At 40.8% G+C, this 269201-nt stretch overlaps 46 protein-coding genes, 4 long non-coding RNA genes and 2 other non-coding genes across 122 annotated transcripts in view; 23 read left to right on the top strand and 29 right to left on the bottom strand.

Annotated features, from left to right (window-relative positions):
- LOC126913989 (protein artichoke) overlaps positions 1–7088 on the bottom strand; it is a 7655-nt gene extending 567 nt beyond the window's left edge. Inside the window, exons 1-8 of one of the 3 annotated variants that reach the window (XM_050717341.1) lie at positions 6667–7088; positions 6083–6570; positions 5165–6008; positions 3742–4355; positions 3453–3626; positions 3218–3336; positions 2985–3131; positions 1–2862 (exon numbers count right to left, since the gene is read on the bottom strand). The exon at positions 1–2862 is cut by the window's left edge and continues 567 nt beyond it. In XM_050717341.1, coding sequence (XP_050573298.1) covers positions 1–2862; positions 2985–3131; positions 3218–3336; positions 3453–3626; positions 3742–4355; positions 5165–5196 — 3948 coding nt within the window. In that variant the 5' untranslated portion in view covers positions 5197–6008; positions 6083–6570; positions 6667–7088. Of the gene's footprint in view, positions 2863–2984; positions 3132–3217; positions 3337–3452; positions 3627–3709; positions 4356–5164; positions 6571–6666 lie in introns of those variants that run through there. The other 2 variants (XM_050717340.1, XM_050717342.1) reach the window with 2 other exon arrangements.
- Positions 7089–7437: 349 nt separating this feature from the next.
- Positions 7438–11757, top strand: LOC126914016 (vacuolar protein sorting-associated protein 16 homolog). 4 transcript variants are annotated; one of them, XM_050717416.1, is made up of 17 exons: positions 7438–7662; positions 7770–7956; positions 8036–8164; positions 8272–8416; positions 8500–8627; positions 8706–8887; positions 8963–9335; positions 9436–9563; positions 9639–9783; positions 9856–9990; positions 10084–10245; positions 10327–10476; positions 10576–10823; positions 10907–11003; positions 11108–11211; positions 11282–11456; positions 11536–11757. In XM_050717416.1, exons 1-16 carry the CDS (start codon positions 7607–7609, stop codon positions 11418–11420), a joined length of 2508 nt encoding a protein of 835 aa, XP_050573373.1. In that variant the 5' UTR covers positions 7438–7606; the 3' UTR covers positions 11421–11456; positions 11536–11757. The 4 variants fall into 4 exon arrangements, with proteins under 4 accessions (XP_050573373.1, XP_050573376.1, XP_050573374.1 ...); XM_050717419.1 differs by lacking the exon at positions 7438–7662 and having other exon boundaries at positions 7770–7952; positions 8036–8132; XM_050717417.1 differs by lacking the exon at positions 7438–7662 and having other exon boundaries at positions 7770–7952.
- Positions 11758–11865: 108 nt separating this feature from the next.
- Positions 11866–13885, bottom strand: LOC126914070 (uncharacterized). Its single transcript, XM_050717548.1, has 7 exons — positions 13530–13885; positions 13161–13337; positions 12955–13085; positions 12772–12869; positions 12479–12693; positions 12214–12396; positions 11866–12131 (listed from the first exon to the last, which is right to left on the bottom strand). The coding sequence occupies exons 2-7, from the start codon at positions 13287–13289 to the stop codon at positions 11946–11948; spliced, it is 942 nt and encodes a 313-aa protein (XP_050573505.1). The 5' UTR covers positions 13290–13337; positions 13530–13885; the 3' UTR covers positions 11866–11945.
- Positions 13886–14162: 277 nt separating this feature from the next.
- Positions 14163–15107, bottom strand: LOC126914106 (cytochrome c oxidase subunit NDUFA4). 2 transcript variants are annotated; one of them, XM_050717604.1, is made up of 4 exons: positions 14967–15107; positions 14815–14901; positions 14603–14749; positions 14163–14423 (listed from the first exon to the last, which is right to left on the bottom strand). In XM_050717604.1, exons 2-4 carry the CDS (start codon positions 14863–14865, stop codon positions 14370–14372), a joined length of 252 nt encoding a protein of 83 aa, XP_050573561.1. In that variant the 5' UTR covers positions 14866–14901; positions 14967–15107; the 3' UTR covers positions 14163–14369. The 2 variants fall into 2 exon arrangements, with proteins under 2 accessions (XP_050573561.1, XP_050573562.1); XM_050717605.1 differs by lacking the exon at positions 14967–15107 and having other exon boundaries at positions 14815–14960.
- A 195-nt stretch (positions 15108–15302) lies between these two features.
- On the top strand, positions 15303–21456 carry LOC126914450 (tyrosine-protein kinase Fer). Of its 8 annotated transcripts, none has more exons than XM_050718434.1 (15): positions 15304–15914; positions 16024–16197; positions 16281–16377; positions 16440–16635; positions 16834–16971; positions 17048–17257; positions 17360–17543; positions 17705–17875; positions 18220–18447; positions 18546–18695; positions 18919–19132; positions 19240–19392; positions 19496–19618; positions 19695–19817; positions 19942–21456. In XM_050718434.1, the coding sequence occupies exons 1-15, from the start codon at positions 15702–15704 to the stop codon at positions 20082–20084; spliced, it is 2517 nt and encodes an 838-aa protein (XP_050574391.1). In that variant the 5' UTR covers positions 15304–15701; the 3' UTR covers positions 20085–21456. The 8 variants fall into 8 exon arrangements, with proteins under 8 accessions (XP_050574394.1, XP_050574391.1, XP_050574392.1 ...); XM_050718435.1 differs by having other exon boundaries at positions 18546–18722; positions 19240–19326; XM_050718433.1 differs by having other exon boundaries at positions 15305–15914; positions 18546–18722.
- Positions 21457–21488: 32 nt separating this feature from the next.
- On the bottom strand, positions 21489–23468 carry LOC126914479 (translation initiation factor eIF-2B subunit alpha). 2 transcript variants are annotated; one of them, XM_050718502.1, is made up of 8 exons: positions 23042–23468; positions 22880–22981; positions 22631–22813; positions 22417–22523; positions 22226–22338; positions 22002–22146; positions 21803–21928; positions 21489–21715 (listed from the first exon to the last, which is right to left on the bottom strand). In XM_050718502.1, exons 1-8 carry the CDS (start codon positions 23052–23054, stop codon positions 21566–21568), a joined length of 939 nt encoding a protein of 312 aa, XP_050574459.1. In that variant the 5' UTR covers positions 23055–23468; the 3' UTR covers positions 21489–21565. The 2 variants fall into 2 exon arrangements, with proteins under 2 accessions (XP_050574459.1, XP_050574460.1); XM_050718503.1 differs by having other exon boundaries at positions 22417–22533; positions 22674–22813; positions 23042–23464.
- Positions 23469–24237: 769 nt separating this feature from the next.
- LOC126914490 (uncharacterized) lies at positions 24238–26129 on the bottom strand. Its single transcript, XM_050718524.1, has 3 exons — positions 25814–26129; positions 25637–25755; positions 24238–25569 (listed from the first exon to the last, which is right to left on the bottom strand). Exons 1-3 carry the CDS (start codon positions 25890–25892, stop codon positions 25216–25218), a joined length of 552 nt encoding a protein of 183 aa, XP_050574481.1. The 5' UTR covers positions 25893–26129; the 3' UTR covers positions 24238–25215.
- Positions 26130–26298: 169 nt separating this feature from the next.
- LOC126914454 (clotting factor B-like) lies at positions 26299–31459 on the bottom strand. 4 transcript variants are annotated; one of them, XM_050718455.1, is made up of 8 exons: positions 30749–31459; positions 29029–29106; positions 28532–28855; positions 28116–28461; positions 27731–28026; positions 27412–27604; positions 27051–27328; positions 26299–26887 (listed from the first exon to the last, which is right to left on the bottom strand). In XM_050718455.1, the coding sequence occupies exons 1-8, from the start codon at positions 30765–30767 to the stop codon at positions 26592–26594; spliced, it is 1830 nt and encodes a 609-aa protein (XP_050574412.1). In that variant the 5' UTR covers positions 30768–31459; the 3' UTR covers positions 26299–26591. The 4 variants fall into 4 exon arrangements, with proteins under 4 accessions (XP_050574412.1, XP_050574414.1, XP_050574411.1 ...); XM_050718457.1 differs by having other exon boundaries at positions 29321–31343; XM_050718454.1 differs by having other exon boundaries at positions 28532–28845; positions 30749–31343.
- Positions 31460–31489: 30 nt separating this feature from the next.
- LOC126914448 (SAFB-like transcription modulator) lies at positions 31490–39346 on the bottom strand. 2 transcript variants are annotated; one of them, XM_050718421.1, is made up of 15 exons: positions 38988–39346; positions 38594–38681; positions 38338–38486; positions 38018–38269; positions 37881–37905; positions 36505–36661; positions 35271–35311; positions 34854–35122; positions 34583–34745; positions 34251–34525; positions 33632–34134; positions 33367–33540; positions 33112–33248; positions 32866–33022; positions 31490–32769 (listed from the first exon to the last, which is right to left on the bottom strand). In XM_050718421.1, exons 1-15 carry the CDS (start codon positions 39108–39110, stop codon positions 32604–32606), a joined length of 2679 nt encoding a protein of 892 aa, XP_050574378.1. In that variant the 5' UTR covers positions 39111–39346; the 3' UTR covers positions 31490–32603. The 2 variants fall into 2 exon arrangements, with proteins under 2 accessions (XP_050574378.1, XP_050574379.1); XM_050718422.1 differs by having other exon boundaries at positions 34251–34501.
- A 315-nt stretch (positions 39347–39661) lies between these two features.
- Positions 39662–40868, top strand: LOC126914492 (actin-related protein 2/3 complex subunit 3). Its single transcript, XM_050718526.1, has 4 exons — positions 39662–39961; positions 40125–40301; positions 40370–40565; positions 40645–40868. Exons 1-4 carry the CDS (start codon positions 39956–39958, stop codon positions 40797–40799), a joined length of 534 nt encoding a protein of 177 aa, XP_050574483.1. The 5' UTR covers positions 39662–39955; the 3' UTR covers positions 40800–40868.
- A 932-nt stretch (positions 40869–41800) lies between these two features.
- LOC126914487 (60S ribosomal protein L15) lies at positions 41801–43604 on the bottom strand. 2 transcript variants are annotated; one of them, XM_050718518.1, is made up of 5 exons: positions 43482–43604; positions 42994–43174; positions 42523–42659; positions 42302–42412; positions 41801–42118 (listed from the first exon to the last, which is right to left on the bottom strand). In XM_050718518.1, the coding sequence occupies exons 2-5, from the start codon at positions 43163–43165 to the stop codon at positions 41924–41926; spliced, it is 615 nt and encodes a 204-aa protein (XP_050574475.1). In that variant the 5' UTR covers positions 43166–43174; positions 43482–43604; the 3' UTR covers positions 41801–41923. The 2 variants fall into 2 exon arrangements, with proteins under 2 accessions (XP_050574475.1, XP_050574477.1); XM_050718520.1 differs by lacking the exon at positions 43482–43604 and adding an exon at positions 43395–43418.
- Positions 43605–43650: 46 nt separating this feature from the next.
- On the top strand, positions 43651–46459 carry LOC126914475 (uncharacterized). 2 transcript variants are annotated; one of them, XR_007709662.1, is made up of 6 exons: positions 43651–43774; positions 43900–44546; positions 44850–45034; positions 45116–45481; positions 45791–46118; positions 46196–46459. XR_007709662.1 is itself a non-coding variant. In XM_050718495.1 (6 exons), exons 3-6 carry the CDS (start codon positions 44210–44212, stop codon positions 46022–46024), a joined length of 1122 nt encoding a protein of 373 aa, XP_050574452.1. In that variant the 5' UTR covers positions 43651–43774; positions 43900–44102; positions 44165–44209; the 3' UTR covers positions 46025–46459. The 2 variants fall into 2 exon arrangements, 1 of the variants encoding a protein (XP_050574452.1); XM_050718495.1 differs by having other exon boundaries at positions 43900–44102; positions 44165–44546; positions 45791–46459.
- On the bottom strand, positions 46136–52118 carry LOC126914470 (tubulointerstitial nephritis antigen-like). Of its 2 annotated transcripts, none has more exons than XM_050718486.1 (8): positions 51591–52118; positions 48157–48478; positions 48016–48079; positions 47734–47926; positions 47325–47620; positions 46967–47166; positions 46711–46874; positions 46136–46609 (listed from the first exon to the last, which is right to left on the bottom strand). In XM_050718486.1, the coding sequence occupies exons 2-8, from the start codon at positions 48455–48457 to the stop codon at positions 46490–46492; spliced, it is 1338 nt and encodes a 445-aa protein (XP_050574443.1). In that variant the 5' UTR covers positions 48458–48478; positions 51591–52118; the 3' UTR covers positions 46136–46489. The 2 variants fall into 2 exon arrangements, with proteins under 2 accessions (XP_050574443.1, XP_050574444.1); XM_050718487.1 differs by lacking the exon at positions 51591–52118 and adding an exon at positions 50290–50649.
- Positions 52119–52297: 179 nt separating this feature from the next.
- On the top strand, positions 52298–58266 carry LOC126914447 (transient receptor potential cation channel subfamily V member 5). 5 transcript variants are annotated; one of them, XM_050718416.1, is made up of 14 exons: positions 52857–53613; positions 53672–53850; positions 53954–54044; positions 54107–54283; positions 54398–54587; positions 54649–54802; positions 54883–55137; positions 55221–55858; positions 55986–56151; positions 56421–56682; positions 57342–57523; positions 57591–57707; positions 57798–57923; positions 58015–58266. In XM_050718416.1, exons 1-14 carry the CDS (start codon positions 53523–53525, stop codon positions 58138–58140), a joined length of 2754 nt encoding a protein of 917 aa, XP_050574373.1. In that variant the 5' UTR covers positions 52857–53522; the 3' UTR covers positions 58141–58266. The 5 variants fall into 5 exon arrangements, with proteins under 5 accessions (XP_050574372.1, XP_050574377.1, XP_050574376.1 ...); XM_050718415.1 differs by having other exon boundaries at positions 52298–53416; positions 53506–53613; positions 57342–57923; XM_050718420.1 differs by lacking the exon at positions 57591–57707 and having other exon boundaries at positions 52298–53613.
- Trnap-agg (transfer RNA proline (anticodon AGG)) lies at positions 52603–52674 on the bottom strand. The gene has a single exon. It is a non-coding gene; the product is annotated as a tRNA-Pro (tRNA).
- Trnat-agu (transfer RNA threonine (anticodon AGU)) lies at positions 52965–53038 on the top strand. The gene has a single exon. It is a non-coding gene; the product is annotated as a tRNA-Thr (tRNA).
- LOC126914498 (uncharacterized) lies at positions 55914–60402 on the bottom strand. 2 transcript variants are annotated; one of them, XR_007709667.1, is made up of 6 exons: positions 60254–60402; positions 57532–57561; positions 57129–57451; positions 56810–57071; positions 56402–56708; positions 55914–56194 (listed from the first exon to the last, which is right to left on the bottom strand). It is a non-coding gene; the product is annotated as an uncharacterized LOC126914498 (long non-coding RNA). The 2 variants fall into 2 exon arrangements; XR_007709666.1 differs by having other exon boundaries at positions 57129–57561.
- LOC126914482 (coiled-coil domain-containing protein 103) lies at positions 58203–59450 on the top strand. The gene is made up of 4 exons (XM_050718512.1): positions 58203–58326; positions 58467–58636; positions 58721–58998; positions 59063–59450. The coding sequence occupies exons 1-4, from the start codon at positions 58257–58259 to the stop codon at positions 59361–59363; spliced, it is 819 nt and encodes a 272-aa protein (XP_050574469.1). The 5' UTR covers positions 58203–58256; the 3' UTR covers positions 59364–59450.
- Positions 60263–68238, top strand: LOC126914444 (probable phospholipid-transporting ATPase IIB). Of its 3 annotated transcripts, none has more exons than XM_050718404.1 (13): positions 60263–60471; positions 61729–61873; positions 61955–62227; positions 62303–62545; positions 62629–62817; positions 62898–63484; positions 63553–63969; positions 64046–64211; positions 64313–64691; positions 64771–65011; positions 65142–65308; positions 65383–65586; positions 65680–68238. In XM_050718404.1, exons 1-13 carry the CDS (start codon positions 60263–60265, stop codon positions 65811–65813), a joined length of 3354 nt encoding a protein of 1117 aa, XP_050574361.1. In that variant the 3' UTR covers positions 65814–68238. The 3 variants fall into 3 exon arrangements, with proteins under 3 accessions (XP_050574361.1, XP_050574362.1, XP_050574363.1); XM_050718405.1 differs by lacking the exon at positions 60263–60471 and adding an exon at positions 60886–61384; XM_050718406.1 differs by lacking the exon at positions 60263–60471 and adding an exon at positions 61454–61658.
- A 218-nt stretch (positions 68239–68456) lies between these two features.
- LOC126914472 (probable phenylalanine--tRNA ligase, mitochondrial) lies at positions 68457–70392 on the bottom strand. Of its 3 annotated transcripts, none has more exons than XM_050718490.1 (4): positions 70250–70392; positions 69211–69926; positions 68846–69138; positions 68457–68775 (listed from the first exon to the last, which is right to left on the bottom strand). In XM_050718490.1, the coding sequence occupies exons 1-4, from the start codon at positions 70255–70257 to the stop codon at positions 68482–68484; spliced, it is 1311 nt and encodes a 436-aa protein (XP_050574447.1). In that variant the 5' UTR covers positions 70258–70392; the 3' UTR covers positions 68457–68481. The 3 variants fall into 3 exon arrangements, with proteins under 3 accessions (XP_050574447.1, XP_050574448.1, XP_050574446.1); XM_050718491.1 differs by having other exon boundaries at positions 70109–70254; XM_050718489.1 differs by lacking the exon at positions 70250–70392 and adding an exon at positions 70011–70243.
- Positions 70393–70413: 21 nt separating this feature from the next.
- On the top strand, positions 70414–71203 carry LOC126914493 (LYR motif-containing protein 4). Its single transcript, XM_050718527.1, has 2 exons — positions 70414–70562; positions 70762–71203. The coding sequence occupies exons 1-2, from the start codon at positions 70477–70479 to the stop codon at positions 70955–70957; spliced, it is 282 nt and encodes a 93-aa protein (XP_050574484.1). The 5' UTR covers positions 70414–70476; the 3' UTR covers positions 70958–71203.
- On the top strand, positions 70838–73582 carry LOC126914478 (syntaxin-16). 2 transcript variants are annotated; one of them, XM_050718499.1, is made up of 6 exons: positions 70838–70984; positions 71882–72065; positions 72161–72379; positions 72516–72723; positions 72806–73068; positions 73163–73582. In XM_050718499.1, the coding sequence occupies exons 2-6, from the start codon at positions 71985–71987 to the stop codon at positions 73370–73372; spliced, it is 981 nt and encodes a 326-aa protein (XP_050574456.1). In that variant the 5' UTR covers positions 70838–70984; positions 71882–71984; the 3' UTR covers positions 73373–73582. The 2 variants fall into 2 exon arrangements, with proteins under 2 accessions (XP_050574456.1, XP_050574457.1); XM_050718500.1 differs by lacking the exon at positions 70838–70984 and having other exon boundaries at positions 71866–72065; positions 72806–73075; positions 73163–73353.
- Positions 73583–74484: 902 nt separating this feature from the next.
- Positions 74485–81916, bottom strand: LOC126914458 (oxidative stress-induced growth inhibitor 1-like). 8 transcript variants are annotated; one of them, XM_050718465.1, is made up of 10 exons: positions 79717–81343; positions 79462–79641; positions 79116–79367; positions 78772–79036; positions 77939–78053; positions 77007–77494; positions 76413–76675; positions 76017–76321; positions 75487–75936; positions 74754–75389 (listed from the first exon to the last, which is right to left on the bottom strand). In XM_050718465.1, the coding sequence occupies exons 5-10, from the start codon at positions 77997–77999 to the stop codon at positions 75139–75141; spliced, it is 1818 nt and encodes a 605-aa protein (XP_050574422.1). In that variant the 5' UTR covers positions 78000–78053; positions 78772–79036; positions 79116–79367; positions 79462–79641; positions 79717–81343; the 3' UTR covers positions 74754–75138. The 8 variants fall into 8 exon arrangements, with proteins under 8 accessions (XP_050574427.1, XP_050574422.1, XP_050574423.1 ...); XM_050718466.1 differs by lacking the exon at positions 78772–79036; XM_050718467.1 differs by lacking the exon at positions 79717–81343 and having other exon boundaries at positions 79462–79686.
- An 83-nt stretch (positions 81917–81999) lies between these two features.
- Positions 82000–84509, bottom strand: LOC126914485 (protein-L-isoaspartate(D-aspartate) O-methyltransferase-like). Its single transcript, XM_050718515.1, has 6 exons — positions 84367–84509; positions 83675–83780; positions 83443–83582; positions 83024–83249; positions 82619–82704; positions 82000–82524 (listed from the first exon to the last, which is right to left on the bottom strand). The coding sequence occupies exons 2-6, from the start codon at positions 83727–83729 to the stop codon at positions 82336–82338; spliced, it is 696 nt and encodes a 231-aa protein (XP_050574472.1). The 5' UTR covers positions 83730–83780; positions 84367–84509; the 3' UTR covers positions 82000–82335.
- A 237-nt stretch (positions 84510–84746) lies between these two features.
- Positions 84747–87559, top strand: LOC126914464 (facilitated trehalose transporter Tret1-like). Its single transcript, XM_050718477.1, has 4 exons — positions 84747–85654; positions 85734–86301; positions 86389–86593; positions 86668–87559. Exons 1-4 carry the CDS (start codon positions 85591–85593, stop codon positions 87301–87303), a joined length of 1473 nt encoding a protein of 490 aa, XP_050574434.1. The 5' UTR covers positions 84747–85590; the 3' UTR covers positions 87304–87559.
- LOC126914473 (WW domain-binding protein 4) lies at positions 87473–99894 on the bottom strand. The gene is made up of 7 exons (XM_050718492.1): positions 99559–99894; positions 89380–89587; positions 89147–89248; positions 88958–89032; positions 88616–88850; positions 88133–88472; positions 87473–88008 (listed from the first exon to the last, which is right to left on the bottom strand). Coding segments are annotated over exons 1-7 (1185 nt in total). The 5' UTR covers positions 99561–99894; the 3' UTR covers positions 87473–87785.
- LOC126914476 (calmodulin-lysine N-methyltransferase) lies at positions 92559–96216 on the bottom strand. Its single transcript, XM_050718496.1, has 2 exons — positions 95152–96216; positions 92559–94454 (listed from the first exon to the last, which is right to left on the bottom strand). Exons 1-2 carry the CDS (start codon positions 95845–95847, stop codon positions 94095–94097), a joined length of 1056 nt encoding a protein of 351 aa, XP_050574453.1. The 5' UTR covers positions 95848–96216; the 3' UTR covers positions 92559–94094.
- Positions 97068–99472, top strand: LOC126914499 (uncharacterized). The gene is made up of 2 exons (XR_007709668.1): positions 97068–98833; positions 99270–99472. It is a non-coding gene; the product is annotated as an uncharacterized LOC126914499 (long non-coding RNA).
- A 106-nt stretch (positions 99895–100000) lies between the features above and the next one.
- Positions 100001–101750, top strand: LOC126914484 (post-GPI attachment to proteins factor 2-like). The gene is made up of 4 exons (XM_050718514.1): positions 100001–100538; positions 100655–100901; positions 100969–101184; positions 101258–101750. Exons 1-4 carry the CDS (start codon positions 100350–100352, stop codon positions 101383–101385), a joined length of 780 nt encoding a protein of 259 aa, XP_050574471.1. The 5' UTR covers positions 100001–100349; the 3' UTR covers positions 101386–101750.
- LOC126914466 (L-2-hydroxyglutarate dehydrogenase, mitochondrial) lies at positions 101690–104816 on the bottom strand. 2 transcript variants are annotated; one of them, XM_050718480.1, is made up of 8 exons: positions 104697–104816; positions 104140–104251; positions 103588–103789; positions 103217–103429; positions 102848–103039; positions 102501–102772; positions 102249–102428; positions 101690–102166 (listed from the first exon to the last, which is right to left on the bottom strand). In XM_050718480.1, the coding sequence occupies exons 2-8, from the start codon at positions 104211–104213 to the stop codon at positions 101971–101973; spliced, it is 1329 nt and encodes a 442-aa protein (XP_050574437.1). In that variant the 5' UTR covers positions 104214–104251; positions 104697–104816; the 3' UTR covers positions 101690–101970. The 2 variants fall into 2 exon arrangements, with proteins under 2 accessions (XP_050574437.1, XP_050574436.1); XM_050718479.1 differs by having other exon boundaries at positions 104619–104799.
- LOC126914452 (E3 ubiquitin-protein ligase TRIM9) lies at positions 103429–118254 on the top strand. 3 transcript variants are annotated; one of them, XM_050718447.1, is made up of 11 exons: positions 103429–103601; positions 105060–105292; positions 105404–106872; positions 107356–107643; positions 113443–113538; positions 114003–114396; positions 114763–114795; positions 115266–115438; positions 115586–115724; positions 116355–116585; positions 116654–118254. In XM_050718447.1, exons 3-11 carry the CDS (start codon positions 106384–106386, stop codon positions 116980–116982), a joined length of 2172 nt encoding a protein of 723 aa, XP_050574404.1. In that variant the 5' UTR covers positions 103429–103601; positions 105060–105292; positions 105404–106383; the 3' UTR covers positions 116983–118254. The 3 variants fall into 3 exon arrangements, with proteins under 3 accessions (XP_050574404.1, XP_050574407.1, XP_050574406.1); XM_050718449.1 differs by lacking the exon at positions 103429–103601 and adding an exon at positions 103796–104033; XM_050718450.1 differs by lacking the exon at positions 114763–114795.
- A 3030-nt stretch (positions 118255–121284) lies between these two features.
- On the bottom strand, positions 121285–125355 carry LOC126914486 (vacuolar protein sorting-associated protein 28 homolog). Of its 2 annotated transcripts, XM_050718517.1 has the most exons (5): positions 124919–125355; positions 123817–124828; positions 123458–123720; positions 122062–122288; positions 121285–121986 (listed from the first exon to the last, which is right to left on the bottom strand). In XM_050718517.1, the coding sequence occupies exons 1-5, from the start codon at positions 125217–125219 to the stop codon at positions 121564–121566; spliced, it is 2226 nt and encodes a 741-aa protein (XP_050574474.1). In that variant the 5' UTR covers positions 125220–125355; the 3' UTR covers positions 121285–121563. The 2 variants fall into 2 exon arrangements, with proteins under 2 accessions (XP_050574474.1, XP_050574473.1); XM_050718516.1 differs by lacking the exons at positions 123458–123720; positions 123817–124828; positions 124919–125355 and adding an exon at positions 122592–123172.
- A 171-nt stretch (positions 125356–125526) lies between these two features.
- LOC126914451 (organic cation transporter 1-like) lies at positions 125527–134895 on the top strand. 5 transcript variants are annotated; one of them, XM_050718444.1, is made up of 10 exons: positions 125530–126849; positions 128625–129690; positions 129772–130131; positions 132663–132921; positions 132993–133084; positions 133158–133361; positions 133467–133719; positions 133894–134025; positions 134098–134455; positions 134564–134895. In XM_050718444.1, exons 2-10 carry the CDS (start codon positions 129565–129567, stop codon positions 134859–134861), a joined length of 2082 nt encoding a protein of 693 aa, XP_050574401.1. In that variant the 5' UTR covers positions 125530–126849; positions 128625–129564; the 3' UTR covers positions 134862–134895. The 5 variants fall into 5 exon arrangements, with proteins under 5 accessions (XP_050574399.1, XP_050574400.1, XP_050574401.1 ...); XM_050718445.1 differs by having other exon boundaries at positions 125532–126849; positions 134101–134455; XM_050718442.1 differs by having other exon boundaries at positions 125527–126849; positions 134098–134895.
- A 3-nt stretch (positions 134896–134898) lies between these two features.
- On the top strand, positions 134899–137070 carry LOC126914471 (tubulin beta chain-like). The gene is made up of 2 exons (XM_050718488.1): positions 134899–135443; positions 135642–137070. Exons 1-2 carry the CDS (start codon positions 135387–135389, stop codon positions 136917–136919), a joined length of 1335 nt encoding a protein of 444 aa, XP_050574445.1. The 5' UTR covers positions 134899–135386; the 3' UTR covers positions 136920–137070.
- Positions 137071–137441: 371 nt separating this feature from the next.
- On the top strand, positions 137442–139299 carry LOC126914495 (tubulin beta chain-like). Its single transcript, XM_050718528.1, has 3 exons — positions 137442–138161; positions 138259–138836; positions 138937–139299. The coding sequence occupies exons 1-3, from the start codon at positions 137624–137626 to the stop codon at positions 139297–139299; spliced, it is 1479 nt and encodes a 492-aa protein (XP_050574485.1). The 5' UTR covers positions 137442–137623.
- Positions 139300–139406: 107 nt separating this feature from the next.
- Positions 139407–145668, bottom strand: LOC126914467 (tubulin beta chain-like). Its single transcript, XM_050718481.1, has 3 exons — positions 143295–145668; positions 141774–141882; positions 139407–141164 (listed from the first exon to the last, which is right to left on the bottom strand). Exons 1-3 carry the CDS (start codon positions 143349–143351, stop codon positions 139963–139965), a joined length of 1368 nt encoding a protein of 455 aa, XP_050574438.1. The 5' UTR covers positions 143352–145668; the 3' UTR covers positions 139407–139962.
- Positions 145669–146181: 513 nt separating this feature from the next.
- LOC126914469 (tubulin beta-1 chain) lies at positions 146182–151405 on the bottom strand. Its single transcript, XM_050718485.1, has 2 exons — positions 151220–151405; positions 146182–147825 (listed from the first exon to the last, which is right to left on the bottom strand). The coding sequence occupies exons 1-2, from the start codon at positions 151274–151276 to the stop codon at positions 146539–146541; spliced, it is 1344 nt and encodes a 447-aa protein (XP_050574442.1). The 5' UTR covers positions 151277–151405; the 3' UTR covers positions 146182–146538.
- A 283-nt stretch (positions 151406–151688) lies between these two features.
- LOC126914182 (uncharacterized) lies at positions 151689–152771 on the bottom strand. Its single transcript, XM_050717769.1, has 2 exons — positions 152595–152771; positions 151689–152164 (listed from the first exon to the last, which is right to left on the bottom strand). The coding sequence occupies exons 1-2, from the start codon at positions 152769–152771 to the stop codon at positions 151970–151972; spliced, it is 372 nt and encodes a 123-aa protein (XP_050573726.1). The 3' UTR covers positions 151689–151969.
- Positions 152772–156128: 3357 nt separating this feature from the next.
- LOC126914181 (valacyclovir hydrolase) lies at positions 156129–157676 on the bottom strand (the record flags this gene model as incomplete). Its single annotated transcript, XM_050717768.1, is given in 6 exon segments — positions 156129–156602; positions 156660–156726; positions 156729–156914; positions 156995–157089; positions 157091–157262; positions 157583–157676. Coding segments are annotated over 6 exon segments (705 nt in total), but the record flags the coding sequence as incomplete, so codon positions are not given.
- Positions 157677–158916: 1240 nt separating this feature from the next.
- On the bottom strand, positions 158917–160436 carry LOC126914491 (ubiquitin-conjugating enzyme E2 C). The gene is made up of 4 exons (XM_050718525.1): positions 160293–160436; positions 159856–159970; positions 159578–159782; positions 158917–159505 (listed from the first exon to the last, which is right to left on the bottom strand). Exons 1-4 carry the CDS (start codon positions 160394–160396, stop codon positions 159381–159383), a joined length of 549 nt encoding a protein of 182 aa, XP_050574482.1. The 5' UTR covers positions 160397–160436; the 3' UTR covers positions 158917–159380.
- A 462-nt stretch (positions 160437–160898) lies between these two features.
- On the top strand, positions 160899–163381 carry LOC126914488 (kxDL motif-containing protein CG10681). The gene is made up of 4 exons (XM_050718521.1): positions 160899–161325; positions 161419–161618; positions 161710–161844; positions 162932–163381. Exons 1-4 carry the CDS (start codon positions 161177–161179, stop codon positions 163060–163062), a joined length of 615 nt encoding a protein of 204 aa, XP_050574478.1. The 5' UTR covers positions 160899–161176; the 3' UTR covers positions 163063–163381.
- A 138-nt stretch (positions 163382–163519) lies between these two features.
- LOC126914446 (protein CBFA2T3) lies at positions 163520–181427 on the top strand. 5 transcript variants are annotated; one of them, XM_050718410.1, is made up of 8 exons: positions 163520–163748; positions 171554–172075; positions 174874–175415; positions 175996–176142; positions 177476–177750; positions 178654–179384; positions 179489–179793; positions 179871–181427. In XM_050718410.1, exons 1-8 carry the CDS (start codon positions 163715–163717, stop codon positions 180111–180113), a joined length of 2799 nt encoding a protein of 932 aa, XP_050574367.1. In that variant the 5' UTR covers positions 163520–163714; the 3' UTR covers positions 180114–181427. The 5 variants fall into 5 exon arrangements, with proteins under 5 accessions (XP_050574367.1, XP_050574370.1, XP_050574368.1 ...); XM_050718411.1 differs by lacking the exon at positions 163520–163748 and adding an exon at positions 165496–165860; XM_050718414.1 differs by lacking the exon at positions 163520–163748 and adding an exon at positions 167355–167453.
- Positions 181354–183494, bottom strand: LOC126914459 (nucleolar protein 9). Of its 2 annotated transcripts, XM_050718472.1 has the most exons (2): positions 182446–183494; positions 181354–182364 (listed from the first exon to the last, which is right to left on the bottom strand). In XM_050718472.1, exons 1-2 carry the CDS (start codon positions 183347–183349, stop codon positions 181535–181537), a joined length of 1734 nt encoding a protein of 577 aa, XP_050574429.1. In that variant the 5' UTR covers positions 183350–183494; the 3' UTR covers positions 181354–181534. The 2 variants fall into 2 exon arrangements, with proteins under 2 accessions (XP_050574429.1, XP_050574428.1); XM_050718471.1 differs by having other exon boundaries at positions 181354–183494.
- Positions 183495–183642: 148 nt separating this feature from the next.
- Positions 183643–190485, bottom strand: LOC126914456 (uncharacterized). 3 transcript variants are annotated; one of them, XM_050718458.1, is made up of 4 exons: positions 190223–190485; positions 186939–188774; positions 186085–186328; positions 183643–184865 (listed from the first exon to the last, which is right to left on the bottom strand). In XM_050718458.1, exons 2-4 carry the CDS (start codon positions 188237–188239, stop codon positions 184581–184583), a joined length of 1830 nt encoding a protein of 609 aa, XP_050574415.1. In that variant the 5' UTR covers positions 188240–188774; positions 190223–190485; the 3' UTR covers positions 183643–184580. The 3 variants fall into 3 exon arrangements, with proteins under 3 accessions (XP_050574415.1, XP_050574416.1, XP_050574417.1); XM_050718459.1 differs by lacking the exon at positions 190223–190485 and adding an exon at positions 190024–190216; XM_050718460.1 differs by lacking the exon at positions 190223–190485 and adding an exon at positions 189839–189994.
- Positions 190486–191244: 759 nt separating this feature from the next.
- On the bottom strand, positions 191245–192592 carry LOC126914497 (uncharacterized). The gene is made up of 4 exons (XR_007709665.1): positions 192205–192592; positions 191881–192079; positions 191477–191726; positions 191245–191408 (listed from the first exon to the last, which is right to left on the bottom strand). It is a non-coding gene; the product is annotated as an uncharacterized LOC126914497 (long non-coding RNA).
- A 305-nt stretch (positions 192593–192897) lies between these two features.
- On the top strand, positions 192898–200505 carry LOC126914457 (menin). Its single transcript, XM_050718461.1, has 4 exons — positions 192898–194024; positions 194107–194417; positions 194512–194651; positions 194740–200505. Exons 1-4 carry the CDS (start codon positions 193460–193462, stop codon positions 195542–195544), a joined length of 1821 nt encoding a protein of 606 aa, XP_050574418.1. The 5' UTR covers positions 192898–193459; the 3' UTR covers positions 195545–200505.
- Positions 200506–200655: 150 nt separating this feature from the next.
- Positions 200656–226621, bottom strand: LOC126914440 (signal-induced proliferation-associated 1-like protein 1). Of its 3 annotated transcripts, none has more exons than XM_050718385.1 (14): positions 224224–226621; positions 207249–207495; positions 206632–207144; positions 206298–206546; positions 205818–206216; positions 205506–205717; positions 205180–205421; positions 205002–205108; positions 204628–204862; positions 204146–204520; positions 203753–204019; positions 202122–203672; positions 201784–201978; positions 200656–201619 (listed from the first exon to the last, which is right to left on the bottom strand). In XM_050718385.1, the coding sequence occupies exons 2-14, from the start codon at positions 207484–207486 to the stop codon at positions 201418–201420; spliced, it is 4785 nt and encodes a 1594-aa protein (XP_050574342.1). In that variant the 5' UTR covers positions 207487–207495; positions 224224–226621; the 3' UTR covers positions 200656–201417. The 3 variants fall into 3 exon arrangements, with proteins under 3 accessions (XP_050574342.1, XP_050574341.1, XP_050574343.1); XM_050718384.1 differs by lacking the exon at positions 224224–226621 and adding an exon at positions 213951–214200; XM_050718386.1 differs by lacking the exons at positions 201784–201978; positions 224224–226621 and adding an exon at positions 213951–214200.
- A 145-nt stretch (positions 226622–226766) lies between these two features.
- Positions 226767–229035, bottom strand: LOC126914461 (probable ATP-dependent RNA helicase DDX28). The gene is made up of 7 exons (XM_050718473.1): positions 228814–229035; positions 228523–228741; positions 228131–228445; positions 227800–228057; positions 227597–227713; positions 227136–227527; positions 226767–227049 (listed from the first exon to the last, which is right to left on the bottom strand). The coding sequence occupies exons 1-7, from the start codon at positions 228886–228888 to the stop codon at positions 226815–226817; spliced, it is 1611 nt and encodes a 536-aa protein (XP_050574430.1). The 5' UTR covers positions 228889–229035; the 3' UTR covers positions 226767–226814.
- A 5252-nt stretch (positions 229036–234287) lies between these two features.
- Positions 234288–245765, top strand: LOC126914449 (coiled-coil domain-containing protein 170). 10 transcript variants are annotated; one of them, XM_050718426.1, is made up of 16 exons: positions 234288–234729; positions 235860–235955; positions 236030–236161; positions 236244–236432; positions 236525–236794; positions 236870–237014; positions 237107–237279; positions 237405–237605; positions 237691–237834; positions 237964–238041; positions 238220–238383; positions 238491–238599; positions 238695–238931; positions 239016–239188; positions 239450–239567; positions 239742–239843. In XM_050718426.1, exons 1-16 carry the CDS (start codon positions 234496–234498, stop codon positions 239799–239801), a joined length of 2523 nt encoding a protein of 840 aa, XP_050574383.1. In that variant the 5' UTR covers positions 234288–234495; the 3' UTR covers positions 239802–239843. The 10 variants fall into 10 exon arrangements, 9 of the variants coding, with proteins under 9 accessions (XP_050574383.1, XP_050574386.1, XP_050574387.1 ...); XM_050718429.1 differs by having other exon boundaries at positions 234293–234670; XM_050718425.1 differs by lacking the exon at positions 234288–234729 and adding an exon at positions 234748–234768 and having other exon boundaries at positions 239823–245765.
- Positions 244845–247784, bottom strand: LOC126914496 (uncharacterized). 2 transcript variants are annotated; one of them, XR_007709664.1, is made up of 3 exons: positions 246048–246223; positions 244953–245857; positions 244845–244859 (listed from the first exon to the last, which is right to left on the bottom strand). It is a non-coding gene; the product is annotated as an uncharacterized LOC126914496 (long non-coding RNA). The 2 variants fall into 2 exon arrangements; XR_007709663.1 differs by lacking the exon at positions 244845–244859 and having other exon boundaries at positions 245638–245857; positions 246048–247784.
- A 153-nt stretch (positions 247785–247937) lies between these two features.
- On the top strand, positions 247938–249405 carry LOC126914480 (proteoglycan 4-like). The gene is made up of 3 exons (XM_050718504.1): positions 247938–248095; positions 248180–248875; positions 248999–249405. The coding sequence occupies exons 1-3, from the start codon at positions 248035–248037 to the stop codon at positions 249163–249165; spliced, it is 924 nt and encodes a 307-aa protein (XP_050574461.1). The 5' UTR covers positions 247938–248034; the 3' UTR covers positions 249166–249405.
- An 871-nt stretch (positions 249406–250276) lies between these two features.
- LOC126914481 (uncharacterized) lies at positions 250277–265098 on the top strand. 6 transcript variants are annotated; one of them, XM_050718508.1, is made up of 4 exons: positions 250277–250905; positions 262338–262604; positions 262692–262904; positions 262992–265098. In XM_050718508.1, exons 2-4 carry the CDS (start codon positions 262344–262346, stop codon positions 263328–263330), a joined length of 813 nt encoding a protein of 270 aa, XP_050574465.1. In that variant the 5' UTR covers positions 250277–250905; positions 262338–262343; the 3' UTR covers positions 263331–265098. The 6 variants fall into 6 exon arrangements, with proteins under 6 accessions (XP_050574465.1, XP_050574464.1, XP_050574462.1 ...); XM_050718507.1 differs by having other exon boundaries at positions 250280–250901; XM_050718505.1 differs by lacking the exon at positions 250277–250905 and adding an exon at positions 252939–254889.
- Positions 265099–269201: the final 4103 nt, after the last annotated feature.

The raw sequence follows: 269201 nt of genomic DNA, 5'->3' as shown, positions 1-269201 counted from the left end.
TTCATGATTGATCTTGCCGGAGTAAGCGCTGGCAGGCCTGACCATCGAGGCGTCAGGAATACTGCTGGTCGCGGCCGCTACGGCTAAACGCGTTTGATCGATTCGGTCAGAAGACCACCTAAATCGGCACACACAGATCACGGCTGCGATCAGAGCTATGAATGCCACGACGCCAGCAACGATACCAATGATGAGTGTATCGTCCGTACCGGCGGAAGAACCGGCTGACGAAGAAGTTGCATGATCGCCATTGTAATGCTTATTTCGATCAGTGTTTTGAACCGGTGGTGCTACAGTCCAAATAATCTCGGGTTCCGAAAACGTCGATCTGGCGGTAGGGTTGGAATAGGAAGAGGAGGAGGAAGAGGAAAAAGAATCAGAGGAGGATGAAGAAGCAAGAACGTTGATGGTAGCGGTGGTATCGTTGATGAACTCGTCGACAGAGGCGCCGGATGTCAAGTCACAAGACAATCGATGTTCCGCGAGATTGATCAAGATCGATCCGGCTAAGTTGATCGGAGTGGAACAGACAACGAGATTCGAAGGATCGTCATCGCCGATCGTTTTAAGCCATTTCCAGAGTTGTCTCGCGTCGCAATTGCAATCGATCGGATTATAGCGGAGTCCCTTGATCTTGACGGAACCGATTCGTTCATCGAGCGCCGAAAGGAATTGGCTGGATAGAGTGGTGAATTTGCTGCCGGAGATGTCCAATTCCAATTCGGTGGAGCGGGGTACCGGAAAGAAGAGAGCTGCCGGTATCGAGTCGACGGAAGTATTTTTCAGGCCGAATATCAACTTGGGTCCTCGAACGCCGACCAACGAGCTAGATAGAATGCTTCTGAGCCTGACTCCTCGTAGGATCACCTCCTTAAGTCGAGGGTGCGAACGTATCGATAATTGTTCGTTGCTTACCGAGGAATCCTTGATCTCGATATCGAGCGTTTCCAAATTGTTCATTCGTTTGAGTACTCCCTGGACGTCGAAATAGCCCAACTTAGGGTAATCGTAGGCGGCCAGAGAGCGAAGCTTTCCGAGCGATTTGAAAGCGGTTCGCTCGATTCTCGTACAATTCGGTAGATTGGTCATCGTCAGAAAACGCAAGCCGGCCAAGCCATCGAAATCGGTCTCATTGATCGTTTTCACGTGGTTGTCGGATATGTCTAATCTCCGGAGCGCAGGCAAGGCTTTGAATGCTTTGTTCAAACTAGATAAATCGGAGAATTTGTTCCCCGAGAGGTCTAACGTTTCGAGCATGGTAGCGCGTTCGAGAGTTGTCGCCCGGAGGACGGATAGCCCGTTCCTAGAAAGATCGAGCCGCTTAAGGAACGGAGTCTCGAGCCTGACCATCAGACGTTCGATTCCGGTATTCGCCAGGTTCAAGAATCGGAGAATCTTGGCCTCTCCCAATATTCCTTTGACGGCGTTCTCGCTCAACGGATTATCCGATAAATCGAGTTCCTTCACGTTGCTGGCGACATCTTGACTAAACAGTTCAACCATTCTGTTTCGAGCTAGGTTTAACCTATAAAGGAACCCAATTTGTCGCTGTAGCGATCTAATCGGGATCTCGGTTAGCCGATTCCCGGACAAATCGATACTTTCGACGGAACGGACTCTGCTTGGATCAAAGATCGTTTCCGGAAGAGAAGTTAAACGATTGTCCCGAAGATTCAAATGCTCCAAACGGAGAAGACCCTCCATCGTCCTCTCGCTTAACGTCTCGATATTGTTGCCCGAAAGATCAATTAGCTGCAACTGCGTAGAATTATGAAAGGCTAGTTCGTCGACGGACTCGATCCGGTTGGCGGCAAGATTTAGCGACCGAAGACGAACAAGCTGAGAAAAGGCGAACTCGTCGACGAACTTCAACTCATTTCCCGACAAATTCAACCATTCGAGAAATTGCAGGGGCTTCAGGTAGTCCGTGGGAAAGTAGAGAAATCGATTATCCGAGAGACGAAGCTCCCGTAATCTTGGATGGATGGCGAAGGCAGTCGGTGATAATTGATCTATTTGATTCGAAGACAAATCGAGGCTCTCCAAGCCGGTTCCAGTGTCGAAGTGTTCTCCGGTAAACGAACTCAACCTGTTACCTCGTAAATTCAGTTCGTACAGATTGGTCAATCCCACGAAAGCCTCGTTCTCGATATGCTCGATGCGATTCTCAGACAAGTCGATCTTCGAAAGATTAACCAACCGGTTGAACGTACCTGACTCGATTCTTTCCAACCGATTGCCGGCGATCGATAGCCTCTCGAGTGATTCGAGGTTGCGAAACAGAACCGACGGCAGGATGCTTAGATCGGTACGCGAAACGTCGAGATCGAGCACGGAGAAGGGAAAGACCGGAGGGAAGCCACCGTAAAGCGGGTTCGAGCTCAGATTTAAATATCGAATTCTTTTCAAATGATCGAACGTTTCCGGAGAGATTCGCGTTAGCCGATTCCCCGACAAATTAAGAGAGATCAACCGTCTTAGAGGAAGCTCGCCGATCGAGGTCAGCCTATTGGAGGATACATCCAACTCGAGCAGCGTTTCTTCTAATCCAACGAACGTGTCGCGCGTGATCCTTGACAGCATATTGCCGGATAATTCAATACTGATCAACCTTTCAAAGTCCTGGAACAGACCAGCGGGTATCTCTCGAACCAAATTTCGAGTGAGCGCCAGCGTTACGAGATTCGAGGCTGTCGCTTGGATCAACTCGGTCGGCAGAGCGGCGACTCGATTGAATTCCATATGAAGATGAGCCAAAGATGGTAATCTAGTCAGAGCCAGGGCTGGTACTAGTAGGATGTTGTTGTCTTGCAACGAGAGCCATTTTAATTTGTTTAAACCATTGAACGATGACTCGTCGATCTGCAACAGATTCGATTTTATTTCAATTTAGATAAGAACGCGATCAACTTTTTCTCCCTTTCTACCTCAACACCTCGTCTCTTTCTGTCTCTTTCTCTCTCTTTTTTACTCTTGATACGTACCGTGCGTAATGCGTTCAGGCTTAAGTCGAGCCTAGTTAATTCGGACAACTTGGAAAACGTACCGAAATCTAGCCGACCGATGTTATTTCGGCTAAGATCCAATACTTGCAGTTCTCCCAAAGATGATAAATGTCGATGATCAATCTCCTAAAAATGAAAACCGTTCTCTTTCTACTTTTCTCCTTCGAAAAAGAAGGAACAAAGAAAGCGTGGCGCGGATCGTAGTTACTTACATCGATTAAATTGTTCGACATATTGAGAAACTTCAAGTCCGTTAAATGTCTCAGTGCATCGCTTGGAAATTCTCGCAGAAAATTTGTTGACAAATCCAACTGCAATAAATTGTAAGCCCCTAAAAACAGTCATGATTCTATAGTTTTATTCGTTCGTTCGATCGTTCTCGTGAATGAATCACGAACTTATAGTCCTTCGTTAGAACAACGTGTAACGAAAGAAATATCCAAGTACCTTTAAAAACATCGCTGTTAAAACGGTTAAGATCGTTGCGTGATAGGTTTAGTAAAAGTAATCGTTCGAGCCCTGACAGTGCATCATCTTCCATATGGGACAATTCGTTTTCACTGAGATCTAATCGCAATAGCGAGTCACCTAATATCGAGAAAGCGGCTCGTGGAAGGGATTCTGAAAAGAAAAACCAAAGAAAGAGGAATCATTGTCGTTATCGGTACTATTCGTCGAATAAGCAAATAGACGAGTTACTCTACTTTCGTTCTTTTTCTCGTCCTTCTTTGCGTACCGATATTATTGTCGGATAGCGAAAGCACTCTGATCGATCCAAGTCCCTTCAAAGACATCGTCGGTACCGTTGTCAGATTGTTACCGTCCAAGTAAAGCTGTTCGAGGCTTTCGCATCCTTTAAAGATGCCTTCTTCTAAACTTCGAAGTCCGTTTCTGCTCAGATCCAGTAGTTTCAGTTGTTTCATACCGTGAAACTCATTGCTCGAGAATATCGGATTTAGGTTGTCGCCTAATAGATTATCGGCGAGCCTTAGTTCCTCCAATCGAGTTTGGACACGGAGCAAGCGATCCATCAATCTGTGAATCGAATTGCCCGACAGATCTAATTTTTTCAGATTCAAGTCAGAATTGAGCAAGTCCTCCGGTAGAGCGTTATATCCGCTATTTCTCTGACTGATGGAAACAATCGGTTCCCCTTTTAGACTATCCATCGTGTTTCGCGTGAACACCACTCGATCGCAGTTCATCTCGATCGACCGACTGTATTCCGTCGAGATGGTACATTTGCACGGGACGTGTAATTCCCGTTTTAACTCCACGCACGGTATCCATTCTGCTTCTCTAGTCGGAACAACGTTCCAAAGTGAACAAATAAGTATCGGTAAATACCACCTAAAAACGATCGGTCATGTTATTTACTTAATCTTATTCTTGCCTTTCTATTCTATTAGCATTCCTAGTTTCTTTAATTCACTGACAGGAAAAAAGAAGAGGAAAAACGAATGTAACGAAATACGAGGACGGGAGAGAGAGAATGTAAAAGACGAGACGGTAGCAGAGACAACAGCAGCTTCGCTCGAACACGGTATGCCTATGTATAACGGTGATTTTATTCTCCGCTCTCGGCCAAACTCGAATTGTTCCTTCACATTGCTACTTTGCTAGAAATACGTAAAGTTCTATATGAAACTGGCATGAAAAACTATGAAAACCAATCTCCAATTTCATATATTTCATCTTCGACTTGGGTTTGGCTTCGGTTTCGAACTCGGATTCGGATCAACAAAATAGCAACACGCGTAGTATGAATCAAAGTTACCACGTCGACCGCATCGCGCGCGATTACGCGCAGAGAAGAACAGGTTTAAAGATGAAACGAATGGAGAAGGCGCGCGCGACCTCGAAGGAATTTTATGCGTCAGATTCTCTGTTGTAACTATGTGATCTGACTAGATTGGTACGCGACATAGTTCTTTCTGCTGACTAGATTAATATGTTCGTTTCCACTGGAAAAACCACTTGATTTTCTTTCTCCGATACATCATTTTCCGTATCGCGAGACCAATATACACCGCTCTACCGATCTCGTCTCTGTAGATTTATGGCAAATCTTTAATATATCGGTTAACGTATCGCGGTAAAATTATAAAATCGTTGAAAAGAGAATAGCGCGTGGAAAAGTGAAAAAGGCAACAACTTACGTTCTTCTCATATTCGCTGTTTCACACCGCATCTACTGTAGCTTATTCCAATGGGACATCACCAGTCGATCAAACTGAATGTCGATCGGTGTAATCGAAACACTCGATCGAATCACTAACAATCTCGCTCCATCGCTTAACCATTTAACCACGGCCGCCAAATTGGCCGGGTTTCTTCTAGACACTTTCAATTCAGTTTGTTCAGTTAACTCTTGTTTGTTTGTCCGAAACACAAGAATCCTTCGTCTGTTCTGGCAACAAGTTTCTCGTGATTCGAGCTTTCTCGATCGGGCGATCCGATCCGATGTGATCCGATCTGACCCGACTCCACTTGTCTTGACTTTACTTGCCTCGAATTTTCTTGGTCCTAACGAAGAGGCGAATAAAAGAAGCGGTAGGTTCGACCGCTTCGAATCCTGATTTGAAAAACGAACTTTCAAAAGAAATTATCAGAAGACTAGAATTGTACGGCACGTTAACTGTAATGATGAAAAATTGCGAACGAGACAAAAGAAGAAGGGGAAGACGGGAGAGTAACACGCGCCTTTTGCTGTCCTTCTCGACGGTAAATTCGCAGACAGGAACGTAACGGGGTTACCTACGCTCGAGATACCAGCTCAACGTACGACGCGACCGATTCTCCCAGGTAGGGGAAACGGTAAAGAGTCGAATGAACGGTATACGACATACGATACACGCCTCTGTACATAAATGTATATATATACATATATAGCACGGACAGTTTGGAAAAAGAACATGAGATGTAATCGAATGGATGTAGGAATGTTTTATCGGACAACCTTTCACTGCCACTACATTCGTTCGGTATTTCCGATTTTGCCACCTAAATTGTTTCGATACATAAGTACTTACACGCTTTTCTCTACCTCATTTTCTTTTTCTCAGTATAGCACTTACATGCCTTTCGTTATTTCATTTTCTTTTTTTCAACCCAACAATTAGTACATTCCTCGAAAAGAATTACGAGTTTACTGTATTATTATCTCGACCATTATTGATCCTTATCACTGCTCTTCGAATAACTTTGATTCTATTTTCCCAAATAACCGTTGGATCTATGTGTTTCTATTGCCAAAAATAATAATTATTTCCAAAATTTGTATGAAAAATTCATTGATAAAAAAAATGATATTATTTAGATGAGAAACAATGATCACTAGGTCTTCAAGAAATTGTTCGAAAAATTCAATGATTCAGAAATATTCATTTTTAAGTGATCAGCTCACAAATAACCATTACAAGCAATCAATATTTTGTTCGTTACCAATGATCATGATCGATCATAGAATTTTGTTCTGTTGCCGATAACCATTGTTAATGAGAAAATTTTTTCGGTTACTTGACGATCGTCGTTCATGTTTATCGACATTATTGATAATCAGTTCCTAGAGAGAAGAATAAATTTATACTTATGAGAAATAACTTTTAATTAATAGGAAATAGCTTTCTTAATAATAAAAATAAGGTTAATAATTAGTTACCTGAACATAACAATTACAGGCATTTTGAACACAGTACACAAAACGATGGTCTTGAAAAAAGTGTTCTCTACATTTAGATTCCTTTTTTTTTATTACAAGTTTAGACCACATAGCACAGAAAAAAATATTAAAATAAAATAAACATATCTATATAAGGTGTATGTGACACTAGTTTTTCCTATATATATGTATCTCTTGCGCATCGCGCGCCACTTTACGTGAATCTACGTTCAATCTAGTTTATTAAAAACTTATAATTATGTTAGTTACAGTTGATTTTATCTAAATATTTCTTTTAATTATTATGCTATAAAAAATATCTTGCACGCAATATGAAAATAGTTAACATGGTATAAATAATATTTTTGACTCAATTATTTTCTTCGTAATTTTTTTTCTTATAAATATTATACATATTTTCACTTGTACATATTATAGTTATCATGTAAAGTTATGAAATCTAATAATATGTACATAAAAATGAAAACTATAAGCACCTTTAATTGCATCTAATACAAGGCACCTTCATTATAAATTTTTCTCGAAATCACAATCATGATCGTATACCTAAGCACTTTTGTTTACTCTCTACTTATCTCTTTTTTCAAATGTGTAGCGGCCTAGTGATAGCTTCTGTTGTTCATCACGGGACATGGCGTATTGGTCGCCAGACGCACATGTGCGTTAGGATTTTTGTGGTAGCGCCATGCGGCTAATAAGAGAACTAATATACATCAAAATAATGACATATCCCACAACTTCCACCAAAAATTGATCGAGTGTTATTGCCAGACCTGTGTATTATTGATATTATGTATATGACCGTGGACGGGGTATAATTTTACGTATTTGTTTTTACGTTATTCTTTACTATTAGAACAAAATCCATGAATTAAAGCATTTGATTAGAATAAGGATTGAGTTTTGATCGTTTATAAAAATGTTAGCAATGTTAACCGCCGATTGGTTTCCTTTGGGTCGAGACATCTATTTTAGGTAATATAACATTATAAGGTTATGGTATCGAAATGGTACTGTGTGGACAAGAAACAGAAGAAGAAAGAAAACAACTCCATTATTCACAAAAAATATTTATTTTTTAGAAAATTTGAATTGTATCCGTTATCTTTCCAAGATGAAGTATCAAGTAATAATGTATTAGTGGCAGCTCCTTATGGAGGTTCTATCGCAGTCACCAGAAATTCTAAGAAATTGGTGAAAGTTCAAGGAGCGAATAAGCCTACGATATATTTATACACATCTTCTGGAAAACTAACAGCCAAGTTGCAAGTAAAAGTTTCAAAAGCTATTTTCTATTTTAAATTTATATTTTTTACTATATCATGATTATGATTGTCATTTCTTTTAGTGGAGTGGTGGGCAACTAATTCTTTTGGGCTGGTCTCAACAAGAAGAATTACTATGTGTAGAAGACGATGGCATGGTTCATATATATGATATGTTTGGTACATATCAACATGCTTTTAGTATGGGAAACGTATGATATTTATACCTAAATTTATACCTATAATTTGTAGCTAATTAAAATATCTGGAGATTATTTCTCTAAAATATACTGATTGTGTTCATATTTTTCTGTACCAGGAAGTAAAAGATACTAAGGTTGTAGAAGCAAAATTTTTTGTCAGTTACAGTGGAACTGGTATTGCAGTTCTAACATCCACTAATCGTATATTTCTAGTGAATAATATAGCTGAACCAAAAGTTAGGCAAATATCTGAAATTCCTAGTAAGTAGATAAAATATATTTTCTTGCACTACTGATTAATCCAATAAACTGGTCTATAATATTAATGTTTCTTTACCTTTCAGGATATGGTGGGCAAATTGAATGCTGGTGTTTAGTTCATTGCGATAGAGAAACGCGTGTGATATTATCAAACAGAGATGGGATATTTGTGATACATCAGTCTCATCAAACTGCAACTCATATACCATTTGTATAATATAAAAACTTTGAATGTTGAGAGACAAAGAGAAATGCATTTTTAATGTTTCAAACAATTTTATATTTTTAGGACAACCTTTTTACCAGACACAATAAAGTGTTCACTATAGTCGCTATGGCAGTGTCTGGAAACAATCGTCATATCGCTCTTTATACGGATACTGGGCATTTGTACATGGGTACTATAGATTTCAATGAAAAATATTGCGAACATTATACAAATATGAAAGAGCCTTTAGAAAACATAGCATGGTTAATATGTTTACATTATTTTTTATATACTATCATGATAAAACGACACAATGATATTTATACAAGAATTTATAGGTGTGGAACAGAAGCTGTAATATGTAGTTGGAATAGTACTGTAATGGTAATCGGACGAACAGCCGAAACCATAATATACACGTACGATGGACCGGTACATCTTATTACAGAGATTGATGGTGTACGTGTATTATCTGGTTCTTCTCATGAAATGATACAAAAAGTACCGAATGTCGTTCAAAAAATATTTCGAATTAATTCAACCGATCCTGCGTCTTATTTATTGGAAGCTTCTAAACAGTTTCAAAAAAGGAGTCACAAAGCTGATAGTTACATGGATTTAGTCAAAGATAAATTAGATGCTGCAATAAAAGCTTGCATCGATGGAGCTGGCCATGAATTTGATTTTGAAACACAAAAGCTTTTAATGAGGGTAAAATCTTTAACTGTTATTTCGTGTATAATATTCTTACTCCTACAATATAAATATGTACATATTTATGAATGTATATTCCTTGTATCAATACTTCTAGGCTGCTAAATTTGGGAAAGGATTTAGTAAAACAATTAATCCTGAGTATTACGTCAACATGTGTCGAACTTTAAGAGTTTTAAATGCAGTGAGGCACCCTGCGATTGGAATTCCACTAACATATACACAGTATTCTTTCATTTAATATCTTTCTTTTAATTTTATTGCCTTCAATGATGTAATGCAATGCCTTAATGATGACAGATTCACTATTCTCACGAGTCAAGTGTTATTGGATAGACTCGTTGCAAGAAGACATTACTATCTAAGTATACAGATTGCACGGCATCTTCAGTTACCAGAGATCGATGGAGAAAGCCGAATATTAGCTCATTGGGCTTGCTATAAAGTAACATTTGTTGTCTAGTTTCACTTGCTCGATCATCTACGATATTTATACGAATAAATTTTCTTGTAATAGGTAAAACAGACGCAATTAGATAAGGAACAAATAGCAGAAGAAATAGCTGATAAATTAGGCTACGCGCCTGGTGTTTCTTATAGCGAAATTGCAAGAAGAGCAGCCGACTGCGGCCGAAAACAACTAGCAATTAAAGTAGATCGTTATTATTAAACAACTAGTTGTTAAACAGTTCTCTGTTTCGTCTAATATATCATCATATGTTACACTCTTATATATTGTTTCTAGCTGATTGATTACGAACCACGTGCACATCAACAAGTGCCACTTTTATTAACGCTTGGTGAAGAAAGAGCCGCTTTACGTAAAGCCGTTGAAAGTGGAAATACCGATTTGGTTTATACCGTAATACTTCATCTCAGGGAGAACATGCCACTCGGTGATTTTCAGGTAAAATTTTATTATCAATCGATCCAATAGTGATAGAAATTCGATTCTTAATATATTTCTCATTGGGCTCATTCCCTACAGATGTCCATAATGCACTGTCCTTTAGCTATGGCTTTATACATCAAATACTGTCAAAATCATAATCGAGAAACACTTCGCGATATTTATAATCAATATGATGATTTTCATTCTCAAGCGATATGGTTCATTACCGAGAGTTATCAGCGAAAGGTTTGCAAAAATCAATATAATTATAATATTATATACTCGATCGTCTAGAAGCATCCACATATTTCATTACTTCACATCAGAATTTATGATACATTTTAGAATACGATGTCAAGAGAAGCATTATTACAATCTGCACAGGAGAATTTCAAGTTAGCTCGTAACGACACTAATGCAGCTTTGACAGAAGAACAAATAAAATTATTGCGCTATCAAAGGTCTATGGAAGATGTATTAAAGAAACCGATTGTAGGGAAACCACTTCAGGATACTGTAAAATTATTACTATTGCGCAATGAATACAAATTAGCTGATAAATTAAGATCAGAGTATAAAATATCAGATCGAAGGTACAATCTATATTTTTTAAAGATATTTTCTTTTATATTACTATCAATGTATGAAGAGTAAAAAATTTCTTTATCTTTTTTAGATATTGGTGGTTACGAATACAATGTTTGGCCGAGCAGGGAGTATGGAACGAATTGGAAAAATTCTCCAAAAGTAAAAAATCCCCTATCGGTTATGAGGTAACCAATATCTCAAAGTATTAAATAAAATTTACTTATTCATATCGATATACAATATTTATTTAAAAATTGTTACTAAATATATATTTTCCCACTTATTCCAGCCTTTTATAGACCAATGTCTAAAATATAATGAAGAAAGGGAAGCAAAAAAATATTTACCTAAAGTAAGGGACGAATTGAAAGTAAAATACTTGGTTAAATTAAAGTAGGTAAACTCACGTAAATTATTTATTACACAATTTCGAACAATATAATGAAATAATATATTCTTATAGAATGATGAACGAGGCCGTTCAAACGGCGATAGAACAAAAAGATGTTAATGCGTTAACTTACTTACTAGGGCAGTGCGAAACTACAGATAGGCAATTAATTGATAAAATTAATATGTATATAACAAGTCTTAAAAATTGATATCCTATTACATTTAATTTAGTCCCGAATCGTACAGTAAGTACTGTTATCTATATTTTATAAAAAAGTAACTATCCAAATAGATTTACGTCAATCCATAAATGTATGGTTTTAGGCGATTCGAAATTAAGCCCTCTGTAAAACATATTGTAACAATAGTTATTTGAAATTGTTTTCGTTCACATTAGTGATTCACGCTGAACGAATACATATGTACATTGTTCAGCCACAAAAAATTAAATAACTGTATGTATGAATGAGTGCATGCGTCACGTAAGACTATATTTATTTTAACATGTAAATAATATTATACAAAAAATAAAAGTTAATACTTTTATATTATTTATATTTATATTTATTGATTTTTTAAAATTTCACTAAAATAACAACACTTACCAATTTAATAATGAACTCTTAATCATTAGTTATCAATAATAAAAGAAAATAAAATTGAGTAATGTTTATTCAATATTGTTTACATTAAAATGCGTTTTATTAATTGAATATATATAGACAAGATATACATTAATTACATTGTTTGGTAGATTGTATAAAAGTTCTGTGTTTATCAATGAGAATACTGACAATCGATTGTTCGATTTCTTCGCCTTTATTTAATTGCTCATTAGTAAGAGAAATAACATAATTATTCTCTTGACTGACAATCGTAACTTCTTGTTTTCGAGTATGCAACATGTTCCCTATAACTAACTAGAAAAAAAATTGCAATATGTACAAAAAAATCAATTTATTCACTTTTTACTGTACTACCTATTTCAGTGTTGTTACTCACGTTGTGTTTGTACTTATTTAGTGCATTTCTCGCTTTTGAAATTAGAAGACTTTCATCAGTTTCTAATTTAAAAGATATTACAAAAGCCTCTGGAACCCACAAACTTACGAGAGGAGCTAATATTTTTGGCACTAACTGTAGAGATATTGTTGGCGGTCCGCTAGAAGGAATTTTGTGAAAGGACTGGAAATTTAAAAATCATTTATATGCATGTGTATGCATACATGAGTATAGAAAATTAATAGAAAATTTTAAACTTGTGTACCAATTCATTGGATGGGATATAGAAATCTGAAACTGCAGCTGCAAGATACAAAATTGCTTTATTTTTAAGGCAAGCTAATGCTTGACAGGCAGATCGAAGAAGCCAAAGATATTCAGAAAGCGTAGTGAAAGTGAGTTGCAATAATTTATCTTGATTCAAAATTTCTTTATACTTGTGTAATACTTTTATCACGTTTTCCCTATATTGTGGTAAGACTGAAAACAACCATATTATGAGCATTTATATGCATTGTTATACAATTTTTTTTGACAATCTACAAGAAATATATGTACCTGTGATCGTGCTTTCCCCACTTTGTTCATTGATCTCTAACATATCCAAAAATTTCTGACCCTTAAAATGTCTTGAAAAAGGTTCCAGAGAATTAACCCTGCAAATAGGTAAATTACATATAAATAAGTAATAAAGTATATAAGTGTATAATATGTTTTTAAGTATGTATTGGTATAAAGTACCTATACACAAAAATTACAGCATATCCATTTTCTAGGAAATATTCTGTAGATGCAGACCCTCTTGTCCCAGCGCTAAAATTGTCTACGAATCTTACCGTATTGTGTTCTAAAGGTATCGTTGTACCCCCGCTCTATAAAATTGATGCGTGCTAATTTTAAATAACAATATCTATGCAATATATAATGGTAGAAAAGGAAACACTTACTGTTACTAACACGACTTTATTATTCCTCTTCAATTGTCGTTCTACAAATGCTTTTAATAATATTTCATTCTGATTAAAGTCTTGAGGTGGTGGGTGTTTAGCATAAAAATCCTCCCAAGTTGTATCCATATTTTTATGTATAAACTTTTTACACAACTGTTAAATATTTTCTATTATCTAAATCAAATGAATAAATTTCAAACTATATCTTTAAAAGATTTAAAAATGTACACACTGAATTGCATATATAAATCATAAAATAAATGATAAATGTAGAATGTTAATAAAAGAAATATTTATTATTATTGGAAACAATTATATTTTAATTAAGTATTATAAAATGCATTTATGAAACGTATTAAGCCTTACCTATACTAATCGGTACAAGCGCATCACGTTCTTCTTAGAATATAAGTAGTACTATGTGGAAACATTTTTTGCGCGGTCCTAAATAAGCCATGTCATTCTCAGATGAAACACATGTATTCGCAAATACATATTTATCTCAGATACGAGAAATTTGTTCCCCAAATTCGGAAATTTTGCAGCTTAAATAATACTTTATGTGTATATATATACACACATACGCGCACGCGTGCGCGTGTGTGTGTACATATATACGAATTCAAGGTATATAATTATTCAACCAATTCGACGAATTTAATTATTATTATTAACGAAGAAAAGAATGATAGCTAGTTCGGTATCGACGTAGCGCTCTCTTGCGATACGTTCAGTAATGTAACACGAACATGTATATAATCGATAAAAATGTTCTGTTACATTATCACAAGATATTTCAAACATATCTATCATGACTATTCGCATGGCTGTACTATTCCTACCATTGATTAAGTGCCATAACCTTATTTAGATCATTATTTGCATTATTTAATATAGACTAAAAATGTTATACTTTATAGTTATTTAAAATATATACTTCTTAACAAATCCAACGATTATTAAGATTGTCATAGGAAATAATATATGTATATATAAATGTTTATTTCATATTTAAATATTATTTACCATTTAAATTTTATGTATACAATGTATTTATAACTTGATAGTGTTGTTAATTATCACTTACAGTATAATAATAATAACTACCATAATTGAGAATAATCTACATACATATATAAATTACAAGTTAATTCAATTTCATTTAACTTTCTCTAATTAGCACTATTTTAGCAAAGAACATGCTTTTTAGTACTCTGGTGGTTTAGCATAGTGCTTAGACGTATCTTGAACCGACATGAACTGAAAATAAAAATTAAAAAATTTAGTAATTATGCAAGTTTTGGATCGTAATTAATCGTTTAAAATAACTGTCAGCCAATATTTTATATGGTTGACTTAACACAATGGGATTTAAATATCATCTATTTTATTAGATACATATCATTTTTATTATTTTCATTATTATTGATATAACATACCTTATATTCTTTGTCTTTATATTCGTTCCATGGCTCAGGATTTCTTTTAGAATTCCAACTAACATCAGGACTCCGAAGAGCCAGACGTAATAAATAAGCTGATGAGAACAATGCTCCGAATCCGATACAGAAGAACAGCGGAGCTAACTAAAAAGAAATAAAAAATAATATTTCCTTGCCATATGATTCTTCGGCCATGATCTTTTACATACCATCGAATTCTTTTTAAAAGTTTGCCATGTAAGACCTTGCATTTTAGCCATCTTGCTGTAGTACTAAAATAGAGGCCAGGGACCACGCTAAAATAAACCGTTCATAGAAATCAAATTCTTAACTCTTACTTGTTAACATACTATGTACTTACTGCAGTATAATACAGATCAGTATAGAGAGTGCAATGTGCAGTTCGAATTCCGAATGAAATTTTTATGAAAACGAACCTATAGCATTTTAAGCATCGATAATAAAGTCAATATAGATTAACACTGCAATACTTTTTAATGCATTACATATTACATTAATAATTTTCAAAGAATTGTCAAATTATTAATCACATTGTATACTATAGTAATGCTATATTTTGCATAGGATTTTAGATTTTTGTTGAATACACAAAAATTAAAATGAAATTCTCTTATGCTATTCGCAGAGTTCATAGTTATATATATATATATTTGGGTGTGTGTGTGTAAAAACATAAGCTATTGGTCGAAGCTTTAACGCATTCATGATATATTATATTACTGGTTCGTTTCATTTTCATCAAACTTGAATTGGTCGTCTATTTTATTTGTGGTTTCATGGCGGTATTTCAGAAATAAAAGTAAATTTTTGCAGTTTGAGGTCTGTGGTCTGTATAAATATAAGTGTTGATCTCAGCCAACTGAGCCGCAGAGATATATGGAACTTTAATTAAATAATGTGCATATGGACTTTTGTTTGCGATGTGGTATTTCGATAAATGATTCATTCAAGTTTATTAGATTGTCTGCTACCATTAATGTCATTGCATTCGTCTAGCGTAAGAATGAATTTTTGTTCGTGACACGTCTAAAGAAGTCGGTAAGACGGCGATTTTTAGTTGTACACGATAAGCGGGATGGGTTTCTCTACGAGTTTACAAGGACAGTCATCACACGAGGCATTACTTGCCCGTCAAGATGCTGAAATTAAGCTTCTGGAAACGATGAGACGATGTTTAACGATTAAAGTTAAATCAGACCGTGAATATGCTTCGACAATCTCCTCCCTGACTATGCAAGGAAAGAAGATTGAACGTAACGAGGATCTCGTTGGTAGTCTAATAGCGCAGGTACATCTTCGAAATTCAAACTAAATTTAAAGTTGAAGTTCATGATTTTTTTTTCAAGAATTTACAGTGGCTTCTTAGAAACATTTGCTTATTTGGTAATGTATTGTAGAGCTGGAGAGATATTATGGACTCTATCGATCAGACTGCAAAATTAATCAAGCAGCAAGCAGATTCAATCGAAGCTATAGTAGTTGAACACATTATGACATTATATTCTGAAAGAAGACGAGCTAGGAAAGTGTATCAGGAGGAGCAAACATGGTTGAACAATCAATTTCAACAGGTAGAGAGCAAGCAACAAGAAAGTTCTATACCAAAAACAAATACCTATTGTTTTATTTATTGTATGTTTATTGCATAATCTAGTTGACTGAAGATGTTGCCAGGAAAAAGTTGGAATATCAGAAGAATCTAGAAATGTACAAATTGATGAGATCCCGTTTTGAAGAACATTATGTCAAGTGTAAGTATTTATACTGCTTATTAATCTACATTTGTTTATTGTCGTTCATGATATCTGTTCAGCCGGTAGAGTTGGCAGAAAATTGGATGAAGTAAGAGAAAAATATCAGAAAGCCTGTAGGAAACTTCACCTTACCCACAATGAATACGTATTGCTTTTGGGTGCTGTAACAGAGTGTGAACATGATCTCAGAACTTGTTACTTACCCAGTTTGCTTCACCGACAACAGGCGATTCACCAAGAATTTATAACATCATGGTAAGAGCATCTTCTTGATTTTAGATTCTAAAAGAATTTATTATATATTTCTGTTTTATTCTATGAATTGTTAACACATTTTATGTGAAATTTTTATGCAAGCATATGCTGATAGAAAAGGTAAAAATTAATAATGATTATTCCATCAACGACATTCATTGTACCGCAAATATTAAAACCTTGTTTTTTGCATGATAGGAAAACGATACTTCAGGACATAGTGAAATATTCTGATTTTACGACAGATAAATTTCAAGAGATACATCGGCGAATGCAAAAAGCTGTTGATTCTGTAAAGCCTGTAGAAGAGTACAGGGATTTTATAGGAAAGCACAGGTATTCATTTCAAACTTATTTTTATCATTACAGTTTAATGTGAATAATATTAATAATTTGTTAATGTTCGATACAGAACGCGACCAGCGTCACCGATAAGATTTATTTTCGATGAGAACCTTGTAGATGATACATCAGGAAAATTGTTGCCAAATAAATTAACAGTAGATAATTTGACTATAGATTGGTTAAGAAATAGGCTAACAGAATTGGAAACTTCTTTGAAAGCAACTCAACAGAGTCGACAAAACCCACCATATCCATCAGAGAACAATAGCGATTCTAAGTAAGAATATATTGTGTTCAAAATAATGTCTAAATGTTATTATATCATTAGTATTAAAATGGATTTATTTTACTCTTTTTCTACTTTTTTGTTGTACGTTAGAATATCAATTTTGGATTACTCCCGTGAAAGAGAAGAATTGCGATTACGCTGTCAAGAAAAGAGACTTCAACGGCAAGTGGATGTTATTAGAGCTGCCTTAAATGAATTAGGTTGCGAAGAATTACCACTTGGATATGATCTTTCAATGGAAAGCTCTTTCGCCGATTCGCCTTCTATTAGTAAGGTAATAAGAACAATATCAATCAAGTCAAGTAGTGGATATAAATATTATGGGTATTTCTTCCAAGAGTGTTGCAAACTGTTCTACTGCAAAATAGTTTTTCAATACAAAACTATTTGTTTCTGGAGGATTAATAGATTTAGCTAGCATCACTGCCCTTGCAGAAAAATACAGTTGCAGATATTGGTCTGTTTACATTACGAAGAAATCAACGGTTCATGACAATATTTAGATCTCCCTTCAAATCATTACCGATAATAAACGACACAAAAGATGGAACGATTAGATCGAGTAGCGAAGGTCCTACCTCAAAAGCAGATAATACTCTACCAGTTGTATGTTTTTTTCATGTTATCCATTTGTTGTACGAATATAAACGTATTTCATGCGTAATCGCTTCTTTTTTATCTTTACAATGTTATACATATGTTTATAAAAGGATATACATGTGTTATAAAACGTTTATAATTAAATTAGTAATATTTTGTGTGTGACTTTTAATATTAAGCATGTTTATCTTATTATGCAAATAAATTGCATTCGATTGTGATCCTAAACTAACATTTGCGATGCGTTTTAATGATAATGATTAAAATAGACAAGAGGAAGGATGATATCTCATGTTCTAGATATGTCCCGTTTTACTTTTTAGATGAAATATGTTATGTGTATGTTATAGACATTCCGTGGAATATCGCATTTAACAAGTCAAAAGGGAAATGGAAGTGGTGATCTTATGGAGGAAGAGTGGTTTCATGGTGTGTTACCAAGAGAAGAAGTTGTGAGATTACTCGTAACTGAAGGAGATTTCTTAGTACGCGAAACAACACGAAATGACGAATGCCAAATAGTTTTATCTGTTTGCTGGGATGGACATAAGCATTTCATTGTACAAACTACTCCTGAAGTAAGCAATCAGTTGCGTTTTTAATTATGTAATATAATTCACTTCATATAATTTAAAGGGCACAGAAAATAAATCGTATGTATTTTCATTAATTTTAGGGGCATTACAGATTCGAAGGTCCTACATTTCCATCGATTCAAGAATTAATCAGGCATCAATGGTTATCCGGATTACCAGTGACTAGTCGATCTGGAGCTATTCTTAAAACACCAATTTTACGTGAACGTTGGGAACTCAATAACGACGATGTAATTCTCCTAGAAAAGATAGGACGGGTATATGATTGAAATTTAAAGAAAAAAGAAGTTACTTTAGTTTTTTAAACGACTCGAAATCTAATAAGTAATTGATAGCTAACTTTAAGTCGAATTAATACGAATTTCGCTTAATTTAGAAAACTTGTCATTTCAAAAAGTTTATATACATAGAATAAAAATAGATGTTCAATTGTAAAAGATTGTACATTTTTAGGGTAACTTTGGAGATGTATATAAAGCGCAGTTGAAAACTTGTAAGACTGAAGTGGCTGTAAAAACTTGCAAAGTAACGTTACCGGATGAACAAAAACGTAAATTCTTACAAGAAGGACGAATATTAAAGCAATACGATCATCCCAATATAGTAAAGCTTATAGGAATTTGTGTCCAAAAACAACCTATTATGATTGTTATGGAATTAGTACCTGGTATATTCAATAAATGAATCTATTTTGGAATTAAATATTTAGAGTTAAATATTTTTCAAATTGTGGAGTACAATTGTTTGTTGATATCAAATTAATATGTATGATAGGTGGTTCCCTGTTAACTTATTTAAGAAAAAATGCTAATACTATTACGCAACAAGAACAACTTCGAATGTGTAAAGATGCAGCTGCAGGTATGCGCTATTTGGAATCTAAATATTGTATTCATAGGGACTTGGCTGCTCGAAACTGTCTCGTAGGTAAATGTGTGTGTATGTGAACATATTTTTAGTTATTATAAAAATCATTTACACAAGACACGTGCATTGTAAAAATACCAAGTATAATATATTTTATCTTTAGGATATGAATCTATAGTAAAAATATCAGATTTCGGAATGTCACGAGAAGAAGAAGAGTATATAGTATCAGATGGTATGAAACAAATCCCAATTAAATGGACTGCGCCAGAGGCATTAAATTTTGGTAATTGAAAAAATATTGTGTGTTAGATGTATATTTAAGATTCTAATACTATTTTTCATTGTAATATTTCCTATAGGTAAATATACGTCGCTTTGTGATGTGTGGAGTTATGGAATCTTAATGTGGGAGATATTTTCTAAAGGTGGAAATCCTTATAGTGGGATGTCTAATTCTCAAGCTCGCGAAAAAATAGATGCAGGTAATATTTGCGTCATAGTTCTCATTACGCTTTCATTATTATAATTATTATTATTGAGTATTAACTATTACATAAAGTATTTTACACGTAGAACTTAAATAAAAATTTCTCTTTCCATTCTTAGGTTATCGAATGCCAGCACCGGAAAATACACCCGATGAAATATATCGTTTAATGTTACGATGTTGGGAATATGAACCGGAAAAGCGTCCTCATTTCGATCAAATATATACCGTTGTTGAGACGCTTTCTCAAGCGTATTTATAAATAATTTTATGTCGGTGCTAAGCTGTGTTGCGAATAACATTTTTCTCATATTGTTTATTGTAGCTCTCGAGTTTCTTATACAAGTCTTATAATATCTCCGATTATGAGCTTTAAAAAATGATGCTCATTAAGACGTATATATATGATATATCTCTGATTTGCTATGAAAATCTCAAGCTACGCAATGATCCATATTTTCAGAAAATTTAGAAGAAAAGGCCTTGAACTCAATTGAATGACAATAAATTTTACAGGTAATAATATTCTCCTTGTTATAAATACCTATAAAATGCTGAATATCTAAATTCCACTAAGAAAAAAGGAACTGTATTTTAGTAATTACCAATTTGCTTTATTATGATATTCGTTTCTACATATCGCTATTTCTCATTATTTGTCTTGAAGTACATCATTCTTTCCATGCACTAGCATTCCGGAATAAATTGATTGTATTTGGATTTAAAATGTATTACGTTTCACCGAAATTCAATCAAACATTGAATCAAACGACATTTGACATTTTCATAGTGAACCATTGGTATTTTTACTTTTGCATTATATTTATATATATTGTGAATAGGAAGTGTGAATATGTATCGTACTCTTATATAATAGTATATAAAATTGTATTGGGTATTTCTGTCAAAGTGGAAGATTCAAAAACTTTCCGAGTATTTTCAGGATGACCCAATACCGATACATTTTCTATTGTTCATGTTCTTGATTTTTTATATTAACAGTTCTGCCATAAAATTCCTTATATTATTTATCCGTCCAAATAATAATTCAATTTTAATAATCAGTATTGATCGGTGAAATAAAGAATGTTAGGTCTTGAATTCATTCAGAACAGATTTTCGCAATAAGCATACTAAACATATTTCATTAAATTGAAACTATAAATATAAAAGTTTTGTAACATTATTTATACATGTAACAAAGTTCCAAATTTAAAAAAAATTTGATTTTTATAATACATAACTTATTAATATATAAGGAACTTATAACTTTTTTTATTTTTATCAAAAGTCACAGAATTTATTAGTTATTGCTGTTCAATACACGGTGTACGCTTAACTATTGAGATGTGTTAGATAATATCATGTTTAATATTAAAATTGTGCCTATAGATATCTTATACATGTATGTATTGTGCGAAATGCGTAAGTTATCTTCTGTAAAGTCATAACTAGTGGAGAATTTATAAATGTTCAAAACAGTTAAACTCTGTTGTATTATATCATTGTCTATATGCTTTATTATATGTTATTCCGAGTTGCGATTTAAAAAGGAAAACGAATGTGTTGTTATTCTACAATACTCAATATTACTTTAAAAATTAATAAAACTTGTATGGAAGCCTTTTATAAAATTTGAATTTTTGTTGTTAAGGTGTTTAAATGCTTGTTATTGTTATCATTTAAGTATTTTTATTTTTAACTATATTCTTATTAAAATCATCTGTACGAAATTACAATTTTTTACAAGTATAATTTAATAAGTTCATCACTTACAGCTGAAGGTGTTAATATACCTAAATCAGTAAATAAGAGGCTGATATAATGTGGAGGTGTATAATCAACTAATGGATGTTCTTTCTGCAAGTCCTTTTTTAACGTGCTTGCTGTATACTGTACAGAAAAAGACAATAAAAAACAAATCTTTAAATATGTACTATATCTTAAATAAAAACAACTGGGAAAATTTTAGCACACTACCTTAAATTCATTTGGAAGATCGACTTGATTTAATGGATATATTCTTGAAAATTTGAAACTCTCTGTTAATACATAAAATGGCTTTTTTACTTCTTTAGCACACATTGCCATTGTATATGTGCCAACCTACAAATGCAAAGTATTACATGAAAATGAGAATTCACAATGTTAATAATCAATTAAGAAAACTCTAATACACCTTATTAATGACACCTCCACTTTCTGCGACCCCTTCTGCTCCTACCATAACCATATCAACTTGTTCCATAACATATCCCATTGCAGAATCTAATATTAATGTGCAAGATACACCTAAATCTGTCAAATTTTGACACATTTCCTGCCTGCCCATTGGTAAACATGAAAAGAAAACAAACATATTATACATAAACAAGCATTTTAAGTTATTATAAGAATACATACCCACTATTATCTGGGGAAGAACATGTTACATATACTTCAAATATTTTATTACTTTCAACAGCTCCCTTCATTGCTTGCAATACAACTCTAGACTTTGAATGAGTAAGTATTTTCTAAAACAAAACGTAATATTATAATTGGGAATCAAGAGGGATCTTAAAAAAAAGAAATTATAAAATAAATAAAATTACAGAACCATCCTTAATAAAGTGTGCTGCAACTTTTGCTACTTTTCCTCTGGCAGCTACTAGTTTCTCATAAAACATCTTCCCTCTATGAAGCATAATACCCTTGCATTCTGCAAATGACTAATATCAAATAATATAGAACAATGACCAATATGACTTCAGATTTTAAATGTACTTGTAAAATAAGATAACAAGAAACAAAGGAAAAAGGACTGACGTGAAACAAGAAATCCTGACAAATTGTACAATAATATCCTTACAGGAGTATCTAGTGTAGCCAAAGTTATAAAACGAAGGAATAATTCACTGCCAGATGCAATAGCAGTTACAGGATTTTCAGTGGATCTCATCGCATCTATTGCATTTTGCAGACAATACCTGAGTTCTTGAACTGTTTCAGCTGTAGAAGAAGATAGATGTATAATACAGATATGTTTTCTTTAAAAGTCTATTAATATGTTCTTACATTTTGAATATTGCAAAACTTTTAGTAATGTGCGTATAGCAGCCATCCCAGCAGAAATATCTTTTTCATTTTTGATGATGCCATTGAAGTATTGACAGATTTCTGAGAAAAGAAATAATAAGTGTAATTATTTTGTTAATTTATTATATTGAAATAAGTTACCTTCCTTTTCCATAATGTTTGCTCAAATATTACGGATACTTTTTATTTCCGATCAAAATAACATACCACTTGCTAACTTTAGGTTAATGTTAATGTTCATATGCTTAAATATATGATTAATAATGCGTTACATATACACACCACAAATTTTTTACATTAAATGAATTGTAATATTATTAAAATTGTAAAGGTAGGTAAAAACAAATAAAACTCCAGATAAGTGCAAACAAGAAAATCCTATAAGAATCTGGTGCACATGTATGTATATATATTTGGTTCATTGAACAATGTCACACTTATATAAATTTGATAATTGAGTATATATTTTTTTCATATACAACGATATTATTAAATGACGAATATTTAAGTTTTTCATTGGGTTACAAATATAAAACAAACAGATACCAAATATTAAATGGATGTATATATATCAAAGTGACTGAAAGTGCATGTAAATATACATAATGAAATATGTAGTACTTGGTAATAAACATAGTAGTCGTACTTTTAATTGGGAAAATTTGTAAGTAAAACTGACAAAACGTGTCTGAATGAAGTTCGAAGAACTTACACTTTTTAATGTAGAGTTTAATTTTAAAAATAAATTTTTGCATTTGAAAAGACAAATTAATAGTATATGTATATATGTATTCGACTTCGTTGAGAACATACGTTTACTTATTATATTTTTAAATATTATTAGGTATAAAGATAAAATGAGTTTAAACATGTTATAGATATTACAATTTAAAAGTTACAATCTAAAGCTTACTTTAAAGCATTAGATTGTATAAGTGGAAATGTTAGAACAAAAGTTAAAGGATGGTAAAAATGGTAAATTATGCTTGTATATGTGTATACAATATTGAAAATCAGTATACTGTATCGCTTTATTTGTTACAGCTGATCTATAAGAAAGATATGTTTATAGAATAACTGGAAAAATGATATATTAAGATGAGTTTGTTTAATTTAATACGATAAATTCCGTTTGATTTAGTTATTATTTATATTTATGAGAACATTTTTACAATGTTTCCAATTATAAATAGGTTTGCAAATAATCCCAGGCCAGAATAGAGCTTTATATACGAAGCTTGCAATCAACTCTTAAACATGGTGTTAAATAAATCGAAAATTTTTATGATGGTAATGATGGAGAGAGAGGGGAAAAGAGAGATTATATTATCTTGAGATTTGAAGTTTTATATGTAATTTCACCAGTACATTTTCCATAGACGAGTGACACAAAAGATTTGAAATATGCGTTTATAATTATAATTATTTGATATAAGGTGTTGCACTCCCGTAATAGAAAGGTTGACAATAAAATGATCGTACGAGATGTCGGCGTTCGCGTAAATACTTCTTATGAAGAGCACAATTCAATTGATTTAACCAAAAATAGAATTTAATGTTTTCCATAGAATCCTCCATCAAAACTGTTTTATTCTTTCGATCGTTACTTGCTGCACTATTCAGTTTTGATCCCCTGAAAAGTACAAAAATCATTTCTTCCTCATCTTCCCCTTATCTTCTCTTTTTGTAATGGAGTAGATATTGTATCTAAAAGATTTTACTGCATAATATTCGATGCGATTCTCTTTTCTTTATCCAATTTTATTTCTTTTTGATTTTTTGGCGTATACAAAACACATTCATTGATAATTTGCGCTTCATGGATGCTATCACAATTAGATTTTACTATCGCATCTGTTCGTTTAGTCGTTTCAAAGTGTTTTCTACGAAATAATTTCTGCTTTTGACGATATTTATCTTCCTGCTTTTTGCGTATTTGTACCTAAGTAAAAAACAAAAAAAAAATAAAATTATTAAATAAATAAATAAAATCGTTTAATAATATTACGGGAAACTTGAAAAAAAAAATTATAAAATGGATTATAATCTACACCTGCCGTATTACTTTTTTCCATTTCGTATTTGCCAAATTTTCAAGTAACTTCTGCTGCCGTTCGGTTTCTATTTTTTTAAGTATCTGCTGATATATAACGGTCTTTTTATCTTTCCAGTCTTCGAAGGATAACTTTCTCCTACTTTGTTGTTGCTTGACTAATCTGTATTTTATTTTTTAGGCAAATATATATACACACACATATATATACATATTATTAAAATTCTCTAAAAATATATAAATATATTCGAAGAAATTTTATTCAGGGAAATAATAACCCGTGGATACGATCAGGTTTGCAGGTTTTCGCGAGAACATTGTTTGTCGCAATTTGCAATTCATCCGCCGCTCGTTTTGTCGAATTCTTCCAAAGTTCGACAATTTTAGTATCACCAATAATCGAAGCGAAATTAATGTCATTTAATTCATTGAAATTGTCGCTTTTGTTAGTAGTAGATTGTTTACTGACGATTGAAACCGAGTTGTGTGCTTGCATCGTTAACGATTGCTCCATCAAGTTTCTTTCACTCGTAGGTATTTTACAAAAGGTCATTAAGGAGGATCGCTTATATTTGTGACGGCGTGATCTACGATGCGCGACCGTCGCCGATATGTCCTAAAATTTGGAAACTTAAAATTTTTCCCCAAATATTGTAAAACTTTTACTCATTACTTGTTGATACCTGTTTATCTGATTCTAACGATTTATTTTCATTTCGCATCCATTCAGTATTCTCTGACTCGGATAATTTCTTGATATTCCATTTCTCATAGATCATTCGATGGAACTGTATCATTTGCCCTATAATAGATTTAAACGTTGTTAAAAGACACGTTAGTTACTATACTGAGCTACTAACCATTATTTTCTAATGCTTCATCGATCATTTGTTCGACGAAATTTCCAAAATTTTGAACCGAAATACTTTTACTATTCATTCCGAAATGTTGAAGTATTCCATATCACTATGGTCGTCGCTTTGTCAAACATCAAAATGAAGGATTGAATGGAAAATCAAGTCGAAAATATTTCTTCCATGTAATGCATGTACATATACATACATGTAGTTTAAAAACATGACCGATTACAATATGCTATACTAACGAAAGGTGACTTACAGATGTAGAAAATTTTCCAAGATTGAAAGAAATTAAGGATACATCGTAAAAACGAATCGTGTAATTCTAGATAAATAAACGAGCGATTGACGGCTAGATAGATAATTGGTATAAATTGGTATAAATGAATGATTCACCCAAGCTGAAACAATCGAGAAACTGATAATTAAGAGATCGCAGCTAGGTTCATGCACTGCTCATCATATTATAATAATAAGTAGGTAAGTTTAATTTATACATATAATTTATTAAACTATGCGTAAGTGTGCGCACGTATATACAACAATTATAATATAAGTGAAAATTATAACACAAATGCACGAGGGTATGCATATTTCTGCTATACCTGTTCACGTTGGTGCATATATAATAATATAGACATACGTATAAATAAGGATTCTTGGCACTCACAATCAGAGGTATACAAACAACATCGTATTACCGTAAAAAATGTCATACCGCGCATTTAGAATTTGAAATAACAAATCCATTTTAGCAAGGATCGGAAGTTTCTCGCTCTTAATTTAAATTACTTTTAATCCAGTCTATATATTCGGTGACACGCGTATATACTCCCGGATATCCGGGTTCTCCACATTTGTTGCCGAATGAAACGATACCGATTTGAATCCATCTGCCGTCAGCTCTAAGCATAAGCGGACCACCGGAATCGCCTTGACAAGCGTCTTTGCCACCTTGACTGTAACCAGCGCATAGAAAATTACTGGTAATTGGTTGAAAGTAAGCTGCGTTGCAGTCTTCGTTCCTCCATACTGGCAGCACCGCTTGTCTTTGTACCGTGCTTTCTTTCCCACCTGTCGGAAAAGACGAGCCGGTTCGATTCTCGAGAAGATTTCTTGCAAGGAATATGATACCAAAAGAGGAATGGATACATACGTTAGTAGTATTATAGTAGTAAAATAAATAAAAGTGCACGAATAAAAAATAAAAAGTGAAATATGACAGATATGTACATACCGTAGTAAGTTGTACCCCATCCGACTACAGTAGGCCTTGCGCCAGCAAATCGCTCTTTTCGATAATGTGCTTGCGGCAGACAGATCGGTATAACATAAGGAGATTTTCGAACGATCCTGGTCAGTTCGAGAACCGCAATGTCATTATAAAATCCAACACGAGAAAATTTTGGATGTGCGTGAATTTGCTTGACCGTGTAGGTTTCCGGGGCGGATGGTTCGTCGTTTCTTTCAAGGTCAATATCCCCGAGACGCACAGTGAATTGTCTCGCGGAAAATCTATACAAACGTTCGAAAGCCGCTATTTTATCCGTTTTCCAGTAGAAAACATGAAAACGTTTACTTACGAACGAGCAACTTACGGCCGTTGACGGTGATCGCGCGTACAATGGGCCGCGGTAAGAATATACCGCGGTCCGATAAGAGATCCACCACACCAAAATTCCGTGCGTTTCGAGCCATGCAAGAATATGGCCGCCATCCAAGGCCAACGTCCAGGAAGAGCTTCCTCTCCACCGACTACTCGATACTTACCCGAATTCCTTACTCCGCATTCTATCGGGGGAAACAATTTATACGTTGCTATCGCTTTACTAATTCGTTTCTACACATACACGCGCGCACGCACACATGCGGTTTACATGTACTTTATATATTCATTAACGTACTATGATCGTTTACCTTCGTCGTCCTGTATGAAATTAGTATCGATAGTGCCGCCAGTGGTAGAAGAACCAAAGAAATTGTTTGAATGGTTCACTGATGAGTCGACAATGGGGGAGGATACTGGGACGAATTCTGTAGTTAACAACCCGGGAAGATTCGTCGGCGCAGTCGTAACCGCGGTAGCAGAGGCAACGGGAAACAGCGGTATCGGTCGAGGAGTTTGATGTGGTTTCGTCGGACGGATTGGTGGTCGCAATGGTGGATGTACAGCTGATTCGATCCCTGAGGTTGAGATCGTACCGACTATCGGACTAAAAATTTCAAATCGGTTGAAAGTATCAAAATCATATACAAGAGACAAAAGCCCCCTTATGTGGTGGCATCTGATCGTTCTATTTACCTCGTCCCATTGGTGTCAATTTTATCCGCCGATTGACAACAGACTCCCGGAACGAATAAACTTTTGAAGCATAATGATTGTCTGAGTTTGGTCAAATCTAGCAACAGTTGAGGACAATTACTCAAATCTTGACACTTTCCGGGGTAACCGTCCGCCGTGGTGCAGCCGACCGATGATATCACAGATTCCTTTTCCTTACTCTCTTGGTTGATCTCAATCGCGGAAGAAGGAGAGAAGGAGGAGGAAGGAGAGGAAGAGGAGGAGGAAGAACTGCCGGTCGGTATAGGTCGCAAAGGCAAAGCTACTCCTCGAACTAACGGTGCAATGCTATCTGTTACGTTGCGTCCTAAAAACAAGCATGACAGAATCGTGTAAATTCGTCAAAAATAAGAGCTTATTTTACTTCAAAATCTTACCTAAAATATTCTTCGAGATAGTGTATATAGCCGATGGTAATTCCTTTGGCGGGTAACTCGAATTCTCCATACCTCTGGTCATATTGACGATGTAACTGCCGACAGTGTTTAATGCACCCAAAGTTTCAGTGATCGTAACCAATGGATCCGGTTGTTCTCGTTCCTGTTCGACTTTCGCTAACCTTACATAAGGTCTAATGTGTGTGTTCCTCCGAAAAATTGCAGGAGGTGACCTTTGCGAATAACTGCTATCCCATCCATCCGTTTCACTCCATCCTCGCATTGGTATCACAAACTTTTCAGATGATCCGTATCTATTCGATGCTGTATCGTTCATATCGCGTACATGTTATTACAATGCTACATGTATACGCGCGTATGTAAACGAATTCGTATCTGAACGGGTCAATTCGAGATTTCGTTTCTCCCAATATGTATATATGTAGCTTTACATCGCATAACAACATGGCAGATTTATGATGAGATCCGTTACTTACCGGTATGATAACGATAGTGGGCGATTTGTTCGGTGTATGACCAGGAACTCGTTAGCAAACTCCACACTGTGCACAATTCTGAAACATTCGTGTGTATCAGCAGATAGCATAGAATAGAACTAGTAGGTAGTACTTTGTAAACATCGATTACAATAGAATCTATCTCCCTTTTTCTTCTACAAAGAATACTGTAAATTAACAGAAACAGAAACTGAAAATAAATTCGCCATTCGACTGATCGATTAATAGTTTTCGTTTCGAAAAATTATTGTCAGACAAATCAGCGACTCACCATCTATCAACGCGTATCGTATCTGCGGTACCGTACTGTACCGAGTTCCAATGAATTAAGATCTAAAATTTAAGCGGTGTAATTATCGTAAAACCGAATATTTACCGCTAGCGTTATACGCTGCTTTTTTCAAACATAGTATTCGATGACCACGTTAACGTCATTGTATTTGAAAACATTTTAATCGCGCTATCTGGTATACAACATAAGCTTGTCGAATAACATATTGCTCGATTACGTCGATAACCTATTAACACGATTTCTCGAGTTTCAATCTCGAGTCTAAAAGTAAAATCGATAGGAAAAGCGTGTTGGCAGCGTAGAAGAAGAAGGTAACTCGATTCACCGTGAAATCGAATCGGAAGCGTAACGAAGCCATTGGTGAAACTTGTTTAGTTTCGCGAATCTGTTGCATTCGAATGTTGTGTTTTAAAATATTATTACACTGCTGTCAGAGCTCTTACTCGGGACTAGATTTAAAAAATCGCTGAAACTCGAGAAAAGTGATTCAAGGTTATTGCTTGTAAACGATGCGCGCCGCTTCCTTGAAACTTTTTCTCAAGAGCAGGACAAAAGAAAGCGAACGATCAAGCGAACGTTTTTGGAATCATCGGTCTACGCACACGGATTTCATCGATGGTGAAAGTTGCTCGACGAGAAAGTGTGCCTTCCTTCCATTCACTGATTCATCACCAAGCTCGTGCTACACTCTCCTACGATAACACAACCGAGAGAAGAGCTGATCATCCAAGATCGCTGATCATCGTCGTTACTTTCTTCTTATCTCATGAAATATTACACCGTCCTTTTTCCAATTTTATAGCCAACGATACCTTTATCTTCATCGACGAGTACAAAACATAATAGTGTTATGCATGTATCGATTTAATTTAACATTTCACATCGTACAGTATCGTAAAACATTTCCTTGCATATTGTGACGTCGCGCGTTCTTTTACGCGCCCCTTTGACTCATATCGTATGAATTGCTCAACAGAAACAGACTTTGATCACTAACAAATGAGAATTAACGATCCCTGGTATAATTTCTAATCTAACGCAAGTATCGCGTAGCGTCATCATCAAACAATGTGTAACTGGGACACGTGAAAATGATTCCGAATCTGTCAGCGTTTGAAAAGTCGAGAATAAAAGTTTAAATTTTAAGTAAAGTGGTTTAAAAGTTTTCGCGCGTTAACGTAACGCGATAAAATACGAATCGATATTCATGATTTTACCATGCGAATACATATCGCGAAATTCTCGAATGAAGTTCGATCTTTTGCTTTCTAACGTTCTTCTATCGATAATCGGAACATCGTTAAACGTTCGATAAAGAATAAGTATCGCTCACAAAGTTGAATGACAGCGGGCGCCCGTTCCCGCGTTACCGTATTTGAATCACGTATTTAAAGACAGAAAACTTACTCAAAACGGTGGACGACATCCTGATCCAGAGAAAACATTCAACCGATCCTTTTTACAGACATTCCACGCTTTTTTATCGTTACCACACTCAACATCCGCGATCGGAAACGCACGTTTAACTATTTTAACAAAGTTATCCCGTTCGTGAGACTACCGGCGGATTGTTCATCGTCTATCGAGCTTCACCGAGGGGTTGGAGGGGGACGTGAAAGAGGGGAGCGGAAATAAGGTAGCGAAAACAAGGAGGGAAAGGATGACATGGTGATGGAGGGGGTTGAGAAGGATCGAAAAAGAGGGGGGAGGGGCCAAATGAAAAAATTCAAGCGGAGGAAGGAAATCATCGAAACGTACAATCACGATTATACGCGATAAACCTTGTTCACGATGACTGACCGTGAAAAGACCTCGACATACTTCGTTCCCGATGGAATTATTCCCTCACTCTCTCCCATTCTCTCAGTCTTTTCTCTTTTCTTCTTTCATGAGAACCGCCATCCATGACTTTTCGACCGAGGGAAAGTGTTCTCCTCTGTCGTGTATTTCTACTCGTTCTCCTTTTGTTATCTATCACGATACAATGACTACGCACCAAATACCATCATAACGTGAGCAACTCGTTTCAGTTCCGATAAACTATCCATTTCATCACTAACAGTTCGAAAGTTTCGTGTTTTGAATGCAATCCACCGATCAAAAAGAGACTGTCTCGTGTGATTATTTGTGTTATTTAAAAACAAATAGTTCTAATATACCATAAATTTATTTATATCGTGATAGTTGGCGCTATACTGAAACATGGTATGTGTGCTTTACATAAGAACCTAAATTTTAATGTCATAAGATACACTGTTGTCTTGTGGAATTTAATATACAAATTGTTCAGTCACATTCTTACGAGAATATGTACGTATTTCTACAAGGAATTAATCGAAGGTACACGATGTAATTGTTTATAACGCTATATGGTATGTCTTATTACTCTAGAAGAATATATATCTCCAATGATGTAAATGAATGCGCGTCACTGTTTGAAAGAAGTTGCAAATAACAATCGATATAATATATCTTATAAATGTAATTACGCTGTAGACAAACGAAAAATAGTTTGTCCCACTTCGATCGTCTCTTTCTAGATCTCTAAATCGTGGCTATTAACAAATGTACAAAAATCTATTAAACTTCGTTATTACACATACGCTGAATATTATAGCGTATAAGTTATATTGTATGTTTACATTATCGCAATGAATACCACTGAAGTATCTGCTTGCAGCAACGAGAGCATAGTAGTAATAACAGTATAGTAGCAGTAGCAGTAGCAGTAGTACTAGTACTAATAGCAATAGCAGTAGAAACAGTAATAGTAGAAATACAATTTCCTTTTTCCACTCCTGAATCACAAATTCAGAAACTATTTAAGAAAATGATGCCAAATTTTGCATGGACAAAGAGTGAACCGAAGAATTCAAAACTCGTTATTAATGATAGATTAGACGAGTATCGGGAGTGAGACATTCAACTCATTAAAAATTTAATTGAAGGTTAGCGACGCGACTGCGAGCGTCGAAGATGATTTTTAACACATGTATGTACACGTCACTTATCCACGAGAGGAGTTATTTGCATCTGCTCTACGAATCACAATCAAATGCACGCAACTGTTTGGAACTAAAATTTACATATATGATTAATTACTGAAATATAATGAAATCTGATTTAACAATCATATAAATAATAATTTAGTGTGCGTGTGCATATGTGAAAGTGAGCGCACGCGTGTGTCTAGCATCAGAAACACGTGGATACAAAAATTCACCAATTATTCATTATAATGGTATAAATCAGCGATACAAGATCAATATTTCCTCATACTCGGCATAGACGATTTATATGGATCAAAACGATCGTACGAGGGCGCTGTCCCAGGTGCTGTCAATCCCATAGATTGAATAGGACCACTTTGATACGTTGGTGGTACCGGATGTCGTAATGTGTTTCCCATGCTACTTGAATTACTCCATCTAAAATCAATTCGATTATTGTTAGGCTCCTTGCTTTGAAATCGTATGGAAATTTATCAAAAAAGAAAAAGAAAGGAGATTTGGTTTGTCATGTACCTGTTTACATTATCGGAGGACCTAGAACTCCAACTGGATGGTTCATTTCTTGGATCTCGGGTCCCACTACTTGGTACAGAATTAAATGATTTTGTAGACGGAGGTCCAGAGTGCCAGCTACTAGTTGTTCGATTACTTTCAACGTAACGACTATCACCTGTGCGTGCGTACAACAAGTATTGGTATAGTGTTAACCTTCAATTTAACAATTTTTTAAAACCGTTTAAATCTTTTTGATATACTAACGTGGCGTGCTGGAACCCGTAGGTTTGAAGCTTTCACTATATCGTGTATGACTATCCCTAGAGCTCCTATGGGTATCTGTTTCAGAACGTCTCACATCACGGTCACGATTATAAGTGGTTGTACTTGCACGTTCGTATCTATACAAAAACGATTCTATAGTTTGGAAAATCAAACTGTGTATTGTATCAAAACATCAAATAATCCACTCTTCTCTCTCTCTCTCTCTCTCTCTCTCTCTCTATCTCTCTATTTTACCTTTCCTTAACTTGTCGAGGATCGATAGATGTTGCAGTCGTGCCAAGAGTTTCTCGGCGAACGATCACTTCTCTTCCTCGAGATACATCTGAAAAGCTATCGGGACGACTACTGCGTGAAGTGAACTCGCTACTGCGTTTAAATTCCTTCTTTAACCCTAAATCTTGTGCGGATCTGTAATTTGTGTTACGATTTTTTCATATTTTTTCTGCTTCCGTTCTCCTGCGTTAAGGCACATATATCAGGAATGACACACGTGTCTTACCTACTAGATTCGTAGCGGGTAGGTGGCGACGCGTCCAACCGTCTATCTGAGACACGATCCAAAATTTCACCACGACGATCACTCACACGTTCCGGAATGTGTTTTCGACTATGTTCGGTGGTTATTCGCTTTCTATCTGGCTCGACGTACATGTCTCTAGGATCCCTTCTATCGCTGGAACATCTCTTGATGGACGGCGGGGGCGGAGCACGCCTGCTCTCTTCTAAACGCATCTGTTGCCTTTTCAGTTCCAATCTTTCTCGCTCTAGCTTTTCCCGCTCCAGTTTCTGACGTTCCCGTTCAAGTCGGAGCAATTCGGCTTTCTCCTGCTCGATTCTTTCTCTTTCCCTTCGCAATTTCTCCCGTTCTCTTTCCAATCGTGCAGCTTCTTCTCTTTGCCTACGTTCTACTTCACGTTGTCGCTCCATATCCTCTCTTCTCCTTCGTTCTTCTTCACGAAGCATCCTCTCTCTTTCCCGTAGTCTTTGTCTTTCTCGCTCCTCCTGAAAATACATGTGGCATGTCAGAGCCTTGCTTCGTAATTGATCTTTTGATAGCTAAATCGTTAAACGGTAGAAAAATATCTCCCTCCCTTATCACCGGTAATATTGGCTTTTACCCTGATCTTTGCAAATGTCAGCACGTCATCACGTCTACGCCGTTCGCGGCTGCGGGATCGACTGTGAGATCGATGATGATCCCAGGATCGAATTCTCTTCTCGTCGCGTCTTCCTCTCTCGCTCTCCGGTTTCTTGCTAGTGGACTTGGTTGACCGAGAATCGGCATCCTTTGAAACTTCATCTTTCTTCTCTTGTACGTCCATCTTTTTATTTTCGATATTCTCATTGTTTTTCTCGTCTGATTTTTTCGCTGTTGCAGTACATTTAAACGTTCCTTTTACAACACACGTAATATTATTTTACGTAAATTATTTATTACGAAATTACTTACTTGCTTCTGATCCTTTATCCTCAGTTTCTTTCTTCGTTTCCTTATCCTTCCGATCACTGATCTCATGATTATCCTTTATTTTTTCCTTTTCTTCCTTCTTCTCGGATTTTCCATTCGTGGTATCCCGTTTGCGCATGTGGCTCTGCTGAGTATCTCCTTTGGCCTTTAAACACAAAATGAGAGAACATGCCATGAGGGAATATATGCCAGAAGATTTATGAGGACAATGGCTTAAGAAGTCTTTCTTTTCTTTTTTTCTTGTTTCATCTACCTTTTCTACGGATATTACACGCCCATGAAGTTCAGTTCTATGTAAATGTTGGATACATTTTGCAGCATCCTCACTGGTGGACATGGTTACATATCCGTAGCATCTCGCTCCCGGCGTTCTTGCATTTGTAACTACTTTTGCACCAATCACTTTTCCATATTTTGAGAATATTTGTTTCAAATCTGTCGCACGGGTACTCGAAGACAATCCAGATACCCACAAGTTTCTACTGCTTGCATTAACAGGGCTGACTTGTGAAGTCTTCTTGTCTGCACAACGAATAAAATAATTGCAAATAAAAAGTAAAGAAATGTACCACGTGCAATCATATGAGCTGCGATAATATCCCGTTAATTTTAATTTGAAAATTCAATGACAATCCTGTAAACAAAATTTAAGAAATCATTTCATAATTACCTTTATCATCCCTTTTTTGACTCTTGTTGCTAGACTCCACGCTGAAAACAATTATTATTTTCATTATGACTGGTAATCATTTGAACAATCCTTATTACATATGAAAGATAACATATTAGAAATAATGATTTTGTTTGTTTTTATCGAGGCTTAATTAGGTACCTCTGTAACTATGTTAAGCATATAAATTTGGCTAGCAACTTTTATTTTTATGATGATATCGCTATTATTATGACCATCGTCGTCATCGTCATCGTTATCATGATTATTATTATTATCATCGTTATTATTATCACCAGCATCATCATTAGCACCATCATCATTGTTAACAATGATAAAGATAACAATAACAACAGCAGCGGCAGCAACAACAATAATGGAAACAACAATAACAGTAACAGTAGGAATAATTAGATATTCGTTTTGACGTTCTCTTGTTTGTATCGTTGTGATACAATTTGTTACCAGTTTAAAGAAATTACTATGTTTTCATTGCAGTTGAATCCAGTTTTCATCATTCGTGAGTAACGAAAGTATGTCCGTGCGGTAAATATATTTGTATTATTGTGTATCCCTTTTACACAAGCTTTCCAAAAATGGGGCATCTCCTTCGTAGTTCTTCCGAGTAGGCTTGGCACTTCTTTGCAACTTGCAACAAGTATCGACACACACGCAATATATAGTAGTAGTGTCTTCGGTGAATGATATGATTGCTTGATGTCGCGTTAAGGCTTAAGCGGGATCAGTCGATTGTATGATTTATCTCGAGATGCTAATATATCTTGCTACCATGCTCGACGAAACTGCTGTTTATTTAATAAACGAATATCTTCACCAGAGAGGGAAGAGGTAGCATATGAAATCGCTTTCATTGGTAATTGTAGATCGTGTAACACACCATCGAAAAATATTCGTTTATGATTAGGAGCGGTTTATATAGGACTTGATTTGGTTAAGTTTGCTAGCCAATTTCTCGATTTCTTAACATACTTTCCAGAGTTAAGAATTATAGCCTAAACATACGAGATTGGAAAGGAACTTCGTATGCGATTGAAAAAAAGGGAATAAAGTAATCTTGCGTGCGATTGTGACGAATAATTCAGCTTGGAAATCCATCGTTCGACAGTATATTATCCTGATGGTATTTTATGCGGCGGAAGAGCATCGCTAGCATAGAGTTGTGTGACATTTCGTTGTCGTACCACTGTGAACCGTTTAGCAATGAGAGACCAACCTCTTGCTTCCGTCTCCACCACCGTCCTGCTTGCTCTTCGTCCCGACGTTTCCACCCGATGTTGTCCCTTCCTTGTTGTTGGCACCGGCTTCTGCTCTACTGCTCCCTTTAGACTCTCCCTTCTTGCTTTCTTCCACTTTCTTCTTCTCTCCTCCATCTGCAGAGACAATCAAGGTAGCATAGTCACTTTCTGCGAAGCCAGATTTCTTCTCCCTCCCTAACACTCCTGCTGCTTAGTGGCCTGTATTTCCTGCATGGAATTTTCCCGAACCACTAACAGATTGCGGAGCAAATTATGATGAAGATCGCATGATTGCAATATCACAAATTCGCTCTTCAATGGTATAATCCATAGCGACCCTACTTTATCTTTGTTTTCTTTCGATTTTCTAATAACTTAAAGTTACCTTTGTACCTTTACACGAAACAGACTCTGAACCAAAGCCTAAATTAAAAGAAAAATTTCAGGAAATCTAAAGATAATGCAGGAAAGAAGAAAGGAAGGTAGATGGAAAAGGAAAAAAAAAAAGCTGAAAAGGTTGAAGAAAGGAACACATACGCGCGCGTGCGCACGTAGAAGGTTATGTCGATAACTATGATTTTTGCGAGAGCAACATATCTGCACGTTAAAATAACATGCGATAATTTTAAGTCAATAGTTTTAAGGCATTGATTTTTCCGGCGTGATAAATAACGATGCATCATCAACCACATACTGGGAAGAGTTTTGACTTGAGATACTCTTGAGTCTTCTTGTATCCACACAATTCGGAGACCAAACGATCCAACGATGCTCTATGTGGTTAGGTAGAATTAAATGTAACTTTATATCAAACTCTAACGTTAACTAACTTATAGACTAGCACTTATGGGATAAACTTGTGGAACATAATATCAACATTAACTTTGTTGGTATTAAACTGCGCACAAGAACGTCGGCGAATGTACGTTTCATTTCAGTTGAAACCTTGTCGATCATCGTGCCATGATACATTGCTGGTATATTACTGCTGTCATGTCCACATGACAAATGGGTGTGCATCCATTCCTGCACGTGTGCTTGATTGCACATATGAAGCTCGAAGATTGGATGTAAAATGAAGCATGAAGAGTAACTTTGTTGACAAATTCAGCGCGCTCGTAATTCTGAATAGGTGAGGGTTTACACGTAGATAAATATGTCCCTTAGTCTTGATGCCACATATTTAAATAACTTACTCGTGACCATCGACAATAGTAGCGCTATATTTATTCCTTGAAATCTTAGACTATTCATACATACATATACATATAAATAGATATGTGTATATGTATGTATATATGTATATACATATATGTACATATATACGTGAAGTCCAATACATGATAAAACTTACCCTTATGCCTCTCGTGAGATTCTGTCTGAAACATACAAGATAAAATACACAATTACTTTCGTTTACTTTTTCTTTTGTCCTGTTCCTACCTCTCCCTTCTTTAAATGTTAGAGTCACGATTTAATTAAATTCGTTACCTCCTCCGCAAGGAGATTTTCTTCATCTTCGCCGATAGTTAGATTGATGGAATCTTCATTGTCGATACCATTAGCCTCAACGGTCGAAACTGAATTAGTTGTGGTTTGATTTACTACAGTAGCTACATCAGATTCCACTTTTTTATCAGTAGTCTGTGTATTTTCAATTGAACTTTTATTCAATTGATTTTTAAGTTCCTGCTTGTGTTCCATTTCCTTATTAACATTATTTTGGACTTCATTTTGTTGTTCCTAGAATACTTGTCCATTTATTTTATAATTCATAAAATACATATAAGAAATATATTGACTATACTTACTTCCATCTTGGATGTTGTTGTATCCTCCTCTATAACAGACTTTGTTTCTACTTTGAGTTTTGTTTCGTTAGTATCCAATATCTCAATACTTTCTTCCTTTTGGTTTTCTAATGTATCAACAGATTCATCTTGATTTGTTGTACCTGTTACTAAAATTAAAAAGGAAATATAGATAGGTTGAACAAATAACATTAAATTTGTTTCTCAATTATAAATCTCAATTATAACATTAGATTTGTCTCTCAAAATAACATACCACTGTTTTTTCTTGGGCTAACTTTGCATAATCCACCACAAGGTACAATCAAGTATTCATCAGGATCTTGACCTTCATCTGTTATAGCCTTTATACATCAACATAATAATGACATTACCTTAATTATAATAACAACAACAGTTAAAAAAATATAAGATATCCGGATTAAGAACTCTAATTTCATTAGTTAACTGTAATTAGAAAATAAAATTTGTATTTTAAAAAGGTAATATTATAGTGATTGTTTAACGAAATTAATTTTCTGTAATCATATACGTTGATTACTACTAAAATAAACTATCAATGATATCAAGAGGGTTAAAATGGCGATAAAATAACGAGTAATGCTATTAACGATATCTTAATAAGCAGTATGAGAAGTAAAAAAATTTACTTTGGAAAGACGCTCGAGAAGTGCTGCTTTATTGCCAGTTTTGTCTAGCCCGCGTCGTTCAAGTTCTGTTTTTAGATCTATAACTCGCAGTTCAGTAAGCTTTTTTCCTTCAACTTCAGCCATTATTCTTATACAAAAGGATCCGACAAAAGGTACGCTTATGCTTTCGATTTTATCGTTCTTGCACGTATAAGTTTATAAACGAATTATCATACATGAACTAACTGAAGTAATAAAATTATGATAGACAAAAAGAACAATTAATTGGTTCCTCAAAATCACGAAGAAGATGTTACGACCACACACTGCGATACGAACTATCCATCGTCGTCGCCATTTAACGGAAATGACCGGAAGTAATTCTCGCATAAAATGAATAGAATGACCAATCTAAAAAATCAAAAATGCATTTCATTGGATTATTACTAGAATAAATTTTATTATACAAAATTTCATGATTTGAGTAAGAAATTATGTAACATTGAATATGACAAAAAGTATAATATTTTCTAAATCTACATATGTATGCAGGGTAGATACTTATAAACGAATAGAATAAAGTGGATATTATGAACGTTGGTTAATCTACCAATCAAAGAATTCTTACACTAGTTAGAATATTGAAAATGAGAAATATCATTAAGGTCCAAATTATACGTGATATATGTTTATATTTATATATAAAACAAAACTGAAATTGAAATGTTAAAAATTCAATTACTTTATATACTTTATATACCAAAAGACCTAGAACTTGTTAGGCGTTGTTAGAATTTCTATGCTCTTGAAGCTGGCTGTATATACTCAGTATTACTCACGTATCTTGTTAACTTTGCTATCTTTAATCAAAAATGTGTATATGATGTATTGATTTGCGTGTTACATATAAGGTGAATACGCTCGTTTGACGTTATACATGTGAAAAGTTATAGATTTAAACGGTACATATTTTACATTGATTTGTCAGTATGCCTGTAAGTAACATGTTTTAATATAATATTGAACATTACGTGTACCATTGGTAGATCATTTTTATTAACACTTGCTTTTACCTTAGATTTTCTTATGTACATACGTTTTATTCTTATCAAATTTATTATAGTGCTATACGGACATGTCAGTCGTTTTTTATTATAGGCATATCATTCAAGTTTCATTGAAAATAATGGAAATGTCGGTAATATGGCACTTTTGCCTATTAGAACGCATTTTAGGGGCCCTGCACCTCCCTTCAATAATAAGGATTTAGATATAATTGACGAAGCATTGTATTTCTTTAAGGCAAATGTGTTCTTTAGGACATATGAAATCAAGGTATTAATTTTATCTTTATTTGGAGTTAAATCTACATTTGAAAAGCATTAGGAATTGCGTCATTTTAGAGTGAAGCTGATAGAGTTTTAATTTATATTACGTTATATATAACGGAGTGCTTGAAGAGATTACAGAAGTGTGCAACACAAGCTCAAGCAACAAATGAAATGTATTCTCTTGCTATATCAAAATTTGACATCCCTGGTGATCCTGGTTTTCCTTTGAATTCTGTATATGCAAAACCAAGTAATCCCGTAGAAGCAGGTAATATACATATTGTGTTAATTTTTTTTACCAAAAAGGATGCAGGTATTAGATAAAAAAATTGTTTCTTTTTCTACAGATACTATGAGGCAATATTTACAACAAATAAGACAAGAAACAGGTGTTAGGCTTGTAGAAAAGGTATATGGTGAAGATGGTAAACCAAGCAAATGGTGGCTATGTTTTGCAAAGAAAAAGTTCATGGATAAGTCACTGTCTGGCCCTGGACAATAAAATATATTTTTTAACGTTATTTTTAGATTATATGTATAATGGATAAATACAGAAATTTATGGCACAGAATTATGAGTTTTAATATTCCATCAAAATAAAAAAATTTGAGACTTGTATTAGGTCATCCCATAAGTTCGGGCCGACTTTTGTGTATACATTTCATGTGCCGATTTATAAACATACGGCGATAAGGGACCAATGCACTTGAGCTTAGTTGATCGAGAACAGGCTAGAGCAGATTTTCGCGGGTATTTTTACGGAGCAAATGCGCTTTCATCTCGCACCTGTAGGAAGTGGTTTCAACGTTTTAGAGCTGGGAATTTTTGTTTAGAAGACGAGGAACGCTCCGGGCGTCCTCCTCAGACAGACGAAGATAAAATTCGGGATCTTGTTGAAAAATCACGAAGTTTGACAGTTCAAGAGATGTCAAATGTTCTGAAAATACCTAAGATAACGATTCATAGGTGTTTAAAAAAATGGGGATGGTGTCAAAGTTGAACGTTTGGGTGCTCCATGAACTTACGGAACAACGCTAGACCGCATGTCGCGAAAAGCGTTACAAAAAAATTGTCTGAATTTAATTGGGAAATTTTACCACATCCCCCGTATTCCCCAGACATTGCCCCATCTGATTACCACCTGTTCAGAGCATTACAACACTTTTTAGTAGGTAAAAAATTTGAAAATATTGACATTCTCAAAAATAGCTTAGAAAATTATTTTAAAGAAAAACAAGAGAACTTTTGTCGAGACGGAATAATGGCCCTACCAGAAAAATGGGAAGAAGTTGTACAACGAGAGGGGGATTACATTTTTTCATGAAACTGAAAGGTATGTAAACAATCTTAACATATATAACCGCTCGAAAAACGGCACGAACTTATAGGATGACCTAATACATATAACTGAACCGAATGTAAGAAAAAAGTATAATAAGAATGCAATAAAAAAAATTATATAACGAAATGAAAAAGCATGAAAAAAGTATATAAAATAACCCATTAAGAAAGAAACATTTATTTCGTACAAGATATACCATAATATTGATACAAATATTTCTAATATATCAATGAAATGATGTATCGTATACACGTGAAGATCATTATTCGAAATACTTAAGAAATTTATCGTTTTCTGCGAAGTGACAAAGAGTTTCTTCTCAACCATGCTGCACGACGAGAACCACCGATAGTTTGTGAGTAACGATGTCCTTTGCCTAAACCTCGCGAACTTCTGCCTGCTGATGTCTTTCCACGAAGTTCACGATGCTTATGTACTGCATTACATACCCAGTTAATTTTTGGATCATTACGAATTGCCTGAAATATAATTGAATATTAATAATACATCTCTTGCAACTGTATTGTAAATCTCTTTTACTGTATTTATTCATTCAGACATCCAAGGAAGATGAAAAATCACAATATTTCAGTAATATATAACAATATCATCATATTCTGTTAAAGTATGCGTATAAATTGTTCAAATATTATGAAAATTACCTTATGTGCTGGATCAATCAGGATAACTTCATAATATTTATATGAAGAATCCTGAGCTACCCAGTAACTGTTTAAAACTCGTAAACCACCACAACGACGACCAACACGTTCCTGAAGATAATTAAATTACAAAATATTATTTGTCTATTAATAAAAAAATAAAAACAAAAGAGCAAGAATTGGTCTCTATATGTAAAGTGATATTCCAGTTATGAACTTACCTCAGCAACAGATTGTAATTTTCTAGTAGGCTTCAACTGATTAACGCCATGACTTTTCGGCTTTCCGTAAGTTGCACCTTTGGGAACAGGACGTTTACGACCACCTCTTCGTACACGAATTCTAAATATGACAAAACCTGCATATTGATAGTAAAATTCTCATGTGTATTACATTACATATACATAAATCTTACATAGTTTAAATTAGAAAGAAAACAATGTCAGTATATACAAATCATCATGTAATTGTAAGAGTGGTGCATGTATATCTCATCATTTGTACTTTTTAAACATTTAATGTTGCAGATATTTTACATGTAAAAATAAAAATAATGATAAAAAAATAATAAGTAAGAACTAAAATTATACAATTAAAGTAATTAATGTAATGTAACTAGTTTGATTTGAAAATGTTAAAATTTGGTAAAGTTTGTCATTTTATATTTCCTATTGAGAAACTATGATTTATACCTTCTTTAGCTTTGTAACCCAGACGACGTGCCTTATCGGGTCTAGATGGTCTAGGAGCACGATGCATTTTGGTCAATTGACGATATTGCCAACATCTGACACGAAGCAAGAATCGCAGAACATCGCTCTGCTTCTTGCGATACAACTCTTGCATATATTTATATGCACCCATCGCGAAACCCTGAGAAAAAACAATACAGATATAATCATAACTGAATAAGCGTACAATTAAACTTAATCTAAAGAGGCATCAACAATAATTAAAATCAGGATATCTAAGGAAATAAAAGGAAACGAGGCATGAGATACAATAAATGAAAAGGTTAACTTCATTGACACAATAAATATAGCATTCTCGTAAAAATAACGAATAAAATCACAAAAACATTTTGTACGAGTACGCTTAACAATAAATTTCTTCCACGAGCGATACAGAAATACGATTGGATTCTTGAGATATAACACGATTTCAAGCACGTAGCACTCACCCTCGACAATTGAAATAGAAGGAAGGGAAATATAACCTTTCCGGCGTCGACGTATTAAGCCATTGTATACTAATACTGAAGATAGTATACTCGATGCTACAAGTATCACGGAGACATCTATGGGAAGGAAAAAGCAACAAATTTTTTATGTGTTTCATCCACCGATAATGTAAGAAAAAGGTAAAGGAAACCACCAGAATAGTTATCGGACTATAATCGTACAGTGTAGAAAAAACTTAATAATTGATGCACAATTCATTCGAAATATTCGAATTGAAGTTAGGAAGTTTAAGGTGATTCTAATGCGCATTTAAATATGTAGATAAGTTCAGTAAGATGAATATAACAAATAAATAAACTAATTAAATTCCGAAAATGACAATTTTTAACAAATATTTCTCTTTCTTCCTTTTTTAAGGTTTCCTTTCTGTTAAAATGATACTTTTGTCAAGAGCATCACAGATTGATTTGTTTATAGTTGGACGTTTAAAAGAATCGCAAGAGATTTGATTTTCGACCCGCAATCAATTGTCAAGATAAATCAAAAGTTACAGTGGGAAATGTAGAAGGATGTTGGATGATACGATGAAAATACAAAACCAGTTATGAAAATATTAGACGGTACAGACAGTTCCATTATCGAGCGACCTGGTGACCTCTTGTCGAGGAATTGATTATTTCAGGAGAGGTAGCACGAATAAGTGGTAGTTAAGGAGACGTAGTCCGCGATGGAGAGTCGCTCAGACAGTATAAAGGATCCGATTTATTATCCATCGATGCAAGAGGTCGTAGAAGGAAACGAAACGGCAACGGAAACCGAAACGACCGACAAAAGAAGCAGAAGTTCCGCTGGTAGCCAAGAACTTGGTCTGGAAGAGAATAACGCATTGAAAGTGCCGCGCAAATTTATCGCGAACTGGCGACAAGCTTGTGATCGTACACGCGACAGAACGAAAGATTTGTTGAAGAGATGGCGAACTGTTTCGACTAATGTCGATGAAATCGTTAATGATCCTGTTTCGAATAAACAATTGGAACATCCTAGTTGGAGCGTACACGTTTGGAGTAAGATTTTGTCATTTTTGTTCGCGAAGTTTGAACGTTAGATATAACAACAGAATTTCAAATACGATAGACCAGATTTGAATGGATAAAATAAAGGCGGTAAAAACATAGGGAAACACAGATATTATTTTTATTACATACATATGTAGGTATATTACAAGTATCCATACGCAAAGTATGCGTTAATATATGCGTTTATAGTTTACGCTATCGTTATCAGAATATCATTTTGCATTAACCAAACATTTTTTCTTTTTCTTTTGTTTTCTTCTTTGTTTCTCCTTTGTATTTTCGGTAAAACAGCAACATGGGTGAGTCGATATCCAAGCGATGAAAATCTGATCGCTATAGAAGAAGCCAAGAAGGGAGGAAAGTTAAAGGATTTAGCACCCATTCAACGCGACAAGTTTTCACATTTTTTCACTTATCTTTTGGACCACGATAGAGATGGTTTTATTAACCGAAAAGATTTTCGAATGCTTTCAGAGGTATATTTACAAATAGACGTGTTCGTCTAATATTGTTATATCATCGAAATATTTATGTTAATAGTTCAATATTTTTGAAAGCGACTGAGAAGATTCGCAGATTGGTCATGGAACGGGCCCGAATATTTACGATTAATAGAGGCCGAACAAGGACTAGCGGACTTAATCTTTCAAGAGAAAAAGAACGAAGGTGACCGTGGAAAGATCAGCCTGGAGGAATGGTTGTGTTGGTGGGCGCGCGTTGTCGCACCAGCTGGAGGCGCATCTTACAATGACATTCCATTTTGGTTAAAAATTTTGCCACGAATATTTTTTCTTGCTATCAATAGTTCAGTGAATGGAGTGATTTCGAAGAAAGAGCTTGGCTCGTTTTACGGATCAGTGGTTGGCCTAGAATCTGACAGGATCTCCAAATGTCTGGATATGGCATATAATTCTGTGACGTCGGTAATAAGCTATACTATACTGTACTATATTATACTATACTGTACTACACTACACTATACTATAAAGGAATACCACGCTATACTACATATATGATAGATATTTTTTACGGTTGATATTATTGTTAAGATTAGCATGCGTGAAAATATAGGAGGATAAAAGGAAATTATGGGAGATGCATAATAAGAAGAAAAGATCAAGAGTGCATGAAAGAGAGTGGGAAAGGGTTTGATGATTGGAGGGATGGGAATAAAATAATGAGATGGCAGGCAAGGGAAATATTAAAACAATTAATTTTTGCATTTTCTTTAGAACGGAGACCATCGTCTCGGTTGGCCACAATACCAACTCGTATTCGCCAACTTTTTATTCGGTCGCGGTCCGTTCGGACCAGGAGAACATTTTCTCGGTATGACAGATTCCTGCTTAATTCGGGGCAATAACGTACCATTTCCGATCGATTATTCTGCGATGAATACACCAAAAGATAAGTTGGAAGTGTACAGACCGCATTGTAGAAGTGCTCGACGTAGCGTGGTAGTTTGAAAAATAGCCACGCAGGTAAAATAGCCGGTAATCACTATAGAAGTGATAACGAGTGCCAGATACGAACAAGCGCCAGTGACGTGTTTCAACAAGGGTCAGTTAGAAAACTACTTTATGCAAAAATATATTAATATATTCAGAGCATCTGATATTTTATTCCCTAACATACAGATGAATTAGTTCATACATGGTGTTGCCTACATATATGGTCAGAAAGTATTTGGCAATCGTTTCATTTGTTTCTTAAACTGTGTGCAAACATTAATTGATACGTTAATAAAATATGTTAAATGGAATTTTTTGTGAATGAGAAAAATATATATATAATGATGCAAAGGAAATAACGATGAATCGAACACGAATCGATTTCGTATATTGATAGAAATAAAGCGCAATGGAACGCAACGCAACGCAATATACGATCCGATAGATAAATGCAGCATTTCCTGATTCTTGCACCTTTCCTTAGATAGTTTTCGCCCATACTGCTACTACGAACGATTCGATATCACACTCATTAGTTCCCCTTTGAATTCGAAACAAACCACTCTCGCCCCATTGCTGACCCCAAGAGTTGACGACCAACTGGAGCAAAAAATTCGTTACGTATTATTTATCGGTACGTAATCGTGAATCGTTTCAATGTAAGGGTAGAAAAATAGGTAGAAGTATTAGAGGAGCCTTACCCAATACTTGATTGGCAAGTTGTGATGACGATGCGCGGACGTATCTTCCCCCCATCCGATAATCCTAACCGAATGATAGCCAAATGCATAATGTTCGGTGGTTGTCGTGTGTTTATATATTCCGGATTCATAAGAGAAGAAGTCTTGATAAACTTTCATGGTAGCTAAAAGTATTGTCGTCGTTAGATCTCATCGACCTCTTTGTTAAGTGTTTGCGAATAAAGAAAAAATGTCAGGTTGACAAGAAATCACTTACCTTGCACTGGTCCAGATGTTAAAATTTCGTACATAATATCGGTTTCGTTGCCTAACCGATAAGCCGGCCCAACTTTGTATAATTCTGTTCGAAGTGGATTTACCGGAGGACGACAACCAGCAGTCTTCAAGTCTGTTCTTTTTCGCAATTTGCATTGTGCGTTCGTGCCTTCCCATGGATAACAGTCTTCGTCGACTAGGCTAAAAAGTGAAATCGCAGAAAAAGGAAAGATAAAAATCAGGTAGCCGAGTAGTTATAGTATTATTATCACCAGCTGAATCGAAAGCGAATTGAACGTAGTATCAAAAGGATTGGTGCATAAAAGACATAGCGTAATAACGATTTAACCAAGAATTACCCGAATTTTCGCATGTACAGCCAGGCTCTGTCCAAATAGCCGCCGCTGCAAGCTTGCTGTCCTCTGTTGTTACACGAGAGTAAATGCTGTGCGCTGAGGAGGACGCTATCGGCTCCCTTACTCATTAAGGCAAATCTGTCTGAAGCGACGCGTGTCGCAGAAATAGCCCAGGATGCGCCGCACCAACCTTGATCGTCTATGTCCGAGATCTCTCGAGGCCAACGAATCCTGGCGTCGAACTCTCGTGGTAGGGACTCCGGATCGTAAATCCGTCGCACGGAATTCATTCTGTAAACCTTGGATGTCCGGTGGACGCAACGGTTGATCGAATTTGCTTGAATTGATCGCATTCGAATCGAAACGAATCGAAATTACTGAAGTAAACATCGAAGAAATTTACGCTTCTTACCGATCGTGACGGATTTAAAGTACCCAAGCGTAGTTTCACACCTTCGTCTAACGTTCTACCCCAAAACTCGGAGTAATTTCGTGCCCTCCAACTCAAATCCAGCGAGTTGATCTCATCTATTAGTTCTGGGTTTTGCAAGCATCGATGCTGTTCGCAAAATACTTCGGTGTCTCTACCCATTACCGTACATTTGCTGAAAGATCGTACATGTATCGTTGATGAGTTTACCAAAAGTAAGTATGCGAATCTGTTAAGCGTTTGCGATATACAAAATAAATATACCATATATTGCAATTGATTGTAAATGTTTGGTCTTGGTTGTAATATTTCCCCTGGAAATAGCAACCTGAAACAAGGAATTATCTATGAATAGCTTTGCCTCGCTGGAAAGGATCTTCGAATAGACTTTTGTTAGTTACGAACGTCTTGTTTCTTGCAGCGGTGGTAGAGTGACGTTGGGTTCGATTCCTTTGCAGTGGCTCCAATAATCTGGACAGCAATCTTCTTGTTTCTCTCGGTTGCAAAAATCATCGCAGTAACAAACGGTGCTGAGAATCGGAGTACTACACTCGTCCTGACGACCTGTGCAACAATCGCCTTGTGGATACCATTGGGCGCAATAAGGACCTGCCGGCAAGTCCGAAAAATCGGGTATCCCATCGACGATCGACGACACCACAGCCAGAAGAAAAATACCGCACGCTGAGCCTTTCCAGGATCGCATTTTCCACGCGTTCGTCGTTTCCTGCAATCGATTCAACGTTCACATTTTTAGTGGCATTTCTTTGCTGGCCTTATCTACCCTTGTGACTCTTCATTCTTGAAACGGAAAACAATGATCGATATTTTGATCGATTTCGATCTCAACGGTAGTAAATTTGCATAAAATACAAGTAGAAATTTCTCGTTCTTGTTTTCGTTTTCATAGGTAATATTCTGGATTATTGGGTCAGGTCCGTGGGACTAGGCAGCAATTGGCAGTGATTAACGGTCGCAATGCCAACTGTACGTAAAATCATCGGATATCTTTTTGGAACCATTTCAAACGTTTTCTCTTTCTTGCTCGTTAAATGTCATGCGCTGGTATTCTTTGTTTCACGAACGGGATAGAAGTAGGTCGCGATTTGACCGTGAAACAGTGGAACGAAAAATCGCGCGATTTGTTCGCATTTATTAGATAACGATGACAATAGATAGAGTCGGGGTTGGCGACGATAAAACGGATCGTCAAACGCATCGAACGATCGAGCGTTTGCAGACGCTTGTTATCGAACGCAGTTTATTGCATTATAATATTAATGGAATCTATCAGACTGGAACGTGTCGTGTTTTACGTTTATTTCCTTTCATATACATAGACATATCATCATTAGCGATTGTTCGAGCGTTCGAAATTTTCCAAGCACAAAATAATACAGATTTCGCGTTAAAAACTTTCGAATCTTCGAAGCGAATTCCACTTATAACTTCTACTTTACGTTGTATATCGAATAGATACGCACGACTCGACCATCGCATCGTCGATCTTGACCCGTTTTTAGTTTCATTAGAAACAGACTGAGAATGACAAGTATCTGACCGAGAATATTACGGTTCACGTAATTTGAAAATTAAGGGCAATTCTACTCGAATATCGCGATTTGAGCTTCGCACTCGGGAAGATGTCGCTTTTCGGTCTTCGTACTCGATTCAATAATATCCGACGTGTAAACGTAAGCGTACACTATCATGACCGATCTCATATGTAACTATGAAAACGCGCGTGACGCATAATAGTACGTCTAGCATTTTATCGGATGTATCATACGCTCGCGTTGAACATTCTATTATTCAATGAATGCAGTCAATGGAAAAGTATGCAACCTTTGATGGATGACAACAACGATGACGATTAAAATGAATGCATTGACAAAAAATGTATCATGGTGAATGAAAGAAACGTTCCAATTGTATTGAACTCGATACAGCATACGCGATTCATTCAATTGAGTATCGATTGACATGATAGGTAATCTTATAAACGAGGATGATCTTGTCCATTATTTAATTCCAAGCGATTATGCATCGTGTTGAACGCAACGCGTCAATGTATGTGTGATCATTCGTTTCCGATAAACCTTGGCTTTTGGTCATATCATATCGGAAACGCGCGTAACGTAACGTTTTATACCTATACATGTACGATATATACACACGCATATTAATAATAGAAGAGAAGTAAGACGATACGTATAAAAATTAGTCGAATTGTTGGAATATCGTGAATAACGCGGGAAAAACGATCGGGAAAAATCGCGCGAAATTGACATGCCATAGCATATTATTAATCTTGTTAACAGTCGTTAAATTCTCCCAGCAAGAAAGATTGAAAGAATTAGAAAAGTAAGCGGTATATAATTATAGTGACTCGTATGCGATCGGAGGCTATTTTAAAAATAACTCAATTGACGAAAATCGAGGTTAAAGAAAGAGGTTAATGGGCACCGTATATTTTTACACGAATTTCAACGCTACAGGATGCAAAGATTATTTTATCGATAAAACAAACGAACGTACGTTCCATCGATGTGATCTCACGCGTCGGCAAATTTGTTTGATATTCTTCCAGTCATTTATTCGATATTTTCTTCACGCTTATACGCGTGTATCGTTCTCGATCCGACAGATTTTTCTTTATCGGGCGATCAACTTTCCGTCGATTTGGACGCGTAATTGCTCCTCGAAATAATACCTCGTGAAATACGAATCGATTCCCCCTCTTTTTATCTCATCGTTTTTCCCCCATCGAAGCACTAGGTTCGCAAGCATTGCGCTTCTTTAAGATTTATATTAAACACGATCCGTTTAACGTTGCTAAAATTAAACCAAGTTTCACTTTCCAAATTATTCTCTTTCCTCTTCTTCCACCTATCCTCCTCCTGCCTCTTCCGACCCTCAACCTCAAACGTCTCTTTCTCTCCCGATTATTTTTTCTTTTCCTTTTTTCTCTTCTTCTTCTTCATCATCATCTTCTTCTTCTTCTTCTTCTTCTTCTTCATTTAATCTGTTTATCGCAAGACGTGCCAATGCTTATACGCGATCTTTCAAATTGTTGACGCTAAAAATAACGCGAACGTCATATTAAAGCGTAGGTATATGCCCATTGTCCCAAATTCCGATCGTTTTCTTTGCGTTATGTATTTGGGGTAAGAGTTGTGTGATCGCAACTATCGATGATATAGTTTCGGTGCACGATATCGTCAATTTGTCGGGGCATCCATGCAAATGTCAAGAATTTTGTGCAAATCGATGTTTACTTCTCTACCGTAATACGGTAGTTCGATTGATTTTAAATTATTCGAAATTACTCACTTCATTTCCATGCATATACACGCATACAGGTACGTACGCAACGTGAATGAGATAATACTTAAACGTGAATGACAACAGTATAATTTTCGTATTCATGACAGGTACGTTTGTTTAAAAACGTGCTCCGAATCGTTTACGATAGACCGTTACGCAACAAGATGTTTGCACATTGTATATACAAGATGTTTCGTTCCACTGATGATTCAAAATCATTTGACTTACCGCGTTTTCATCTATACAAATTTTGTTTGAGATCAACTGTCCCAATTTTACGATGGAATTTCGCACGAAGCAGTCGCTCACGCGAATATGTAATTATAATTTGCGGAAATCGCGATATAAACGTTAATTTTCATTAGCGCGAACAATTTGAATCCACGATCATGAGTTGAGATAAATGCAATTGAAACATCGATGATAAGATAATGAACAAGAAGAAGATCACGTACCACTGATATTTCGGTAATCGACGATCGTCAAATGTTTTGTAGCAAAGTTTCACTTACTCGTGGTTAGAAGAGATTTTCTGATCCGAAGAAACAGCAAACTTCTTGGACTTGTTTTTGCAATATCAACAAGCATCTGCTTTGTGGTACTCGGCAGTAGTAGACGCCTGTGAGAAACGGTCCTGATACACGTTTAAAAATCTTTGATCGTTTTACAGTAAAACCAACGACAGATGTTTGAAAGAAAGAAGAAACGAAGGAAGGTATGGTAGGAGGGAAACAAGGAAGAAAGGAAAGGGAAAAGGAAGGAAGGAGGGAAGGAAGGAAGGAAGGAAGGAAGGAAGGTAGGAAGAAAGGGCGATTGGAGGGAATGAGAATAAGGAAACCAAGGAGAGATTAGAATAATAAAAAAAAATTGGCTGTATTCAAAGGAGAAAGGTAAAGTAGGTTTGGATGTCGGTGCAAATCTGACGAACGCGAGTCGCAAGATAAATTCAAAGTTACGCGGACTTGCGATTGGAAACAATTGGAGAAGATCTGTCGGTGCTGGCGGCTCGAAAGCGAGAGCTTAACTGGCCCGCGAATACGCTAGGTAAACGCGAACTAAATGCCTAGTCAGCCCGTGACTGCGTACCATGGTATATCGCGATTCGGTTTCCTCTTGATTATTTACCGGATCTCCTTGTGACTTCTTCCCCGAAGATTCGTCATTGCTTGAATATTCAAAGGCCTCCGATTAAACTCTTGGTGAACGACGCTCGTACGTGATTGTCGTAGATACCGCGCGATTCTATTTCATTCGAATAGATTCAATAATTTAATTCGTTATGACTACGTCCAAGTCAAACAGTTTCTTAAACGAATAACTTTCAAGTTCAAAATATTCGGCTACGCTTCTAATATGAGAAATGATGTTCTTTTTCGGACCGATCAATTTCTTATCGTTAATTATCTTTAGAGAAAAAGTCATATCTAACTTTTTACAGAAGATGGGCAAAATAAAAGAGATACTCACAAATTTTTAATGTGTGCAAAGAATAACACTAGTACTAAAAAAAGGTACCGAAAACTAGGGCTCGTCCGGGATTTGAACCCGGGACCTCTCGCACCCTAAGCGAGAATCATACCCCTAGACCAACGAGCCACGTGTACGTTCCATCTTAAATTTTCTTCATATTTTGAATAAAATTACAGGAATATATATACAAATATAAATATAATAAGCAACATTAACTTTGTAACGTGATAATATATTATTATATATATAACCATTTATGTACATGTAAAATGTCTATGAGCTTTAATCACGATGTGGAATATCGTAATATATTTTAAGGAATTCAAATACTTAATTAACAGTGAAACATTAAATACATAAATCATATTATTTTAATTCATTTAAATAAAAGTTTTTGACCAAGTAGGGACCAACTAGGCGCCGTGGCTTAGTTGGTTAAAGCGCCTGTCTAGTAAACAGGAGATCGAGGGTTCGAATCCCTCCGGGGCCTGTGATTATTCTTTTAGAGATTATATTTTTTATATACACTGTATTTTAATAATATGATTTATGGTACGATGGTATGTTTGTGTCGTTTTCTTTTCTACTATCTAGTTTTTTTTTCTATCTATAGATTTACATATGCATGTTCGTTGTATCTGTAAATAGGAGTTCGCTTCCATGTGCAACGCTATTGAAAAGTCGAAAAAGTAAATGTTATTCCGTGAAATAGGTCGATCGTCGATTTCCTTACATTTCGTTACATTTTTTGATACATCTTTTTATTATCAAGGAGATAGGAATTCCTTTCGTAGACCGCCGATATTTCATCAAACAACGATTGAGTGATCGATATCGAGAAAGTGTTCCATGGCAACGTAATACATATGTATGTAGTAAGCGGATGAGAGAACTGTGCACGATCAAGGTGAAACCATATGATCGACTATCAGTAGCTCTCGTCGTGTGTCGTTTTAGTAAGAAAAGAGGATAAGATGGGAAATACGGAGAGCAATGTAGCCAGCGGAGTAAAGAAACAAACGGACGCATCTTCTATCTTGCTTTACAAATTAGTCGACATGAAAGGTAAGTTGAATCATAAACAAGAACGATGAAAGTGAAACGTCTTTTTACTCTTGTGTAGGAGGTGGTTTATTGGTAAATATGATGAAAAGGGCGACGCAAACTAAACAGTACGCGGAATTGGACCATGCTCTTAGAACGAAAGTAGAACCGTATTTATACAATAAGGGTAGAGGTAAATGGATTCCAATCGAAAAGTTGGTTTTGCTACGAAACAAGGATCGTCCGAAGCACAAAATGGTAGAACCATATACAATTAGATATCATATGATGTAGATGAGTAATTAGCTTGGACGTTTTTTTATGAATGTCTTTTTATTATGAATGATCGATTACGTAACAGCTTCCACCATTGAGATCTATGGAGAATCCTGCCGATTACGATATAGACAAAGATATGCAAAATGAGGATGAAGTTGACGAGACAAAAATAGGTAAACGATCGATAAAGACGATAGAGATGTAAGCTTTTAACATATTTCTTTCGATTTAATAGATAAAAGCAAGTACAGACTAGTCTGTTGGAGCTTAGGCGAAAGAGGAGCAGTCGGCGAAACGATTTTACACTTATGCATGTTACACTCGACTGCTATTCACATTGATCTGGCTAAACGTTTATTACGTTTTTACCCTAAGCTTATCAACGATGTATATATCAGTGATGAATATTACGGTTAGTAAGTATAATAAGCGCGGTGAGCACGATGTAAACGAATAAATTCGTTTCCTTTTCTTCGTATCGCGTCAGGGCGCATCGTAAATTCATCTGCTCGGTTGTTCTTGATAGGTGAGAGCGCATTACACATCGCCATAGTAAATGAAGATCCAGCATTGGTGAAATTCCTTTTGGACAGCGGTGCGGACGTACACGAAAGATGCGTGGGGAACTTTATGTGTCCGGAGGATCAAAAAGCGTCGAGATCGGACAGCCTGGATCATGAATGGGTTTGCGTAGCTCCGGAAACGGACTATAGCGGGTAAAGAAGATTTACTCGAGTGGAATACAAATGTCCGGTGACATTCGTTCTATTTGCGTAGATACGTTTACTGGGGCGAGTATCCTTTAAGTTTCGCCGCATGTTTAGGTCAGGAAGAATGTTACAGATTAATACTCGCCAGGGGAGCGGATCCCGACAAGCAAGACACAAATGGAAATACCGTTTTACATATGTTGGTCATCTATGAAAAACTGGTAAGCATGTGCCACAAGACTAACCCGGAAATGGCAAAACCAGCAATAAGTTTATTCGATCGATCTTTTTTCCGAGCAAGACTATGTTCGATATGGCATACGAAGTGGGTGCGTCGTTAGCGATCAGAAATGCCCAACATTTAACACCTTTGACGTTATCGGCGAAATTAGCTAGAATCGAACTGTTTTTTCATATCTTGAACATCGAGCGGGAGATTTATTGGCAGATCGGGAGTATTACGTGTGCAGCTTATCCTTTATCGCAAGTTGACACGATTGATGTTATTACAGGAAGCATCAGTCATAATTCCGCTTTGAATCTGGTGGTATTTGGCGTGAGTCAAAAATCTAGATTACGCAACGGTTTACTTTCTATTTGCCATCTTTTATTGACATACGATATTTCTCATATATATAGGAAAAGGACGAACACTTGGAATTGATGGACGGTGTCTTGGTCGATCTACTAAATGCCAAGTGGAACACTTTCGTCAAGTCTCGGTTCTATCGTCAATTTTTTCTTTTTTGTTTTTACTTTATTCTGTCATTGATCAGCTTTACTCTTCGACCCGGTCCAACGATAACATCGTCGACTTCCTCGCTAGCTGTCACTCCTCGTGTCTCTGTTCCACCCACCGAATCGCCCATAACAACTCTAAAGCCGGAGCAACTCCTGCCAAACGTTACCAAAACATCTCAAAATTTAAATCTATCCCTTCTTCTCGATAAAGCTGTTACCACTGCTTTTACCTCGAACATAAAACATCCTTCGAATGTAACAACGGCAAGCTTTGATAAACTGAAGCTTGATATCGTCACCGATCTAACGTCTATCTTGAACATTTTCTCGACAGACCGATCTCAAAACGAGATCGAATTGTTCAACGATTCTTACAGAATAGCTATTCGACCAGCCGAACATTTCTATTCCAAAAATAACGGTACACCAACGGATTATCTAAAAATTACGGCGATCAACGACAGTGTCGTCTTTATAAATTCGACGATGCCTTTCGATAATAATACATTTTCTGCTGGTAGTAACAAACACAGCTGGTACGTTATATAATACGTGAATAATTCCGAATTAAATGCGATTAATACAAAAATAGAAATTTCAAAATGTTTATTAGCGACCACGTATACGTCCAAGATGACCCTTAATGCATATTTTCGATATTAGGTGGAACAATCTCACAGAAAAGTGTAGACTGATGCATCTAACAACATTATCGGCCAAGATTCGACTAATCGCCGAAATATTAATGGAGATTGCGGCTATTCTTTATATTATTGCAGCACTGCGCGAAGCCAGATTTCTCGGTCTCAACATGTTCATTGAGAATCTAGTAAGAGGATGATATCATCTGTATCTTTATCAAGCGCTTTTATCTGAAAAAGAAAACGTTTAGTAAATAATGGATCTAATATTGATTCCTTATCAATGAAATTATCAGTTTCGGCATACTTGTGTGCGAAACCTAAGAACAGAGGGAGAAAAGGAAAAGGAATGAAAGAAAGAAAGATGCTGTTTCGTTGATAAACCGATATACCGCACAAATTTTAGTACGCGGTTACAAATTAAAATATTTTACTAACGAAAGAAATTAACTTCTAGATGACTGCGCCGTCGCGAGTAATGTTCCTCTTCTCCTGTTGTATATTACTGTCCTTTCCATTGCTGAGGTTGGCTTGCGCCGACCAAGTTGAAGATATGTTGGCAGTTGTAGTGATGTTAACGACGGCACCGTATTTTTTATTCTTCTGCAGAGGTTTCAAAACGGTCGGTCCGTTTGTTGTGATGATTTACAGAATGATCATGGGCGATTTGCTCCGTTTCGTCTCCATTTATTTGGTCTTTGTAATGGGATTTTCTCAAGGTAACTTGGAAACAAAGTTCTTCTCCCTGGAAGAATTTTTCCATTATACATTCTGTTCCTTTCGCACCTCTACTTTAACCAGAATCTTTTAACATAAATGCGATAACAGATACATCGTATCTCGTACCTCTCGAATCTTTTGAACATAGATCACGGACAGAAATAAACTTACGATCGATTCGTAAGAATCAACCGGTCAATTAGATCGAAACGTGCGAGTAAATATGCCAATGACGCTTCTTCCTCTTCCCTTACAGTCGTTAATCAAAGTGTAACGATATCGAGCAGATTACGAGTTTACCTTCACCTTATGACTTAATCTCTCATCTGGGAATTTCTACATCGCAAGCGACATTGACACATATTATTACACTGGCATATCATACATTCTGAAACGTAACAAACTTACATATTGCAGGCATCGAGCCAACTTTATACATACTTACCAACTTGTAACACTTATACTGTAGTTTAAGTGCCTCGAGCTCCATATTCATTTCCTTTCGAGCATTATCTCCTATTTCCTTCTAATATTACACATTTACATAGTACAATGTAATACAACGCAGACCTATATTTTTCATATTTCTCTTCTCTAATTTATTTTACAATGTCAATCAAAAGATTGTCTTCTCTTTTCTTGCCTTAACTTTCTTCAGCATATTACATCATATTCCTATCTTTCGATAATCCAAATACACCAGAAGGAGTAGATGATTCGGTGAGCAACCCAATGCCGTCGCCGGTAGAAAGTATAATGGCAATGTTCCTTATGAGCATGACGAACTTTGGAGATTATTATGGCGCGTTTGAGAGAACGCAACACGAGATGGAAGCTAAGGTAATTACCTCGCATCTACTCTTCCAGCGAATATATGACTACAATAGAAAAATTCATTTTGTCATAGTTCTTGTTTGTGGTATATATGGCAATCGTTGCCATATTATTGGTAAATATGTTAATTGCTATGATGGGAAATACATATCAGAAAATCGCGGAAACAAGAAACGAATGGCAAAGACAAGTAGGTTTTTCTTTCTCCCTCTACTTTTTCCATTTATAGGAATATTTATTAACTATTATTCAGTTATTAATACTGGAATTAATATCACAGTGGGCACGTATAGTTTTGGTAGTAGAGAGAGGAGTAAGTCCACAGGAAAGGCTCAAAAAATTAATGGACTATTCGCAGCCAATGTCCGATGGTCGAAGGGCGCTAGTACTTCGATTGAGTCAATCGGTAAAAAATATCTGTATATACATATGTATATATTATGTAAATACACATGTATAACGAATGATTATAGTTGTAAAAAGTGAAACATTTTTAGGAAGAAGATAAGGAAGAAATGAAGGAAATTTTAGAAATGAAAAGAACTCATGATAAACTGTATAAAAAAAGGCAGAGCAAAGTAACAAAAAAGATCGTAACATCAGAAGATAATACTATTTTGTAATATTATCACAGATGTCTCGTCTGCAATATTACATATGTTCCCAGTCGTTTAATGTATTGAGATACTTTGTTGATATAACAACTGCATCTTACATACAGTATGCATAATAAACTCTTATGATTATGATCTTTCTTGAAATTCTTGAACGTAAATTTTCTCTGATGTTCAAGGAAGATACATACATATGTATGTATACGTACCTATTGATAAAGCATAATTGTATCCATAGCAAGTTACTATAACAACTATTCACTATGACTAATAATAAATATTTGTTAGCTTCTTGTTTTGTCTATCGTGCTGTCTAAAGGACGGAATATTTTTAGTTTCCTCCTCTGTACAAATGAGCAAATTAAGATCATCCATAAATTATAAAAATATGGAATTAGAACTTCTACAGGCTCTTAGTGCGGATAAGCTATACAAATTACAGAATGATGCTAAACTCAGAGCAGTAGAACAGAATGTGCCTACGTATGAAGATTTTAGGCAATTGGTATAAGAGCGTATTTTTATCGAAAATATCATTATTTATGTATCTAATATAAAATAATTTCTCCCATATCGAATCTGTCGCCAGGTGAATGCTGCTCATCTAAAACCTTTAAAATGTGACGATGTAAAATCTAAAATAAAGAGATGTTGGAATCCCATTGTTCATATTGATAATTCGAATGTGGTAATGCCATTTGAAAAACAAGAAATACAACAACAACAATCCGAAGATTGTTTAAAATTATGGAGCAAGAGTGATAATATTTCTGCAAATGAAATACCCACCACATATGTAAAATTTATACAAGTTTGGAAAACCATTAAAGGGCATAAAGAAAAATTTCATTATCTCAAAATGTCCAGGTAAGGTATTCCTTTTTAAATCGAACAAGAATAGGAAATGAATGTATCTAATTTGTTGTTTCAGATATACTCTACGGGAGAAAATTTTTTGCACAGAAATTTCTCCATCGTTGTTTGTCGAAATAATCGACATATGCTTTCGAAATATTTCGATTACGGATAATATAGAGTTTATTGTTGACATTTTATGCACTTTGAGTAAATGCAATAGGTTTCATTTAACAATAAGTTTTATGGGACAAAACGAAAAAGAAATGTGTACGCAGCTCTTTCGAAATCTACTTATCAACGCGGTATATCAAGACGAGATTTTTAAGGATACGATTAAATCATTAGCATTGCTTTACGAAGTCGTACTTGAGTAATAAATTCTAACGAGAGAGATTAACGAGGTTTACAATAAAAATATTTTACGAGTTATACGCACGTACGAAATAAACTTATGAAATTGAGCTTATGATTTCTTATATGTATATAAATTCTAAAAATATTGAAAATTTATTTCAAACGGTTTAAGGTATAATATAGGCATGCGTCTAGAAAACCAAGCGAGTCACGTGATCATAGAGTACTTAACATGGCCGCACGCACTGTAATATCAGTTAGAGGTATCGCGATCATAGTTGATTGACAATTAGTTTGAAGATCAATCGAAATTCCGAAAAATTTGAATTTATTTTTGTCTTGAACTGAAATGCCTCGAAAGTTTCATACTCAATATTACTGTTGTCGTTTGAATAATATTTCGCGATGCGTACACGTACGTACGTGGGAAAAAGAACATTGTGCATGTATGCATGAATGTCGCATGTATGCACGCATTTCGTAAATAAATAAAACAATTAAATCATTCGATAGAATGTCAATTGACGGTGTTATTTTAAATGTTAGTTAAACAAATAAATACAAAATGTTAACCTATCGAAAATCACGATTCTATTTAAGCAAAGTCTGAAGTAAGGTACAAAAACACGTATATACCTGTATATGTACAGGTATATTTAGATGGTGTAACGCTGATATCATGTGATATATATAATGCAATGGTTAAAGAAAGCCAGTGAGAATTATCCTTAGCATGTTTGTCACTGAAAAAATATAAATGGAGCTATATGTATGTGTGTGTATGTTTGTACGTATGTTTCTATGTATATGATGTACATATATGTAAAGAATATACATGTACACGCGTGGTGCATATATAGCATACCATAAAGATAGATATACATAATACATAATAGTAATAGTTGTGTACCTGTGGTAAATGGGAAAGAAAATTTATCGAGTGATACGTGAAAAAAATATGCGGTTAGAAGAAATGCCATTACGTTTGAGCTCTGATGAGCGGGATTTTGAAATGGATGAAGAAACTGACTATCTTCTTCAACCTTCTGAAGATAGTATACGACTTTTAACTTCACGGAGACGGCGAATAAACGATTTTTCTATATTCCTCAAGAACTGTCTTTGTGGGTAAGTTATAGATTCGATAACTCATCATTAACTTGAACAAAAGATTGAATAGAAACAAATGTGATGCTCGATCAACGAATTACTAGCTGCGTATTAATTCTACTGGTAGCCAACATAACAAATGATAAAAATCCATCGAAATTACGTAAATAAATGTGTAAATAAATCTTTAAAAAATGGAAAATATGAGAAAAGAAAAAAGGAAGGAATAGAATATCACGTGAAAATTTCCCATCAAAATATATCTTATCTACTCATCGATAAGCGATATCGTAGTAACAAGCTTTAAAATGTTAGCATTTCCAAATATACATATTTAATAATGTCTTTCTATTTTTAATAACGTACAATTCGAAAATACATCATATAATTGTACTGATGCGTGTATATTCATACAATACACTTTTCAAATCTTATTTGTGAAGAGTGCGTATTATAACAACAATTTTTTTTTAAGTCAGTCTATTAAGGGTTACTAAAAATACATACATACATAATTGATAGAGAACAAAGGAAGCGAGCAAATTAAACATATTTGAACATAGTATACGTAAATAAATTTTGCATTATTTTACTCGCAGTGAGAAAAAATAAAAAGAATGTGAAAAATATAATAAATGGAATACATCGGTATAGTAGGTTTATAGATTGGCGAATTCATCTTGTAAACTCGTACTTCGTGGACGTTATGATGTCATAACAGATCTGTGTTGAATATCGAAAGATACTTTTTGACAGTGTTTTTTAACGAAAGATTGAATAAAAGTGTTTCTTTACATAATTTGTGATTACAAATGTGTCTGCTGTGTCTATAAAGAAATATCTAAATGGAGACACAAAGCAATGTTATAAGGCTATCGAAAGAGGATATTCCTCTAATATCTAGACCGCGAAATGACAATTCGTGGACAAGGTGACGTACATTTTACTTCCACTAAGAAACTTCGATTTCTATGCAGCTTTTTCTATTTTTCTCTAAATTCTTGCTAAATAATTGTATAAATATTGCTAATTATTTCCAAGATGTTCGATTTCAACATAGTAATTGTGTTAAATTTATGTTCATATTTCATACAACAGTAAACACATATCTCTTCATTGACATTGTTGTATCCAAAGTTTGAATATTTTTTTCATAATTTTTCTTATTAATTTAACAACAATATGGTTGTGCAAGCAATAAAAAGGTAAAGTAAAAAATTGGTGATGTACTTTATTTTTTTATCTTTCTACTTATTTATTATTGTATCTTCATAGATGTTGTACATGGATGTGGAGAAGATGTTGCAGAGAACGTGAATTAAGAGCTAGAGTCATTCATATTGGACAACTAATGCATGAAAAATTTCCTACTAATGTCATAAGAAATCAGAAATATAATATTGTGACCTTTTTACCTCTGGTAAACAAAATTGATAACTATGTCATTTCCTGTCATGACATAGAATAAAAATATTTAATATTTGTTATTTTATCTTTTTAGGTTCTATTCCAACAATTTAAATTTTTCTTAAATCTATATTTTTTGCTTATGGCCATATCTCAATTCATACCAGACATTCGAATAGGATATTTATATACATATTGGGGACCTTTATGTTTTGTGTTAACTGTTACGATTTGTCGAGAAGCAATCGATGACTTCAGACGATACAAAAGGGACAAAGAAGTCAATGCCCAAAAGTATTATAGATTAGTAAAAGGTTTTGATACTCCGGAATTAGTACCAAGTTCTAAATTGAGAGTAGGCGATTTGGTAAGAAAGTAGAAATATAAGATAATCAAATAGAAATATGAATAGAAGTATTCATTTATGTAATTTTTTTCCAAGGTTATAGTAGAAAAAGGTCAGAGAGTACCAGCTGACTTAGTCCTATTGCGAACCACGGAAAGATCAGGTGCATGCTTTGTAAGAACAGATCAATTGGATGGAGAAACAGATTGGAAGTTGCGACTGGCTGTTCCAGCTACTCAAAAATTGGAAAATAATTCTCAATTGTTTGATATTAAAGCAAGCATATATGTTGAGAAGCCGCAAAAAGATATTCATAGCTTTATTGGAACGTTTACCAGAGTAAATTTCTAAATATCTAACTTGTTCTTAATATTTACATATGTAGTACAGTTATTAATAAATGATTATATTACAATTTGTAGTATGATGGATACAGCAGTGAAGAAAGTTTAGGGGTAGATAATACTCTATGGGCAAATACAGCAATAGCATCAGGTTCAGCTCTTGGTGTTGTAGTATATACAGGGCAAGAAACTAGATCTCTTATGAATCACTCCGCACCACGATCGAAAGTTGGTTTATTAGATCAGGAAATAAATCAGCTGACAAAGGTGTTGTATCATATTATGAAAACATCTGGTACATTCTGCAATTTCACTTACTAAATGTTTAATGAATTTTAATTTTGTAGGTTTTATTTTGTGCTGTGATTGGATTAGCATTGGTAATGATGTCTTTAAAAGGATTCAATGGGCCATGGTATCGTTATATGTTTCGCTTCGTTTTGTTATTTTCTTACATAATACCAATCAGTTTAAGAGTGAATTTAGACATGGGAAAAGCTTTCTATGCTTGGTGCATACAAAGGGACAAAGAAATTGCTGGAACGGTTGTAAGAACTACTACAATTCCAGAAGAACTTGGTCGTATTTCATATTTATTAAGTGACAAGACTGGCACATTGACACAAAATAAAATGGTTTTCAAGAAATTACATTTGGGCATGATATCTTATGGGCAAGAGACATTTGATGAAATTATGACTGTATTAAAAACATGTTATTCTACAAATTCAGAAACTTCACCAGTAAAACCATCAGCATCTATACATAGTGGGAAAGTAAGAAGATCTGAAAGTACTAGAATATATGATGCAGTACATGCTCTGGCATTGTGTCATAATGTAACACCAGTTTACGATGAAGTACCTAAATCAACTAATTTAGATACAATGAGTATACAAACAGGAGAAACAGGAGATTCTGGTTCTATTCAAAGGTAATTTTCGTAAAGATATGCCACGTAAAATTGTATGAGGTGTACCTTTACTTCATTTCTACTTTTAGTCAAACAGAAGCAGACCAACATTACTATTTGCCAGAACAAAAACGTAATTACCAGGCTTCTAGTCCAGATGAAGTAGCATTGGTCAAGTGGACGGAGGAAATGGGATTAGCTTTAGTAAAACGCGATTTGAATTTTATGCAACTAAAAGCTCCAAATGGCAAAATTTTGAACTATACGATCTTACAAATATTTCCATTTACATCAGAGACTAAACGAATGGGGATAATAGTAAAGGAAGAATCTAGTTCTGAAATAGTATTTTATCTGAAAGGTGCGGACGTAGTGATGTCTGGAATAGTACAGTATAACGATTGGCTTGAGGAGGAATGTGGTAATATGGCTCGAGAAGGTTTAAGAACTTTAGTTGTTGCAAAAAAAAATTTGACGGAAGAGCAATATCTTGATTTTGAAGCAAGGTATTGACAAATTACTATGTCCTAAATGGCAAAATGTATATAATAATTCGTCTACATTGAAGATGATTTTTTTTAGATATAATTCAGCAAGAATGAGCGTTAGCGATCGCGTTTCAAGAGTTGCCGCAGTTGTCGAAAGTTTAGAGAGGGAAATGGAATTATTATGTGTAACCGGTGTCGAAGATAGATTACAGGACAGAGTAAGGCCTACATTGGAGCTATTAAGGAATGCTGGAATTAAGGTACTTCGCATCTTTTCCACTTCACATATTACGCGAGAATAAACTCTTTTGTTTGTTTTGATGATAGTTTTTCTTGCAATATCTTTTTCTATGATCTTTAGATTTGGATGTTAACGGGTGACAAGCTGGAAACGGCAACTTGTATAGCAAAATCTTCGCGTTTGGTTTCACGAACGCAAAGTCTTCATGTTTTCAAATCGGTGGTAACTCGCACGGATGCGCATTTGGAATTAAATACCTTCCGTAAAAAACAAGACTGTGCCTTAGTCATCAGCGGAGATTCTTTAGAGGTATGTTTGCAATATTACGAACAAGAATTCTTGGAACTAGCATGCGGTTCACCGGCCGTTGTTTGCTGTCGATGTTCACCCACGCAAAAAGCCGAAGTTGTTAGTCTTATTCAAAGACATACTGGCAAGAGAACCGCAGCTGTCGGTGATGGAGGCAATGATGTATCAATGATACAAGCAGCAGATGCTGGTAAGTATATTTCTCATGGTATTTAAGTGAATCGTAGTATAGATGTCAACAAACCGCTGATGTTCATTTTTCTTTTTAGGTATAGGGCTTGAAGGACTCGAAGGAAGACAAGCTTCTCTAGCCGCAGATTTTTCCATTTCTCAATTCAGTCATTTGGCTAATCTTTTACTAGTTCACGGTCGTAGAAGTTACAAACGCTCCGCTGCTTTAAGTCAATTCGTTATTCATCGAGGTTTAATTATTTCCACCATGCAAGCCGTGTTTTCTGCAGTCTTTTATTTGTCGTCTGTATCTTTGTATCAGGGATTTTTAATGGTTGGGTAAGAAAGAATTAAATGATTTCATAACACATATATACGTGTATATATATAATATATATACGTATATGTACATATAATTGAATATGATATAACAATACTAGCACGTTAAATAATAATAATAAATTTGTAGTTATGGAACAATATATACGATGTTTCCCGTATTTTCTTTGGTATTAGACAAAGATGTATCAGGAAAAATTGCACTTACTTATCCAGAACTTTATAAAGAACTCAGTAAGGGTCGATCGTTGTCCTATAAGACATTCTTCATGTGGATTTTAATAAGCATATACCAAGGTATAAGTTTTTTTGTTGTTGTCATTGACTATATACCATCCAACAACATATTAATTGTTTAAATCATCCTGCAGGTGGAGTTATAATGTACGGCGCACTTATAATGTTCGAAGATGAATTCATTCATATAGTGGCCATAAGTTTTACAGCACTTGTCTTGACAGAATTAATAATGGTAGCTTTAACTATTAGAACATGGCATCATATTATGATACTTGCGGAGATTTTCTCATTGGCGCTTTATTTATTATCTCTAGTCGTTCTCAAAGATTATTTTGGTATGTACAATTAATATATCATATATTTAAAAAAAAAGAGAGATATATTTATCAAAAAAAAACTTTAATTACTTCTTTCTGTTTATAACACAGATGCCGAGTTTATCAAGACTACTGACTTTTTGTGGAAAGTATTGCTAATAACTTTAATTTCTTGCATGCCATTATATATTTTAAAATTTTTACGAAAAAAGTTTTCTCCTCCAAGTTACACCAAATTATCTTAAATTTCGTGCATAACAGTTTCACTTTATAAAAGTAACTTACACGGAGAATTGAGAAAATTCTGATCTGTATTGAAAAAGTGCTATGAAAAAACTGTTTTTAAGATTAATTATCATTAGTCTCTGATTTACGCTCTTTGCTAAGTGCGTCTGCATTTTATAAAGCTCTTGAATATTCTTCTAAATATTCTGGAAATATCGAAGCGATAGAACGTTACAACTTGACATCAAAATGTAATTGTTAACGAAAATTACAATTGCTTTTGTTCTAAATATATTATACTAAATGCTTTACTATGTAGAATAGATCAAATTTAATATTTCTTCAAATTCTAAATTAATGATAAATATCATGAATAACTCGTTACTGTTATCATTATTAATATTATGTTTATGCAGAATATCATAATAATGTAAACATATCCTTAATTTTTCACACTGTAAATTGAAACAAATTGAAATTGTGATAATTGAAAAGAAATGATTTAAATCTGTTTTTGTTCATTTTTATTTATTCTAGCAACCAATAAGATATTTTCTTTCATGAAATATGTTCGCGTAATATGTAATAGCATTTTACTCAATTTCCTCTCGTATCTATCGTATGTATTCGATAGCATACTATTTGTAGCATTTTAATATATATATATATATATATATTAAGTTTATAGGACATAAATAATCAGCTGATCAAAAGCATATAATGCTTTAAAGTTTTCTTAATGTATTTAATAAATACGTGAAAGTACGTTAAATTTGTACGTTAAAAGTATCAGGTCAGTATGAAACCGGAATTTGCCTATAGATGGCCCTAGCTGATAATGTAGTTATCACTAAATTGCGTCATTGGTGCCAAAAGTCTTTGTTGACATCTCACAAACATTTTCGACTCAGAACAATACAAGTTTCATACAACAGCATAGTTTGTAATAGCGTTAAACATGTCGAATTTTGTGCCTGAAAACTACGATTTGCATACAGCATTGATTTTCTGTTACCATTTGAAGAAAACTGCTGCAGAATCGCATCAAATGCTTGTCGAAGCTTACGGTGAGCATGCTCTTAGTAAATCACAGTGTCTTGAATGGTTTAAAAAATTCAAAAGTGGCAATTTTGACATGAGCAACGAAGAGTGTGGAAAACCACCGAAAAAGTTCCAAGACAGCGAATTGCAAGCATTGTTGGATGAGGATGACGCTCAAACGCAACAACAACTCGCTGATCAATTAAACGTGACACGAGAAGCCGTCTCCATACGTTTGGAAGCTATGGGAAAGATCCAGAAGGTGGGAAAATGGGTTCCATATGAACTGAATGAAAGACAGCAGGAAAACCGAAAAACCATTTGCAAAATGCTGCTCGCCAGATACAATAGAAAGTCATTTCTCCACCGAATTGTGACTGGCGATGAAAAGTGGATATATTTTGAGAATTCTAAGCGTAAAAGGTCATGGGTAGCTCCAGGCGAACCACCGACATCGACTACAAAACCAAATCGCTATGGACGGAAGGCAATGCTCTGTGTTTGGTGGGATCAGAAGAGTGTGATCTATTATGAGCTGTTAAAACCTGGCGAAACCATTAATACTGAGCGCTACCAACAACAAATGATCGATTTAAATCAAGCTTTGCGTGCAAAACGACCAGAATATCAAAAAAGGCAACACAAAGTAATTTTGCTTCATGATAATTCACCATCACATACAGCAAAACCGGTCAAGGAAACGATTGAAGCGTTCAGTTGGGAAACACTTTCGCACGCGGCTTACTCACCAGACTTGGCTCCGACCAATTACTATTTATTTGCATCGATGGAACACGCACTTTCTGACCAGCACTTCACTTCTTACGAAAATGTACGAAAATGGCTCGACGACTGGTTTGCCTCACAAGAGCAACAGTTTTTTTGGCGTGGTATCCACCAGTTGCCAGACATGTGGGAAAAATGTATAGCTAGCGATGGGCAATACTTCGAATAAAATATTTTTAATCATTTTCATACAATAAACGTGTATTTTCTATACAAAAATTCCGGTTTCATATTTACATACCTGGTAAAATTAAATTCTTATTTTTATAAATTAAATGCCACGATTCCTGTTTATTATCGTCTTACTTTAATATAGAATATCTTCCTTTTATATCTTAAATAGAATTTATTAATTTCAATTTTAATACAATAGGATACAATGTAATGTAACTTACTTGTCGCGTATGTACAATGCTAAAATAAAAGAAATCGATTTTTATATTTATGCATATATTAAGTAAGATTGTAGATCTAGAAATAACTGTTGTTAGCTACGACGTTGATGAACTGTATCATATATGTAGAATATATATTTATTTCTGCGTAAGGTATTTGACTTAATGACACATTTATAATTTATGTGAAAAATATAATAATAATACATTCATTTGAACATTATGTCGATTTTCTTTTTAATCCTGTAAGCGCACTGAAGTATTATCAATAGATTAAGGATGTTTATCAGTTTATTCATAATAGTTTAATAATAGTTATATTCTAATAGTGCTGATATAATAAATGTAAATAACATAGTACTGAGATTCCATTTTTTTCGTTTGTCCATAAAAAAATGGTTCTAATTATGAAAGGAAGATAGCAAATAATACACAAATACGTTATTTCTTTAATAAATTAATTTTTTTATTTTCTAACTGTAACGTGTAATTTCTTAGCTGCAAGTTGTGCTATTTGATCGTGAATATTCTTTATTTCTCGTTTTGATAATGTACGTTCCATATGTCTGTATACTATAGTGTAGCAGTGTGACAATTTCTTGGTTTCGGGGTGAGTGAATTCATCTTTTAATATAACTTGTTCTACTCTATCACCACCAATATCTCTTACTATATCGTAAAAATCGTTTGAGGAGTAACTTTTATTTTCAGGCAACCAAAAACTTATATCATTTTTACACTGGGGATAAATGCTAATTGCCTATAATAGAGAAATTTAATTAAAAATTTTTCTTTTAATGCAATATTTATTAGTTTATTCATTTCTGTACCTTATATTTTAGTGTAGTATTAGGATCTTCAAATTTGAATTGATTTAAGAAACCAGTGTCTTTACTCCAAAACAATCTAATATTCGGGATATCATATAAACACATAGCTAGTCTTTCCAATCCCAATCCAAATGCCCATCCAATGCGTTCTCCTACACCCGAATTTTGTAAAATCTCCTGACGCATAATACCACAACCCAATACTTCAATCCACTGATCTTTATAGAAGACTTCTAGTTCCCATGAAGGATGAGTGAAAGGAAAATATTGTTGAACCCACTTGCATTGAATGTCTACAATTAAAAGTTCATATTTTACATCTCATACCAATTAATATCAGAGATTTTCCTTCTTCTTAAAATTACCTGATTCAAAGAGCATTTGTGCTAAACCCATTAAAGTATTTTTTAATTCATGTTCCATTAGTTTTACAGATTCCAAAGTATGACACGCTTGTTTTTCATCAGTTTCTATACCTCTATGTTCAAATAGCCTTAACCCATTAGAATCATTTACATTTTGAAATACTTCCTCTGCTGTACATAATCTGACAGCATCTACTTGATGGAAAACAGGATAATGCGTAGAATCTATTTCATCTCTACGATAAACATCTCCTACTACAATGAAATTATTCAAACCCATTGAAATCAACTCTGACTGATGAGCTGTTGTATGAGATCTGAGCACAATATTTTGATTGACATAGTAACAATCACTTTTTTTTCTGGATGGATGATCTATTGGTACAAGAAGGGAATCAAAATTTTGAGTTACTGTAACTATAGGAGGTAGATTATCATATACACTAAATATAGGATTTCCAATACGGTTATAAAATTGCATATGAAAATAATTAATAATACGTTGACGAATATGAGATAAAGGATGATATGGAGAAATGTGTAAATTTCTTCCCAATTTGGAAAAAATGTTTTCACCGATATTTGTCCAGTTATCTTTTAGAAATCTGTCACCTAATAGTGTTATTTCATTGTTTTTTACAGCTTGACTTGCTGTACAAAAGGTTCTACCAAATATTTTTTTACTATAACGCCCAAAGTATATATTCATCATGCAACTGTAAAAATATATTTTAATCATTATTTATAAAAGAATTTAAATAATTAAAGCAATATAATACATTTGTAATAAATAACCTAACCGTTGCAGAATCATTATAATATGATATTAAATTCTAAATATTTTAGATTGGCGGAATTGTATTATTTTTCAATATAATTAATAGAAATAAGTACGTACACTAATTTATAACGAAAACTATTCTGTTCTCAAATTCTCATTACAATCACAACACAATTTAAGGACAATTTACAATATTAATATTTATTGAAGCATGAGTTTTGTATTTTCCAAAGGAAAGCATTAAACTAATAAACTCACTGAAGCATGAAATCTTCTTTTTGATGTCATTATTGATTATAAAAATGCATTACTCAGAAATGTAATAATGAGTAAGTAGCAAAAAACAAATTTGAAGTAAAATAAGGAATCAACGCGTAAAGTACAATGCGCTTTAATTTGAGATATTCAAGATTAGAGTACATATATATACCACTATACACGTGAGATATCTATCTATGATGTATTTGATCTATGGTGTATTGTAAATGATGGCTAGTAGTCGGAAGGTTATTTTGAATCTCTATCGAAATCTAATTCGAGAAAGCAAAAAATGGAATTCATACAATTATCGGCAAGTAAAAATTATTAAATTAATTATTATTGATTATAATTTTGCAATTGGACATACTAAAATTAATCAAACTCTAATTATTTTAAAAAATTGTTAACAACAGAATAAAAGATATTATTTTCACAAATGTTATTAACGTTTAAGTTATAAATTATATCTTTATTTGTTTGGTAAGAATCTAATCTTATATCTATTATAGGATGTATGCTTTACGTAAAATTCGACATGAGTTTGAACAGAACAAGACTATACAGGATAAAGAGAAAATTAATGAATGTTATAATAGAGGATTGGAAAGCCTTCAAATTATTAAGAGACAAGTAACAATTGGAAACCTTTATAGTACTAGGCCATTAATTATTGAAACTACTGAAAATAAAGCTAATTTGAATTAACAAGAAAAATATAAAATTTATATTAAGGTAGTGTATATAAGTATATTCCTAGTAAATAGGGGGAGCGACAAAGTTTTAAAACTTGAATGATTAAAAATTAAATTAATATAATTACAGTTAGTTACATAAATTTAAGATTTATGTATCAATGTTACAAGTGTATTGATCTGTATGTAATGGACAGTCTGTCCAAAACATTCTACTAAGATAATTTAATAAAAAATATGTATTATTGATATCACAAAATGTTTTTTTTTACGTAATCAATGATAAATAATTGCAAGTAATTATTCATAACGAAAACATACACAGAACCATGTTAAATTTTCAAATTTAACGGAAGTTAGTTTAGAGGAATGTTGCGTGAATAGATCGATTTTTTATAATAAAATAGGTACGCTTATGGTATACCGGATAATATTTTGCACGAATCTTTTTATTATTCGAATTTTCGAGTAAACACGTGATATATGTATATGTTATACACAGGGTGTTATATACATAAATATCTCATTCATTGTTGTATGTTGCACGAAAAGATTTTTTAGGACAAGATTACATTATTTGAAGGACCACATGTATCAACTTTTGCTCATGATTATTTTTTTACGGGATTTTGAGGTCATCAGTATTTTTTTAAATAGGGCTCTATATTTATTATCTGATACCTTCGTAGAAAGTGAAAAACAAATTCGACGATCTTTATAATTATACCGTTCCCATCAATTAATCTTAAGATATTTACGTTTGAAGTATATAATACATATATATGTATCACATATTTAATTATATCAAATCGACAGGTGGCAAAATTAAAAAATGCAAATTTTTCGACAGCTAAGCAGTATTTTTTAACCTATATATGCTGAAGACTTGTTTAATAATTTTAGTTGATCAACTATTTCAATTGTTTCGCGATGACAGATGGAGCATATTGAGAAGGTAGAGTTGCTCTACGTAAAAAGGAGTGTGACAAGTAGCGAGCTGTTATAAATCATTTAGCGAATTAATAAAGAATTTGATCAAAATGGCCATGCGAAATTTGACAGAACCATTCATTTTAATGCGAAATAATGCTTTACAAAGCAAGCACATATATGCCGAACAAGTATGATATACATAACCTGTAATTTACGAAAAATCGGCGACATTAATCTTTTCATGGGAAATTTAAAGGTTAAATAATGGGATACAATATTTTAGAATTTGTCTGACCGAATGGCACTAGTGGCTTCGGATTCTGGTACCTCGGACAACGTCGAATTAAAAAATGTTAATTTGGAAAGTAACGCACCACCTGTATGGACAGATGCCTTGGAGGAGACCCAATATATTTTAAGTAGATTGCGTGTCAAAATAGACAGCTTAGTAGAGTTACATGCTAAACAATTAACTAGGCCGACATTAGACGATACATCACAGGTTTGTCATTAACCACAATGATTGTTATGTTAAAAGTAAAGTCTTCATATACTTTTGCCAGAAGATTAAACAATCTTTCTGATTTATTTTGATTACTTAATTATTAGAGAGCAAATCGTTAAAAACATGTCTACAGGAAGAGAGACAAATGGAACAACTGACACGAGAAATAGGACGTGCATTTTCTAGTGGTTATCATCAAGTACAAACAATAAAAACTGCAGCAAGGCATGCCACTGGATCTGTGGAACGTCAATTAGCCATAAGCGCGGTAATGGCACTTTCAACAGCTTTACAAGAGCTGGGTCTTCGATACAGATCAGCTCAGAATCACTATTTAACACGTATGATTTATAGACATGTCTGATTTTTCTGTAGGCTGGATGCATGAAGAAAAAAATGTTTGACTTTGCTTAATTATTTTAGAGGTAAAGTCAAGAGAAGAGAGGAGTAACCAATTTTTTACAGAAGATCAGTCAATATTTTTAAATAATGCTGCAGCAGACACATGGTTAATGGAGTCAAACGAAACAAATTCAGATTCTTGGGATAATAGAGAACAACAACAACAAGATTCTGTACTTTTACAATTGGAGGATACTGAAGATAGAATGAAATTAGCCGTAGAAAGAGAAGAACAGATTGGCAACATAGTTCAAAGTATAGCAGATCTCAGGCATATATTCAAAGTAAGAGGTCCTGAAGATTAACATATAGGATGAGTTTATGAGCAATATTAAAATTACTGTATAAAATAATAAATAAAAAATTGTTCTTGAATAGGATTTGGCAAGTATGGTGCAGGATCAAGGTACCATTTTGGATAGGATCGATTATAATATTGAACAAACACAGGTACAAGTACAGGAGGGTTACAAACAACTGAGAAAGGCAGACTCTTATCAAAGAGCCAATAAAAAATTGTATTGTATAGTCGTGCTTGCAGGCGCCATTATTCTAGTCAGTTTTCTTTTTGTCGTATTTAAAACATGAAATTACTATTTCAATTTGCACGATTGCATTTTAGTATATAATTTGTTATTAATTATATTTGTAAGAAATGAAAAACATGCTTACATAATGTATAATTTGGGGAAAAAATATTTTTCGATAAAATACTTTGGGAGATTTCTGATACAACGTAAACAGGAAAATAATGTGAAATATAATTAAGCAGATATATATTTTATTTTTGTGACCTTATCAATTATTCTTTTCATTTCATGCTCGAAATCATTCCATAGTGTTGACTTATTTCCGGTTATTTATTCCGTATTGTTTATTGTATACATCATTACATGTGATGGGGGTCTTAAGACTTATATATAATATAAATGTAAATATTAATAACCATAATCTTTAATTGTATTTTGAATTTAAATTAACTGTAACATATATTTACGTTGAGATTACAGCTGTAAATTTTTAATAAAACAAAGAGTAGCTGAAACGGAAATCAAATGTGTTCACAAATAAAATGAACTGTAAAAAGGTATGATAAATGTCGATTAGCAGATTGTCGCCTTTTGGCTGATTGACTATTTTAGTAGTCTAGTCTGGCCTGATGTAGTATAGTATACAAGAGAAGAAGAAATATGAACTTACTCTTGTGTGTGTAGTGTATTGCAGTTGTTTCCTTTCCTTTTTTGAAATAAATGAATATTTTATCGAACGTATGCTATGATTATTATATTATTTAACATTGACTTAAATATCATAAATAAATATTTTTTGATATAGTTTAATAGTCATTAAGATAAATAATAACATTAGTTAACAATATTGAATTTTCATTCTTATGAACACTAAATAAATTTTCCTTGAATATTGCACTTTTTTTTTTATCACAGACTGAGCGGTACATATATTTTATATCTATATCGTTTATATATCTATGTATATCTACCTATATATATATATAGATTGAATTTTTAAAAAAATATTACTGTTACGAGAATTTGAACGATTTTCTTGCTTGCACGTACTTATATACTTATAATGATAGTTATACATATAAATTATAGTATCTGCATATTCTTCGTTTGTCTCACACGGTATGTGCGTACTCGTGAATGTATGCAAACATGTGTTACATAAACTCCGAGTGTGGTATAATTATTTATTCAGTTTTACAAAAATTTTACGTTATACAAATTAGAAACGATTCGTTAACCAAGGAACAGTAGAAATTCATAAAATACGCTTTCTTCTGAGACTTATTAAGTTGAAGGGAATTCAACCTATGGAATAGTACCTACCTATGAAGAAGTAGTTTAACGTTCAATATGTGATTCGCAATACTGCAATTCTGTAATAAAAACTTTTCTGTAATAAAAAGTTTATTCTAATAAATGGAATGCACTAAATGCAGATGTTAAAGTCGTATGAATTTTATTGTATCATCTGTATGATCGGATTTGTTTTCCTTGGTCAAGATTCATGATAAAAATCTTAATATACTTGTATAAGCAGTTTCGTGTAGATTTTGTTAAAAGTACGCACGCATTTTGAAAAACTAAGGGACAAATTTGCATCAAGTGATAAACAATTTGGATATCATTTACGCGTAAAAGAGTTTACGTTTACTTTGTTTTCATACACAATGGTAGAAAGGTACATCAGCTGAATAGAGAAAAATGTCCCTGGATAAGTATAGTACAGAATATACGAATAAAAAACGCGTGCGGTTTGTCTATGATTCTGCGGAGACTCGGAATCGATCGAACACGAGTTAAGAGGCTTGTGCGACTACACATTACTCAAGTAAAAGACGGAGACGAGGTATTTAGAATGTGAACTAAAATTGCAAACGCTCCACCGAGTATGTAACGCACGAAATTATCACCGACTAAAGGGCCTAAAGCGTAAAGTCCAGATCTTGGGGCTTTGATTACTTCATAAGTAAAATCGTCAACCTCGATAGGATTCGATTTACCATCTATGGGTTTCTCGAAATATTTACCAAGCCCGATACCGCCAGCTTTGAGATAGGACAAATCAGGCTTGTAACCTGTGAACGAACGAATTTTCTTAGCTGAATATCTTTAACAAGCGAAAGCGAAACGAAAGTATGATTTAGTTTTGGTTTGTACGGATTTGATACATACCGATAAGGATGGCTACGGCAGAGACACGAAAAGCGTGTGCGCATCCGTCTGGGTCGACAAGCGTAACCATCGGATGTTTTTCGAATCCGGCACCATCGATGAAATCAGTATCGTTTGCAGTAAGTCCGAGCAACGTGTACCCTGGTAATGCTTTGTATAGAGGATAATTAGTACCACCATCAGCCATCATCTCGTATACCTTGTGATATTCGGGATACATCGAGCTGGGTAGACCTTGCAATCTATCATAGATAGTACGTATTTTCTCGTCGTTTGATTTATTCCATTCGTTGGACGAGTCACGAAATGCATGCAAGACGGGAATACCATGAAAACGAACGGCCATGATTGCATCGGCAGCACTTAGTCCGGAACCGATCACCAATACCGGATCAATTGGTTGCCGTCGTTCCTCTACTTCGTTTGCTAAAATTGAATCGACCATCGGGTCTTTCCATAATCTAATATCAAGTAATTTTTAGCAAAGCTTAAACTGCTTCGAGAGAAAAGGAAAGAAGCATTTCGCGTACCATGTTGCTGATGACTAATCAAATGATCCAATCTTGACTCCAGCTTGTTTAGATCGTGCGTTACCCAATCAAGTTGAGAATCTTCACCGGCTACACCCAATTGATTTGACAAATCGGTCGTGCCTGTGGCAAGAACGACTCTTTTGCAGCGATAGCGAAACGGTTTCCCGGTTTGTTTATCAAAACCATCGACTATCCATCCGTAACGATCTTGTTGTTGTTGTTGTTGTTGTTGTTGCTGCTGCTGTTGATGATGATGATGACGAGAATCGCAGCACAGTCTCACTGAAGTAACTACAGTCTCGCTAAAAAGAAAGCGTTCATGTGATTAGCGGTTACAAGATGCGACACAACTTGCGAGCATTGCAACTACAATAAATTACTGTGCGAACCAACCATCGAAAGTACTGTTCCAACTTCTTTCTCCGTACGTAATCTTTGTAATAGGCAGCCACTGTACCAACGGAAATTCTGCTAGCCGTTTTACATGCACTCGGTTTCTCTTGAAAGGCATAGTACATGCACGACGGTTTACCCTCTGTCGAATTTGCTTTTTGAAGTTCTTCGGACTCGACCAACATCTCCCATTGTCTTATGTCTAAATCGGGCAACGACATCCATCGGTTCAAGCTGATGGTCAACACGTTTGGATCCATCGACTAACACACAATTAATTCATCAATTCTAAATTGAACCTTGAAACGTTTAACTTGTGTAACGATAAACGTTCTCGCCTGTTAAACGATATTCGTGACGTATTCGTAAACTCTATCGATTCGAATAAATTGGTTAGGTGGAAGGTTTGTGTCTGCCGAACTGAAGGAAACACGTAGCAAGGGAACAAAGAAACCGAGAACAGATCAGCAACATCGTTGATCGTTTCTTTACCAACATCGGGGTATATCGTCAGCTTTCTTTGTCATCACCGCGGTACGCGGTTTAACTAACCGCAAGCCCGTTACCCGATAAAACATGTCCCACGTTCGTTACCTGCCATGAACCACCAGGTTGACCTTTACCGAGCACAATGTGATCGATCACTTTATGCTCAGGATGTTGCTCGACCGATTTCCAGGTAAGCAGAGACGGCACATCAAGGCCAGCATCGACACAGGGATGTTGTAGTTGGTCCATAAGAAGGGCCAAAGGCCTACCACCGGCTCTACCTTCCAGTCCGGAAGAAAGGCATTCCAGTTTGCAACGCGTACTGCTCGCCAAGCCCCTTCCTCCGCTGTTCCCCTGGCATTTTCTCAACTCGGTATTCTCACTCTCGTGCCATCGATGGCATCTCGATTCATTCCCTAATTGTCGTTGTTCTTGACTCGTCTTATCGCAACATTCCTCGTCATCATTTCCGGACCTCGTGCTCGAGTGCAATCTGGCTGTGAGCATTTCATCCGCGGGATGTGGTTCACCGGTATAATAAGGCCAATTTCCAGCAAGCATGAAAGAAAGGCATATTCCACTAGGCCCGTTTCCTGAACAAAACATACACACCACCCTGTCTATAGAATACAGACAATACCGATTCTTTTATTCTCTCGCACTGCTTTTTCGCGATACTTCGGCGCGTATTATCGCGCGAAAAACGGCCGTTACCGTGTGTTTCCACCTGAAATCGTGTGCTACGATCTGTACGATCGTAGCATTACACCTAATATATTGACCATATACGGAATTCCCTGATCACGAAATCGATCAACGAGAATACGATCGTATCGAACTTAATTACACTAGAGGCCAAAAGATTCGATCGACCGGTACGGCTTATATAGAGACTCGTCTATCTTTTAGGATTTTAAAGAAGATATTATAAGTAAAAGGGAGCGTTTTAAAGGCAAATCTACGAATCTTTTGGATTCTAGTACAGGTATATATGTTACCTAGTGGATACAAATCTCGTATTGGTAAGCGAATCGTACCTATAATGACCACATCCTTATAGACGACGTCGTTATCGCCATCGTCGCAACAATTTTGCATCGTTGTACCGATTTGTTATTCTCGTTTATTCGGTCAATCGTCCCAATTCGAGAGCTGTAACAAACAAATACGGACAATGTTCTGTAAATATCCTATGTAGTCGTAGAAAAGACGAAGAAGCAAATCGTCGCGATCGCTCAATGTTTGTAAATGAAATGAAATGCGTGTAAACGATAAAAAAAAAGAAAATAAATAAAGAAAATGAGGACCAGAATAGAAAGGAAAAAATAAGTACGAATATCGTAGGAAGTAGAGACCTTTCAAGAGAACGATATACAACTGTGCGGCGATACGTATATCATATATATACATAGTCGCGACTGTCACGGTATACGATGAAACGCAAAACGGTGCAATTTCATATCTATGATGCAAAACGCGGAAACCCGTATACTTCGCGGGAATCGTGCATCTCATCGTCCGATTACGACCACGTGGACAGCTGTACAATTTAAAATCAAGCGGCCGGTCATTTAGAAAATTATGCCGATCAAGAGAAATTACTTTATTTTTCTGTTTGGCTTCATTTAGATAAATAATACGTACTTACGTAACGCGTTATCTTCGACAATTATAAAACTTTCCATGCAAGAACTGATGCAGTCTTGAAGATTTATCGAACTGTTTACCATTACGCTTCGTTACAGTGAGGTATTATCGATAATCTTGCTATACTCACATTTGTACATAAGCACGTGTATATATTTCGATCGGTATATGAATCAATTTGCCGAAACTTTAGAAAGAAATGTTACTTTCTCGCTTTACTTACGATTATTTGTTACATACTTTTCCTAATAGATATTCTCTTGCTTCAAATGTTAAAGTTGTTATTGTTATGTAACCACATGGCGGCAAAAATTGTGCGCAACATTTTAAACACGATCGATCTAATTCTTTCATAATGATATCGAAGCAATCTGTTTCGATTATGCGGTTAAATATCTGCATCGATAAATTTACGTTCAAAAGTACAATATGCTCAACGAACTTATCCGCTTTCTTCCAAGTAACCGGATCGGAATACATCGGGCGTTCTAAGAAGGTCGATATCAAGAAGAGTGTACAGGGTCACGATCGATATTGAAATAGAAATACTCAGATAGGAATGCTTACACTATGTTCAGTCGGTTTAAATTAAGTTCGGATAACCTCGTTTTAAGTTAATGTGTTTTACGATTCGACATAGTCATTGAAAGATATAACTGTTTTATTAAGCGGCTCGATTCTTCGCAGTCCTATGGAAAATGATGAATCATCGTATAGATCCAGTCTCCTGTTCATTCAGTAATCAACTAAAAAAAACTTGCTCTCGCTATTCGAAGAATTTCGCTTTGATATAGTGTTCTTTCGACTGACAATAAATCCCTGCAAAAAGTCATGAGCACTGGTTCCAATAAATTTATCGTTGAACACGGCGCGTGATTAAAAATATAACGTAATATCATTATAATTCGATTACCTCGTGGTTCGTTACGTGCTAAAACATAATCATTACCACTACTTGTCACTATACTTCCGATATTGGGACACTCTCCTATTGTATTGCTGACTTAAAAATCGCAATAACTTGACAGAGGCAAGAGATACGATAGAGGGGTCAGAGGGGGGCGAGCAGGAAGATGGAAAAGAAAAAGAAAGACTAAGAGAGAAGGGAAGAAAAAGATTAATATAAATATATAATTGTATACGTAGTAATCGATAGTGTAAAACAAACCAAATTTCGGCGTGGCTCACACACGAAATCGTATTACAATCAACTCCTATCAGAGAAACGGTCGACGTTATACTGAACCGTGAATCAGACGCGCGTTTCTTTTCATATCGAACGAATATCTGCTAAAAGGTTACAACACATTGTGTCATATTTTTATGTACGTGTCTTCTACTTTTTGTCATGCTTTTCTATCTTTTTAACAGCGACGCTATCATTAATCATTGTGATCGAATGGTTCCTATCGTAATATTTCAAGAAAAGGAAAATATATTTCTGTATTTTTATCGTTACTTTACATCTCATCAGAGCGTTCTTGTTTTGACGCATTCTTTTAATTTATTCAAATAGTGTTAACACCTTTGATCTATTAAATCGTATTACACATTTCTTTGCCTTGGTAGAATCGATTTTCGATATATGTATGTACACATAAATGCTTGTCAAGTCGGGCATCCGTCGGCCGCGTACCTACATAACGTATTTATGGGTATTCGCTAACATTTGCTAACATAATGTGTGTACATATGTACATACACAAAAAGAAAATTCGCTGTCAGTTAGCGGTCGATATCGATTTGAAGACAGACTGCGGGTTGGTGATAAATACTCGCGAATACTTTTTTCTCACAAGTCTTGTTAAACGTTCGTGAATGTTTTAAAAATGTGCGTTTGGCGCATACGAACTTTATATCAATATTCGTTTATATGTGCGAACGTATATATATATATATAGATATAATTTAAAAGACCGTTTCGCTTATTCTGAAATATTAGTATTTATGATCATTCCAAGCTGGACGTAAAAAATTAACGAATACACTTTTTACAGTTGGCAATCGAAGCAAAACCGGTTGAAGGTTGCATGACAAATCATTTTACTTTTTATATCTCTTTTGTGCAATCCGCTGCCCGCTATCTACTTAAAAACCGGTTACTCCTTTCACTACTTCGGCAAATATTACATTGTATGTATATATATATATATATTCATTCACCATCACAATTACGTTACTGTGTACGTTCTAATAAAAAAATCTGCCTTGGATGATAATAACAGATAATGATATGTAAAAATACGATGATATCAATATAAATATTTTATATTAGATATGTTCTTACATAATTAACCTGCAGATTCTCTTCATAAATGCATATATTACAATACTTAAGTATTTATTCAACGAAAAATGACATTGACAATGAACGAGAAACTAGACGCATGGTCAAACTACGTTTCATCAACTTTGATCGATAATTTTAAATTTAAATGCCAAATTATATTCTAATTCTAGTCATAATAAGGATCTTTTAATCAATTATTATGATTATAAGAAAATTTGCAGCTTCGACTGGAATTACTAGTGATTCGGATCAGATATTAACTTGAAATCACGATAAATAGAATAGAGAATGTATATTTGTTTAATATCAAATCAATATTTATATTAATTTATATCGCGTTCCATATTTGATCTTATTCATATCTAAAAAAAACTTACAACTATTGATTAGAAATAAACATACAGGATAAAAAACACGAAATAAAAATTTATGATTGGTTTATAATAATTTGTTTCTTTTAACTATAATAGTTATTGGATTATTAATGTCAACGGTAAAATAGCTATAAAAAATTAAATTACAGCTTTAATTACCTGTTTCCGCTCTATGTGTAATTGTAGCATTCTATTTAATCTGGATTGCAAATTTTAGTCCGACACATTGCGTAGAAATTTTGTTGATCGACGTTTTGAACACATCCACGACCAACGATTATTTTCTGCTCCTTATTGCAAATTCTAACCGTCTCAAGTATCATATTCAAACTGTTTTCGTTTGGTTGACGTGAAAATTAACGTTCGAAGTTGTCTCCTATTTTTTCATTTAATGTTCTCTGTTCATAATTTAACAAGTGTTCTTTGTTGAATCACGAAATCCTTTATGGATTCGATAATCTTCTTTCCAACGTAAAACCACCAATAATTTCTAATAATTTCAGTTTATGCTAAAAACTAATCTATTTGCGTTGCTGACACACCTCATCGTTGCATTGATTTCCTTTTTTTAGGTTAGCTTTTGTACACAGAACCGACAAATATCACTATGCTACTATGGCGGCAATTTCAAAACCAAATTTCAAGCAGTCTGTCTTTAATTACTTGATTTATGTAACTAAACTAAGCTAATCTAAAGACTAAAAACTTATATCTATAAATAATCCATTAAATACATACATTTGTTATTTTTTTTAAATATGTGAACAATGAAAGATAATTCAGAATATTCAAACGAATTTCATCAATTTTACTTAAATGTATATCATTAATCATGTGCTTAGTTATTATAACAATACCAGTAGTACATAATTAAGCGAACACTCCATTGAGCTAGCTCATACATAGAAAATATATTTTATCATAGCACGTGTCAGTAAAAAAAACCATTATCTCAAGAATATTAAGTAACGCGAGAGGAAAAAAAGAAATATATTCGTTCAAGTTGACATTCATTGAGAAAATCACTGTTATCATGACATAATCATCGTCTTAATCAATGATAATCTTGCGTTTCGACACTGAAAGTTACTTATATAATTTCTAAGTGTTTGAATATATTGTATTAATAATCATTTGATAATTGAGTAACAGGATCGGTAAGAGGAATATAGGAGACTTGCATTAGCTTTTTTTTTGTGATCGTACCATCAATGTTCTTATCTACTTGTACCAGATATTGAAACCTCTGAAGATCTTCTATGGCAACGACCGGACAAACTAGCCGTCCACCAGGAATTAGTTGATCTATCAACTGAAATGCAGAACAATCTTTAATCTTAATAATTTGTTACAAGAATATGTAATGGTATATACATATGTTTATGTCTTTAAACGTATTACATTACCTGTTGTGGTAAAGTATCCGCTGCCGCTCCAACATGAATCGCGTTGTAAGGGGCTTCAGCAGCATATCCCAATCGGCCGTCTCCCACTAGGCGCATTTACAATGATCTGTTGTTAGTCTTTGGTCTATGTTTTATATAATGCACAGTCAAAGTCACGCAGTTGGTGGACACAGTCCTGTTTGATTCTTCGTGGCAAGGTACATACCTAATCCACGTTGGTGGATTACAATTATTTTTTACTTCAACATATCTACGTTATTTTCAAATTCTTGAATATGTGAAGTTTTCAAAGGTCGTGGGAAAAAGACCAGATACTGACAAGAAATTCCTTTTTCCTTTTTCCCGACACCAACTATTCGTGAATAGAAATTGCAACAACGTGTTTATAGCATGGCATTTTCTTACCTACAAATTTAATGCGTTCTTCCTTGATGAAATGAGGACAATCTTCGCTTACGTTTTTCTTAGAGATTTCTATTAGCTGTGGAATATGATCAATCCCAACCACATGACCGCGTGGACCCACCATAAATGCCATACATGCTGACAAGTAACCAGATCCTGAACCAACATCCAATGCTTTTGCTCCATCAAATAATTGGTCAGAGAGAATGGACAAGGCATATGCATGCTGAAAAACAATGTTTGTTTCACTCTAGAAGTAGATATAGTTCTAAATTTAAAATAGTTAAATTTCTATAATTTTGCTAGTTATTATATCCAAATTTGTTATTACATATCTTTTAATCACTTGCGTAACAATAGTTTATTATATAATATGTGTATAACCTAAATAATAAATATATATAAAGGAGTTTACTAACCATGTGGGGAGCACTAATTGTAACATTGTAACCAATTTTTCTTGGTTGATCAAGATATGGATTTGATTCATGATAATAATGCGCTCTATCTACAGCAAGCATTGCTGCTTCTGCTCTGTCCGTTGTTAAAATACCTGCTTCTAAAATACAATTTCATAATTAAGTCCTGTATATTACTGTCATATTGTCATATCGGTGTCAATTTATCAAAGTTATTACAAAGAGACTTTACCTTTTAATTTAGTTACCATTTCTTGGTTTGTAGCTCCGCTGCAGTGCCATGCCATGATTCAGGATATATATAAATACAATGTTTAATACAGAAAGAGGCAGCGCATCTTTCAGGAAGAACAAAAAGGAATGTTGTTGTAAAAGAAAAGTAATATGTAACAGTCAATTCAAGAGAAGTTTTATGAAATACTGCGATCTATGTAATAATATCATAGGTGAGGTGACATAACAAATAAAAACATCATGAATGTCATATTTAATTTGTATATATTCATAAAACTTTTCCAAGTTTCTTTCGAAATTGAGGGGTTACGCAAATGGAAAGTGTCTGCAATATTTCTATGAGTAGTTAAGAAGACATCTTTATAATACAGGTTGAACAAGTTAAGGAGTTTAGAACTTAAGATTAAGAACGAAGAAAGAGCTATTGTAAAAGACGAGATAAAAGAATATATTGTTATTAAAAAAACATGTCCTTTACTAATTAAAATTAACATTGCCAGCATTTGTCAGTCTAATATTGCCGTTTATATTTTGGAAAAAACAAAATTATTATTTTTAATGCAAATTCGTTCTTATAATTTAACAATATTTATTTAGAAATGATGTGAATTTCCGTTTGTCTTTTTTGGTATTTTGACGATTTTGCAGATATAGAACACAAAGGAAAGTTTTGTTAGGTTAAATACCTACTTCGCTGTTATCTAGCCAGACACGTTCTGACGTATTACATCAGTGTGTGCATAGTTGCAACTACATGCATACATATTTAATGTAAGTACACGCTTTCGTACGTTGCGTCTCTTCGCATAAGTACTCATTCCTGTACGAATCGAGTATCACACGATAGTTATCAGTCACCGCTGATCTTAATATGTGTTGTATATATTTAACTAACTATATAATATTCTTATAAAAAATGATCTATTTGTTCATTCAATATTGTAAAAGCAATATGATAGAAACATAAAGTTACAACTGTAGTTGATAAAGAAAGAGTTAATTGCACCAGTATGATTGATGCGATAGATGCTGCTTGTAGGCAGACGAATCTGCCTAGGCAATGATTAAGAAATTTACCATGAACAGTTCTTTTATTGTATCAAATAATCGCTCTAATTAGTGGAATTCTACTTATCATTGTAAAATTGCGATATATAACATAAGTACTTATATAGTTATTTGTGATATTATCATGGTATTGTCGCATGACGAATTCGCGTGGAATTATGCACCAAAAATTGATATGTACATGGGAGTACATAAATTAATTTAAAACCCTTCGCTTGAAGATACTGCTAGGAGATCGTAAATTAACCCCGAGTTAAGAACCGGTAACATAGATCTAGCAGTAAATCATAGCGGAATGTTTAATTATGTTGAGGTGACGATAGTGAAACGATTTTATTTGCAGAATTGAAAATATTTTTCGTAAGCTTGTAATATTAGAGTTCATGTTTAATAGGAAAAGAAAGAACTAATATAAAAAAGAATTTATATTGGGAATTTATATTGTTATAAGAATTAAATATAAATTTGCGGAAAATAAGAATGGAAAAGTAAAAAAGGACGGCGGGGAAAGTGATTATGACAAATATGATTGTTTGTCGAGTACATACAGAATAAGGGAGCTAGACGAAATAGAAGATAAGAGAACTATATTTGACTTATTCGAGTTCGGTAATGAAACGATTACCGATCGCTATAAATTGAACAAAGTACCGAAGTTTTGGCGGCAGAAAGACTGCGTTAACGTACAGGGAAAGAAAACCGTTTATTAGGAAGATGGAATAGAAAAGTTCTCCAGTAGTAAGGATTTTGAAGGGGCAGGTGGGCAAACACACAGACAGACAGACATACAGACAAGAGAGTACGTATTTTGTTTTGAGAGTGAGATAGATAGTCATAAGGGAAGCAATGATCAAGGAGAGTAAGATAGACGAGCCAGGGAGGTTTCGACAACTTGTCGTTGCGCTAATCGGTGAGTATCGTCGAATAGATGGGAGGTAGGCATAGCTTATAATAGAGAGAACTAGAAGTAATAACGTGTTCTTTTCTAGCAAACATAGCCTCTCTGTCGCTTGGAACAATGATAGGTTGGCAATCGCCAACGATACCGCAACTACAAAGTGAGAATCCGCCGGTGGGTAACGAGCCTATGACGAACGAAGCAGCATCCTGGTTGACCGGAATCACATGCATGACAGCTGCTTTAACGAGTTTGATAGTCGGCACGATAGCAAATAGATTCGGGCGTAAGATGACCGGTTATTTGATGGCTTTCGCACTTTTTTCCAATTGGTTGTTTACTACGATCGCGACGCAACAAATGTACTTATTTATCGCGCGTTTCTTTGCGGGTATATCTGGTGGGATGGCATTGTTTTTGGTGCCGCTGTACGTGTCTGAAATCGCGAGCGATGGAATACGCGGAATGTTAGGCAGCCTACTGGTATTCTTGTTGAATGGCGGCATTCTTCTTGGTTATATACTTGGAGCTCTGCTCTCGTATCGGTTATTCTCGATCATAATGCTTGCATTACCTTTATTGTACATCGTGCTGTTTCCTTTCGTACCGGAATCGCCTGTGTATTTGTTGCGATGCAATCGAATCAACGAAGCGGCTAGGTAAGCATGGACAATTTTTTCGCCATCAAACGGACGCGCGCAATGTTTACAATTTTGGCGCGACGTTCTTTTTCGTATTTCCTGTAGGTCTCTAACATGGTTAAGAGGCGGACACAAGCCGACGATGGAGCGAGAAATGTTGCGTTTACAGGAAGAAGCGAAAGAGTTGGACGTTCCGGGACGATCGACGAACAAGCTGTCAGAGATGTTTCGAGACCAAGCAACGATCAAAGGATTGTTCATTACACTGGGGCTATTCGGTGGACAACAACTTGCCGGGATATTTGTTATGGTAAGAAAACATTCGCACGACTGTATACGTCGGTCAGCTTTTTTATATTGACATGTTCCTTTTCTTTTCCGTAGATAAGCTATACAGAAATGATATTTAAGATATCAGGAAGTTCACTGTCACCAAACAGTTCGGCAATTATCGTGGGCGTGATTCAAGTGTTCGGCTCGTGCTTATCTACCACGTTGGTGGAAAGAGTTGGTAGAAGACCGTTGCTTTTAACCTCCTGTTTAGGGATGGGTACATGCCACTTTGTGCTCGGAGTGTTCTGTTACCTGCAAACGCTTGGATACGATGTTAGCCAATTCAGTTGGATTTCGATCGTAGCCTTGTCCGTTTATATGATCACATACAGTTTAGGTATGGGACCAGGTCCATACGTGATCTCTTCGGAAATACTTAGCAGGGATGTTGCGAGTTCCATAGTAACTCTCGGGATGTTTACCGCTTGGGGCATGGCGTTCGTCGTCGTTAAGTTGTTTCCAAGTGTACTCGCATTGTTAGGTATGCACGGCTGTTTCTTCCTGTTCGGGATCTTTTGCACGACTACTTTCGCGTTTATTTTTATTCTTATCCCAGAAACGAAGGGACAACCTCGTCAAGTAATTTTGGATCGACTTAACGGTATTTTTTACTCGTTAGACAATAAACAATATGTTTCGTCAAATGAAATTACTAAAAGAAATGCACCGCCACCTGAACTAATTTGAGAACATTGTAAATAACGCTTTTCGCTATTCGTCAGTCGGACGAGATATTAGATTTTGTCAAAGTACCTGATCGTATAGCAAACACATTCGTATAGTGTGTAGCGGGAAAGGAAACAGAAAAGGAAACAAAAATGAATTGAATGAAGAGAAATGTTACATAAACTACTAATGAAAAAGATATTTCATCTTATATTATCATTTCATACATGTGATATCTGTTTTTAAACATGCTTAAAATATAACGATTTTATTTGGATTTTGTTTGTATTTCTCTAGTAAGGATCTGCTACTAGAGAAAGGTATTTCTCTAGTAAGGATCAGGATTGTAAGAAAATAATACAATCATTGAGTTCTTGGGATATTTTATACTAAATGAACGGTGTAATTTCGAAAGAACATAAGAATGATATGTTCGACCGATTAAAATGATTATAACGTGTAACATTCGATCAAATACACGTTAATCATTGGCACGGTTATTATCAGTCATCGGTTAATCTCTGTCGTACATTTCTATTACCAACTTTTCGTTTCTTAAATTTAATCGGTTGTCCATCATCGTCACTGTCAGCTACGTCGATTTGCGTGATAATCTTTTCTTTGAAAGTTCTTTGCATCGACGTCGGTTCTGTTTTCTCAAAGACGGGTAATTGTAATTGCAGTTGCTTTTGCTGTGGCAACTGAAAATCCACTGGTTTCGTTTCGCTGAAACAGAACATGTTCGAACGTTGTTTTATTTGTTAATTTATCTAATGATAATTTATTTCTCTCTTTTCCTTTTATCCTCTTTCTGTTTTGTATGCGTGTGTTATTTCTGAACAATACTTACATCTTTTGAACAGTTTGCCAAGGTCCATATGGATGCGATTTTAGCGGAATGCTATAGTCTCGCCTATACGGTCGGCTTTCCTCTTCGGTTCCGGTTTCCGTTTTCTTTGCTGTATTTTCATTTGTTCCTAGTTGTGATTGGGTACCGGATACCTTTCTCAGTTCCTTCAACTTTTGTCTCTCGGCATTGGCCCGTTTCTCTTCGAGAATGTCCGCATTTGCGATCGCTTCTTCCTTATCCAATTGTTTTAATAATTCCTCTTGAAGCGCTTGCTCCCTTGCTTCTTCTTCTTGTTCCGCGAACGTCATGTATCCTTCCTCTGGTGGATCCCAAACGGATTCTAGAGTACAAAATGTATACTAAGAGAACTATAATTAACAGAAGCGGAGAATTATGCGGAAAGTAAAAAAGAAGAACAGAAGGGAGAAGAGAAGAAAGTTCGAAATTGATATACATACATACACGGATATAATATGTACTCACCGTTGCTTTCGATGTGCCAATAATACGTGTACCCTTCGGGACTGAGAGCTTCGTACCAAAGTTTTTGAACAGGTTTCGCAGGACGCTCGTCTTCCACAATTCTTTTCCCTTTTCCTTTTCCCTTTCCTATTCTACTTTTCCCTTGATTCCTATTATCGCCTCTTTGTTGAGATTTCGATTGTTGTGTTGTATGTCTCGAGAGAGTTGGATCACATGGATCGACTTCCTGAGGAAACTGAAATGTTACAATGTCTGTTGTTGTAGTTGTCGAAAGCTTTCACGGATGAGTACGTTAAAGAGGTTGTTTAGGATAGGACGATCGATTGGTATTTGAATTCCCACCTGTTGATTTTCACCTTTAAACTTAAACTGTGTTTCTGTGGTGGCTGCCGCTACACGATTGAAATTCGACGGCACCTGCAATGTATGCATTTTCTCCTTTCTTTTTCCTTTTGTCAAAAACGAATTAAGATGACGAAAGATTCCATTAATGCAATGCTTTCATTAATATAGGTAATGTCAAATACTCACGTCTTTTGTTTCTAACCGATTGAATTTCTCTTTGATGATTCTGTCCGCGGTCATATCTCTCGTATTGTTTTCTACGTCCTTCAAGTATGCGGCCATAGCTGCCTAAACGTGAGAAACAAAGAGAAACAATTAACTATTTCAAATGCATGTGGAATAATACCTTGCACATTTTTCATTTCATTAACAGCGCGCGCGTGCGTACATCTAAAAAATAGAAAAAAAAACGAACGTACGTTCTCCATTTTCTTAATATCGCCTTCGATTTTCTTGTTCTGCTTCGCCTGCTTTGCACTGTTTTTGTGGATTTCCTTAAGTCGTTTGCTAACATTTTCCTTGTGCTTCTTACCACCTTCGTGAAAATCGATACTAGGTTTATTGTCAGCAATCCAACACTTACAGAAGTCGCAAAATTTACGGCCTTGAGACTTCCAATAGTCCGCCCTGCAACAAAATTTAATACAACTCCTCCGTATCTTTCTTCCTTTTCTTTTCGCATACCATACACGATGTTTCATACGCCAATGGGACAATCTGAATTACTCTTGCGGTAAGACAGAAATTATTGAGAAAGAAAGAAGAAGAGGAAAGAAACGAGGGATTAACAACGTTCGTTGGAAATTAGTCGGCAATTAGACAATCATTTCGTAGCTTTGGGATTTACTGAAATTTACATGATCGGATGATTGCGTTCGTTCGTACGAACGCGTTTTGTCTGCAATAATGCTCGACCTTTTTATTTTCGCTAGTCGTCCATCGAACAAATCGCAATTCCTTCAACAATGCCACGTTATGACAATAATAGAGCGTGTATTAATAGTAACATAAGCCTATAAATAGGTAGCGGGAAGATTAAGGTTGGCCAACTAGCTAATCGTCTAGGAGCCAATTGGTACCCTGGTATCTTTGTGTTAGGTGCATCGTTCGTAATTTCCGCAATACTCTGTCGCAACATTATGACTATTAAACACGTTCATTTCATAGTACACGTGGCAACCACTCTATCTATCTATAATTGACGATCTTTTTCCTGCTGATTACTCGATTTTTAATGGAACAGAAGTGCGCTCGGTAGAGGCGCGATAGGACGTTCGGTGTACGTAGTTGTTTGCGGCGAGGGCGAGGGCAAAATTCTTCGAGGCTCGAAATCCACCAGCATCCTCGCCGGTCCAACGTATAGCACGCGAATAGAACCGTCAGCCACGATGCCGTTCTTGTAATCGGCCAACACCAGAGTATATTTCCGTGCTTACTTTTTGGCATGAGTGTTTGATCAAGATAGGCGTTTATATCCAAAGCGGGTGGAATTTTTTCGAGAATGATCGTACACATCTTTAAATGATGCTGACAGAGGGAAACAGAGATTCGTTTTAAGCAATCGTCCAATCGTGTGACCATCCGTAGGACGTAGGATGAAGTTGCTCAAACGGGGAATTAGCTTGCGAAACTAGCTAGCTGCGAATCAGAAAAATCTTTGATAAATTTCGAGTAGCGGCTAGCCAAAAACAATTGGCACCTATGAAATGTAATTTCCACGACACAACCAACGACGACGACACGACGACGACAACGACCACCGCGATGTACCCATCAGGCACGCCCTTAATTTTACGCAACGATTTATTTTTAGACAGCAGAGATGGTACAGAATGGAACGTGATCGTATTTATTCGTTCATAAGTATTACATGTTCGGCCGTCCAAAGCCTTTTCCTCGAAGCTTACAGTTATTAGATCGTTAGATCGAGCATTTGCCTGAAATTGTTTAAAAGGGAATTTCGACGGCCAAACGATTTGAAAATATATGGCGTCGTTCCGAACCGGGTTTGTTACATCGTTTTATAGCTCTACGCTCGAGCGGAAAAAAGGTTCGTGGTTTGTTCTAATTTTATCTTGGGGGGTTGTATACGTGTTTCAACGTTTAAAAGACGCGTCTTATAAACCGCGTGCAATATCGATGTCGTTACTTTGTGGTTTGTTCATCTTTTTGGCACTGTTTACTATTAACGAATACGAATAACAAATAAAGCACATCGTATCGTTTATCACGACGAATATCTTTTACTAGAGAACACGAACATTCACGAGAACCTATACAACTTATAACGAGCCCAATGCTGGAAATCAATATACGCGTTAGATGAATGCATACAGCAGCGATGTCATTCTCATTAACGATGGAACAGGTACACGATATGAAAATTCTGATAAACGACCAACTGCTCCAATTCGACTCGCTCTAAATATACACGCAAGTAGGGAAAATCTTTATCTGTTGTTTCACCGTTATTCCATGTGGCCTGTTTCGAATAGTCCTATCTACGAACTGCAAGCAACATCCTATTATGGCTGCTTACTTTCGCATTTGCACGCTCTCTCTTTCTCTCTTTCTTCTTGCGAGTCCCTGTGCACCGATATTCGATAAATGCTATTTGAGTTGTTCAATTCGATCAATGCGTTCGTTTATCAGTGGCTGGAAGGCAGCTACGATTGGAAAGCAGGGAAATTGCATACGATGCCTAATAGTTGAATAATTTCACTCTGATTGTCCATCGATTAACGCGGAAAGATTATCTCCGATGTATTTTTACACGAATATCCGGCCATTTACTTTCTTCGAATGACGGGCAAATACGGAAAATCCGAAGGAGGATGCACCGGTCCACGTGGGTTTTATGGACAACGATAACACAACTATAAAACAGTGACAAACCGGTTATGTTACAATTCGGTAGTCCAGTTGGTAGGTTCGATACAGGTTTTCAAAGATTCGACGTCGATCTTACTTGTCAATGAGATGCATCGGGATTTCGAACGGCGATTCTATTGATAAATTTTCGAAACGCGGAACTTGATTACATCACTTTTTTTCCATACAACAAACGGCGATTATTAACGGCGATTAATAATAGCACAGGCACAGCGTTTTTTTCTCAATCGATGAGAACGCCATACATGATCGCATTGCATTGTAGTTCTATATAGGGGAAGGTCGGTAAACATCTACCAAGTACTAATAATAAATATGTAAATGGATACGATGAACGTACTTTCTACCCAAACCTTTCAACAGAAAGCTAAGAATAATCTGCACGAATTACGATGATCGTACTACATAATTATCAGTCGATTAACAATCGATCGTACGAATCGGGTATATATCGTGCAAATAAGAGAGAACGAGAGAAAGAAATAAAGAAAAAAAAAGAAGAGGAAAATGAGGATAACGTGAGACGGAAAGCTAGAGAAAAATATCGTAGAAACGTGTACGTATAAAATCGATGAAAAGACAGCACGTGTAGATTGCAGAACGCCGTATCGTTTGACAGGAAAGTGAAATTGTGCGAGAGCACCTGGCTACGACTAGATCTAGTCGAAAAACTGCTAGACGGTTGGATCGATCGCAAAACGCCAGATTCAAAGGAATAAGTGAAAATATTTTATTTGTAATAATTTCCTTACATATCTGACACACATACATCTATACTCGCATACGCACGTACGTACAAATACTCGTCGTTATCTCCGTAAAGATACAGATAAGTACGCGATAATGGAAATTTGGTAGCTTTGACTATGCTGAACTAGGTTGGTCCTTTGTAGTAATTGTTCGGTCTGCGCTGCAACTCGGTTGTAAAGAAAAAGGTGAAGGAAAATATATCGATAAAAGAAGGATCAAGCGAGAAAGGAAGGAAGGAAGAGAAGGAGGGAAAAGGAAAGGAAGGAAATCGTGCTATACTTGGTAATCGTCAGGATTTCAGATATTTCAGAAAAATCATTTTCGTTCAATCGATACAAACGAATAAATATTTACGCGTACGTATACCGCATTACTGGATTAATTCGAAAGTTCGTTTGTTTTTGGATCGTTTATTTAAAGAAAAACAAAAAAGATATAATTTTAATTGAACTTAAAGAGCTGCTGAAACGCGCAACGATATACGGATCCATAGTACGTATATATATATATATACGGCTACATGTAAAAAAGTCTTTCGTCTTTATCTTGTAGAAAGATCGTTTTGGACCCTCGATTGAAAGCTAGATCGAAAAGGTGGCATATAAATGGCAAAAAGCATTCACGAGGAAGATTTACGATAGCGATTGACGTTGGTCGTTAGCTTCGATCTGCTCGTATGCCGACCGTTGCTGTCATAACAGCGTGAAATACGAAACAAAACTCCAAATTTCTTCAAACACCGACAAACATGTGCCGTTTTTAGGAAAAGTTGATTTCTTAAAGTCTAACGAGGGGAGGAACGAAACATAAGCGTTATCGGATAAACCGTGTATACATGTTACCGTATACGCCTTTACCGTGTCCTTTCTTTACGTTTCTTTTATCGTGCAATCACGACTATTTGTATAATCCACGCTAGATACCTACGAATGCCAATTTCTTTTCTATTCTCGCAGCGATAAACTGTCCGAGTGCACTTACGAGAATCGCGATTGCCACTTTTCACTTCTATCAGTCTAACATCAGGTACTTGAAATACTATCGTTTACAACTCGTTCGGGTAACGCGTATCGTGTAATGGAAAAGCAATCTTTAATCGTAACTATCGATTAACAGTAGAAACACGTACGTATATTGGTTAACGTTTCATCGAATGCGTTTTCGAACGATTCGATTATACTCGATAGTACGATTTCACGTTCGTATTTGCTTTAAATTGGTAGCTACTTATAATATTAGGTATATTTGAAGAACGGATATGGATGGCGAAAAAAAAGATCGCGTATTCGAGAGAAGACTACATAGAGGAAAAAGCAGAGAAAAAGAGGTAAAAATCGATTGGGTGGAAAAGCTAAACTAGTCGGGTAGTAACGGAATGGTACAAGGGAATGGCCCGGAATCGAGATAAAATGGGCCAGGGAGGAACTCTTTGAATCTAGATGTGGATGTGGATGGTGATCTTGTTGGCGAGCTGCTCGACGATCGACACGTATCATCCGGGTGACGTTTTCTTTTGCTTGGTCAGCTCCAAAAGGATCGGATAATGGAGGTCTGGACAATACTCCTGGCTGTGCTCCAACAACTCCAGATGCCTCGACCAAATCATTCCATCGTAACGGTCTATTCGCCGCGCGACGAAACCTCGTTTTACCGCTGCTTCGGTGAATTGCTCGAAAGTAGATCCTCGTCTTGGCGCCATCACCAAGGCGACGCCGTCGTTTGCCAGCCAACCGTAGATCGTTTCCACCAAGTCTGACCTAGCCTCGTCGAAGAAGAGACAGTCCGCGCACAGGATCACGTCGTATAGCTTTCCCGTAAATTTTGCAACATCCTTGGCGCCGCCGGTCCAGCTCTACCGGTAAAAATTCAATTCAGAAATTCCCAAGCTTTTACCGAACACTCGAACAGCTTCGATCGAACGACGAGTGAAAATTCCGTTGCACTTTGCGGCTTTAATCAGCAACGACGGCGACGACGACGACGACAACGATCTCGATCACGATGACACAGGAACATCGATCGATCGTGCGAACGATTGATGCGCTACGAGATGTAGGAAAAAAGTAATTGGTGCGGCAGCGAACGAGACATTGTGGTCGTCGTGTTCGTTGTGGATCGAACGAATTACGTAGTGGCGAAAATTTTTGAATCGTCTCGTTCAAAGGGTAAACGTTTTCACGATTCTCGAAGGAACAAAAACGGATCCCGATCGGTCAAGAACAAGAGAAAACTGAAGCATAAAGGGTCGCGGTAGACCGACTGGAATTTGTCCGTAGCATCGTGCTAAAGAAAAACGCGCACGCGCGATTCTCGTTGATGGGAAAGCTCGAGAAAGGACTAACGCTCGAAAGCTCGCGCGCGATGCGGTGCGTTAGGTTAGCGGGGCTACCGCGTGGCGTATGTAATGCGCACCGCGTGTTCCCATCGTGTATCGAATAGTTGCTTGCCTATCGTCATCGGTCTGCTCTACGAGAAGATGAACGAGACGATAGAGGGGCGCGCGCGTGAGCAAGACGAGACGCGTAATAGACGCGAGAAGAAGAAATCACCTTGACTCGAAGGCCGTTGGGGTGCGGGTGTGCGAACGCCCTGACCGATCTGGCTGCCCTGATCGCCCTGGCCGCTTTGGCCCATTGAACCACGCCGCAATCCACGAAATCGGTCATACCGTTCCTAAATATGATACGTCGTACGTTGTTCACGCTGGTCACGTTGCCATCTGTCAGTGCGATTTCCTTCGGATCGCAGTACTTGGCGACGATCACCCCTGCCAGACAGCTCATACCGCCGCCGAGTTCGAGGACTTTTCTGTTTCGACACAGCTGTCGGTTTTTCAACAAATAGTATGCCAAACATTCCTCCGACGGCCAGACGCAGATGTTGCCGGTATTGTTGAAACCGATCAATTCGTTCGCCGTAAAATTCTTGTTTAATCGACGGATCTCTACAGTAAACAGCTTGTTCTCTAAAACTGTCGAATATTCGTACCAAACTGCGGAATCTGGATCCGCGGCACTGCTCTCCATCCGGTCGACTCTTAACAAATCGAAACTGGTGAAACGGCGAACCGAGATCTCGTCCTCCGTGTCCACCGAAATTGGTTCCTGGGGACCGATCAGCGCCTTAGCGAGGATGCGCCATCGTCGTTGCGCGGTACTTTTCTTTTTCCCTATTTTGTCTTCGAGAATGCCGTCATGTCCCACTTTTTGTATCTGCGGCTCGCCGATTATACACTTCTCGGACATTTTCTCTTTTTCCGGTCGCGCTTTCCATCGAAATGTGCTCTTCCGATGCTACGAAAGGACGCGTTTCGTACCAAACATCGAAACATGAGAACGGTCAACACCGACCGGATCATCCACATGCTCCATCGTAACGCCGTGCATTTCTTTCCTTTTCGTTTTTCTTTCTCTTAACTTCTTTTCCTTTGCTCTCCCCTTGCCTTTCGAAGTTCGACGACTCGAGACTCGGTCGGGACGAATTCGATATCTCGGGAACGACTCTTGGTTCTTCGTTCCTCTACGAAGACGGGTGAACGAGGATGAACGAGACAAGGGACACGAGCTGAGACTAAAAGCGCGAAGCCAACTTCTAACTCGCGCCACGCGGATGCCGAGCGTTCACCGCGTCCGTTTCACGCCTGCGCGCATCCTCCCGTCTCTTTTATCCGCTTTCCACTCCGCGCAACTTCACCCTCCGATACACCCCGTCCCTTTGCCCTCTCCTCCCTCGCACCCCAGCCGCATTGCTCCCCCGACACCTCTTTCTGACCCATTCTCGCTTTGATTCACCGCGTCTCTTTTCTTCTCTTCGCGTTCGTTCTTCCTTCTCCCTTCGTTTCTACTTTTTCTATCCCCGTCTCTATCTCCGTCGCTCGCTTGCTCGATCCCCTTTCGTAGGAAAAGAAAAAGTAGAAACAAAACTAGAGAGGACTAGCTTTCTACTTACAATTAACTAACGCTACAGAGATATCGTCTATTTCCGAAAGTTTCGATCTTTGCCTCTTTTAAGGATAGTAGCCCGGACCCGAAACGATTCAACCGGCCAACTCGTAACGTGTAGAATAAAGTTTGAAAAGCTGGCGGCGCCATGAGTTCGCCGATGCTCCTCTGCCACTCTGTCCCGACAACGTATCGAGGTTACGACAAACGTGGCGCTATTCGTGGCGCTATCCCGGAAAACTGGCAAATATACGATGATATCGTGAGAAGAGATCTTACACGATACGAGAGGCTGTGTCCCTCGAATCTTTTATCTCGCGAGAAAGACGATTATTCTCTAAAACTTTTTCCAATGAAACTTTACGGCGAAAGTCAAAACATTTTTCTCAATACCGCGCTCTCATTTTCTCCGCGTTGGCTTCGCTTTTTTAGTCTGCTTCCATTCGCAAAGCGCGGTGGCAGCCTTTGCTTCTGCCTATGATTCATAAAAATAAACAAACATCCACAGGATTATCAGGATGCGGGGATGAGACATGGCTTCGCGAAAGAAAATGTATATAGCTATGTATGTATTTATATAGCGTATCTAGTAATTATAGATATATAGCGGACACGGCTCGGACGAGCTTTGAAATAGCGCGACAAGGTATCTGTTTGAGTTGTCTGGTCGATTTTAATCGGTTCGCCTGCGGCCAATCCAATTTGCCTTAAACGAGACAGAATTTTTAACGGTATTATTACGTAAAACGTAACGCGGTAGAATACTTTACACCGTAGTGCAACTGTTATACGCGGCTTACCAGCCAAACGATCTCTATTTGTCGCTTTATGCTTGTCGAAAATATCGTTGTCGAGATGATTATTCTGAATTTAAACTCGGTCGTTCGATGAACGAGGAAAAAATGCTAGCTAACGAAGATGCGACGATAAAGGTAATCTCGCATTGCAGGCCGATATAGTCCAATTATTTTTGTCACGCGATTCTATCCAACGAGATCATGTCATTTTCATCATTGCACATGCAGATCAGCCTTAATACGGTTCGTTTTGCACATTCCGTAAATTGTAATAAACGTATAAATTGTAATAAACGTATTTGTGTATTTTCGGTAATCTTTTGTAGCGGGGCGATTTGCGTGTGTCGACACGTGCATGTAGCTACCTATTACGCTTATGCAACTGCAAAGGATAGAAAGGGAAGGGGAAAGAAAAGATAGTAGCAAATAGAGGGAGAGTTGGTCCATTCGTACATAATCTACTTACTTTATGTTATTTGACACGAATAGAAGTTGGAGACAACGATACTTCTGCTTTCATTCAAGCGCGTAGCTGATAGTCTCTGTTTGCCAAGACGCATATAGATTTTCTCGCACCTCGTTAAAACGCGAATTAACCAATAAGATACGCGGAAACGAATCTTTTCCTTACTTTTACTTTCGAGTTAAGGAAATCGACATTTGGTGAAACTATAGGGAACTGTTATCTCCTTTCCGATTTCGACGATTTTCGAATATATTAGAAAAATCAACATTTTGAATGGCTTCTTCCTATAAATATAACCGACGGTTGGTTTTAGTTTCCGAGATACTTGCGAAAAACAATCGGCATCACTACAATGAATTCTGCCTATAATTGTGCGTCCATAACAGCGTATGCGTCATTATTGGTTGTTAGCCGCGTCATGGCGCGACGCCTGGATAAAGTGACATTTAATTCAAACCTATATAAACCATACACAAAAGATAAAAATTAGATTTAGGTTAGGCGTTATTTTATCCGATCGCCGCGCCGTGAGGTGGTTGGCAACTAATAACGATGAATACGTTGAATATAGGTAGAATTCACCATAATGGTACCGACAGTTTCTTGCGAATATCTTGGAAACTAAGATCGACTATCGTTTATATGCATAGGAAGTAGTTGTTCAAAATGTTGATGTATGTAACATACTTCAAAATCATCGAAATCGGGGAAGAGGTAGCTTTTCTCCAGTTCCTTCTGACATTCCTTTTCTGTTGATTTAAATACACTTTAATGCGATGTTCGATATAAAACATTCGGAATGTAGCAACGAAAGTTAATCATTTCTAGAAATATCGTTGAATATCGATTTTTCTCTGAGAGGAAATCGGTTGACGACAATACGAACAGAATCGGAAAAGTAAACAGCTCTTGAAAGAACGAGGCATGGTGAATGATACGATACAATACGATAGATACAATACAATTCGAAACGATATGATACGAGCCGATCCGATTTGAATCGACGAGGTTGCCAATAGACAAGTAGGTAAGAAGTACTGAAATGGTTTCGTGCTTGCCTTTCAGTGCAATGCGGTGATTTTGTATTCTTGCGGTGTTCTCCTGGCAGACCCTTTCGACGCACTGCGTCTAATTTGATCGAAACTCGAAACTAGCTAAATTCTCTTTTACTTCTTTCTCTCGGTTCTCTCTTTTTCGCTCACCAAATCCTATCTTTTTCTCTACTTTTTCCGTTTTATTTTTATTACTGCATCAAAACTCCTAACGTATTAGCACTATTGACTTTTTCCACGACTGTCCTTGTGCTTGTTTCATCGACGCTTATTGCACAAAAATTTGCCAACAGCATAACGATTGCCAACATTTCTATTCGTATTATCGCGTTCTGTTCTGTTCCATAACGAGTACAAAATACTTAGTATTATAACTGCCCATTGTTTTATTTAAAAATATTGAACTTTTAGGTTAGAAGAAACTGCAATGCGGATTTTAAACGAATCAGAAATCAGTTACGTGTGTAGTGTAATAATGAAAAAAGTAGTCCGGCATGACAAGATGCGATGATGTTTATTGAATATGTATTTTTTATGTATTCACGTAAAAATACGTACACATATATACAAGTGTAAAGCGAGAAAGAGAAGCAATAAATGTATGTAAGAATGTTCGATGTACATACGTACATATAAGCATTCCTATAAATGAATATATATATGTGTTTACTATAAAAAAGTTGTATAATAATGTACTTACATTTTTTAAGTCCTGAAGAAGGATTCCTAATGCGTCTTCATTAATTATGAACAATGAAATAAATAGTTTCCATAAAACTGTCTTTTTTCGAATCGCTCGAAAATCTAACCTCAAAATATTAAGCACATTTATTCGAAATATTTTTAAATTTTGATTTGCTTCATTGACATTTCCTTCGCGTTGTATAACATTTTCATTAAACTAAGATAGATTTCTCTATATAAAAGTGTATGTAAACGTAAAAGTAAACGAAAACACTGCTCGTACGATATCACCGTATGAAACAACACATAAAAGCGAAACAGCTGATGGCGTAGGGCGTAGGCGATATAAACTATAAAGTATGTACCAACTGTAAACGATCGCAAATAGCAAGTGATCAACTAGCGCCATCTGGAATTGGAAGTATGAAACATTATAGAGAATTTTAGTTTGTTTACTCTCGTTTCTTATGCTTCATGATGTATGTCGTGTAGAGTATTGTGCATGCAACGAGTGATCGATTATATTGCGTTAAGATGATATTATTGTGCCTTTCCTCAAATTTCATGTGAAAAATGTTAGTGACAAGAGAATCGAAATTGTTCGCCGCGTTAAATTGTCTTTCTTCGAAATTTCACAATGATTATTCGATTCGATATGACGTTTTGTATTTAACACCGAGCAACGTAATAAGAAAAAGAAAAACGGAACGCGTGTTACGCGTACCGATAAAACGTTTTGCACTTTAGCCTATTAAGAGTATCAGACTGGTTTTTGATGACGTAAATTATAATCTAGAATATAATACGATGAACAAGTCCAGAATAGGGTCAGAATATATTCCGCTTGTGGAAGGCGACATGTTAAAGGCGCGATTCGCTTTACCTTTTGCTAAAATAGCATGGTTTACCGTATCTGTGCCCTTTTTCGCATTTATATTTTGTATTACATGGTCCATCGTATACAATTTTGAACATTCTACCTCTACTCATTGTAAGGTAACTATATTTTCCATGCTAATATAAAATTACGAAAATATTTACACAAGCATAAGTTGTGTGTGCGTACGCGCTCACGTGTGTTTGTATGTATGTAATATTATTTTCTGTGCTAGGTTTATAACTTTTTACCATCTGTCTCTGCTGCTATTGGACATTATAGACCACAAAGAGATGTTTGGAAAATTGCAATAGCCATACAGGCTTTGATACGAATTTTAGTATTAGTAATGTATCGTCGTTATTATAAAGAACATATCTATAAATGGGCACAAAATATTTGTAATATTGTGACAGTTACCTATGCTGTCGAAAACATATCTCTTATAACATTAAGTTTTTGGACATCTGTTGAAAATTATGGTATGTATAAAAGATGACAATGCGTGATATATGTTTGAAATATAAAACATAATTTATATTATTTCAGCCTTCCACAAATTATCTTTCATAACGTTTTTAATAACGTCTTTTATTCATATGCAGATAGCATATTTTATCATGAGAAATTGTCGTAACATTGCTAAGGAATCCTCCGAAGTTAGTTCCTTAAAGTGGAAGCGAAGATCCATGATGTTAAATTTAGTCTGTATAATATTTGCCTGTTACTTTTTTTATAGGCATAATAAATATTGCGAACCTCTAGGTGAGTCAGTTGATTTCAGCAGAACCAAGTAAACAATAGTAGGTATTCATGAGATGCGCTCATTTCATTGCAGTTTATTCCATGTTTGCTTTAAGTGAATATGGAGTTGTTCTTTCGAATATGGGGTTCCACACGACTGCAGCTTGGGACTTTGCAAATTCGCGTCTCATTATATCAGGAACAGGGCTTAAAATAATTTAATGTAATTTCATATAAATGCATTTGCATTTTTAAGCAATTATGAAAGATACCTCAACCTTAAATTTTTTTAAATTATCACGATGAAGTTTTAAATCATATCTTTTCACTTATTCAAATTCTATGCTTTACGTACTATCAACATTGCGACGACAATGAACGTAAAATTAGCAATTTTCATATTTCTATTCGATAATGGTAATTATATAAACCAAAAAATTCCCGAAATAATCAATAAGACAAAGAAGGCAACTAGTAAAAGAAGAAAGGAAAGGAAAAGAAAAAAGTGAAAAAGATGAATAGTAGAAATTATTGTATCTTGTTATAATAATATTGTGACATAAAGTTAAAATATTATTTTTAGAGAATGTTTTGTTCGATCAAACACACAAAATATGTTTCTTTTGCATGTTACGATATACATATACACGAGTCATGAACACAAGTTATTTTCGGGTGTACATTTTCACACATGCTTATTCCCATAAAACATGAATTTTCAATTTTGCATGTATTATTGGACACAATGAATTTGAATATTCATTATTTAAATTTCCTTCTGACTAAAGATTAAAGTTTACAGACTCGTTAAAGCTTGAAATCAGTTTCCAGTTTATCGGCAATAAATTTAGCTATTGCCATGGCGCTGGTTGCCGCTGGAGAAGGTGCGTTACGACAATGCATCACTCTACCACCGATACTACCTTTCCCTCCATCGAACACAAAATCATCTACTAAATTACCATTATTGTCCAATGCCTGTGCTCTAACACCCGCTGGTCCTCTGTGTAAGTAAATGAATGCATTAAAAATGATCGATTGGCCGCGATAGGATAAAATATGAAATATTAGAGTCTTTTGTTTACCTTTTTACGTCTCTAAAGGATACTTCGGGAATAAATTTTTGCAAATCTCTGACTGCAAGTGGATAAAAAATTGATTTAATCATTTCTTTGCATCCTGGTATAAAGTAACGGAAACAGAGTTTATACAATCCGGGAAATTTTGCCATTTCTATACAATCTCTTATATTTATATCGCGCCACCTAAGAATATGTCATAATGAATAATTGCATATTCAAATATTATATATAATTAAAATTTATTAGCTTATGTACCGATAACCCTCTCTGGCAAATGCTAAAACTGCGTTTGGTCCAAGCCATATTTCGCCATTGACTCTAGGAGTAAAATGAACGCCCAAAAATGGGAATCTAGGGTCTGGAACAGGATATATATTGGTGGTGCATAAATGCCTTTTGCTATCGCTCAGCAACAAGTATTCGCCTCGAAATGGAACGATACGTGGACTAAGATCACATCCTGTCATTACTGCTAGACGATCCGAGTGTAAACCAGCACACGTTAACACATATTTTGTCGGTATACACTGTGATATAACAACAAGATAAAAAAAAGTTGCATATGATAAACTATAGAACTTGCGCGTAACATCTAAACGTACTTTATCTTTCGATTGTACTAAAATCGGAGATAATTCTTCCTTGCCTTTAGATTCTGTCATTTCCGAGAAACCGGTAACTTCGTAATTTAAATATACTTTCCCGCCCATTTTTTGAAATTCATTGGCAAAATATTTACAAACCACCGCCCAATCGACTATACCTGTCCAAGGTGACCATAATGCTTTTTCTCCCTGTACAGTAAATACGTATTATTCCTGTTATTATAGTCTTTGTAATTCGTAATAGTTTTTTCTTATCATTATGTGTATATATATAATGATAAGAATATAATATATACATTATATATTTAATGATATATAATGTTTCTTATTTTTATGATTACAAAAGCAAAACAATAATTTTAATACTTGACATTTAGCTTCGTATTTTGATATACAATCTTTCCCAACTAACTGGAGATCCGGTACGTTATTTTTTATTCCTCGATCATATAAATCGTCCAATTTTTTAATTTGGTCTTTATTTTGAGCTACTATAAGTTTTCCAACTTTGTTATGAGGTATATCGTGTTTGCAGAAGTATTCATAGGATAGCTTTAAACCTTCCACGCATAGTTTTGCCTGCAATCAGTTCCTGCCGGATCAAAAATCTCTTAACGAAGCGTTATTCTACTGTACAGTTAAAAATGTCATATTGTATTCGAACAAAGCAATATTTCTTTTAAAAGGAAAGAAGAGGAGGCACGTTAAGAAACATGCAATTGCTGCTATGTTTTTACTTTCATACTGCCAGGTTTGTAATAAATTCCAGCGTGTACTACACCGCTATTGTGTCCTGTTTGATGCATCGCCAGAGCGTTTTCTTTCTCAACGATCGCCATCTTTAAGTTAGGATGTCTTATTAACATTTCTCGTGCAGTGGCGCATCCAACAATGCCACCTCCAACAATAACTAAGTCAAACGCGCCACATGATTCTGCACTGAAATTATTTAGTTAAAAATAATATGTATTTATAATTTCATTTAATTCGTGCAATTTGAAAGTTGCGCGCTGTATGTTAGTTCATTTTTAAATTTGCGATCAGAAGCGGACTGGTCGGGAACATCGGGGAAATTGGGAAAAATCCTTGTGGACCGGTACGGATTTGGTGGCACTCTATCTAAAATTTAATTAATGAACCAAAAATGGAGGGCCAGTCGTGTTGGTAATATCCCGGCAAAACTGTAAGTCCCAGACCGTCTCTGTTTACGATATATCTTTTGGATTAATATCAATTCAGGTTGAATAAATAAAAAGGCATATGTATTACACTTTATAAAATCGACTAACCTGGATGTGGATCTACAACGATATGCACAAATAAGTTGCGGTAACAAAATTCTTTTTGTCAATAGTGCAAACATATTTGATTTTGTACGGTGATCAACCACGTGAAATTTTGCTAAAAAACAGAGAGATGAGAATCAGTTTTATTTGAAACTCTGAGAAAATAATTTTTCCAAGTATGCGTTAAAACATGTATATATATCGATCAGGATTTGATATTTCGGAAATCATGTGTTATGGCGTGCCATGCTTGAATTCGATTGAGTTTAAAGAAACACCGTTATCAAGAATAAACATTACGTTTAGATGTATATGTTTACACAAAAATACGTGTTTATTCGATTAATCTTTCGGTAATTTGCATTACCAAGTTTTCAATGATATTTTTAATAAGATGTACATATGCAGATATGATAAAAAGCACGTGCGTTAACCAACAATGAAGGAAGAATAACCAAGCGGACCATGAAGCATTCTCTTACCTGTAAATTTTCGAAAAACTGTCATCTCATATGATATTCTACGTGAAACATCTCCTAATCGTACATTTTTTCGCTTACCGAACCAACAAATATATGCATAGTTGTGACGTCAATTTTCAGTGTGTGCCTGATGTCGCTTGATAAGGTTGTGTAGTATTACCTAGTATGTGGCGCCTCTACGGGTTTCTTTTCATATCATTAAATTCGTAATTATTCTCGCACGTGGATACGTAAATTTTATCGTATCGATTAAAAGCGAAGGAGAGGATCGATGTAGAAAGAAATAAATAAACTTATTTTGTTATTTTACTTAAAATTATGAGACACAAGGCGATGTAATCGAGGATCTAGGAATCTGAATTTATTTTTCTTTATTTACGTACGAATTTTCCTTCATCTACATTCTTTTGTCTTTCCTAGTTACCATCGATCTTTTTTTAGGTCTATGAGCGAACGAGATATGATGAAAATTTGTTGCTTGTTGTGATCGAATTTCAAGCACACGTTTAAGTGCGTGCATCCCGAATTATTTAAAAAATCGGTGGACGAGGAATATCGAAAAAATGTCATCGAAATGAAAATTTGCAAAATTGTTTATGTTATAACAATTATATAGCAAATAACGTGGACCATTTGCAACTCTTTTCAATAGCATATGACGAAAAAACAGGGAAGTATGTATCATTTATGATTACCAATGGCTTTTACATGATTTTTACGGCTTTCTATGTACATGTATACTTATATCGTCTAAAAGTCTAACGATATCAATGACGCATTTTTAGAGATGCATAAATGAATCACGAAAAATAGTACGTCTATATATATGTATATATGTATGTATGTATATTACATATTAGTGGGTATATAAAAGGAATAGATACAAAAGAGACGTGAAAATAGTAAAAAATGAATATTCTGTATGATGGCCGGGTGATAAATGGCGAATGTCGTCCCTGAACCACAGTGCGCGTCTACGATGCGCAAAGGTACTACGGCGTCGGGAGTCAGTCAACCCGGTGACGTCTCGCAATGTGTGTCGTATGGTGAATTTGTTGTGCCGGTATTTATAAAACTGAAACGAAATAATAGATTTACATACTTAGTCAAATGATAAATTGGTGTAATCGCGGTAGTAAATTGAAGAACGAATCGAATCGAAATTTGAGTGGACTTGGTTGAAAAGAAGTAAGATATACAGGAGTTGCGTTGGGCGTCTCTTGCAAACTGGATCAGTGAAAAATGTAAAGTCGGTACTTTTATGGATCGCATGTGATGTACGTGCGATCGATGGACGAAGGATAATCGAAAGAAAGAGAAGATACGAAATGATTTCCCCGAACGAATGTGATTCACTTTGAAAGAAGAGGGTACACCGTTCTGGTGGTGTATCATTGTAACGAATGAATCGAGAAGCCGCCATCGAAATAAAATTTCTATTTTTCCGGAGTGAAAAAGCGGTACATTGCCGCGCGTCATTATTTTCGTTGGACGAAGGAGCATAATATCGTCGTAGGCGTGGAAAGAAAGATATGTTGCAGGAGAGAGATCATAGGAAATACAAGAAAGCGTAGCGGGAACGTTCGAAAGAATTGCGAAAGAAGAAAGAGCGTGATCGAAATAGAGAAGAAGCTGAGAGTACAGAGATTGGAAGAGAGTCAGCAAACGGTTGGTGGAGGTCAGCGAGAAGTAAGTACTCGTACTTAGAAGGCGCGCGCGCGACGAGTCTTTTTCTCGTCGTGAAGATTCGCGAGGACTCGCGAGGATGGAGGACGAGCTACGATGCCCTTGTTGCAAAGAATTATTCGTCGAGCCGGTACTTTTACCCTGTTGGCATGCCCTTTGTCTGGCGTGCGCGGTTAATCTGCAAGCACCGCCGGATTCTCCTCCGGAATCGACAACCGATTCATCGAACGCGCCAGGATCCGATCAGGAAGCCGATAAACTCTCGATTCTTTCCGAGACGGATTCCGGAGTGGTGTGCAGCAGCACGTCGACCAGCTCGCGACCAGGAAGCTATGTTGGCACACCCGGAAACGGAGGCTTTCCACCGTCAGGAGGCACTTTGTGTCTCTCCTGTCCCGTTTGTCAAAAAACCGTTTACTTTGACGAAGGAGGGGCTCACAATTTGCCCAAGTACAGGGCGATGCAACATATCGTAGAGAAATATCAAGAATCGAGAAACACGAGACTGCAATGTCAAATGTGCGAAGCCGAACCTCGGGACGCAACTGTCGCTTGCGAGCAATGCGAGGTTAGTTAACGCTCGTCTTTACTTATCTTTTCCTTTTCTTTCTCCGCGTTTCTTTTCTTCTTTTCCCGATTCTTCTATTCTTCTATCTTTTTCTATATCCATCCGATCACTGTGAATGTGTCCGCTATAAATACTTTGACATACTCGCGAGTAAAACGCGTATGCAAATGTCCAAACGTCATCCGTCAGTTTGTTTCAGTGGCGCGATAACCTGCTACGTAATTACGCGATTAAAAATATTTCTTTCTTTGTTCTTACGTTTCTACGTTTCTCGATGATTACGATCGATAAGCGTCGAGTCGAAAATAAGGAAACGCATCCGGCGCGTGAAGAAGTCGAGACGAAACCAAGAGTAGTATTCTTACGTATGTTTATTTACCTTTTCGAACTTATTGATCGGATAGGATAGGCGAATCGATGTTTTGCGTAGATGAAAGACAAAATTTCGATGTAAACTAAAAGATTCGACGCCGGTTGTTTTAGGTGTTGTATTGCGACGGATGCAGAGAATCATGTCATCCGAAAAGGGGACCTTTGGCAACGCACAATCTGGGCCCGCCTCGGGGCAGCTGGCAATCGAACGGTGGAGGTAAAGGTGCTCGCGGCCCTGCCATGGAAACTACACCACTATGTACCGATCACAACGGCGAAACGTTGACGCTTTACTGCGCTCTTTGCAAGATCGCAATATGCGCTCTTTGTCTTCGAGATCGTCACGCAGCCCATCCCCACGATGTACTGCCGTTAGCCGCAGCCTGCAAGGCTCAAAAGGTAAGTCTTTTTATCTTTTATTCTTGGCCAACGAATATCGACGAATCTTCATCGTCGCGATGTTTCTACGGATAATGGAACGGAACAATCCGGCTCTGTTATTAGGCGAGCGTTATCTCTACTGTCTTCGCCGTTGGTTCGAAACGATGACGGATTTGTCAGTGACCTTGACGAAACTAGTTCTAAGTTCATTTACGAAGCACGATCATTGTGACTATTTCGGTACGTGCGGCAGTTACGGATCAACGACCGCCGCCGCAGCTAAAGCGAGAGAAAAGTCGAGGAAAATATTGGATTTATGCCGCATATATCGCTCTATATCCGTGACGCGATAATTCTTCCAAACTTCCGGACACCTGTCTGTTTACATCGCTTTCGCGATCTTGCTGTTCGTTTCGTTTATCCATCGATCGCCATCTACCGACGATTCGATGATTCGATAGGGTAAAACAGCATGTTGCATCGCGACAACGTGCTACGTAATTACGAATAATAGCGGCATAGTTTCTCGTTATTTGGAGCTGCACCTCTCCACAAAATTCGAACATCACAGACACAGTTCTTTATCTCTTCGTGCCTTTCTATGTAATTTGAACGAATGCGATAACCTAAGGAATACTCGCGCGATCGATGTACATCCGTTATTAAGCCGGCATATATAAGCGCGTATGTGTTTAGAAAAAGAGAAAAGAGTACGTTTCCTCGACTAATTGTTCGCGTAATCGTGATCGTATCCGGCTTGCCATGGGAGCGTAAAATTTGTATTGTTCGATTCTTCGAAAGGAGAATGGGGCTCGATGAATCTGAAGAAAAGAGGTCGTCCACACGTGGCCTTTCCATGTACAATCGAGAGCATAGAAGAAATTGGAGCGCGCATCGCGTTCTCGACGAGAGTTCTTATTATATTTTCACCCCTCGATATTCGATTCTGTTCTCGTATCCTTTCGCGTGCACGCACGGCTACTTCGTCTCGTTCTCACGCGGCTATCCTTGATGCGATGATTTTGATGAGGCAGTGAGACGATAAAACGACGCGACGTCTCATTGTTTCGTCGATAACGCGATAGAGCTCGGATAAGTTCCGTGCAGGAGTAACAACTTGAAAGGTATAGAGGAACGGGTAGAAGATCGAAAGACCAATGTCTTGGCAAAAGTGAATACCCAAGTACGCGAAACCTTCTAGACGAGTCGCGTATCATTAGATTCCATAAATGGAAACTTGTCGGAAAATGGCTCAGTAGTTGTGTACGTGTACGTACGTACACATACAACATAAGATGCCTTTCATATGCGTGACTAGCAGCTGGTTTGTTAGCTGTCGACGACGATACACGGAACAGAGATGAATCCTCGAGGAAAGGCTAGAACGGCCGACCGGGTCTTCGTTAATGCCCACGACTGTTGCGGCTGTACGACCGTGGCTACGGCACCGCGTCTGTGGTTGCTGCTTTTTTCCTCCTTCGCCTTTCTTTTCCTCTCTTCTTTAATATTTTTTCCTCTCTTTCTTCGCGACGCGATTTAACGTACCGCCTCGAAATGAAAACGGCTTTGAAACGATGTCGTCGCTAATAACCTTTAATATGGTTTTATTTCTCGCCGAGTATTTTAAGACTATGTTCGTTTTGGCAAACGCCCCGTATTTATAGCGAGAAACGGAACATAAAGCGAAGAAATATCATTCCGTCGAAGGTCCATCGAGTCGGTTCGATCGAGCGCTATCTATAAAGTTCGTTTGGTCGACGAAGCCTCGATATTTGTCCCGTAATAAATCGGTGGTAATGGCTCGCTGCTGCAATTGAAATAATGTCAATATGGAATCGCGTCTGTTCATGAGCGAGATATTAGTCGTCTAGTTGTGTCGTCGTTGCGCGAGGGCCATGCTATCGTGGATGATAATACATTTTGTCCAGCTTGGGATAAGCAGGGACGTTTTTAGCGAGATAGAGAGCGCGAATATTTCATGAAAATTGACATCTTGAGATAAAGAGGAGAACGGGGACGTTCTAAATAAACGCGGTGAAAGTAGAAAGAGTCGTGTAAGTGGTTGGAAACGCACGCGAAGAAGATGTAGAGGGTGGATGGAATCGAGTTCTATGGCTGACAGATGGTCGACGGAAGAAGACTACCCGCGTATAAATTTCAGGGGCAGAAACGAGAATCTGTGTATCGTACGTTCGAACTTGAAGCAGTGTCCGGCATTCGCTTTTCCAAAAATTTCTGCCGAATTGGTAGACGCGTTGTTACGGCGAATTTCGGTGAATTTCGTGGAAAAAGGGGAATTGGCAATCGCGGTAAGAGAATTACGAGGCGAAGATGAAGGGGAAACGGAAAATGCAACGGGGACGCGAGAGCTTACAAACGAAAATAGTTCTTGAAACAGTGCCAGACTCTGATACTCTGTATGGGTCCTCCCGTAGGTAAATAAACAAAAGGTACGTATACGCGTGCGTAGACGCGCGTATTGGAAAAAGTATGCGCACGAGATGCCCTTGCACCGCACGCTTTTACTCTCGAAACGCCTAGTTTTCGCGTAATTTATTCGCTCACATCGAATAAGTAACGCAACACCGAGCCGTTGCGTATACGCAAATTTTCTTTTCCGCGTCGATCCATCGTTTTTTAGGTGATCCCATTTTGCCTCCATGCGTAGCAGAGCATTTGATATAATATCGTAATTATCAGACGTTAAATTACCGATATATGCAGAGTCGGCCGGTGAATTCGTTAGTAGAGAGAAGCGTCGGACGCTCGTTAGGGAAGTACTATTCATAGAAATGTCGGTAGAATGTCTTAGATATTTATGGTGGCTTGATCGGTTGTGATAAAGTGATGCGCGATGCACGCATAGGGTGAGAGGCTAGGTAAGGATGAAAACGCACGTCTTATTACATAGTGCTGCTACGCACGAAATGTGCCGTGGCGTGCCATGGCGTGAAGATTTCCTCGCCAGCGCCCCCGCATTCTCTTTCCTTTTCTCTGTTACTCGTCCTTTGATTCCCCTCCAACCGAATCGGCGTGTTTCATTCCGAATTTAACGATGGAAAATGCACCCTAGTCGAGTCGATAAGTTGCTCTTTCTCTCCCCCTCTTTTCCCCTCCTATTTGCTCCCTTCTGGTTCCCTCGTTTCATACCTGAATAAATTTCTCTTTCTGCAGTCTCGATAAACGCTATTCGGTTCGTTGGAAACATCTTTCGTAGCAGAGAATGATCGAATGGTATGTGGTGCCGTTATGGTTCAAGGAACGAGCCGTCTTATGGTTCGTCGTCCACGACGTGTAAGTACGAGTTGCGGTCGCTTCGTTTCCTTCCCTTTCATCTTCTAAAAATATCGTCGTGATAACTTGCAAATTTTTTGCTTACGGATTCGAAGATGCTCCGGTGGCTCGCAGCTGTACAAGCCTTCTATGTTTCGAATTTTCTACGAAAAGTCCAATTTGGAAGCGTGCAGCGTAAATACGAGGAATAAGGATGGCGAATGAAGCTGAAAAAAGTGGTGAGTCACCGTTTAAGGGTAGGGAACGCGTGATAAATACGAAGGTAGAGTAGTATCTGTGCGTGGCGTAGGGTGTGTAAGGAACGGACCGACTTCTTTTATGTTGGTTACTTTAGGATACGACACGTGTCGTAAATTGGGCGCCACAGGGGGATTAATCGTCTTTTTAAATTTACTCTATGATCTTTCGAACGTGTTTGTCTACGATTCGTCGAGTTTTCACGCAAACGATAACGCAAGTCGCGATTCAGAGGCGAAGGAATACGTACGCGTAAAAAGAGATAGAATATTTGACTGGGGGTTGATATTTCTGGCGAATCGATGGCGAGCTGTACGCGCGCACGCCTGTGGAAAGTGTAAGGGTCTGCAGGCGAACGCGAAGGTTTGTTTCTGCCAGGAGCCCCATGAGGGAGCTTTGCCATCTCGCGATATACGTATACGTATACGCACAAGTATACATTATGCTTAGATAGTACAGTACTACGATTACGAGTATTGCGCGATCACGTTTCGGCAATTGATTCATAATTTTGCTCGACTTCGGCGAAAATGTTACCGAATTTATCCCTTACCGGACGATGTATTTTTAGCTACAATTGGCCCGTAAGTAGCGATTATGGTTGCGTCTACGATACGTTCATTATCGATACGATTCGGCAACGTGAAACGAAAAGACAGCTGTCGAGGGTCGTTGGAATCTGGCACAAACGTTGATTCGATCAATCGACGTATCAATCAAGGTCTATCTACCACTATATTATATAAGTTATCGAAGTCGATTAACAGAACGAATTAAAGTTGTCTGCTCCTGTTTGTCACGTAGATGTACACAAGTTGGCCAACCGGTAGTGGTAGTCGTGGTCGAATAGAGCACAATCGATTTCAGCCGAAGCCGCCGTTCCTCTTCATGCCAGATATCGGAAACCAGAAACAGCTGGAAAATAGGTGTTTTCTGTCTTTTGTATCTATCTGTGTCGTAGTACACCGATATGCGTATTATCGATATGCGTGTGTAACATAAAACGTAGTCCATACCGGAGCTCTATCGCTTCCCTCCTTTCTGCTTTTCATCTCACATCGTTGATCGAACATCTATTCACCGAGATTTTATACACGCGACGGATAGACGCCGGTATATAAGTATTAACTTCCTCGGTTTCGCATCGGTATTGTTCGTAACGTCGAACGATGACTTTGGTCTGGTTAACGTTAAATAAGAAAGACGATACAAAGCGGAAAGAAGGAAGGATGTTATCACTGTCTGATGAAAATGCAGCGCACCGTGATTTACGAACAAGAGGATAGAACGAACGGTCGTCGACCTGGCTTTTAATTTGACATGGTCGACATTTGTCGCGTCGTCTTGACGCTTCTAGATTACAGTAAACGACGCGCGATCTTCCTTACGACTCGTAGATTTTGCGACAGATAAGCGACGACGTTCTAAGGAAGTTTTCCTTTACGATATCCATCGAGAATTAAGCGACACCAAACGGATATCGCGCAGCGATCTTTCCTACCTGTTTCTCGATAAGCTGATACGATCGTCGACCGTTTCTCGATCGAAACGGCGTCGAAAACGATACGGACGAAATCTCTTCGTACATAGCTCGCATACTGTACGAATTCCGCTCGGAAAAAGCGAACGACCATCAGAGAAAATATCGGTAAGTTTCGTCGTTTGCAACGATACGTACACGATGCGCGCATAAAGGAAGTCTCGAGAAAGGAGAATGCTTCGCGAGATCGATCCGAGCACCCTCGACTGTTGCAATTACTTACAACGAGTAGCCCAGCGAGATTCGATCGAGCCACTTAATTAACGTTTCCTGCGCCGCGACGCATCGTTTCGGTATCCGCGATACGCCACCCGATATCTCGTCTCAACGAAAGAAACACGCGGATCGAAAAATCTTGCCAACTGACTGTAACGAATAAGAAAAGTAAGCGACCTGTTAACGGGAGAATTTCCGAAGAATTCGACGATGGCGGTGCGGTATTGCCAATCGTCCGTAGAATTTCCTATGGAAAGTTAACGAGTAAAATTGCGGAAATTAGCTAGGACGGAGCTGCGGTCGTAGCTAATCCAGCAAGAGTAACTCGATTACACCCTGGCACAAACTACCGACGCGACGATCGTCTAGTTCGGTAGATATCGAAAAGCCAGCAGCCAAACAGATAGACGAACGAAGGGATATACGGGAATAACAAAATCGATACTCTAGTTCGTCCGGCGCCTCGGTAAGAGTGTTAAGGGAAAATGCAAATTCGCTGTTAACGCGATAATCGTTTGATGCGGTTACAGACGGAGCTCTCGCAAAATTTGCAACAACTATCGGAGAGAGCCCGCTCGACTACGGAATTCATTCAGAGGCTCAAGGGAATGACGGACAAAGTGCACGTGAGTATTTACCTTGAACGTTCCTTTTAAATTTCCCCTCGTCAGGTTTGGTCTCCGTGAAATTACGCAAGGACTATACACGCGATAATTGCATCAGCTGCTTCCCTTTCTCTCTTTTCCGCACTCTTCCTTCTTCTCTTTCTCGCCCGCTTTCTCTGCTTCGCCTCTATCTCCGCTAGTTGGTAGCGCCCGCCGTTTCCCTTTGTCCACGCTGATATATCGGCGCGTCGATATCGTCAACGCCGGCTCCAATACATCGTCTCAGCGTCCTATGCGTCCTGCTTCTACGTTGGCAATTAAAGATCATCGTTTGAAATGAGAAAGGACACGCAGCGAATCTACGGTACACGAGGGAGCGATAAATATTTGACGAATCGTGTAATCGTATCGGCGCGCTTGCCTTTCGCTTGCGTCCTTTTCGTTCGAACGAACCGAACTTTGACGATTTTCACGTGTGTTGACAGGAGGAGTGCGTCACGTTGGAGGAAGAGGTGGAGGATAGGGTGGCGAATTTGGTGAGTCTTTTACAGGCGAGAAAATCTCGATTGATCGAAGCGGCGCGGCAAACCCGTGAGGCGAGAGTGCGTTCTTTGCGGGATCAAGTGGCCAGATGCGCGTCTCACCTACAGGCAACCACCGCGCTTCTCACCTTCTGCATCGAAGCCTTAAAAGAAAACGATAGCGCGGCTTTCCTGCAAATCGGTGGAATGCTCTCGGTCAGAGCTGCTACCGCTGCTGGCTCTTGGGGTGGCGCCGAGGGAGTCCAAGAAATCGCTCGACTGCCGTTGCTCGATCTTACTCTGGATGACAAACCGTTGCGTCGCGCTATCGATCAACTTACCTTTGTTCAGTTGAAACGTAAGCTCTCTCTCTCTCTCTCTCTCTCTCTTTCTCATCGCCCTCCCTTTTCCCACTCTCCGCTTCACGTTCGAATCGATCCGATTCGATCCTTTTTTACGCTTTTCTCTGTATTACGATTCCGTCGATTTACTTCCTCTTCGTTTCTTCTTTCTTAACCGCGAGACAAACCAAAGGCTCGAACATGGAGTTGTACATTGTAACGTGTAAATAGGGATAATTGTTTTCTCTTTCGAACGTCGAACGTCGACATCTCTGGTTTGTCAAGGGTGCAAGAAAAAGAACAGAGAAAGATACATTGTACGAAAATTGCTTCGTTTCGTGACATTGGTCGAATGTAAACTGTTTGCCTTATGTTGGACGCAGCATCGGAAGGAGAAGAACGATTCCCGATTGCAGGTAATTGGACGAAGGAATCGAAACTTTCCAACTCGCGTTTCTGTTTATTGACGAAAAATTTCTGTATACTTTTTTCAAGTATGGTTTGTCCGAACAGGCGTTTTTGCCTCTCTCTCTCCCCACTTTCTGTCTGTCTCTCTCTCTTTTCTCTCTATCTCTCTCTCTAAAGAAGGTTAACCCAAGTCCGGACAGTTTGCAAAAACGACATCACGCTTCTAATTTCATAAAAGAGTTCGCGGAAATACCTCGAGCCGAATTGTATTCTCGAGCGTTCGCCAATCGTACGGAAGTTTCAGTCTCCGCGAAATTCTCGGAGAAGATTTATCAGCGTATCTAGAAAATCTATGGTTAGTTCGAAGTTCTTTCGCTGGAGCAAGAGGCAGCGAAGGGTCGCCTTTGTGTTTCTTTCTTTCTTTCTGATTTTATCGGTTGGTTGCTGGTTCGAGACGTGTAGCTGGGAATTTTTCTAGCCCCTGGAGCACCGATATTGATACCGGAAGAATGCAGCGCGGAAAACAACAGCGTGACAGTCGCTTGGCAACCTCCACCTGGACACGGAATCGTAGGGTGCGCCGGTCAACGAGGTCCTGCGATCGAGGGGTACCTATTGGAACTGGACGATGGGTGCGGCGGCGAGTTCAGGGTAAATAAGAAATTTTTCGCTGAGCATCGCGTCCACTGCTCGACGAACATAGTAAGACGATCGCTGAACGATACACGGCGCATCGAAGTTGCATTCCATCGAGAATCCAGCTGTCTGAATGAATTGTCTCGTCGTGTGTTTGATCAGGAAGTATATTGTGGCCGAGAGACGATCTGCACCGTGGACGGATTGCATTTTAATTCTCTGTACAACGCCAGAGTGAGGGCATTCAATAGCGCCGGGGAAGGCGAATATTCGGAGTTGATCGGTCTTCAGACAGCCGAGGGTGAGTCTCCCTTTCTTTCTTTACTTTCTTACGCGTCGCCTCGCGTCGCTATATCTCGTCTTTTTATAATCTTCTCCGTCGTGTCTCCCGATGCGTTTCTCGTCGAGAGTAAATCGTTGCGGAACAAACAAATATCAACGGTTACCAGAGATGGAGCGACGGCCGATCGATTTCTAGCAGAACGTGTGTCGAGATAAATGAAAACCTCGGCTCGTCGGCGCCGACGACGATATTTGTATGCGACGCGATTGGATGACGCTGACGCAATTTCGGGAATATTCATCGTCGACTAGGATTTATCGAAGCAATACGCGTCTCAAGAGTATATCGGCAACGAAAATCTGATTTGGCCGCGACATTTCGGTATACACGAGTATGTACGAGTGTGCGTATATCGGTATCGCGCGAGCCTTAGCCGTGGTTCCGGTTTCTATCTGGCGCAGTGTTCGATTTCCACTACTCGGAGTGGCGACGACATCGACCAGAGCGTGTAGTAGTCGCATCGAGTTTGTCCACTCGATTTCGTCGGTCGTCATTCGAGAACAATGGTAGAGTAGAAACCGAGCGACAAGCAGAATCGATCGTTCGATTATTTAACGGCACGGGGATCCGTATCGCTTTGTTGAACAGTGGCGTGGTTCTCGTGGGCGACTGGGGCATCCGGTATACCACAGGAGGTATCAATTTCCGAGGATGCGATGAGCGCGTCCTGCGAAGGGTACGAGCATCGAGTCGTCCTCTCGAGCGTCGGATTTTCACGGGGCGTCCATTATTGGGAGCTGACGATCGATCGTTATCACAGCGACACCGATCCGGCGTTCGGTATAGCCAGAGCCGAAGTATCGCGAGATCGAATGCTCGGTGAGTTGATTCATATAGCGTCGCCGATGACGGCCACCGAAATTCTCTAATAGCGATTTCACCCGTAGGCAAGGACGATAAAGGTTGGAGCATGTACATAGATCGGCAGCGTTCTTGGTTCATGCACGGCGGGGGACACGCGCAAAGAACCGAAGGTGGCGTGCAACAAGGCTCGACGGTGGGCGTTCTCTTGGATCTGGACACGACGCATACGCTTCGTTTCTTCGTCAACGACCAGCCGCAAGGGGGAATCGCGTTTCGCGATCTGTACGGCGTGTTTTATCCAGCTGTCAGCTTGAATCGTGGGGTGACCGTCACTTTGCACACAGCCTTAGACGTGCCTCGTCACCTGTTGGCGTTGCACGAGGAATACATGACGGATGCGATTCAGAGCTAGGGGTACCTAAGTGTCCTGAAGAAGGGCCTCTTGCAGGAAGTCGGCTCGCTCGGTTCCGCTTCGGCTCCGACCGACAAATCGTCCAGGGAATTCAACGGTCAGCTCGAGAAGATCGTCGAGGAGTGCCTCGGTGAGACCAACTGATGTACGACCGGTTAACGATGATTTTTCAAATTTAAATCTATTTTTTATTCTGCAGATATCGAGCAATGACTCGATATTTTATTCCGTATTCGAAAATGTACTTTGTCGGTTCTTTTGGAGATCACCGTGTTAGTTTTTGTCTTTACGTTCGTAAATGGTTCGTGGCCTCTCGTAAAGTACACGCGAGGTAACCAACGTGTGACTGGTTGCCCGTCCATCCATCGTTCACGTTCGGCGATATCGTTTCGATGAAACGATGTATCTTTTAACGAGATTTTGCCAACCTTTCTCGGCAAATAAACGGAATTTTATAAAGGGGAAGTATGTCTGGACGACATCGAATCGAACTATCCATTTATTCTATTCTGCAAACGGCGATTCTTACGACGCGCGGAATTTTCTCGAGTTTTCATGCAAAATCACTGCCAGTATCAAGATTTATCGAATCGAAGACTGCCATTCTCGATAAGTAGGTAAGCCGAAATGTTTTCCGTCTAACGATCATCAGCGCGGTCGTATTCTTATCCATATCGATACGTATAAGTGTAGTAGTCGCGTAGGCGTAAGATAAACTCTATTGATATTTAGTAAGATGCATTGCGAGAAATAAAAGGAAGGAAGGAACGTACAGAGGAAAAAAAGAACGCGAACAAGTAAATACGCTACGAAGAAACAAGCACGCATGCACATAAACTCGTAAGCTTTAACGAAAAGTAACGAGTCGAGTAAACGTTTTCTAGTCCCCGATAGAAGTTTCCGTCTACCCTTCTCCGTGTTCGGTTTTGTCGCGCCCATCTTTCGAATTACTTGCTTTAATCGCGCTATTTTTCGTCACTTTTCGTGTTGTTGTTTTTCTTCTCCCCTTTTCCGTTCACATACTATTTTTTACCTAGAAATATGCGAGCGACCATTTCTCAGCTTCGTTCGAAGCGAAAACTGCGAGTATTCGACAACTTAAGCTTATTTAAAATAAATGTTGCAGCGCACACTCGTGAAACTGTCCCTCCCGTCAGCGAGAGGGATCAAGATCGGCGTTGTACATATCTGTATATACATATTTCGATTGTATTTCCGATAAATTTGCCAACTGTATTTACAATCCTATCAATAAAACACACCAAAAACTAATATAGGCCGCTCGATGATGATCGTTTCTATGCTACCCAGCGAGTTATACCGATACTCGGTCGCGTATCAAACGCATGGCTTGTAATCGAGTAGGAGGAAATGTCGTGAAGCGGAGGATAGGAATACAATGTCGAAATTAAATAAAACTCGTTAAAGCGCTTCGTTAACTTGTTACTCTAATGATAAGACCATTAGAACGTTGCCGATGTGGTCTCCCATTACCACTGAGTCGCAGGTTAAGAAATGAGCGAGTAATCTGCGGTTCTGTCGGATGGGAAATATAAGATAAAATAAGCGGAGCTAAGTAGGTCGATAGCTCGAATTACGTCGGTAACGTAATTATCGATGTCACGGAGCTACTTATTCTTTTTGACCTACTCTTATTGGCTGGGAAAGTTGCAAGCAAATTTTAACGAGATGCGACGTAAACTTTACCGATGGATATGAAGGATAAAAATCGGATATTGATCGAAACGATACCAGATAGGTGGCAGACCGGACGTTTCTAGTCGGCAACCGTGAAGAAACGAAAGAAAATTGTCGCGAAGATGGTGCGGGAGGACGAGAGAGCGAGAGGCCTCGAGTTACCTCCCGCTGAGCAAACCAGAAGCCAGGAAAGTGGCGCAACGCCACGCTAGAAGAATCACCGCGGAGTTTCGTCTTTCACCGCAAAATCGAGCCGGGAGGAAGCAAAGGTTGTGTCTCCGTTTGTTTTTAAAAATCGTAGCAGCTTCCGTAGCGAAACGCGTGCCGGTTGCGCTTTCCTCCTCCTATTCCTCTTACTCCTGTTACTATTACTACCACTACTACTATCGCTACTACTACGTTTTTCCTCTATGTCGAGAACTGAAATACGCGTCAAGTTTGCATCGAGATACTCTTTTATTCGTGCACTGAATTATCGATGATCGAAACGGTCTGTTACCGCTAATTCACGCGCCAGGCCTTTACGCTCTATACCGTGTACAATGGATTCTCTCATTGATTCGTTCGACATGTCCACGAAAAAAAGTTGGATGTCGAAACGAGAAATAAAAGCAGGGAAACTCGCATGGGACTGCTATCACCCGATACTCGAGCTAACCAAATCAATCGTTCGATTCATACATAATTACTTACGGGGAGGTAAAGCTTCGAACAACACCCGTGCGCGTTTAACCTCTCCAGACAGGAGGATGATCGATACAGTGCGCTGTATGAGCGGTGCGACGAGGAACTACTACAACGAGACAATACTCGTTCTTGTCCCTTGATCGATCGATTCAATCTAGTGAATAAATGCGTGAAAGGATTCTTAGGAGAGGGAGTGTCATTTCCGTAGGCGATTCCGAATGTTTGACCCAAGAACATCGATGGAAGAATCAAGCGCACCGAAAGTGCGGGGACACGTTCGCGTTCGATTTAATCTCGGATCAGACCAAGGATTAGCAGCGGCCTATCGGCCCGACCAACGATTTGTCTGTGCGACAAGAAACGGATTATCGCGTCGCGTTCAACCTATCGGATAAAGTCGAATCCTTCGACGATACACGTACGAGAGAAAGAAAAGAAACGCTCGTTGCGATTTTCACGGCATCTCCCAACGCCGTATTGTTTCACTTCGAACACTAAGATATTTTTTATTCAGATAGATTTCAACCTTTATATTTATACAAACAGTCCGAACAATGAAGAGAATTTTTTGTTTCATTACCGATAAGCAAAAAATAACCTTTCGGTTTTCGATAACCAAAAAAATATTCCACCATCAACAATGGTTATTGGTAAAGAAAAAAAATTCTCTCATCGATTTGTAACAGTTATTCGTAATTAGAAAAAAATAATATTTTTTAATCGTCCAAGTATTTTTGTAAATTTGTTAAACTCCTACTTTCCATTCCTAATTCCCGCGGTTCCAAATCAATGGGTCACTGAAATTGTTTCACAAATATGAACAAACTTACGTCGACTTGCCGCGTTCATTTTGCCAATTATTTTCGTCTAAAAAAAGTCCAATAAGATCCAATAGAGCTCGTTTAATAGAGTTTCGTGCAACCGAATAGAAAAACGCACCACAAATTGTTTTCGTTTTCCGAATACGCATTCACAATAAAAAATCTCAAAATTGTCGAAATGGATCGGACGTGCCGTTGATAAACCATGTAAAATTCGTTTGATTGAATTTTATACTATTTCTTTATTAAATTTCGCAGTCAGAAAAATGATTTATATCGATGGCTAGGCAAATGGACAGCTGTGTGAAGAAGTAAAAGAGGGATAGAGATTGAAAAGGAAAGAAAACTTCCCACTCATTTCCCTAAATATCCTATCCTCTTTAAATCTCGTAACCCATCGGACTAATTACAGCAAATAGAGTTGTCTTAACCACTTATATATAATTGCTAACTAGGTTTGTAATTCTATCGACTTTTTCTGTAAATCTTTTCTTCAAACTATCAGCTGCAATGCAATTTGCAATTATTAATCATCATTTGTATATACCAATTTATTATTTCCTTTTTCTGCTTTTTTCACTTATCTTATGTTATATAGTATTGCTACTTTTTATCCTAAATTCGTCTTCTGGAGTACTCTGTAATATATAACCTCATATACGCACAAAAGGGTACTTTTTTCGTTAATTACAAATAAGTATTATTATTATTTAAAATTTTAAAAAAACTTATCGCAAGGCGAACGGAATAGAACGAAAACGGAAAATTGAAACTCGTAAATTTGCACGATAACTGCCAAATGTCGCCAATTTCGAGATGCGTTCGATCGTTGGAAACTTGTTCCTGTTCCGCCTCGTTTACGAGTCTTGATCGTGCGATTGGTGGGAAGAAAATTTGCTCGTCTTATCGCATATCGACTACTTATTCTCACTATTCTTTTAACACAGCAACAGAAGAGCAAAGATTCTGCTTGATAAATGCAATGCGTGTTTCAGATACAATAGATTTATTTTCTCAGACCTACACAGAACCGCCAGCGAATTCTCCCTGAAACAGATGTACTTGGAGAAACAGGATATAAATAAAATACGTGATATCCAACGTAATAACAAGCACCTACGATTAGTTATATTTTTTCAATTGATAGCATGTATATGTACATTGTTTTATATGTTACAGTCGTCGTTATATTATCCCGTACATATCTTATCGTAAGAAAAAATCGCGTAGAAAATAGATACATTTGCGCACAGTTTTGTGATGGTCTGAAAGAAAGACGTGAAACGAAACATTCAAAGAACCATCGCGCAGCGATTGAGGATACGAGCATTCTATAGACGTATGTTTCGATACGGTGCGAAATAAGCTACCGATATTACGAAGAATTGTGAAGAATTTTGTTGAAAGCATTGTAAGATGTTTCCAAGTCGAAGATCAATTGCCTGACTTGAGTGTCGGACAACTCGTCAGAAGCGGACATATTGCTAAGAGTTTGCAACCATTCCGCCACTTTTTCTTTGCCATCGAAATCGCTCGGTAATATGCTCAGTCGATTCATTGTATCCACTAAATCTCTTAAATCTGGATGTAATTGATCCATAGCTTTGATTTCCAATCGCAACTTATCCATTAACGTTATAAATAAAGAAACAATGTCTGCGATGCATTTAGATGTATTTCCTTTGTCATCCTTTATGGTTATAGGTCTGTCTTCCTTGATTCTCTCCAGCGCAGCTGGACAATCTAATCGAAATGCTCTGGCAAACGCGTCTATAGTGGGAAATTGATCGCTTTGTACCTGAACGAATAAACAACAAGAGTTTACAACTACGTAATAGTTAACGGTGACAAGTTTTTTACAAAATTCTGGTACCTGTTTGAATGCCGCTCTGTATTGCACCAATAATTTGCTACAAGCAGCCGTATACTCCTTTGGAGTTACACAATCTCTGATATAAGCTTTCTCCAAATGCTGCAACGTATTGACAACCGCATACAAGTCAGCTTGATTATCGTGCTTTTCTCTTTCCCGAGCATTCTTGTAAAGCTTCACTTCTTCGTAAAGTTCTGGTCGATCTTGAGCTACAGACATTTTTATTCCTGCGGCAAAGTAACACACGTTATCATAAACACCAAATTTTGTTAGGTTAAGTTAGGTTAAATTAGCTGAATTAGTCTACGGTAAGTAATCATTAGGAAGGGGTTATGGGAAAATAAGATAAGGTACAACAAAGGTATCCAGCAGGTATTAAGTAAACGATTGCATTGCAATGAAATCTATAATTACATATATATATATATGTATATATATATAAAAAAGAAACGTCAAGTAAAACGTCAAACAACAGGGTGATAAGAAACTATAAAGGCGTAGGATGAAATATTGGTGGCGTAAATACTTACGTCTTAGATATTTTCCCTTTATGATCCTCTCGATTGCATAAAGCTAAGAAAACTGTCAAAATTATATTAAAACTGCACGCGTGAAAAAGAAGAAGTTCTAACGATACTACGGAAGGCGTCCTGCGCCAGGAAAACCAGCCATCTATCGGACGATTTTCGTTTTAAAAAGATCAATTCTACTCTTCTCGTATGCACGTATCTGCATTCTGTATGTGTGTAATATGCATTATGCGTCGAGCACGATACAGGGTAACGTAAATACATATAAATGCAAAGTAAACAGAGATGTCAGTTTCGTTTAACGAATGATTTACTAGAGCAAATTTACGATAGATAACAGACTGTACAAAAATAGCCTATATTGCGAAGTTAACATATCATTTCTTCTAGATCAACGGACAATTCTTCATAACCCCATTAATAAAGATTAACAAGCCAATTATGAAAAAATAACAATAATAACAGTATTAACAAACGCCACATCGTGTATAATGTACATAGATAAATAACAAGAGTAAATAAAAAATACTTTCTAAACAGTAGAACGTTTGGTCGAAGAATGTACCGTTGAATTTTTATCCCTATCAGTAATGTTCAATCGATAAATAGTTTTTCAATAATGTTTGGTTTGTTAAAACGATTTTTGCAAGTCGAAAACATTCTGTTTTCATCGATACACCGACAATGAAAGTCTTTAATAAACAACGTTCTAGACTGATTCAAGTTTTCTTTATACAGTTGACCGTTTTTCTGGCAGTCAGATACAACACGTATGTAGGTCACATTCAACGTTGATTCTTTGTCGTCTAAAGTTTCCCACGGAGGAAAAATTTGTACTAGGCATTCGAATTTCATTTCAATTCTACCTACTACATCGGGAATTGTCATAATATTTATAAATTTGACGGAGTTACTTCTTTCCCCGTTCGATAATAAATTGAATGGATCCTCGATCACAATTCCCTTCAAAAATTGCCTATTAAATCGCGTTATACATGTTTGCACAGAAACGGTAACGCATGGTATAGAAAGATTCTGTTTCATCCCTTGTTTTAGTCGATGTCTCCATATACGTACAAACGATATTTGTCTATTAATCATTGACTGCAGTTTCTCCATCAAACTACCCCTATAACGTAAAATGAAAAAGCAACGAAATTATAATCATAAATAACGCTGTTATATTTATAATCATAAATAACAACAAATATTCATTTAAAACTACCTTTTTGGTTTTCTCCTTTTTTTCCCAGAGTCTAAAATAGTTAATTTCAATGTAGACGAATCTGTATGCGTTTCATATGGTGATGTTTTCGTGTTAATGATAATTTCAGTTTTGCTCGCTGATTTGGTATCTGTAACTTGCGTCAAAGTTTGAGAAATGTTCTGAGAAGAGCATCGTACATTGGAAAGCGGGTCCGGACATAATTCCGCTTTCGAATAGAACGTGTCATCCGAATCTGTATCGGATGTTTGCGAGTGTAATGACGCAACTTTACAAAATGAACCTACATGTTGTGTATCCGTGTCTTCTATATAATCACAAACGCTAGAATCTTTGTCGGAATCGTTGCTTATATATGCACCGTCTTTTCTGCCATCATAGTCTTCGGAACTAGATTCAGTTTCAATTTTCAGGATATCTTCCCCATCCTTGGGACTATCCTCGATATTTAACTTTGTTTTAATCGTCGATGAATCCGATACTACAGAGTCTTCCGAAATGTTTGAATCTTTACACAAGAGTACATTTAAGTTATCGTCTTTAAAACAATTTTCTAACTCTATCATTGATGCACATAGCTTTCGGCTGCATAACATTTCCCATTTGCTTTCTTCCTTCAAACTATCTTTATCGACCAAGCTATAAGCATCAGTGGTATTTATGCTAGAGCTTACACAGTTATCTGTTACTTTATCGTGTTCCTTCTTTGGCTTTCTTTGCTTGCGCTTATAACAATAAGAACGGCTACCCAAAACAGGAGATACAACTTCCTTCGGTATATTATATACTTTGGTACAAATTAAAGGGGATCTTGCGTTACTTTCTATTTGTATATTTTCAATATGATCTAGGACTTTGCGTTGTGATTTTTTTCTTCTGTTTCTTTTGTGAGAGTTTCCTACAAGTATCGGAGAAGTATTGAGAGGAACTGTGTTAGACAGAGGTTCAAATAAATTTCTTCTGATATTTTCTTTTCTGTTAGTATTGACCAGCTTCATACGCTTTCTACTACCTTCGACAGAAAAGAAAGAAGATTTTTTTATTAATCAAGCTTTCACAATCACAATTTTTTCTTAATCCTGTTTATTTACCAACCGCTTACCTAAAATCGGCGAAGTTCTCGTAGAGACGGTTCTCGAGGAGACAGATGTACCCAAAACGGGTGACCAGTACGATTTTCCCTTCGTAGGCAAAGTATAATCGATGCAAGTTTCATCCTGTATGGAAGCAAATTCGCCCCTTTTCGTACATGGTATATCTGTTAGGTTTTTATCAATTAACAACGCACTATCTTGAAATTGGTTAACCACGTCAGAGGTTAGACTCGTTTGGCCAAAGCTCAGTCTTCTCACGTGATTTGGTTTTTTCGCTTTGTGGCTAAAAATTTCACCGCCCTTATGCATTTTCGTATTACCGTTTATCACATTTTGATAAAATTAAAAATACAGAAATGCAAAAACCCCGCTTTGACTTTCAACCTAACATACTCGACATATTTTAGAGGAACACGCAATATGCCTGTGTTTCTATCCTCCATGTTGCATTACCATGGAAACGCGTCTCGATGTGAATCGTATAGGGCGCGGGACATCTTGTGCCCCATTGAATTTACTTAAACGAACATGTTTCGCGCAGTTGTTTCATAGCACATGCATAATACATGTTTTTTTAATTTCTCTACAGAAGGGAAAAGAAAACGTGCGATCGAGTACGATCTAAACATATAAAAAATGCATAAAACGTATCTTTAACGCGTTGTACGTCACTTTATTTCGCAACTTTACGCCGAAATCGAACGAGATCGATCGAGACTGTTGAGATTAGAATCGATCGAAGAGATAGACGTTTTGAGCTTCGATTCGTGTAGAAGAGGAGGGAAAAGCGAAGCGGTCTCGAAGCGATCGGCGTGATTGGTACTTGGATGTACCTCGATGAATACGAAGGAAGAAGATGGGGTTGCGTAAAGGGGTGTATGCGTGAGTGGTGTAAGTACATAGAAAGAAGTAGAGGAGTAAGAGGAGGAGGAAAGAATTAGCGAGAGTGTACGCGTAAATTCGAGTGAGCGATAGAGGTCCGGTTGTGGTACACGCCGTACAATTACCGGGCGGCGAGTGTCGAGGAACCCTCTTTTATATTAATAGTCGAGATAGTAGTCGAGCGTATAGTGCGATAGGACAGTGGCGATCGAGGCGAAGAGGAGGGCAAGGGAGAGTCCCGGAGGATCGTGGAGGGAAGCGCATAGGACGGTTTACGCGAGAGAGACCGAGAGAGGATCAAGAAGCGTGGAACAAGGGGGACGGAGACGGAGTGACAGTACGAGAGAGGGTCCAAGGGGGACGTTCGAAACGATAGATAGGAGGATGGGATACCGTGGACGGACCCCTTGTATCCACGATTGCTTCAGTTTCAGTTCGCGATGGAGGCTACTTGCTCCTTCTAGTGGTAGCTACCGCCGTAGTCGGACTATCCTGTGTCGAGGGAGAGCGAACAAACTACAAAGGGTGGGGAGGAGAGGAAAGGAAAGAAAAAGTGAGGGTGAGAGAGGGCGCGAGAGGAAGCGAAAGTGTTAAAGGGGGGAAAAGAAAAGGAAGATACGCGGGAAACAGCGTGGTCACGAAAGAAGTTTGGATAAGAAGAAGCGTGTGGACGCACTAGGCGGGGGTTAAAGGTGACCAAAGAGACGCGCGAACGTGGAAATCCAAGAATGAACGACGATATACGAAGCATCGCGTATTCGAAGCAGGATCTCGTTTGGAAAAAAGCAACTGAATCGAATCGATACTCATCGAACGCGATCGTAAGAATCGAAGATAGTGAATCGATATATCGTGAACGATGAATCGTGTGTAGTGATCAAATCGTCTAGTAAGTTTTCTCGTTCGAATCGTATAGAAATTTGCACGCGGGTGCTCGGAAGCTGGTTTCGCGATGTAAATAACGACGTTACGCAGGTATTTCTCGTCGATTCGTCGGATCAGTGACATCGAACGAATCTCGAAAGGATCTTCTCCGAAAGATTGTCTGCTTCGATCGGTAAGATCTTCAGTAGGAGAATTTCTCGCGCTAGAGCGTATCAAAACGAGACGAAAATCGCGAAAGAAGGTGAGAAAAAGCTTGAAACGAAACGAGACGCGACGCGACGCGTAGCGAAACTAGGGGGCTAGGCGGGGCGAGTTGCTGGCAGGCAAACGGATGAATATCGGTCGAGAGCGATTTAAAAATTTTATCGCGCGGACGCGAACGGTTGAAAGAGAAATCGGAAGCGGCAGCGATACGATAGACCGATGGTCGCGCGGCTTTACTCGCAAAAGCACGAGCGCGTTCGAGATGAAAAAGAGCACGCGATGTCTGGGTAATGGGATGGAAAAATTTTGACGAGAGCTGCCAACGCTGCCATAAATCGAGTTGTTTAACTATCCGGTAGCAAAAGCAAAAGCCGTGCAGCCATATAACATTACGTCGGTGCGTTATCTTGGCATTTTCGTGGGATTATCGTGGTCGATCGTCGTAAAAACAAACTGTTTACGGCGAAGAATAAGCTGCCGATTGTCGTCATTGATCAATAGAAAATTCTTTGGAAAGACAACGAGAATGGAATGGAGAAATAGGAAACGCGGATCGACAAACGGGACAAGGAAAAGCGGGCTGACGCGATCGAAACGCGGAAAATAAGAGGCGCGCGAGACGGGAAACGAGCGGCTTCGCGTTATCGCGTTGCGTAACGAAACGATTAGGCGAAACGAAAATCGTAAGAGAGAAAAATTTGATTTTTGTCTGAGATTAAAATGTATATCGGATCGATGTCGATCCTATAGAGCCTGGATGAAATTACAGTTAGAACGAAAGAGCTTTAAGGTGAAAGACGAAGGACGAAAGACGAAAAGCGCGGAATGCGAACGGCAAACGGGGAAAGGGGAGAGAAACACGAACGATAAGGTTGGTCGCGCGTTGGCCCGAATAAGAGGAAGCGAGCACGAGCGGGTACGAGACGGCGTGCGAAGCGGGATGACGTTGTTTGCGTTTGTGACGTCACTCGCAATTGCAGAGAGCAACGAGAGGCTCGAGGATGCGGCCGCGTGCGTCACGTGGAGATGAATCCGGATCCAAAATGGATCGCGGACATTCGAGATACGCGAACAGGTAGCATCGAGGAGATAGGCTTCGGATGGTTCGGTTTGGAAGACCGACTGGAATCGGAAACGGCTGACTCGTCGTCGTGGCGGATGTCGTGACGATTTCAATTGACGATGAACGATGTCGTCGCGGTCGTCGCGTTTCCTTTAGACGATAAGAACGAAGACGCGTTGGACAAACTCGAAACGAGAGTAAACGAGAGGAAACGACGAGACGAGAGTAAGGACGCGAGCGTGGTCAGAAGCGAAGACGCGTCTCTCGCTTCTGCGACCTTTCCGGCCGGCCAGCCAACCGACCGAACCGTGGTCGCGTGGACGGACAAATTGTCGAGACGTTCTCGTCTCGGTTAGTTTCCGCCGTTTCCTCGCGGTTTACGATACGTTTAGTCGAATCACGACGCTTCGTTGGTCGTAACGGCGCGCACACGTTCGTTCACCGACGAGAAAACGAGGTTCGCATTCCGTTCTCGTTGCGACATCGACACCGTACGCGCTGCTAACCCCGAACGTTCGTCCACGAGATCGTTGAGAAAAGAAAGGCCGCGAAATCGCGTCGTCAACCCTGCTTGCCCTCTTTCTCTGTCTTTCGCGATTTTCACGTCTCTCGGTTAGGCCGAATAGGCAGAAACTACGGCGAGTCACGAAGCTATGATTTGAGTCGATATCGCGTGGCAGGTAGAAGATCCAAAGGGCGGAGGAGACGAATACGAGAAGACAAACGGAGGAAGAGGACCGCGGAGCCGAAGGAAGCGTAGAAAGGAGAGTCGGAGCGCGCGATTGGAAGAATCGGCGCGCATGGTGGTGCACGGAAAAATTGCGCTTAACTGTAGGGTCGGCGAAGATCGGCGTTGAGCAAAGACGACGGTAAAGCGGTGTATCGGTGCGGCGGCGGTAGCGGCGGCGGCGCGGCGGCGGAGAGGCGGAGGGACGCCGTCGAAGACGATGCTCGGGAGGATTGGAAGAGAGGAGGTGTTCTCCGGCAATGGCTGAACGCGGCCGGCGCTATGCTCGCGGCATATAAGAACGCGCGAAGACGTGCGTTCGCCGCGCTTTACGCGATTCCGAATTCGAAGCAGCAGAAGCGTTCCGTGGTGGAAGCGCCGCGTTACCTTCGTAGCGGGACATAGAATCGTCGAACGTAGATCGTGGTCGACCTCGTCCAGTCAGAGATATCGCGACACGTTCCGGCCGATTATTTATCGCGCGTTCTCGTAGATCGCGTAGATTGAGCGCGCGATTGCGATGCGCGACTCGACGCGTCGTCGGTCGATCGCGGTCGAATGATCGTTGGAGAAGCGACGCTATCGGTGAGGAAACAAGAGGAATCCGGTGGTTCGATAGCAGGGACTTTCGGTGAGCGAAAACGTTTCGGAGAAGCGCGATTCCGAGGAGAGGAACACGGTGGTGGTGCGTGCCGATGGTCGTCCGCTGTTGCATGCCCTCGAAGACGCGCGGCGGCGGTCATGCCGCGTGATTCGAACCGATATCATCGTCGTCGTCGTCGTCGTCGTCGTCGTCGTCGCGTTACCGTCGAATCGCCAAGGTTCGTCGACGTAAGGAAAGTGTCGTCGCGGTTGTTCGTAAAACGCGGTGGTGAAGCGACAGCAGCGGAAACATGAGCTCGATCGACTTCGACGAGGTGTTGGTGCACGTGGGCGAGAAGGGCAAATATCAGAATATCATGTACTATCTTCTTTGCATATCGGCCACTCTTCCCGCGGCTTTCCTCGCGTTTTCGCAAGTGAGTCGCCGTCGATCGAAGCGCTAGATTTTCCCATTCGATCAGCTTCCGCATCTTTAAACCGTATTTCGTCCGACACAGGTGTTCGTGAGCGCGTCTCCGGAGCATTGGTGCAGAATTCCGGAGTTGGAGAATCTGTCGGACCTGATGACGTTGGAGGAGAGAAAAGCGCTCTCGCTACCGTACGTAGAGAAGTCGGAGGGCAAAGTGAAGAAGTACTCCAAGTGCAAAATGTACGACGTAAACTACACGGCGATACTGGAATCGTGGTTGGAGCACGCGGTCCTCGAGAACGCAACGAAGGAAGAGGGTGAGGTGCCGGTGAGGTCGAGGACTAGGTTGCCACCGCCACCGGTCGGTAACCCTGACTGGCCCGTGACCAAGTGTCGACACGGATGGATCTACGATACTCGAGACTACGACAGCACTCTTGTCACCGAGGTAAACTCGACTTTTGCTCTTTTTCGCTGTTCGCCGATCGCGAAACTCGACGCCACTCGACGTCGTTTACATAATTCTCCTACGCGTTAATCGACATCTCGAGGAATTTCGCGCGGCTCGTGGCACGAGCCGAGTGTCGAGTTTCGCGTTTCGCGGGGCAATTCGCCTTGGCCTTTGTGTCGTAGTTCTCCCGCGACGGATCTCAACGCGGCTCGAGTTAAGCTCGGCCGGTCCCGTTCGTGGAACCGCGTGCGCGCGTGCTCGGTTCCTCGTCATCGGCCGGTTGCCGCCGCGGCCCCGATCGGTCCCCGTTAACCTCCTCTTTCCGCTCGGTAATTTCCTTTTCCGTGAAAGCTCGAGGGCCGGAATCGACCGTTCGATTTCCGCCCGCTCTTTCATTGGTCGGAAATCGTGAACAGCTGCCGGTGTGTGCGCGCTCGTGATCGAGGTGCGTGGTAGCCGGAAACACGAATACACGCGTTCGATGGAAGTTGTGCGTCGCGTTTCTCAAAGCGACGAGGAGAGAGGCCAGAGAGGTCGCGCGCGGCCTCGTCACGCGGTGGTCTCGTTCGCGAGCGGTCCATTAACGCGTTATTAAATTGTCGCAATTAGACAACGCTGGTGAACCGTGCTGGTCGCGGCGCGTAACGAGATCGTAATACACACACGGGGTCGAGGATCTAGGTGCTAGGTTCTCGGCTCTCTCTCTCTCTCCCTCTCCCTCTCTCTCTCTCTCTCTCTCTCTCTCTCTCTCTCTCTCTCTTTCTCTTTCTCTCTGTCTCTCGAAACGACGCTCCGTCGACGACGCGAGTTTATCGCAGCCGCGACGAGCGTCGAAGACGATCCACGCCGCCAGGTGAGTCGGGCACCGAGAAGGAGCGGTCCGAGCAACCGACCGATAGCTTGCGGACTCTCCGGTGACATCGTCAATTGCCGACCAATTTACCTACCCCCGCATCCGGTCATGCGATCTGTCGCATCAAATGCCTCGTACGAACTGCCGACACCGCTCCTGCCGAGGGTATCGGAGGGGCGACGAGAGGGAGAGACAGATAGAGCGAGAGCGTCGGCGTCCGCGTTTTTCGTCTCGTGACGTAAACAACGATCGAAACGATCGAATTCGGTTGCCCTGTCAACCTCCGCGCGTCACTTCCGGTCCGGACTGGGTCGCCTCGCTATCGCTGGATCGCGAGTTCGGTAGCCTTCGATGTGTCGACGTGACGTTTTCGAAGCCTGGAAAGCCTGGAAACGGAAAAGAAATCGGCTTGCACGCGTCGCTCTTTCCCTCTTTTTCCCATCCGATCTCTTCCCGTTTCCCATTCCCTTCCCCTTCCTTTCCTTGCTCTGGTTCGTGGCCTACTCGAGACCCTCGTTCCCCGCGTGCCGCCCGTTCCATGCGTGTCGCTCCGACACGAGTATATCAACGCGGAGGGTGTGCGTGCCGTGCGTATTTACACGCTCCGGATTTACGCAGACGTATGACGCACAGAGAGCGATCGAGGCAAATCCTATCCTTCCGTTCCGCCTGTGCAACTTTGTGACGCGATGACCCTTTCTATCGGGTGAACGGTGCCCCGTGCAAGATCGAAGCGCGCGCACGTACGCCGAAAATTCAGCATCGCCGTGTCCCCGCGTGGCGAACCGAGCTCGATGGAAGCGACGGCGAAGCCGCGGGTTCCCGAGCCGAGAGAGTCGAAAGACCGAGACTTTCGTCTCGATTAGATCGCGCGAGCGAACGCAGGAGAATGGAAAACGAGCGACGCGAGTCGCTCACGTATCGTTTTCGAAGTGTGTCAGGGTGATAAAACGCGCGCTCGCTCGTCGTTAACGTCCTACGGGTGCGTGTACTGCCCTTGACAATAACTCGATGCCGTCGTATCGTGAGCGCTCCCGCATTTCCATGCAATTTACCTTTTGCGTTTCACGCAGACATCAAAAGTCCGTGAGTGGCAATTTGCGTAAATCAAAGTTCGTGTTAAACCTATTAACGACCACCGGCGCGATTTATTTGCCGAGCCTCATCGCCGCTCGATGTCGATGATTTCGTTTGCTCGGACGTGTTTACATCGTCGTGTCGTTCCTTTGTCGCGCGCGGATCGCCGCCGATTCTCTTTGCACGCCGCGGCGCCGTTATTGGCCAACGCGCCGACAGAAACGCGAATTCGGCCGCAGCGATCGAAACGCAAGTATCCGCGCCTCGCCGCGTTACGCGCTAAGAATACATATGGTTGAGCGATCGAGACGCTTAACGCAATCGCATCGCGTTCGAGTACGTGAACGCAATCTCTTTGGCTTTGTCTCCCTCCCTCTTCCTTGCCCCTTCTCTCTTTATCGAGCGATCTATCTCAAACGAGCGGCGAAAATTCGCGATACGCACTCGCGATCGTAACGGCAACTTTTACCCCGTGTTCGGGGTTCCCGCGACCGGACAAGCCCGACGATGTGGCGATAACGGGCGATCCGAGGAAACTCGCGAAGACCAGATTTTCGCCAAGGGCGTAGCGTTTCAATCGCTGACTGCATCCACATAGCTAGACTTGGTATGCGACAACAGCTGGTGGCCTTCCACATCTACGACCTTCTTCTACGTCGGCAGTCTGTTTGGCAACGTGGTGTTTGGCTGGATCGCGGACAAATGGGGTAGAAGAACGGCGCTCTTCGTTATACTCTTCCTCGAGGTGATATTCTCGATCGCCACCAGTTTCAGCCCCAACTACATCATCTATACGGCGTTGAGGACCGTGAACGGCCTCTCCTTCCCAGCCATTTATCAGATACCCTTTATACTAGGTACGTTATATCGTGGCTTCTCGCTCTGCAGCGTTCCCCGATCGTTCCGTTTTCCGACATTTTGCTTTCAGCTCTGGAGTTGATGGGCCCGAGGTACAGAACGTTCGCCGGAATGGTCATTAGCATGTTTTTCGCGTCGGCGATGTCTCTTCTAGCCGTGCTGGTAACGCGTATCGTTCCATCCTTCAGCTGTATCGCGGCTTTACCGTATACGTTAGCTTCTTTCCATTTTGCAGGGCTACTTGCTCAGGCATTGGTTCACCCTGTCACTGGCCACCTCGGTTCCGTTCGTTCTTCTCTTCAGCTACTACTGGATCATTCCGGAGTCACCGCGATGGCTTCTCAGCAAGAACAGGATAGACGAGGCGGAGGTGATCGTGCAACGAATGGCGAAGATCAACGGTAGAACGGTGCCGAACAACTTTCTTAGAAAAATGGAGGTAACGAACGGCACGGCGATTAGGTTTTGCAAGTTCGACGAGTATACGAGTATACGAGTCGCGCGAGACGTAGACAGAAAAGAAAGAAGAAGTGGGCGATTTCAGATGGAGATTCTGCGAAGGCAAGGGGTGTCCTGCAACGGGACGAATTCGGGGGAGAACCCGGAACCGAACCCGGAGACCGAGGTTCGATCGCCACCGCCGGCAGCTACGCCAATGGATTTGATCAGGAACCCGAACATCAGGAAAAAGTTCTTCATCCTGGCGTTCGACTGGGTGGCAAACGCGGTCGTCTACAATGGACTGTCGTATAACGCGACGAATCTCGGTGTCTCCGATTATCTAGCCTTCTTCATCGGTAAAACACGATATTTTCTTCCCGCGAGCGGCCTTGGCCCGAGCGTCTAAGCGTCTCTCGTAAACATACTTTCGCATGCGCGTCGCGACACGCGAATACTCGCAGATACAACACGGAGTACGCGCGCACGTGGAACTCTAGCTTTTCGATGGTTATCGGCGAGCGTTGTTGCAGGTGGACTCGTGGAGATACCGTCGTACGTGATAACGTGGTACGCTATGGACCGGCTGGGCAGGCGATGGGTATTGTGCCTGACGATGCTTCTAGGCGGACTCGCTTGCGTCTCCTGCATGTTCGTTCCCGAAGGTATGCGAGACACTGTCCCTCGAGTTTGTCCATTTTACCGATCTATTTACACGTGTCGCGCGTGTGTCGCAGCAGACGCCATATGGGTGACTGTATCTCTGGCAATGCTCGGCAAGTTCGGTATCGCCGCGTCGTTCGCGGTCTTCTACGTGTTCGTCGGCGAGCTGTTGCCGACGGTGTTGAGATCGCAAGCGATGGGGATCGCCTCGTTCATCGCCGGCATCGGGCTGCTCGCTTTCCCCTACATCGTTCACCTGGCGGTCTACTCGAGAGTTCTGCCGCTGATCATAATGGGCATGCTCAGCGTCGCCGGAGCTCTCACGTCCATCTTTCTGCCGGAAACCCTGAATATTCACCTGCCGCAAACGATCGAGGAGGGCGAGCTGTTCGGAGCCGACTTCAAGCTCTGGTCCTGCCCCACCTTACCAAAGTCAGTATCGTCGTCGTTGTCGTCCTCGTCGTCGTCGTCGCCGTCGTCTTTGTCTTTGTCCTCGCGATCGCTGTTTCCGCGTGAGAACGACGATGATGCGTTTTTCAGGAAGGAGAACGCAGACTCGAACAACAAGTCGGAGTCCGTGCCACTGAGATTCCTGGTGAACGGTCGACCGGGAAATCGTTCGTCGCCGTCCGCTTCGTTGCAAGAGGAGCCAGCGGCGTCAGCAGCGGCGGAAGCAGCGACGACGCCTGCCACGACCCACCTGGAAGCCGAGAATTCGCCGTCCGTTGAACGCGCGAGCGCAACCGAACAGGATACGGGAAAGGAGCTCGCGTTGCCCGTTGACAAACGCGTCGACGATTCACTGATCATCGTCGTGGAACATAGACGAACGCAGTGAATCGAACAGTGGCAGAACAAGCCACGCGCATCTAGTAGATACGATCAGTCGCGTATCTACGATAGATGGATAGATAGATATGCGCGCGCCTGTCTGTCGGTATTTCAGATACTGTTTATTCGTCTCCGTTCCATTCGCCGTTTTTCTGTGAATTCCATTGGTCGTTACGAGATCGGCTCTGACGATTGTTGCGACGTGCCACTGAGAAATGAAAATTGATGGCGAATAGGATCGCGATTAGACGCGATTCCGCGTCGCCAAGGAGAAACAAACGTTCGTCTGTTTCTGTTTGCGCGAAATGCGTTGGACGTGCTAGCGACAAGGCCATCGTCGAGTCGAGGAGGAGTCACGGATCTGTGCCTCGTCTTTGGACGTTCTACCGATCACGGACCACCACCACCACCACCGCCGTCGCCGCCGTCACCGTCATCACCTCCGTGGATGTTCCGGCAATTTCGATCTGGCCGTTGTTGAAATTTCGGCGACGTTTTTCCTTTCTTCCGCCGTTTTCCTCGCGATACAGAGATGAGGGAAATCGTGCACATTCAAGCTGGACAATGTGGCAACCAAATCGGTGCCAAGGTTAGTGTCGTACTCGCGAAACTTGCGAATAGTCAAACGAATCTCGGGTTTTCTTTCGGGTTTCGGGGAAAGACGTACGGTATATCAGGATCGAGCTCCCTATCGTGAAAATAGCTACCGACTAACCTTTCGCGTTCGCGCCCGCGTTCGCGTTCGACTTTCAGCTTTTGCACTCGATAACGCTTTTGCGAATATCAGTTCTGGGAGGTGATCTCTGACGAGCATGGCATCGATCCGAGCGGCATCTATCACGGAGACTCGGACCTGCAGTTGGAAAGGATCAACGTGTACTACAACGAAGCGTCCGGTGGGAAGTACGTACCGCGCGCGATTCTTGTCGATTTGGAACCCGGTACGATGGACTCGGTGCGGTCGGGCCCGTTCGGACACATCTTTCGACCGGACAATTTCGTGTTCGGTCAGTCCGGAGCGGGCAACAATTGGGCGAAAGGACATTACACGGAGGGCGCGGAACTGGTGGACTCGGTGCTCGACGTGGTGAGAAAGGAAGCGGAGAGTTGCGACTGTTTGCAGGGTTTCCAACTGACTCATTCGTTGGGCGGTGGTACCGGTTCCGGTATGGGCACACTTTTGATCTCCAAGATCCGCGAAGAATATCCCGACAGGATAATGACCACGTTCTCGGTGGTACCATCGCCGAAGGTATCCGATACCGTGGTCGAGCCGTATAACGCCACCCTTTCGGTCCATCAACTGGTCGAGAACACCGACCAAGCTTACTGCATCGACAACGAAGCGCTCTACGACATCTGCTTCCGCACGCTCAAGTTATCTACCCCGACGTACGGGGACTTGAACCATCTGGTTTCGGCGACGATGTCGGGAGTAACCACTTGTCTCAGATTCCCCGGACAACTGAACGCCGATCTGCGGAAGTTGGCGGTCAACATGGTTCCGTTTCCGCGTCTGCATTTTTTCATGCCTGGCTTTGCGCCGCTCACCTCTAGAGGAAGCCAGCAGTACAGAGCGTTGACGGTCCCGGAACTCACTCAACAAATGTTCGACGCGAAGAATATGATGGCCGCCTGCGATCCCAGACACGGACGATATCTAACGGTGGCTGCGGTGTTCCGCGGTAGAATGTCGATGAAGGAGGTCGACGAGCAAATGCTCAACATCCAAAACAAGAACAGCTTTTACTTCGTCGAATGGATCCCGAACAACGTGAAAACGGCCGTTTGCGACATCCCGCCTCGCGGCTTGAAGATGTCCGCCACCTTCATCGGCAACTCGACTGCTATCCAGGAGCTGTTCAAGAGAATCTCCGAACAATTTACCGCTATGTTCAGGAGAAAAGCTTTCCTTCATTGGTACACCGGCGAGGGTATGGACGAGATGGAATTCACCGAAGCCGAGTCGAACATGAACGATCTGGTTTCGGAGTATCAGCAATACCAGGAAGCCACCGTGGAGGACGACGGAGAGTACGACGAGGAGGAAGAGACGGAGAAATGAGCAACGAAAAACAAGACGACACCTTTCTATACCTTTCGGAAGCCAGCCGATCGAAGCCGCTGCGCAAATTTCTCGTCGATCCATCCGTTCGTTCGATCGAACGCCACCACCGCGAAATACCCAGTTTCTTACCTTTGTACCGTATTTTTCGATCAGCTGATTTTTCATTTGTACATTAACCTTTTTACGTTTCTTATTTTCGATGAATTTTTACCTATGTATATGTACACACACATGCCACCAGAAATGCTCGCATGATACCCTTATAATATTATATAAATACGTACACGTACACCCACACATACAGCATATACACGAATACACGCGTATACATATTTTGTAAGTAATTTAGAAAACGTTGTATTATCTTTGTTGAACGTTTAATAGATATTCTTTATGGCATCGCAATTTCAATGGAATTTGGTTCCGAGCGGGCGCGCACGCCTGCGCATGCGCGCTACAATTATATCGAGATGTATCGATCTTTGGCGATGTTGCGTGCGAAACAGACGCGACGCTGTCGATCGAGCGCTCGAATCTCTGGAAATCGAAACGATGCGCACGACGGGTCAGTCGAGTGAACTTGACTCTGCGGATCCGTGACGTTTTAACTATTCCCTTCTTTCCTTTCCTTTTCCGGACCAAATCGAACGAACATTCTTCGTTGACAAATCGTTGGTAGACTTAAACTGAAGGTAGAGAAAATGCGGGAAATCGTACACGTGCAAATCGGCCAATGTGGGAACAACGTCGGAGCGAAGGTAAGCCCGCGCGCATTTACTAACCGTATTTTCGGTAAACGATATCACGCCACGCAACCGGTAGATGTTTGTCTCGTAGTTTTGGGAGGTAATCGCGGACGAGCACGGTCTGAACATGGACGGAATGTTTCAAGGGGAGTCCGAGCTCCAATTGCAACGGATGAACGTATATTTTGTGGAAGGTCCAGGTATCGTCTCGGAGAAGTCGAAAAAGCGAACGAAAAAAACGCCGAACGGATAAAACTTTTTTTAGGTGGTAGATTCGTTCCTAGAGCCATTCTGGTCGATCTCGATCCAGGAAGCTTGGACTCGGTGATGTCCGGACCATGCGGAAAACTGTTCAAACCCGACAACTTTGCGTCGGGTGAGGCTGGCGCGGCGAATAACTGGGCGAAGGGTTACTACACCGAAGGCTCCGAATTAGCCGACATCGCGTTAGATCTGATTCGCACGGAAGCCGAGGCTTGCGATTTGATGCAAGGTTCGTAGTCGCCGTGGTCGCTGTCGTTGTCGTCATCGCCGCCGCGTATACGTAATATCGTGCATATCTAGTTTTGGCTCGCTGCTTTGATATTCAGGTATTCAAATAGTCCATTCGCTGGGCGGCGGAACCGGCGGTGGAATGACCGCGTTGCTAATGACCAAGCTAAAGGAGGAATATCCGGAGAGAATACTCAAGACTTACAGCGTGATACCGTCTCCGGTGATGTCGGACGTGGTGGTAGAACCGTACAACGCGATTCTCACTCTCGGCAAATCGATCGAGTACACCGATCAAACGTTCTGCATCGACAATCGAGCGTTGCATCACATTTGCATGCGCGTCTTAAAGATCATCACGCCAACGTTCAGCGACGCGAATCACTTGGTATCCAGTTACATGTCAGGAATCACGGCTTGCTTCAGATTTCCCGGCCAATTAAATACCGACCTGAGAAAATTACTGATCAACCTAGTGCCGTTCCCGAGGCTCCACTTTTTCGTTCCCGCATACGCGCCCCTCCTCTCCCGAAGCGCCGCCCCGTACACGGTGCTCTCGGTACCGGAATTGACGCAGCAGTTGTTTAACGCGAACAGCATGTTCGTTTGCTGCGACCCGAGACAGGCCAAATTCCTCACGGTGGCTGCCATCTTCAGAGGCAGAATGTCGACCAAGGTCGGAAAACGCAGCTGCTTTAGTTTAATAGCGCGCGCATGCGGCCGAGAGAAGCGCGCTCTTTCGTTCATAAAACCCAATCGCTTTGGTATGCTTGCAGCTCGTCGACGAGCAAATGTCGAATATACGAAACAGAAACAGTCCGTATTTCATCGAGTGGATACCGAACAACGTTCAAACTGCGATGTGCGACATCGCTCCGCGAGGACTCGCTATGAACGCCAGCATGGTATCGAACACGACGGCGATACAGGAACCGTTCAAAAGGTTGGTGGACGCGTTCGACGGCATGACGAAGAAACGGGCGTATTTGCATTGGTACACGGCCGAAGGAATGGACGAGACCGAATTTTCCGATTCCCGATCGACGATGTACGATCTCGTCTCGGAGTATCAGCGGCAACAAGAAGCGACGACGGAAACCAGCTTCGTCGAGGATCCGGTGGCGGAGTACGAGGATTGATCGTCGAGAGACGAGTCTAGTCGACCCGAATCGCTCGAGCGTGCGATCGATGACATGGGAAATGGTACGGGAACGATACGGGGAACGATACGAGGGGGAAAGAAAAATAATTGAAAAAAACGTATATTTTTGCAAGGAACAAACTTGCGCTACACATTGCAAAACGCGTGCCACTATTAATACGCATACGATATCGTTGCCGTGGATGCAACGGAACAGAGTAGATTTTTGGTTCGGGTACTTTGGTGTTTGGTAAAGTCGCTATCCTTCGCGAGCCAGGGATAACCCATGATTTCTCCGTGCAAATTTTCCGCTATTTTTTCACTTTTCGATAGTCGCGATGCGAGATGCGGCAACCGGTGTGGAGCTCGGCCGAGCCACTCGACTCGCCGGTCGCCGCAGCAAACGCCTCCCGATCATAAAATCTATTTTTTACGTACAAAAGTATAAAAGAGACAGAAATATCGCAGAGAGCTACCACCGAATCGAGACGAAAGTCGCCACAGAGGGAGAGAATGGAACGGAGCGGACGATGAGGAGACGGGAGAAGGAGAGGAGAGAAGAGAAAAGAGGAGAAAGATAAGGACAAGGACAAGGATAAGGAGAGAAACGTCTCGTTCGGTGGAAAAATAGTTCCTTCGGAGGAAATGATCAGCAGTCGATTTACTCTTGATCGCAAGTCTCAAAGTCGTCGGCGCACTCCTCGGCTTCGAAATCTTCTTCCGCGGTGGCTTCTTGGTATTGTTGATACTCCGAGACCAAATCGTTCATGTTCGACTCAGCCTCGGTGAACTCCATCTCGTCCATGCCTTCGCCGGTGTACCAGTGCAGGAAGGCTTTTCTACGGAACATCGCTGTGAATTGCTCGGAGATTCGCTTGAACAGCTCTTGAATGGCGGTGGTGTTCCCGATGAAGGTCGAGGACATTTTCAAACCCTTGGGCGGAATGTCGCAAACGGCGGTCTTCACGTTGTTCGGGATCCATTCGACGAAGTAAGAGCTATTTTTGTTCTGCACGCTGAGCATTTGCTCGTCCACCTCCTTCATCGACATTCTGCCACGAAACACGGCGGCCACTGTCAAGTATCGGCCGTGTCTGGGGTCGCAGGCGGCCATCATATTCTTCGCGTCGAACATCTGCTGCGTTAGCTCCGGCACCGACAGGGCTGAATACTGTTGCATAGATCTAGAGGTTAACGGAGCAAAGCCGGGCATGAAAAAGTGCAGACGCGGGAACGGAACCATGTTGACCGCGAGCTTTCGCAAATCGGCGTTCAGCTGTCCGGGAAACCTGAGGCAAGTCGTCACGCCGGACATGGTCAACGAGACCAGATGATTCAAATCGCCGTAGCTAGGATTCGAGACCTTCAAGGTACGGAAGCAGATGTCGTAGAGCGCTTCGTTATCGATACAGTAGGTCTCGTCGGTATTCTCGACCAGTTGATGAACCGACAGGGTAGCGTTGTACGGCTCCACCACCGTGTCGGACACTTTCGGCGACGGCATCACCGAGTACGTGTTCATGATCCGATCCGGGTATTCCTCGCGAATCTTGGAGATGAGCAGCGTCCCCATACCGGATCCGGTGCCCCCACCGAGAGAGTGAGTCAGCTGAAAGCCCTGCAGGCAGTCGCAATTCTCGCACTCTTTCCTGACCACGTCCAAAACCGAGTCGACCAATTCCGCACCCTCGGTGTAGTGTCCCTTCGCCCAGTTGTTGCCCGCTCCGGATTGACCGAACACAAAATTGTCCGGCCGGAACAGCTTGCCGTACGCTCCTGATCGAACGGCGTCCATTGTTCCTGGCTCCAGGTCCAGGAGAATGGCCCTCGGCACGTACTTTCCTCCGTTTGTCGAGGTCGCCACTGCAACAATACGTAATAACACGGTCGATAAAAGAACGCTTCCGTTTCGGTTTCGGTCTCGATCCATAAATGGAAGAATGAGCCGGACACGCGCTCCTGCCTTCCGAAACCAATGCGCCGCGTGTATCGTCCTTCATACTAAACAGCTTCGAAACGTCGATTGTCATTCCACCGAAACCAACGTCGCGACTAACTCGTACTTTAAATGGTCGACGGAAACGCGCAGCGCACCGTTTTCGAATCGTACGCTACTTAATTATACGCTGTTTTCCACGGTTGGATCGAGCATGAGTTCGTCCGATCTTTCTCGTCCAGGATGTCGAAAGCCAAGGGTGGTGAACGAACAAAGCGGCTATTTTCGTCGCAGAACGCGCGTTCGCCTTTGTCGTTCGTTTTTTCCTACGTTCCACCATGTCGCAGCAACCGCGTTTCTATTTTAGAGCGCGCGAAATTCGCGAACCCCGATCCAGCACTTTCTTCTGCTCGACCGCGGCCTTCCGAGAATGTGTTTCGTGCTTCGTGTTTTAAAGGGTTCGTCACCCTCTCTCTCTCTCTCTCTCTCTCATCGAGCAAGAAAAAAAAAGAAAAATAAGAGAAAATTTGTCTTACCAGAAGCTTCGTTATAGTAGACGGAAATTCGCTCCAATTGCAAATCGCTGTCTCCGTGATAGATGCCCGATTGGTCGATGCCATGTTCCTCGGAGATTACTTCCCAGAACTATAACGTAAGTAACGACGCGTGTAAGAGAAATTCGTCGGCAAATGTCGGAAATTCTAACGATAGTCGCTCGTTCGTCTCATCGCCATCCTTTACCCTCTGTTCGTCTCTGTTTTTCTTCTCCTTTACGGTACACTGAACGTAACGGCAAAGCGAGAGCTACTTCGCGAAGGATAGATAACGAGAAAAGCGCACGGCTCATCTAAAAACGAATACACAGGAAATTAATGGTGACTCTGCTGCCAACTCCGAGTAAACTCATCGAGCATAGCTTCCCTTGCTCTACGTTCTCCATTTGTCTCGCCCTCGCTATTTTCTCTCGCTTCTATTAATAGCATCTATACATCGTGATTCTCTGGACGGCGCGGCGGCAGCGACAACGACAAAGATAGGTACGATTCGTTTCGTTTGCCTTTTCGTTTCGCGCAACTCGGCCGCGCTATGTTAAAGTCGTGGAACGCTTAATTATCGGTACGGTGCTGGCAATTAGGATCGCGCTTGTTACGTTCCGCCTTTCTTTCCGATCGCCCGAACGAGTCTTTTTTGTTCTAGATGCGATTTACAGTTGACCGATCAGCCGGTCGTTTTCCACATGGCGGAGTTTCGTGGTCGTCCTGTAGATCGAGGGCGGAACACCGCCCGCTACGTGCCTTTAACTCGTTCGTACAGAGACAAAGAAAATGAAAAGGGCGCACCATCTACAGGGCGTTCCACTGTTTCGTACGTTTACGTATCGCGGATACTTTTCAAAGGAGAATTCTACCTATTTGCTTGAATTTCTCGATTAGGCGACGACGGAGCACGAACGATCTCGGGGGACGGTCGAAATGCTTGCGCTCGGTTCTCGAGCGTCAGCGAAGCGAATGGCCCTTTGTCGCGAACAGATTGGAGTAGGAGACACTTCAAATTCCATCTCATTGCTCACCGTTGTCGTGTCGCGTTGTTGCCACCGCCGACGCCTTATCTTTAATTCGATTAAGAGCTCGGCCCAAGTGTACGGAGAATAAGGACAAAGAGGAAGACAGAGAAAGAGAGAAGAAGAGGAGGAGGAGCAGGGGGAGGAGGAGCATGAAATATGTTCGTTTAGCATGGACTCGTGAAAAGAAAAGTTGCGAAAAGGAGGGAAAAATTCCAAAGAAAGTCCGAAGGAAACAAAGGAAAGAGTATAACGAAGATCGGTGTACGTACATCCGGCGAACTAGCGAAGGTGATACAGGGTGATCTTCTCGTTAAGATTCTTAAAAAAAGATCGGACGTTCTTCTGACATCGAAGGTATCGCTTGTTTCGTATCGATTTGTATTGATTCGCTTGCAATCTTATTTTCAGTTCTAACATATGCGCACGGGCCAACGGCGGCCTATCATTTCGCAGTCTCCGGCGAGAGAATCACCTTGTAGTAAAGTGGACCTACCTTTGCACCGATCTGATTTCCGCATTGTCCAGCCTGCAGATGCACGATTTCCCTCATTTCGAAACTGGCCTTTCTCCGCGTTCCCTTTGCGAACCGAGAAAATAGGTGGGCCGGCTAAGCGTACGGCTCCGCTGATTGATATCCTTCGAGAAGGGTCGAAGCTCGAGAGAATAGACTCACAGCGAAGAAACGTCCTCGGTATGTGGCGTGCGTTGCAAGAGAACGTGTGCAGCGAACCGAGTACGGACGAGTGTCGCGCAGGAGTGCACCAGTGGAGTGGAGCCTGCGAAACGAAACTGACGAGGAAACGTGCTCGTGTCGGTGTCCTGAGGTCGACTCTCCACTCGGTTACGCGATGCGCTTCTAGCCTGGCAGCACGGACCACACGGAGGGGGAGAAGATTCTCCAACCGGCGTGGTACGTCGCATGAGTCGACCAGCCGACGCGACGTGCCGACCGACAGCCTCCACAGGACGATAACTCGTCAGCTCGATCGCGTTCGACTCCCGGCTGCTAACCCTCCGGTCCCCCAAACATTTTCTCTTCTCTTTCTCTTCCTACGTTTCGTTTGTCTTTCCACGTTTTCGAGCCACGCGTCCTAACAACGCGATCCGATCGACCTCCGATCGATGCTTTCGCGAGCCTAGACGGGGCTTCGTGCAACGATGATTCGTTTGCACGCTCGAAAAAAGAACCGTCCACTGGGCAGCCGAGAACAGCAGGATATCCGGTTCGATGGACTCAAAGCGCATCCAGCGGAAATGTAACTCGATCGCGAGAATGTCTTTCGCTACTATGCGCTATATTTTACGGAAATTGTTCGATAACCTTCGATCGAATTTGCGTGGCTCCGTCGCTAGAATTTCACGCGTTCTTTCGATATCGTTTGAACAAAAAGAGGAAGCGAAGAAGAAAAACGAGAAAAAGAAGGAAAGCAACCGGCGAGAGCTAAATGGGACTGGCAGTGCATTCGTCTCGTGAGTCACTCTTAAAACGTGGTGCGCCACTCGTCATTCTTGGTTGTTATTCCCGTTGAAAGGGACACGATAGTCGCGTTGCTTCTCTCCAGCTGCGCTTACTATCGTTTCACGATCCCCTGCCGCTGTAAAATCCCTTTTTCTATTATTGTAACTCGCTCCCTGTGTTCTTCACCCCCGACTCGTGCCATCGACCTTGTTCCTCTTTATGTTCCACTGTACGTCCGTTCCTCACCAATTTTACTTATTTTCGACCAGCTTTGAAGTTTGCCGATTTTTAATAGCCCAAATCGATATGTATCGATTCGAAAGACAGTAAAAGATATCCCTATCTTCTTCTTCTGCTCCGCCTTCCTGTCCCTTTCCTATCCACATCTTACGCATGCGAAAAGGACGTTTCATAACGACGACGAACTGTATCTTCGATCGAGTAATATCTAGATACGATAAATCAGAGCAGGTTATGTCGCTGGAATCGAGGATAGAATGGAACATGAGTTGCGGTAATTGGTAACCACCGTCTCGAGTTTGGTCGAATTCACGAAGCGAGACATCGCGCTACGCCGCTTCGTATAGCCGGACGATGAGTCATACCTTCTATTCCGTGAGGTCGTTGTCTGCCGCCTTACAATTAGTCCAAGAAAATTTACCTCCACATACGGACGATACGCGTTCTTCCGTCGCTTTTCGAGCGATTTCAACTTCGCTGTCAACGTCTTTATCGAAAACTATAACGCGACGATCGATTCGTGAGCCCTCGCGTCATATCGATCAGTTATGTTTTAAAGAATCATGAAACGGAAAGATTTGGAGATCTCGCGAGTCAAATTTCGCCGCGATGTTTATGTCGATGAGCAGTACGAAGGTGGCGGACCGCCGAGAGATACGGTGTTCCGATTCCATTTATTTAACTGTGTTAATCCGTTAGTCGGCTAGCAAGACTCTTAAATGCACGTTAAATTTATCCTATCCCATACGTGTAAATTAGAAACTTCACATCCTAAGTATGATTCCGGAAAATTTCGAATCTTCCAATTTTTCTACGTCCTGTTCGCGATTAATCGCTTCCTGTCCACAAAAGCTAGAAAATTGTACAGAGAAACATGATCATTCGTAACGATTCGGAAGTATTTAAATATCGCGAAGACATCAAAGTGCTCGCAAGTCATCGTACGTACACATACCTATACGTCTTTCTATCGAATTTCCTGTAACCAATTACTTGTAGTCTACGATATAATTTCTCTACAATTTATACACGACAAATTGCTAATTAGCATATACTATTTGAGTAAATATATACAAACATTTCCTTTGTGATTGACATCGATTTCCTTTTTGTGGTTAATTGGTACCGCATCCGTAAATAAAAATATCGGAGTAGAGGTCGTTCCTATCGTTTGACGATTATGACAATCGTTTCGTTTCAACAGATGGCGACACCATCTGATATCTTTACTAATGCTGCTAATGACGTCCTACGATTTCTACGTTATACCGCAAGTATTTAAGTACGTACGTACTTGCAGATGTTGCATTGAATATTTAGAGATCATTTCTCCAATGACGTGAAAATAATCGAAGCGCAACTTATCGATGAATCTCGAAGCAAATTTCTACTTTGTTCCGATTTTGTAGCTTTCTTCCTTCTTTTAGGCGAAACCAACTGATTTCGAAGTTAAGTACTTCATTGAGGTAACTGGATATTAATTATGATACCTCTCTTAGTACTTCTTTAATTAATGATCTACTTTATTCAGATCTTCGTCATAGTATAAAAGTTAATAAATGAAGAGGACAAATATAAATAAACATATGCCTACAATGTAATTTTATAAATACAAAGAATGAATCGCCGAACACGATAGAATAGTACGAAAATAATAAGGGATTCTTATAAAAACGTACACTTATATGATAATAATTTATTCAAAGATGATGCTGGCCGCAACAGCGGTTATACACTGAATACAAAGACGCGCCTCGCGAACTACATAATCCAAATAAATGGTATAGAAAAAAAGACGATAAAAAAGGATTTTTATGTACGAATTATTCAAATGCGAGGAGTATGTGTATGTGTGGTGGTGGGTACTGATGAAAAAAGCGCGCCTGAACAGACTGTAAAAAGGAAATAAAAAAAGGAGTCGAAATAGGGAAAAAAGAAAGAGAAATGAACGCAGAGTTAAGAAGCAGTACGAGAGCGAAAAGGACAAGGATGGGGGGATGAATGGTAGATAGAGTAGAGTAAAGTAGGGAGTACGTGTTTAATTTTCGTCGACTTCCGCTTCCTGTTCCTCGTCGAATTCCGCATCCTCGTCCGCGGTGGCTTCTTGGTATTGCTGATACTCCGAAACCAGATCGTTCATGTTCGACTCGGCTTCGGTGAATTCCATCTCGTCCATACCCTCGCCGGTGTACCAATGAAGGAAAGCTTTTCTCCTGAACATAGCGGTAAATTGTTCGGAGATTCTCTTGAACAGCTCTTGGATAGCTGTCGAGTTGCCGATAAAGGTGGCGGACATCTTCAAGCCGCGAGGTGGGATGTCGCAGACGGCTGTCTTCACGTTGTTCGGGATCCATTCGACGAAGTAGGAGCTGTTCTTGTTTTGAATGTTGAGCATTTGCTCGTCGACTTCCTTCATCGACATTCTGCCACGGAAAATTGCTGCTACTGTGAGATATCTTCCATGCCTGGGATCGCATGCCGCCATCATGTTCTTTGCATCGAACATCTGTTGAGTGAGTTCGGGTACAGAGAGAGCTCTGTATTGTTGGCTGCCGCGGGAGGTGAGTGGTGCGAATCCTGGCATGAAGAAATGGAGACGGGGGAACGGCACCATATTTACGGCGAGTTTCCTCAGATCAGCGTTCAACTGACCGGGGAACCTTAGGCAAGTGGTGACACCGGACATCGTGAGGGAGACGAGATGGTTCAAATCACCGTAGGTGGGTGTAGATAATTTCAGAGTGCGGAAGCAAATATCGTAAAGGGCCTCGTTGTCGATACAGTAAGTTTCATCCGTATTCTCTACCAGTTGATGTACGGAAAGTGTTGCGTTGTACGGTTCCACGACGGTATCTGATACCTTGGGAGACGGTACGACCGAGTATGTGTTCATGATTCTATCGGGGTATTCTTCGCGAATTTTCGAAATGAGCAGCGTTCCCATGCCGGATCCAGTACCACCACCCAAAGAGTGAGTCAGTTGGAAACCTTGCAAGCAGTCGCAGCTTTCGGCTTCTTTTCTGACTACATCGAGGACCGAGTCTACCAGCTCGGCGCCCTCGGTGTAATGGCCTTTCGCCCAGTTGTTACCAGCTCCGGACTGCCCAAATACGAAGTTGTCTGGTCTGAATATTTGTCCGAAAGGTCCCGAGCGAACGGAATCCATGGTGCCTGGCTCCAAATCAACGAGGATGGCACGTGGTACATATTTACCACCGGACGCCTCATTGTAGTATACGTTGATTCTCTCCAACTGAAGGTCGGAGTCTCCGTGGTAAGTACCGGTTGGGTCGATACCATGCTCGTCACTGATAATTTCCCAAAACTGTAACAAACGATAATTCGTATTTGTTAAAAATCATTTACACGATTTAACGATTCTTCGCGTTTTAAATGCTAGACACGAAAGAACGCGTGCGCGGATACTCGAGAAAGAAATCGTACTTGGTGCTAGTCGATGCTTTCTCCTCACGATTACCCCTGCATCCGTTTTCAGTCTTCCGTATTATCGACCGAGAAGAACGGTTCAACGACCTCGCCGGCAAATAGCTCGCGTGTAATTAATCGTAATACAAGCGGTCATTAAGGCGCAGCCAGGATGGAAGTTTCTTCTTTTCGTTTTTTTCTCTTCTCCTCTTTCTACCTACACTACATGTACACACGTGCGCATTTTTCTTTCTATTCCAATGCTGCTAACGAATCATTGGAACCGGCCTCACCAGTGAAGATTAATTAATTTATATACGCGCATTTTATTCGAATCTAGAGAGATGATCATTGGTCTATAACCGTCGGCAATTAATTGCTTCTAAACGTGGACGAATGCGAAATATGGATAGCATGCAACGAACAAATGCAAGGCGTAATCGTGCGCCTTCTCTACTAGTTAACACACGACTGCTGTGCACGCAACCTCTCCTAACCGTAGTTCAAAGACCTTGCAGCAGCAGTATATTTCTGGAAATCGATGCATTCTCGAAATACCAACCAATGATGTAGACAAATATTCTATTGTAAAATGTCGAATATAGAAGTTATATCACCGGATACGGAATAGAAGATATTATCCAATAATCGACATAGCGCATAGAATAACAGATAAGATGTACGAATATATGTATAACATGTAACGCACGAGTTCATGTTTCATATACGAAATCATTACAAAATTATATCGTTGATACGATATGGACGTTATCATAGGTCGGTAATGTTTCCACGTTAATTGGCGTCACCTTCAAACTGATTATATCTTACATCCCCTCTCGCTCCTTTCTATTTATTCCAACTTACGATCATGCAATAATTTCTGGTTAAATATTTTGAAATAACGCTAATGTTAATGCAAGCATTCGACGATTGGTACAGCGGTAATGTTAACTATAATACATCTACGGAAACTATAATATCCTACATAGATTTATTTAACCAACGTAATCATATATGATCATCATTAATAGGAAGTGAACACTGTCCGCGCATAATCTTACTATCTCCCACTACCGGCGACATATTATACACGCGATATATGTACAATGTCGTAGTAAGATGAGTCACCAATGTCATCGCTATATATAGAAATGATGACTGCAATACCAATCTTGTCTAATTATCATAAGGCGCTACACTCGATTTATGTATGCACTCTGGCTTCTCCTTTGCTCCCTTCTGAGATCTATTCATTCCGCTTTGTACATATACATACATATGTATTTCGGAAGTCGAGATATTTATCATAACGTTGTAGATACATGTAACATGTCGAGCCATAATCAACTGAATTACGACAGTTCCTATATATTTAGTATGTTCATAAAGATTAAAAGAGAACAAAAATGACCTAGCGTCATAAATTATGATAAAAAAGGTAGTTGGGCAATCGGTAAAGTGATACCATCGTTGATTCATATAGAATATAGAATCTAATATATCTAATTGTTTTAATTTATTTAATAATTATCTTTCCCCATATTTTTGGAAGATTTGAACAAAGTAAAAATTTTTCGCGTGTGCGGCATAAGGATGATTATTATCATTGCTCGAACGTTGATTTTTTTATATGTACGAACGATGTTGCACAAAATGGCGGCCAAAGAATATATAGTCTGAGAGAGGATCGATATACCTGGGTTACTACCAGACACCAGTCTGTTGTTGCCAACATAAAATAATTTAAAACCAAGCGAGGTAACGCAAAAGAAAATGGCGAAAGGATAGCTTCTTTCTGTATTTGGAGACGTTTCACCGTACTACGTAATACACGATGTCCTTGGATTACCAAGATCCCTAAATGGGTAATTGTAACTGTTGCACAATTGTCGAGTGGTTGGTAAATCACGCTACAGAGATCATAATTTGAATAAAACATTTACAAGAAAACATTTTTGTTAAAAAATCGATATTACGGATATAATATTACGAATCGAAGTGGGTAATTTAGGAAACGGACGTTGACCCAATGAAACAACCTTGAAAACTATGAGAGCGTAAACTACAACTGCATTACTTGCTACGTGTCCGCTTTTTTCACAAGTAAATTGTTGTAATAGTTATACCGTATATATATGTATCCATGTTACATAACGTAATCTCAGTATATAAATTCGTTTTACGTTACATTTTTTTAACTCGGATTTTTAATTAATTTTTAATTAATAAACAATTTTATCATTGCTATTCGCATCCTGTACCAAGTTATTTGCAGCACAGATAGGATTTGATTTTATAAAAAATAATACAAAATATTTTGTAGTATAAACGAGATAACTATGACGTTCGAAAACGTGAAAATGAATTTTGTATGGAACTCATAAAAAACGGAAAGATGTGAACGAAGAATTTACAACTGATATGTTGTGTATGTGCCTGCTGTGCATGTATGCATGTATGTGTGCGTGCGCACTAGAGAGAATGTCGATGGTAGAAAGAGATAGAACGAGAAGGAGAGGAGAGGAGAATGACTGCGCGCGCAACCGCAGGTTCGATTCCGTTGCCGCATCAACCGGTGTATCCCGGCGCCGGAGATAGACCACGCCCATGCTCAAAGGGCTAAGTAAAACATTTATGTATAAATTTTTTAACGGATACCGGTTTTCAGCATTTTCTCTTGAAAAGTGCATTGACATTTACGATAAATGATAGAGAGAGAGATAAAATAGTTAAGGAATATATATTTGAAACACTTGACGACAACGCTTCGTTAGAAAAGAGACGGGCTGACGGGAAAAAAACCGTTAAGTATACCAGCCGGCCGGCGAAGTTCTGTCGCCATGACAGGTCTTCGACCGAGCGAGGTTGCCGTTTTTTCGCATGCCAGTGGTACACGTACACGTAGCTCGAGTGTAACACGGTCTTTCGTCAAAATAGGTCTCGTTAAGATTTTATGAATTTTAAGTCATTTCCTGTTTTAGATTCTTCAAGCAACACACACATACACACACACGCAAGACAAACGTTCGAAAGATATCTATGCGCGAATCAAGCGAGTCTCATTTTTTTTTTTTTTCACTACATTCGAATTTTTCATTTCTCTACGTTCCGATTATAGTAATAGTTACAGTTATACGATATGCAGAAAATATATAAAACATATACGAAAGACAGGATTCTACTAGCACCAACTACAACGCGACGCGACGCTACGAACAAAGAAGCGTTCTCCTTTTCCACGCGGCCACGAATTCAATTATTTCGAATATTTTTCAACTCGAAACACTCACCTTTGCGCCAATTTGGTTACCGCACTGGCCAGCTTGAATGTGGACGATTTCCCTCATGTTGCTCGGTAGCTTTTTGGTCTTTTTCGAAGCTTACTGCGATAATCGAACTAACGACGAGATACACGCTAACTCGTCACGAGAGCCCAGAAACGAATATGCCCAGGCAGCGGCGTCCGTTACAGATTTTCAAGCTTCGGCAGGATTGCGGGGAGTGACGTGGGGAGGCTCAAGCAACGTTTCTGATTGGTTGATATCCAAGCCCCGCCGCCTGTTCACCAGCCAGCGTCGACAACGTTGCCAACTTCTCATACGATTCTGCGCTCCAGCCTCTGCGGATATGATCGTTGACAAAATTTCAATTCGCCAAAATTGCAGGCCAACGCTGTCGGCCTACGAATGCGACCTCTTTTTTTTGATACTCTCGAGATTTTACTTCTCCTTAAAACCGCAATTATTTCGATTGCTACAAACGTGATTATGATTCAGTTATCGTGACAACAATTTTCGAACGTTCGTCCGTTTCTCAGCCCCAAGCTAGATAACTTCCATGTATGTAATTACGAGTTTTTCACGTATATACGTACGTAATTTGCATATAAATGATGTTACTGTCGGTTATTATCAAATAACTGAAATAAAACTCAACGCAAGTTTGTGTTCTAATCCTTAAAATATATAGTTGCCTTGTAAATAAAATTGTACTATACGAAGATATTTTATCAAGATATTTTATTAAACTAGCAACATTTTTCATTTTCTCTTTTCGTTGGTACAATATTCGATGACCTCATCGATGAGCGCACACGTATTTGCTCCACCCTTAGCTAAATGATGGGTATGTCCTAAACCCACCCTGATTACCCGAAGTTGGCTGGGAGAAAAGTCGATACGTGACTCACCGGCGTAGTACACACCCACCCAAATACATATGTATGTATTGCGGACCTACTAAAAGAATGTCTAAAAAGGTGTACGTACGCCCTTCAGGCTACTGCTACGATAAAGTAGCTTTAGTTCTGGTTGGCAAAAGGCTTTCCCGGAAAAGTATTCGCACTAGACGGTATCGTTTTCGTCAATCTTTCCTCAAATGACGCTTATCGTCAATTACTCGATACAATAGATATCTCAGGTCGCTTTTGAGTGTTGGTCAGTTGTATCCTACATGCAAAAGTTTATTAATCAACTATATGTTCGATATATAAGTAAAGTTAGGCATAAAAAGTAGACGAAAGTAAATGTGTGTATACGTGCATATAGAATGTTATGGAAGTATGTAACTTTACAAGCAGGAGAGAAGAACGGAAGGCGAACGAGTGGCGACAGGAGAGCAGGTAGGGTGGGTTACGCGTTGCAACGCGTAAGCCAGTCTTCTCACCGTTACCATGTATGGATCACTCGCTCTTCGTTTCGAAGGAAAAAATTCAACCATGATAGTGTACACGCCCGCGCATCTCGGTGTATGTGTATCGTATATTCGCTCGCACGTACTTGCTTGAGAGTACGCGCAAACACTGTCTCGCATTGATAGACGCGCGTCACAGTACGCGAACATAACGGACCTGCCAATAACGGGGGATCATATTTATTATCAAGGTAAATTCTAACCGACAGGATCGAAGAATGCGTCTACCTCTGGTTCTTCGTATACGCTCTAACGTAGCAACTTTTCGTCTATCGAGTTTCTCGTTTCTGCTCTCTCGTTAATCGGAAAACGTATTCTCTCTATCGGGAGTCGATCGTCTTTCGTCGTTGTTTTTGAACGCGCGCTACTACATATGACAAGGAACGAAAATGTAGTAGAATACACCGGTCATCGGTCAGACTCGGTCTATCTCGTCAACGAAAAACTTTCGCTAGCAAAGAAGGGTCGTGCAAGTATGTAAGTACGACACTATGCATGAATAAAAGTCGATTATGTGTCACGAGGTCGATTCGAGAGAATAAGGCCGATGCGATACAGCGGTACTCCAATCTGATTGTCCTTCGTTAGTCGTACGATTAAACGAATCCGCGAGCAGGAACGCTCGCTGACATCACATCTAATTTAGACGAAACAAAAACGAAAAGTCCACGTGTACTTTTCTATGTCGATGAAAACAAAATTTCAACATTCTTTCTGCTTGTTATTTATTCCTATTTATTCCTCTTGGTCTGAGGCGTTTGTTCGAATAGATGTACTTGCTCGTAATCGGTTCGTCTCATTTAGATATCACTTATCGAAATACTATATTTCGTATATGATAAGGGTGAGTCACAATTACCCTAATCGAATCTCGTTCTCGTGAATAGTCGTTGTCGATAAATGCTTCAAATACAAAACATAGTATACTATACAGGGTATAATGCAAATAGACATTCAGCGAATTCGTAAATTTTTTTTATTAAAGAAACTGCGGTATCGTGCATGTGAATCACAAACGATGTCCTTCGCTGATAATGATAGTCGCGATATTTTGTACCTAATGTCACAAGGGGTGACCATGAGTCACGATGCTATCGAGCTTCAGCAACGTACTTATTGTTAGATGCTTCCCCTTCTTCTATATAAGGTGCATCATATTTTTTATACTCCTGAAACGAACAATTCGAGATTACGATAGCGGAGCGATGAGGTGACATAAGAGTAAAAGAATAAAGAGTAAAATTCTAAGGCAACGACTGGTACTCTACTTTGTCGAGTCGACCAATGTATGTATTTTAATTGTTGATCGGACGAACAAACGAAAACGATTTTACGCGTCGTTCGTGCGTTTCGAAGATAATATATCGTCGATGATAAGAACGACGAAGACGACTCGGGAGAATCGAGTCGGAACGACGCGACGGTCAGACCAAACCTTGCCCCGCCTCAACTTTTATTGATCCCGAGGATGTCGTCGTGCACGACAAATACGTGTAAATATTTCCGCAGGCGTATATCCGTGTCTCAATTACAATAATTGCACCACTTTTGAGAATGATATATTTGCGATAGGCTGCCGAAGCTTGCTTATGTTTTGTATGTACATTCACATATATTTCGAAAAGATTCAGAATATCAAACGGTTTTCCATGAGAAAACCAGTGGGGGTGGTCGAGTTGTATCGGGGACAAGATTTTGACGTACGACCACTTTCTCGAGCAATCCCGAGCGATACAGGTCTGAAAAGGAGTAACAACGGACCCGCAAGCTGCCGTAAATGGTATCGTTTTCTACTTTGGACAGAGTGCGGGTACATCGTGCCGGAGCTGTGGATCAAGAGAGTCAACTCGATAACGGTAGCTTCGAAATCTGATTGTGAGTCATTCGGTCGTTCTTCTCCATCATCTCTTTTCTCTTTTCTCTTTCGAATCCTGCCTTCTTTCGATATTTTCAGTTTTATTCTTTGCTTTGTTCCGTTCTACTTCTCATTTCTAACATATGTATATATCTCATCTCATATTCGTTGAATATCGAAGGAAGCAGCATTTCCATCTGTAACGCGTATCTTTTCACTACAAGTAGGATAAAACTCGTTAATACGACTCGATTTGTGCTAAGTGTCTAACAACGTGACGCGTAGGTAGATAAAACAAACAATTAAGTTACATTAAACGATACCGTTAGTTATAGCACATGACGATATATCGAAAACCGAGAATACCCAATTTTGCGGCAGTCTGGTTATTGAGCAACACCTCGCGGTGATGTCATCGTAACGAGCCGTCTCATTTCCAAATCGGGAAAGACATTTATATATTTAACTTTTATTTGTATTTGGCTAAAAAAACAAATCTATTTGTTGTTGTTGCAGAATAGATAGCCGTCCGATAAAACACGATGTCTCTATCGAAACGAGATTACAATTTTTAACGTATACTTTGCAAGTGTTACTTTGTTTCTTATACAATAGGATCTTCCCTTGCAAATGTCGTGTTTGTTGTGTTTCAAAGATACTCTTAGGATATCGATAGCGAAGCATTTGCTGCGCAAAACGAACCTGATAGAGGAAAGAACGTGAAGAATAAGGAGAGGTTCACATGATCGAATCGCGAAGCAGTCTGTCCATGTTTGGATACGTCTGTTGCATTTTATATGTCACCTTTACTATCCGTTTTCTTTCATTGCTTATAACGATTGAACTTACGTAACGCAGTTTCCAGTATAATTTTATATATCGTGAAAAAAAGCGGCAAACGTGACAGCAGATATTATATACAGCGATAATTGCCTGTTTTATCATAACTAATTGTCATTATTGGCATATTCCCCTTCTCGAGGATCGTTCAAACCAGGAGATGATTTAATCGTCATAGATTAGGTCTGATCTGTGCATTATGCAATTTCAATTACTCCGTACTTGGTACGGATAGATATGTTAGTGTAAAATAACATGTAGGTACCCGTTGAATATTTATTTGAATATTCTTGACTGTGAAGCCACTCGCATAATAAGTGGCACAAAACCACTTTCTATCTGCGCGCAATATCTCGATACGAATCTCAAAGATTCGCCTTACCCAAATTTGTTTTACTTTACGAATTCGTTTCCTATTTATGGTATTGTTATATTTGATTTTAAGATATAAATACGTTGTGTAGACGAAGACCGTGAGTAAGAAAGATATAAAGCGAAATATCGTCGGCAGACCCCTGGCAAATGGTTCCTTGGGGCGTAGCCGAGACGAGGAACACGATCGATTTTCGTCCGAAGCGCATTGCGGATATTTCGGTTGGGCGGTTCTTGACATTCGTATCGAATTGTACTAATCTTGTGCCTCTTCTTTCATTTCCGTGCTAAGTTCGTTTTTCTCGTCAAATTTAATCGTATTACGATATTTACATCATTTAACATAATAATGCGATCATATTTTCAATGCATAACGAGAAGCAAGATTTATTTAAGAGTAAAATAACGTTGAATAGAAACTAAGAAGACTTTTGAGAAGGTTATTTGGAAATTAATTTTCAATCAAAAAGGCGGAAACGATATTTGGAAACGTCCCTTGTCAAAAGAGGTAAGCCTACGGAAAGCCTTCATCGCCCACGTGGTTTCATAGCTCCTTTCTCTGACTTGATTCCTGTGCCGGTTATCCCACGTGTGTCCTTTATGCTATATCACGGATTCAGCGTAGTGTAGAACAAACCTTCTTCCAACTCTTAATAAGGATTCTTTTTCTAACATTTGCGATTAATCATAGATATTACTAGTGCTCGCTAAAAAACGTTATTATATTACGTTACAATGTCCAGAAATGTATCAAGATAAAAGAAGGTACATAAGACTGCATATCATACCTATCGCATATTTATGTATATCGTGAAACCATCGATCAGCCGATTAAAAACTTGCTAACGACCTCATTAAATTCCTCGGGATAACGTAAATGCAAATTGCGTGCTCCTTTTCAAAAAATTGTCAACCTGATATGATTTATCATCGACTTCATCGTTAAATCGTAATATAAATAAGATACAAACTTTGCTCCGGAGATGTGATCCTTCGACTAAATTGGATGCTCGGCGAGTACCATAGGGTCTTTGTTCCTTGAATGATCAAACTGGGACATTTAATTCGCGTCAGCAACACTTTGCATAAGTCACCGTGTTGTTTTTCGCAAATTCTCAAAATTGCATCTGTCCAATTAGACCAAGTTCTTCGGACATAGACCTGCCTGTATATTTCTATCAGTGGAGCTCGCATTTCTTCGGACCAACTGTCTATATTTTGGTATTCTATCGACATCCAAACGGAAGGATAATAAAACGATTGCTGGCGTGAACTGATTTTCAATGAACAGAGAGAAAGGATATACTTTTCTAAATGTTGATTTCTTTCGACGTTACATAGGCGTTTACAGCAACGGCTACCATCTTTCGAACATTATTTGGCAACATCGAGGCGAAAATGTGTAACCTTCGTTAAATGGTATACCTAATCGGTGTCACGTTGAAAAAAATCATTTGGGAATGTCCTGTCGGGTGGTTTTTATTTTAAATAGCCCGGGGGATCTCACGCCATCGTAGTAAATTTTCCACCGTCCAATCCCTCTATTTATGGCTTAAGATGCGTCCATATCGAACCTGTACCGTGGTATTACAATTCAAATTTAAATTTACATTAGTGACGTGTCTCTCGTTTCGAGTTTTTTAACAATTCTTATTTTGAAATATAATAAACAACGCTTAATTATCGATATTTCGACATATTCGAAAAATTATCTTCAAATATATGTATGTACATAGATTTGCAGGAAAAAATTCTATCGTTCAAATGATCTAGGCTATGACTATTTAGTTACATTTTTAACAATCAATTATCCCTAGATAGCAGCACCTTCGCCAAATACAATTAGCACAATTGCGATTGTGTTGGACGTGATAATTTTTGTAAAGTTGCTTGCCTAAGGCACCTGGCAAAATCAAAACTGGATGTTCACCCGTACCAACTCTCAGGTAATTGATGTTGACTCCATTCGCATTAATTTTTTGTTCCGATTGAAAAATATTTCATATTGCGAAAAAAATATTTTGATGTATACATACGTACGTATGTATATGTTAGCTGTAAAACATGTTCTTGGAGTGTCGAAGAGTACCGTGTACTTATCCATTGAAAAAAGCTTACGCTACAGGTTCTCTGAGACAATATATTAGCGAAATTTCGATGAAACATCGCTAGTATGACTGGCGACTTTCTTGTTGACTCTACCGATTCACCGATCTGTCTTTATGCGATGTTGCTTACGTGATAGTACCGCGAGATATTGAATTTGCTTTAAACATTTTTCTTAGATTTCAATGGTATACGTTGCGTAAACCATTATCTGTGTGGTATGTTTATTATGTATAATATCGTATGTATAATATATTGCGTAAATAATAGGTTACAGACTACCGATAAAAGTTCAAATTCAAATTTATTTCGAATTAATTAATAAATAATTGAAATGCCGATATACCGAGAATACCGATATACATAAATAGCGATAAACTTTCTTAAGAACCTATGCACTTAAATACCTTCTAATAAATGAAACAGTAAAATTATAAATAATATATATGATTGGGCAATGTATTTTGATTCGGCAATGTGATATTTTGAACGTATAGTATCTTCTTAAACAAAGCGTCAGATCTATATAAATGTACCTCAATAAATAAATAATATAGGACATTTGATATTCTTCGCTCTTCTTAAACTTCTCACGTTGCTCTAAAATATTTTCCATTCTAAACATGTACTTCTTATTTTTCTTCTTCAAACATCGCGCTTATTTAACTATTATTAATATAGTATCTATGGCATAAGGATAATTCTAACGATAACGCGTATATTATGTTGAGAAGAAAAAATATCAGACAATAATATATACTTGCATGGTGTTATTACAAAGTACTTCACACTTTTCGAGTACGATCAAGACTAATACACTCTTCTATGCTCCATGTTTTTTATGAAAATGTATATTTGATAATTCAACGATCTCATAAAATAACAGGGCTAGGATGCTTCATTGCTTTTCTGCATTACATTTTAATTATATTGTTACAATTGCTCATAACAGATCATTTATTATACTCGATAAAATAATAATATCTATTACTTTGAAGATGACTAACATCAATCAGTTAAGTACAGTTTTATATAATGGTACGACTTTACTTAAACGTACGAAAATCGTTATGTATTTATTTTTGAACAAAACAGTTTGAGAAAGTATAATGAATTTCATAATTTTAGTGTTTAAAATATTTATTTTTTAAATATACAATAATTATTGATAATGTAATGTCAATGGTCACTGTCACTCGTATGCATGGAATTCATAAAGTATATCCAATGTATCATATATTAAAAATAAAAATAAAAATAAATAAAAGCTTCTGATACAAATTGACGATATAAAAATGTTTAATCCGCATACAGTCTTAAAAGCATTATACAAATTTCTATATATTTTCAAGAAAGACAGACGAAATTATATAACAAATATGATCGCGATGAACAATATAAAAAATGTTTATATGTCCTTTTTGCATGATAGAGTATACGAGTGCAAAAGATAATAGGAGATGAAATTTTCTATAATGAAGTACATAAATTCTGTGCAGTTTGTTTTTCTATATCTTATACTTAGACGTAACATTGACAGAAATAAAAATAATGAACAAGCCATGATCGTTATAAAAATACCCTTATCATGAATCTTGTTGATCGCGATTCAAAGTTCTGTGGTATTCGTCAGTTAAATGCTTTTTATACTTCGTCTGATCATTCCATAGTTTTGCCGCTTGTGGATTGAGGGGACTCTCATTGTTAGGTTCTAAAAGAAGGAACAGAGTTTATGATATTTGTTTGTCAGCATTTTGCATAGCATCGATTCAAAGTTACTTACCACTAAGAAGTGATTGTATTGATAACAATATAGTACGCACATCGTACAAAGCGCTCCATTTCTCTTTCAATATATCTAAACAAATATTACCCACTGCATCCACGTTTGGATGAAAACAAGGAGTAACGAAACGTACAATTGGAGCACTATATGGGTAACTATAGGGGAATTCTAAAGTTAATTTATATGTAAGACCAGCATAAACCTGCAACAATAAATGAAAATAAAAGTTCTCTTGTATCTATTACTATTTTCATTATGAATAAAGCAATTATTACCGTATCCCTTGGTCCTGCTATAGTTCCAATCCATTTGAATAAATTTTCTCCATCTGGAAAGGCAGAAACACCTTTCTCTGTGCTCATCATCAAAACCATGAGCTCCTTTTGCAATCTATACGCATATATTTGTCCTTATTAATATCATAGGAAAAAGTCAATTGTATGGCTAAATCTAGCATAAAATATAATTATGCTCAAGAATATCTACATGCAATCTAAGAACCAGCTAATATTAAATTATTCGCAGAAACATTGTGAATAGGTTATGTATTCTAGTATTACTATTACAGTAAGATACGTATTTGCTATATGAAACTTTTAGCATAAAGTGGAAAGAATCTGGGATGGCTATAGATAAAAGAATGGTAATAAATAAATAATATACAGGAGCAAGATCAGTTGTGTTTTTTAAATATTCGAAAAAGTTGGCGTACCGTTTACTAACTGCATGCTTGTCTTTTGATATGTTCTGTTTTTCCTCTGCAGCTTTACTCGGAGCGTTTTGAGACGAATAAAATGGATTTATATTTTGTGCCATTCCGAATCGAAAGACACAAGTGATTCTTCGAATTATTATTTGCCGCACAAGATTTCCGTAGCTTCGGTTTGGGATACAACAGTCACTGTGGAAATTTGAATGTTGGATCTTCTACCAACCTTCTTGAAAACATTTGACTTCGAACAGCTGTTGAAGGTGAAGCGTGTGGTTTGTTTAATATGTACTATCGTGCCACGTACTACATTTATTTCAGTTGAAAACACAGTGAATTCGATTATATAAAATCACGTTGAAAAGCGAACATTAAAGTTATTTGTCAAAAAATTATTTCCTTCGATTTTGTGTAAAATTGAAGCGTGACGTCTCTGCCATGTAAATACAATAGTAAATGTATCACTGATCATCACAAAGTCAGCAAGAACGAGCAGTTCCAGTAATTATATATGTAGTGTTTAGTATATATCGTGCTAACGTTGAGTTAATATGTGACAAAAGTTCTGAAAAAAAAGACGTACAACTTTAAGCAAACAAAACTTATGTTATTGCATTGCTTACTCGTCTATAGATTCATCATTTAACTACAGTTCATTTCTTTATAATTAGTTCATAATAATGTCAACGTTGTTTCTCTACAATCATTATTGCGAACTCGATAAAGATTTATAAAAATAAAATGTACACTCTAACGTGTAAATTATTATAGAATAAGCAATATGATTAGAGTACTTGATTGAGGCAGAAAGACATGGTCGCGTTAAGATTATACACGAGCAAATATCGTATTTATACGATGTGAGATTTAAAAAAAAAAGAAAAAAGATGGCAACGGCACAAGGTACACCAGAATCTGATACTGGAAGTTTTGAATGCTTTCAAAACTATACAGCGCCAGAGGTATTTATCCAGGGTTTGGCTGGAATCGTTGATCAACAGGATGTAGAATCTATGATAAGAGCACAAAAGCAAATGTAAGAATACTTTTTCAAATATTTGTTCAAGTACCAGAGTATATGCAATATCTTTTTACTGTGTCTGTTATGTACTAAGTTATTGCTTCACAGGTTGCAGAGGTTTGAAAAAACCAACGAGATGTTGACCAATTGTAATCAGTTGTCGATAAATAGATTTAAAACTGCTGGCAATGAGTTTAAAAAACATACAACATTATTAGTGGAAATGAAGAGAGATTTGGATTATATTTTCAAAAGAATTCGTATCGTAAAGAACAAACTGAGTCAGCAATATCCACAAGCATTTAATGGTAAGCATATATATGTAATCTATTTTAAAAACATACATGTGAATAATAGTATGTTGATGACATGTTAGCGTGATATATTTTGTTAACATAGAAGCAGTAAGAAGCAGTTTAGCGGAGGAAGTAATCGTCGAAGATGTAGATTGCCCTGTAAAACCGCTTGAACCTGAAATAGTACCACTACCAAGCGCCTCTAATACCGTTATGGATCGAGATCCAGATTCTGATGGTAACCAAACTAGCAGTACAAGTAATCGTATTACCATATAAGAAATTTACTTACATTGTGACTAGTTATTCGTTGTTAAAGTTTTACGATGCTTCTACTTTTTATTCTTTTCATTTCCTTTATTAAATTTTTTTAAAATCATTCGTCGAACCAAACGAAATAATTATTGAGATTCAACATTTGTATTTGTGATATGTGTACCTATCTGTACGACCATTTTTAATGTTCTTCGCTCAGTTAGACAAAAATTTCCGGTAGTATGTAGTATTATGAGTGAATAAATGAAGTATAATGATAGCCATTATACATATTCAATTATAAGTGAAGATATTCAACAATGTTAATCCTTTTTGATAAATAAATTGTAATACGAAGTTGATCAGTAGAAGGTGATCAGTTGGTCGATGCAACACTTTTATTTAGAAATCCTTTATACTCTTATAATATACGTCGCATGTGTTTCGTTGCGACTTGTACACTGAATTGAAATACATATATATATATATATATATATACATATATATATATATATGGTGTGTGTGTGTGTGTGTAGTACATAAAGTTAATGAAATTTCTGTAAATTTGAAGAAACATGAAAAGTATCGTAAATAACACGTGTCTTATTGCCGAACGGTTCGCCAATGAGACGCAACACTTTGATATATATTACGCAATTAAGTCAGTATTTATTGTCTTGTGGTAGAAAGGTACATAGGTAATTCCTTTCTAAGCGTTGTTAGCGTAAAACAATGTACATGTTATAGCCATGGTATGTGATAAATGCGTGTAATAGCAGAGTGGTAGATATCGAAATGTAGCAGAAAGGTATCGCTTGACGAGTTGGTTTAAAGCAAATTTCGGTACGCTATGGCTGTAACGTAAGAGTTACACTGTAATGAAATGAATTTTAGAAATAGTACGAAAAAACAAAAGAAAAAAATACAGATGTTATATTTCGATTTTGTTAGACGTAATTTACTTGGATCTATTTCCCACTCGTTAGGGTATACGAGGTCGTTCCTTTTCCCGAATACGTTATTTAATTACGTAAACGAAACTAATACCGACTTCAATTGTTGATGTACAGTGCCGGTTGAGGAGTTTCAATTTGCAAAGCTGCGGAAACGACGAATAAAGAGCAACGATAGTTCATCAACGGAGAGCAACAACGATCACAGTAACGCCGAAACTTCGTCCTGCACGTCCGATACTGGTTAAAGCATTTGTTCCAGAGTTAGAAAATTAGAAGACTACAAAAAAGAAGAATACCCTCAAAAAAAGAAAAAAGAACGATAATAAAAAGAGAGGAAATAGAAGATTGATATTTTATACGTTAACGTTATCGCGAAAATGGTTAGCCGACAATAACGGTTTAGTTCCATCGGTGGCAACCGGCTATGAAAATTTGGAAAGTTTCGATTATACACAACGTACAAAAGTAGATGTACGCGCAACCGTATACATATTTGTAAATTGCAAATCTGTGAATTTTGTCAGTGTCGACGAAATAATAAAGTATTGTTTGTACACTGTAGAAGAGTCGATCATTTCGTAGCGGTAAGTACAACGCGTGTTATAGGATAGGATTGTGAGGAAAATGGTATATTTTCTAACGAAACGAAATAATCGGAAATATGTTCGAACGGCATCGATTTTACCGGTGACTCGTAGTTTTCGTTAAAGCTCAGAGATGTCGGTAAAGATGTGAACAAGAAAGTTTGGCTGGACGTCTCGCGCGCGAATATCGTTAGGATTAATAGACGAAGCCAGTTTACACAGCAGTTGCAAATTATCGCGCACAATACGTCGTATCAAATATCGACACTCGAATAGTTAGGACGGTGTTTCTACTTATACATAACAGGTGCCGATGAAGACCACGACAAGCAACGAGTCCATTAGAGGTACGGGCCATTGAAAGAATATACGTTAAAACAGGCCATTTTTTGAAGTGAAATTTATTAACGGAGTCAACTCATGTATGTTAATTTTTTAATGTAAACATTCCTCTGCTTTTTACATAAATGTTCTTTTTATATTTTTCTCACTCGTATTTCTGACACGAATTGTAAAACTTTTCAAAATCGTTTATTGTTTCTCCTCTAAATATGTTTTTTGAGGAGCGATTTCGATTCTGCTTTCTACCATGGATGGTTTGTACTATACACACACGTCACACATATGCACGTATATACAGAAGGCAGGCGCGACGTTCTTCGCGCGGAAGACGCCAGCCGTCGCGATGCCAGAAACCAGCTGCGTCTCAGCTGTTTTCTATCCGTTTCTCAATTTCTCTTTCTCTCGTCTTCTCTCTCGCTCTATTCCATTTTCGAGGACGTTTCGGCATTTTAAAATAAGATGATAAAGTTTCCGAGCACAATTTTTCACTACGCGATGCTCGATTCAACTTCTTACATTGTATGAACAATTAACAATTCGATACTCGAAACAACACTCAGATGAATATTTTACTATAGTAAAGATGTATCGTAGGATATAGAATGAAAGATACAGAGAAAAGATTTAAACGACATGTATCGTGGACACATTTTAAAACAACGAATCGATGGATCTAATCGATTTCACGCGAGAGAATTTCAAGAGCTTCACGATGATTCAGTTGGCCAAACCATAAGCAAACGAATGGAGGATACGTGATATATCCGGATGGAAGAGGGACGCGAGCCCAGGAAAAAGAAGCTAAGCTGCTGATGGCTCGGTAAAACGAGGAAACAGCTGTTTAATTTTATCCGCCTCACCTGTTTCATTCGATAGTCGCACTCGTTTTTACGGCGGCCACACTGTATAGCAGCCAGACTGTATAGCAAGTATATGTAGCGTAATACAATACGCGTTCTTTGTGAACGCGAGACACAACGAAGTTAGTCGTGTAATTATTCGGAGAAGGAGTTTCTTTGAATCTGTCGAGAGTGGCACGGGATGGAAAGAGTCGTAAAGTGCGAGAGACATGGAAATTTCGATGTCGCGATAGTTTGCATGCACCAGCACTCGTGATGCAACGCTTTGTCGTCAAGACTGTACTTGATCTTGATAATTCTGCGTCACGGACACAGCGGAATCCGTTTTTGAGCGGCGCAAAGTAATAGAAAAGCACGGTCGAGGCATACCCGTTAACTCGATGAAGGGTGTCAGAAACAGTGGTCCGGATCGAACGTTTCCAAGAGGGTCGATCCGGCGAACGAGCGGCGCGGCGTGCAGCTTCTAGCGGACACGAGTTTCCAGAAGCTTAGAAAACTAAGGTTTGGAAAAGTTTTTGTTAAAAAGTTGGCCCTTTCATCCCGCAAGTTGGATTCGTGGCGCGATCGATTTTCGCGGATACCTACGCGAACGCATATTCCGATCGGGGGATCGTCGATCGAGCAACAATACGGTTGTGCGTTTTTCCACACAGTACCGCGAAAATGCTGTAAAATCGGCTGACGCGGTTTCTCTCTCGCGAAAGGAGTGACTTCGTGCTATTGACATCCGCTCTTCGTGGTATCGACATCTCGGTACAAGCCAGCCCGTGCCGGCAGCGCGATTTTGTGCGTCACTTCCACGGTATGGTGGAAGGGAGAGTGAGTGAGATAGCGAAAAGAGGGAAGGGGAGGTGGTGGGTAGGGATAAACGAAGAGAGAGAAAGAGAGAGAGAAAGAGAGAGAGAGAGAGAGGGCGAGGAGAGGAGATTCGTTGGACGAACACGAGCTACGTCGGTATAATTTTCACAAGCGCGAAAATTACTCGGATCAGAGCCGATAAGTCGTAAATTACGAGTGCGCGCAGAGGTACGTTCCAATCGGCGTGTAAAACGCAAGTTTCGTTTGCCTGCGAATGACGGCATCACCCGTCGCTGAAACTTACGATTACTCGTCCGACGTATCGAACTTTGCGTCGAAATCCTAACGCGATTCAATCGCGTGCGAATAGCAATAACACGTCCGATTATCGGGCACGGCGCGATTCTTCCTTCTACCAACGGTTGTGCTCGTCATTCCTCTACAAATAATCGCGAGCCGGTAAGCATCGAGAAACGATATATGCGACTCTGATTTCTTACGATCGGAGGGATGACTCGTTGTTACGTCGTATGGATTCGAGGCGATGATCTTTGTTCGATACGGAAGGAAAAGTGGGAAACGGGGCCCGTTGAAAATTGACGGAAGATAGGGGTACGGAAAACGGTGTGGAGGTTATTCAGGAATTTCGGCGCGATGACGCGCGCACGTAGAGGAGCGTACATGCCGATGACAGGACCGTGACGGAGTGCTAATAATACGTATAATAGGCCGGTAGAGCGGCGCGCGTGTGTTGGTGTGGTCGCGCATGAATTCGTGCCGATAAGCAGGGGCAGGGACAGGGATAGAGAGATATTCTATCTAGCGCGCATACGCGTATAGATAGTTGGCGTTGGTCCGGAGTATAGAGAAGCGTGGCCATGGTCACGGATTTCGATTACGTGCACGATACTTACAAGTTTGAAGCGTCCGCGAGCCTTGTTGTCACGTTCTAAACGAAGAGCCGATCGATCACGATATCGAACGTCCGATCGACATACACGTGTACGCGTTCGAAATCGACAGATGCAGAATCGGTACACGGAAGTAGGACGATCCTTCGCTGTGTCTCTCTTCTTTCTTCCGATTATCCCTTTTTACCGGCGATGTTTTCTGGTTCGGTCACGTGGTACGCGAGTCGCGCGAGACCCAAAAAATTGTCCGATCGAAGAGATACGGCGCGACGTACGAAGATCGTCGCGAGAATAAGAGGAAAGGAAGACGAGAGGATGGCGAGCTATTTCTCAGTTTCAACCGCAGAGACTTTCTTCGCGAGAATATATCGACGCGTCAAGAGCAAACTAGCCCGTTTACGATAACCACGCGTGCATATATATACCGGCCGTATTACCGCGTTTCGTTCGCGCAGCTTTCAAACGCGTAAGTACGTCTACCTTGAATCTAGTTTTGCGATCACCGGTCATCGGACGTGGTGATGAGTTCTTGGATCCGTTACGATCCAGTCGATGAAAATTTTAATGGAAAACCGAGAAGATCGTAGCGAGTGTCGCGTATCTCTCGGTTCCCGCCTGTTCCTGGCCGATCGTTTCGATGGTCCAGAGAACGGTGGATGGCAGAATTGCCGGTGCAGCCACGGAGCGAGAGTAGAGGTTGCGTGGTAGAGATTGCAAGCCACCACCTCTCTTCCTCGTCCACCTCCGGTCGGCGCCGTTCTTCCAGTTCTCCGGCGCGACGAGACGTTCAGTCGGCTGGCGACAGCCGTCCGTGCTTCGCGTTCCTTCCTATCGCGCACGCTCTGTTTCTCGCCCGCGAAATTTCCTCGTTGTCTCCGCTCTTCAGCTTTTGTTCGCGCCTCGCGGTTCTACCGCTGCTGCCGTCGTTCGATCGTTCGCGATCGTTTGCAAAGGGAAACGGTGGACGCGATGAAACGCGTGGTTGTGGTGGTCACGCGTCGATCGCGACGATTTCGCTAGATCGGTGTCGCCGGGTGACCGAAATCGCGCGGTCCGTTTCGTGCTGCAGCCCTTTTGGATTTCCCGAAGGTTGATCGTCAGGCTGACAGCACCGAAAGCCCCCGATCGGTGATCGGAAGAGGTAGGCGGATTTTCTCGACTCTAGTAGCTTTGAAACGAGTAAATTTCACGCTTATCGTGCTCGACGGTGTTCGACGAGTTCGGATCTATTTAAAAACCTAACTACGTTGCGTTTCGAATTTCGAAAAAAGAGAAGAAGAACGAATTGAACGCGGCGATATTGTCCGATAACGAACGAATACGAATAAGATGAAACACGACCGTCGTAAGGCCGTTCTCGTCAAAGTAAACGAACGACGTCTCGTGCGCGCACGTGTGTGTCGAACGAAAGGAAGAGAGGAAGTTGTGGAAGGCAACCGGTCGAACCGATGCTCGAGGAAACTCGGTTCTTTTTCGAGAAATGAAATAGATAGGCTACCAGTGAATAGAAAACCGAAGTAGGAAAAGCGCCAGGTGCATCGTTTCGCACGATATTTGTCAATAATCGATGGCGTACCTCCTCGCGATTAACCATCGAGCATTAACCATTTTGCCGTCGATCAAACGATACGCGATAATCGCACACACCCGTTGCTCGAGCCTGAACCCGGCAGACGACTAAATTCTTGCGATTTTCGATTAGCGACGCTTTAGATTCTTCCAGAGGTCGTAACGATTAGAACGAGAAAAGCTGCAGCTAGTTGCGTTCGAAGCGAATGAAACGACCTAACTTTTCCATATAAATTTTCGCTGTTGTTTCTGTAGCGACTTTCCCGAGTTTTCGAAAGAAATCGAGTCACGGCGCAGAATCGGGGAATCGGATCGCGAAACGTTGGTAGCTTAACGCGTGGCGTGCGCGTTGCACTTTGAACCGGATCGATCGATCGATCGATCGATCGGAGAAGAGCCATCGACTTGGCGTACTCGGCGAATCCGATTAACACGCGATGAACGTTCGCGGATAACGGGAAGCGGCGAACACGGAAACGCGATCGGTTGTGCTCGTGGACGCAAATTCAGTCGCGTGTGCGTCCATACGTAGCAGCACGAGACACGCGCTAGCGTTGGCCCGCTATACTCTCATCTCAAGTATTATATCGATTAACTGTTGGTAACAGAAGTGAGGCAGAGGAAAGCTCGTCGGAGGGTGGCATAGCTTTGGCTTTCCTATATTATTAATCTTGCGCGCCTTCTCCCTTCCTCTCTCTCTCCTTCTTTTTCCTTTCCCTGTCAGCCTCGTTCTCTCGTTTTCTTTTGCTCTTTGGCCGCTCGACCCTAGCCGCGCTTTCTCTCCGCGCTACCTGCTAAACCTGGCATATCCTGTGCCAATCAACGAAACTGGTCAGCTATCGCGGACAAGTTCGACGCTTCGAAGAAAATCGATGATTTTTACAGCGCGAGTAGGTGTTGCAACGATGGCCGGTTTGCGCGCTTGTCGTTGGACCAAGTTTTTCTCGACGAGGTGCGATAGGAAAACGCGGGCAAATCGATCAAACGCGCAACAATGTGTGGACGATGAAAAAGTCTTGCGAAAGAAGAAATCCTGCTGAAATAACAGAGATACCGAACAGGTTAGGGGAGGGGAGGGGGGTACGTTTGGTAAACGCGTAATTCGCTGCACGCGCACTTTTTTCGGTACACCGCAATTTCTCATGGCTTTCCCCGGGCGAAGAGCCGACCGTGAAGCCGGATAGGTGGGCGAGCGCAACGAGCGAAACGTCAAATGCCGAGTTGAACGCGACCTTTGTCTGCTCGTGACATCTTCGTAACGCGAACGAGTTCGAGCTTCGCAACTGGTTGCCCCGGCCGAGGTTCTTGCCAGCGGCGTAACGAGCGTTTTGCGGTGGGAAAAGTGATAGTCGCGCTTTGGCAACCTCCGCTCGAGATTTGCCTTCGACAAAGGTATGCCGTTCGATCGTGCCGTGCTCCGCGGCGATTCTTCGTTACGCGATGACGCGCACAGAGGTCGAACAAGAGGGTGAAGGAGGCGGGCAGAAGAGTGGGGGAAAGCGCCTCCGTCAAAGGCCGGTGCGAGCAAGAAGACACACGATGGCTGTGCGTGACATTTTTGTAATGAAAGGAAGCCAAACGTACGCGACGCGGTCTTTCAGTACGGCAGACATCTGGTCCGGTTGCCTGGCAGCTTCCTCTTGGTTGCCCGTTCTAATATTGGAAATTGCGTTCCTATCCGGCCGCGCGGGCGTGCGCCATCTCCTCTCCGACGAGCACCGTACCATGTGCAGGACATATGTATAAACACAAGCGCAGTCTGCCGCGATGGCGAAGTCGTTTCCTTTGAAACGTGTTCGCGATCGATCCAAACCTACTCTTTGTCGTCGGCGTTGTCTCAGCTAACTCGCGGAAGGACTTACGCGTCCTTCGTTCGTTCGATGCTCGTTGCTCTCTCCAGGGAAAGCGTAGCGGGCAAAACGTTCCGCGGCGAAGGGTCGCGCGAACGAGAATCCTTCGATGCGGCGAGGTTCGATCGGGAAAAAAAGCGTACGTGAGCTCGCGTTCGTATCCCCGTGCGCGCAACACAGCTGCGCGCAATTACCGACGGTAGAGCCTTGGATTTTCTGCCATGGCACGTATATCGTTTCCCACCGACTCTGCGCTCTTGTTTGCTTAACTAAGCGTCTTAACGAATTGCCGCGGCCGCGCATCTACCCCCGGCCCCTCTCCCCCCTCTCTTCCCTCTTCCTCTCTTTTCTCTCGCTTTTCCGAAACGCCGATCGATTCCATCCACGTCGACTCGCGATATTCGATAGATCGAAAGGGCCAGCTACGAATACTCGGCATGGATTTTCCGAGCTAATTACTCTCGACAGAGTCGACCAGCGATACGTATATACGTGGAAACACTTGCGACTCGCGACAACCGGGTCGCGTAAATTGCAGACATCTGTAACAACAGAAGGAGAGATGGGCCGTGACGGCGATTAAAATTATCCGAGCCATCTGTCGCGATAAAGGCCGGTCGACAGGTTGAGCGTGTTACGCGCTTTCCAGCGAGACGCGCTCAACCATCGCGTTCGTAGGATTTCGCGCGCGCCATCCACCAATGAATATCGTTCGCGAACCGATACCGTTTCCAACGATACGCGATCGTACGCGGCATCGCGTTCCCGTAGAGCGGTACGCGCGACTCGCAAACCGCTCCCACCTCCGGTATCCCCGACTCGCCGCGCGTCCCTCGTTACGGTCAACGTGGAAATTAATCCGGATAATTACTTTTCTGCAACGCTCGAAAACTTTGCCCGGACGTTAAAGCGCCGCGTAGGTCGATCGCCGGCGTCGCCGTGTTAATTTCAATGAAATTCTATGGCGTAGAAGCAGTTTGCTCGAGGCGATCCACGATGCCGTTAATTTATTCGGCAATTCGGCCGATGATCGCGATCGGGGGCTCGTTATCGCTTTTACGATTCGCGCGGAGAAAAGCGGCGGCGTCGACCAATCGGCGACTTTCGTCGTTCGTTTCCTCTTTGCACTTCGCGTTAATAACGAGACCATGTGCTACCCCGAAGGTAGTCCCGCGTCGACGGCTACCTACGCTCTAGGTTCCGTTTCGATGTCCCACTTTCCGAATTGCGAAACTATAGGCCTCCCTTTTTCCCCTCGACAATCGGAAAAGATGTTGTAAGAATTTACGCGGACGAGTTTCCTTTCGAGACGGAAACGCTTGACGGCGATCGTCCCTGTATTGTCCGTTTAATCGCGCGCTTAACGGCCGTTATTTATTCGATTCGCCGCTCTGCAACGTTCAATTATTTGGATATTCAGAGCGAGTCGTCGAATCGCCGAATCGCGATAGATCCTGGCTGGTTTGTAAAACTGCCGCTTCCATTAAAATCGGTCATCGGTATGCGTGGTCGGCTGCTAGTCGCTGAGCACGTACGCGAAATATGCGACCGTCGGGGCACGGGGCGATGCGACGCGGCGCGTCGAGGTAATCGCGAAACGGAATCGATCAAATACGAATCGCGGTCGGACGCGCGATCGCCCGCCTCTATCTTCGGCTTGGTTCCTTCCCCGATCTCCGCAGGGCTTTGCCGAACGCGTTCCACGCGCCGACCGATTCTAGTCTTAGATAGCTCGCGGCTACTTTTCCGCTTTTCGGTAAGAATAAACGCGTATACGCGCTCGTGGAAAAAATAGCGAATCAATGGATCGCATGTTGAACAGGCAAGAAGTCGGCTGACGAGAGCATGAAGGTGGAGGATGGAATGGCAACTACCAGTACCCCCCTGCACAAGGTGAAGGAAGAGGCCAAGGAATACTTCGGTTACCAACGATCGTCGGAAGCGTCGTCGGCGACGACGACAGCGACGACGACGATGACGACGCCAACGACGACAACGACCGCGACCACGAAGACAACGACCACGACGACGACCACGACGACGAGCATGGCGACGACTACGACGACCACGACTACGACGGCGACGACGTCAACGTCGCTGGCAACCGTCGCGAGCATCGTAACGGCGCCCAACTCGAGCACGATCGTCAACGGTACCGGCGGCGTAGTTCCGAGCGTCGCTACCACTCCACCGATCACCGTACCGAACGTATCGTCACCAGCGACCACCTCTGCACTGCACCAATCTACCGGCGTAGTTTGCCATCTATCGGTGCCAGCGTCTTCCGTCCTGGTCAACGCCGATCCCTTTCCCGTCGATCTCGACCTCAAGACCAAGATCAAGGGTGCGTGTTTTCTATTTTCTTCGTTCGACCGATCGAATCTGTGGCGATGGTCCGCGAGCAAAAACCGTCTAACCACTCGCCCGCCTCGTACTCCAGACGGACGGCCACGATGGATGTCCGAGAGAAAGAAAAAGAGAAAGAGGAAGGAAAGTGGAGAAGGAGAAATACATCCGCGCGTGTTTGGAGCGTTGGCGCGCGAAAACGTTCGGTCGGGTTAGCTGTGGGCGCATCGAACGTTAGTTCGGGATATTGCATAGGGGTACCCGTATATCTAGTCCGCGGCCGTGCTCTCGTTCGAATCGTACGTTCAGACTGAACAGGTTATCTAGCAGACGGGCTACTGGAGCCCGCAGCTACTTTGGGAACGGGGCTGGGGGAAAAAAGGCCGCGCCGCGTCTCTCGTCAAAGGCCTGTCATGGTCCGTTCGTCCGAACAGGGTTCCATCCTCCTGTCTCGTATTCGTAATCGATTGTTTTTTGGATCCTGTCGAGTTTGTGGAACACGCGTGCGACGGCTGGTTGGATGATCGGGGACACGCGTGCCAGATTTCCTCCGAAATCTCTTCGGTAAGTTTGACGTAAGCGCGACCGCGTTCGCTCGTAGAAGAGCGTGGTCGTCCGGAAGGGGGGAGGGCAGAAAACGAGAAAAAGAAAAGATGGCGCAAAGTGGAGCACGTGCACCGTAAGCCAACGGAAACGTGTGTGCGTGATCGTAGAACGGTCGACGCGGAAACTCCTGCGAACAGTCAGCGAGGCCGGGTGGTTGGTTGGTCGGCCTCGGTGTGTTGGTTAGGTCTGTTGGTGGAACCGGCTGACTGCCTGGACCAGACGCGATAAGGCACGTCCAACGCTTCCAGCGGGATTCTGCTCGAGGCTGATATCATATCCGGTACACCGTCGGCATCCCCGACGCTGCCGTTCGAGGTATTTTGCGATAGTCGCCCGTACCACGGCTCGTAGTCACCCGTACCACGGCTCGTAGTCGCGCGCTCGTTCCCTTCCTCGCACCTTCTTCTTCCGGATATGCTTACAGCGTACAGAACGCATCTATCTTTCTTTTCAGTCGACGTCACACACGCGATTCCCCGTGAAACTTCCCTCTCGGATACGAATCGAACGCGAACGCGTTAAATTTCGCGTTAGCAAATCCGATTTCGCTGAATCTGTACGACGACGCGTCGTATTCGTACCTTATAGCGGGTAACCACCTCGTTGCTTACGACACGGCGAAGAAAGATCGAGGATGCGGTAGGTGGTACCGTGAGCGATACGAGTATTCGGGAAAACGGGAGAGACAGGCAAGAAAAGAGACGGAAAAATGAGTGGAAAGAGACGGTGCAGAGAGAAGAACGGGAGAAGGAGGAGGGAGGAGAGGCGAATAGGGGAGCATGGGGTGCGGCTAGGAAGGGATTGCGATCAAAGCCATCTGTTGCATTGTCCCGGCAATTAGGAGGCGACAGCTGAGTCCCAGCGTACTTACTTCCACCCAGGGACTCTCAGCCGAGTGGAGCACGTGCGCTTTATCGATCTCCCTTGGTACTCGTGCAACGGTCGTCTACGAAGACAACGAACCGCCTCCACGCTGCTTCTCCCGTGTGCTCCAGGTGCTGCCGAGGCCGCTGTCGCCGCCGCCGTCACCGCTGCTACCGCGAGATGCGCGTTTCTTGGAACGCTTTCCTCTCCCGACTAACCGATCTTTTTCGATAACCGCTTCGTCTAAGAGTTTCCAATAATTTACGGCTAGGAATCGTCGTCTACGAATCTTCTCGTTACTCTACTTTCTCTTGCAGATTTTTCCCAAATATGCACACGCTGTTCAGGTTTTCTTTCCCGGTTGCTCGTCCCCTTTACGCGTTTTCAGCGCCTCGGGAACGACGAACGTAGGAAGAATTTCGATCGGGGGTCGTTGGGCGGGGCGATATTACGAACTGGATTTGCGATCGATGCCGTCGCACGACGACCGTAAGGTGCGTTCTAGGTAGTTTGGCCCGAGTTCGGATGCAGGTAATTAGCTGTTGGCTACCGACGTCAGGTGGCAGTGACACGGTAGCGGCGACGACCTTCTTTCGTTTGACCCTTTCCCTGTTTTACACGGTTCGTCGCGCCTAGCGTCGATTCGCGTTTGCACGATGACGGAGGCGTAGATGCGTGTAGCGAGATCGACCGCTGGTCAACGAAGGGAGAAAGTAGACGAAGAAAAGAAAGGCGAGGAATATCGTTTTGCCGATGAAGCGTAGTCAGGGTTGCGATTTCTGCTGGTAGACGCGCGAGACGATGATACGACAGGGCCACGAAACGACAAGACGCGAGATCGTTCGTCGTATAACTTTTCGGTATTGGCATACGTATTCGAACGCCGGGTTTTGCCACGCATACCACCAAGCCGGAGGCATTCCGCGAGATAACGCGCGGTACACGGAATGGGAACAAGGCAAGGTGGATGACACGGCCCGTAATTGCATGTTATCCGCTGCTCCCACGCACAGAGCACACGGTTGACGCGCATCTGTGCCTCGCACCGATGCGAGTGTGTGCGCCTATCAACGCGTTTGTAAACGAGTGGCCGATTCGCCTGCCCGTTTCACGTGGTCCGTGGTTGACGGTTCCCCGGATGTACCGAGCACAAAGGACGTTTGCGGGCACCCCGTCCCTTTGCCGCGTTAAACGTTCTCTCTCTCTCTCTCTCTCTCTCTCCCTATTTTAACGAAACAAATCGTAGCTTTCCTCTTTGAGGATCTCCTTGCGCGAGTCCCGTCTCCGTCTAGCGTGGCGAACGAACCAACGAATATTTTGTTTCAGTGTCCTCGGCAGCCAGGGACAAGGTCTCGCGAGAAGATGCTCAACCGGAAGTTCACTCGCCCTGTTCTCATCATCAAAAGATTTCAACCGCGGTACCGGCAATCGGACAACCGAAACAGAGCAACGGCACGCCTCGAACAGATCACAAAGGAACAACGATCGTTGTTTGCTCGGCGTCCTCCGACAGCGGTAGTCCTTTACCCTCGCACTACCTCAAACCCGAATCGGAGGACGCGACTGGATCCGCTGGAAGCAGCGGTACCGGCGGTGGCAGTAGCAGCGTGGGTAGCAGCGGTGCAAGCGCCAACGGATCCGTGGCCAACTGCAGGACGGAAGAGCAAAGCGATGTACCTGCACCGTCGAACAGCAACGGCAGCAACAGCACCACGGCCACTACTACTAGCACCGGCAACAGATGCATCGCCGGTGTTTTCGCCGGTCACGGTGAGCTCAAGAGCGTGCTCGGTACCGTCGTGAAATTTGCTACGGGCATCTCTCCTGACACCGGCGACACTGTGCTTACCCTGGTGTTGGCGCTTCTGGTAAATCCGTCACACGTTTTCTTCTCCTCGCTTCTTTGGTTCGCTACCGTCGATGCCAACCTTGCGAATTTAGCGTGATCCGTCGCTGCGCGTGTTTCCTGCTAGTCGGTCGTAGCATGCACGATCGCGAGTAGTCGTAAACCGACCCGAGCATGACTAACGTGCGCGTACCAGCTGACGAAGTTGCCTCGAAGGGAACGTAACGCGCGAGTTGGCCCTAGCTGCGACGAACAACGCGCGATGCGTTCTCGTCAAATAAAACTGGACGATCGCTTTTCTTTCTTTGCCTTTGCTTTTTTTCTCTTTTCTTCTAATAGCAGGAACAAACGAAAATCGCTCCAGCAATCCCACGGTTGTCCAAACGATACGAGATGTCTCGAGCTCGTTCGAACTCTGGCAAATATTCCGAATACGTGTAACGTGATCGGGCGCGTACGAAGCTGGCGTGCGTTCCACAAACGCGACACCTGCTACCCGTGCCACGTCGTAAAACATCGTGGCACGTGACAAACGTAAAGTTACCCTCGCTTCTTGTTTCCGACAATTAGCCGACTATACGGACGACCTTTTTTCTTCGTAGAGCGGCACTATGACCGCGGAAGATTTTCACTCGGCCCTCCAGGAAGCGACCAACTATTCCCTGAAAGGTTTCGTCCTACCGCATCTGAAGCAACAATTGCCATCCTTGCAGAGAGATTTGAGCAACGCTGCCAGAGCAACCAACCAAGTGAGTTCCATTCGATTTGTACTCGGCTGGCGAAAAGCTCTGCGCGGAAAGAAATTTTGCTTATTTTTTCCTCCCGGTCCGAATATCTATCGCCTCGAAGGTTACCGTCGACTAGCTGTGCTCCGATATAGGTTAGAGTTATACCACGCACACAGTCGCTAAATTTTCTACAACGAAGGTGGAGGAGAGTAAACGCGTCCGGGAGTAGCGGGTAAAATCAACAGAACTCGGGCTGACCGGCTGTCGACCTGTTTTAATTTCCCAGGCTACTTCGCGGCTCGTGGGTGAGGCGCGCCAGCCTGTTTCACGGAAACATAGACGACCGAATCGAAGATAAAGACCAACGCGGAAAGTCTGCGTCTTAACGAAAAACGAGATTCGTCGAGCACGTTGACGACGCCGCGTTTCCTCGCTTCCTGTTTCTCTTTCTCTCTTTCGGGATTTTCCATTCGTGTTTCCCTTTTTAACGAATTAAAAGGTGGAAACGCTGCGAAATAAACTACGACGCGTTCGACGATCGCAACGAACGATCGAAACAAGCCCGAGTCGATTCGTAGCGAATTGGAATTCGCATTCTGACTGAGTTAGGACGAAGAATAAAGTTTAGTTGGAAAAATGAACGGAAGAGATTTTCGACTGCGTTACCGTTCCCAGCTGGCACTTGTCTCTCGAGACGGCGAAAATAAAACGGAAGACGACCGGATGAATGCGGAGGTGAGAAGAGTGGAAAAGAGAAGGGAGATCGGTGAAAGACAAAAGGATGGAAAATGTGTACCGAAGAACACGTAGGAGCGAGTCGTAGCGTGGTAACGAATTGCAAATTAATAAGAAGGATTTACATTTCTCGAGGCAGCTAGCGGTAAAATATCGAACGAGGGGTAACGACGATTAATTCCTTCGCCAGCCGTCACCCTTCCTTTCCGTTCGCTCCTTTCCTTCTCTGTATTACGTTCGTACAGGAAGCGAATAGCTGCTGATATTCGATCCAACGTGCTGTTACACGCGTAACTTTACCAATCGTTGACCCTGTTAATTGAGAATCGCGAAAGCAAGAAACCTGCCGACGGAGAAGAACTCCCGATATGATATTAGAAGCGATAAATCCCAGTTTGGCGAGTACTACGCGGCTTAAAGGAGGGTAACGAGTTGAAAACTTTGTGCGAAAGTCGTCAGCCTTCGGGAATATCGGAGAATCGTAGCCGATCGATGTTTCTTTTCCACTTTCGAGCAGAGTACGAGCAAATCGAGTCGGTCGATCGCTCAACCGTCACCTCGAGTCGGCATTCGTAAAACGGATACCGATCGAATACACGTTTGCCTTTCTTTTCCACAGAGTTGCGCGCAGTTTTTGCGATCGAACGAGGCGGCGGTTCTGGAGGCTGTCGGTTTGGTGACTGCGTCGGACCACGTCGAGATCTTCGGAGAGTACGCCGGTAACGGAGCTGCGAGTGGAAACGGCGGCAATCAGTGTCCTGCTCATTACGGCATACGATCCAATTCCAACCCTGGTATTGGCGCCATTCAGCACACGAACAACGCTACGCCCGGTTTCCATCATTATTCCAGCGGCACGTCGCACGCACCGAAGCGACGAGCCTCCGATACACCGTAAGTTTAGGGTCGCGTTACCGACCCGTTTCGTTCGTTTTTCCATCGATTTCCTCGCGCGATAACCACGCAACGGCGAACGTATCAGCAACGTATAAATCGCGACGCGTAAATTGCTCGCGGTCGAACACGACCGCGCGAAATCTTTGTTCGTCTATAACGATAATTCACGGAGTAACGAACGCCACGCAGCTGCGCGCGTACGTAGTACGTTTGCCAAGCCGCAAACTCGGCGATGCGTGGCACGGCTGGTTTCGGTAAAATCTTGGCCAGGAGCCTGCATTTCTCAGTCGTGTTTGGCAAACCGATAGAGAAACGATGGCTCGCTTATCGAATCCCCTCGGCGGTCGAACGATCGATCGCTGAAGGATTTCACGCGTCCGCGCGATGCCAATACTCCGATGTTTCGGCAAATAGACGATCGCGGTCGACCGTGATCTAGAATCGATCGATCGTTCGTATATAAAGGATGTTTGGTATTTCCTGCCGGAATAGGACGTGCTCGCCTGGCTGGAGAAATGGGCGCCGACGCGACGCGAATCCAAAGGCGACAAAACGCGACGTGCGCGTTGGCGCAGCCAGCCTGGCCTCCTCTCGATATGTCTGCTCGTGACGTTTCCATATATCATCGGGGCACCACCTTTCTCGAACACCCCGGCCGTCCTACTCCCTACCCTTCGACTACCGGCAAACTTGCCTCGAGTACCTACCTATCAACGTTCCACTAATGCAGCCTACATTCTCCCTTTGCACCGCACCACCGCCTTCACGATTCCATTCCACCTCCGAGCTGTACGCGACCACGCAACGACCTACGATTCCGCCAACGATTGTCTCCTCGTTCGTCGTCTTTCTTTTCGTTGTCGCGTTTACGACTTCGTTCACCCGATCGAAATATCGCAGGTATTACGAGAACGGTGCCGCCCTCCTCGAGGACGTTCCGGTCTATGGTAAGAGATTGACGAATCCATGGAGTCATCATCATCCGCCGCAACCGCAACAGCAACCGTCTGGCGACGGTTCCTCCCCTTATTGCTGGTATCATCCGCTTCATTCATCGAGTGGATCGATTCAAGGTCTCGGACATCGTCATGCTCACGGTCACGGTCACGGTCACGGTCATGGTCACGGTCAAACTCACGGACACGCTCATGGTCATAGCCAGGGTGACGGTTCTGGCTCGATACCGACTAGTTCCGTGCAAATTAATCAGATGAACGCGTTCTCCGGCCCTCATCACCTAGCTCGGCAACAGCAGCAGCAACAAATGAGTCACGTGCAAACGCAAAACGGAAGCCTGGACGACGAATGGAAGAACATCCATATGATGTTGAACTGTATCCTTGGTATGGTGGAAAAGACGAAGAAAGCTTTGGCCATACTACAGACTCGTGGATGTTTCGCAGCGTCGACGCCGGCGCCTCCCTTAGCGGCCACGAGCACTGTACCAGCTCAGAATGGCGGCGGTACTGGTACCACCGTTGCCGGTAACAATCCATCATCGACCAACGGTTCGCAGGTAGAATCTTCGACGGGCGATCGCGAGGGTAGCTTGAAACGATTATCCGGCGAGATCGTGGCTCAGACGATCAGAGCGATCGAGGACAAAGTGGCGGAAGTGAAGAGGAAAGACGGTTGGTATTTTCTTTTTCCTTCTTCGTCCGAACGTCGATCTATTCGTCAAATACGTTTCGATGGAACACGCGAAATAGCCAGCCGTTCTCACTCGTCTTTTTAGAGGAGGCCGTGAAGAGGGCCGTGATGGCCGAGGTACAGCGTGCCGTGAGAGTGGCGGTAGCCGAGTCTAGAGCGAACGAACGCCTACGAGTTCATCGAATGCTGGACGTTCCGCTGTCTCAAAGGAACCACGGCGGCGGCCTTCGTCAAGGATCGTACGTTCGAGTACACGGTAACCATGGAACGGTCGATGCGAACGCCAGGACCGTTGCCACCACACCGACCAATTCCGTTTCCAACTCGATTCCGTCGATCAGCGAAGACGAAAAGGAAGCAGCCACGCAATTGCAAACCGTCTCGGGATCTGTGAGTATATATATATCGCGTTTCGTCGTCAGGATGCTGATCGTACCGTTTGCTCGCACCGTCAAATCGGTTTTCAGAGTTGTTGGAACTGTGGCAGACCGGCGCTGGAAACATGCGGTGGCTGCGGAATAGCGCGATACTGTGGCTCCTTTTGCCAACATCGAGACTGGGAGGCCGGAGGTCACCACGCGACGTGTAACAATCCTCCGCCTCGCGAACCTCGAAGGTCCGCGTCTCGCAGCCCGCCAAGAATCGCTAGCGTGAACGAGGCGAACGTCGCCGCACCGATACCGGCCAGCGGCGCGACCAAAGGGAAGTGACGTTACGACAGCAACTACTATCGATTCCGACGATTCACTAGACCGGTCCAATACGATTCGCGTTAACGTTAACGGCGTTCGTACCGCCAGACACCGCGCGCTCGCGATACATACGCTCCTCCCTCTATGTCGAGTCATACATCTTCGCTGCCTCTTTCCCATTTCTACTGGTTTGGCTACTTGGTACAGGCCATATGCCGCTCGATTGCGTTTCTGTTTGAAGACTACCACTACCGTTGCATATTTCTACGAGCCAAAGTTGCGTATATTTTGCGAAATTCATTCGTCGGTAACATCGTCAAACCAAAGGGTTAAAGCAATTCCTCGAGTATCCACAAATGCAAAGTTTTGGGAACAGTACGTCATGCGGATAAAACGGAAATTTTTCCTCTCTATGATCGTAGGTGTAACCGTTTGTCGAATTTCTTCTTTAGGATAGTAGGTGTAACGGTTTGTTGTATTGCTATTTGATCGAAGCGACAAAGTAGAGATAAATAATACAAAGTGTATATATGTATATTTCGGATCGTAGATGGTTCGAATAAACGATCAATTTAAATATTGCAAATATCGAATATAAGAATAGTGGCGATTCTTGCTATATTTCGATAATTCGTACGGCGAAGGTAGGAATAAAAATTGAAAGACAAAGGAAATAATGCCGCCCAAACAGCAAACGATCCCGTAAACGTAATTTTTATGATACTACGTGATTTTACGCTACCGAAGCAACAAGAAAATAAAATACCAAAAACGATAACAAAATAACAAAGAAAACGACGACATGTTATACGCTCTCTAGGTCTCTACGAACATGTAGCACGAAGAAACGATTACCTTTAACGCGGGGTATTTCGCGTGTTTCGTCGAAATAAGTTTAGGATAATTTTCCGTTATTGTTCCACGATCGTTATTGTTTTATTCGTCCTAGAGCCGTAATATAAGTAACACGAAACGTGCTGCAATACATTCAATTTTCCTCTTCTTTTACCGAAGTCGATGTACCGCGTAAAGTAGTGCGCTATCGATCTTTCACCTAGTCAATTGATAGATTAATACGATGTTTTATTTTATACGCGTAACAGTGTATAAACGCATGTATACGTTTACGAGTCTAGTCATTGTCGAGTCGGGAGATGAAACGAGTTTATCAGTGGTGCGCGCGTTAGGAGAGGACTTTGCTCAAATCTAGACTACGAATCGTTGTATGTTTTTCTAGCTGTATTAAGTTGCAGGGATGTATGATGGATTCTATAGATTGTATTTACGAATTAAGGAAATACATGATTATTCTGTGTCATAACGCTTAAAGAACGAGCACTGGCATCATTCTCTTCCGCGTTTACATTCTTTTCACATTCTTCTTTCTTTTTACACACGGAGGCATTTCATTGATATAAACAAGATTTCATAGGAGAACGTTATTTCCCTTTTGTCGCCGCATTTCCAATTATATTTACAAAAAGGGCTCTCGTCTTTTCTTCCTTTCCTAACGCTTCCATCCAATCTTTCTTGTTTCTCGTGAATAGCGGAACGTTTAGTTTGTTAGAAATGATTTGTCCGGATTTGGTCGAACGTAAAGATTCTCCGACTGCTGCTAACTCTTCCATGATCAATGTTCTCTGAGTTATACGTGCCCATTCCCATATTCTGTCCAAGCTTCTGGAACCGTGTGTACTGCGAGCTAATTGCGCCCAGTATCCTTTCAATTTCTTCGCAAGCTTTTCCCTGCTTTTCTCGCCGATGTATTTGCTGTCCATAAAAGCGTCCACTATGCGGCTGCCTTTCGGATCTTCAAATATTCGCGCTAGTTCCTCTACGTCTGTTTCCAACAAAGAATTGACCATTTTTATGGGCTTGTTAAACCTAAGAATGTCCTGTACGATCAAACTCCCTTGTAAGCTGATCGAACGTTTCAAATCATTTTCCTCCTTCCCTTCTGAATGTTCCCAATGTTCGAACGTTCTTAGGCTTATTATACACGTCACGATTCGATGCTGTCTCTCGTTTGCTTCACACCCTAGAACTTTCAACAGATCAGTTACAAACGCACCTTGTTTCGTTTGCAATCTCAAACATGCGTTCGCCACGCTAACCAAAACACCGGTATGACCCTTGTCGAGGAGTTCGCCGAAGTGCGTGTGAATTTCTTCGAATAATTGCTCGAAATGTTCCTTCACGGTACAGTGGTCGAATAATCGCTGTACGCTGAAATTTGCGCTCCGCATCGACGATAGCCGTTTCAAATTACCTGAAAAATATTCTTCGTAAATCGTATACAAAGATTTGGGACTGGCTACCGATAAGCAAGCTTCCAGCAATCTGGTCGAACTTTCTGCGTGAAAAATGTTGGACGGTTCCTGCTCCCCCTTTCCAGGCTCGAAACATTCTTCCGTAATTTTTTTAATGTACGTTTCCATCAATTCCGGAAACGTACCCTTCAAAGAATATAAGACGCTTTGCAATAATCCAGATGTAAGTTCGTCTTGACCAAATTCTAGAAACCGGGGCCACCTGTATAATCTGTTGCACGTTCCGAATAATAAGTCTTTGTACTCTTGTATGACCGATCGTCTTTCGCCAAATATCACCTTTCTTTTATCGGTGCTATTGTCGGACTTATCGATCAGCCCGCCGAGACATTCTATGACAGTTCTCAAAACATGATTCGCATACGTATCGAATACAAACTCCTCTATATTGTTGATAAAATATTTGCTTAGATTCAACACGATGCTGTTGTAAGATTCTATTTCCGAATCTTTAACCTCTATATCGATATCTGCATCTCGTTCGATGCACGATCCCGAAATCGTGTTTTTGTTTCCTCTATCGGCGCAAACCACTATGATTTTTTGCAAAACATGGCTAGCGAACGTGTCGCTACTGAGAGGTCGTAAAGTAGATTTGAAAGCAGCAACTAACCTCTCGATCGTTTCTAACCTCGCATACTTTAAAAGCGAGTCCAGTATCCTGGAACCAACCTGATTCCGGGCATATTCGACTTCGCGACCAAGAGTTTGTTCGTACACGTTATTCACAAATATCAATTTTTCTTCGGTGGTAGAGAAATCGCCTTTCATTAACTCCAGGATATGCACCATGTACTGGTAAGTCTCAGAGTCTACGTCGGACCCATGATTTCGTTGCCGTGCCAACTTTTTCGCCATCTGAATTTGAGATCGTTTCTTCTTTCGTTTTTTGCCTCTTTCAACGTTTCCGTGATCGTTGGCCATTGTCCGAAATAATCTTTCACTATCGCATTAATCAACGAACACATAACCTCCTTACATCTACGGTCAGGTTAAAACTTACAACTTTCGAGTAGACAGCGCCATCTACGATTAGTTTCGACTTATAAACCACTGATACATACGAGAATAAAAATGGAAGCAAATATCGAAACACGAGCGCCATCTACGATTGAAAACCACTGGTACGTACGATAGCAGAAATGGAAGCAAATAACGAAACACGAATAAACCTCGTAAATCATACTGCATTTTTCACGTTATATTAAAGTTACTAATTATATTTTTCGTATCATCTATTCTTCCCTTTATTTTACATACTCGAATTAATGTACATATATCTTTATAAGTCGTATCGTAATTCGAAGATTTTTATCGTCTGGCTTATCGGTGCGTTTGTCCGTTCATTTCAACAAGAAAGAAAATTGTAATGGACGTAATAGCGGAGAAACATGGAAGAGACAAAAACTTCCGAATGCGGTTCTTTGGATCTCACTAGCCGTTTCATCGTGCCGTAGACTCGGATCGTTTCTAAATATCTTCCAACCAATAATCGTGGATAAATCTCGATTAGCGCAAACGAATGTCTATCGTAGTTATCAAGTAATCAAAGGCCCCTTCGACTGCTATCACAAATAGAGAAAAAGAGCGTATCAAATTAAAATAGTTCTTATTGAGGATAATAAAATTTTTCCTTATCTAAGAAATATATGTAAGTATATATCTATATATATATATACATATATGTATGTATATATATATATATACAAAGAGAAAGAGGATCGTTGTTTTTTTGGATTGACATTCACAGTTTTGCGAATTAAAGAATGGTACATGCGTATTTAAATAGCTATTTCTCCATACAATTCACACGCTGCGCAATTCTGCGACGATCTATCGCGAGTGAGCGATTGCAATTGCAAGAAACGCTATGAAATAGTAGAATTTCCGATGTCTCCGTAATGAAATGTAATGTTACAGGTACCTTCGAGCATCAACAAGTTTTTTTATAACGATGCATTAGATCGTATTCTTAGATAACATCGTTCGGACTTGTACAGGTAGAAGCAACCGTGTATCGATCGATATCGAATCGCCGAGCCACCTTCTACCAATTCCTTAAACAAGACCTTTTATCTGTTACAACGCGTCAAAATTTATGATCAAGTAGTTGGAGGAGACGATTTGACACAGGTATAGTGTGAAGTTGTACGCGTCAAACAGCTCCGTACTCTTCGCTAGATGGCGATTCGTCGCTAGGTGGTGGCCTGGCCGGTCTTGGTGGCCTGGGTGGTCTATGCAAGTGTACACCAGGAGCCGGTCTTCTCGGAGGAGGTGGAGGGTGAGTTCCGTAAGAGGTGTCGTCCCCTTCTTCGCTACTGGGCGAAGGAGATGGCGCTCTGTCTTCTTGTTCTTGCAACAGTTGTCGAAACTCTTGTATAGATTCGTTCAGGGACCAAAGTTGAGCGAGCAAAGAGAGATCCAGTTGTCGAAGGCCAAACTGTAAAACGTTACGACGGATTAGCGTATCTACGCGTGTGATGGTATTTACGAACGCGTGGAAATAATATTCGATAACGATTATTCCGTATGTAAATGGATTTAATCGTTATCCGTCGGTTATAGCACTGTTGTTTACTACTTAAGAAAGAAACGTCACAAAGCGTTTGATCCAACGAGACGCATTCGCTTTTAGCACGCGGTTGCCAAGCGGTGGAATTCCAAATTTACTAATTGATGCGATGTACTCTGAAGAGAGTGGCAACTCTCGGGATACTTGCCGTGGGAACGAAGGAAGAGGGAATTGGGTAGGAGACGCAAAATGAGAATGGGAATGAGAGGTGTTGACCAAGAACGAAGGAACAAGAAAGGAGGGAAGAACGAGAGTAGAGGTAGAAAGGAACGAAGGTGAAAGAGAGCGGCCAGAAAAAAGGTGGCGAAGAGGGGAGTCACGCCTGAGGGAATGCAGCGTGGGAGCGGCTGTGCCAGTTCACTCCGTGTGTGGATTAACTATTAAACTATTAGCCCGACTTTCGAGCGAACTATCTTTTGGACGGCGACCGCTATATTCATCGTACATCATAGATCGAAAATTTGACTAGATGGATATAGACTATCTTGCTAGTAAAATAGCTTTCCGTCGACCTGATTCAAAGGAAGAAGGAACGAGGAAAAAAGCTTGTCCTCGACGCAACGGATGACACAAAGAACGCGTTAGTTTCTCGAGAGAAAAGCCCACGCTTTGAATACATATTCACTGTGTTTTACGATGTGGCATACACGCGTAATAAGGCCTCGAGGTAACGGATCCGATCGGAACGACTCCGTTTAACACGACATGTACGAGGTGATAGAAAGGCTGATTATGCTTGAAAAACGTCTGGTTTTCATCTTAGTTACAAAGCTTGACATTCCGCTAACACGCGATGAGTGACGTTTTCATTATTCCGACCTTCCGCCATTTATAGAAACCTTGCATCGTGACTCGTAAATCCGTGGAATTTTCCTAGCGACTCGTTAATCTATAATCTTGACAGAAACACGTGATTAACACCGCCTATTCGAACCAGCCTCCTCTGGCAATTATATCTTTATTCGATCGATATCTTTTCTGCTGTTTCTTTTTAATAAACAGTTCCTATCTACCGGCAAAAAAATGATCTGGCACTAGAGAATGAACAGGTATAAGGATCCGATGATACGAAGTTTTCAATAACCACCATTTCTCTCCTGAGTATGGCCAGCTGTGTATCCAACGTGGTAAGCTGTCGAGCAGGTGGCGATGGCCTGGACGACGATTGGATCGAAGTTTTACCGCCTCTTTGTGTTTTACTGGAAGATCTGGTGGGCGGTGGAGGTGGCTCGCAACCCTCGCTTCGTCCACCGCTCAAATTGAATCCACTGAGACTTCTCGGTAATGGTGGTAGACCTTGCAGGGAAGACATGGCGATCCTTTCTTGTATGCTGGAAAAAACGAGAATTTCATTCGACCAACGAAAAGAAAAGAATCGAATGGAACACAGAGGAGATACATTCCGTTATCTATTCGCACAGTTTATTCAAAACGATCGCTGGTAACTAGAAATCGCGAAAGTTTACTCGACGAAACACGAGATCGCGATTCAATCGACGATCTTTAGCCGTGGCAAAACGTTCGTTCGACTGCACGGACCTTGATATGGTATTCGGTTGTTCGTTCGAACGCCACTGTTTCGCACGAACGGCGACGAAGTAGGTTAGCAGGTAAGGAAAATTAGAAACGGGACGATACTTTGATATTACTCGAGGAAAAAGAAACTACGAAGAGTACATCCGGCATCTTACTTTACTTGTTCTTTTTCGTCGAGTGTTTTGTCACGCGATTAAAATTACGCCAGAAAGCGTATCTTGCGAGTCGAGAAAACCGTGTATCGAATTACTGGATCGTTATATTCGAACGAATCGGGCTACTCGCATGTTTTACAGTGGATATCAAGATCGTTCGATGTGCGAACGCGTTAACGACACGTGCACCGTTCCAGCAACTCTTTCTAACTTTAAAATTATATCGATGCTCTCTTTGACGTTAAACTACCTCGGAACGTTAAAATTGCTGTATTTCTCGTTTTCACAACGATTATATCCGTTGATTCGCGTTCCATCGACGACGTCCCCGTCTTCGCCAGATAGTCTAATCTGCGTGGATGAATAGTGGATACCGGCCTCTAGCCAATCCTGCCGGTGGATGTTGTCGTTGTCGTTATCGTTTTCGTTGGCTCTGTCCCTGTCGTGGTGATCGTCGCGTTGATCGTCGTGGTCGACGACATGCTCACCGCGATCGTTCTTGTTGTCAGAATTATCGTTCGATGTCGTAGCTTTACGGTTCAGTTCGTCGATAACAACCACCGTAGCACGGTCAACATTCGAAACCGAAGGTTGACTGTTTGCGTTCGAACCTTCCGTGCACCGAGTCTCGGCACTTTTCTTCGTCGTCGCGTCACGATATTTTACGAGACACGATCGTTGAGTCGGTATCGGCCTTCTCTCCGACCGTTCGTTTCTCTCCGAAATGCTCGATTTCGATTTTCCGATCGTCGACTCCGAAGCGTCGGACGGCGTATCCTGACAACGTAGAACATCGTTCGGTGATACGCGCGACTCGACCACCGACGGAGGTTTGGCGGCGACGTCGCCGTGATCGGACGATTCCGTCGTCCGAGAAATCGCCGTCTCGGATATCGCGTTGTCCCGTGTTGGTCCATCGATACACTGTTTACCGTTCTCATTCACCGGTGATCTCACACCGCCGGTCACGCCGTTGAAAAAACGTTCATCGAGGGTCACGCGTTCAAAGACACTGGGATACTCTCGACACGAAATCGAACGGTCTTCTTTCCGACGCGATGTAGGGGAAGAAACGACGTCACCGGTGACGGCGTTCCATTCACTGGAATTTCCCTGATATTCCTGTCCGACGACGGGTGTACGGACCCGCCTTTCCCGCGGATTTCCACGGCGGTCGTCCTCGTCCACGCGCCTTTCACTCGAGACTCGGGCAACGGGTTCGCCGCCGTTGCCGCCATCGCCGAGACTCTTGTCGACGACGTGCCGAACCGGATCGTCGTGATCACCGCCTTCGTTCCCGGTTTCTTTCGGAATCGAGTCTTTGATCGACTCGTAAACGACCGTCCGACCAGCGGCCGGACTCACCACCTGTTGCCGATTGTTCAATCGGTCTCGATCGGATCTCCACGGTTTCGTGTTGGGCGGTGGTGGGGCCTGCCTAGTCGGACAGGGTGGCCTTGGTGATCTTTTAAGGGCTTCGGCGACCACCTGCCGACTCGGCCGTGGTGGTACCGGTGGTGGGTGAGGTCTCTGCGTCGCTGCCAAGTGCATTTTATCTGCGATCTCTTCCACTGCAGCGGCCCTTCTCTACGAGCGGCTACCGTCGTCTCACCGTACCACGAACATGCTTCTGTTTTATCCGAGCACCGTAATCGAGGTCGTAGCTGATAACCACAATCTCGGTTATCTCTGTTTATTCCATCTCCGTTTATTCCGACGATAAGTCTCTACCGGTCGATTATGTCACGTTCGAAACACTTCGTTTCGATGGGCGACGACTGACCGATAGTTATCTGAAGTCGCGTTATTGCCGTTATCGATGATAAATCAACGTTCGAAATTAAGCGACGAGATTGTTCGTCGAACGTCGTTCGTTGCGTCTTTTACGTTCCATAGATTTTGACGTTCGCTACGCGATCAACGTCGACGCGATTCCAGCACGATACGCCAATGCAGTGCGACGTTCAACCACGTAGTTTCTCTTTCACTCCAGTTTTGCTATTTATTCTCTTTGAGTTATCTCTCATCCACCTTCGGTCTTCGTTCTGTTCCACCTCCTTCCAGTACTCGTACACATGAGTTGTTCCTTCGAGAAGCACCAACGCAAATAAAAAATGATTACTCGAACGTCGCGCGTACGATCGTCTCCGTGACTCACGGTTTCACGAGAAATCACCAGGTTCGATTCGAGGAACGCGCGACATTTTCAAAGACGCTGGATCATTCAAACGCGAAACAAGCGCGAAACGTTGCCGCGATGTGAAGCGAGTCGAGTTGATGCGAGTTGAGGCGAGTTGTGGCGAGTCGTGGCAAGGTAAGACGAGGTGAGACGAAGTGAGAGGAAGTGAGGTGCGGTGAGGTGAGGTACGGTGAGGTGAGGTGAGGCGAGGCGAGGTAAGCTGTGGTGAGGCGAAGTGAGGTGAGGCGAGGTACGGTGCGGTGCGGTGCGGTACAGTGAGGCTAGGCGAGGCGAGGCAAGGCGAGGTGAGGCGAGGCGAGACGAGGTAAGGTGAGGCGAGGTGAGGTGAGGTGAGATGAGACGAGCAGCGATGAGGTGAGGTGAGGTGAGGCGAGGTGAGGCGATGCGAGGCGAAGCGGCACGTTAGGTTAGACCGACGAGGACTCGGTTGAAGAAACTCGGTCCCTGGTATCCTCGATCCGCTATCGCCTCTATCCTATGTCTCTCGACCCCTTTCCCCTCTTTGGATCGACTAGTGGTCCACCGCGGTAGCGCGTTCTATGCTCCGTTTCTCTCGGTTACTCGCTGAACGACCCGCTGCTAACTGACTCCGCGATCCCACAAACATCCTTCGCGTTCGAGGAACCACGTGACTGAGCTGGAACTCGAGCTCCAGCCCAAGTTCTCGAGGCAGCAGCATCGGATAGACAACCGAGCAATGGACGTGCTACGCCGAACCTTTGCGCCTATATTTCCCGACCGTATATACGTGTGCGAAATGGCACGTCAGTGTAGCAGCCAGTCGGACAACCAGTCGGCTAGCAAAAGGACACGCCGGAAAGGCTCGCAGAGTGAAACGGTTGCGACTACTATCGCGGTACTATTCGCAGGCTCGAAGATGGAAAGAACAAGTCGATTACGCGGCTGTGTATATAGATACGCGTAGTAGAAAATTTAAGGAATGCAATTACATCGATAAAGTCCATATTTGGTAATATTTTCTCAAAACGTTCGAGCCACTTGGATATAACTTGTAATTAGGTTCCTCAAAGTGCTGTCAAGCATTCGTACATGTCGATCATTACAGTGTATCTCGAAATATATATTTGTGAAATAACGATGGTCGTGCGACGATATTGCGCGAATATACGTGTACCTTCGAATTTCGCACTCTGTTTCACGACGTACAGAACAGTCGCTCGTTCTACTTTCACCCTAATTCGTTCGCACGGAAGCCAAATCGATCCTACGTTTGCAAACTGTTGTGCGCTGCATCGCATAAAAGTCGGCAATTTTTCGATCCCGGATTAAGCGATAATCCGATAACACGAGATACGTCAGCTTAAAAATCTTACTTATGATATTTTCTTTTAAGACGAGTATCAACGATTAGTGGAAAAAGTAGATAAGAAAATTGATAAATCTGTAAAGTGAAATTTTTGTTGCGCGCGATTCAGTCACAGAAATTACGAACGTTCCGGGTTGCGCCGCAAAGAGTTGTGCACACCAGCCGTATGGCTTTAGATGGCGTTAGATAACACTGCTACCATAAATAAATTCGCTAAAGAACGCGTATTCGCGCGCGTATCGTAAAATATGAATCGGACGGTATTGAATTACGCACGATCGACACGAGAGCTTCCCTGATGTGATACTGCATTCGCACAACGGCTGCTCGCACTCGTGAAATACTGTTACGTAAGCGCGGGCTACGAGAATCTCTTTATTACATCCAAATACACCGTTAACTCTACGATTCGACGCAATCTAACCGAATCGTGTTTTCGAACGAAATCTCCCGGCACCCTACTACTGCTAATTTTCAGTAATTTTCGCTAATGATGGACAATTCCGTTTCCGTAGTGGTTTTCATCGAACCATCGTGGATTCACGAGTAATTGCTAAGAATCAATTGTCCATTGATTATTGTGCGATTATGCCCACTTATAGAATTTAACAACGATAACGGTCGATTAATTGTAAAGCTTTGTTTTGTGACCTACATCGAAGTTATGAATCGTTTTAAACGAACTTTGCACAGAACAGAAGCGAAGTCGTAGAAAGTCGGCAAATTTTCATAGGGAGAATTGAAAGGTGACAGTATTGAAACGGCAATATACGTATGTACACGCAAGTACGTATGTACGCCAAGCAAACCTATTTCGTCGTTACGCTTTTTTTAGTTAAATTGCAACAAAATATGCCACCTTTTTACTGTAAGAGATCGAGAATTTCCAAAGAACGTGCGACAATGACCATAATGTAGAAAGAAACGATGACGAACGATAGCTAACGTTTTCGTCGAATAGAAATTGATGGAATGCTTCGCCTCGAATGAATTCCCTTGGTACATACAACTCACAATGAACGACATTACCTGATTACTCGTTGCGTGCTGACACCTGCGGGACTATCGGCAAACCAACTACTCCTTGAACTTCCATTCTTGACGACACATCGGACAGAGATGCCTGGTTTGATGAGTATTCAACCACTTCATGATGCAGTGTATGTGGAAGCAATGCGAGCATTGGCCCCAAACTGGAACAGTATAGAATGTTTTTACACTATAAACGTTTCTTCCTCGGTTAAGTATCGTAGACACACACACTTTATGTTATCGATGACCACCGGTAATCACCAGACTTTGTTGAGTTTACATTGACACGCGCGAGTACGCGCGCGTCAGAACGTGAGGTATCGTGTGCGAGCGATCCGTTTCATTCGGCACACCGATCGATATTAATGTCTACAGCTGCGCAAACGCTGTCGCGGCATTTTACAAACCTTCGTTCTATCGAACCCTCGTCGTTTCTCATCCACCTTTTCTCTACGCTATTTTCCTTATTACTTTCGTTTCTACATAATCGCAAAAAATAAACGATTCAATAAACCAAACAACGTTCGATACCTTTATGTTTTCATTTTTTTCACCCGATAAACGCGCTTAATCAGTTTTACACAAATATCGAGCTTCGATCTTCGCTAATTCAAGAAATTAAATTAAACTTACCTAAAGGACAATCGTCTCCGGGAATCCTACAGTCTGGACAACTTGCATCAAAAGGCATTCTACATATACCGCAATTGTCATCGTTTGCTATCCAACGCCAGGTGGCAACACCAGTCCAACCTTAAAAAATGTTTACGATTGTTTACTTCTGTATCTAGCGGTTCGTGATTTAATCTACACGATTAAATGGTAACGAAAACTGTAAATAAATAGAACGAATGATATAGCAACTTGTATCTGCTTCGTACGCCTAGCTATCGGTAATTGCAAAAATAAACGAAATGTACTTACGAACAGATTGAACATTCCGATTTGAATACTTACTTTTTATCGTGACTTTCATTTTATGTGCGCAGCAACGAAATAATTTATTACGTAAAGCGTTGACCAGTGAATGCACGCTGTAAATTAAGCACTGTGAAAAATATATGTTATACCGATATTTTATAAACCACAAAAGACAAACCGTTTATGAAAGACGACTTAAGATTGAAAATGTCTTAACGAATACTGCACTACAGTCCGGCAACAACGACGCCGCTATGCGACGGGCAACAGAAACTGTTACTAGGCCGCCATACATTCGAACAGAAAGGAGAAACGAGTGGAATATACGATCGTGACTGTGATTGCGAGAAAAATTTATGATAAGATGTCTCGTGCGTGCATTGTACCGTTTTGCAATAGTAGATATAAATACGACAAAAGGTATTCGTTATTTAAAATAATTGGAAATATAGATTTAAGATAGGAATGGGCGAAAGTCATTCCTGGAATGATAGAATTGAAATCGCAGTAACTCCCATTTAAAAAACATTTTAAAGACAAATATACATATAATAAGATGAAAAGTAATTCAGAGAGACAATTGTAACAACATACTGTTTGAGATAATTAATACTGTTTTGCGTATGTTTTGTGTTGTTACAGTAATAGATAAATAAAATATAATATTGTTGAATGTATATATAGAAAATATTTCATTTAATTGGTTAATATACATATATACCTGTCTGCATTTATACCAGCTAACATATACTGTTAACTACCATATACTGTTGGTCGTATATATGTGCAAGAACAATTTATATAAATAAATATCAAAGTATAAAGCAAATTGAAGGTAAATGAAATTGAATACCATATGAATATATGGAGAAATAGTTGTTTCAAGCGCTTAAGGTGTCTTAAATTAGTGCACTGATTCTGTGGAAAATTCTAGAACGTAAAACGCGCGCATCGATAATTGTTTAATTTACTTTGGATTGACGTCGCTCGCGTAGAAACTCGCCTTTTCGTTTTGTTGTATGATAGAGCCGCGTTGGAAACGGTCCTAGTGGCGGCGCGCCGCTAGGTGATATACGGTTGTGGTTCGTTTTGTGATGCGGAAATGTAAAAGTTTCGCATTGAGAAGAAGAAAATCGACATTGACTAGCGTATATCGTTAGTCAAGGAAAAGGAAGTCACACGGATCACACGATTTCGTCGAGAGTTTCTGTCAAGATAAACGTGAAACAGGATGACACTCGTGGTTTAAGCAAAGATCTCGATCTCGTGTGTTCAGCCTGCCAATCGCGACATGGCGGGTTTTCGAGACGAGGATAAGGCACTATTTCCTATTCAGAGCATCTCCTCCATCGTACGAATCTTCCAAAATCAGTTAGAAAACAGCTCGGAACCAGATTTGGCTTTGCTCTCGATTCTCGTCGGTGCAGTCGAGAATTCCCTAACCTGCAATAGAACATTTGCGTCGCAGGAGACCACTGTTTTTGACGAGCCGAAATTGCCGGCTGTTGAGTTTCATATTGCTGAAGCACTTTATACCAAGTTTCACGCAGTGATTAAGGGTGCGGTGGATCTTACGGTTTACGATACGAGATACGCGACTCGAGAACTCGTCAAAAAAGTCTCCGACGTTATATGGAACTCTCTAACTAGAAGCTATTACAAAGATCGCGCGCATTTACAAAGTCTCTATAGCTACCTCACAGCTAATAAATTGGATTGTTTCGGCGTTGCCTTTGCCGTGGTTGCCGGCTGTCAGGTATTGGGATTTAAAGATGTACACCTTGCTATGTCAGAAGATCATGCCTGGGTGGTTTACGGAGAGGATGGAACTGAAACTGCTGAAGTTACTTGGCATGGTAAGCCATACCTGAAGTTAAAAAGATATTGAACCTAATGCAATTTGATAACTACTAAACCCGATCCTATGTCTTTCATTAGGGAAGGGAAATGAGGATAAACGTGGCCAACCGGTCGAACCTGGTGTAGCTTCTCGATCATGGTTATATGTGAATGGGCAAGCTGTAGTATGCTCTAGAGCAATGGAAGTTGCTACTATAGTATCGGCTATAAATCCTAGTTTAAGCGCTACATCAGACGCAGCTGAGGTTGCATTGCTTCAACAAGAACTGTTATGGCTGTTGTACGATTTGGGTCATCTCGCCAAGTATCCTATGGCTCTTGGTAATCTGGGAGATCTCGAGGAAGCAGCTCCAACTCCAGGCAGGCCTCCTGCTATAGATCTCTTTCAGGTATCTTACAAGTTATAAACGAGTATTAGTAGTTGAACTTGTTAATAATTTCAATAAAGGATACACGTAATTTCTTAATGCATGTAATTTCTAGGAAGCTATACGATCAGCGAGAAAATATTATGGAAATGCTCACGTGTATCCATATACTTATCAAGGTGGTTACTTGTATAGACACGGATTGCATGCCAACGCGTTGTCATCATGGGCAGATGCGGCAGATGTTTTAAGGAAGTAAGTACCAATCGACAGAGAATATGATATCCGAAATGAAATTACGAAATTTGTAATCGACGACTATCCCGATTCTAATGTGCAATAGGTATGATTATTCGAGGGACGATGGGGAGATATACAAGGAATTGTTGGAAATAGCGAACGAGCTTATACCTCATACGGTACGAGCTGACGAACGCTTGTTACGACAACCGCGCTGTTTTGCTTATTTGTTGAGGTTTTATGACGGAATTTGTCAGTGGGAAGAAGGAGCAAACACGCCGGTATTACACATAGGATGGGCACGACCATTGGTAAATACCATTTCAAAGTTCGATGCTAGTATTCGTGCTCAGGTAATTATCGATTGTTATGACGTGGAAGCGAAACAGGAAGAAGAAAAGTCGCAGAAAAGGGAGACAAGTCCGGAGGAAACGCTGAACAATAATAACAACAATTACTGTAAAACTAAAGAGAGGGGCAACGCGGCCCGCGACCTGATCAAAAGCTTAGAGTCTAAAGTACCTCCTAATCCAGCACCGATGCATCCTAGTATTCAAGCGTTGACGGCAGCATGTAGCGAAAAGATACTTAATAGGGATTACCTGCTGCAGGGTGGCGGGGAACCGTTTGTTGCTCCGTCGGATGACGCTTTACCTCCCGCACCTTCCACTTCCCAGGAGAACCTTGATCCCGAGGTGGAGACTGATTCCGAACACGAAAGACCAAGGATAACTTTGTACAGTCAAAAAATGAAGGGTCTGAAAGACTTGTTGTTGGCTGAAAAGTTAAACACGCATGCGATATCGTTGCAGCTAACCGCACAGAGCCAGGTACAAATCGGTAAAAAGTCGCGTAATACCGACGAGGTTGGAGTTAGTCAACGTCCAAAAAGGACGCGTCGCGAATAGTATAAGATTTTTGACCGGCGTTTCGGTATCGTAAAGTATTGATGTAAGAGCAGCGCAGATATAGTGCCACTGGATTCATTTTGGTCGGAAAAGAATCTCAATCTTTGCTCACGGTTTCATTCTATTCGAGTGAATTTCTGACCCAAGCTTCTCGCGTTTCCGTCTACAGCTATTTTACTCTGGAAAGCGGACGATATAGCGATGACGACGACGTTGTGCCGTTTTGTTCGAACCCCGTGTCCCGTGCGCGTTTTCGTTTCAAAGAATGATTCCGATGCTTTCAACTGTCGTGCGGATTTCCACAAAGTACGTCCGCGCGTAATCTTCGGAACGTACTGTCGTCGTTAGATAATAAGCAAAAAATGGATAAGAACAAATTTATAGAAGAGTACAAAAAGGATTTTCTCGATTTTAAGTTAAATGTGCCGAAACCGTGAGTGCTTACGTTTCTTCGTATTTTCACGTTGAATATGTATTTAACTGTAAAAATATCTTGTCTCTTCCACAGTGCGTAAAGCTGTGAGTAAATTTCATGTCGATTGGGTAAGGGTGGTGTGGATGGGTGATCGGTTGTGAGAATAGGAATGGCGTGGGACTAGAGGAATTGTGATTGCGCAAATGAAATAGAAAAACGAATCGGACAATGTACCTAATGTATCTTCGCGGAGAGATCAGATTCTCAGCACAGTTATTTATTCTACGATCGGTAATGATGATCGTCGGCGGATCGATTAGTTTCGATCTCGTCTTTTATCCTATTTCTAATCTCTTGTTGCACCTTTATTTATTGATCCACGTGTTTTTTTATCGAACTATCGCACTTCGCATATATTAAAATTAACAAGTTGTCGTTAATGTTTTTTACACGATAGTTAAATCTTTTGTTAGACGTACGCTTTTATGATCTAGTAAGAGAGACCACATACATTCCACACTCCGTAAGTGGTGCAAACTAATTAAGTTTTTACCTAAGGTATTTTAAGCATAAAATGCTCGCTTATTTTTATAACTATTTATTTTCAGAGTAATTATAAGTATCTACTACTAGATTCTATTCTTTCGCCACTCGATAGGTAGAACAGGTGAAACGTAGTCCACCGAAACGTGGTACACAGAGTGAAAAGTATTGGACGATATTTCGTCCGTAACGTGTGTGTATATGCGTGTGCGTGTATGTGTATGTGTGTGCGCGTGTGTTTCACAGTACATATATGGAACGAGATACGATAGCTCGTGAAGTTGATCGCGAAATGGGAAACGATACGTACGCGATACGTACGCGATACGTATGAAGTTCCTGAGAGTTTTTCGCGACGTCGTGTAACGTACAAATAATTTTCTTCCGACGTAGCACGCGTCACTCCTTTACGCGCGTATCAGAGAATCCGATGATGAAGATTTTCCTAATTGTTTTCCCCTTTACTTGGCATTTTAATTACAGATCAAGTCACGTGCCGCTTTGTCGCCCTTCGATCAACTATCAGTATTTTGGAAAATTATTCATGCACGCTACGTACGCGCGCGATGCTAGGTGAAATCGTTGATTATCATTAGTGGCTTTGAGTCGGGCACACAACACCTTTCTACGACTTTTATTTCTCCAATGTTTGTCCTCTTGTACAGGTGCACTCCTACGGACACGATACAAATCGAATACTAGAAAAGTAATCGTGACATCGATATTGATGCGAATAGAAATTATTCCACGACGATATCTAGGCGGATTGTTGTAGTATATGTTGTTGAATGAAATGAATATAAACGATCCGAGCAAACCGACGATCACTTAAATAATGAAGGGCGCTATCTTACTGTGATGCTGAATATATACTATATTATACTATATATATATACATAAATATATATATGTGTGCGCGCGCGTATGCGTATATATATATGTATCTGTACACACACTCACACATATATACATAATTATATAATTAATAATTGTAGTATGTAACTGATGACTCGGCGTCGGTAGGTTTTCATTTTGTCGCACGAGGTGAAATTGTTAACGCGCGGCGCCGAATTGTAATTATTTTAAAAGGCTGCAGGAACGAGAGTAGATACGAGAGAGAAAGACAAAGGAAAAAGAAACAAGGAAGAAGAGGTGTCCGTTGAATCCGTACTGTTCGCGTATTAATATAAGTAATGTTTTCGAATCTTTTTCAATGCGTTTTTGAGATAATATTACCGATCAGACACATATTTTTCTCTCCTGGATATGTGGCACGTTACCGTGTAGTGTAATCGACATTGTGTGAAAATTGTATCGTCATCGCGTGTATCGAAAATTGTAATACACATAGAAAGGGAGAGTAACGCGTGCGTTGCGAGTATAGATTCTTGTAAAATCGAGATATTGTACACTCGTATATGTACGAAACGGATTATTATTTTTCATCGTCAAAACGATGTTAAACGATGTTTAAATGTGTGCATGTGTTTTTCAAACAGGAACTGACTTGTTCCGCTGTTTTGTAACTTATTTTTTAATTATTTTAAATCCGAATATTCTACGAACCAATTGTGTCCGCGGTTTTATGCGTTATTATCATTCTGCAACATATTGCGAAGAAGCAGAAGGCAAGATAATTAAAAATGTAAAAAAGAAAAGTAACGGTCGTTACTAGATGAAGGAATACTTTTATCACTAAATTATACCGTTTCGCGTGTAGTATTTTGTTGTTTTTTCTTCTTTTCTTTTCTTATTTCTTTGACAGCGGTAAAGGAACGTTTTAAGAGACTACAGGGATTACTATGCGTAAAAGTAATAAGAATAATAGGAGAAGAACTGATGCAACAGAACAGTATTTTTGTATTAGCTATGTCGCGCAGAGGTGTTCTCTCTCTCTCTTTCTCTCTCTCTCTCTCTCTCTCTCTCTTTTTCTCTTCGAAATATTAATATTCGTAATATTCGGACGTTTAGGGATGAAAGATTGGGATGAAACATCCGTTTCAGTGTCACGGTAACGGTCATCGCGTGCTCGAAGCAAATTAGGAAAACGAAATGTATCTGCGGTGAGAATTCGAAACAACTGTAGAAAAAATAGGGAACGACGATGGATAATCGAAAAATAGTCGAGAAAAGGAATACCGACGAAGCGTCTATCCGTTATCGATCTCGTTCTCGTCCGACTTATTTTCCGGCAGTTCGATCATTATTCGATTATCGATCCTCGTTTGGACATATCGATGGGAGGAAATACTACGCATGCTGCATAAACCTCCGCCTCTGTTCGTGCTTTCCCGTTTGCCAGCCGTATCAATATCAATCCTTCGTGTACTTGTTTTTCTTTCATTTTTTCTTAACCTTGTTACCATCACACTTCATCGATTCGTCTCGAAGAATATGAGAACAAGATCGTGTGCTATTTCTTTTCGTCGTCTTGGTAAACTCTCCACGAAATTCCTCTCTGTTTCTTTCGGTCTCCCCCGATTCTCTTCCTCGAACCAATTCTAGTTTTACCGGGTAAGATGTTGCCGCTTTTGCAATGCTAAAAAATCAAAAATTCGGAACAGGAGGAGGAATAGAGGTGACAACGTATGTTTATGCTTATTCGTTTTTAGTGCCATACAACGCTACAGTCGGAAACGACTAGCGAATATATTTTTCGTTCTCATTCTGTCGCTATGTTCTCACTCTTCGTCGTTGTGTTACTGATTGTCTAGTTTCACGGTATTCTATTACCGAGGCGTATCGACATAAAAAAAAAGAAAGGAGGGGAAAAACGTGGATGATGTTTATAAGAGGAACAGGGAAAATGACAGGGAAAGATCGTGCGTTTGAACAGCTGTTCGCTTTGTGGATCGAGTTTTTGTATGATTATAGCGGGGAACGTGAGAGTAGGCGGAGGATATCGGAAGATTGCATGGAATAACAAATGCGCGATCCAAGGATGATACGTGCTTCTTACCGCGCTCGTAAAATGAGCACCGGTGGTAACGCGGGCGCGGTTCTTTATCAACGATAACACGCTTAGTATGCATTCGATCGAGTTTTACCTTCGACGGAACGTGTTTCGCTAGGCGCGTAACGAGGAGACGCTGCGCTATGCTAACTAGAGAGTAAAATCAACTTGGAAACGTACGAATGCGTTAAGCTAATTACATTTGCTATAGCGTACATTCTTATGTAAGTACTTAAGAAGCGAACGGATTGTCGACAGATCGCGCAAACTTTCCGATCCCGATAATACGTGTGTTGCGTGTTGCGAACGATGGCTGTCTAGATCTAGAATGTGATCGTGGGGGGCATGTGATATGTGTCGGTGATGGCGATGGCTGAGTCGTAGTAGAATGGAATGGTACGGAACGCTTTTCATCGAGCGAAAACAGATGAGCGAAAGAGCGTATTTGGAGGAGAAGTTGGAACACGTTCGCAATCAGTTCATCGAAACGGTATTTGGAACATCGTTAGTCTAGGATCGGACTCCGACTAATTGTAAGCAGATAGCGCGATACGACATCTCGTTTACCTTGTATACCCCTGATGGTATGTGAATTTCGTAAGTCGAAACACCAAGAGACGGTTACGATTCATCGCTTCGTCGTGCGATGATCGTTACATCTTTTCACACACGATATGTGTACCATCGCGTGAGATTGCGGTTACAGGTTTTTCCCTTCAGACAGACGGGTATTCTGATATAAATATACGCACGCATGTATATAAGTACATACATATAAAAGAAAACCAGAATCTGTTACAAGCTGTTTAAAGAGCGGATTATCGTAAAAAAAATTTTACCGTAGATTATATGGTCGAATAATCTGTATTATTCACTCGGACGTTCAACGCATGATAGACGAATGCGCTCACCAGCGGTATTTCCGTTGGCCCCGAACAGAAAAGAACGTGTAATCACAACTATTGTTAACCGGTACGAAACAGTGAGTTTTCAGGCATCATGGAAATGTCTTGTTTTTTTCTGTGAATTACAATAAACTATTTTATTCTACGTGTCGTGGTTATTGCTGCTGAAAGAACACGTCTTGCCATTCCCTTCTCCTCTCTTCGCGTTACGATCTTCCTCCTCGAGGTTACGAAACGATTCCATCTTGATTTATCGTGTGTATTTGTATTCGTAAAAAATAAACGATCCTCTCAGTGAAGTGTGCATTTCTTTTTATTATCGATTGGTCTCATCGTTTTTTACAGACTGCTCGTCGACGGGCCGTGTCTTTTTGTCTTCGCGAAGAATATCGTAATAATAATAAACTTCTTGGCGATAAACGTACGCATATGCCTCGGTTAAACAAGACAAACGATCGACATGGCGTTTCGTGAACAAGGAATGTTTCTCAACTTTTGAACACGCACGGAAATGATTCCTTAATCTTAACGGTGATACAAAAAATACGTAATAAATTACGAATGAATTAAGATGATTCTTACACAGCTAGGAATATTTGGTCGTTTCAAAGTAACATACGTAATCGTGATTAACGCACATCGCGAACGAAGCAACGTTACTCCGAGTGCACGCGGTGTCTAAAACCGGTGCTACTATCTCTTATCTACGCGCTAGCTCTTAGTTTTAAACGTTCGATCGAAGTTGGATAGAGCGCAATCCGATGGTAACTTACTTTGTACCCTTATAACTATCTAAAACTAAATCTATGATACAGACTAATCATGAGTGCGGCGCTCGCGATATCGTGAACGATGTACGCCTTTGATTCGCGCCCTTTAATCTTTAAGTCCGGAGAAACGCAAAACTAGCATAATACTGGTGTTACAGAAGGGTGATCGTGTGACTTGGCAGCACGATCGTAGAAAAACGAGAGAAAAAATAGAGAAGAAAAGAACGAACGATTGGTTGGACGCGACTGTCTTCGAACGAAGATATTCGAATTTCGTTGTTTTGGAATTATTGGTGGTCTATCGTTTGAAAGAACCATTCGGTGAAACGTCGAAGCTGTTGCGCAGCCGCGTGGCTTTCATCCTGCAGGCGTCGATTTTCGTCTCGCAAACGACGCACCTCGTCTTCCAGGGAAAGCCTTCGGCGTGTCTCTCTGGCTACTCTTAGTTCGAGCGTAGACAGATGTGACTGCAAATCCGACACGGAATTTCTGAAACACAGAGAAAGCGGTGGTTGATTGGAACAGGCGTGTCGAGCGGTAGATTCGAGAGAAAAGAAAGAGAAAGAGAATTTGAAGGAAAAATGCTTGACGATTGATATACGTCGTATATCGTGTAGCGCATACGAGATTGAACGTCGCGTCGCTAAACTTACGCGATGGTATTGCATCCATCGATAAGTCTGTCGTCGGACCACTCTTGGGCGTGCTGCTTTGATCTAGAATCCACGTGGTGATTTTGCCAACGATCCACGTCCGTATCGTTATGATTTTTCGCGTCTTTGACGGACGTCAAGTTGGTCGGTGCTTTGGAAATCGAATGGGGAGGTTTGGTAACACGCGGTGACAATCTAAACTCACAGATTACAGACACACACACACATAGTGTATTCTATAATGTAGAAAAGCGAAGGTCGAAGATCTATCGTATCTGTACGGTACAGTATGGTACGATATTGTACGGTAGGGTAGTATACCGATGAGCAGTGCTTACCTCTCTTCCTTCGACAACTTGTTCTCGCTCGGCGCAGGACTGGACGCGGTGCTTGCGTTCGAAATGACCGTGGCCGGTCTAGCCATCGTCAGAATTACTTCGGATCCGGTTCCGTTCTCTTGGCTGTTCGTTGGTAGAACGGTCAACGCATTGCCGCCGTTGCCGCATAAATTTTCTCTCGATCTACACCTGTTTTGAATCTCGAGTATATTGTTGTTGATCTTGTTCGGATTATGATTGGCGATGAGTGCGTTTCCGCCTACGTTATTGTTCGTTATTTGATCATCATCGGCCATGTAATCGGGGTTGATCAGCTTCATGAGATCCTCTTGAAGAGTGCTGGAAGTTAAATTCGCGGAATTTCTATGAGAATTTCGTACTCCCGCACTTTTCGGCCTGGGACTCTGATTCCTCGAACCACCGCTCGAAGGGGTCAGATTTCCGGGTCGATGTTTGTTCGTTGCTCTTCTCAGTCGAGGTGACACGCTTCCAGATCCGTTGGATAGTTCGTCCTCGCTGGGTAGAGTAGCCACCTCTAGGCAATTACCACCGGTATCGCCGATTCTAACTTCCGGTGGAAGACTCGCGGCAAAGTCTTTCGTTTGACGATACTCGACGTTTATCTTGTGAGGGACCGGTCTCTCGCCGATGCTAGTTTTTAGACAGGTAACCTTCTCCCCCACTTTAAATTCGTGCGGTAATTCGTATCTGATCGATTCTCGATTTTGTTCCACGCTATCGCCGCTACCGCTGCCGGTGTGCTTCCTTTCGGTAACGCCGTGTTGACATTCAATCTCATACTTGCCGATATCCATATCGTATTTGCTGTTTCGTCTCTCGTATATCTCTTCGGCATATTCGTAATTGATCGTCGATGTTCTCTTCTCATGGGCTCTCGCGTCTTGCTCGTACTTGGACGACGTTCGATCCAGCAGCAGCACCTTTTCGTCTTGCGCGTCGTATTTAGAATTTCTTTCCAATTTCCCGTCGTGTTGTTGCTGCTGCTCGTACTCGTTACATCTAGATCCAAGATTGTTATTACTACTAGACTTTGGGAGGCTGTAAGACGCGTTCTGCGCTAAAGGCAATGAATTCGACGAGTTCAACTTTTGGTGAGTAACGTAGTGCATATCGTTTTTCTGAAGTTCCCTCTGAGAGGCGTACAGATTTTCTTGCTTGTTCATCTCATACTTTTCTTTTTGAAGCTTCACGTAACTCGAGGAAACGTGATCCTGGCTGGAACGATGAACGTTGTCCAATTGCCTTTGATAGCTATCGTGTCTCGCATTGTTATCAGCCTGCACCGCTTTCGATGACGCGTAATTGCCATCTTTCGCATAATGATCCTGCTGTTGCTGACCGTGATGATGTTTCGAATTCTCTGAAAACTGTTTGCTACTCGCATAATGCGATTCCTTGTCTTTCCTCTGGGACGAAGACTTCGAAGCGATCATCTGGAATGATTGTCTGGCTGGAAGCGGTGGTGGAGGAGTACCGGTACTAGTACGGTACCCAGTGCCATCTTGGTCTTGTGGCTCCAAAAGCTCGTACCTGACCGCAAGAAACGGGAAAGATGTCTAGTTTTAAACTAATACTCGCGCTATTTAAACTCACGGCTGTATCATTCTTACCAACGATCGTCGTTGCTGCTATGCCCGCTACTGCTACTGGTCATTGTACCCTCCAGGGGGAAGCGTGGATCGTTGAACGACCTAGAACTAGATCCTGTCCCATAGCCGGAACTGTTGCTCGATCGTGGCGGACTGAACGATCGCTCGTAACGTCTCTGATGAGACATGGCTGTCTGCTGAGTCGGCGTATTATCGGGACTGGTTACATTCTCGTAGTCACCTTCGTAGTTCGTTGACAAATACTGGCAGTTTTGCAACGTACATCCTCTGTTAACCGTAGCAAACGAAAAAAGAAAAAACAACGAATGACAGAAGACGCGAGAAAGGAAAATAAGGGGGCAGGCGAGAAAATGATACGTCGACGAATACAGGAAAGAATCTCGCGTGTCTTACCTCCTGGGATTACCGTCGGTGTTGGGCGGTATCACGGTCACGGTGACCTGAGCGCTCGTTTTTAACAAATCGACCATTTGATCGTGACTCAACGTGGACACAGCTACTTTGCAAATCTCGACGAGCCTAGATCCTTGTCTCAATCCCGCTTGCCAAGACAGTCCCAGACTTTCGACTTGCGTCACCACACCGTCCGGTTGAACGTGAAAACCCAACTGTCCCAGGCTGTTTCTCTTCAAAGAGAGTTCCGTGGCTGGGGATCCTGGAGTTACTGCTCGCAAACGTGCCACTATCTCCATTAATTCGTCCCTTTCCCCGTAATCGCCTCGCACGTGAATCGTAATGCATTCTCCCTGATGATAGTACAATCTCAAGCTGTAACACAGCGAACGAATTAGGATACACAAGGTAGTTTCGTTCGCGTCGTGCGCATTTTACGTACAAGTGCATCGCGCTGAATCGAGAAACTAAAAAATCGGCACCTGTTTGTTTGAGCATGCCATCCGAGTACGCTGGCGCACGGAGTAACGAATACGATCTGTCTGGAGTGTTCCTCGATCAGGACGATCGTATCGATGCTTATTCCTAGATAGGAATCCGTGTTCTGATTGCTATCTTCCAGTATCACCTGCCAGCATATCGCGCCACGCTGCAAAGCGTCGCAAGATAGTCTCGGACGTACGGCCGTTTTCTTCTTGCTGCTGAACGACAGCATAGCTGTACGAAAACATAAGTCGTGGATTGTTCGTTCGAAAGGACGAAGTCGAGGTTGGGCTTGTCGGAGTTGAGGCTGAGGTCGAGGTCAAGGCGAAGGTCAAGATTAAGATGGAAATCGTAGGATGAGAAAACAACTTACAAAATTTTTGTCCGGTGTCGACCATCGTGGTAGAAGAATAGTTGCTAGCGAGGTCCTTCAAGTACTCTTGCCTCGTCCTAGTCGCCATGGTGGCAAATTTCTCGGATCTACGGAGAAGGATAATTACGAAAAGTTTGCCACGCTATCTTGCAACGTAATGCGTAATATCGTTTGCTACCTGTGCGCGGCATTTTCCGCGTTGATCACTTTCGCCAAGATAAAGTCGGCGAACGCTTTTCCCTTGGTGAACGTGGCACCCTGAGGAACCGGTGGCCCGAAAATTGGTACTTCTTTGCTCCTCGAAACGGCTACCTTGTACTGAGTGTTGTCGGAGCATGGGTCGACCGCTCTGACCACGATGAAAACGTGTTGAAATTGCGAGCGTATTCTTCGCGGGCTGAATGGTAACGCACCGGGTTCCTATCGTACCGAACGACACACATGTATCACACGGAGTATGGTTGGACGATCGATGCCCGCGTCACGCAAGCGAATATAGCTTACCTGAAAAACGATCGTGACTATATCGTTTCCAATGTGCCTCTTCCTGAGCAACTGTTGTCTGTTATTCGGCGTGAAGGGTAGCATCGTTGACACGTGAAAAGTTACTTCCGCCCCTCTATAGGTCGCGGCGACTGCGTGGGTGCCGGTCGAATCGGTTCTCGTGTCTAAACCGGCCTTGTACCCTTCGAATCCTCGCAGCCTGATTCTTTGACCTGTCGTACACATGCAACGTAACACACGCGTAAGTACGTGGAATTACGATACGACGAAACGAAGAAAGAAAAGGGATCTTTTGCGTGGATTCGGTCTCACCGATAGTGTCGAGAAACTCGAGAAAGGCAGGTCCGGCGTGCTGATTGTTGTACATTTCTTCCTCAGTTCTTTGACCGGATCTGCAGTACAGAACGCCCACTTTGTATTTGTTAGAAAGTCCCTGTTCGTCCAATCTAGCCAAAGCTTCCTCGGCGGTAGGAGTTCCTAAACGGAGGCAACCGAGCTGAACCTCCGGCGCGACTAACTCCAGCAATTCTCGGGTCGGTAACCTGCCCTGTGGCCTTATACCACCGAGAACTTCTTCCGGCACCGAACCGCGAAGCGTCAACAACTCAGAAGTGCGAACTATTATTCTATACTGATTGGCGTCCTTTCGAATGCTGATGGCAACCGGACCCAGCTGTTCGTCCATACCGAACCAATTCTGGTGGTCTCGACCTGAGCAAACCACGTCCACGTCGTCGTTACTCGTTGATCGTAAGTCGCGAGTCGATCGTTTGTCGCGCGTCTCAAGCTTACCGAGAAAATACCGTCTGTAATAATGAGCACCCTCGTCGATGCTCTCGATAGGTAGCGGCCGTTTCTGCAGAGGACAACTATGCTTCCAGGATGTTTCGCCGGGCGCTGGTTCCAGAACCGCGACACCGTACGACAAAGATGGTCTGTGAACTCCGTTGCCCGGGGAGGATCGAGTAAGGCCCACCTCCCGTTCTCCCTCGCCGCCGATTTCGTTCCGAAAGAAGGGACACGATTCCAGTAAATTGTTACCTACGCGGAAAAGTCAGAAGTTGACTCGAAGTCGAGCGATCGCGTTATCCGATCGCGTATGATCCAGTTTGGGGCTGCTACCTACCTCTCCCGTCACCGGCGTCCTCTTCCGGCGCCTCGTCGGGAGTCGACGCTCTGAAGGAACTCGCGGCTGAGGCGCCAGTCGCGGTGTTCCTTCTTCTGGCGAGCAGAATACCTCTCAGCTTGGCCGCGTAGCCGAGATTCGCCGTCAGCGACTGACAATCGTAGTGAGCGAACGCTCGCCTTCTGTGCCTTTCCTCCACGTCGGCTGAAACACCGACAGGGCTGCTGCAGCTCTCCTCCATGGGCCGGGACTGGGCCTTCGCACCCCACAATCTCTGCAGCTTCAATCGTAGCTTGGGACTGGAGTTACCGGTCGGGCCGCAGACTTCGTCCGTATCGACGACCATTTGCCCATCTGGTACGCGTCTCAGGTACTCCATGCCAACCGAACACCGTTGATCCGATGCCTGGGGGGTAGTCGCCGTCGGCACCGACGTCGACGGCCTCAAGTCTTGTAGCATCGCGAACAAATTCTCTCCGACCGTTACCGATTGCGCCACTACATCGATGCTTCCTGCGAGCGAAAACCTCTGACTCTCGTTTCAACCACGCAGAATCGGTTCTAATCGAAATCTTTGCTCCTTTAGTTTACGCAGTAACGCCGTACGTGTCACTTACCGTGAGATCCATACTCCCGCCTCAGGGGAGTTTCCGGTACGCGAGACCCAGGATCCGTTGGACTGTGAGGAAGCTCTAAACTCGAATTTGACCTATGAAGGGCCAGACCACGACCCACGCGGCTACTCGGCCCACTGCTGCTACCTCCGCCTCCGCCTCCTCCTCCTCCACCACCTCCACCACCTCCTCCTCCACCGCCGCCGACTCCGCCGCTGTGTATCGGTAGGCTTGCGATCATCTCTTCATTCTGTCAACAACGATCGACCGAGAGCGTAAAATAACGTCGAGAACGGTGTCTGAGGAAAGCGGGCGAAATCGTTAGACCGAAAGTAAGTAAATATCTCGCGGATCTTCGTGGAAATCGTTCCGTGCGCGTGGTTTACGCGAAGAAGAAGCGCGACCCAAAGTAGGACGGTTAATCAGATTCCTACTTACGCGTGCACGTTCTACGCGAGCACGCGCCTACGCATCTAGACCGTGTCTCGTGGGTTTCGTATTTTGTTAGTCTTTTTGCGAAGAAAACGGTAGCTACGAGTGCAAGTACGTGCGACGGAAATTAATCGCGCGACCAACTCTCCGATCGAATCCGATAAATCGCCGCCACTCAGGATCGTCGTTCTCCAACTCCAGCTACTTCCTTATCTTCTTCGCCGCGACGAGGTTCTCACGTTGATGAAATCTATGCACAGGCATAGCTGTGATATTTTCTAGTATTTGCACGCTGATAGCAGCGCGGCTTGAAGAGTGCGCGCGGAAAGGGAGAATCGTGACAGTCGGTGAATCACGACGCGCACTTACAACCGGGCGTGCCGCTGTTGTTCAGATGCGTTCGGTGAATGGGCGATTTTCCATTGTCAAAGAGAACCGGTATCTCGTAGTTTGTACGCTACGAACGATCGAAACGAGGATTAATCGATGACGCGCACGCGCGTTTCACCCACGTCCCTCTCTGGATCACGAGCGCCACGCAGCGCCACGAACGCTTTGCGCAGCGAAGGCCACCGATTCGAATATCAAGAACGATCAAATACGAACGAGGATCCGCGCAGCAAGAAACCGCGACGCGCGCTAACGGAGCGACGATGATCGAGGTGGTTTCGAGGTATTTGGCGCGAACGATCATCGTCGCCCGTTGTCCCGGTGGCCTGTTGCATTCCGTGCGTTCTCTCGTTCGTCCTCGTCGGTTCCGTTTCGCCTCGGTGCTTCGTCACCGTCGTCTCGCCCCGTCCGGCGTTTTTAAAATCCGAGCGAATGGCATTTACGCGGCGATCGCGACCGTGAAACGTTGATTCGTCGTCGAATCTCGTAGGCGAGCGCGTGCGCCTATGCTCCTCCGTGTTTTTCCAACGAGATTATACACCGTGCGAAAGTTCTCAGAATTCTACGTGATTTGTTCGGCAAATCAGATATTAACCACGCTGCTCGTTACCGTTGCGACTGTCGTGTGCATACGCTTCGAATTAATAAATCGAAGAAGCGTACGTACATGTCGAGAAAACGTGTCCGAGCAAATACGTACGTACTTGCAAAGAACCTGCGAGCGATGACGAAACCGAGACAAGTAGAAGAGGAGGGAATTCGGAATCCCGTCAACCGTGTGACGATGCCGTCGTCGCCGGATGTCGGCACAGGCCAAGTCCGCGTCGGAAGCTAACGTTCTGGTTTTTTTCGTTCGAAAGGTTCCTCCGCTCTGATTCTGCAAAATCGCGATGCAAAGCTTTCTCTATTCTGGTCGCTTCGTAAACATTCTGCCACGCGTAACACGTCGTACAACGACGAACGGAACGGCGTGTCGCGTCAGTTCGAGTATCGAATTGCTGGACGTTCGTCGACCAGGGTCGTGTCGTTAAAGACGAGACAGAAATCATCGAAGGCGCACCGAAGAACCTGTACGACGACTTTTACGTACGCGCGTTGCGTTGTGGGAACGTTCGAGTTGCGTGTAACCGCAGAACCATCGTTCATCGCGGCTGTATCGTCCGATCTATCCGTGACACGACGTCCGCGTACGTGCGATCGTAAGAACGTAAATGGAAACCGCGCTGGCCGAACCTCGGCCACTCCTCGACACAGCTATATCGTCGACGCGAATTTTTGTCCAACGCTGTAAAAAAGTAATACACCTAACTCGCTTTACTTCCACCGTTCTGCCGTTGCTCTCGCTTTTTATTACCCGAAACGAGCAACGATATTCTCCGCGTAACGAGGAAACACGATCGGAGGAAAAAAAGTGGAGCAGGCCAATAATATCTGGTCTGTGGTAATCGGTCTCGAGAAAAGATATTCGCGCGTGTTTCTTCCCGCAACGCAATTCCCGGAAACGTTATTACGACGGTTACGAAGCCACGATGAAAGGGACTACGATTTCGTCCGATAAACGTTACAATTTTTCGTCGACCAGCTTATCTTTCTCGCGATAACGTTGAAAAGATACGGCAGGCGGCTGCGATACACACCGGCCACACGTATTAGATATGTTACGCGATAACCATCGTGCTGGTGAGATTTGAGGACGTTCGCTTGCGCCTGCGGACGAAAATACGATGCGTTATGTTACCACGTTGTAGGAGAGTTCGGCGAGCGACGGCACGCGACTTAAAAATACGAATAAAAACGCGGGTGTAGCCGTGTACGCGCGTGTACAGCGTAGTAGTAGATTCGACTAGGTGTTGCGCGAAACGGACGCCGATCATCCGAACTAGTTATGTAAATTGGCTTGGCATTCTTCGTACGGTCTACGAGAGCGTATCGCGAAGCTGTTGTGTCGCGCGCGAAGAATGCGCGCACACGCTTTACAGGTTTCGTCTTTCCTTTCCTCTTTAAAGCTTTCCCCGAGATCCGTGGAAATTGCGTCCACGAATTTTCTTCGTTTCTCGATTCCCTCGACCGAAGGTGACGCGACGTCGCCGCCTCCCTTCCGCGAGTGCCAGATGATTAACCACGCGAACCATCGCCAGCGGCAGCAAGCTCTTGGAAATATTTAATCGAGCTTCGCGATAATGGCAAATGGCTGTTCTCTGGGAACGAGAACCAAGAAACAATTGCCTTTTTTTCGCAACAACAATCGCTGTTCCCTGTTAAGCGAGTTTTCCGTCAGACGTCGGTTGCGGAAAGGAATCGCACGCATTTTTCACGAATCCCTCGAGCGTAAATGCACGGCCGTATAAAGCCACGCTAGATAGAATATTATTTCGCCCCTTTCTGGGATCGTAAACGAGGCTGCCAGCGAGAGATTGTAATAACATCGAGCGCCATTACCATGGTAAAATACTGGTTTTTCTACTGGTTTCCGCCCGTTGATCGCAACTGCGATGCAACCGTATGCAACTAGCTTGTACGCAACCAACGGCTAATTATCTATTTTAATCGTGCGAATTCATTGACTGCGAATTCATTGAAAGAAAGTGGCGCGGCTTCTGCGAGATAACGGCCTACTATCTACTTACTGCTTCCCTTCGCTCGCGTCATTCGGCCGCGACGCGATTCTAGTTTCATAGCCGAGGCCAGCGTTCCAAGTTCGAATCGACGCTACCTTTGTCCATCTATCGCCATTACCGCCGCACGCCTATCGTTTGCTGAAAATTGTCGTTTCGAATCCGCTCTCCTTTTTAAAGTCACGCGCACAAGGGAACCTTAAAACACTTTGCGGTCTTAAAGGCAAATTCGCATCTTACATACTTTACGCGGTATCCTATGAAAATGTTAACTACTGTTCCATAAAAGCAATGGATACTATAAACGAAATCTTACGAATGTGTTTTTATATTACGCGCTTGAATAATACGAAACTGTTACCGATATATCAAATATAATATTAATCGCTTGGAAAGTTCGTTCCGATTTTTAAGGAATTTAAAAAAATAACAATTTTGCTCAGTACCTTTCTATCGGACAAATTGTTTCAAAGTATATATCACGCGAAAAAACGTTGCTAGAAGTATCTTTAAAAGTGCTCGTTGATTTTTAATAAAATATTACGCTTGTCAAACGCTGTTTGGAAAGTTCGTTCCGATTTTTAAGGAATTTAAAAAAATAACAAATTTTGCTCAGTACCTCTCCATCGGACAAATTGTTTCAATGAATATATCACGCGAAGAAACGTTATTAGGAGTATCTTTAAAAGTGCTCGTTGATTTTTAACAAAATATTAAGCTTGTCAAACGCTGTTTGGAAAGTTCGTTCCGATTTTTAAGGAATTTAAAAAAATAACAAATTTTGCTCAGTACCTCTCCATCGGACAAATTGTTTCTAAGCATATCACGCGAAAAAACGTTATTAGGAGTATCTTTAAAAGTGCTCGTTGATTTTTAATAAAATATTACGCTTGTCAAACGCTGTTTGGAAAGTTCGTTCCGATTTTTAAGGAATTTAAAAAAATAACAAATTTTGCTCAGTACCTCTCCATCGGACAAATTGTTTCCAAGCATATCACGCGAAAAAACGTTGCTAGAAGTATCTTTGAAAGTGCTCGTTGATTTTTAATAAAATATTACGCTTGTCAAACGCTGTTTGGAAAGTTCGTTCCGATTTTTAAGGAATTTAAAAAAATAACAAATTTTGCTCAGTATCTCTCCATCGGGCAAATTGTTTCCAAGTATATATCACGCGAAAAAACGTTGCTAGAAGTATCCTTAAAAGTGCTCGTTGATTTTTAATAAAATATTACGCTTGTCAAATGCTGTTTGGAAAGTTCGTTCCGATTTTTAAGGAATTTAAAAAAATAACAAATTTTGCTCAGTATCTTTCCATCTGGCAAATTGTTTCAATGAATATATCACGCGAAGAAACGTTATTAGGAGTATCTTTAAAAGTGCTCGTTGATTTTTAACAAAATATTAAGCTTGTCAAACGCTGTTTGGAAAGTTCGTTCCGATTTTTAAGGAATTTAAAAAAATAACAAATTTTGCTCAGTACCTCTCCATCGGACAAATTGTTTCTAAGCATATCACGCGAAAAAACGTTATTAGGAGTATCTTTAAAAGTGCTCGTTGATTTTTAATAAAATATTACGCTTGTCAAATGCTGCTCGGAAAGTTCGTTCCGATTTATAAGGAATCTGATCGACATAAAAAATCATATTGGAAAGTTGGAAGGATGGAATATTGAAGTTGCGCGAAAAATGGGGAAAAGTAGTGGAACAAAATGGTACCTGTACAATTCAATGGTCGTATATCGAATCGAAATGTAAATCGGAACGAACTTCCCGAGCGACCCTTTGAATCTTCTCGATCGCTCCAAAAATACGCGGCAATTCGGGCTGATTTCTCAGCATAGGATCCTCGAAACGTTAACGGCGAATGCTATGAGCAGGTATCGCGAGCATGTACCTTTATCGATTAAGTACATTTCGAAGCAAAGTTGGCGCGTTGATAATTCCGACGCGATTCGACTTGTGCTCGTTCGTACGAGCGGAACCATCGATCGGGATACGTACTTGTACAGAGTTTGACAAAGTCAGGAACGATGGACTGCGTCGGTGAAATTGCATCGTTGCCGTATCTACGTGTAACATTTGCAAAGGAAGAAATGGAGACAGGGGCGCAGAACCGAAAAGAAGGGAGGAAAGAGGGAAGAGGGAGAAGGAAAAAGGAAGTCGGGACAACGAACTTGCGACCGGTCGGTCTTCTCTCGGTTTGTCTTTGTCGATCGTCTTTGTCGATCGTGTCGCGCCGAACGAATGGAAATACGGGCGGTATACGATATATACGTATACGCGGTTATTTATGCGACGACGCATGGAAAATCGCCTGGCAAACTATCTTGCGTTTCGGCGTTTTCGATAAACGCGTTTACCACAACGAAGGAAGATCCCCACGGCGTAAGTTACGCAAAGGAGGTCTGCGTGGATGCGCGTGGTCCCCAGCCGAGCGATTACACGCTTTTTTGTTGGTTAATCGAGAGACGGGACTGCGCTCTCGCTAGGGGAAGCTCTCTCGCGAGCTACCGAACGCGCATGGTCACCACATGTTTCCATATAAATCGGCGCGACTTTGCCTTCCACTCTACGTTGGCCGAGTTAGCGAAATTCCCTACCATCTTTACTACGGTAATATCGTATCGTCGTCGAGATAACGAACGTGTGCTTCGGACGTATATCGCGTCGATACGAATCCACGTGTCGAGACGAATATCGCGATGCCGATAGATTCGATATTCTTCGGCGACGCTGGAATAAAGAAGAGAAGAAGAAGATGGGATACGTCGGTGCGTCCTGCAGCGACCCGCGCTAGTAAGCTTTCAGGAATGCGCTCTTTCAAATTGGGACAATCGAGGAGGAATGCGGGATCTGGTCGGAGGCGGGCAGTTTCTTCTCCTCGGCTCGTGAGTCATCCCATACGATGGCTAAGAGCAGTAAGAGCAGTCAGTCGGAATATACGTATGCCGAACGACGCGGATCGAGTCTCAAAGCGATCCTTGTTCCTTTCCAACTATTCTCTCTCCCTCTCTCTCTCTCTCTCTCTCTCTCTCTTTTTCCCGATTACCTATATAACTGTATATGTATGGCCTAACACAAACCCCGTTTCAAACGTCGGTATTTCTTACGTAACGCGCGTCCGGAATGGCCTGCCATCGCCCTTGCGCGCCTATTTATCCTCGTGGCCGTTTATTTTTTCGAATTGCCGATAATCGCGCTCGGAATGGCACGTACGCGCGCTTGTTTGCGTTAATTGCAAAATTCGAAAAGATCCCGCGGCGTTGTACCTGTGTCTTTTCCAAATATTCCCACGCTTCGCACACAGCCTCTGCGCGCGTTTTCATCCTTCGGCGGTTCTCGACGGCGGTTCTGCTCGCTTTCCTGTAATTTATCTCGTTTGTCTTCTTCGGGGACGGCGTGAGTCGTATCATCGCCTCCAGTATACTGTCCACGATCTTAATCTTAATCGGCATCGATATCTCCCCGAATCGTAAATCGCCACTGCTTTGCACCAACTCCGTCACTCGACTGACCCACCGGCGAACAAGAGAGTATCTACGGTCGACAACGGTAAGATCGCGAATGAATGTTGCGTCGTGTATCAACGTGCTCGGACGTGTTTCGACCAAGGGGTGCGGTAGGGATGGAGGTAATGCACGATTCCCCTCCCCTTCGCCCCTGCCTTTGCCCGATCTTGATCTTGATCTTGATCTTGTACCGTCATCGGTGATGCCGATAGAATCCTACGTAACCGTGTATACCGGTTACGTCACGGACAACGCGACTCTTTCGCCTAACGCTTTCACAGAGTCGACGTATTTATTTTAAACGAGATGCCAATTGTTTCGTACGTTTGGTCGAAGCGTCTCTTAATCCGGTAGAAGAATTTCACGAGTCTACGTACATAGTATATGCGTAGGCGAGCTACGCGCGATGGTAGATCGTTTTCTTTTTTTGGAACGACGTAGGAGGTTCGACGAGTTGTAACGTAGGACAACGTGAAGCTAAAGAGGGATTCGGATCTCCCAGGAGGTAAAAGAGACGCGACGAGAGACGACACGGGCTGGAATAATTTTCGGCACCTCGTCGTTCGGCCGCGTCGTATATTATCGGTTTCGTAGCACAGACTCGACCAGGCTCCCACAGACGCATATTTGTCGTCACTTTCTTTCCTTTCCTCTGGTATCGGTCGGCATGCCTACATACGAAGATTAGCGCACGGGTCACGTGTGTAAAGCTCTTGTTACGCAAGGCTGACGTATCGGGTCAACGACTTCCTTTTTCTTCGTACTCGAACGAAAAAGAGGGGAATGAAACGCGGCTGGAACGATTAATCGACTAAAAATAACGACCAAGTTGATGCTAAGCACGATACGAAATTTATCGAGCTTGCATCGTTCGCACGCGTCGTTTCCTCGTTTCCCTCGAACGTTTCTACCTCTCTTTCTCCTCCTAAGATTTTGCGCGAGTTCTCGAGATAAACGATCGGTCCGCTTTGGCTAAGGAGAACGTGCACTGGCTCGGTACGTTCGCGGTTTCACGGAGGAACGCGGCCGAATATTCGTGATAGATCGCTGTGGCCGGTGGAACAAAAAGGAAAAAGAACGGCAGAGATACGGCGGACAAAGAGCACGTTATACGTACTTATTGGTTCCTGTTATCTCAGCGCCGCATTTTTCCCGTCTCGGTGATCGAGCGCGATGTCACGCAAACGGAACGGTTCCGCAGGAATGGCCCACGCGCGCCAACGCCGATCGTTCGATCGATGATTTCGCGATCACGAAAGAGAACGCATCGACGGCACATTTCAATCGGGCATTCCGCGATTCCTTTAATAGATAGGCTAATAAACAGTCCTGTAACACCGATCGCAGATTGCGCGTTTGATGTGTAGAACGCGCGTAGGACTACACGTGTGCATCGACAAAAGTGGTGAACCTGAACGCTATCGTAGAACGAAGAAGGTAATTCGGTTAGGGCGCGATACGACTATACGCGAATCGAAAAGTAGAATTTCAAAGAGGATCTCGCGAGATCTTTGCGCCGAGCACGCCAGTTTTTCAGATATATTCCGTCTTCGAACAACTCGTGGAAATCGAACACGATCGACTTGAACGGTAAAACGCCGGAAGAAACGTGGAAAAGTTTGCGTTTGCGTTGTAAACAGTACGACGGATTTCTAGCGATACGTCCCACGGTGAATTAGTACGTTCGTTAATCGATCCTAGCGAATCAAAGATAGCCGAAGGAACATATGGCGATCGCAAAGCTGAGCCTCGGCGTTCATTCTCTCGTTCCACTGCAGGAGGTTCTGGCATATGCCACGATTTCTCTCTGCGTTTTAGATTTCAATTTCAACCTCCTCGCCCTTTTGTTTTCTTCTCTCCGCCCATTTGTCTCGTTTCGATTGCTTTTCTATTTTCTTTCTTTTTTTCACGAGCAAACTTTACTTCCTAAATACAACGCACACATAATGTGTACTCACGAAGATATACGCTGTTCCACTCGTTGATTTTGAACGAATAATTACGCGATATTTCGTTCGAAGTTTCATCGATCGCGTACTTACGTCGTCCGTCGACGCGACAGGACGTTTTGTGGCACAGCGTTGTTCTTAAAGCAGCGGTCTATGCCAATAAGTACGAGTACGTCCGTAAGCACGTTCAAGAGTACGGAGGGCGTTTATCGAGCGAGAGAGCGACTGAGAAAAAGAAAGAATTAAAAGACCGGTCCCGTACTACGAGCCTGTCCGTTGGCCACCGTTGTGCTTCGGATACGTGATTTTTAACGGACGATCTATAAATACGTACGTTCGTCTCGCGATGATTGTTGTGCATCGTTTGCGATAAAAATAATACGATATTTCGGGCGAACGTCGAGTTCGAATGCGACCACACGAGACGCGATCGAGCTTGCAAAGATGCGAACGATACGTACGAGATACGAGCCACGCGTGTTTTCCTACTCGGTCACGGTCCGACTCGAAACGTAATCGGAGGCCGTTCGTTTCGATAAATCGCGTTCGATAGATTTCTTTCTCGCTGCGAAATACAAGGCGCGTTCGATCGTTGACCCTTCGCGATGGAATCGAGAATCGCGAAGAGAAGTTGGCAGCCGTCCACGCAACGAGTCCGCACGCGGTGAGTGTAACTCGCCTGAGAATACACAGCCATTCGGTTCGTTCGTTCGGTCGTTACCCTCGTTTCCGTGGTACGATCGTTTTTCGGCAGCGAAACGTTCATTCGTCAATGACCCGCCGAAAGAAAACGTCGAGCGTTTCTTTTCTCTGCCTTGGAAAACCCATCACACGAAAAGGTATGGCGCGTCGATATCTACGCGCAACTAACATCGTCTCACGAGAACAATTTTGAAACTTTAAACGAACAACGCGGATAATTGTAAGTTGCCTAGCAGCCGATGGAAGGACGATGGAGAGGCAAGTTTTAATAAACGCGCGATCTATCGTGTTTGGTATACTTCACAGTTTCCATATTTTGTCCATGTGTATCGATACGAAGAGCGCGAAATGGTTCGACGTTTAACCGGGAAGAAATCACGTGGATGGGGTAGCAAGTGCGATCTGGAATCTAAGAAAACGGGAATGGGAAGAGGAGAAGGTAACGGGCTCCCGCTGAGAAACAAAGGCACGCTCGATGTCTGAAAAGGCGGACGCGCGAGTCTCCGTTTATTTCGACTCGAACGTATTCGAGCTTTTCGTTGGAACGAGAAGCCGCTATTCGAAATGTACGATAGCTCCTTATCGTACTATACGTGCGATACGAGCAAACGAGTTTACCGATATTCGGACGAGGAAAAAAGCAAAGGATTCTCGGTCGTTCCCCGATTCGTTCGTCTATGACAGACAAAGGACTACACGTTTGAATACACCGCGACGAGCATCGGAGAAGAAACTATTGTTGGAAAAATAATGAAAACTTCGTACTTGCATTGTATGCGCAGCGATGTAAATCGTGAGATCGATGCGACACACACCGACTGTTGCTTTAACGCTTCTCGAGTTCTAATTACGATTAATGCTAGTCGATCGAAGAGCCGCGGCCGCGCTGGTATCGGTATGCCTTTTTCACAGACTATGATTTACGATCGCTCTCCGTTTTATATCCATCGGATACGTAACGCTGTATCATCGAGCGGTCCCTCCACCTAATCTGAACGAGAGATTTCAAACGAGATCTACTTACGGCATTGAACGCAACCGGCTTGAAAATTATCCTGCTTCCGCTACGTATTGTAACGCATAACCTCGCACTTACGTAAAACGTAAAGTATCGAAGATATTAGAAATACGGAGGAGCGCGCGTTCATCTGGTGGATGAACGATTTCTTCCTTTTTTTTCTTCGAAAAACTAAAGGCGATTCCTTTCGAGACACGTTTAGCGATGATGCGACGCTTCTCGAGACGATCCGGAGAGAGTCCTTTGTACTGCCCGGAGAAAGGGAGTCGAGAATAAACGCTGAGGGCGAGCTACGGCCCTGAGCACCGGAAGTCCTCCCCTACACTCCCTCCGCCCCTCGGCTCGCTCTCTCCTCCTTCACCCGTTCTTCCATAGTTGCCTAACCTACCTAACCCCCGCGCGCCCGTTTAATCAACGACGTAGCTTACTCAATGCGATTTCTATTCGAACAAGAATTTCTTTTTCCCGTAAAACGATTATTCGAAGAATAGGAATTGAGTTTGACCGAGTCGCAGCGTGTTTTGCTCTCACAGCGGGCCTATCGACGCCCTACACCATACGTAGCTTAATGGATCGCGAAAGCCCAGCGATACACCGTCTTGTGTATTTGTTTGCGAAGAAAGAGAAAAAGAAGGAATAAAGGACACGATGGCAAGGACGACGAACAACGCCTCGATATGGCGTTACGCTGTATATACGACGACTGACGATACACGAGTTGTTGGCGCGTCGACGCGAAAGAAAGAGGCAGTGGATCGCAAACGACGCGAAAGAAACCGTTTCTCTTTTTTCGAACGTGGGACGTTTCCGAGTACTACGAGAAAATATCAACGAAAGACGAAGGAAAAGGATGGCGGCGCGGCATGTCCGAGGATGCGTTACGCAAGGAAACCGACTTATTCATAGGCGTTCCGCTGGCAGGGCAACCAGCTTCGTTATCGGCTCGAAGCGATCTTCTTGAGCACCGCTGGAACGACGAAAGGTTCGACGCGTAACGATTCGTGTCCGGTACTCGATGCAACCAAGATCGCGTAACATCGGCCGCTTCGCGCAATTCGTATCGGAATCTATTCGCGTTCTATTACTTCCTTTTATTATGCACCGGCGTACATTTGGTTTTCCGATCTCCAACTTTCCGGTAAAAGGTATCTAAAATTCGTTCGTAAATTTGCTTTCTACTTTAACGACGAACGATTACAAAGACGACGATTTACGCGCAAACTACGTATCGTCCGTGTGTTCCTTGGGATCGGCTGTTTCCGCGAAAACGGTGAAAGCGGGAACGAGGATTACTAGAGATAGCGTAATAACTCGAATCGTGAAAAGCAAAGAGTCGTTTGCGTTTCGTCTTTCTCGACTTTCCCTTTTCCACTGTCGTCGTCCGCGAGTGCCGATTTTTATCCGGACGCGTTGCCGAAAATTTTCGTTTCTCCGTGAATTTCGATGTAAGCCGAGTTTCGGTAAGTAAGCTGAATCGCAGCAAACGGTCGTAAAGGTTAGGTACAGGCATACACCGTCGCGGTACTACGTTGCTCGTTTCGTGCCGTTTTATCTTCTAGGACAGTCGCGCTCGGTGAAAGCCATCGTCGTCTCGATATCTCGTCACGGGTGTACCTTGCCTGAATATCGCTCGATTCTCACCCCTGAAATCCAACGGACGTTCGTCAAAACCGCCTTTATCGCCAACGGTTGGCCCGCGTTCGTCGCATTCCAACGAGGAACGCACGTGCAACTGTTCGTTCATCGCGTCGATCGAACTACGGTCGAATAGCGTGGTCAGAGATTTCACTCGATTCACGGTTTTTCTTTGGACTAACCGATCCACTCGATTCGATTTCAACGGAATTTCGAATTGCGCGCCACCTGTTCAGAGTCTGTGTAGGATCGCGAAGAATTGTCACAGCCTTCGGACATTTGTGGAAATTGTTCGCGAGAAGATACCGCTGTGGCGACCGAGCGAATCGAAAATACAAAAATCTGATGTTTCCGTTCGCGCGAGGTTAACGCATGACGCGAAGACAAGCTGGACGACGAGGAGTCGAGTGCACCGAAATAGAAAGGCCGAGAAAGAGCACCGTGCTCGCACCATGACCCAGAAAATTGAAACGGGACGCGCGGTGAAGCCGATTTGCGAAACGTCTCGTTTCTACGATTTCTTCGCTATATAGATTTCCTGGCATCGGCCGAAGAAACCCGAGAAACGACGCGTTTCAACGCGTAGATAGATATATAACGCTAAAACGTCGGCTACTCGTCCACGCAACGCATACTTCGACGATTTGTTTGTGCGAACGAACGTAAGGTTCGAATGCCGTTTCGTTCGACCCTTGGTCGCCGTTCGAGTTGATTTTCGTGGAACGGATTATCGTTAGTCGAAGTTCGACGTAAACTTCCTCGCCGATTACCTACGATACCAACAGTCACTGGCCGAGAGGCGATTACTCATCTCGGAGTGTTGCGTCATCGGGGGATCGAGAACGATAGGAAATCGATTTGACGCGTTCGCGTATTTTACGGGCAAACGTCTCTTATCGATAAAATATTTCATAGGTGCAGACATGGCGTATCCAAGGGAAGAAACTTTCACAGCCGGAAAGAAATTCTCAGATGCATTCACGATCCACAGGCAAGCACGTCCCTTGACGCGTAACGCAGCGTGCGTGCGTGCCAGTGAGTAGAAAAAGGAAAGGAGGAGCAGAAGAAGAAGAAAAAAAAGAGAAAGGCGGAGGGGAGCTTGTTGTCGGTGAATGCGAACGTTGAGAGTATTCGGAGGCGCAAAGTCGAACGAGAAGGAAGAGGATGCCGTCCGAGATGCCGTTACTTCGAAGAGTCACTCGGGGCAAGCCTAACCCAACTGAGAGAATCGAGGATAAGGAGGAAGGAGAAGGCTGCTGGATTCCTCTTATTATTATTCTTCGTTCCACCGCACCGACCAGAAACACCCGAATGTTACTGACCTAATACGGCACCGTCCTTAAAACGCGAATCGCTCTCGAATTTGAACTCGAGGAAAATCGACGCGCGACGTCGAAATTAAAATTGGCATCGTCGAGCCGAACAGTCGGAAACAGTCGGAACAGTCGAGACGACTCGCGTTCCCGAACGGCAAGTTGAATCGCTTCGAAATCATCGAAACCGCTACGTACTACCATGCTACGCGTGCGTTTTATTCGCACCTCCGTAAAAAGACAAAGTGGAACGTTTCTTTCAAGACACGGTTACTTTCGTAACGGATTAGCGCGTGAGTTGCGCGTATTTCGACGAAAGGATCGTGAAAGCACGCGTTTACGACAGTCAAAATAAAATCAGGCCGCTTTATCGAATCGCCTGACCAAAGCTTCGCCGTTGTAAATCGTAGGGCGATGCTGAACGTACTCGAGATGCTAAAAACTTTATAAGATGGCACAGATGGTCGTTTTATTTCGGAATTACACAGATATATAGCGGTCTAGGTGCGAGACGAAGGAGCACTTGCAAATCATAAAACAAGTAAAACGAGAGTCGGTGAATGAGACGGTGCGCCGCTATTCCTAGCAGAGAGAAGCGAAGTTCTCGGCGAGGGGTCTCATGGTCGCTCGCGTGTCAGGTGACGGTGCTTTTCCGACGCAGCGTACTTGAGCGTACGCACTGGTGACAACGCTGCTCGTAAGTAGCTAGACGTTCATCTACTACCTTGTTCGATGTTTTTACAGTTAGCCGCACGCTGTGATATAACAGTATATACATATGTGCATAGGTATTGCGTTCGCGTTCGATTTTTCCGAACGAGAATCGCTCGTTCCGTTGTTTCCACTAAATTCTATGTATTTCGTTACAATTATCGATCCCCGCGTCGCATATCGTTCAGCCTACGAGTTGGACTGCCGTAGCTTGTCCTTTCGTTATTTCAATTCTTTTTATTTTACATGTACCACTTAGCATATGCTCTATCGTCTATAGGTAGGTAGAGTTCGCTCCCCTCGACGACCTGGAATTCCAACGACGATCGTTTACGAGAATTTTGTCACGCGGATATTCCATCCTTTCGTTGCCTTATTTCGATTTGTATTTGTATTTTTTTCTTTCCTTCTATTTTAATTTTTCCTCTTTTCCACAATTTGAAATCGAAATGTAAATAGGTCGAAAGATAGCGACATTGTGAAAAAACGAGATTTATTTTTATCTTGTTTTTACGCTTAAATGTACTTACGACCTTACAACCGGTGTTTTGTATCTGTTACAACGATTATATACAATTCCTTGGATCTTCTATATGGAACGAGTTTGTGGACGCGTTTAAATCGACCACGATCGCTTTCAGTGACCAACGACGACGAAGAACAAGCTGGAAAGTTGGAACGAAAGGGCCAAATCTCCGGTGCTCGAACCCTGGCAAACTTATTCAGAGGTCAATCGACGCATCCGGCTTTAATTAATTGCCTTTGATTACTTTTAAAGAACCTGTATCCTGTCAACCCAACACCGGCATACGATCACCGACGATATATTCGACTCTAGTGGGAAGGTTATTGCTGCAGGAAACAGTCTAGGCCCTAGGCGATCCACGATATAGGTCGTTCAGGAAAAACACGTTTACTCGCTAACATTCCGCTTCTTCTCTGTGTCTGGTGGATATAGTAGTAATGGCACTGTGTTGCAACGTTCGACAAACAAACATCTCGGGCATGATGATTTTAAAGAACTGGATCGAGCAAAGTCATCCACCGGTAAACGGAAAGATTTTCCTCTTTAGCGGTTAGAAGTTTAGAAAGTCGTTGATATTGTGCGAGTTATCGGGCAAAATGTTTTTAAAGGAGTTAATAAGTAAAGGAGTAATTTTTGTCCGTCAATTTCGATCGGAACGGAGTTAGGACGAGGGATCGACTTTACGAGCGTATTATATCCGTAGACCCGAGGCAAGTCTGGCTGGGTATGGCTTAGGTATGCGCCTGCAGCTGTTCTAAAATTCCATCTGGGATTGGCGTTCTTCTTTGGAATTTTCAAATAGTAGGTTGTGCCTTTCACACGAATCATTCGGTTCAGGTATAATATTTTGTCCCGTCCGTGTTTCTAAGCATCCGGAAATTTCTATACAGATACGCATAGTCTAGAATATGCTTTAAATCGACGCAAGTGTAGGTATTTTTTCAGCTATTCTTTGGCGTATATGTCAAAGAAATTGCTGGTACACGTTCAAATATTCAATCGCGAGAGAAATATACGTATACTTGAAATATTCGAGCAGCCCGTTAAAGCTTGAGCGACTCCACGCCATGAACTGACCACCGGAAGTAGGCGTAATAACGAACTCCCATTGCCTATACGTGCTGGGAATACAATAACATTATACGCTACAGGCAAAGGTTTCTCTCCCTGGAATGGCTACATTGGGATACGTTCGTTTTCACCGCTTTTTTGTAAAGATATATATTGATCGTAAAAGGTACTGGATGGTAAACTGTATTTGCGACTCCAACCGGTATAAATGTACGTATATTAGAAGTATATTGGATCAGCGACGTTTCGCCGATCGTGACAAAAATACGAAATCGTTTATCTCGATTAATTTATTCTGTCGAAATGTTAAACAAGAATGAATTCGTTAACGCTATTTCGCAGACACGTGGGTGGTCGATCGAATCGCATCACGCCTGCGAATATTCCATTTCGAGTCAATGAAACGACGAGTCCGTATAATTATCGTGAAAAATTGCCTTACGCGCTCACATTCACACAATGTATGTACGTACATGCGATTATAGAAGAAACATTTTCAAAATAAAAAGTGGGTCGATTGGAGATTAAAAAGAGTTGAAAATCGTAGTTCAGATTACGCATTGGAAAAACCAAGTTACGCGAAGAAGTATATACTTCGTTTTATCAATTGCGAACGGCGAAAGAAAAAAAATATATAGTACAGTATAAAAATTTAAATGACAAATCGCTACTCGATGAGCAGAAAGTCTCATACATGCGGAAAATACATACATATATACGTATATGTTGTATGTGTTGCAGCGCCACGAATTCACTGGTACTACGGTATTGGCGTCCAGTGAACAACGGTGACCTTCACCTACCGGTATTCCTCGACATTAACCCAACTTTCTTGCGGAATATGAATTAGCGTTTCACAGCAGGAGATAGTTCTTTCGTAAAACGTTCGTCTTCCGGAAAATTGTATTTCTGGCAAACGGTTTTAAATCTCTAGCAAAGATTTACGCTCGAACGTGTATTTACTCTACGTATAACGTATCGTATCGCGATGACTTCGTTCTTAGAAACGTGTCACAAATACAGTTTCACATACCGGATGCTCGAAATGCAACGGAAACGAATATTCATTCTAGAAACGTAGTAATCTACTGATTCGGAGATAACTTACATTTTCGGGCTGCGACGATCGCCTTTGCCGCGGTACACAGAAGAGCGGCACGCCGCTTTCTCGCTTCTTCTCCAATATAGCGGCTTCCGAATCTTTTTATCGACACAAAATAAACGAAATCGTTCCCACTGACACACCACTCATCCAGCACGCACGTTTCCTATCTCCGCGTCCCTTCCTGGCTTCGGTTCTCTTCACACATATCACTGGATTCGGATCGAACGATCAACGATCAATCAGATGTATTGTTATTAAACACGTTGTACGAATTCACGATATATTTTTGCCTGATGCAAAGTGGTTACTTCGCGAGGCACGATCGCTCGTACTATATATAAGTTTGGTCGGTTGAGTTTCAAAATCCATCGATTCGAGATTGAAACTCGATTCCCTGCAGGACAGCGATTCAACAATGTGCTGCCGATACGTCGTCGTCGTCGTCGTCGTCGTCGCCGTTGTTGTTGTCGTCGTTCCGAATACATATACCGAGAAATTCCTTTTCTCGATCAGTTTCCTTACTACTCCAAGTGCAACGCAATAAACTGCTCCCTTGTTTGACTGGATTTTCACAACGTTGTTTGCCGAGTATCGTTCGCGCGCCACTTGCAGGTATATTGCGTGTTAACCAAATGCTCCAACGACGCGCTGCATTTTTACGGAACCGACGTGTCCGCCTCTTTCACAGAGGGTTCGTCAACCCGGACCTGGCGTGTCGATCCGTATCCTTTCCTTCGACGATATCGGAACATGAATTTCGAATTACTTTTTGCGTAAAAGTAGTACTTTCTAGATTTTAATCGTGAACAGATGAAACACTACGAGATTTCTATTTGAACAAAGAAATCGTATAAACGAACGTTAAATGGAACGAAACCGTAGATCGTATCACCATACACGATACTACGACGCTAACAGGTTGCGCGCCGCAAAACGACTGAGTTCGCTTCTATTACGACGACAGCCACCGAGATCCCCACTCCATTGTACTTCGACGTTCGTGTCTCTTCGAAACTATACCGCTCGTTACAAGGATAAATTGCCGGCGGTCGAGAACATATCAAATATTTTTATTTTTCTTATATATAATATATATATGTACTCGCACATTGTACGATTGATATTTTTTCAATTTTACGTTTCTCTCTTTCTTAAAGTCATAACTCATATCCCGAAAAATAGATTCTATCATTTTTCTCTTCTTCGACTAAGTCTATCTTACTCATAAGTTTGATGATGCTGACTAACTAAAAAATCGTACAGAGAATCGTTGAAAATGTTCTAGCGTTTGTCCTAATCAGATTCACCGCGATCGTAATTCAACGAATTGACTCTTTGTAATACAGGTCAGCCGTGTCCAATTCTTTAATTCAGAAATTAAGATTGAATTAGAACATCGAATGCTCCATTATAATATAGGGTTATAGTTGTCATGGAAGACAAAGGCTGCTAGACATCATTTTTTAAATAATTGAAATATGTACAATGTTTTTGGGGCAGTCGTTTGTCAATGTTCGAACGATGATATGTATATGTACCTACTTAAAGAATTACAAGAATATACAAGATTTTGAATTTATTCAGAAAATACTTTCATTAACCTACAGTGACGGTTTTTAATTCGAGCATCTGGACGTATATCTATGAAATTCCCCTATATACGTCTTACGTGTCACGCAACTACTAATATTAATTATATAATCCATTTCCATTACTTTATTCCTATTTATCATATTCCCGTTTCTTCTTTTTTCGACAGTTAACAGTTTTTTCGTTAATAAGAAACTGGTTATGTTACCAGCCATTTTTCTTACAAAGTAACACGGTAGCTTATCATTTCTTACGAAACAGATAACAAGAAAGATTTTAATTTGATACATCTTTTCATATTACATATTTTGCTAAACTTACGATCGGGGTAAACATTTCTTACGATATCGAGAAAAATTTGATTTCGCTGATTCATGAGTAATCACCTGCACTGTAAAGGCATGACATTGTGTACCGCGGAATATTACAGAAACGCGATTGTATGACACACCCTTTATAGAAAGGAAGAGAGAGTGACAAATGTTAGCACGAGTAAGCACGCTTAATTTCACTAAAAGTCAATGCGAGTAATAAACTGGTCTAGACGTACGGTCTGGATTATTATAGAAGTTCTGCTTGCGATACGTGTAGGCGGTCAGTGTGGGAGTGCCGCCGGACATGACGGAACATTGGATCGACGGATGAATGGAAACACATGTGTGGGTGCATCCTTTCTCGAACCAAAAACATAAAATTTTGAAATTTTAAAGATAAGACAAATCAACACCAAGTATACGAGCGTAGGGTTAACAAACATTTCTTACTAACTTTGTTAAAAGTCAAACCTTTAATAGAACTAAATAGGTTTAAGGGCGATAACACTTGGATAGATTCTTCGACCCTATCCACATTCGTTGCAAGGGCTTCACAGAAGACTTTTCGTATCAGTGAACGTGTATCGCGAAAATAGACAGAATGGAAAGAAAATAATAGAAGTGACTGAAAAAGCGGTAAAATTTTATAACAAGCAAACGTCTTTTTTTTTTATTCATAATATATAAATTTCAGTATGGAATATTTTCGACTTCGTCCAGATCTTCGATCATTTCCTCTGTAAAATTGTATTCTGTTTCTTCTTCCTCTTCGTCTTTCCTATCCAGAAGGTTAAACACAGGTATTGGTTTCATTTTTCTAACTGCCATTTCAATCTTTTGAACTACGACGATTTCGCTCGGTTTGGAAATAAAATTCGTTACTCTGGACACGCCTATAGTACCTACTCTGCCAGCTCGACCGCATCTAAATAAAATGTATAATACTTTACCATCTTTCTCAAATAAAACATTTAGAATTTAGAACGATCATCACTTATTTAAATTGAATACCTGTGTATGTAGCTGGACGTGTCTAAGGGAAAATCATAATTTAAAATGTGATTAACCATTATCGTATCTAAACCTTGGGATCCTCCGTTCGTTGTAGATAACACCATTGTTTTGCCATTTAGGAATTCCCCGTATTTTCCTCGTCGTATATGTAATGGCATATCGCCATTTAAATTTGTAACTTTGACACCGCATTCGTTTAAAAATATGGAAATCCAATAGGAGGTACTATTTCGATTGCTGAATACAATTACACGCTGTTTATTTAATGTTTTGCTTTTTATATATTTCACAAGCTCCATGGGCTTTTGGCTTGAAATTAATCTTACAAACTTTTGTGGAATCAGTATTCTATGTAATTTTTCCGTTGTTACATGTTCCAAAGAATTTATCTATAAACATAAAGTTATTACAATCCTTTAAAATGAAACTATTTTACAAATAATTCGGATACTACTTACATTTATGATATCGCTCAGCACAGTTTTAAGACCTGACGGAATTGATGCAGAGACTAAAATAAGTTGGGCTGTATCGGGAAATTCATTCTCAGTTGTATTGTAATGATGATATCCAATCTATAGAAATTAAAGTAGTTACTAAAAAGTGTTATCGTGCATAATTATTTCATGGAATGCTTTATCTATTTTTTTATTCTACATACCGGTATTCTCTTCAGAAATATTTTCAGCTTTGTCGCAAAGGAAGAATGAAGCAAAGAATCTGCTTCGTCTAACACAACAAATCTTACAAATGCGAGATCATATACACCAAACGTTGTCAATTTACTAATGACTCCAAAACTACAAACAAGAATATCAATGTTTCCCACAGGAGGATCCGATAGCATCCTTTTTGTCCTCCCACCAGTGACTATCTTTGTTTTAATATTAAGGTGCTTAGATAGTTTAATTAGTTGCAACTAAGAAAAAGAATGTATTTTTTAAATACTCTTCTTATAAATGAAGGGATTATATTAAATTATTACTACAAACCCCGATTTGTACTGTTAATTCCCTTGAAGGAGTTACGATTAATCCTAGTGGTGTATTCATATTTCTTTTTTCTTCTTTTTGTTTCCATAACAAAGTTTTAGTTATCAATGGCAGAAGATAAGCTAATGTTTTCCCACATCCTGTTTCTGCTGCTATTAATACATTACATTCTTGAAGAATTTTTGGTATTCCAAGCTTTTGGATTTCTAAAGGTTCGTATATATTTAAATGTTCTAAATTATTACATAAAGAAGCATTTACATCAAGATCCTGAAATGTTTCAGAACCAACTTCCTTATTTGTTTCCGCAACATCCTGAAAAATTAATTACGATCAGTAAAAGAATTACAATAATATAGCTATAGATAAAAATTATTATAAACAAAAGATACATTGTTGTGAGGATATATAAAGAAGTAATCGCCTTTAGACTTTCTGTTTTTCCAGCCATGACTGGCCAATATCGGTTTTTCTTTGGAACGTGTATCATCTTTGTAAAAATTATACATCTGCTTTTTACATTTTATTATTGGTGTTTTTGTTTTCTCATCTTTTACTTCATTATTAGCGATGTCGTTTTCTTTTCGTCGAATTTTAACTACCGCCCTTGCCTAAATTAAAATTTATAAGTGGTTAATTATAAACATACTAGGTAAAATAAGGCGGAAGGCAAAACTCATTACATAGTGTCGTGTAACATTTAAAAATGTTGCATTAATTTTAGTTTTGCAACCCACGTGACAAAACTGAAACAACATCTAGTACAATTTATGTAAAACGAAAATAGCTTCTATATAAGTTTTTAAGTAATTTTAAACAACATTAACCACATATTAACATCTACAATGTGGCCATATTAAAACTTTAAATATCATAGAAAAAATACTAGTATAGATGGCACACTTGTACACATTTTTACTAGAGACGAGATGATATTTTATGGAAATTGGTGTTATGCGTTCTGAGAAACTGATTGCGTTCGAAAAATCAGAAATTTTATCATATCGCGCCCTCTACCATTGACTAATTGTAACTACAGGATAGACCTGACATTCAACCACTCGTGCCAGTTTTGTCGTGTCCAATCTTACTATTTTCACATCGTATGTGATTCTATCGATGCAAGTATACATATGGTCATATAAACAAACCGTGAAAAATTAACATGTAAGACAACGATGATCTCGTTTTTGCGAGACAGACAAAGATGCATAGAGCCTTTCTGTTTTTATCTGAAACATTCATAGTATCTCATGGATGCGCAAAACGTAAACCTTATTTTCCGTGTTGATTTTTCACGACTCAATTCTCGGATGGTTTCTTTTATGCTTTCGCCATATGTTATGTTAACATTATTAGTTTATACGCATTGCTTGCATTCTTTGTTATTATCGCAGACAAAGTATAATTTATTTCATTTCCTTCTCATAGCTTTTTACTTTTTCTCGTCTCTTTCTACATTTTGTCTCTTCTTTCTATCTCTCTCTTCACTTATTTTCATATTTCTTCCTCCTCTCTCTTCCCTGTTATTATAATTATTAAAAATATAATTTTAATTGACTTTATTTAATCAAATTAAATCATAATACGTACGAGTAATTTGTCCAACGAGACGAGGCAGTAAACGTAGACGAAATTTGATTACTGCGACTGCCAACAAGTAACATTTGAATGTCAACCGCAGTAATTATATTTTGTTTACGTTTACAGCCTCGTCTTGATGAACACATTATACCTAATTTCTATGTACGCTGTTGCAAATTGTGGAGGGTGTAAGAGACACTCTGATTTTGTCAAGGTCGATGTTTTAGAACTTGAGACACGCAGTTCAATATAATGACGGGTCTATCTTGTAGTTAGTCAATGCCTCTATGATTTAGAATTTAGAATTTAAAACGGTGAGTTGTATCAAAGACGATTTATCATCTGTGGCGCATACCTACATCGTACATCTCTAAGTATGACAACAGATGTCGCTCGTCCAATGTTATATCTGTTAATTTATGAAGTACTTATCGTTTTTTTTTAAATATGAATTTAAGAAATCGTATTTTATTTTATATATTTATATATATATATATATATTTATATATACACTTCGCATGACAACTGTTGACTTGCCAATCGTACCATCATGGAGGGTCTCAATGACTAGTGTTCTTATGAGGTTTTGTACAAAATCTCATATTTCATTCGATTTTCAAATACCTAACATCAAAACGAACGTAGATATATGTTAAGAGTAAGATAACTGTGTGATATATAAAAACATTTACCCTATTCAGATCAGGATCAGATTTAGCTGACGCAAAATAAGTGAATATCAATGCGAAGATAATTCACTCTGCTGAGCGATACCTTTGTAGTCTTCATATTTTCTTCTGTCACAATTACAGCATTTCAAACGTATTTATATAATCGAACGAAACACTAAAATTAATTTTAACAAAAATATTTTTCCCCTATCAACAGAGCAGTAGAATTACCATCATCTTTACTATCGCGATACAATGTTATTACAGTCATAAATGTCGTGCAATAAATTTTACATTCTTTTGTGCAATTTTAATATCCTAATTGCGACTAATGATTGGTTAAAGTCAATCGATAGGAACCGAACGTGACTATAAAATTTATTCGTAAAGTTAAACGTTTCATTTATCGTTAAGATTCACGGTGTTAATTATGTCTAACGGTAAATGTTATTTATGCAATGTTCATAATTTTCTGTTCGTATAATTATAAGTGATATATTGCACGCAGCTCGCACTTAAAGAGATAACATGTATAACTTGATAAGAGCATCGCATGAATCAGTCGTTAAATTTGAACGATTATCTACCTAATGCGCGCATTGAAGGTTTGCGAAGCGCATTCCAATCTGTTGTTGTTGAATGTACAATAAACGTTACTTCATAGAAGAATCGTCTTTTTAATCATCGAGATCGCGTGAATCGAAATTAGCTTTAACGATTTAAATTACGATTATTACAATACAAATTTGAATAATTTTTGAATTTCATATTTGTCAATTCAAACACTGATCCAATCAATTGGTATTGATATGTTGTTTTTATTAAATTTGTACAACTTATTTTGATAAATGTTTGGTTTTTTTTTATTTACTGTAGTATTCCTATATATTGTTACAATTTTGTGGGTGAAAATTGTGATCAGAAAATTTAAATCATACGAAATTGTTGTACCAAGAACATAATTTCTCGATTAAGTCCTCGGACAGAAAGGGTCGTGCGTTTAAATCCTTTTGAGGCTGTTTTACCATTAACATAGAGCATCGAATGCACATACCGCCAACTCATTCGAGATTTTACGATTTTTGCCAACTCCTCGCTAGTTTTAAGTTGCGTCGCTAGTTTTAAACACTATTGTCAAGTTTCAATTTTTAGTCGTGTTTTAAGGCTTAGTTTTAGTATGTTTATGAAGATCGGGTGCTCGATTGATGTATGTATTTAGCTACAGAAATAAAATTTTGTTCACTTTTGTTCTTTTTGTTGGCCTCTCTATTTCTTTCGTTAGTCTTTTGGTTCTTGCCATTAGACGTAATTTGGCTGTTGGGTCATTGATAAATTGTGTTGCGAATTTCCGATTGTAACTCAGACTATCTATATTTGATAATATATAATTAATAACTGATTTGGGTAAACAAAGATGAAAATAGTGAGGATACAAAATTCACATTTTCATGTTTCAGATGTATGAAATTACAATTTTATTTGAAAGTAATTAAACGAATCATCTAAATATTGTTCCGCGATAATTTATTATTTTGACAGTGTGTAACGCTATCTAAAGTATAATAGAAAAATAGAATTCTATACCTTTTTACGATTTCATACGCAGTTTTATATTTTATTTATATTTTTATGCAAGACTTTAGTTTTAATTCAAACAAGCACCATGCTCGATCGATAACGTCGCATGTGATCCGAAAATAGTGATATCCGGTGACTACCAAAACGTGGGATACGAAAAAGCATTAAATGTCATGTCTATTCTGTATCTCTTATGTGGTTTTTAGTTTGTATTCTTTATCTTCGATCATAGTTATTGCTTTCACTAAAGGATGGCATGAAATACAAAATCCTAACCATTTGTTCCCAGCATTCTGTGGTGGTCGATTTCTAAAGTAAACTCTCGGAGTTCAGGACATTACCCTTTCCACGGCAGTTTTCAGAACTATGTACCGTGTACACATACGACCGAGCGAAGTCCCATGTAATAACGGACTCATCCTGTACTTAGTCAATGTCTCTATAATTTAGAATTTAGTTAATTTAATCTAATTCATTGTGCTCTTTCTGTTTTACCAGCAATTCTTACATAATTTAAGACAGTATTATTTCAACGAAAGGTGGCGTAATGATCGAAGCCATATCGCATGTACTTTGCTTCCTGTTACTTGGACTTTCGCGCGCCAATTCAAATTATACCTGTCATATTTTGTAGCCTACGCATTCTTGCGAGCACAGTAACCATTTAACTCTTTTCTCTTATCCCTTACTCTGACTTATGATATAACTTACATATTATTTAGTTTATTCACGCTTATACATTGCATTACATCACATTTAGAATTTATAAGGATAAATCAGTATCAAGGACGATTTATCATCCGTGACGTATCCCTATATCGTACTCTACCTCTAACTATGAGAACAGGCATTGTTCGATGTTATATCTGTTAAATTGCAAAGAACTTATTGTTTTATTTGAATATTAATTTAAGAAATCCTATTTTATTTTATATTTAGATGAATAATATGCGGAACATATCTACAATTCGCGTAACAACTGTTCGCTGATCGACCCTGTTGCTTCGAAAGGTCCCAATGACTGGTATTTTTACGAGGTTCTGTAAAAAATTCCATACCTCGTTCGTTTTCTAAATACCTAATGTCAAAAAGAAAATATATACATGTTAACAGCAAGATAATTATGTAATATATAATGACAGTTATCACATTCGGTTCAGGGTCAATCAAAGCTAATGCAAGATAAATGAACTGTCGAGCGATACCTTTCTAGACTTCATATTTTCTTCTGTCACAATTACAGCATTTCAAACGTATTTATATAATCGAACGGAAACACTAAAATTAATTTTAACAAAAATATTTTCCCCCTATCGACAGAGCAGTAGAATTACCCATCATCTTTACTATCGCGATACAACGTTACTACAGTCATAAATGTGGTGCATAAATTTTACATCCTTTTGTTCAATTTTAATACCCGAATTGCAACTAATGATTGGTTAAAGTCAACCGATAAGAACCGAGCGTGACTATAGAACTTATTCCTAAGTACAAACGTTCCATTTATCGTTAAGATTCACGGTGCTAATTATGTCTAACGGTAAATGTTATTTATACAATGTTCATAATTTTCTATTCGTATAATTATAAGCGATGTATCGTAGGCAGCACGCACTTAGAGATATAACACGTTTAACTCGATAAGAACGTGAATCAATCGTTAAATTCGAATGATTGTTATCTACCTATCTAATGCGTGCATGGAAAGTCTGCCAGGCGTATTCCAGTCTGTCGTTGTTCAATGTACAATAAATATTGCTTCATTGACGAATCTGGACTGGAGTATTTTAGTTATCGAGATTACGTCGATATTAGCTTCAACGATTTAAATTACGATTATTACGATACAATTTGAATAATTGTTGAATTTCATATTTGTCGATACGGACACCGATTCCAGTCAACTGACATAATCGTTTAACTGTTAAAAATTGGTAGCCGTGTGTGTCATTGAAGAGGGACAGTTAACAATTTCCTCGTTAATAGGGAATTGATTATGTTATCAGCCATTTTTCTTACGAAATAGCAGTAGTTTATCAATACTTATAATTCCTACCTGTAATCTTACGATCGGGGATATCATTCTTATAATACGATCAAGACAAGATTAATCTTGCCAATTCACTTATACTCTGGAGATATGACATTACATACCGCGGAATATTATGGAAACGCGATTGTATGACTCACTTTTGATAGAGAGAGAGAGAGAGAGAGAGAGAAAGTAATATTAAAAAATTATATTTGAAGATATTTATGGGAAATGGGGAGTTGAAAAAGACGGAGGGTAGTTTCCAGGGATCGATGAAATTCGATTGCCTGGAAGTCGGCGTCGCGAAGGGGATGCTAAAACGACGGTTCGTTGCGCATCGACGCGTCGTCTTTGTTGGAAACGCTTTTACACCGTCGAACGTTGCGTTGCGAGGCCCTCGTTACTCCGAAGAATTTGTAATAAAATGTCAATGAAGAAAGCAGATCTTTCTTTTTAAGTGGTCGCGCAACGTGGTACGATCGCGTAGTTGTATACATATGTATAGTGTAGAAGCTGAAAAGTTTCGAGAGTCGGGGAGAAGCGAGGAAGATGTCGTGCGAGGAAGAAAGAAGAGAAACGGAGGAGACGAGGGAAGCAACGAAAGAAGGAAAGGAGGCCACCGAGGAGGACCTTCAGATTTTCGAAACGCTTTGTATATCGTCGCCTCGAAAGGTCTTCTTCGTTCGCGTCAGATCCAATGTATCACAGAGCCTAGACGCACCCGTTTATCTGCACGTATCTATATAGATACATACATACGTGGAATGACTGTACATATTAGCAAATTCTTCTCGTCAAACGCACTTTCTTTTTCTACGACATAAACATTCTCGTTGATAGTTTGTGTTTGCTTTTGTCCATGTCAACGCAATTTTGCACGAGCATTTCGTTTCGAAGGAGACTATCGACGGGGAGCGAGGACTAGACGCGTACGTACGGGATCCAATTCGTCGAACTCGTCTCTTCCGATTACGATTACTCGCCATCCACGCGGGCGGCTAATACGCCGGATGATAAGCAACTGACACGATCGGAGAAATTGTATTTTATTTTCGAATTGGCTGATTTGACGATACCGCGATCGAAATCGAATTTCTTTATTTTTTTGTCAGCGATCGTCTAATTACTTGGATCGTGCGTTTGTTTAGCGTGGATATTGACTGGCACGCGAGTGGCCAGGGGTTACCTCGGTTGCCATAGCGTTGCCGCATACAATCGATTCTACCTGTCGCCGTACGCTTTTATCCCTGTTTCCCTCGTTCACCCTCGTCTGCACTCGGTTTCTTCCGCGTTCGTAGTCGCAGCCGCGAAATATTAAATCAGTATGTTTCTATAAATCTATAAGTCTTTCCTAGTCTATGACAACCGCGACCATAAGGATAGGCATACGGTTCGTATTAAAACGGATAAGAGCATTTGATAATAGCGAGCGGCTATAAAGGAAATTATCGACGAAATACGCGAGTTTCAAGGCAAGCTTCGTCGCCGTGTATTTGAAAAAAAAAACTGTTATCTTTCGATCCAAACGAAATGCGAAATCGACGCAGATATTTTTCGCTCGAGAGCCAGGAGTTTAACTCGAGACATAAATTTTCAAATACTTTCCAACGTACAGGAAATGATCACGCGGGATAAACGCGTTCATAGACGGCATAGCGTGCACGGTCGAAGCGATTGCCTCGGAAATAAAATCGGAACCGGAAGATAGAACGCCGCTTGCACATCGCGTTTCGCAAAGCTTTGTCGAGTGACTCTAAGAATTAGATAAAAGCTGCATAAAGTGGCACTTGTATCGCTGTCCGTTGATATCGCTAGAGAGTAGATATATTTGATATATCGGCTTTTGAATCTGTTGCCGTAGATCGTCGAGCAAGAAGCCATGACCCATGATCTAACGACTACGTTGAGGAGCGAGCTAGCAGCGCTCGAGTATAAACGCGACCGGTTGATGTCCGAGGTAAACCTGTTCCATCTGATTTTGATCGGCGATGCGATAGTTCGATTAATAATCGGCAGTATGTTCGCGCCTAGCTGCAAGAAACGAAGAATCTCGTGAGATTGCGAGATCAACGAATAGCCGAGTTGCAGATAGAGGCGGAACAACTTCGCGAACAAGCAGCTAGACAGAATGCCATCGTGTTAAGCTTGAAGAAACGCATACAGGTCACTTTCAGCGTCTTTAGTTGCTAATATTTGACTTTCGTTCTTTCTCTATTTCGATCGAACGATCGTATCGGCGATTTAGGAATTGGAAGAACGCGAGAGGAATCTTTATACGAGCCAAGGAAGGAACGAGACCGTGCTGCGTTCTCTGCAACGAGATTTAAAGTATCATCAGGAGAAGAATCGGGAATGCGAGAAGAAGATACGTCAGCTCGAACAGACCGCGTCGGAGGAGATCGAATCGAGAGAACGAGCCCGTTCAAGTTTCCAGGTTTGATCTGCGAAAGCCGCAAGAGTCTAACCCGATTTTATCGGGATCGATCGATTTGTTATTTACACGGTCGATGTGCTCTTTCGATAAAGGAATTTACGCGAAGATTGGCGAACGCATTGAGCGTCGAGTATCGCGAAACCGTTCATCCTAGTGCCGAAATGGTGATTCACAAAGTGGAAGAGTTGGTGCAGGAAGCGAATCGTGTTCGCGCCAAGAATACGAATATCGAAGCGCAACTGACCGCCGCCGAGGTAGACTTTAGAAGCTGCCGGGACGCGTTGGACTGTACCGTAGCCGAGAAGGAACAACTTCAGCGTCAAGTATCTTCGCAATTGATCGACTTGGATCGTCTGAGACAGGTATCTATTTATCTGTTTAGTTTTGCGAAATTTGCCGCTAACGGAATCCAGAGATCTCGATCGTTTGTTTGTCAGGACAAAGAATGCCTGGAAATGCGATACAAAGTGGCGGAAAGGGAACTGGACGGGTTGAGGGATAAATTGTTAAACGCGAACAGAAGCATAAGCAACGCGACCGGAAATATATCGACTCAAGAGGCGTTGATCGGACAGCTGCGAGGTGATTCGTTTGGCGAATATATTCTTCGCTTTTCTCATTCTTCGTCTTCTCCTGTGTCTTCTTTTCCTTCTTCTCCTCCTTCTTCTTCGCAGAAGATCTGACGCAACGGGACGAAAAGTGTCAGCGTGTGCAAACCGAGTTACGTCACCTTTTGGAATCGTTGGCAACGCTTGTCAGCGGTCCGAACAGATTCGTCGAGTCTCACGAGAATGTCATTAAGGATCGCATTAGGGAGATCTTGGCCGAGAACAAAGATCAGGCTCTTGTATTTCTCATTCGCTTTCGTATTATCTAAGGACGTGACGTTTGATAACGTGCTGCGTTGCACGCAAGCGTCGAGTGAAAATGCAAAATTCGTAATTCGTTGAAAACATCTTTCCTCTTGCCTAGACGATTCAAAAGCTTCGAGACAAGGTAAACGCGGCGACGGAATCGACTACTCGGCAGGGCGAATTGATCGAAACGACTGTGGCGAAGATGCGAAATCTCGAGGACGAACGATCGGACCTGGGAAATAAAGTTCGCAAATTAGAAACCGAGTTGACCGATTGCGAGCTGTCGAAGGAATCTCTGCGCAGAGAAAAACAAATGGTAACTGTACGCATATGTACGGACGTACGCGTGTACGATAAAGCGGCAGATTTAAGGCGACGTAATTTCGATCGAATTGTTCTAGTTCGTAACGTTTCTGAACCGACTAGGAAAAGCGATGCAAATGGACGAGATCTCGGAGGAAATGGGTCTGGATCTTCAAACGGAATCGCTTCTGATACGAGCCGAGCAACTTGCCAGATTGGAAACCGACAAATTAGTGGATAAGGTAAAAAATACGATATATCGAACCGACTCGAGCTTCCATTTCACTGTTTCCATCAAATTGCTAATGTGTTATCTCGTTTGTTCTGTGTTTGTTTGCGTCGCAAATGTTGCGGTTTCCGCGGTCGCGCAGTACTCGTGCTGCAACTACACCATCTTACCGAGGATTCGACGCGAGCGATCCTTCCACGAGCTTCCTTCTATGAAAGAAGTAAGCCACATTGGCGATCGAGATTTCCAATTTCATGAATTTCATTTCGTATGGGACGCGACGACGACGCTCGAGAACACTATTTCCGTCGCGACCATAACGCGCTTTTATTATCGCAATTCTATTCACAGAAACACGTCTGTTAGCTCTTCTTTCTCTTCTTTCCGTTGCCACTTAGACCTCGGTGGTGTATCAGCTGCAGCGTCGTGTAAGGACGCTCCGGGAACAATTGCAACGCCGGGATCTTCATCTGGATCTCCTTCGCAGAAAATTATCGCTTCAAGAGGACAGCGTGAAAATGAAATCGTTGCTGCAAAGCGAAAGAGACGAAGCGAATCTTCGGTACGTATATGTACGGCGAATTTATCGCGCTTTTGGGTAATATAGGTACCAATTCGAAAATGTCGCAAAGCGTTTTTCCACCTTGACCACTAATCGTTCGTTTCAAGAGCGAAGAAGTTGTCGAAACAAACCGATCGCTTGCAAGTTCAACTTTTGGAAGAGAGGTCGAGAAATCGCGAGTTAAGCGCCCAATTGACGGAAGCCGCGGATTACAAAGTAATCTTCCTGTTTCTTTCCTCTTACCGCGCTAAACGACACACACACACACACACACACACATAAAATGGTGAGAGTTGATGTTTGAAAACTAGATAGCGGCTTTGGAACGCAGTCGAAAGATAGAAGAGGTTCAAAAACGGCTGGTCGAGAGCGAGATGCTGAGAACTCGATGCAACAGAAAATTAACCCTCTTGAAAGAACAAATAAGAACAACGACTGAGACTGCCGAGCAGGAGCGATCCATCAGCGACCATTCGTTGCAACTGCTTAGGGACGAGCTAGCGCAAGTCAAACAAAATCTTTCCGAGATGACGAAAAGGGAATCCCAGGTAAGCAGGTGTTTCCCAACGAACTTAACATCGCGCGAGCTTGCGTCGTTCCGATTTTTCAATCCTTACGGTTTCCTCCTTCAGCTACAAAGTTTCCGTGTTTCCGTGGTGAAATTATTATCAGAACCAATTTGCACACCAGATTACGAGATAATTTCGCGACTGCAAAAAACAATAGCGGCACATCGTGATTTCACCATGCTGTCGCGCCGATACGACGAGCCATTGGATACCACCAGTCCTTCCAGATGTACAAGGTAAAGCCCCGTCTTCGGTTTATACTTCGTAGACGATAATGTCATTTACTTCGGTCGGATTCAGTTTTTTTTTTTTCACATATCTGAGAATACGTGCGAGAAACGTGCCATAACTGATACAGTGCTGTAGAAAAAATGTTATCGATGTTTGCTCGTACGCGATACGAGCAATTCCTCTTTACCGGTATGCCTGTTACGATCGGAAACCGAGAACGAAAGTAACGAAATAGTAGCGAAAACGACCCAACCACTCTGTTTCAGCATACACACGATGCATCCTCCTAGATCACCAGGGTCACGATGCGCTCGTTACGAAGACAGCGGATTTGCAGATCCGCCGGATCTTCGCGACGTCGAAGACGAATTCAACAAACGACCGGTACGAAGCAGCCTACTTCCATGACGTTGCGTCGATCGACGCAATTTCCACGTTAAACGTACGAATATTTCGAGCACGTAGAAATACAAAAAGTTTGATTAAACGAAAAGAAAAAAAAGATTACAAACAACGAAGTAGTCTCTTTCTTCCGATTTGTATTTCTTATGTCACAAGCATTGTTGCGTACGCGACTCGGTTGGGAGCGAGTGGAGCTGGTGTATAATGTCGGTGTAGAGTGGAACAACCGCATTCCAGGATGCAGACGGTAGAGAGCGAGACTGAAGTTGCCGTGCTGGTTGAGCGCGGGAACGCGATGCAGCGAGGTGGACGGGAGGGGACCAAGGAGGACGAAGGGAACATCGTCTAGTAGTATGCGAATCCGTTCGAGCCTCGTATCTCGTATCTTCCTGCTCGAACCAAAGTGTGCCGCGCACTATATGCGTGTCGAGCACTACGCAAACGGACCTCTGGCTTTTTCGTGGTCTTTTCTGGTCTTCTCGTCGGGTCATATTCCAGAGGACCGATATTGCATACGAAAACAAAGGAAATGTATTTTCATTTCTTTTTTTTTTTTTTCTTTTTTACTGTTAATTCGTATTTTTAGTCGTTCTAGCGGCCATTATTACCTTAAGTCTGTACGCAATCTTTCGGAGTGTAGAAAAAACGCCACGTTAAATACCACGGTATCGCGATACAAAAGGAGCAACAGAAATGGGAACAGTAAAAAAAGCAAAGTAATCATAGATAGTAAGTATTCGCGATATTGTTGGCAGTTATTATTCCAGATAAAGACGAAACTCGGCTTTTACGCTATGGCGTTTTCCAAAGAGCCAAGAAGCAGAGTCGCGTGATTTTATGGGGCGTGCTTCTTGCTTAGTAGAAAAGTACATACGTACACTGTGTACAGCACATACCTACACGTAGTACGTCGTATACTGGTTAGCCCTGAACTTGGCCAGCAGTGAACCACCTCCTTCTTTGCAGGAACGTGAATGCGTGAAAGCAAAGGCGTCATCGTTGGCCTCCTTATTTCTCGTTGCGTACAAACACACGCGTTACGACTATCTCAACGCCAAACAAGTACACTGTACATGTTACTTTTCACGCTCAAACACGTATCACGAAACGATATTGTCAAAGCTGGCAGTTATTTAACAACAATACGTTTCATTCACACTTTGGCCATTCTTTCATCGAAAGCACGAACAAAATTTCGTTGAAAACTCGCTGTCCGAGCATATTTTTCTTTGATATCGGCCCGACAAATTTCCTGCAAAGTTTCCTAACGAATCTGTCTTGACGTTGCACGCGTACACTGACAGTATACTGAAATGCCGGTCGGACTCGGATGAAAGTCGGACAATAAAGACGAAGTGGAAGTACTTATGGTATTATCTTCTCTAATTTTGATCATTATTTTGGTTATTATTTAGATGATTAGAGATTTCGTTGATTCTGAACATAATCGTGAATTCGGCCTTCTTCGCATAAGTATCGCTATATAAGGTTTTTAGTTAAGTAGAACGGGACTAGGTTTCTATCTAAGTATACGGCGGACTAAACGAAGTATCGATAAATAACTTAATCAGCTACGTAAAGCCAAAAGCATGCGATCATGGGTATATCTGTGTATACTACGAAAATGACGATTAAATATGTTGTGTTCGGTTTATCTATTGCTTAAGCGCTTATCTATTTAGAAACCAACAATGACCGTCAGTATCGTTTCAATCGCACAAAAGTAGACGCAAGGACAAAAGGGAAACAAGGATCGTCGGAAGAAAATGCAATGACAAAACGTTTTATATGTCTAGTTAAGCAACAAAAAATTTATATGGCCAATTTTTACATGTTTCGAATTAGTTACGTATACATATATGCATCTAAACTCGTCAGAATTAAAAGCCGGTGGTCGTGCCTGCACCCGTCGTACACGTACCGTTGAGGTCGGTTAATTCAAGTGAGACAACATTACTCCTATTTTTCCTAAGATTTTCTTTAGGTTAAGTGCTTCCGGATCCTGAAAAGAAACACAAAAATTCCAGTAGCATCGTACAGGTTACGTGTAAATGGATCAAGTTTAACAGGTTCAGTTACGCGTTATAGAAACTTTCAATGTCTTTCAAATCGAAGTTAATCGAAGTCGAATGTCGTTTCTTAAAAAGCAACATGCACATATTTTGAGGATGATCGTGCAGAAACGACAAATTCAAGAGCAAGATAATTCGTAACTTACCGCCTCTGGCGAAGGATTAGGTTCTGGGTTCGCATTGGTCACAGAAATAAAGGCAATCATAAAGATGACTGCAACGCAAAGTAAGAATCTCATGGCTGCCATGGTTCTTGATGTCTGTTATTGCTACGTATGTAACTTGTGCAATCTTCCTCTGTTTGTCGAAATTGTCCGCGACACCGTTATTTATACCGGAAAAAAATCGTTAAAATTATCGACGAAGTAATACCTATCGTTATATCCTTCATATTGTCCACCAAAAGCACCAAAAGAAACATTAAGATAAACGTGTAAATTCACCACAAAAAAAAAAACATCGGTAAGTTACAGGCGATAGCTTAGAACAATAACAGCGTGAAACGTGAGTAGAGCGCGATTTAGAGTGAGAATCGTTTTAGCGTTAATTATTATTGTCGTTTACATATTACTATCTTTATTACGTTTTGTATCTGTCAAGTATAAATTTTGCTAGTTTATCTTATATTTAATAGCCGTCTATTTCTACGTATTAAAATTATTACTTTTGCTTATCGTATTCGTTACATCAAAGTACATCGTGTATATCTGTAAATCGTGTGCAAGGAATATTAGAATGTCGATTAGGAAAATGGAAATAAGATTGCTTCTTAAAGCTTAAAAAAATAAGCCCTTTAAAGCTTCAACAATATTCCGAAATTATAGAATTACACGACCGCATGATTTATAGAAATAAAACGATCGTGGAAGTTGACCTTCCAAGAATTTTTCCGCAACCCTTGCATAGATGCCAGAAATCGTTGTTTAAAGATAATAACGAGCATAAAAGTCACCTGTTTGCCATCGTTGTATACTGCAACCATACCTTTAGGTGCTTTTTTTTGCGACTTATATACATATAATTCGAGATTCGCCAAATCTTAATAATCCTATCAAGTCATCGCTGCATCGTCATAGCATTAACCGATGAGCGTCCACTTGTTGCTTATTTCTTGCATTGCAATATTACGGACGACATAAATAAGATTGTATAAGGAAGATTAAACAAATTTCATTAATATCAAATATACACGTAACATGTATGGGGTAGTTTATTTCACCATCATTTTCAGTGACGATAGATCAATCGTTGCAATCGATCGAATAGTGAAGTATAGTCGTTAATTATCTTATCACATCGATCCTACTTTTTGTATTTTAATTAAAAATTTTATTCGTCCCAAGATAATCATCCATTTTACTCGATGACTTATCGAATTGTAAAAGAAAAGTTTCTATTATATTTGTTAACGGGCGGCAATAGTAGAATATAAAATATAAAATAGGTATAACTCGAAAAATATATACTCCAACAACTGTGCTAAATTAAATCTGATAAAAAAGAAATTGAATAAACAAGATCGAACACTGACCAATATTTAACTTCTTACTTGAATATCATTGACCTCCTTATTTCTCGTTACGTACAAACACACGCGTTACGACTATTTCAACGCCAAGCAAGTACACTGTACATGTTACTTTCCACGCTTAAACACGTCTCACGAAACAATATTGTCAAAGCTGGCAATTATTTAACAACAATACGTTTCATTCACACTTTGGCTATTCTTTCGTCCATTAGGAATTATCGATCGCGATCGAACGCACGAAAAAAGTGCTGCAATGTTTCGTAACGAATCTGTCTTGACGTTGAATGCGAACAGTATACTGACATGCCGCTCGGATTCGGATGAAAGTCGGAAAATAAAGACGAAGCGGAGGTACCTATGGAATTATCTTTTCTAATTTTGATGATTATTTTGATTATTATTTAGGCGATTAGAGATTTCGTTGATTCTGAACATAATCGTGAATTCGGCCTTCTTCGCATAAGTATCGTTATATACAGTAGGGAACAAAAGATTAAGACGAAATGGAAAAAATAAATAATTTATCTACTTTCCATAACAAATATAAGTACAGTGTTCTGCTTTTGGTATTAACTAATCAGACATTTGTTTATACACTTACAAACAAAAATTTCATTTTGATATTCTGCTCAGTAGTTGAGTTATAAAAAAGGAACGAAATCTGTATAATATTTCGTCGGTCAAAATTTTAAGACTAAATAAAGAATATTAATTTTTGGTAAGAAAATATACACAATTTTTGTTTAAATTCAATATTTTATCCGATATCCGTTATTTCTTGTCACTTCGGTACATCTTCTTGGTACAGAATCTATTAATTTTTTACACTGATCTACCGTAATATTACTCCAAGCTGTTACAATTGTAAAGTTCATTTACATTTTTCGGTTTATAACCTTGTACTGTCCTTTTTATGATGCTCCGCAAATTCTCGATTGGATTAATGTCTGGTGATTGCGACGGTCACGGCAACACGGTGATATTTTCTTCTTCAAAAAACTGTTTCGCAACCCGAGCCGTATGCTTCGGATCATTAACAGTTTGAAAAATAAAATCATCACTCCTATTGTTGCGTGTAAAAGGCAATCGTGTTCTTGAGTATGTCCATGTATTGAAAATGGTCCGCCTCGAGAAAAACACGTCCATACCATAACGTTTCCACCATCATACGATACTGTATTACAACGACGACACAACGTCTGACAACAATACCTTTTGCCAATCTTCACTTGTCCAATGCTTATGAGCTTTAGCAAATGCAAGTCGCCTTTTTCGATTTCTAGGACTCGGCAGTGGTTTCTTTTGATGTTTTCGTCCTCTTAAGTTAAAGTCTTTTAATCTTCTCCTAACAGTTCTAGCACTAATTTGTGTATCGTGTTTATAGTTTATCCTCGCAGCAAAATTATTTGCACTACGAAAACGACCCTTTTCGCTCAATCGATGAATTCGACGATCCATTTTCGGCGCCGTTTTCCGTGGTCTTCCGTTTCTCGGTTGACCGCATTACATTAATTATAAATTTAAAAATTTATACCAAGCTTGCTTACAAGCCGTTTCCGACCTGTTCACTATATTTGCTATTTCGACGAAGGCCTTACTTCGCTTTCGCAGCCTTACGACTCGTTCCCTTTCGTTTTCAAGCAAATTCTTTGATTTAACCATAGTCTGTTCCTACGTAAATGAATCTCAAGCAATAAAAGGTACACTAAACAATGATTTTGACATTCCAGAATCAAAATGTTCAAAAACTGTACTCATACTCACGTTTTACACGGATCGTCTTAACCCTCTAACCTACCACTGCGGGCAAAGCCCGTATTACGATGTTCAGGTCAAACGTCAATATTACGGGCATGGCCCGTAATACGTACTACGCAAGTAGCGCGAATGGCTCGAAGGCTGCGCGAGCTTCCTTACGTTTTCGGCCCAAAATTCTCGAACGTAAATAGTAGATTAAAGGGTTAAACTAATGTCCACTGATTACAAATGCCGAGCGATAACTAACTGTTGTAACTCCTACATTGTTTGTATTTAACAACTGTCGGTCGGAGGTTACAAGGGTCAAACATACAGCTATGTTATTCCAAAGAGACAAACCGATTAGAAGAAAAATAAACGTATAAGATTTTTGTAATCCGGTTTACACATCATTGTCTTAAACTTTCCTGTAAGGTTTTTAATTAAGTAGAATAGAACTAGATTTCTATCTATACGGTGGACTAAATGAAGTATCGATAAATAACAATCGTGGGTATATTTGTGTATACTACGAAAATGACGATTAAATATGTTGCGTTCTGTTTATCTATTGCTTATGCGCTTATCTATTTAGAAACCAACAATGACCGTCAGTGTCGTTTCAATCGCATAAAAGTAGACGCAAGGACAAAAGGGGAATAAAGTTCGTCGAAAGAAAACGATATGAAAGTTTGAAGAAAATGATAAAAAGTTTTATATGTCTATTTAAGCAACAAAAAATTTATATGGCCAATTTTTACATGTTTCGAATTAGTTACGTATACATATATGCATCTAAACTCGTCAGAATTAAAAGCCGGTAGTCCTGCCTGCACCCGTCGTACACGTACCGTTGAGGTCGGTTAATTCAAGTGAGACAACATTACTCCTATTTTTCCTAAGATTTTCTTTAGGTTAAGTGCTTCCGGATCCTGAAAAGAAACACAAAAATTCCAGTAGCATCGTACAGGTTACGTGTAAATGGATCAAGTTTAACAGGTTCGAAGTCGAAGTCGAAGTTAATCGAAGTCGAATGTCGTTTCTTAAAAAGCAACATGCGCATACTTTGAGGATGATCGTGCAGAAACGACAAATTCGAGAGTAAGATAATTCGTAACTTACCGCCTCTGGCGAAGGATTAGGTTCTGGGTTCGCATTGGTCACAGAAATAAAGGCAATCATAAAAATGACTGCAACGCAAAGTAAGAATCTCATGGCTGCCATGGTTCTTGATGTCTGTTATTGCTACGTATGTAACTTGTGCAATCTTCCTCTGTTTGTCGAAATTGTCCGCGACACCGTTATTTATACCGGAAAAAAATCGTTAAAATTATCGACGAAGTAATACCTATCGTTATATCCTTCATATTGTCCACCAAAAGCACCAAAAGAAACATTAAGATAAACGTGTAAATTCACCACAAAAAAAAAAACATCGGTAAGTTACAGGCGATAGCTTAGAACAATAACAGCTTGAAACGTGAGTAGAGCGCGATTTAGAGTGAGAATCGTTTTAGCGTTAATTATTATTGGCGTTTCGTGTTTCTCTTTATTACTTTTTCTATCTGTTAAGCCTAATTTTTGCTAATTTATCTTATATTTAATAGCCATCTAATTCTACGATATCGAAATTATTACTTTTGCTTATCGTATTCGTTACATTAAAGTACATCGTGTATATCTACAAATCGTGTGCAAGGAATATTAGAATGTCGATTACGAAAATGGAAATAAGATTGCTTCTTAGAGCATAAAAAAATAAGCCTTTTAAAGCTTAAACAATATTCTGAAATTATAGAATTACACGACCGCATGATTGATAGAAATAAAACGATCGTGGAAGTTGGCCTTCCAAGAATTTTTCCGCAACCTTTGCGTATATGTATAGATAGATGCCAGAAATCGTCGTTTAAAGATATTAACGAGCATAAAAGTCACCTGTTTGCCATCGTTGTATATTGCAATCGTACTTTTAGGTGCTTTGTTTGCCACTCATATACATATAATACGAAATTCGGCAAATCTTAATAATCCTATCAAGTTATCGCTGCATCGTCATAACATTAATCGATGAGCGTCCATTTGTTGCTTATTTCTTGCATTGCAATATTACGAACGACATAAATAAGATTGTATAAGGAAGATTAAACAAATTTCACTAATATCAAATATACATGTAACATGTATGGGGTATTTAATTTCGCCATTATTTTCAGTGACGTTAGATCAGTCGTCGCAATTAATCGAATAGTGAAGTATAGTTATTACTTATCTTATCACATCGATTCTATCTTCTGTATCTTAATTAAAAATTTTATTCGTCCAAGATAATCATCTATTTTACTCGATGACTTATCGAATTGTAAAAGAAAAGATTCCATTATATTTTTTGACGACCGACGATAGTAGAATATGAAATATAAAATAGATATTACTCGAAAAATAGATATTCCAACAACTGTGGTAAATTAAATCTAATTAAAAAGAAATTAAATAAACCAAATGGAACAAAATTGAACACTGACGAATATTTAACTTCTTACTTGAATATCAGTATCTCATCGTCTAAAAGTTCTTTTCTCTTTTATTTGCTCGAATATCGCACCTAGAAAGATAATAATATGTAGAATGTATAAGATATGGATACGATAGAATAAATTGTGTCTTGTAATATTTGAAATAATGTTTTACTTCGTATATTTGATCATTTAAGCGGATCATCCCATTATACGATTTATGCTGTATGTAATTGTGAAATTGCGCAAGATTAATATCATTTATGGAATGAAGACTGATTCGTGATTCACAAGCAACGATACTTCATTTCTTTGATCCGTTGAAAAATACAATTTCCTTTCCGCCAATGAGGTCAGTACGATAAAGAAATAGACACAGATAACGGGGAACAAGAAATTAACGGCATATGATTTTTTATACGTTAATCGCCTATCTTGTCAAGGTAGTGATATTGATTGAAGATATCTATCCCGATAAGGGTGAAGTTTCCATGATAAGCCAGCAAAGGGTATTTCTACACCTCCAAGCTTTTCAGCATTCGTGGATGAACATTCGTAGCATCGACGTGAATTAAACAGTTATAGTAAGAAACATGAAAGTGCACGAATTTTTAATAATCTTGTTCACGATCGAACTCGTTGCCTTACAACCGGGTAATGTATCAGTGCAATCAAATATCCACTTATAATTTTTAAATTTACATATCAACAGATACTAAACATCTGCCTTTAAATTAGGGGCAGGAGCGCTCAAGTGCTATAGTTGCGAAGGCAATTCATGTAAGGAACAGAAACTTACCTCGGAAACGTGCAGCAGCAGTCCTTCAAAAACGACTACAATCAATCCTACAGACACGACTACAACCAATCCTACAGACACGACTCCAACCAATCCTACAGACACGACTCCAACCAATCCTACAGACACGACTCCAACCAATCCTACAGACACGACTCCAACCAATCCTACAGACACGACTCCAACCAATCCTACAGACACGACTCCAACCAATCCTACAGACACGACTCCAACCAATCCTACAGACACGACTCCAACCAATCCTCCAAGCTCGACTCCAACCAATCCTCCAAGCTCGACTCCAACCAATCCTCCAAGCTCGGCTCCAACCAATCCTCCAAGCCCGACTAAACCCAAGGATTCAAGCTCGACTCCAACCGATCCTCCAAGCTCGGCTCCAACCAATCCTCCAAGCCCGACTAAACCCAAGGATTCAAGCTCGACTCCAACCAATCCTCCAAGCCCGACTAAACCCAAGGATTCAAGCTCGAGTACAGCCTCGACTAAACCCGAGCCTTCAGACCCGAATTCAGCTGCCACGAATATTGATAGGAAGCGTAGAAGTGTGATCGATCGGTTCTCACGAATACAGTTCGTTAATGGCAACGATACATATCACTGTTATTCAGCAACTGGTAAGGAATTTTTCTATATTATTTTTTCGATACATATAGTTTATTCGAAGTTTGTGTTGTCGTGAAACATGTAAAAGAACTTAGGTTCTGTTAATTAGTTACACAAGTATTTTTCTTTTACAGTGAATGGCACGGAATCCAAGGGTTGTACCACGGAAAAAGATTTCTGTAAAGATAAAGGAAGTTCGTGTAAACTCTGCGAAGAGGATGGATGTAATTCGGCAACGTCAACTGTTGTATTTACATCTATGATTTTCTCTTTGGCAGTAATCGTATTATTTGTAAGATAAACTAATAGTTTTCTTATTGTGAAGCCAACTTTTTCAACAACAACGATCAACAATGCCTCAGCAACGATCAACCAGATCTTTCCATTTCTTCTTTATAAACAAAGATATTGTATCGAACGGACACAGAGTTTTATAAATTTAACAGTAAGAAAGAAGTGGGATTCTATTGACAATTATAACTAAAATAGCATATTGTACATATATCTATAAAGTTGTAAAATAAAAGCTTTATTTATGTAATTATAGATAGAACCAAAATTACACGAGCAGTAATTGATGATTCGTATAAGTTGTGAACCTCCGTCCATGGTATACAATCTATATATTTTTACGGATATAATATATATAATAATCACGTAAATCAGGACATTGCACTTTGCGTCGGGAATGAAATTAATTGTAAACAAAAGTGTATTAAGTATGGTTAATTTGATGTTTAACTAGCAAATCATTCACCGCGGATCGATGTGTATGTAAGGGCAACGAACTCGATGGATTCGATACGTTCCAGTCGTTATACGTTATATTCAAGCTTTTCGACATAAATGTTTCTCACGCGAGAGTAGCGCAAGCGTCGTTATTCTCAATATGCAAAGAAATTGCATTGAACGTGTAGCAATAATAACTTGGAACGCTATCAGATTTCCATCGACTTTCGGTCGAAACAACAAACAGGAACGTCAACAAAATCGACAATATGGACGCGGGAAATATTGCGTGTTTCTGTTATCATTTTTCTGCGTAACATATTTCTAATAGTAATATTTTCAGGTATGCGAGTAAATATCTAATTTTCAATATGCAGAAAGATCCTAGAAGAGAAGAGGACAAGCGCAAAAAGCAAAATGCGAGTGAGCTGGGCGGGGGCGCAGAGGGAGAAGGGCTATTTCAAACAAAGTTAGAACACACTATGAAAGAGTTTAAATTCAAAGGATACGTCGAAAAAAAATGGATATATTTGGACGACGTGACGTCGAGCGACAAAAGACGAGTATAAAGAAAAGAGAGGGGACATGGAGGAATAGTAAATTAGCGAAGAAAGCGTGCGTGAACACGAACTGTGTTGAACGTCACGACGCGAGGCAGTGCATGATGCGCGATTAAGTGCATGAATTGAGATTCGGACGTGCTGGTGGCCGGAGCGGTTCGCGCTTCGCGCGCCTCCACGGTGGTGTTCGTTGGGAATTCTGGGCAATTCTGGCGTTGCTCGCAAGGGTACGCGCGCGGTCGAGCAACTCGATTCGTCGGAGCTGCGCCAAGCACTCCTCAGTCTCCACGACTCCGCGAGGAACCTCAGTCTACAGTCTATCGTGACTGTTCGTGAGCGTCGTTTCGGTAGAGTTTTTCCGTCGCTTTCGCGTTTCTTTCAGAATTGCTACCACACGAACGTTCCATTATTCTGTCCGTAACCTATCTCTTGTTCTCTTTTACCACGTCGCCAAGTGATAAGACTGAAAAAGAGGAAGAGAAGGAGAGGGATAGACGGGAGAATCTCCTTTCGACGTGGATTCACATCCTCTTCGATTAATCGACTCGTTCTGACCCTAAGCGAAGGAGTTGCTTCTCATAATCGGTGAATCAGGTGACACGCGTCGATCGGTGTATCGAACGAGCTGTCATCGTGGCAACAGCAGTCATGCACGATCGACGCGTTTGAATCTTTCTCGTGTTCGTCCCTAAACGTGAAACAGGATTTCGAGATCCCCAGCCATTCGCGGATTACTCCGCACGGACGTGTGAGTATGTATATCATTTTCTTTGACACACGCATTTATGTATGTATATAAATTAGTACTTAGCCGACTTAGTTTGCCGAAATATTTCGAAATGTCGATGGAGTAAGATGTCGAGTTTCGAGATCCATTAAAGATATCTTTGACAGATTAAACCGAAATCATGTACCGTTGAAATTTGCGTTGTGCCGAATGTTACTCGATCGGACGTGCGTAGACGTTTCAATGACGCTTTGAACTTCGAAAATTATAAGAACCAGGAACATCGGCGTTCCTCTGAAAAAGGAAATAGCAACGCAACCAATCCGTCTGTCTACATTACTAACAATAAAAAGAGAGAGAGAGAGAGAACTATTATAGACAGTAAATCGCGAGAAACGCGCGGCTGTATTAATGTCGATACGTGATGCAAATTTCACATTTTGGTTGCTCCTTATAAACATTAGATAGACCGATTCTTCCTTTGCATTCTGTGACTTTGTTTCGTACTTATATCGAAAAACTTATATCGGACTATTTCGATTACGATCACAAGATTCCACAATACCCATTGCAGTAGGCAGGTATCCTAATTTAATACAAAGTTTATTTACTCATTGATAGGATTTGAAAAATTGTTCACGTTCCGACCGCTGCATTAAACCACCTGTGCGCGTTGTTTCCCTTCGATTTCGTAGATTATAGTTTTAGTGGATCGTCACGACGAGCGGTTACGAGCTTATCCCGGGATCGAAGATCTTCGGCGCGTTAAACTCGTTAGGGGAACTTGTCCCCGCCTACAATTAGTTTCCGTTAACGAGGATAACAAAGCGTTCGGTTAACCGTAAATCGTTGTTGCGCTACGCGCAGGAGTCGTAAAGTTGAATACACACAGAACGTCCGTAGTTTGCGAGTTCGGTTTGCACATTCGCGCTCCATCAAACACGTATCTTGTTCTCCCTTCTCCTTTAATTCTTCTTCGGTAACTGGCAGAAGACACTGAAAATCTTTTTTAAAAGAATTGCAGAGGAAAAGACGATGACGGTGACTTCGCTTCTTTCTCGAGAGAAGAAAAAGTCTGTTACTTGAAATCAGAACGCGGGAACAGAAGCAAAAGGGAAACGCGATTACGAACCGTAACTCGGTGTTGCGTGCACGTTAAATCGATCAATGTCTACCCATCGCACGCCATTCCGTTACAATAATTAATTTTCGCGCAATTCGTACGGACGATATCTTAACTCGATGAAAACGCTAACTGGGAAAATTTGAAATTTGTAATTGCAGCATGAAGAAAGAGTCGCGTAATCATTTGACTGAGCATATTTATTTTCGTAATCCGTTGGATAAAATTCACAAGCAATCCTTGGAACGTTGGTAAGCGTTGGACCGACTTAACTGCACGACAGGGAAGGAACGCAGAACCGCGAAATCGCTTAACTAATCACGCGAACTGACTATCGATAGCATACCTGAAAATTAGATAAGTATGTCAGGCACACGCAGCGAATAAATCGTATCGAACAAGACTGTTTTTTCAATGTAATTTGTCGTACATATAATATCGTTTCGTAACAAGGCGTTTATATTAGGACGATAGTTTTTTGAATTTTTAAGAAACTCTGTTGTTCCATCGTGTCGCCGCCATTATCGTCTCGATACAACGCGGTCACAACGAACGATAACTTCTCATCGACCTGGATCTAAATTTTGACAATAGACATCAATTCGTCGTAGCTGCGTCGATGCGTTCATTTGTTTAGAGTGCAAAAATACGTCGGAACGGAAATGACGCGGCTGGTAATCGCAGGTAAAAAGCGGAAAGTGGAAGTACTTATCGAGCGAGTCTAAGTTCGAAAGAAACAACTCGAGGGACGATAGAATTTTACGCGAGCTTTTCCAAGTGCGTTTGTTCGCTATTACGTGAACATGTCGACACGTATATATATGCATGTCCACTATGTAACACGTACGAATATAGTAATTAGTATTTTGTGTGGCTGTACTATATACATATACATTATACTATACTATATTATATTATACTATATATATATATATATACATTATTACATATATGTAACATGGCTACTCGAGTATGAATCTCGCGCGGTCAGAGAAATCAGGAATCTAGAACTTGGCGAGAGAGTAAGAACCGCACGATTCTCCGGATATCCGTTCACGCTACGAGCAACCGAAACCCGCCAGCCGAAGCCAGTTCACCCACGACATTGAAAGTTACGATCGGGGAGAAATCGGATTGCGTTTTGCCCGGTTGCTTACTTACTACGACAAGATACATTTTGCGTTAACAACGGTTGCGTTTATTCGTATTTCCGCATTACTTCGTTCCCATTTCATTTTCCTGCTTTTCGTCTTATCTTCCTTTTTACATCCGATATCTGTCTCTAAATACGATTCAAATACGGACGAGGTATCGCGTGTTCTTCGCGAGTTAAAATACGATACGCGCACTTACGTTATGCAAAAGTCCGAAGCAGAGAAATATAACGACAAGGGGGCAAAGTGAAAAGGAAAGAAAAAGAACAGAGAAGAAGACGCGATGAGGCCCAGGGCTCTTGTCCGGTTCATCGACCTATCGTCCGGTCTCCTTAGCCTCTCGTTCTTCACCTTTCTCCCGACACTTGGTTTCTCTTTCTCTCTGTAAACTTTTCCGTTGGTCCCGAGTCGCTTCCCAACCAGTGTAGGAATCTCGCCTTGGTCACGGTACGAAAGATACTCGGATTTCGCGATGAAAATGATGCTCGCGACATTCGATCAGTTTCTATATTTCTATCACAGGACGTATACAATCATTTTTCGTCCTAAGAGGTTGTTCGTAACTTTCGTTTGCACGATACAATGGAGAAGAGATACCGATACAATTTCGTTTGGCGACGAGACTTTGTCTTCCCAAACGATACAACTTCAAAGAGACATTGTACGGGAGAGAACCTTTGAAGAATCGACGTTTCTTAGTTAAATGAATACGTAGCCGGTGTTTATCGCGCTGTGTTCGTACATTCACCACTGTGTTCACATTCGTCTTCGCTTCATCTTTTCTTTAATTCTATATTTTTAACGGTTCATGTTTCAACCGAATCTCGTTAAGTCGCATCTCAAGGAAAAATCTAAGGTGTTCGAGTTATAGAGTATCTTTTCTTATCGAATTTTTCGAGTAAGAGAGATTTAACAAACGAAACCGGTTTACGAGGCTTTGTCCTCAGACAATCAATAATATCGTCAATATTTCAAAGTCCTCAACATCATATAATCGTATAATATTGACAGTGTCGTATCGACGATACATATTGATTCTTTTAGTTAGGAACCTTAAAATATTGATAATATGTAATATATTAATAATCTTAGAGCTTGTATCAAAGAAAGACAAACTTCTAGGCGTCGGTTATCTGAGACCAGTATGAGAATCACAATCTACCACAGTGAGTACAAGTTGAAGTAGGATTTTTTATTGTAACATTTGAATTTCGTATTTTAGAAGCGGAATGAACAAAATTGTGGTTGTCATAGAGGTTTTCGACTTATAACGATGCGGTGAATGCGACGCGGATAAAGAGATACAACCTACTTGTCGATGGTCGGAAAGGGCTGTTGATTTCATCTTTCTAATATCCCCGTTTAGAATGGTCCTGCGTCAAGTTCAAGTGTTTGTTGTTGCAGCGCATATAGATACCTATACACGTGCACGTACATACCGCTACTTGACATTGATAGTGGAACAACGTAAAAAATGTAAACATTGGAGAAGAAACTTCTTAAAATTGAGATTTTTGAAAATACCAAATACAAGCTTTACCAATGTAACTGCCCTCTGACACAAGACTAATGAAATTATAAATACAACGTTCTACGCGATAAAAATAGAAACATTTTTTGAGTTGCGTCGCTATCAATGCCAAGAAGCGATATTTATTTGTATACAAGAGACTCGGACTTATATCATTCGTCGCATACGAGGGAAAGAAGAAAACGAATACGAAGAAGACACGTAAGGCGATGACTTTATCGGCACTTTGCGCGTCCATTTTTTACTACTTTTACTTTTACCTACGTCTCCTCTCTCTTCTTCTCTTGCGTTTTCCAAACTCTTCTTTTCACGTTCCAGACTTGTAAGATCGCGTCGATAGAGTTATTGGCCTCTAAAAAACGAGCCATTTTTTTTATAGATGGATTCTACGCGCATTTTAAAATTAAACCGGTTTTACGACGTCTTCCACATTTGGCAGAGTCGGGCAAATTAACGAACAACGATTCCGATGAAACATATTTATCGTCGGTTTAAGAAGAATACAACCAACCGAAGAAGCCATCGCGCGTCTTTTCTTTCTCTTCGAATTCTTTCTGTTCCTTTCCACGCATCTTCGCCGCACATTTTGTACACGTAAAGTAGAGGGACAAGTCTGCTTCTTCCCCCGGCAATCGATGCTTCACATTTTTTATTTCGAACGAAAATAATCGAGTTTGCTTTTTTTCAATTCTATCTCTTGCCTTTTGTTTAACCGTGAACAAGTCAAATCGAAACGTAGCAACGATGCAGAAACGACTGTATACGAGTTAAACAGACACAATGACAGACACAATCTGTACGCATACATGCACCTATATTGTCCTACGCAACCGACTCGGGTCGCCGGAGCAGTACGCCGCGTTTCGTTTTCTCTTTCATCCGACTAAAAGGGACTATGACCCTTAGGGAACTTAAAAACTTTTTACGCTATATTCGATAGAACGAAAGAGAGAGAGAGAGAGAGAGAGAGAGAGAGAGAGAGAGAGAGAAGGAAGAAAATTACCGTAGACTTAAATTCGAGCGCGAATGTGAACATCAAGTTGAAGATATTTCGTTAGTTTACGAGTCTTTTTAATTTATTTACGCCATCGAAATCGTTTGTCGTCGAAATTTTTTCTACTAGCCGTCCCTGACTTTTGACGGAATAATTAAGGAATAAAATAGACAAGGACATTGACTCTCTCCATAAGTGATAAATTATAATTTGCAATTGGAAAATATCCAGAGCTATAGAAGAGATTGTCCTTTCTTCTTACAAGCGAGCATCGTGTGTCAAGACCCTAAAACCTCGTTCGAAACAGGAAGACTGACCGAGAGGACAGGTTGGAACAAGGTCGAATTTACGATTTGTAGGTCGGCCGGTTCAGCCTCCGCTGCTAAAACTTAATATACAAGTTTCTCGATCGACGCATAGTGACCGTAAACGTTATCTAAAGCGAGCGCGGTAACGATCGAATAGCACCACACGAGGTATTGTTAAAATATCGAACCGTACTGTTTTATATTATTTAGCCGTTTCAAAATGATATCACGTATAAAGTTGTATCTCGGATGGACGCGTGAACTAAAGTGACCGGTTAACTGCTGCCGTGATCCTGGCATACGAGCTAATGAATCATTAACGGTTCTGTTTGTCCGTTAATGCCTCTTAACTTAACCCTTGGGAGTCTGTTTCATATCCGGTTGGCCCAAACCAGTCGAAAGCAGACAATACTCGTGACGCTTGCGTCATATACGCTTACATATACTTGTTTATTACATATTTCATTTACGAATCTTTGCGAACATAAAAGACGGCGGCTTGGGCCGACTATACAAACTCAAGCGCTTTATTTCCTTTTTTCTTGGCGGAGTCTCGCCACTGGCGGCTTCAACGTTCGCTATCAATTGTTCGCGAAACTCGAACGAGTTGACACGACGTCAAGAATATATTATCACCGCGGACTAAAACGACTTTATGTAATTTCTCGTGAATTCACAGGCAACACGGATGGCATTATAGCCACTACTGGAACAAAAACGATTTCGTATCGGTTGCACGTTGCTTAATTATTCTCGTGCCACTTTGTGCTTGTCGTTATTAGGAAAAGTGTAGCAGAAATTGCGGAAGCTCTGTTCAAAGCGCTATAAATATAGCGGCATAAATCGGCTTGAGTCGGTTTGAAAAGGTTCTGCGCATTAACGAGTCTAGAAAGGAAAAAGATGTATATCTGCAGAAGGAGAATCACGATGGAACGCGAATAACTTGGCTCGCGTTCTCGCACTCCGCATTCGCACGATTCTCACGAGATTGCCGTTTTAATCGCAACTTTGATCAGCGTCGAACGAAATAAAATAGGATCGCCGCGGAAACTGTTTTTCCTAGACATTTGGGTAATCAAGCATCGAAACGAGAGGTGACCAGAGAATAAATGCTACTCGCACGACGTCGCGTACGCCGAACAATTGTAGACACACTCGTAGAAGGTAAACGATACGGGTTGGCCCTGAAGAGAGCGTTATTATTTTTCGAGGACGATAACTCACGTTCCGCGAACGTGACCAGACTGCTAGGGCGGACATTCGTGCAGACGGAACGTTTCGTTTGCGCGTTTTCGCATTCGAGTAGACGAGGGAATATTTTCTATAGCCTGGCGGCGTTCCGAGATACGCTCGATCGCCTTCGTTTCCTCGTTATACGAACTCGCGCACGAGAATCGTTTCGACTTAAACAAGATACCCTGTCGAGAGAATTCTAACGTGCGAGAAGGAACTTAACCCTAATATGGCTTGTACCGAACGGAACAACGAGTCGGCAGAGCGAAAAGCAGTCCCGTTAAACAACTGATTGTCAAAGAGAGAAAGGAGGTAGAGAGAGAGGCAGAGAAAAGAGAGAGCACGATGTTTATATTCGAGCAGCATTTTGCGAATATCAGAAGGAGAATCGAATTACTATCGACGATGGTAGAGGAATATTTTTCGTCCTAGTGGTAAGTGGTCTCGAGCAACGCCAACTCTGAACGATAACCTGATGCATAGCGGACGATGACGTCACGCCGAAGGGCAGCTTTGGAATCGAGGTTCTTCGCCTCCAGCCTCTCCCCTCTGCCAGGATAACCTGTTCCCAGAACCCTGTTTCATCGATCCATCCTTCGCGCTCAAACTCTCAAACTGTCGTCGTTCCTACGTGAAAACTCGAATATCTTCTTTGGCAAAGTAATCGTACGCGTATTACGCGTCGGAAACGGATAAACGAGTAATCGTGTAGGTAGATGATCACGCGACGGTTTGAAATTTCGTTCTATTGATCGACGTCGCAGTTCGAACGATATCGTTTCATTGACGAGTAATTTGTTTATTCGTCTATTTAGCAAATTAACGAGCACAAGCCAGGTGTTACGGTACGAGGAAGAGAAGGAAGAACGATAGATACACGACGAAGGAAACGAAAAAGAAATACGAATGTATATGAGAAAAAATATAATTGGGCGGATAAAGAAAGTCGAATCGTAAAAACGCGTTAGGAGTTAAATAATTGCAACGCCGATCGCCTTAACTTATGGTAAGATCGGGAGAAGTGATCGACTCGATCGCAGATACTATTTGCATATTCTGGTGACGGAGTAGTAAAACCTGAGATCGCTCGAGAAGAAGGCAACCCGGAAGAAGACCGCGGTATTGTGTAAACAACGTGAACGAGATAATCGTGAATTTCTCAAAGTATGTATAACGTACTTAAACTACGATAAAATTACAACCGATATTGCTATACCCCTATGAATCGTTACGAATAGTTACACAAGATGAATCGTCGATCGTTAAGAGTGAATAATCGCTTGGCGATATTACGCAATTAACCACGACATACGTTTACAACGTTCGACGTTCTTGCTAGTTTTCCGTATCAACTTATGAGTATGCAAGCAAATACGTACTACATATGCATGTAGACGTGTTTGTTCGAGAATGAGAAACTTCTTTCCGCTTATATCAATAACGATGACTAATTGCGTGAGTAACATGTAAACACGTGACGAGAATCTACGCGCATGTTCTACCGCGTTTTTCGATACGTTGCAAATGTATGCGCCTCACCTACGTGGACGTTGTTACGCGTATCGAAACTGGCGCTGGCGGTAAATATTAACGAAAAATGAACGGGCAAATAAAGGAGAAAAAGGAATACGCATGGGTACCTATATGTATACTATACATATACGTATATATAATACATATGTATCTGGCGACGCAATTTCAAAGACATCTCACATTGTCCGGTTGATATTCAACGAGGGGACTCGATGACTAAGAGACTACGTAGGCGGAAACAAATCATCAGCTCTAAATTGATATCGCGTGCATTCTGCGAGATAGTCGACGCTGTTATCGTCTTTGCGCACTGTCTCTGCTTCTCACGAATCGTCGCCAACTAACGACGCGATGATGTTCGAATCTCGATAGCCTTTATCTATGGTATCGTCCATCGATGAACGTTTTCCGTTTACATCGCTTTCGTATAAATCTCGCTCGCTACATACTCGATGTTCGAGTTACGAAAACCCTTTTGTATCTATTACTTTCTCCCGAACGATATTTTGAAAACACATAGCTACATATATACAGTGCTAAGAGGTTCGGTCATTTGCATCGGTGATCGTGACTGTATGCGTACAAAGAGCTGCGTGCGTAACTGCGCCGACACGTGCACGTAGACTGCTCTCGTTGTTAGACAAGCAAACCAAGAACTTTTCTGCGTAAGCTTACGCGTCTCGATTCTCTGTTTTCGCGGCCTGATAATTTGCAAATATTTGCATGCATCGAATGCGCACGTACGGTGGCATCTCGTTCTGGCTTTATCGTATACGCGATGTACCACGTTTACGGATGTTTGATAATACGTGAATCATACGGAAATCATTAGGAAAAAAATGTAATGAATATAGATACGCGTGTTTACAACACGATGCAACTACTTACACTTTACGCGTAACGAGCAACGACTTAGGTACTCGCTATTGGACTCGTCCGTTTGTCTCTCGTACTACGTTTCCATTACGTAACTCAGAAACTACCGTAAGCTATCATACTGGAATCAGTAGTATACGCACAAGATAATCGATATAAAAATACCAAGTGGATAAAACTCAACGAACTCGACAAAATATGTCGACGATTTCTTTGGGGTGTAGCCAGTTGTTGACGAAGATGACGGCATGCCTCGTTACAGCCGTCGTTCGCAGCTCTGTAATAATTACGATACTCGTTGCTCGCTCATGCTTAGTTATTCGAGTAACACGACGCGACGTCTCTGCCGTTGTCCGTCGTTATTGCGCGCAGCTTCTGTGGACAACAACTATGGCTATACCAGGAAACTCCGCACGTTTGATAATAATTCACAGAGACGCAAACCGATCTCGTTGCTCTCTATAGCCTGAGTTTATTGAATGGCTGGCGATCGATCGGTGGGGGCGCGAAAACCTAGTTGTATGAAACATATATGTACGTATGAAACACGTATGAAATGAATAAACGCGAATGTCCACGATGTTTGAACGCAGCCTTGGGTAAGCGTAATTCGCGAAACAAGGGCACAACGAAGGTATGTAATAACGGACAATAGTATGCGGCGGACAATGACATGACGCGAGGAGAACTGAAAAGAGCTTCGTACGTCCGATACACAGTTGGTTTCGGGTTTCGGCACGTTTTACCAAGCGTTTATCGTGTTTCTATTCGCAGCGTCGAACGTTCGTCGCGCATCGCAAGAAGAACGACGCGACTGAAAGATGGAGGCAAAGAGATAGCGGAATGGAGAAGAAAGCGTTCCGCGTGAGAGAGATCCGATATAAGTGTGACAGTTGGAAAGTAGCGATGGGAATGATGTCATCGTACGAATTACGAGTGTAGACAATTTTGCAGAAAGTATATCTACATAATATGCTCGCATTAAGATTAATACAAATTATCTTGCTACTTACGCGTGCAGCTTTTTTTTCAATTTGCAATTACACGAGTGTCGAAATATTCAAATGTACGCTATCGATTTCTCCTTTCTTCCGAATATCGTGCTCCCTGCGATGATCAATCAATAATCTCTTTCTGTAAAATCGTTTTTGCCGACTACTTCCACGAATTTCCTGCGCGTATGCACACTCTCCATCCATCCGTGTTCGTCAAGTTACAAGTAGAACAGGTTTCGTTGCTGTTTAGTTCGTCAGCGCACGTTTTCTTTCGTTTTGTTATAATGATCGATTTCGATTCGTCCTCAAGATTTTTCTAGGATGTGAGGGCACAGAGAATTTTGTACCCACGGCTGCGAACAATCGGTCGTCCCGTGAGAACGCGAAAAGAAACAGTCCGCGAACATACTTATCGGCAGTTGATCTACGGACAAAACCAAGAACCAAGTTCTTGCCGGTTTAAAACAATGGTGCATCCTTGTCGAGCGTGTTATATCGTTATAGATAACGTAGATAATGCGCTTCCGGCACGTACAATGCGTTTCGTATACACTCGCACACGAACCGCCATCTCTCGATCGATTCTCCTTTCGATCCTCGAGCGTGTAGAAATATCGTTACTTGAAGAACGTAAACTAAGTATGCGGGCGTGTCACACCGGTGGGGGCGCGCAACTACTACAATAACAATATAAGCATAGCTTTGCTCAAATTTTCTCTAATTTTTCCTTACGTCGCGCGTACCTAATACATATATGATATACGCATTACGGAAATGGAAAGAAATCTCGTAGAGACTGCTCTTTGTCGCTCATTGTCACGCGGTGCTTCACATTGTTTTCTTTCTACGTATGACAGTTTCGGTCTATGCGCGCGCTTAACTTTACGACAGTGTTAAGTTCATCGAAAACGACCATTCCTTCCAGAGGTCCTTTTCCTACTTTCGCGGTAAACGTAGATACGTAATGTATTCTAATATTGGACGAGACGTCGATGTCAAATTTTAATCGAGAGGCCGACACTTTTATCAGGGAATTCTTAACGATGGAACCGAATAATGGCATCGCCCGTGCGACGATGCGACAACCCATGCACTTAGACCGTGATTACTCACCCGACTAACTCGTTAAAGGCGTCGCTGTGATCGAATTAAGGTCGGACAAGAGTGGAACTTTTCTCGCCATGATTAAGTGGGTCGTTGCTAAAACGTTATTGGTTGATTAGCTTTATCCATGTTACTATCGGACGGTGTGTCCCTTACGTTTCTCACTTTGACAGTGCCTCTCGCATTTCGTATTCGATCGAACACGTACCATTTTGTTCTTTAGCGCAGAGAACGTGTCGTCGCGCCATCAACGTCATCGTAATCGTCGCTGTCAAATTTAACCCGTGAAGAAGTCAGACGGAGAGGATCGAAGGAATAATCGTGGATCGTGTCGCGTCATCGATATCACCGATGGTTCTTTCGTGTAACATTTTATCTAGACGCGGTCAATCGTCAAAACATCGAAAAGATATTTGAGAAACATTGCCTGTTAACTCGGAACGAACGATCGAATGACAGAGTACTGACATGGATCTTGCTACCTTCGTATAATATCTGTATTGTTTTCGTTTGGCTTCTATTCCGTCTTGCGAAATAAACAAGAGGGTTGTGGTTATGGACTTTCGATTCGGATCGAGCAAGTGCAATCGTTTGTTTGGTTTTCAGGAAAAAATGAATGCCCCGCCGCCGGTATACGCATCTTCCTGCCCTACGTTGCAGTCGAACCTGTCGCTGCACAGTTCTTCCTATTACAGCGAATACAGTGGAGCTGCGAGGAGGCGATTATCGTCGACGGGTGAGGCAGACACCTCAGCCACGTCTAGCTATGAAGGTAGCGATAGTTCTGAAAACAGCGATGAATCGCGTTTGGAGCCGGTGAGCCAGATGGAACGGGAACAACTCGAAACGTTTTTCAGGGGTTTGAAGTCTCAGGTAAGCGAAGCTGTGTGTGCTTTTTGCCAAAATGCTCAGCAAGTGTACGTATTCTATTATCGTTTTGTTTCGTTCGAACAACAACAGGTGTTCGTTTGCGAGTCGTTGGCCAACTTGTATCTGGGAAGTGCGTCGCAAACCGAAAGATGGGAGCTTCGATTTACCGGCATACCCGTAGTAGTTTTGGATCTTGGAGAAACCCGATCGAGATCCAAGAGGCGAATTCAGATTCTGTTGGCAGAACGTGGCACTTGTTTTACTCTTTGGAGGGAGACCATCGACAATTTGTCGTCGTACAAGGTAAAAGAGATATGTCGGTCGGCCGATCGGTAATTTATAAGTAATTCTAAACGACTAGAGTTCGTTCTGAAAAATGATGTTTCGCAGGTATCGGGCCCGGCTTTTCATACGATGTGTCTTTCGTCCGATCACACGCGCCTCGCGGGACTCAGCTTTGATAATCCGAAAGCCGCGAACGACCTTTGGCAACACATAGAAAGACTCGTTTCTTGTCCAGAGAACATTAGTCTCTCGATACCAGGGAAGAAAAAGAAGAAGCCCGTGCAGAAGAAAGTGGTTTTACCGGCCAAGAGTAATATCAGCCAACCCTGTCAATTTCAACATGTGACGAGCGTCGACGCTGCCGACCGATCCCGATATTTTTCCCTTCAAACAATGGTGCCACCTTTGAACGAGCTAGAAAATTCTTTAGAAGCAAATTTTTGAGATAACGAGAAGCCGGGCAATCGTTCAGACTCGTAGAGTTGTTCAGATTCTGTCGCGTTGCTCGTTCATCTATTGCGCCTATGTTCTAGGGATCTATGTATCCGATAAGATAAGATTACCTGATAAATATGGCATATACCCTTCGAGCTTTCGAGGACGAACAAAATAAGACGATTTGCCAGATCTGTCGCCTTTCTACTGCGTTTTATCTCGATATATAATATCGCAGAAGAAGAAGGCAAAAGGAACGTATCAATTAATCTTTGCTCTTCTTCCCTTTTTCTTCTTTTTTGGTCTTCCTTCTTTTCTTAAGACTAAAAAAAAAAAAAAAAAACAACTAATCAGAAGAAGAAGAAGAAGAATCATTATGAATCTCGATTGCTCGGAGATGCCTGAGAAGCAAGAAATTCTCGAATCGAGAAGAAGAAAAATCAAAACAAATAGCCTATTATTCCTTCTACTATAATCGTAACATTCGAAGGTTTGTGTTCTTAAGAATGTCGTTGAATTCAACGATTTTGCTCGAAGGAGCACAACCCATGGTACATACAACATCTCGTCTTTGAAATACTTGGTGCGAGTTTAAGAGTTTATTTAAGAGTTCTTGTAATAATATTCTCTCGGAAACATTTGGCATCCATCATTAACGAGCGATGCCACGCTCATTTCAATCGTTGTCTTCACATTTGTCGTTAAAGTTCGCTGTAGTTGTATTGTCAGTGAATTTTATGCGGCACGACGAATTAAAATGTTAATGTTATATACGAGTCGTTCTGAAATTTAAAAAATTCCCATTTGAACAAATTCGAATGAATTCAATACATGTACGTACTATATATATATATATATATATATATATATATATATATATATATATATATACTATACGTAGTGTGGGTGGGATATGAAACACGAGTCGAGAGGAGCGAACAGAGAATCGAAGGCATTTTTCAGATTTCATGGATTTTTATTGTGTCGCATCCTAACGGTATCACGACAAAATGCTTCCTTTTTTAATAATGCGTTCGAATGCTCAGCCAAGAAATTGTATTACTCTTCCAACGTAATGTGTTTCGAACTAACGAATTCTGTCCGAATAACGACTGCGATAAGACTGGTTTTATCATTCGTCCTATATTTAGGAAAACGCGTTAAACATAGACATGATGATGATAATAGCGTTAACACGTATCTTCGTTATTCGACGTTGATCGTTACCACTGACCGTTTTTCGACATGGGACATTTGCTGCTGGACAGAGTTTATTAACGTTATTGGCATCGATTAATAGAGTGTGGACAAAATTATGGAAGAGAGAAGGAAAAAGAAAAGAGAAAGATAAGAAAAATAGGAATGGAGAAGCGTGGTTAAACAATATGTTTTCTGTTCCAAAGACGCGTAGTGTCGTTGTTGTCATCGTTAAAGCGTATCATATAAGGAATATCAAGAGAATAATTAAATTGTTCGCGTTCAAGCATACCGTTAATCCATTTATCGGTGAGAAATAACTATCGAACGTGTTTGCCTGCTTCAAATCACTAGGGATTTTCGGTGATGATCTCTAAACATTTGATTGTATGTACGAAATAACTTCGATATCGACTAACGTATTGATTTCTTTGTCTACGACTGTGATATAAATATATTTGTATAGTTACATTTACGTAATATGTATCCGCATTGGTTAATCATTTTGATATGTAAGTTTATGACCATCGTTTCGCATGTAATAATTATGCTAATAAATAGTAAGTTTACGTAATAGATATATCGCACTCGTTTGCGTTGTTTTGTCATATTTTATGCAACTGATATACCAATATGTAAATATCTACTATCGTACTGGATAGAAATGGAAGTAGTACAACTTACTTACAATTACAGAGAAAAAGACGATGAAAGAGACAATTACGTATGTATTTGGCAGCGTAAGGAAATGAAGTGTCTAAAGAGGACGCAAGCAAGCTTCGACAATTATCGTCTCGTTTGAACCGATGCCGCGCGTCGCGAAGCGTACGTCGTACGTAAGTAAATAGCGTGGAAGACTACGCGAAAGATCGGTGGGTCGTCGTACCCGGAACCAAACGACACTTTCCACGCCGTTCGAATCGGTGGCTGACTTTCTTTTCGTATCCTACCTACCTAGTAAGTACCTAGATGTCGGTATACGTCGAAACGCACTAGTTTCGAATCGTTTCGAATCTACGTTAACATTCTTCTCGCGCGGGTCGTACTGTATTGCATTCACTAGACGTAGACCGTATGAAACTTGTGACACGTGAGCAAGAGTTTGCTCTACTCGAGCAGGATGTGATTTCCATTCCACTTTCACCGATGGGAAGACTCGGTGACGATCGCGTCGAACTTGCGCTATTCGCTTAGAATTAGTTTAATAAGGAACGTTCATCGCTCGTACGAAAAGCTAAGCGATCGGTAGTACGATCTGTATCTGTATTCCGTATACGGAGGACAAACCGCACAGCCCGGAGGAAATATATGTATGTACGAAGGTTCTCGAACGGACAAGAAAGAACGAAAAGAGGTCGTGGAATTCCATAGAAACGTGTAAACACTTGGGCCGCGTGCTATCACGTACGTACTGTATTCGCATACTTACATCTTACGTCGATTGGTGAGTCGCGCGTGATAGACTTTGGACTGTGTATCGCGAAACTTTTGACGTCGAAAATACGAACTTGCTGTTCGTTCGTTGAATGTTTCGTCGTGCAAAAACTATAGCTACCGGTTGCTGTGACGCATATAGTCGAGAAGAAGGGAAAGAGATGCAGGCGAAGGATGCGTGCGACAGGAAGCGGTTGGTGTACGGCGGATGAGAGACACGCAGCGATCCATCGATACGAGGAAACGACGAGTCTTCGCGTCGCGGTGCGTGGTCGTCAGTGTGTTTCTAGAACTCACGTACTACATACATATTTCGTTTCTTTGCGCGAGCTCTAAGCCACTCTCGCCACCGCTACTTCAATTTCTTGATCTCGTGTCTCGTTTTGAATTAGCAACATCAAAGCACAAGTATTAATTGTATAGCGTGAAAGTTTCTTTGACTTGACCGAGTGAAATTCGCGAAACCGCGTTCTAACCTACTAGAAAAAGCGTACATAATGGAGGCGCTAAATGCGCTTACGCAAAGACACGCACGAAACCGTAAATCTGAAGAAACTGTCGATCCCGCTGTTGATCTGTACGACACAGCGGAAACGATTTACGATCTCCTTCTTTTTAGAAAGACATTACTAAACGATTGAGAATTACCGCGAGCGCGTTTTCAACGATCTTCGACGATCGAATATCTAGCGAGAGGACTTTAGCTGGTTCGCGAGCTATACACCGAGACTACGCGATCGACAGCGAACGAAATGAACGAATACGAATAGGAATTAGATACAGACAGGCAGCGTTGTTCGACACAACGACATCTCTTTCGACTCGTTTCCATCATCAGATCACTCACTTTTAGAAACCATGCGATTTCCTCGATCTCGGTTTGCTGTTAACTGCACGTCGCAGATTTATCTCGTTGCGATTTCATTGATTAAAAACGTAAACTTGGTTGCAACAACAGCCAGAGATCTAGGGAAGTAGCAGATGTTGCGTGGGTTCCAGGTACCAGAATCGCAGCGAGGCTAAAGAGAGCCTCCAAGCTGAGCTCGGAAGGGGCAGGGAGAGAGGTACACGGAGACGCCGATATTGGGTTAGTTTTTACAACTGGTTTCTAGTTTCCACAGTGGTGTAACGAGGCCTGTGCTTCCCGTGTAGACGTAGACGAACATCACGTTCCAGATTATAGTTGCGTCGCGACGCGGTACGACGCGGTACGACGCGGCGCGACGCGATACAGATCAGACAAGGACGAAAACGTAGAACGAAGAGGAACAAGCCATTTACCATTATTAATCATTGATCAGTGTCTTCGTTGAGTATTAAGAGATTCCATGTTGAAGGAATTCGCCTCGAAATACGTACATCCGATGCTTCATCGATCGACGCCGACGATAAGTGAAACTATTTACGTGTATACATATACTATATAGAATAGATCGACGAGCCTGGTGTAAATGACAAGAAATAGACGGTTTGCAGTTACACGCGTTAGTCTTAAGTAAAGGGTGGAAATACGAGGAAAACAGAAGGGAAGGATGCGTAGGATACAAAACGTACTACAACAGGATAGAAGTGGCGCGTACGATCGGCCACAAATGGCAGAACAACTTTTTCCACGATTCTCCTAGAAATAAATATAACGCTCTTCTGTTTGATCTAAGCTCGGATCTTTTCTCGGTAAACGGCTTGACGCGTTACTAATATAAACGTAACCTTTTCGCTACGCCGATTCGCATGTGTACAAACATAAGACTCGAAGACGAGTGGCGAATCGCCGAGTATCGATACCCACCACGTCGCATCCACTGCTAACGGTAAGATAATGCCGCGAGCTCATCCCCGCGCCCATTTAACTTTTATTAAGGTGGTGACGGGCATGACCTTTCCTCCATCGTGCCTCTCAATCAACGCGCATCAACGTAATGTTCGTGCCGGACATTTTTCTCACGTTCCGTATCTTGCTTTCGGGCCCTGAATAAATAATCACGGTTTTAAAGCGCTGCTATCGAGCCTCTTCTCAGCGGAAATTCTTCCCAATCGTTGTAACCAACCGATCCTTTTAATTGTACAATCTCGTTTTTAACCCGAGTCGGTCGACCCACTTTTCACACCGGTTGCTCGTGTTCGGTAATCTTGCCAATATGTTGAAAAATCGGACGAATCGTTTGGTCGATGTTTTCCTCCTTATCATCGATCGTACCTACATCGACGTTGGGTCGTTATTGCAAGCGAACCTAGCTCTTAACTTTGTCGTTGATGATGGTATCTGCCGTCTTTGCTTTCGTTACAGGAACGAGGACAAAGAGCAAGGTGATAATCGACGATTCGATATTCGCTGTTTTCCCACCGATGGAACCCTTTTTCGTACGTCGGAACATCGATCGATCCGGCGTTCTCAACTCCATATTGTTCTACGTTCGATGACCCCTTTTCGAGGTTTTGAATCGACGAGTTCTAAAAGTGATCTCTCTAATGCGATGCGTAGAAACCCGCGACGAAAGGAACAGAAAGTTAGCGACGCTACGTGTAATACGACAAAGAACGAACGGATTGTTAATCGTTCGATTATGTGGAGTCGATAAGAATCAGCAGCGGCTAGGTCATGGTGTGCGGATCGATGGGAACGTAGCTGTAAGAACGTTTCGAGAAGAGACATGTGCCGCGGTGTATCTGTAGTCGGTGCTCGTCGGTCCTACGTGCCGGTAACGTTATTTCGTCGACTTTTTTCTCGGCATGTCCATGTACACAGGGTTCGATCCCCTGTCCTCTCTGTGACAGATTTATGTTATCCACATTGATGCTAAATTACGCCATAAATTAGCTTTAAATTCGTACTTTCGATGCATCTCGACCTCCTCCTTCTACTACTCGTCCCGATTCTTCTCAGCTTTCCGCCTTCCTGTCGTCCTTCGACATACCTCTCTCTCCTCTCTTTTCATTTTGCGTACAATATTACTTCGTATAGGTACGAACGATCGGTGAATTGAATCGACGCTTCTCAACGCACGTTTGCCATTTCTGTTTGATAGGTCGGAAAGGATCGCGATCGTGACGTACGTCGAAGTACGTCGTCGCGACGCATCGCGTCGCATCGCACGGGACAATCGAAAAATCGTAACTTTTGATTAGAAAGAAAGGGGAAGCTTACACGGAAGGATCGAAAACTGTTCGAAGTAAAAAGCGAAAATTAAGGCCCGTTAATGCCGATATATCGCGATCAAGTACCGTTTCAACAGTTTGAACATTGCGCGA

Source organism: Bombus affinis, chromosome 3, assembly GCF_024516045.1.
Source record: "Bombus affinis isolate iyBomAffi1 chromosome 3, iyBomAffi1.2, whole genome shotgun sequence".
In the NCBI taxonomy this organism is placed as follows: Eukaryota; Metazoa; Arthropoda; class Insecta; order Hymenoptera; family Apidae; genus Bombus; species Bombus affinis.
Note: the sequence above shows the minus strand (reverse complement) of the source record. Positions and strands in the feature narration are given on the sequence as shown.

Coding starts and splice junctions, on each gene's coding strand:
- LOC126914016 (XM_050717416.1), top strand. CDS start 7,607: ATGTTAGCAATGTTAACCGCCGATTGGTTTCCTTTGGGTCGAGACATC. Junction 9,564..9,638: donor ATTCCACTAACATATACACA/GTATTCTTTCAT, acceptor TAATGATGACAG/ATTCACTATTCTCACGAGTC. Junction 10,824..10,906: donor TATAAAATATCAGATCGAAG/GTACAATCTATA, acceptor TATCTTTTTTAG/ATATTGGTGGTTACGAATAC.
- LOC126914070 (XM_050717548.1), bottom strand. CDS start 13,289: ATGGATACAACTTGGGAGGATTTTTATGCTAAACACCCACCACCTCAA. Junction 13,086..13,160: donor ATAAAGTCGTGTTAGTAACA/GTAAGTGTTTCC, acceptor TCAATTTTATAG/AGCGGGGGTACAACGATACC. Junction 12,132..12,213: donor TAAATAAGTACAAACACAAC/GTGAGTAACAAC, acceptor TTTTTTTTCTAG/TTAGTTATAGGGAACATGTT.
- LOC126914106 (XM_050717604.1), bottom strand. CDS start 14,865: ATGGCTAAAATGCAAGGTCTTACATGGCAAACTTTTAAAAAGAATTCG. Junction 14,750..14,814: donor CTTTTAAAAAGAATTCGATG/GTATGTAAAAGA, acceptor ATTTCTTTTTAG/TTAGCTCCGCTGTTCTTCTG. Junction 14,424..14,602: donor ATAAAGACAAAGAATATAAG/GTATGTTATATC, acceptor TTTTATTTTCAG/TTCATGTCGGTTCAAGATAC.
- LOC126914450 (XM_050718433.1), top strand. CDS start 15,702: ATGGGTTTCTCTACGAGTTTACAAGGACAGTCATCACACGAGGCATTA. Junction 18,723..18,918: donor TCCTAGAAAAGATAGGACGG/GTATATGATTGA, acceptor GTACATTTTTAG/GGTAACTTTGGAGATGTATA. Junction 19,818..19,941: donor TCGCGAAAAAATAGATGCAG/GTAATATTTGCG, acceptor TTCCATTCTTAG/GTTATCGAATGCCAGCACCG.
- LOC126914479 (XM_050718502.1), bottom strand. Junction 22,814..22,879: donor AGTTTTGCAATATTCAAAAT/GTAAGAACATAT, acceptor CTTCTTCTACAG/CTGAAACAGTTCAAGAACTC. Junction 21,929..22,001: donor GTGGAGGTGTCATTAATAAG/GTGTATTAGAGT, acceptor TTGCATTTGTAG/GTTGGCACATATACAATGGC.
- LOC126914490 (XM_050718524.1), bottom strand. CDS start 25,892: ATGAATAGTAAAAGTATTTCGGTTCAAAATTTTGGAAATTTCGTCGAA. Junction 25,756..25,813: donor TGAAGCATTAGAAAATAATG/GTTAGTAGCTCA, acceptor AATCTATTATAG/GGCAAATGATACAGTTCCAT. Junction 25,570..25,636: donor CGTTAGAATCAGATAAACAG/GTATCAACAAGT, acceptor TCCAAATTTTAG/GACATATCGGCGACGGTCGC.
- LOC126914454 (XM_050718454.1), bottom strand. CDS start 30,786: ATGTTTTCTCTGGATCAGGATGTCGTCCACCGTTTTGA. Junction 28,846..29,028: donor CCACTATCGTTATCATACCG/GTAAGTAACGGA, acceptor AGCATCGAATAG/ATACGGATCATCTGAAAAGT. Junction 28,027..28,115: donor ATTGACACCAATGGGACGAG/GTAAATAGAACG, acceptor TGAAATTTTTAG/TCCGATAGTCGGTACGATCT.
- LOC126914448 (XM_050718421.1), bottom strand. CDS start 39,110: ATGGCTGAAGTTGAAGGAAAAAAGCTTACTGAACTGCGAGTTATAGAT. Junction 36,662..37,880: donor ATCTCACGAGAGGCATAAGG/GTAAGTTTTATC, acceptor TTGTCTCTGCAG/ATGGAGGAGAGAAGAAGAAA. Junction 34,746..34,853: donor GTGTAATATCCGTAGAAAAG/GTAGATGAAACA, acceptor TTGTGTTTAAAG/GCCAAAGGAGATACTCAGCA.
- LOC126914492 (XM_050718526.1), top strand. Junction 40,302..40,369: donor TTAGGACATATGAAATCAAG/GTATTAATTTTA, acceptor GCGTCATTTTAG/AGTGAAGCTGATAGAGTTTT. Junction 40,566..40,644: donor AAGTAATCCCGTAGAAGCAG/GTAATATACATA, acceptor CTTTTTCTACAG/ATACTATGAGGCAATATTTA.
- LOC126914487 (XM_050718518.1), bottom strand. CDS start 43,165: ATGGGTGCATATAAATATATGCAAGAGTTGTATCGCAAGAAGCAGAGC. Junction 42,413..42,522: donor AATTACAATCTGTTGCTGAG/GTAAGTTCATAA, acceptor AATTATCTTCAG/GAACGTGTTGGTCGTCGTTG. Junction 42,119..42,301: donor TGATTGATCCAGCACATAAG/GTAATTTTCATA, acceptor ATTATATTTCAG/GCAATTCGTAATGATCCAAA.
- LOC126914475 (XM_050718495.1), top strand. CDS start 44,210: ATGGAGAGTCGCTCAGACAGTATAAAGGATCCGATTTATTATCCATCG. Junction 45,035..45,115: donor ATTTTCGAATGCTTTCAGAG/GTATATTTACAA, acceptor TATTTTTGAAAG/CGACTGAGAAGATTCGCAGA. Junction 45,482..45,790: donor CATATAATTCTGTGACGTCG/GTAATAAGCTAT, acceptor CATTTTCTTTAG/AACGGAGACCATCGTCTCGG.
- LOC126914470 (XM_050718486.1), bottom strand. CDS start 48,457: ATGCGATCCTGGAAAGGCTCAGCGTGCGGTATTTTTCTTCTGGCTGTG. Junction 47,167..47,324: donor CTGTACATGCGAAAATTCGG/GTAATTCTTGGT, acceptor TTCACTTTTTAG/CCTAGTCGACGAAGACTGTT. Junction 46,875..46,966: donor AACATCTGGACCAGTGCAAG/GTAAGTGATTTC, acceptor CAATACTTTTAG/CTACCATGAAAGTTTATCAA.
- LOC126914447 (XM_050718415.1), top strand. CDS start 53,523: ATGGGAAATACGGAGAGCAATGTAGCCAGCGGAGTAAAGAAACAAACG. Junction 54,803..54,882: donor TGGTCATCTATGAAAAACTG/GTAAGCATGTGC, acceptor TTTCCGAGCAAG/ACTATGTTCGATATGGCATA. Junction 55,859..55,985: donor GGTAGTAACAAACACAGCTG/GTACGTTATATA, acceptor TTTCGATATTAG/GTGGAACAATCTCACAGAAA.
- LOC126914482 (XM_050718512.1), top strand. CDS start 58,257: ATGATTATGATCTTTCTTGAAATTCTTGAACGTAAATTTTCTCTGATG. Junction 58,327..58,466: donor CAAGGAAGATACATACATAT/GTATGTATACGT, acceptor GAATATTTTTAG/TTTCCTCCTCTGTACAAATG. Junction 58,637..58,720: donor ATGAAGATTTTAGGCAATTG/GTATAAGAGCGT, acceptor ATCTGTCGCCAG/GTGAATGCTGCTCATCTAAA.
- LOC126914444 (XM_050718404.1), top strand. CDS start 60,263: ATGGGAAAGAAAATTTATCGAGTGATACGTGAAAAAAATATGCGGTTA. Junction 60,472..61,728: donor CTCAAGAACTGTCTTTGTGG/GTAAGTTATAGA, acceptor GTATCTTCATAG/ATGTTGTACATGGATGTGGA. Junction 65,587..65,679: donor CGTTCTCAAAGATTATTTTG/GTATGTACAATT, acceptor TTTATAACACAG/ATGCCGAGTTTATCAAGACT.
- LOC126914472 (XM_050718489.1), bottom strand. Junction 69,139..69,210: donor ACAAATGCTCTTTGAATCAG/GTAATTTTAAGA, acceptor TTTTAATTGTAG/ACATTCAATGCAAGTGGGTT. Junction 68,776..68,845: donor ATACTACACTAAAATATAAG/GTACAGAAATGA, acceptor TCTCTATTATAG/GCAATTAGCATTTATCCCCA.
- LOC126914493 (XM_050718527.1), top strand. CDS start 70,477: ATGATGGCTAGTAGTCGGAAGGTTATTTTGAATCTCTATCGAAATCTA. Junction 70,563..70,761: donor TGGAATTCATACAATTATCG/GCAAGTAAAAAT, acceptor TATCTATTATAG/GATGTATGCTTTACGTAAAA.
- LOC126914478 (XM_050718499.1), top strand. CDS start 71,985: ATGGCCATGCGAAATTTGACAGAACCATTCATTTTAATGCGAAATAAT. Junction 72,066..72,160: donor AGCACATATATGCCGAACAA/GTATGATATACA, acceptor ACAATATTTTAG/AATTTGTCTGACCGAATGGC. Junction 72,380..72,515: donor CATTAGACGATACATCACAG/GTTTGTCATTAA, acceptor ACATGTCTACAG/GAAGAGAGACAAATGGAACA.
- LOC126914458 (XM_050718463.1), bottom strand. CDS start 77,999: ATGCAAAATTGTTGCGACGATGGCGATAACGACGTCGTCTATAAGGAT. Junction 77,495..77,938: donor TAAGGATGTGGTCATTATAG/GTACGATTCGCT, acceptor TGTTTTGTTCAG/GAAACGGGCCTAGTGGAATA. Junction 75,937..76,016: donor GATTAGTCATCAGCAACATG/GTACGCGAAATG, acceptor GATTATGGAAAG/ACCCGATGGTCGATTCAATT.
- LOC126914485 (XM_050718515.1), bottom strand. CDS start 83,729: ATGGCATGGCACTGCAGCGGAGCTACAAACCAAGAAATGGTAACTAAA. Junction 83,583..83,674: donor AATGGTAACTAAATTAAAAG/GTAAAGTCTCTT, acceptor ATTGTATTTTAG/AAGCAGGTATTTTAACAACG. Junction 82,525..82,618: donor CGGATACTTTACCACAACAG/GTAATGTAATAC, acceptor TCTGCATTTCAG/TTGATAGATCAACTAATTCC.
- LOC126914464 (XM_050718477.1), top strand. CDS start 85,591: ATGATCAAGGAGAGTAAGATAGACGAGCCAGGGAGGTTTCGACAACTT. Junction 85,655..85,733: donor ACTTGTCGTTGCGCTAATCG/GTGAGTATCGTC, acceptor GTTCTTTTCTAG/CAAACATAGCCTCTCTGTCG. Junction 86,302..86,388: donor CGAATCAACGAAGCGGCTAG/GTAAGCATGGAC, acceptor TATTTCCTGTAG/GTCTCTAACATGGTTAAGAG.
- LOC126914476 (XM_050718496.1), bottom strand. CDS start 95,847: ATGTCCGAGAAGTGTATAATCGGCGAGCCGCAGATACAAAAAGTGGGA. Junction 94,455..95,151: donor CCAACGGCCTTCGAGTCAAG/GTGATTTCTTCT, acceptor TTTTACCGGTAG/AGCTGGACCGGCGGCGCCAA.
- LOC126914473 (XM_050718492.1), bottom strand. Junction 89,033..89,146: donor ATCGGTTAGAAACAAAAGAC/GTGAGTATTTGA, acceptor CATACATTGCAG/GTGCCGTCGAATTTCAATCG. Junction 88,009..88,132: donor TGGCAAACTGTTCAAAAGAT/GTAAGTATTGTT, acceptor GTTCTGTTTCAG/CGAAACGAAACCAGTGGATT.
- LOC126914484 (XM_050718514.1), top strand. CDS start 100,350: ATGAACAAGTCCAGAATAGGGTCAGAATATATTCCGCTTGTGGAAGGC. Junction 100,902..100,968: donor GACATCTGTTGAAAATTATG/GTATGTATAAAA, acceptor ATATTATTTCAG/CCTTCCACAAATTATCTTTC. Junction 101,185..101,257: donor TAAATATTGCGAACCTCTAG/GTGAGTCAGTTG, acceptor ATTTCATTGCAG/TTTATTCCATGTTTGCTTTA.
- LOC126914466 (XM_050718479.1), bottom strand. CDS start 104,643: ATGACAGTTTTTCGAAAATTTACAG. Junction 103,790..104,139: donor CGTTGTAGATCCACATCCAG/GTTAGTCGATTT, acceptor AAATAATTTCAG/TGCAGAATCATGTGGCGCGT. Junction 102,429..102,500: donor TTTGCCAGAGAGGGTTATCG/GTACATAAGCTA, acceptor ACATATTCTTAG/GTGGCGCGATATAAATATAA.
- LOC126914452 (XM_050718447.1), top strand. CDS start 106,384: ATGGAGGACGAGCTACGATGCCCTTGTTGCAAAGAATTATTCGTCGAG. Junction 113,539..114,002: donor GAATGACGGACAAAGTGCAC/GTGAGTATTTAC, acceptor GTGTGTTGACAG/GAGGAGTGCGTCACGTTGGA. Junction 116,586..116,653: donor ATCGCGAGATCGAATGCTCG/GTGAGTTGATTC, acceptor TTTCACCCGTAG/GCAAGGACGATAAAGGTTGG.
- LOC126914486 (XM_050718517.1), bottom strand. CDS start 125,219: ATGCATAAGGGCGGTGAAATTTTTAGCCACAAAGCGAAAAAACCAAAT. Junction 124,829..124,918: donor GAGAACTTCGCCGATTTTAG/GTAAGCGGTTGG, acceptor TTTCTGTCGAAG/GTAGTAGAAAGCGTATGAAG. Junction 121,987..122,061: donor ACAGAGCGGCATTCAAACAG/GTACCAGAATTT, acceptor TTATTCGTTCAG/GTACAAAGCGATCAATTTCC.
- LOC126914451 (XM_050718442.1), top strand. CDS start 129,565: ATGAGCTCGATCGACTTCGACGAGGTGTTGGTGCACGTGGGCGAGAAG. Junction 130,132..132,662: donor ACAGCACTCTTGTCACCGAG/GTAAACTCGACT, acceptor GCATCCACATAG/CTAGACTTGGTATGCGACAA. Junction 133,362..133,466: donor ACTTTCTTAGAAAAATGGAG/GTAACGAACGGC, acceptor GGGCGATTTCAG/ATGGAGATTCTGCGAAGGCA.
- LOC126914471 (XM_050718488.1), top strand. CDS start 135,387: ATGAGGGAAATCGTGCACATTCAAGCTGGACAATGTGGCAACCAAATC. Junction 135,444..135,641: donor GCAACCAAATCGGTGCCAAG/GTTAGTGTCGTA, acceptor TGCGAATATCAG/TTCTGGGAGGTGATCTCTGA.
- LOC126914495 (XM_050718528.1), top strand. CDS start 137,624: ATGCGGGAAATCGTACACGTGCAAATCGGCCAATGTGGGAACAACGTC. Junction 138,162..138,258: donor GGCTTGCGATTTGATGCAAG/GTTCGTAGTCGC, acceptor TTTGATATTCAG/GTATTCAAATAGTCCATTCG. Junction 138,837..138,936: donor GAGGCAGAATGTCGACCAAG/GTCGGAAAACGC, acceptor GTATGCTTGCAG/CTCGTCGACGAGCAAATGTC.
- LOC126914467 (XM_050718481.1), bottom strand. CDS start 143,351: ATGAGGGAAATCGTGCATCTGCAGGCTGGACAATGCGGAAATCAGATC. Junction 141,883..143,294: donor GAAATCAGATCGGTGCAAAG/GTAGGTCCACTT, acceptor CTTACGTTATAG/TTCTGGGAAGTAATCTCCGA. Junction 141,165..141,773: donor CTACTATAACGAAGCTTCTG/GTAAGACAAATT, acceptor GTATTGTTGCAG/TGGCGACCTCGACAAACGGA.
- LOC126914469 (XM_050718485.1), bottom strand. CDS start 151,276: ATGAGGGAAATCGTCCACATTCAAGCTGGCCAGTGCGGTAACCAAATT. Junction 147,826..151,219: donor GTAACCAAATTGGCGCAAAG/GTGAGTGTTTCG, acceptor CGTTTGTTACAG/TTTTGGGAAATTATCAGTGA.
- LOC126914182 (XM_050717769.1), bottom strand. CDS start 152,771: ATGTTCGCGTACTGTGACGCGCGTCTATCAATGCGAGACAGTGTTTGC. Junction 152,165..152,594: donor GTGATCCATACATGGTAACG/GTGAGAAGACTG, acceptor TTCTTTTAGTAG/GTCCGCAATACATACATATG.
- LOC126914491 (XM_050718525.1), bottom strand. CDS start 160,396: ATGGCACAAAATATAAATCCATTTTATTCGTCTCAAAACGCTCCGAGT. Junction 159,971..160,292: donor AAGCATGCAGTTAGTAAACG/GTACGCCAACTT, acceptor ATATGCGTATAG/ATTGCAAAAGGAGCTCATGG. Junction 159,506..159,577: donor AATACAATCACTTCTTAGTG/GTAAGTAACTTT, acceptor TCCTTCTTTTAG/AACCTAACAATGAGAGTCCC.
- LOC126914488 (XM_050718521.1), top strand. CDS start 161,177: ATGGCAACGGCACAAGGTACACCAGAATCTGATACTGGAAGTTTTGAA. Junction 161,326..161,418: donor ATAAGAGCACAAAAGCAAAT/GTAAGAATACTT, acceptor ATTGCTTCACAG/GTTGCAGAGGTTTGAAAAAA. Junction 161,845..162,931: donor TCGAGATCCAGATTCTGATG/GTAACCAAACTA, acceptor GTTGATGTACAG/TGCCGGTTGAGGAGTTTCAA.
- LOC126914446 (XM_050718410.1), top strand. CDS start 163,715: ATGAAGACCACGACAAGCAACGAGTCCATTAGAG. Junction 176,143..177,475: donor CTGCCAGAGCAACCAACCAA/GTGAGTTCCATT, acceptor TCTTTTCCACAG/AGTTGCGCGCAGTTTTTGCG. Junction 179,385..179,488: donor GGAAGTGAAGAGGAAAGACG/GTTGGTATTTTC, acceptor TCGTCTTTTTAG/AGGAGGCCGTGAAGAGGGCC.
- LOC126914459 (XM_050718471.1), bottom strand. CDS start 183,349: ATGGCCAACGATCACGGAAACGTTGAAAGAGGCAAAAAACGAAAGAAG.
- LOC126914456 (XM_050718458.1), bottom strand. CDS start 188,239: ATGCACTTGGCAGCGACGCAGAGACCTCACCCACCACCGGTACCACCA. Junction 186,329..186,938: donor AGCAATTTTAACGTTCCGAG/GTAGTTTAACGT, acceptor CGTTTTTTCCAG/CATACAAGAAAGGATCGCCA. Junction 184,866..186,084: donor CCATACTCAGGAGAGAAATG/GTGGTTATTGAA, acceptor AACGTTTTACAG/TTTGGCCTTCGACAACTGGA.
- LOC126914457 (XM_050718461.1), top strand. CDS start 193,460: ATGGCGGGTTTTCGAGACGAGGATAAGGCACTATTTCCTATTCAGAGC. Junction 194,418..194,511: donor CTGCTATAGATCTCTTTCAG/GTATCTTACAAG, acceptor TGTAATTTCTAG/GAAGCTATACGATCAGCGAG. Junction 194,652..194,739: donor GCGGCAGATGTTTTAAGGAA/GTAAGTACCAAT, acceptor AATGTGCAATAG/GTATGATTATTCGAGGGACG.
- LOC126914440 (XM_050718384.1), bottom strand. CDS start 214,136: ATGCCGATTAAGATTAAGATCGTGGACAGTATACTGGAGGCGATGATA. Junction 204,521..204,627: donor TGGCATGCTCAAACAAACAG/GTGCCGATTTTT, acceptor GCTGTGTTACAG/CTTGAGATTGTACTATCATC. Junction 201,979..202,121: donor AAGTTGTCGAAGGAAGAGAG/GTAAGCACTGCT, acceptor CTGTGAGTTTAG/ATTGTCACCGCGTGTTACCA.
- LOC126914461 (XM_050718473.1), bottom strand. CDS start 228,888: ATGTTGTTTCAGTTTTGTCACGTGGGTTGCAAAACTAAAATTAATGCA. Junction 228,742..228,813: donor TAAATGTTACACGACACTAT/GTAATGAGTTTT, acceptor ATTTTAATTTAG/GCAAGGGCGGTAGTTAAAAT. Junction 227,714..227,799: donor TATTTCTGAAGAGAATACCG/GTATGTAGAATA, acceptor TAATTTCTATAG/ATTGGATATCATCATTACAA.
- LOC126914449 (XM_050718426.1), top strand. CDS start 234,496: ATGTATAGTGTAGAAGCTGAAAAGTTTCGAGAGTCGGGGAGAAGCGAG. Junction 236,162..236,243: donor GCTTGAAGAAACGCATACAG/GTCACTTTCAGC, acceptor TCGGCGATTTAG/GAATTGGAAGAACGCGAGAG. Junction 237,280..237,404: donor AGAACAAAGATCAGGCTCTT/GTATTTCTCATT, acceptor CCTCTTGCCTAG/ACGATTCAAAAGCTTCGAGA.
- LOC126914480 (XM_050718504.1), top strand. CDS start 248,035: ATGAAAGTGCACGAATTTTTAATAATCTTGTTCACGATCGAACTCGTT. Junction 248,096..248,179: donor ACTCGTTGCCTTACAACCGG/GTAATGTATCAG, acceptor CCTTTAAATTAG/GGGCAGGAGCGCTCAAGTGC. Junction 248,876..248,998: donor TCACTGTTATTCAGCAACTG/GTAAGGAATTTT, acceptor TTTCTTTTACAG/TGAATGGCACGGAATCCAAG.
- LOC126914481 (XM_050718505.1), top strand. CDS start 254,794: ATGCCAAGAAGCGATATTTATTTGTATACAAGAGACTCGGACTTATAT. Junction 254,890..262,337: donor AACGAATACGAAGAAGACAC/GTAAGGCGATGA, acceptor TTTGGTTTTCAG/GAAAAAATGAATGCCCCGCC. Junction 262,905..262,991: donor ACAATTTGTCGTCGTACAAG/GTAAAAGAGATA, acceptor GATGTTTCGCAG/GTATCGGGCCCGGCTTTTCA.